The 259,774-nt window shown below is 45.8% G+C and overlaps 2 protein-coding genes across 3 annotated transcripts; one reads left to right on the top strand and one right to left on the bottom strand.

Annotated features, from left to right (window-relative positions):
* Positions 1–33,168: 33,168 nt before the first annotated feature.
* Positions 33,169–63,298, top strand: NSG1 (neuronal vesicle trafficking associated 1). The gene is made up of 5 exons (XM_079706732.1): positions 33,169–33,208; positions 33,602–33,756; positions 37,466–37,582; positions 56,216–56,326; positions 62,778–63,298. Exons 2-5 carry the CDS (start codon positions 33,628–33,630, stop codon positions 62,976–62,978), a joined length of 558 nt encoding a protein of 185 aa, XP_079562858.1. The 5' UTR covers positions 33,169–33,208; positions 33,602–33,627; the 3' UTR covers positions 62,979–63,298.
* A 261-nt stretch (positions 63,299–63,559) lies between these two features.
* STX18 (syntaxin 18) lies at positions 63,560–185,303 on the bottom strand (the record flags this gene model as incomplete). 2 transcript variants are annotated; one of them, XM_079698411.1, is made up of 11 exons in its annotated part: positions 63,560–65,554; positions 66,250–66,330; positions 68,744–68,813; positions 70,290–70,348; positions 79,098–79,186; positions 88,572–88,687; positions 101,809–101,875; positions 102,035–102,112; positions 103,855–103,970; positions 117,063–117,130; positions 185,136–185,303. In XM_079698411.1, 11 exons carry the CDS (start codon positions 185,301–185,303, stop codon positions 65,459–65,461), a joined length of 1,008 nt encoding a protein of 335 aa, XP_079554537.1. In that variant the 3' UTR covers positions 63,560–65,458. The 2 variants fall into 2 exon arrangements, with proteins under 2 accessions (XP_079554537.1, XP_079554538.1); XM_079698412.1 differs by lacking the exon at positions 102,035–102,112.
* Positions 185,304–259,774: the final 74,471 nt, after the last annotated feature.

Below are 259,774 nucleotides of genomic sequence, written 5' to 3'. Positions count from 1 at the left end.
GCAATAAACCTTCCCCATCCCTACCCAGCGGACAGTTGCCAATGAGACTGCTCAGTACAGCAGTTATGGGTGTGACCACTCGTCCACTCAAGTCCATATCCCAGTCACCCCCATCCTCGCTGGGTGGTCAGAGGCAAGTTCCTCCCGGCTTCAGTTTCCTCGTTCGTACCCTGGGTACGTGATACACCTACCTCATGGGGCTGGTACAAAGCGGGTGTGGGATGGTCATTCACAAGCTCACCTGATCCAGGTATGCAGTTGTGCTGTTATCACTCCTGGCGCCCTTCCCTGCATCAGGGGCTGTGCTCCCTGGGTTTCGTGCCTGTCTCACCCACTAGAGCAGGGGCTGAAACCGTCCACTGTTACGGCTGCCCTTGGCTCCGTGTCTGGCACCTGTTCATTCCTGTTCACGGTGATGGATATGAATGTGCCAGGACACGTGGGCTCCAGAATGTGGCCGGCAGAGGAAATTAGTCTCTGATTCCCTGACATCTTGCACACAGGCAGTGTGAAAAGGGTGGTTGGGGTCTAGAAAGACCTCCAGCAGAGGCCCAAGCTTCTAGGTCAAAATACCAAGAGCCTTCTAGAAACGGACACATTCGCCCAAGGTCCAGCTGTCTGAGCAGCGCTTTCATTGCCGGTGGTGCAAGTAGACCCTCCTGTGTGTAAGACTCATTGTGATAAACGCTGTGAGGATCAGTCCCCTTGCTGCTGTCGTGCATTAGAGCAGATTTTCAAAGCACAGCTTGCTTGTAGTGGAAGCCCAGGCTGGAAAGGAAGATTCCTCAGGATTTCTCACTCCTGTATGGGGCTTGGTTTTCTTAAAGCGAGGCCACCTGAGCCCTCCCAGGAGGGAGGATGACAGCGAAACTAGTTTATTGAACAAGAGGCTCCACGAAGGGCAATGGAAGCGGAAGAGTGTTTGCTTTCTCGTGTCTGCCCCTTTCAGCCTGGTCCCCAGAAGAGATCCTGGCAGATCCCGCAGTTTCCCCAGTCACTCTTGGAGGATGCGCCATGTGCCATTATCCAGCTGTTAAAGCGCCAGTCCCGTCGGCTCTCAAGGCTTCAATCTGACATCTAATTTACAGATTCTCTGCCCAGGTTCTCGGGTGCGGAGCCGTGCCCAACCCCGGCTCTCCCACCGTTCCTCTCCCCGCTTGCAGGCTTCTGCGTCCTGGGAGCTGTGTCCGGCTCCCCCAGCACGTGTGTTGGGGCTGCTGCAGAGAAGGCAGGACAGTCTCCTGTAGCTGGTGGAACTGGAGCTCACTCTCAGCTGTGAAATGACCTTGGCCATGGCAGACACAGGCCTGCAGTCATTCTGGGCCCACTTGTGTGGCTTCTTTGGAGCCTGCCCGAGTCACTGGAGCCGATAGCTGCTGACAACACCCTGTCGGGCCCTGGCTTCCAGAAGGCCCCCCTGCACAGATGCCTTCTGCGAGGCCCTGGGGTCGGCTCAGCCATGCCCCCAAGATGTCCAGGTCCTCACCCCCAGAACCTGTAAATGCCACGTTATACAGCAGAAGGGACTTGGCAGGTGTGATTAAAGTCATGGATCTTGAGATGGGGAGGTTATCCTGTATTATCTGGCTGGGTCCTAAGCATCATCACAAGGGTCTTTATAAGAAGGAGGCTGGGCTTCCCTGGTGGCGAAGTGGTTGAGAATCTGCCTGCTAATGCAGAGGACACGGATTCGAGTCCTGGTCTGGGAGGATCCCATATGCCGCGGAGCAACTAGGCCCGTGAGCCACAGCTACTGAGCCTGCGCGTCTGGAGCCTGTGCTCTGCAACAAGAGAGGCCGTGATAGTGAGAGGCCTGAGCACCACGATGAAGAGTGGCCCCCGCTTGCCACAACTAGAGAAAGCCCTCGCACAGAAACGAAGACCCAACACAGCAAAAATAAATAAATTAGTTAATAAACTCCTAAAAAAAAAAAAAAAGAGGGAGGCAGAGGGAGATTTGACACAAAAGAAGGAGGCGACGTGACGGCAGAACCAAAGAGAGATTTGAAGTGGCCAGACACTGCAGACCCAGCCTGGTGACCAGGACGTGGACCTCCTGGAGGTTACGTTGTAGTGGAAGGAGGCAAGTAGGCAAACAGCTAGCAAGGTGCTTGCAGAGAACGGTAAATGCTACGAAGGTCATACAACGGGCTGGCCCGTTACCCACCCTGGAGAGGGCCGTGTGGGGAGGAAGGTGCTTGAATGAGATGCGAGGTTTCCCCGCTACTGAGTCCGTGTGTGTGCTGGGTCCTCAAGTACATGTGAACTAAAATTCAGGTGTGAAATGCAGGCAGGAGGACAAAGTGCAGCCTTGCCCAGGGACCCTGGAACACTCTTGCAAAACTCCTCAGTGGTTTCCTTTCTTTTCCAGTGTGTTGGTGCTACCCGTTCATTCATTCATTCATTCATTCATTCACCTAACAGTTATCTTTTGAACACTCCTTGCTCCAATTGTGTGCTACGCATTTTGCCACCTGTCCCCTCATTCGAGCTTCATAGGCCTCACCCCAGGCCACTGGGCTCAGCAACCCCAGGACGAGTGGGCGCAGCAAATGCCTGCCTCCCCTTCCCGAGTCAGGCTGTCCAGCTCCCCCTGCAGGAGACCCCCACCTGCTCAGGTGGGGCCCACCCCATCGCCAGGAAAGGTTAGTTGCAAGGTGTTTCCCAGGTCCGCCCCCGCAAGAGTCGGAATCCCCTGGTCCAGGATGAGGGTCTGGGAACGTGCAGTCACAGCCCATTTCTGGGGTGCAAGTTTGGGAAACACTGCGTTTCAGTCAAGCTTCTCAAACTTTGCTGTGCAGGCAGCTCCCTGGGGCTGGAGAGAGGGGCTGGTTAAATGAAATTCTGGTTCAGCAGCAGCTTGGGGAGGGCCAGAGTCTGCCTTTCTAACCAGCTCCCCGATGGTGCCCATACCGCTGGATCTTGGACCAGCATTGAGGAGAGAGGAGTTACCGGACTATAGTGCTTCACCATATAGCCCTTCTGATGCATGAATGACAGCTGCTTCCTGCGGAGCCCTTCCTGGGAGCCCGGGAACATGCTAAGGGCTTTGCATGCAACCCCTCGTTTGATCTAGTAATAGCCCCCTTTTACAGATGAGGAAACTGAGGCGTAGGAAGTTAGGGACTTGCCAAGTCATGGAGCTGAGGATGTGGAGAGCTGGAGTCTGAACCCAGGTGGTCTGATGCCAAGACCAAGGCTTAAAGCAGCAAAGGAGGAAAAGGGATAACATTTTCTGGGGAACTGCGTGTGTCAGGCCAGTGTTGTTTAGTTCATCATCGCATCTAATCCTTACAATAGTCCTGCGGTGGACTTGTGAGTATCCTCAATTTACAGAAGAGGAAACTGAGCAGCAGAGTGGCTCCGTAAGCAGCCCAGAGTTAGTCAACGCCGAGTGGCAGGGCTGGCACTGAGCCCAGCTCCCTGACGTCCACGCTGGGACCTCTCCGGCCATCCATGTGGGCGCAGCCTCGGAGCAGAGCACAGAGCTGGCTGGCCCACGGCCCTCCTGTCACCCTGCCAGCTGTCCCTGTCCCGCCATAAGCCCTGTGTTACTTTCCTGCAGCTGCTGGAACAAAATTACCACCACTGGCTGTCTTGAAACAACAGAGCTGTATTCTCTTACAGTCCTGGATGTCAGAAGTCTGAGGTCAAGGTGTTGCAGGGTCTCTTCCAGCTTCCGGTGGCTCCTTGGCTGTGGCTGTGTCACTCTAATCCCACCTCCATCATCACATGGCTTCTCCTCTGTGTCTGAGTCTATGTCTCTTCTCCTTTTATAAGGTAAGGGATTAGGGCCCATCCTACTCAGCATCATCTCATCCTAACTAATGACATCGCAAAGACCCTATTTCCAAATAAGGTCACATTCTGAGGATCCAGGTAGATGGGAATTTGGGGGGATGCTACTCAATCCAGTACAAGCCCACCATCTGTTCTTGACCCCAGGCTGTAGCACAGGACAAGAAGACAGGAGAGGCTGGGGGAGCCACGGGCAGTCCCCACAGTGCCCAGAGCTCTGTCACATATGGGGCCAGCTGTGCAATTCCATCCTAACAAAACAGGGACTTTTGCTCTGGTTTGGTTCATTGTCCTTTCTAGAATTTCCCCTCCAGGCCTTTTGCCCCTGCCTGTGGTTGGGAGCTGCCAGGCTGCTGCTGTGCTTATAAGAGGTCAGAAGCAAAGAGTATGAACAGGCAACGGCGGGGGAAATGTCACCCAGAGGAGGACAAGCCTGGAAATGTGTTCATCCCTCCGGTGGTCAAACAAATACAAACAGACACAGGATACCGTTTCTTGTCCTTGAAATTAGTGAAAGATTTTTGGTTTTGTTTTTTAATGGTAATCGTCAAGGCTGGCAATGATTTTGAAACAGTCACTTTCATACAATGCTTATGGCCCCTTTTGGAAAGTAATGTGATACTATTTCCCAAGAGCTGCCAAAAGACGCATGCCTTCCATTCAGTGATTCAACTTCTAAACATCCCTCCTAAGGAAATAATCAGAGAAGTGGTCAAATTTTTTGTTCAAAGATGTTATTACAGCATTTTAAAAAATCATGGTAAAAAATAAATTGGAGATAGCTTAAATGTCTAACCATAGGGGATTGATTGAGTAAACAATGGCATATCAGCTTGATAGAAAAATGTTTACAGAGTTTGTACTAACTTGGAAGAATGTGATGCTAAGTGAAAGAGGATACAGAATTGTATATCCAGCAGGACCGCAAATGTGTACAAAATTGTGCAGAAAGAAAGGATTTGATGTGCTTGTGATAATGAACCTCTTCAGGGAGACTGCATATCCCTGGAAGAGAAAAAAAATCCAAGTTGGCAAGGGGACTGTCTCTGGGACAGAGGTGGGACCTGGGGTAGGGAGTGGGAGGTCACAGCCTAAAAATTATCCCCCAAGACAAGGAGCGCATGGATGGATGTGAGGTTTTGAAGCGTTTCGGGCAGGTACCGTGGCCACACTGGCCCCCACCTCCCTTCCCCACTGGTCTCCTGGTCTGCCCCATCACTTCCCTCTATCCTCCACCCCGCAGGCAGAGTGATTTTCCAAAACACAAAGCCAGTCATCTCACTCCCATGCCACAAACCCTTCAATAGCTCCCCACTGACGACAGGATAAATCCAGGCCCAAGTTGGAAGACCAGGTGCTTCCCAGTCAGCTCACCTGTCTCCCCAGCCTCACCCTTTTTGCCTCCAACCATAAGCCATGCTCTTCCATTCCTCTGTGCCTTTGCTCATGCTCTTCCTTCTACCCCAAATCCACTTCTTTTTCATTTCCTCCTACTAAACTCCTACACATCCTCCAAAACCCAAATCAGTTACCACCTCCTCTCTGATCTTTTCTCTGACTGTCTGCAAGTGAGGTGGAGTTTCCCTCCTCTGCCCCCACAATCTCTTATGCCCCCCATCCCCATCCCAGCTCTCACCTGCTCTTACACTGTAATGATTTATTTGGCATCTTGCCTCCTTCTCCAGGCTGTGAATTCCTGAAGGGCAAGGTCACTTCTTCACCTAGAATCTTCAGAGCCCAGTATTGGAGCCAGCCCACAATAAAAACCCATTGAACGGGCTTCCCTGGTGGTGTAGTGGTTAAGAATCCACCTGCCAATGCAGGGGACACGGGTTCAAGCCCTGGTCCGGGAAGATCCCACATGCCGTGGGGCAACTAATCCTGTGCACCACAATTAGTGAGCCTGCATTCTAGAACCCGCGAGCCACAACTACTGAAGCCCACAGGCTTAGAGCCCGGGCTCCGCAACAGGAGAAGCCACCGCAATGAGAAGCCCGCGTACCACAATGAAGACCCAACTCAGCCAAAAATAAGTAAATTAAAAAAACAAAAACAAAAACAAAAACCCATTGAACGTTTGTTGAATAGTGATTACATGTCATGGCTGACCAAGAAGTTCCATGAATTTACTCATTGAAATGACTGTCAGAAATAGGAATTAGGATCCTGATTTAATACACAGGGAAACTAAGACTTACAGTGCTTAAGGAATCTGGCCAAGACAGCAAGAGTCAGAGCAGGTGTTGTCTGAATCCAAATATCTCGTGTTCTTTCTACCACACCTGTATTAGTTTTCCTGGGGCTGCCATAACAAAGTACCACAAACCGGGTGGCTTAAAACAACCAAAATTTGTTCTCTCACAGTTTCAGAGACCAGGAGTCCAAAGTCAAGGTGTCAGCAGGGCCAAGCTCCCTCCAAAGGCTCAGGTGCTTCTTGGCTTGTGGCTGCATCACTCCAGTCTCTGCCACCATCCGCATGGCTTCGCCTTTGTCTCTGCTCTGAGTGTCTCTTATAAGGACACTGTCATTGGATTTAGGACCCACCCAGATAATTCCATCTGCAAAGACCCTTTTCCCAGATAAAGTCACGTTCCCAAGTTCTGGGGGTTAGTTGGGACGTGGAAATTTGGGGAAGGGGAGTCAACTTTCACTAATTACATACAACCTATGAGTGTATTTATGACCTGTTTTAATTAGTTTCATTTCTATTCAGTGGGTTTCATTTCAATCCAGTCGATGTTGGTTGTACAGCTGCCACGGACCAGGCCTGACAAATTCCAGAGATGAAGGATGTGGGCCCCTCCTCATAAAGGGTCCCCACTCCAATGAAGGGGTGAATAGTTGGGGTGTAACTCTTCCCGTGTAGGCCTGGGGTGGGGTTGCCAGAAAAGGAAACACTTGAGCCCACTTGGGTGGTTATTCAGGAACAGCCAAGGGACCAGCCTGTCAAAAGCACAGCATCATGAGGGACCTGGGACGGTCAGCCCTGGAGTGGGTGGGGGTCAAAGGGGGCTTTTCCAGCCAGCCTGCAGTAGAGGATGCTGGGAGCAATGCCAGGCAACAGGCTGGAGACGTGGGCCAGCCCTGGTCATGGAGGGGCCCCAGGGCTGGGGGAGCTGGACTCTGTGAACTGGATGTATCCTCCCCAGGGCCTCAGAGGTCCTGGCCAACCCCTCCCATCCTCACCCTCTAAGCGCTCCCTGGGCCCCAGTGCTCTGCGGGGCTCGGCTTTCCTTTCTCTTGACCTAACAGATGCCCTTGGCTCTGGCTGTTTGGTGACATCCTTGGGGCCTCCCCAGGAATATGATGCCGGGTGCCCCTGGGCTCCTTCTTTACAATAAAGAAAACTGGCCACCCAGCCCCTACCATCTTATTAAAGGACGGGAGGTGGGGCGGGAGGGATGAAATGGGGGGGCGATAAACGCCTGCCCCCAATGGCCTTCGTTAATACTTGAGCTATTGTGAAGGTCTCCTCCATTCTTCCCCCACCAGCCCTCCCTCCCCGAGCTTTGTGAATCAGAAAAGACAATCCGCTGACATGAAGGGCAAACACATAAATATCCCTCCCTGCCTTTGGGCGAATCCTAAACACGTTCCCTGCGTGTACGTTGGGTCCTTTCCACAAGAGCCAAGTTCCTTCGGCCCCTCCCTCCCACACATTCCGATCTACCCTGAGCTCCCTGGGTCTCAGTTGGCGAGACTGCACTGTGCGTTGCTGGGAAGCAGGACCTCTGTCTCCCGCTCTCTGTGCCTTTTGACTCTGACCCTCCCCCCACTCCCCCTCCTTCCCCAGGCTCCTCCTCCTCCTCAGACCTGCAGGGGTCTTTCTAACCAGGATGGGTGTGCTCTGCAGGGCGCTGTGCTCTGACTCTGCCCCTTCCCTTCTGGGCCTCCGCTTGCTCATCTGTAAAATGGGGAGAGTAGTTACTTTTACTCCACTGGTTTTTAAAATTGAGATAAAATGTATACAACGTCGAATTTGCCATTTTAAGTGGCGTGAAGTACATTCACATTGTTGTACAATCATCACTGCCATCCATCTCCAGCATTTTTTCATCTTCCGAAACTGAAACTCAGTCCCCATTAAACACTCACTCTCCACGCCCCCTCCCCCAGCCCCTGGGACCACCATTCTGCTTTTCTGTCTCTGTGAACTTGTCTCCTCCAGGGACCTCATATAAGTGGAATCATACAGGATTTGTCCTTTGTAACTGGCTTCTTTTATTTCACAAAACATCTTTAAGGTTCATCAATGTTGTAGCTTGTGTCCGATTTTCCTTCTTTTTTTTAAAAAAAATAAATCTATTTATTTATTTTTGGCTGTGTTGGGTCTTTGCTGCCGGGTGCAGGCTTTCTCTAGTGGCGTTGAACAGGGGCTACTCTTTGTTGCGGTGCGCGGGCTTCTCATTGCAGTGGCTTCTCTTGTTGCGGAGCACAGGCTCTAGGCGCGCAAGCTTCAGTAGTTGTGGCTTGTGGGCTTCAGTAGTGGCTCGCGGGCTCTAGAGCGCAGACTCAGTAGCTGTGGCGCACGGGCTTAGTTGCTCCGTGGCATGTGGGATCTTCCTGGACCAGGGCTCGAACCCATGTCCCCTGCACTGGCAGGCAGATTCTTAGCCACTGCGCCACCAGGGAAGTCCTGATTTTCCTTCTTTTTTAAGGCCAAACACTATTCCATTGCACAGATAGACCATTTTGTAATGCCACCTTTCTCTGCCTCCGGGAAAAAAAGTCACAAAATGAGGAGGCAGTTTAGCAAAAGTTTAGAGCAGGGACCCTGAGGCCAGGCTGCCTGGGTCCCTGTGTGGCCACTTATAATCTTAGGCAAATAGCTTCTGTTTGCCTACCTCAGTTTCTTCTCAGTAAAATGGGTTGATAATGGTCCCTCCTCACAGGATCAAATGAGCTAAGTTTTGTAAAGCACACAGGACAGCGCCTTGCTGAAGGAAGAGCCATCAGAGCGGTGTCAAATAAACTAGCAGGAGACCACCCTCTGTGCTGCCTGCTGTACCTACCTCACCCACACCCTTCCTTCCTGGTCCTTTCTTGTCCAGGGTTTGGAATTGTCTACCCGGCTCTGCCTTTCCGTCTGCGAGGGGGGAAAGACCTCGGTTACCCATAACAGAGGACCTTTGTTTTGCAGCTGGAGTCCAGATGCCGATTTTACGGCTAAGGCATCCTTTACTGTCCGCAGGGCCTTAACACCGTGGGTGCCACACAGGGTGGAGGATGGGGACCGCAGGAGTTGAAGCTGATGAGAGACCCCAGCCTCAGCCAGGCCAGCCCACCGTGCAGAATTCACAGGATCCTCCTCCCAGAGTGTGGATGTTGAGCCGGTTCGAGGTAAACTCCTAATACGGGCTGCACCCCAGCCCACATGCCCCAAGCAGTCTGAATCTTCTAGCTCTGTACAGTTGTCACCTTCTCCATGCCAGTTTTTCCAGACCTCTGTCCACTCCTCTTGCGTTCCCCCCAACATAGAGAAAAGAGTCAAAGAGATATGGGTTCAGAAACCACTTTCACTGCTTGCTGCTGTGTGACCTTGACCAAGTTGCTTACCTTCTCTGGACAACTTCCTTCTTCCTTAAAGTGGAGATAATACATAATACTTTCTGCAGAGGAGCACCGAGGGAATTCAGTGAGGTCAGGAAGGAAACAGCGCTGGTCCTTTCTCTGGTTTGCCGCCTCGAACCTCTGTCTCTCTCGCTGAGCTGGCCACGTCTGCCTCAGATCGAGGCTGATTTCGTGGGAGCCGTGCACCCTGACTCACAAGGGAGGTCCCCACGTCAGGATTCAGTGGCCTCCCCTTCGTATCCCACTCACCCATCTGTGCCCGGGAGCTGCTTGCCTCAAGTATGTGCCGCCAAGAGACTCACACACCTGTCAACGTGTATCCTCCCACACCTGGTGTTTAGAATTCTTCGACAAGAAGCAGTGAATGTTTTTATCTTTTGGTTTGTTTTTGAAAAACGACAGGAGTAAGAAAAACCTCCGAAGTGCCTGGGGCCCCATGGAGGGAGCCGGAGGAGAGACACTCAGCAGAGTGGCGGGTGGCGGTCAGATGGTGCGGGTCTGTGTCTAGGACCACAGCCAAGCCACACAGAGGGGCTTGGCGGGGTGGGGGGTGTTCCGTGGGCACAGCTGGAGCCGGTGGGAACTGGTGCCAGAGCGGGTTCTAATCCAGCACCAGTGTCATGGCTGGGAGCGCAGGTACAGGCATCCCGAGCCCGATGACACCACTTGTGAGCACGTCGTGGGCTGAATGGTGGCCCCAAAAACATGTCTTAATCCCTGGAACCTCTGAATGCTACCTTATTTGGCCAAAGGGCCTTGTAGGTGTGATTAAGTTAAGGCTCTCCAGGTAAGAGAGTCCCAGATTACCAGGTGGAGCCTAAATCCCACAAGTGTCCTTATAGGAGGGAGATTTGAGACAGAAGTAAAAGCCATGTGAGGATGAAGCAGAGATTGGAGTGATGAAGCCACAAGCCGAGGAAGCCGAGGGCTGCTGACACCCCACAAGCTGGAAGAGGCAGGAAGAGCTCTCTCCTAAGGCCTTCGGAGGGAGCTCAGCCTGCCAACACCCCGATTTTGGACTTCTGGCCTCCAGAAGTTATTCTCCAGAGAGAATAAATTCTGCTGTTTGAAACTACCCAGTTTGCTGTATATGTTCCGGCAGCCTTAGGAAACGAATACGTGAGCTTCGTGACTTTGCAGGAATTCATCTTCTAAGTTCAGCTTCCTCACTTGCAAATAGCACCTAATTTATACAGTTTGTAAAGGATTACCCAAAGCATTTAGGTTGAATCGTGTTAAATTGACGTTTTTGCAAGTCAGAAATAATTGGATATTGGCAGTTTCATTTGAGTCAACCCAGTGATCTATGCAAAGCACTTAGAATAGTATCTGGCCCACAGTAAGTGTGCAGCAAATATGGAGACACAGTCCTAGGGCCAGGAGAGATGACTCCTCAAATGGGACTGATAGCTTGGGGTGGAGTGGCATTCATACTGGGCTCTGAGGGGTGCGTAGGAGATTGTGTGGCAGAAAATGGGGATGCTGGGGGCTGGGGGAACACCTCAAGGAATGGGTCAGGGCCGGAAAAGTTGACTTTGGTAGGTGATGGTAGGGGACTGGGAGAGCTTACCTGGGGAGGGGGTGCAGGGTTGATGTAAGCACCTACTGAATACAGAACCCTCCATGCCTACCCAGCCACCAAAGGGGAATCTCCTCCATCCTGTAATGGCATGATTTTCCCAAGACACTTGAATGTGTCACTCTTCACTGGCGTATGCGACCCTAGGGAAGAAAGCTAAAATCTCTTTAGCCCGTGTAGGAGATTCCTGTGGCTGCTGAAACAAAATACCCAAAACTGCGTGGCTTAAAATAACAGAAATTATTTTTCTTACAATTCTGGAGGTCAGAAGTCCAAAATCAGTCTCACTGGGCCAAAATCAAGGTGTCAGCAGGGCCACATCCCATCTAGAGGTTTCCTTGCCTTTTCCAGCTTCCAGAGCTGGTATTCCTTGCATTTTTTTGGCTGGTGGCCCCTTCCCCCATCTTCAAAGCCAGCAACGTAGCATCTTACTTCCTTGTTACATGGCCTTCCTATGTGTCAAATCTCCCTCAGCCTCCCTCTTCAAAGGACACCTGTGATTGCATTTAGGGTCCGCCTGTATAATTGAGGATAATCTCCCCATCTCAAGATCGTCAATGTAATCAAATTTGCAAAGTCCCTTTGCCATATAAAGCGACATGCAGAGGTTCCAGGGATTCGGACCCGGATGCCCCTGGGGGCCGTTGTTCAGCTGGCCCAGCTGGCATTAAAGGCCCCTTCGGTTTGGCCTCTGCTCACCTCCCTCAGCAGCATCAACTCCTCACCTCAACTTCTCACCTGCTCCGCCAATCCCTGCTCAGACATGCCAAGGACCTGTTTCTTCTGGAATGCTCTCTCTGCCCCTGCACCGGGTTCCTCTGTCTGGAGACCTCAGAGTGACACCCCGGGGCACTTCCTTAGCTGCCCTCTCCCGGTGCCCCCAGAGTAGCGCATCTGTACCCCTTTTCTTGCAGCATTGGAATCCCAGGCCAGTTCTGGCCTCACCATGGGAGGGTCACATCACAAACAAGCATGTGTCCAGGTGGGACCTGCATTCAACCTTGCAGAAAGGGACAGGTCAGGTGAGAGCAGTCGGGGATGCTGAGAATGCCCGGAACAGAGACACGTCAGGGGCAGAGGAAGTGCACCTTCTCATGGGTCAGTACAATGAACACTTAGAGCTGACATCGACTGGGCTCTTACTACATCCCTGCCATGCAACGATTCTAACTTAACCCTCGAAACATCTCCACAAGGGAGAAACTCTCATCAGGTCCATTTTGTAGATGAGGAAGCTGGGGCACAGCGAGTTTCAGTAACTTCCACAAAGTCACACAGCTGGAAACTTGATCTTGAACTCTAGCTTCCAGAACTGTGAGAAAATACAATTTTGTTGTTTAATCCTCTCAGTCTATGGTATTCTTGCTATGGCAGCCCAAGCTGATGAAGACACTCTATGATTCCATTTATACGACCTTCTGGAAAAAGCAAAGCTGTGGGGATGGAGACCAGAGAGTAGTCGCCAAGGGGTTAGAGATGGGAGGATTTCACTACAAAGGGACAAATAGAGGGAATTTGGGGGGATGATGGAACTATTCTCTGTGCTCTGAGAGTGATGGTGATTACACAGCTCATAGAACTGTACCCCGTTAAAAAGCAAAGTTTTCGGGCTTCCCTGGTGGTGCAGTGGTGGAGAGTCCGCCTGCCGATGCAGGGGACACGGGTTCGTGCCCCAGTCCGGGAGGATCCCACATGCCGCGGAGCAGCTCGGCCCGTGAGCCATGGCCGCTGAGCCTGCGCGTCCAGAGCCTGTGCTCCGCAACGGGAGAGGCCACAACAGTGAGAGGCCCGCGTACCGCAAAAAAAAAAAAAAAAAAAAAAAAAAAAAAGCAAAGTTTTCTCTGTACAAATTTTAATTTTTTTTTTTTTTATGGCATGTGGAATCTTAGTTCCCTGACCAGGGATTGAACCGATGCCCCCTGCAGTGGAAGCACAGAGTCTTAACCACTGGACCGCCAGAGAAGTCCCTGTGTATAAATTTTAAAAGAAATAAAAAGTGTGCTTTATATCACAAAAAAGAAGAAGAACCCTCTGGCTACTGTTTGGAGAATGGACTACAGGGTCTAAGAGTTGGAGCAGGTTGGTCACCAGGCAGAGGCGGTGATGGTGAGGCTCGGGGGTAGCCAGGGAGGCGGGGAGATGCGGTCAGACTAGGGCTGTGTTTGGAGGTAGGAGTGACAAGATTTGCTGATGGACTGGACGGGGACTGGTGAGGAAAGGAGCGGAATCGGTGATGATTCCTAGGTATCGCTGTGCATCTGCCTTGGTGGAGAAGATTGGGGGAGGAGCCGTGTATCAGTCAGTACTCAGGTGAGGGACAAAAATCCTCCTGCTGCTTTAGGCAGAGAGCGATTTCATCAGGGAATCAGACTCATACACAGTTGGTGGAACAGCTGAAGGAGAAGGAGTGACTTCCAGGGCAATCACACTGAACTGGGTCATCAAGAAAACTGCTGTGAGCCACGGTCAGGAAGATGGTGGTGGAAGAGCCTTGTCCTGCTCTTAGCTCCAGGCACACACTGCCTTGCAGAATGAAGGCTTTTGTGCTGCCACCTCCCTCTCCACCTAATTCCATTCCAAGCCCAAGACTCATGCAAGTGCACCTAACTGATTGTATTAGTCTCCTAGGGCCACCATAACAAAGTGCCACAGACCGGGTGGCTTCCACAACAGACATTTATTTTCTCACAGCTCTGGAGGTTGGAAGTCCAAGGTCAACGTGTCAGCAGGCTAGGTTTCTTCTGAGGCTTCTCCCCTTGGCTTGTAGATGACCATCTTCTCCCTGTGCCCTCACATGGTTGTCCTTCTGCGTGTGTCTGTGTTTGAATCTCTTTTATAAGGACACCAGTCATACTGAATTAGGGCCCACTCCGGTGACCTCATTTAACCCTAATTACTTCTTTCAATTTAAATGACCTCTATTTCCAAATGCAATCACAATCTGTGATATAATAGGAGGTAAGGAGGGATTCTCCCCTAGAACCTTTTTAGGGAGCTGCCACCTTGCTTCCAGACTTCCAGCCTCCAGAGCTGTGAGAGAATAAATTTCTGTTGTTTTAAGCCACACTGTCTGAGGTAATTTGTTACAGCAGCTACAGAACACTAATACACAAGGCTTCTGAAATTCTCGCAAAATGTACCTTTGCCTCATTGGCCCAATTGTTCAGTAGAATGTTAGAGCCACAAGGCCCCTCCAAGATCTTCTATAGCATCCAGGGCAGGGCTGGGGAAAAGAACACCTCAGCTCAGATCCCAGCTTTACCTCTTGTTGACAGCATGACCTTCGGCAAGTCACCTAAGCTCTCTGAACCAAAATTTTCTTTGGTATAAAATGAGGATAGGGGCTTCCCTGGTGGCGCAGTGGTTGAGAGTCTGCCTGCCGATGCAGGGGACGCAGGTTCGTGCCCCGGTCCGGGAGGATCCCACATGCTGTGGAGCGGCTGGGCCCGTGAGCCATGGCCACTGAGCCTGCGCGTCTGGAGCCTGTGCTCCACAATGGGAGAGGCCACAACAGCGAGAGGCCTACGTACCGCAAAAAAAAAAAAATAATAAAATAAATAAATAAATAAAATGAGGATAATGACATCTCTTTCATGATGTCATCATGAGATAATAATGTACATTGAACAGCTCAACACAGCAATTGGCATAAGTTGCCCAGTAGATTCTGTGTTGTATTTCCTCTGGCCCATTCATCGGCCTTGCACCACCGTGGTACTTGTTAGTCGATTGGACCATGGCTTTTCATCTTTGTGAGTAGAAGTCAATTTGGTGGTGTTTGCTGCTGATGCAGGAGTCCCAGAGAGCTTAGTGGGATTCTCCAGGTCACTAGGGCCACCCTGGGAAGCAGCCAGGCTCCAGTGGCAGCCCCGGTGTCATTAGGTTAGGTTGGTTCTGGTAGATGCTGTTTTATTAGCGAACACTGGATCCCAGCTAGAAGCTATGGCCTATGCTCAGAGTCAGCCATGAGCATTGAAACGATGCTTCATGAGCAATAAATATCTCTGGGCTTGTTAAGCACTTCCAAGAGATTGGCAGGTGTCTTCCTCCGAATTGATCTGGAGAAGCCACATGGCATCCCTCGCTTTCCCTAACCTCCTGATGAATTACTGTAAATGTCTGTCTTCTTGACAGTTTGGGAACTCATAGATTGGTCATCCATGCTTGCTCACTGGCTTAGAGTGCATCTGGGGGAGTCCTCTTTTTTTTAATCTTTTTTTTTTTTTTTTTTTTTTTAGTTTCTGCTTTATAACAAAGTGAATCAGTCATACATATACATCTGTTCCCACATCCCTTCCCTCCTGCGTCTCCCTCCCTCCCACCCTCCCCATCCCACCCCTCAAGGCGGTCACAAAGCACCGAGCTGATCTCCCTGTGCTCTGCGGCTGCTTCCCACTATCTATCTACCTTACGTTTGGTACTGTATATATGTCCATGCCTCTCTCTCGCTTTGTCACAGCTTACCCTTCCCCCTCCCCATATCCTCAAGTCCATTCTCAAGTAGGTCTGTGTCTTTATTCCTGCTTTACCCCTAGGTTCTTCATGATATATATTTTTTTATTCCATATATATGTGTTAGCATACGGTATTTGTCTTTCTCTTTCTGACTTACTTCACTCTGTATGACAGACTCTAGGTCTATCCACCTCATTACAAATAGCTCAGTTTCATTTCTTTTTATGGCTGAGTAATATTCCATTGTATATATGTGTCACATCTTCTTTATCCATTCATCCGATGATGGACACTTAGGTTGTTTCCATCTCCGGGCTATTGTGAATAGAGCTGCAATGAACATTTTGGTACATGTCTCTTTTTGAATTATGGTTTTCTCAGGGTATATGCCTAGTAGTGGGATTGCTGGGTCATATGGTAGTTCTATTTTTAGTTTTTTAAGGAACCTCCATACTGTTCTCCATAGTGGCTGTACCTGGAGAAATCAGTCTCCCTGACTTCAGACTATACTACAAAGCTACAGTAATCAAGACAGTGTGGTACTGGCACAAAAACAGAAAGATAGATCAATGGAACAGGATACAAAGCCCAGAGAGAAACCCACGCACATATGGTCAACTTACCTTTGATAAAGGAGGCAGGAATGTACAGTGGAGAAAGGACAGCCTCTTCAATAAGTGGTGCTGGGAAAACTGGACAGGGACATGTAAAAGTATGAGATTAGATCATTCCCTAACACCATACACAAAAATAAGCTCAAAATGGATCAAAGAGCTAAATGTCAGAAACTATCAAACTCTTAGAGGAAAACATAGGCAGAACACTCTATGACATAAATCACAGCAAGATCCTTTTGAACCCACCTCCTAGAGAAATGGAAATAAAAACAAAGATAAACAAATGGGACCTAATGAAACTTCAAAGCTTTTGCACAGCAAAGGAAACCATAAACAAGACCGAAAGACAATCCTCAGAATGGGAGAAAATATTTGCAAATGAAGCAACTGACAAAGGATTAACCTCCCAAATTTATAAACAGCTCATGCAGCTCAATAGCAAAAAAACAAACAACCCAATCCAAAAATGGGCAGAAGACTTAAATAGACATTTCTCCAAAGAAGATATACAGATTGCCAACAAACACATGAAAGAATGCTCAACATCATTAATCATTTTTTAATCTTATAGCCTGAAAAACTGCTTCCTTAGTGTAGAATCCAAACCCTCCTTCCCGCCCCCAAGGTTGTGGCTGTAGTTCAGGGTGTGTCCCCTCTCTGACCCTGTCATTCCCCCTGACACTGGATTGAGCCATTATCAACCATTAACCCCTTGACTTGAAAAACCTGTTCCTTGAAGTCATTGAGGGCTGGCACGGGACTGCAGGGAACCTCTGTGGACCTCAGTATCCTCATCTGTAAATTAGAGACACTCATAGTCATCGCCTCATAAGATGTGGTAAAAATCAGGAGAATCCAAGTGAAGCGCCAAGGACAGGACCTGACCCACGATCAGTGCTCAATAAAGGCTAAGACATACGATTAATGTCCAGAAAAAAATAATGCTCCCTCCAGCGGACACGGTGCTTTCGAGTTTGCAAAGTGCTGAGTTAGATATCATTTCATTCCCGCTGAGCAGCAAGCCCGTGAAGGCAGATCAAACAACAGTGAGGCCTCTGATTCGTGGGTGAGGGAGCAGAGCTCTCAGCCCCACGGTCGGGCGGGAGGCAGCTGAGCAGGGCTCCAGCTTGGAAGCCTGAGATCTTTCCACATTTCTCCGTGGGAAAGACTAGCCAGCCCCTGGAGAGGGAAGCTGGATTTCTGTGACAGCACTTGGGGAGCAAAGGCTGCATCTACTCATCTCTGTGCTCCTGACACCACATGTATGACTGGCTCGTAGCAGGACACACTCAGTTAGGTTTTGGTTGTTGTCGAAGTTTTGTTTGTTTTTAATTTTTATTGAAATATACATAGATATATACATACTCTTTTTCAGATTCTTTTCCATTAAAGGTTATTACACAATATTGACTATAGTTCCCTGTGCTATACAGTAGTAGGTCCTTGTTGTTTTTCTCTTTCATATATAGTAGTGTGTATCTGCTAATCCCAAACTCCTAATTTATTCTTCTCCACCCCTTTCCCCTTTGGTAACCATAAGTTTGTTCTTTATGTCTGTGAATCTATTTCTGTTTTGTAAATAAGTTCATTTGTATCATTTTTTTAGCTTCCACATATAAGTGGTATCATATGATATTTGTCTTTCTCTCTCAGACTTATTTCACTTAGTATGATAATCTCTAGGTCCATCCATGTTGCTGCAAATGGCATTATTTCATTCTTTTTTATGGCTGAGTAATATTCCATTGTCTGCGTGTGTGTGTGTGTGTGTGTGTGTGTGTGTGTGTGTGTGCATTCCACATCTTTATCCATTCATCTGTCAGTGGACATTTAGGTTACTTCCTTATGTTGGCTATTGTGAATAGTGCTACCATGAACATTGGGGTGCATTATCTTTTCAAATTAGAGTTTTCTCTGGATATATGCCCAGGCATGAGATTGCTGGATCATATGGTAGATTTGTTAAATGAATGAACAAATAAATGAGGGCTATGTACAGTGATTGGGTTAGAGGTGTGGATCATGAATACTGAGAGGTCTGATTAACAACACTTTCTCTAAGCCTGCTGAATGCTGAGCCAGCCTTCACAACAATCCATCACTGGGAACATTAGTCCCATTTTACAGATGGAAAAACTAACACTCAGAGAGGTTAAGCAACCTGTTTCCCATCAGAAGGCAAGTGAGTGGTCCAGCTGGAATTGAGTTCAGGCCTGACTGATCCCCATTACACTTCCCAAATACCCCCCAGGGTATGTGATGGGAGATCATAGACTTTCAAATCAAAATCCTATTTTCTGTATAACTGCAGTTATCCAACTCTTAGAAACATAAAAGCTTACATTATTTCTACCAAGTTATAACTACCAATACTCTTTCAAAGCCTAGGATATTGGTTTCCCAATATTGGCTGCCCTAACAAAGTACCACAGAGTCGGGGCCTTAAACCATAGAAGTGTATTTTCTCACAGCTCTGGAGGGGACTCCACTTCCCCATCATAGGATTTGCTTTGCCGATGAAATGTGACTACAGTGACATGTGCCCCTCCTGAGGAGGAACTTTAAGGCCCATCACGTGGTCTGGGCAGCTCTCTTTTCTCTCTGCTCTTAGATCAGCAGGTCCCTGAGCGGGGTTGCTGCTGCTTTCGTGCTCTGGAATAAGGAGGCTGCACGGCAGGACCACAGAGACCTACAGTGGACCTGAATAGGAGCATCCCTGCTGATGCTGCTGGAATCTTAGGGTTGCTTGTTACTGCAGCGTGGCTTGACCTCCGCTGACTTGATACACAGTGGGCATCACTTTATGGATTTTAAGGTGTTCAGTGTAGTTCTTCATAATGATGGAGGGAAACTCTCATTCCTCAGACTCCCTGTTATTAAATTCTACCCGCTGCAGGGTTCATCTACCTGTCTTTGACAATACAACATTGCAACTGAATCTCTGAAACAACAGAGCAGAGCCCAGGCCTCAGCATTTATCAGGATGCTACCTGCTCCACAGCCTGACTGCAGTCAGAGGCTGGCCACTGGGGGCATGGGCTTTGGAATGAGAACCAGGCTGGAATCTCACCTTTGTCCTTCCTACCAACCTCGTGACCACCAGCCAGTTACCGAATGGATTAGTTGGTTAGAGTATTAGTCTGCTTGGGCTGCCATAATAAAATACTATAAACTGGGTGGCTTTGCAGCAGGAGGTAGATGGGCCGCAGGCCGAGCAGCTGGAGTCTGTCCTCTGTGGACAGATACTCCAGAGCCCTGCCCAGATAAGAGATAAAAGACCCCGTATTCTTCATTCTTGAAGTCAAGGAGACCTTCCTGACTACACATGCGCAGAAAGGCTCCTTGAAGGTCAAAAAGGGAGGAGGTGACACCACATAGTAGGTGATGTCAACCTACCCATAGGCCTTTTCACTAGAATCCATCTTGGCTAAGAGGTGCGGACGCACACATGGGAGGACCCATTTGGCAGGGTAGGGGTGGCACCAGTTTTGAGTCAAGCTGTACTTGGTTGGAATCTGTGTTAGCTGACCAGGCTCTACCGTCCTGCGGGGGTGACCTTCAGCCCCTCGTCTGTATCATGGGGAATAGCGCTGACCTCCCAGGCTGTTGTGAGGTTTCACAAGAAAAGTGCCCCAGGTACAGTGTCTGAAATCTAGTAAACCCCAAACCAGTGCCGGTCCCCTGCTCCTGGCATCAGATGTTGGAGGAAGCACGCTGTTCCCAGGCCCCGGGGCATCCTGACAGTAGCAGTGAGAACACTGTAACATGTTAAGGGGTTCCGTTCCAGTGGAAGTCTCCCTGGCCTGGCCATCCAGGGCTCCTGGCTAAAAGGTGACCTAATTATTAATGAAAGCTCCAGTGTTGAAAGCTAAGACATAATCCACCCCTGAATGGATTCAGAAGGAGCAGATAATGGGACAATAAAATTAATCTTGTAGAAAAACACAATTAGCTGTATCATTTATAAATATCATCTCCGTCCTCACAGGGTGAAGCGGGGAGCAGCATAGCCTGAGCTGTTCACAGCCTAGCCTCCCCTTTCACATGGATGGATGCATCTTCTTCTGGGAAAAATGTTTTCATTTCAAATTCCAGGGGCCTTCTTAGAGGTTTCAAAGCAATCTTCAGAAGCCAAGAGGACCCAGAGAACAAAATCAACGTCATGGCCCTCCATCTCCCACACCCTGTCTCTTGCCTGTTTCAAGTCACTTCGATGTGATCGAAACTCCATTTATGGAGAATGTATTCCGCAAGGGGCCCATGCCAGGCATGGGGGTGCCGAACGGATGAGCCCCCGATTCTGCCCTCTCAGGGCTCACAGGAGACGCAAACCCACCCCGAGCTCCCTGCCCCAGCCATGCGACCCTGAGTGGGTACTTCAGCTCGACGAGCCTCGGTTTCCTTACAGGTGCCTCCCTCCTCTCATGGCCCTGGGAGGATCAGATGGACATCTGCAGAGCCCCCACCCAGGCCTGGCCCACAGCAGCCTCAGTGACCAGAAGCTGGGGTGGCTGCCATGGTAGGGAGTGTTATTTATTGAGTGCACGCTATGTGCCAGGCACTGTTATCTGCAGAAACCTGAGGGCATCGTATTAGACTCTCATGATGCCCCTCATGGTTCAGGGGAGGGAACTGGGGCTCCGAGGGGGGAAATGACTTACAGCTGGAAAGTGACCAAATCTAGGTTTCAGCCCCAGCCCATCTGGCTTTGAAGCCCAAGCTATTTTCTGAAACATTACTCTATGATGAGTAATGAAGTTGAGCTTCACTGTGAGCTGAAGTCTGTCCCCCGCATTTCGTATGTTGGAGTCCTAACCCCCAGCACCTCAGAATTGCCTGCATTGGAGAAAAAGCCTTTAAGGAGGTGATTAAGGTAAAACGGGTAACTAGGGCGGGCCCTGATCCAATCTGACTGGGGTCCTTATAAGAAGAGGAGATTAGGACACAGACACACAGAGGGACGACCCTGAGAAGACATAGGGAGAAGGTGGGCATCCACAAGCCAAGGAGAGAGGCCTCAGGAGAAATCATCTGCACCCACAACTTGATCCCAGACTTCAGCTTCCAGGATGAGAACATAGTATCTGTTGTTTAAGCCCCCAGGCCGTGGTGCTTTGTTTTTTTGTTTTTTTTTTAACATCTTTATTGGAGTATAATTGCTTTACAGTGGTATGCTTTATAACAAAGTGAATCAGCTATACATATACATATGCCCCATATCTGTGGTGCTTTGTTGGGTTCAGGGGAACTGAGGAAGTGAGTTTCAACCTAGGGAGGGGGTGAGGTCTGAGAGGATCTGCATGTCGGGCGGGCAGGTCTTGAAGTTGGTTAGGAGGGACCTGCAAAGGCAGGGCTGCTTCTGGTCCCAAATCCCAATGTCTTTCTCAGTCCATCTTGCCCTTAGGCACAGCCTGACCTCCTCGGGAGCTTTTCTTCTCTCAACCCAGCTCTCCATCCCACCCTTGGGAATGACCCAACCAGGAGACAGAGAGGCTCCCTAACAGACCCTCAGTCTCTTCTCATGGGTGTGCAAGACACACACAAAAAACACACATGCACACACACAAACACACGCACATGCACACATGAACACCCATGCACGCACACATGTGCAATTCACACACAGATGCGCACACACACATATATACACAGATGGGCTTCTGCACGCACAATACCCACGCACACACAGCCGAAGTGTCACGAGCCAGCTGACACAGTGGTAGAGTGGGTGACGCCTTGGGTTTGAGTCTCAGCCCTGCCACGCCTTGAACAGGTCTCGGTTCCCCATCTGCAAAAGGGCTCTAACCACAGTACCTACACATACGTTCACTGCAAGTATGGTATTTATTTATTTTTTTATTTTTTGCTGTACGCGGGCCTCTCACTGTTGAGGCCTCTCCCGTTGAGGAGCACAGGCTCCGGACACGCAGGCCCAGTGGCCATGGCTCATGGGCCCAGCTGCTCCGCGGCATGTGGGATCCTCCCGGACCAGGGCACGAACCCGTGTCCTCTGCATCGGCAGGCGGACTCTCAACCACTGCTCCACCAGGGAAGCCTGCAAGTATGGTATTTAAATAAGTCGATGTATGTAAAGTCTTGATACAGTGCCTGTCGTGTAAATGCTATAACAGAGTTAGCAATTAAGATCGTTATGCCTCAGAATCATTCTGTCCCCACCCGAACTGCCGATGCACCAACCATTTTGTGACCCGATCATCACCACCCCCTTTTTTTGTGATGTAGTTCACGTACCATAAAGTTCACCATTTTAAAGCATACAATTCACTGGTTTTCAGAATATCCACAGAGTGGTGCAACTATTAGCACTATCTAATTCTAGAATATTCTTATCATGGCAAAAAAGAAACCCTATTCTGTTAGCAGTCACCTTCCGTTTCCTCTCCCACACTCCCCCATCCCCCAGCAACCACTAATCTACTTTCTATCTGTGTGAATTTGCCTATTCTGGACATTCCATACCAATGGGGTCATACAATATGCAGTCTTTTGTGACCGATTTCTTTCACTCCGCATAATGTACTCAAGGTTCATCCATGCTGTAGCACACATCAGTATGTCATTCCTTTTTCTTTTTTTTTTTTTTTGGCCATGCCACCCGGCTTGTGGGATCTTGGTTCCCTGACCAGGGATTGAACCCCGGCCCTCAGCAGTGAAAGCTTGAAGTCCTAAACACTGGACCGCCAAGGAATTCCCAGTGCATCATTCCTTTTAATGAGTAATAGTCCATTGTATGGAGAGACCTCATTTTGTTTATCCTTTCATCAGTTGAGCCCACTTTTCGGCTTTTATGATTCATGTCGGAATGAACATTTGTGTACTCATTTTTGTGTGAACATGTGTTGGGTACATTCCTAGGAGTGGAATTGCTGGACCCTACGTTCATTCTACGTTTGACTTTTGGAGGAACCGCCATGCTGTTTTCCACGGTAGCTGCATCCTTTTACATTCCCATCAACAGTGTAGGAGGGTTCCAATTTCTTCACATCCTTGTAGACACTAATTATTGTCTCTTGTTGTTGTTATATCCATCCCCCAACCATCTCTGTGTCTCTCCCTCCTCTCCTTCTCCATGACCTCGTGCCCATTCCTCCTTCACCTTCTGCGTGGTCCATGGTACCACTGAGGGTTTCTAATTTCAGGGCTGACTGCCTCAGGATCGCAGTTTTCCCAGGTGCCCCATGATGAACCTCTGTGTTTGCCCAAGTACCTGCAAAGGCTTCTGAGCTGCCCGTCACCCGGCAAACATGTTGGAAAGTGCTCATTCCCTTATCTGTCCCTCAGTTTCCCCAACTGTAAAATGAGGTATTGGATTAGATTAGCGTCTCAAACTCAAGTGCCTACAGGGGCCAAGCAGGCAAGGTAGCACAGGTGTAAGGCGGATGGGGGGGGTGGGCAGCCATTATCCCTATGCAGCTGATTTTTGCCACACAGGAATACCTCTATTCTTAGATCCCCCAATTTTTCAAAAGAAGGCAGGAAATCTGGATGTTTTATGCAGTCTCCTGGTTTTTCAATATTTCCAATGCAAGCAATTTATTTTAAAGTGCAAACAAGCAAAACATATCTGTGTATCTATCCTAGCCCAGCCTACAGAATTCCAGTTTGCAAACCTGGAAGCAATGATTCTGAAACCTGTGTGTGCATGGGAGTCACCTGTAAGGCTTGTTAAACCAGTCTTTGATCCAGCAGGTCCGGGGTGGAGCCTGAGAATGTGCACGTCTAACCAGTTCCCAGACAAGACTGCTGCCGCTGGTCTGGGAGCCCCACCTTGAGAATCACAGCCATGGACTAACACCAAGTTCCATCCCAGCTCTGAAATGCAGGTTTGTGATTCTAGACCCCAGAGTGCAGGCTCTCCTCTCGAGGGGAGGAAGCACCACGTCGTGAATAGGGCTCTGGACAGGAGTTAGCAAGCTCCTGTGATGACCACCCAGCTAAGATGGCAGCACGGAGCAGGTACCCTCCACTCTACCAAGCTTTAATCGTGGAAATTCATGCTTGTGAAATGCTCTGAAAACTCTAAAGGGGTATTTAAAGAAACGCGTATGATGTTAAAATACGCACTGGTTTAAGATTTAAAAAATGTAAAAACATTAAGGAAGTTGTTTGGGCTGAAGAGTTTCTGTGTTAGTTTCCCAGGGCTGTTGTAACAAATGACCAAAAACTGGGGGGGGGGGGGGGGGGGCGGTGCTTAAAACAATAGAAATGTACTCTCTCCCAGTTCTGGAGGCAGGAAGTTCAAAATCAAGGTGTCAGCAGGGCGTGCTCCCTCTGAAGGCGCCAGGGGAGGATCTGCTGCATGCCTCTCTCCTAATTTCCAGGGGCTAGTGGCAATCCTCAGCGTTGTAGCTTGTAGCTACATCTCTCTGCGCTGTGGCCTCTGTCATTATCTGGCCTTTTCTTCTGTATGTCTCTCTGTGTCCCCTCCTCTTCTTATAAGGACACAGGTCATTGGATTTAGGGCCCATCCTATATCCAGGGTGATTTCATCCCAAGCCTCAACCAATTATATCTGCAAAGAAGACCCCATTTCCAAGAAAGGTCACATTCTGAGGTTCCAGGTGGACATGACTTTTTAGGGAACACCGTTCAACCCACTGCAGCCCCCTTTCTCCTTTTTTTGATTTAGTCTAATAAATCTGGCAATTTGGATATTTTGCTCACAGCAAGTTGGAAGGAGGTAATGGGGTGACTGGTGAGGATGGTTACCGGCAGCCCCCTGAGGGGATGGAGGCCACAGAGATGTCAATAAATAGGCACTAACCAAGCCCCGGGAGCCTGGGGACACTCAGTGTGGGAGGGCTCCCGGCCCTGTGCTCCCTGTCCAGCTCGTGCAGAAAGCTGACCCCATTCTTCAAGAAAGGGTAAGATTCTTTTCAACATCCTTTGTTTTGGAAGACAGGGCAACATACCTTACACGTTAGAATAACTGTGGTCCAAAATGAGGAAAATTTCAATCTTTGGGTAAACCCACCCCCATTCCCCTGCTGGACCAGAGACACAGGGGAGCCTGCCCGACAGAGAAAAGGTTATAAGTTATGGATGTAAGAAAAAAAATCATGCCATGGCCAGGAGTCCTAGCTCAGCTCAGAGCCTGTGGATCAGCCATGTGCTAATTTCGCTGGGCTTCAACTAACCAAATCCCAGCCCCAGCCTCAGGAAAGGATACATTCCGGATAGAACAGCCCCATTAGGTCATAGCTGAGCTGCCTGCAATGCAGTTGAGCCTTGTGCTGTGTAGTCTCCAGCACACTCCTGAGATGCTGTGAATTTTAGACACTCTCCCAGGGACCCTGGCTCCACAGAGCGTGGAATGTATTGCACTCATCCATCTGTGGGCTTTTAAAAAATTCAATAATTAATTCCACCATACGATGCTATTACTGTTATTAGGATTTGGCCTTTCTCTGGTTCTTTACTTTGGCAAAAGGCTTTTATAATCATTTACCAGCTAAATAATTTAACACGAGTTATTGTTACAGGCTGGAAACCTGGTTCTTAGCTGGTGCTGGGTGATGTGAAAATGCTTCTGAACTGAGCAGGGTAAAAGCTGGATGGAATTAGATGGCCCTGGTACTTTATTCCCCAGGTCGTGTGCAGTACCTTGCTAGACCTCAACATGTTCTCCGTAACTTGGGTTCTGATTCATCCTGGGCCATTCTTTTTTTTTGGCTGCGTTGGGTCTTCGTTGCTGCGCGCGGGCTTTCTCTGGTTGCAGCCAGCAGGGGTCGTTGCGGTGTGCGGTGGCTTCTCTTGCTGCGGAGCACGGCCTCTAGGCTCGTGGGCTTCAGTAGTTGTGGCACACAGGCTCAATAGTTGTGGCTCGTGGGCTCCAGAGCACAGGCTCAGTAGTTGTGGCGCACGGGCTTAGTTGCTCCGCGGCAGGTGAGATCTTCCTGGACCAGGGTTTGAACCGGTGTCCCGTGCATTGGCAGGCGGATTCTTAATCACTGCGCCACCAGGGAAGCCCCATCCCGGGCCATTCTTGTCATGGGAGAGTGAACCAAATGGGGGTGGGTGTGGCTTTGAAGCTGGAGGGGAATTAAGTTATGGTTCTAGCCCAACCCCCTCATTTTATGTAAAGGGAAACTGAGGCCCAGGTGGGTTGGTGCTTTGCCTAAGGCCATGTTGCTAGTATGACTCCAATGGGTGGCATAAACTCAGGACCAGAGTTTATGGTATTCAGATTTAGGGTATTCCCCCTCCCCCGTTTCTTGTCCTAAGTGGAACTTGGAAGGAAGGGAGGGAGGGGAAAGCAGAGGCAGCCGGGTTCTCCCATCAGAGGGCAAGAGCATCTGGCCAGGGCTTGGAGCAGAGGGAGGGAGGGAGCTGCAGTTTTGATCGGGAATCTACACTTTGACTAGGTTCTTGATATGTCCTGATGTTCTTCTACCAACATACCTTCTGAGCATTGTCTTAAGGGGCATATCTCATCTCAGCCTCAGTGGTGTCCTCTGAGAGATGGAATAATAGGACTTCACACAGTGGTTAGAGGGGATTGATAGTCAGTGCCTAGAGAGCACTTATCAGCATTCACTGCCCATTAGGTGTTGTTGGTACAGTCTTTCTACCTATTATTATGGTTCCTTTATCTGTAAAATGGGTATAACGATGCCTGCCCCCTACCACTTCGGAATTTTTGTGAAGCTAAAAAGAGAAAGAAAAAAGATAATGGCAGAGAAAGTATTTCATCCTCCTCCTCATCTAGTTCTTCACCCAGGAGGAGGGGCGGGGCAGGGGGTAGGGGTCTTCCTGGAGGCTCCAGAGAGGGTCCAGGCAGGAGCAAAAAATGTTCTCCCTCGGCATTTGTATCGGTCAAGATGCCAAGAGGTAGCAGGTGGCCCGCTAAAATGGGATCGTTTGAGGAGGGATGTGACCAGGGGCCCAGAAGATGTGGTTCTGTAGCCGGACTGAGCACTGGGGGAGCTGTGACTATTCCTGGGTCAGCGGGGAGGCAGGCAGAGGGCCCTGGGCTCCTCCTGAGTGACCTTCTTCAAGGGACACTTCAGGGACGTGGCCCACCTTCTTCAGGGCCAGCCTGAGGTGGCTGGGACGCAGGACCCTATTGGCCAGAGGGCACTGACGTAAGCCATGGTCTCTGCAGGCCCAGACAGAGAGTGGGGTGGCGGGAGCGGGTCTGCAGGGGGCCCAGCACGGCACCGTTGGTGCCCCCAGCACAGACGGGGTGCCTGGGAGGCGAAGTGCGAGGGGTGGGAGCTCACCTGGTCTGTGAGTTCACCGCCATGGGTCCCTTGGGAGCTGACCCAAAAGCCGAAAGCCGCAGGGACAGGTTCTACACCCTACTCTGGGCTGGCCTCATCTTCCCTGGATGTAAAATGAAAAACGAGGTTGTGGAACTAGAGGATTATTCAACCTCTGGAAAACCCTTGATCCCAAGATGCGTGGTCATTTGATCTGCATTTCCTCCCCAGGCAGGACCATGGAGATGTATCTTCTGAACTTGAAACCCACCCCCGACCTGCCCAATAAAGGGAAACTATTGGATGTTCTCCTTGGAACCGCACGTGCTGCTCCCCTGCCCTCAGCCTCTTCTGTCGGGGTTGAGGGAGGTGGTGTCACTCCTCCCTCCCCCTCCCTCTCTGCTGACATGGAAAACCTTGGGGTCAAGAAATAATCTTTTAGGTTCCTTCGCCGGACAGTGACGTTCCTTGTCCTGAATATTTTTCTACTCTACCGTCCTTGATTTTAGGGTTGGACAGGTTTGAACGTTTGAAAGCAGCCTGCGTTGTGCAAACCATAGGAATTCGGAGCTACCAGCATCTTGGAGACGATTACCCAACCAAAAAATTCAACTTCTGCTGACTTTACGTGCATCGATCGCCCAGAATGGCAATGCTCTGACTGCAAATCCAAAAATGGGACTCCAATGGGAAGGATTTTAAAAATCATCTTTTCTGGGCTTCCCTGGTGGTGCAGTGGTTGGGAGTCTGCCTGCCGATGCAGGGGACACGGGTTCGTGCCCTGGTCCGGGAGGATCCCACGTACCGAGGAGCGGCTGGGCCCGTGAGCCATGGCTGCTGAGCATGCGCGTCCGGAGCCTGTGCTCCGCAATGGGAGAGGCCACAACAGTGAGAGGCCCGCGTACCGCAAAAAAAAAAAATAAATAAAATCATCTTTTCTTATATCCCAAATCTTGGAACTGAGAAAAGGAAACCTTTGTGATCACTCCCGTCATTTTGTAGACTAGAAAACGGAGGTCCCGAGAGAGCCACTCTCCAGAGCCCCGTGTCTTTCTTGCTCACAACCCCTGACCCCCACAACCCCGCCAAGGTCAAGGGCCTCACAGCCAAAGCGAGGTTGATCTTAGAAACATTTGGGGAAAATTAGGAACCGCTGAGTGGTTCATTAAGACTCTACAGGCAGCAACAAACAACCCACCCCCCAACTGCCCCCCCAAGACTCCTAAAACCCCCGATACACATACAGTTCTGTTTAAAAATGTTAAGAGCTCACCAAATGACTTGGAGCCCCATAATCCTGTTTATTTAGTTTCTACAAGTACAAAGAAAGGAATAAAAATATCGCTCATTCATTTCTTAACCATTTACTGAGTCCCTAATGTGTGCAGAGGGTTAGGGACTACAAAGGTAAATGAAACAGTAAAATCATAAAAATCACTGTATTTATGATTTTGTCTACACATCATACATTTTAAAATAAGGTTTGGCATTTTCCAGAAATGAGCATTTGCAGCAGGGTTAAACCTAGGAAGGAGAATGTCTTGGTGATGCTATGGGCCACCTTGCCTTCAGCTTGAATTAGACCGTGAATTTTCTCACTACACACTTGAACTTGGCTTTACAAACCTGACATTTCAATGTCTGAATCTACTGTGAATGTAAGATGAGTGGATGCCTACTCCATTTAACATACGGTTCCTGTGTACTCGCTGTGCACCAGGCCCTGTTCTAGGCACGGGGGATGGAGAAATGAAAAATATTTCTTTTGCCAGAATTTGCTCCTGTGCTGGGGATCAGGCTGGTTATGGGGAAGCCTGCCGGGTGAGCCCAGAGCCTGGCCCGCCTCTGCCCGGCACTGTGTGGCCTGGGACTAGGAATTTACTTCCTTGAGCTACAAAGAAGCTCCTCAGGACCTGGGGAGGATCTCCTTAGTCACTCTGAGCACTAACCCCACACTCGTGACATGCCTCTACCACCTCCTCCTGGCCTCAGCATCACTACCAAGAAGACACTGCAGGGTACCTAATTAGAGGTCAAAGCCATCATAAGAGCCAAAGCAGGCACTGTGTTGTTTTGTTTTTAATATCATAATAGCTCATTTGAGTCTCGCAACACTGTGATGGAGGTATTATTATTATTCTTTCCATTTTATAGATGGGGAAACTGAGGCACAGAGAAGATAAGCAACTTGTCCAAAGTCACACAGCTAGAAGCGGGAGAGAGGATTGGAAATCAGACTGTCACACTGCCTCCTGCCGTGGCAGCCTGGGCTCCGAACAGTGGGACAAAGAAGGTCGCCGAGAGGCTAGGAAGTGGAAATGACAGGGTCTTGAGTGCTGGGGAGCAGCAGTTGGCTGCCCTGCCCGGTGGAAGGTGGATGGGGCGGCGGTTATACTGTACTCATCTGCACAGTGATGGCTCTGTCCCTAGAAAGGGATCATAACCCTAGAAATGTCCCTAAAAGAGTCATCTAGAAAAACCAAATCCATGTCAAAAATCCTGTGAATCACTAGGAGTCACAGATTGCTGGTGCTAGGATGAAACTGGGGTCTGAGGGAAGAGCATAGTGTATTTCACACAGATTTCACTCTGTGGACACTGTGAAAACACCTTAAATCAGTTTGTCCCACAACACAGCTTCACTGGTCCCCAGTTCTGTGACTGGCCTCTTCAACCTCATCTCTAGCCAAGACCCTACCCTGCCTCTCCCAGAACCATCTACAACCCTGAGTTCCCCAAATCACTGCACCCTTGCAGGTTTGACACTTGTGGTGAGCTCAGTGGTGGCCCCCCCAAAGACGTCCAAATCTAACCCTCGGAATCTGTGAATATTGCCTTATAGGGCAAATGATGTGATTACAGATTTTTTTCTTAAACATTTTTTATTTCTTTAATGTATCTATTTATTTATTTATTTTTGGCTGTTGTTGGGTCTTCGTTGCTGCACACAGGCTTTCTCTAGTTGCGGTGAGCTAGGGGCTACTCTTCGTTGCGGTGCGCGGGCTTCTCGTTGCGGTGGCTTCTCTTGTTGCAGAGCACGGGCTTTACGCACGCGGGCTTCAGTAGTTGTGGCACAGGGGCTCAGTAGTTGTGGCTCGTGGGCTCTAGAGCGTAGGCTCAGTAGTTGTGGTGCACGGGCTTAGTTGCTCCGCGGCATGGGGGATCTTACCAGACCAGGGCTCGAACCCGTGTCCCCTGCATTGGCAAGTGGATTCTTAACCACTGCGCCACCAGGGAAGCCCCGTGATCACAGATTTTGAGAGAACATTACCTTGGATCATCCCAGTGGTCCCAAAATCCAATGACAAGTGCCCTTATAGGAGACACAGAGGAGAGGAGAGGGCAGGGCGATCATGGAGGCAGAGACTGGAGGGATGTGGCCACAAGCCTAGCAATGCCGGGCGCCACCGGAAGCTGGTAGAGGCAGGAACAGGTTCTCCCCTGCAGTCTCTGTAGGGAGTGTGGCCTGGCTGACCCCTTGATCTCGGACTCTGGCCTCCAGAGCTGTGAGATGATACATTTGTGGTTTTAAGCCTTCCAGTTTGGGGTAATTTGTTACAGCAGGCCTGGGAAACTGACATCTGCCTACACATGCATCCCCGCCTGGGAGACCTTCCGCCCACGCTGGTCTCCCTCGGGCCCCCCTGGAGGATCTCATCCTTTGCCCACAGCCTCCTGCCTTCCCCCCCCCCCCCCCCGCAGTGGACGAGGTCGCTCCCACTGGCGGGCTCTCTGCTCCTTTGGAAGCGGTGCCATTTCATTTCCCCTGTCCATCAGCTGCTGATGGGGGGCGCTGCGTGTCTTGTGAATTGCATCGTGCACGTGTGTGCCCTTCACAGGGTCTGGTGCGGCCTGGGCACCCACAAAAATCCCGCACAGAACGAAGCTGCAGAGTCCCAGTGACCGGCACCAGTCAAAACCCAGGACAGCATGGAAAAGCAACTGGCGACTGTCCCCTGCTGTCTCTGGGACAAACATGGGCCATCCTTGTCTCTGTCCTCCTCAGCTGACAGAGCCTTTGAGGGGGAGAGGGGTCCACACAGGGCCCAGGAGGCCCACCCTGCAGCTCCCTGTGTGGGATTCTGACTGCAGTGTTTGTGTGTGTGCGTGTTGGGGCCTAAGATGGGGACAAAGCTATTCCCTCGGTGAATGAAGCCCACAAGGTTTCTTGTGATCTGTAAGCTTAGTCTGGCCAGGGACGCACCTAAACCAGCACCTGAGCAGATTCTAGCTGCTCTTCTTCAACTGCTGCAGGAAGTAACGAAGCGTCAGGGAGGAGGCCCCCCCTGGTCCCCTGTAAGAACCTGGACCACACACAGATACCTTATCACTGTACCAGTCTTGCGTTCAAAGGGCCTTTGCCAGAAGGATGCTGATGCCAGGCCCCAAGGTGCCTGCGTCTGGGACACCAGCCCTTCCTGGGCTGGCCAGGGGTAGTGCCAAGAGCCTGGGTCCTGCCAGGCTGCCCTGCGGTCAAAGGCTCACATGGACCCTGCTGAGGACTTGGGCCCAGTTAAGAGAAATCCAGGCGCCTCATCTGCTTGTGCCCTCTCGGGGATTTTGAAATCAAGGTGCCCATGGCCAGGTTCCTAGACTGACCTGGTGGCTCAAGGCTCAGCAGGCAGTGAGAGAATAGTGTTCCTGTTCTCTAGCTACATGGAGAGGAGGTTCTGCCGGGGTGCTTCTCTCATGGTTCTCAGGCGGCAGATGGAGAACGCTGGGTCTCAGGCCATCAGCCACGCAAAACAGAATCAGGCAAAGGGTGTCAAAGTAAGACTTTGGGGGACACCTACTCTGTGTCCCAGCAGGACAGAGGGGCCTGGGAGGTGCCCTTTTTCCAGCAGCAGCCTTCCTCCCGCACCTGGTCTTGTTCCCCGAAACCCCGCAGTTTCTCATCCGGGGAGTCCTAGGCTAGGGCTGGTTGGAAGTCTATAAAATGGGGCCCTAATCTGGGCAGCTGCGACAGTGGCCCCGATGGGGGGAGAGAGGGCCGAAGGATCGGGTTAGAAACCCCCTTCTTCGTTCCAGGACGCCCCTTCTCTGCGCCCTGGATGATCGAGGCTGCGGCTGCCGGGAGCGGACCCCAGCTTTACCTTCCGACCAGACCAGAGAAACGCTCCAATGCGTCACGCGAAGCGCTCTCTTTGCCCTGGATTCCTTCCCTCCCGCTACCCTGGGCGTCCCCCCACGTCCGGACACCGTCCCCAGCTCTGGAGAGCGCTCCCTCCACATCCTGTACCACCGAAAAACTCCCCCCTCCATTCCCATCCGAGCCTCCTTTCACCAGGGACACGCCCTCTTTTTGTCGCCCTCTCCCCAAGCCAGCCACGCACTAACCAGACCACGCTCTGGTCTCTGCCACCGCCCACCGCCTCCTGGAACCCTCCCCCGCAGGACCCTTCCCTATCCTTCAGGACTCCCAGGTCGGCTCGGCTGCAAGGGGGGCACCATTTCCCCCAGTTTGGGGGATCGCTCTATCCCTAGGATCCCCCCGCCCCTCTCTCGCTTCGAATGGCCTCGCGCCCCGGCCGCCGCCCCGGGGTTGCGCAGCCCGCACCTCTCTTTCCCTCTATCCCCGGCCTCCAGCCCTGTGGCGCCCTCCGAGCCTCCCATCCGGGGCGCGATCCCATCCTCCTTATCTGCCCCCCCACCCCCGCCGAGGTCCCGGGGACCGCGGGGTCCACGGGGAGCGCCCCCCTGCGCCCGCCCCGCGCTTCTTTGTGCGGCCGGCGCGCGCGCGCTGCGTCAAGGCTGCCGCCGCCGCCACACGCACGCACTCACCGCGCGCAGTTAACCCCCGGGAGCGGCAGGAAGGGAGGTGGCGAGCGGTGGGAGGGAGCCCAATCGCTTGGCGCCCCCGCCCCGGCCCCGCGCGGCGCCGCCTCTGCCATTGCTGTGAGCGGGAGCGGGCGACGCAGAGGCTCGGAGTGCGGTCGGAGTACAGACCTGCCGGAGCCGGGCGTGGGGTGAGTGCTGGCCGGCAGGCGGGGCCGCGGGGCGCCCGGGTTGGACCCTTCCGCCGGGGAGCCGGGTACAGGGCCGCGCATCTCCCCAGGTGGGAGGGACAGGGGTCCCTGGGCAAGTCACCGGCGAGGCGTCGCCAGGACCGGGGACGCGTCTAGACCCGCGGGCAGGGGCGGCGCCCCCTCCCTGGCTGCTAGGCGTCCCTGAGCTCGGCGCTTTTGCCCAGCGGGTGAGTCCATAAATATACAGCACCCACCCCCCAGCCCTCGGGCCGCGACCTCTGCGTCCTCACGACCCCTCCTCGGAGACGAGGCGGGGGCCGGAGAGCTCGCCGACGCCCGGGACAGCGGGTGGGTCCTGCTCGCGGTGACCCCCGCCTGGCCCTCGCTCCGCAGGCGGCAGCCTCGGGTCTCCCGGAACCATGGTGAAGTTGGGGAACAATTTCGCGGAGAAGGGCACCAAGCAGCCGCTGCTGGAGGATGGCTTCGACACCATCCCCCTGATGACGCCCCTTGATGTCAATCAACTGCAGTTCCCGCCCCCGGATAAGGTGAGAGGCCCCCGGTACCCAGGACCGCCGGGTGCGCACCCCCAAATCTCGGGTGGCGGCCGCAACAAAAGAAACGCGCCGCGTGCGCTGGGGACGCGAACTGGGGGCGGGCTCGGGCGGGGTGGAGGACGCCCCTCGGAGGACCACGTACCCGCGCGGGATTCTGGATCGGGTGATCTGGCCCCCCCCACCCCCGCCCCGCCTTAGATGACAGCTTCTTCCTGACAATGGAACGCGGTCGGGGTAGGGTCCCTTCTTGATTTTCGTGGGACTCTTGTCCGAGAGAGGCCCCTGGCCCCTCCACCTACAACCCAGCCCCGCTCGTCCCTGCCCCGGGGTACCAGGAGCTCTGGTTCTGGGGTGAGCCCAGGAGTGGTGCGGCTGCCCCTCGTGCCTTCCCGGATGATGCAGTTTCAGCCCGATTTGCCCCTTTGGGGTGGAGAGGCCCCTCTCCTTGGCCAGATGGGCCCTCCCTAGGGGCTGAATCCCCCTCCTTACCCTGTGCGCCCACCCCTCCCACATCGGCGGTAGATGCGGCAGGGTGCGCGCTCCTACACCGCCTCCTTCCTCTCTTTGTTCCTTTTGTGAAATCTCCAAATAAGCACTCGTGCTCCTCAGTATTAAAGTAACTGGGGACAGCCATTCATCATCCTCTCCTTAAAGTGGGATTTTTTTTCTTTTTTCTTTTTGTTGAATTTAAGGAATCCCCTCTTTCTTGAATACCGCCTGCAATCAAGTAGTTTCTGTGTCCATTAAGAGCAATATTTTCAAGAGTTAACATTAAAAACGCTTAAAAGTCTAGACAATTATATTGTAAAACTCAAACCTAAAATTATCCACACACATGCATTCTGACCACCTTGCAGCTTTTCAAAATCATCCCAGCCACGAGGAAGCTCACTCTGTTCCCCCAAGTGTGCTGGCATCATTAATTGTTTCATTTAATGCCTGGCAGGGAGGTTCTGACTCAGGGCTTGTTGTTTATTTGGGGCATGTTGGTGATTACTGGCCGTGGGGCAGGGGTGGGGATGAGAGACTATCCCTGCCATGGGTCCTTCCTTTCTGCAGGATTCCACTATTCCCATGGTGGGCCTTTTGATAGCCGTGCTCAGCTCCCCAGAGTGGTTTTGATTCCCCCAACTCTGTTGTCTGTGTTTGGGTAGGAGAGCAGGGAGCAGGGGCCAGAGCGATGCTGGAACAGGTGTTTTACTTCGAGAAAAGAGGATCAGCTGGTCACACCTGTGCACCTGGGTCACGTGGGGCCACTCTGGGGCGTCGATGGTCCAAAAGAAGCTTTGTGGGAGGGGCAGGGCTGCCTGAGGACTCGGCTTTCGCCTCCCCCTTCCCTGTCTAGGTGTCAGACTTGCCCAGTTAGCCCAGCCTGGCGCCACCATGCCCACCTTCCCCTCCTGCCTCAGCCTGTGCCAGGGACACCGCATCCCCAGGAAGCACCTCTGTCAGGTGATTGCCTCCACTCAACCTCCTCTTTCATCCTCAGTCTGTTCCATTCCAGAACCGTCTGGCACATAGTTGGCTTATAACGGGGAGGAGGTTTCAGGCAGGTATGAAATTTTGGCCAACCAATCAGGCCATCCAGGATAACCTAAGCAGCTCTGAAGGTGATGAGTCTCCCATCCCTGAGATGCTCCAGAGATGGGCATTCTAGCAGGGAGTGATGGTTGGGCCAGATTTCTGAGGTCACAGATGAGGAAACCGAGTCTCCAGGAGTTTATAGGACGTGCGCAAGGTCACTCGGCTGAAGGCTACCATCCTCCAGAATGCGGAAGCTCTGGTGGGACCCCTTGCTCTGCCCTGCTTGGAGCCAGACCGCACTCTCACGAGACATCTCTTAACCCAAACAGCGGCAACGTGTTGCTCCCAGCTAGGGTTCAGGGAGGTGATGTCACCTGTCCCAGGGGACACGTGTCCGAGGGCAGATAACACAGTTAAGGTTGTAAATAGAATGTGTGCTGAGCGCCGAGGTTCTGAGGTGCAACAGTGCCAGTAGTCACAGAGCACATAGCAGCGTCAGGGCCAGTCTCAGCTGAAGTGTTTGAATGCTTATTACTCACCGGGCACTTGTTTGCATGCTTTATGGCTTTCAATTACTTTAACACGCTGATGTTAGGAGGTAACTACCGCTGTTACCCCATTTTACAGATGTGGAAATGGAGACACAGAGAGTTTAAGGAACTTGCCCGTAGTCACCTAGCTTGTTAGTGGCAGAGGCAGATGGAATCCGGGCTGATGGGATCCTGACCGGGTCCCCACTGGGCTCAGGGTCCCATGGATTCCCTCCTCCTCACAGTAGCCCTACCAGATAGCCTTGCACCCATATCACAGGCCGGGAAACTGAGGTTCCAAGTAGCCAAGGGTGTGCTCAGGGTCCCACAGCTACTCAGGTACAGTTGGGGTTCGAGGATGGCAGGGTGAGGCCCAGGTGCTGCCCCAGAGATGGGTGCCCCCAGGATGGGCACGCAGGCTGTCGCACTGAGCACAGTGAGAGCTGCATGTAACAGAAGGGAGGAGGGAGGAGGGAGGCAAGAGTGTGCTTTAAAGGGGTGTGGCCCTTGGATCACTTTTCAGTGTCGCATGGCGTGGGCCACTTTCTTCCTGAGGCTGGCTCTGGTGTCACGGCTCAGTCTGGGAGCGCCCACAGTGTCCTGAGTGCTTGTTCTGCCCTGGGTCCCACCATCACGGAGGGCAGTGTGTCCCCACGCTGTGGTTCACCCAGCGAAGGGCATTGTCACTTGGGTGGGGAAGAGGGTGGGGGGCTGTCTCTCTCCAGTCCAACTTCCTGGCTTCTGCTCTGGGGGGTGGGCATTTGGGGACTAGACACACATGGCCCCTGGACACTGCTCCCGGACACCTCGCCTCCCCGTCCAGTGGGGACAGAGAAGGAAACAGCCCTGGCAACGGGGTGTAATGGGGGCAGTGATGGTGCGGAGAGGCTGTGAGCATCCGAGGGTGGAGGCTCGAGGGGTGGGTGAGGGCGCAGCTGAAGCTGGGTCGGGGGGATGTAGGGAAAGGGTTTGCCCGGGGCAGAGGCAGAGCAGATTTCGTGGTTGGAAAAACATCTCCCGCTTCACAATGGAGAGTGGAGGGGGCACAGAGCAGGGAGACCCTTTGAGGGCCGTTGCCAAGACAAGGGAGAGAGGAGGATGGTGGGGTAGCGACAGACTCCCCAAGGTCGATTTGCTTGAAGGCTGGCTGCCTGCTCCTTCCTAGTGCTGGAGGGAAATAGTGCCCTTGACTCTTCTTGTTTTACCCGTGGCGGCATATGAAGACCAGTGAAAAAATCAACGCATCCTTCCCACCACCTGGGCCAATGAAGCTCTGGGCAGTGAAGGGAGCCCCAAATGAGGAGTCGGGAGCCCCAAATGAGGAGTCAGGAGCCCTGCTGACTACTCTTAGCCCTGCCGCCTACTAGCTACGTGGCCTTGACCGATGTACTTAACTTCTCTGCCCCTCCGTTATCATTTTTCCCTCCTGGGGCTGCTATCAGGATTATTAATGGGTAATTTCTCTGAAAGTCTCGGCACAGAGGAGTTTTTCTAATAAGTGGTGGCTGTTCTCATTCTTTCTGTGAAATACTTCCTGGTGAAATAGTGACTTTGAACGAGGGTTTCCCCACCTGTCCTCTTTGGACAGGTGTGTCTGAATGTATCTGGCTGTACTACTGACTGTTTGCTTCTGTTTCCTGGACAAGGTGGTCGTGAAAACTAAGACTGAATATGAACCTGACCACAAGAAAGGCAAAGCACGTCCTCCCAAGATAGCTGAGTTCACCGTCAGCATCACCGAGGGTGTTACCGAGAGGTTCAAGGTGAGTGGCCCTGGAAGCGGATGAGATGCTGCTTTTGCCCCCAGGAGGGGTCCACTGAGCTGCAGAGATGACCTGTGGAGTGATGGGAACAGGACGAGACACCGATATGGGCTGACCCCAGATGTGCAAAATTGACCTTGTGGTTTTTAAAATTTCTTGTTTCTTTCCTTTATCTTCCAAAATGATCAATATTACTTAGTTTTAATAACGGGGAAGACCCATCCCTAAACTTTCTTTTAGGCAAAGGTTATAAACATACGACAGATCACTTACCAAACATTAAAATCCCTTCAGTTCCGGGAGGAGGGCAGACAGTAACAAAAGGGCAACCCTTCGCACTTACTTAGTGCCAAGACCCAGTCTGAGCCTTGGCATATGCAGGCTCAGCTAAGCATCCCTCCCCAGGAGGTCAGTACTATCTGTGTAACCTATTTTGCAGATGGGGAAGTTGAGGCACAGGGTGGTCACAGCTGTGCGTGACAGGACCAGGAGTCAGAGGTGGTCCACTGCAGAGCCCTTGTGTTCACACACACTCCATCTGACAGGATGTGGCTGGCCCTGTACATGGGTTGCTGGAAGTGCTCACTTTGGGGAGGGAAACCTTGCTCTGGACTGTTCTTCAGGGAAGAACAGCTGCTGAAAGGGGCGGGATTGCAGCCAGGCCTGGGGACAGAGCCTTCTCCCCTGAGTCTGGGTGGCCTTTGAGGATGGAAGCAGCTGTGTTGGTTGAGGAACAAGTTAGGATATTGATCTTCTGGAAACTTGTTCTTTGGGAAACATGAGAGATGGTAAAATGGAGGCCCTCACCTAGATTCAGAAGGGTGATGTGGGAGACATAAGTGGGTCACCCGGGCCTTGAAGGGTGGCCTTGGCTGGCTCCCTGGTTGCCACCCGCGTGGATGTGTGAGCCGCGTCTTTATGTTGGGTGCATGGGCACCTGCCCACCTCCATGCCCTGCAGTTTCCAAAGCCCCTTTGCGTACTGCATCCTGTTTGATCTCCATGACAAACCTGTGAACTGGTTAAGAGATGAAAGTGAAGCCCAAGGAGTGAGGTGGCCTTGCGGGGTGATTGGGGATGCGAGGGCCTAATGTGACTTTAAATCCTTCCCATCACTCCATGCTGCCTCCCCGGCCTGGAGGAAAACCATACAGGGGCCGGCCAAGCCAGCGGGTACCATCAGAGTTGTCGTCTTATGTGTCTGTGGGGTGTTTACTTGTGTTAGCTCATCTAATCCTCCCAGCAACCCTCCCCAAGAAGCAGGTACTATTAGTATAACCCATTCTATAGATGGGGAAGTTGAGGCACAGAGAGAGAGGCCTGCATCTGTGGTTTCTGTTGGTGGCCTAAGGAGGGTGTATAGGTTGAGATGCTCTTCTGGCGGCTCCTGGCTTGGTAATTCATCCGTGTTGTGAGGTTCATGGGGGCCAGGTTGGACTGACCTAAGGTCAGTATCTCTCTCCCGCTCTGGCCAGCTGCTTGGCATGTGCCTCATCTGCTGCCACTTGCATGACCTGCCCTGTCCACACCCGGGGGTCGACCGCTGGCTGAGGCAGAGGTGACCTCAGTTTTCAGGTCGTGATGGCCATCATCCCGATGGCAGACACCATCTGGATATCTGAGCGTGTCTGGGTTTGTCATCCCTGACTTGAACTCTGCCTCTCCTGGCCCCGGCATTTTGTGTGTCCACAGAGCAGGGTGCAGTGTGGCACTTGAACAGCTATCCCTTCGTCTGTTGGTTGCATGCCAGGCTCTGTCCCCACCTCTGGGGTCCTTTGTTGGTGCTTTTCATGAACGCTCACCTGATGCAGGTCCCCAGGTCCCTTGTTCAAGGCATGGGTGACGCACATGGGCCATCAGGGCTCTCAGCAGCCACAGCTGGGCCTTTGTGTGGTTCCCTGGCTCCGGTCGCCCGGAACCTGAGGACCTAGAAGATCCGTGCCTGCCCCAGTGGAGCGGGCTGTGGTGGCAGAAAACCTGCCTTCTCTGCTCCCACGTCCTGGGATGTCTAAGAATGTCTAAGAAGGTGGTATATGCAGTTGGTGTTCAGTGGATTATTGCAGTTCAGCGGCCATTTCCCCAGTTCTATACATAAACCCGGCACGTCTGTACACTTAGATCTGCGGCCTCCCTGTGATTCACAGCCACCCTGAAGGGGACGTCATTGCCTCTTTTGCAGATGAGGCTGTTGAGTCCCAGGTGGTTACCGGGGGCTGCTGGGGTACTCCCCATGACTCTACCTCTGAGGCCAGCACCCTTCCTCACATCTCCTGACATACACACCTCCCTATGGGCTCCAACTTCCAAATCCCAGACCGCGTTCCCCTTCCATCACCTTCCAGTGCCAGCTCAGATATCACCTCTGCCATGAAGCCTCCTGGGATTGACCTCATTCTCCTGGTGTTTCCACCGCCCTTTGTAACGAGGCAATAACAGCATCTAACAGGAGTGGAGTGCTCCCATGAGCCAGACTCTGGGTCAAGCTCGTTATGCTTATGGCCTCATTTTATACTCAGAAACCTCATGAGGCAGGCACCATTATTATCTCCATTTTACAACTGAGGGAAGACCGAGGCAGAGATCTTGAACCCAAGCAGCCTGCTCTTGGCTGCAACACCTGAGGTCCACGTGGCTTCTGGAGGACACATTTGCATGGGATGCTTTCAGCCCCAGGCAACCCGTTGCGCTTCTTGATTGTTCTGCTTCTAAGAAGCCTTTTCCTTCGTTGATTCAGAACACTCCCCAGTGACTGCTGTCTTGTGGCCTCGATCCGAACACAAGTCGCCCTCCTTCCCAGCAGCCTTCGGATATGGGGGGGCCCACGTACCCCGAGTCCTCCCCTGTGGAAGCATCATTTTTCTGCCTTCCTTTCCTTTTATGTCACAGTGACCAGACCCCTTTCCCGGGCTCATGCTTCTCTCTGGGTGTGAGGCCTGTGAGCTGGTGTCCCTGTGAGTGGGATGAGTGTCCAGTGGAGTGGCCCTGGTAAGCAAAGGCCCCCTGACCTGAGTTGGTGACCTGGGGAGAGCCAGAGCATAGCGCCCGGGCCACCATCAGGCAGAGTGCAGGTGCGGGGCTCTGGGTGCAGACAGAACTTTCCAGGCCCTCTGTGTCGGGCAAGAGAGGAAGGAGCTCCCTGATGCCTCCCCTCTGGTGCTGGACACATGTGCAGTGACAACTCCATAAGTCAGGGGATGACTGACTGGGCTGTTGGCCCCCAGTGATGGGGACTTGGTGGGATTTCCAGGGACCCTCGCTTGTTGGGTAAGTTTGATGGCAGCTCCTGAGGGAGCCCTCTCTGGGCCATGAGTGGGTGTGAGCCCTTTACAGGTGATCACACATTCAGCAGGTGACGTGCCCAGGGTCCCACAGTCAGTGCGAGGGGACCTGGCCAGCTTGACCCGGATGCCTGTGGGCCTGAGTTGCTCAGGTGAATGACCCGCATCCTGCACACCTCCTGCCTTTGCTCCAGGGCCCTGCTGAACAGGAAGCTGGTTTACCGGGCTGCCAGCGTGCGGGCCGTGGGGTCTGTGCGCGGGAGGTGGCCTCCAGGTGTGGTCTGGGGCCACCTGTGTTGGAATCACCTGAGGTTCGATTTTAACAGAGAGACCCTGGCCCCTGGGGACGTGCATTGTAACAAGCTCTCCAGATGATCCTGCTGAATTCGTGACCCTTTATGGGTGGGCTGCGTTCCAGCACCAGGACGGGGCAGGCTCAGGAGGGCTGGTGCCTTTTGGAAATGCTAAGGGTGCTGGCGTTTCTGGAATGTTCTCTCGGCCTTTTACTGCCCAGTTGTGTTTCTGTCATCCCTGAATGCACGCACACAGTGAGGCATGCTTCCCTGGTGGGAGACGTCAGCTGGCTGAGGGCTGGGGGCTGTCTTCTGGAAAACTGGGATGCGTGTGGGCAACGGAGAGGAGGACCTACACCCCTGCCCCCCATCCCACTTGAGGGTCAGTCACAGCTGTGGCTGGAACAGAACATCTTCCTCATCCTTCTGGTGATAGGGCAGCTTCCATGTGGCTCCCCAGCCCACCTGTCTCCTCGTTCTTTTCGGCTCCGTGTGTGAATCGCAGAAATGAAATCGTGCCTTTCAGCTGTTGAAGCAACAAGTAAATAACGTGTCCCCCTTTTGTCTGCGATTTGTGTAGTTCAGGAGCGAGGTGCCGCTGCTCTTCTTCTCATCTTCATATACCTTCGGAGGGCATCCTCGAGATGAGATGTCTTTTTGGATGTTGCTTTATGATTATCACCCGGGGATTAATCTCTTGGCTACGTGGTTGCTAGGCTGGTTGCTAGGTAACTGCTGGCTGGGGAGAGGGTTTTCTGAGGCTCTGCCACACAGGGATTGCTGGATGAGTCACCCAGAGGTGGCCCGAAGTCTCGGCTTCCGAAGAGGTTAGTGTCAACGAGGAAAGCAGTTGTTGAACTAACTGGAGGTGTATCTATGCCGAGAATAAACACGGGCCTGAGATGTTTCTCAAATTAACTAAAACCTAAACAGTGTTTTAATTGCAGAGTCCCCCTCACCCGTGCACACCGGCGTGTCGCAGTGCTGCTGGGGCTGCTGCTTAACGCTCCGAGGATGGAGGGGCCATACTTAGGCAGATTAAAGGAAGGTTTATGCTTGTGACTGCCATGATGGAGGGCTGCTGACGCCTCCGTCATCTACACACCGTCTCCTTGTGAGTTCAGGGTTCGGGCGAACAAGCCGCGCCCCCTCCCCTGGTGCCATGTTGCCTTCGGGGCTTTCAGAGATTACAAGGTCGGCATTACACAGTTGGTGCAGGGCTGGGAGAATGTCCTGGAAGGGGAGACCGGCTTTGTTTGAATAGTGTCCATGTGCTGCATTGGGGGTCCCTTTGCCTTCGGTCAACAAATGAATCTGTGGGTGGTTTGTATCTTTGCTCACATCCTTAATGACCTTGAGCTTCCTAGGTGTCCATCTGTTTTCCACCCTCTGCAATAATCCCCTGGTGTGTTTCAAGATGCATTTGTTAAATATTTATGAACGGCGGCACCGTTGCCTTGGCACTCAGCAGTGGGCGTGGTCTTTGCAAGGTGGCACTGGGGATCCTAGAAATGCATCTCAACACTCTGTCACCTTCAGCAGAGCGTCATGCAGGGTTCAGCTGCCCCATTTTGCGGTTTCCTGGCCCAGCTAGAGAGTGGGAGCTTCATCTAGAATGGAATAATTAAGTGGGTTGAGTCATCTGGGGGGTGTGTCTGTATGTTCATTTTGTGGGGGTTACCGAAAATACTTAGTGCTGTAAATGCTTGGAGACGTCAGGATTCATCTTATTTTTCCAAGATTTTTTTTTTTTTAACTGCATTACTCAGCAGAAAAGCACATTTTTCCCCCCTCCCTCCTGAGGGTGGGAGGGCAGAGAGAGCAGGGTAAGGATGACCCAGCCGCCATCGACCCAGTGCTGCCTGCCTGGGCTCTTCGTAACAGTCTTGAAGGTTGATCTTACTGTCCTAATTTTGGAGGTGGGGAATTAAGGTCAGAGAGGAACCGGCCCAAGGTCAGCCAGCTAACTGGGGATAGCCGTAGGATTCGGCCCCACATCCATCTGACACCGAGCCCGCCAAGCTCTGCTTTCCATACCCACAGCTGCATGGGGCCTGCGGGGTGACTCTCCCCTGCTGCAGATGCCCTAGTTCCCATCCCAGCTGGGCAGTGACCCCCGGGAGGCCCCCCACCCCCGGCAGGAGAGGAGACGCCAGGCCAGAAAGAGCAGATGGGAACACAGCAAATTCAAGTGCCCATCGAGCTCCTCGTCTATGAGACGGGGTGACTGCTAATTCCCAACTCATGGTGAATATTTGGAGAACAGGTATAAGGGCCAGGGCCTTGTAAGTCGAGTGGCTGTGTAATTTATGGCCCAGACCAGGACACTTTGGAGAGTGATGGTGGACCCTGTGCATTTGGGATGCCGGGGCAGTAACTGTCAGCCAGGACTGTCCTAAGCATCTTGGGCACATGGTCCCCTCCTTATAAAGTTCACCCCGAGGTCCATATCCTACTTGCTGTCCATTCCTGGCTCTTCTTTCCAGAAAACACCCCTTGGACCCCTCTTGCCTCTGGGGCAGGGCTGCTCTGGCTTGGGCTCATCATCTCTTCCAGACCCCGGCGCCGGCCTCCTGCCTCTGGCCCTTTTTTTTTTGGTAGTAAAATATACATAATATAAAATTTACCATTTTAAAGTGTTCAGTGCCATTTACTACATTCGCGGTGTTGCCCAACCATCACCATTATCTATTTTCAGAACATTTTCAATCACCCCCAGAGGAGACCCCATACCCATTGGCAGTCACTCCCCATTTCCCCCTGCCCTTAGCCCTAAGCAACCACTAATCTCTTTTCTGTCTCTATGGATTTCCCTATTCTGGACACTGCATATAAGTGGAATCATACAATATATGGTCCTGTATGACTGCTTCTTTCACTTAGGATAATGTTTTCATGGTTCATCCATGTTACAGCATGTATCAGTACATTATTCCTGTTTATGGCTGAGTAATGTTCCATTGAATGGGTAAGACTACATTTTGTTTATCCAGTCATCCATTGATGGACATTTGCATTGTTTCTACCTTTTGGTTAAGTGTGAATAGTGCTAGAGTGAACATTCATGTACAAGTTTCTCTGTGACCACCTGTTTTGAGTTCTCTTGAGTATGTAACCAGGAATGGAATTGCTGGTTCGTGTGGTGATTTTATGTTTAACATACTAAGGAACTGCTGTTTTCCACAGCAGCTGCACCATTTTATATTCCCACCAGCAAAGGTTTTCACTTTTTCCATATCCTCACCAACACTTGTTACTTGTTTATTTTTTTATTATAGCCATTCTAGTGGGGGTGAAGTGGTATCTCATTGCAGCTTTAATTTGCATTTCTTAATGGCTAATGATGTTGAGCGTCTTTTCCTGTGTTGGCCATTTGTTTATCTTCTTTGGAGCGATGTCTATTCAAGTCCTTTCACATTCTTAATTGGGTTGTTTGTCTTCCTGTTGTTGAGTTGTAGGAGTTCCTTATATGCTCTGGATACTAGATCCTTATCAGATGTATTATTTGCAGATATTTTCTACCATTTTGTGGGTTGTCTTTTCACTTTCTTGCTAGTGTTCATTAATGCACAAAATTTTAAAATTTTGGTGAAGTACAGTTTATTTTTGTTGCTTGTGCTTTTGGTGTCACATCTAAGACACCGTTGCCAAATCCAAGGTCATGAAGATTTACATCTCTATGTTTTCTTCTAAGAGTTTTATGGCTGTAGCTTTTATATTTAGGTCTTTATTCCATTTTGAGTTAATTTTTGTATATGGTGTGAGGTCAGGGTCCAACCTGATTCTTTTCTAGTTGTTCCAACACCATTTATTGAAGAGACCGTTCTTGCCCCATTGAATGGTCTTGGCACACTTAGCGAAAAAATCAGTCGACCATGAACACATGGTTTTATTTCTGAACTCTCCCTTCTATTTCATTGATTTATATGGCTGTTCTTATGCCAGTCCCACACTGTTTTGATTACTGTAGCCGTAAGTTTTTTTTTGTTTTTGTTTTTATTTTTGCGGTACACGGGCCTCTCACTGCTGTGGCCTCTCCCACTGCGGAGCATAGGCTCCGGACGCGCAGGCTGGCTAACAGGCCCAGCCGCTCTGCAGCATGTGGGACCCTCCCGGACCGGGACACGAACCCGTGTCCCCTGGATCGGCAGGCGGACTCCCAACCACTGCGCCACCTGGGAAGCCCTGTAGCTGTAAGTTTTGAAACTGTAAGCTTTGAAATTGGGAAGCGTGAGTCCTCTAGCTTATTCTTCATTTTCAAGATTGCTTTGGCTATTCACTATACCTTGCAATTTCCATTTCTACAGAAAAGGCTGTTGGGATTTTGATAGGGATTGCATTGAATCTGTAGATCAGTGTGGGAAGTATTCCCATCTTAACATTAGTAAGTCTTCCATTCCATGGTGTTTTTCATTTATTTGGGTCTTCTTTACTTTCTTTCAGCAACGTGTTATAGTCTGCAGTGTACACATTCTTTCACTTTTTACTGTAGGCGATCAACTACAGTAGTATAAGTAAATCCTGTGACTGTCACCAATGCAAATCACAAGTGTTCTTTGTATCACACTGCAGGTGTTGCCAAGATTTTGGGGAAAGTGTTTAGTCTCATCATTCCTTTGAAATCACAGTATTATAAGATCTTGTTTTTTTGGTGTGTTAATAAGGAAGCACATGCATAATATATCACAAATGTACATTTTTGCAATATTTTGATAATAGTATTTCAATATAATTGGGTTTTTTTCCCTGTGTGTTGTGTCTTATGCATTTTAAGCATGATTCTGAGAAGGATTTATAGGCTTCACGTGGCTGCCAGAGGTCAGTGGCACAAACATGGTGGAAACCCTGCACCAGGCTCTCCCCCGACCCCCCACTGCTCCCACACACTGTTCCTTAAAGCCCACTGCCCACAGCAGTGGGGGGAGGGTCACCATGGGGCACCCACCAGAGGACATGGGGTGATGAGTACAAATCCCTGTACAGTAGCTGTAATTTCACCCCACTGTGTCCTGCTTTAGAGCTTTTATTGACAGCTGCGCAAAAGTGATGTCAATTTAGGGACCATGTAGTATCTGCTCTAACACACACACGTAAATTAGTGGCAAACATCTGTCCTTCAGACAGCTGGCGACACCTCCCAGCGCTGTGAGAAATGCTAATTTGGGACATAATAGAGGGGCAGCCACCTTCCGGAATCCAGCAGCGCCCAGGAACTGTCTGGGCTCCCACCTCTTGGTGTGGCACATGGGGTCCTTTGTCACCTGCCCATGCCGCTCTCCTGCAGGACGTGTGATGCTCCAGCTGCCCTGGCTGAACACGCTGTGTCCTGGATGCCTGGGGCTTTGGTACAACCTCTCTCTCCCTCTGACTACAACACACTTTCCCGAGCTTCCGTGGAGCACTCCCCATCCTTCAAGACCAGACACCCCCTCCTGGACCGCTTCCCCGCATGAGGGGGGTCGGCCTCTGCTCCCACCTTCCCCTCCCGGTTCTCACTCTGTGCTGTGATGAGTTAACACCACTCAGCAGAGACCAGGGCTGACCCTGCCAGCCAAGGTCACTCCATGGTGGCCGGGAACATCCACCAGCCACTGGGGATTCCGTCGATGGAGGAAGGCAGGGCCTTGGGGCCCAAGGCGCTTTTGCCTTTGTGGGCCCTTTCCTCCTTAAAAGAAAAAAAAGAACGTCTTATGACTGTCTTGGACTAAAGATGAATATAATCCAGGCTGGATTCATTATTATTTTTTTTCTGGTTTTGAAGCAAAAGTTAAAACCATTTCCTGGGGTCACTAAAAGCATCGCAGGCCCCAGCACTGGGTTTTGTGTGCCTGATAGAGCTGTCGGCCCTGAAACAAAGGCCCTGCCTCTAAGGAAACACCCTTCCGCCAACCAAGGGCCTCCATGGTCTTCATCCCTGGCCCACAGGCCCACAGCCCCACCTGGAGAGGACAGCGGCAGGTTTGGGTACTGCCCGTTCACCCGGGTCCCGGCCTCCAGGGGCCCCTGGAGGGCAGAGCTGCCCGGGGTCCTGCCCCCTTCCTGTGCATGATCATTTCCTTAATAAAACCCAGCAAACTGAATTTATGTTCCACTTGATGTGTAGATGCTCCGGGTTGGCTCCTGGCACCCAAGGGCTGCCCTGTAAGTCCTCACTGGGGGATGGGCTCCCTGCCAGCTGCATCCACCCACGGACTCATTCACTCCTCTCCCTCTGCCTGTTGTGCGGTTTCAGCCCTGCCCGCAGGGGCTCGGTCTGTGGGGAGATGGGCTTGCAAGGAGGTGAATTAGTTTCCTGGGGCAGCTGAGTGGCTCAAAACCACACGCATTCATTCTCTGACAGTCCTGGAGGCCAGAGGTCCTAAATCAGTCTCACTGGCTGTGCTTCCTCTTGCAGCCTCTGGAGGTGTGCTGCTCGCATTCCTTGGCTTGCAGCTCCTCCCTCCATCTGCAAAGCCTGCAGCACAGCATCTCCAGTCTCTCTCTGCTCGTCTCCTCTGTGGCAAATTTGCCCTCTGCCTCCCTCTTATAAGGATAATCCAGGATAATCTTCCATCTCAAGATCCTTGACTTGATCATACCTGCCGAGTCCCTTTTATTGTATAAAGTGGCATATGCAGGTTCCAGGGATTAGGACCTGGATACCTGTAGGGTATCAGCCGGCTTCCCTTGGCCTAGTCGTTTACACGTCTGAGCCTCCGTTGCCCCGTTGGTAAGATGCAGTCAGTAACGTGGCCTTGCAGGTGCTGTCGTAGGAGTGTACAAGCTTTATTTAAACCGCCTACCGTACGTAGTGCAGAGGCGATGAAGTTTCTGGAGCTGCCATCAATATGGTGTTTTGGTGCAACAGGGCAAAGCTTGGGTGGGAGCTCAGGAGCCCCCTGGCTACAGGAGTTCGACACAGAAGTGGGATCCTCTGTTCACTCCCACGGTTCTCAGCAAGGCTGAGAACACAGGAGGTGTTCGGGGGTGGGGGGTGGGCTCACATACTGATGCCTGGGTGTTGCTCCCGGTCTGGGGTCCGGGTATGGGGATCTCCCGGTCTGGGGTCCGGGTATGGGGATCTCCCGGTCTGGGGTCCGGGTATCGGGGTCTCCCGGTCTGGGGTCCGGGTATGGGGATCTCCTGGTCTAGGGTTTCCCGGTCTGGGGTCCGGGTATCAGGGTCTCCCAGTCTGGGGTCCGGGTATGGGGATCTCCCGGTCTGGGGTCCGGGTATTGGGGTCTCCCGGTCTGGGGTCCAGGTATCGGGGTCTCCCGGTCTGGGGTCCGGGTATCGGGGTCTCCCGGTCTGGGGTCTGGGTATGGGGATCTCCCGGTCTAGGGTTTCCCGGTCTGGGGTCCGGGTATCAGGGTCTCCCGGTCTGGGGTCCGGGTATTGGGATCCTTGGAGGCTCCTGTGATTCTAGTACACAGCGCTGTTGGGGCCTTTTCTGTGCTCAGGTCGGGTCACTGAGGTGATGGCTGCCGTTCCTCTTGTGTGCGCCCCGGGCTCTTCGGCCACCTGGGTGTCCCGTTGTTCCCGTTGAAGGTGCTGCCTTTTCAGTGGCTGGGCCTCTGTCACATGTACAGGAAGGTGCTGGATTTGATGGTCTCCAGGCATCTTCCTTGCTCTGAGGCCGCAGCCCTGGGGGAGTGGGGCTTATGTTGTTCAGTGAGGGGCTGCTCTGCCCGGGTCTCCTGGACTCCCCACTGTAAATGTGGGGGCTCCCCCTTCACGGCTGAGAGGGGACCGAGGGTCAGGGGACAGATGCCCTTTCCAGAGTCACTGCGTATGTTGGTCGAGCAGGCCTAGACCCCAGGGCCCTTGACACGCAATGGGCAGTGGATGGGTGGCTTGTCTCTTGGCCAGAGTATTTCAGAATTGGCTGAAAGACGGAGCTTCGGGTGATCGGGGCTCTCCACGGTGCTTACAGCCATGGCGTGTCCATGTAGAGAAAGCCAGAGGGTACTCCCAGGGCCTGGAGGAAACAGGTTATGTCTGGCTAAGTGATTTCACATTCTGTTCTGGGATATTCTTAGTTGTCTCATGGGGGTGGGAGGTGAGGGAGGTTCATGAAACTCTCCAAACTGGGACAGGGTTTCATGTCACTTGACTCAGGAAATGGTAGATACTGGGTAATGGAGGACACGTGTGCTCTCGGTGTCCAGAGAGGCTGGCATGTTCCAGAGCCCTCCAGGAGGCAGTGGGCCTGGCCAGGGCTTTGGTGAGGAGGAGGGAAGGCCCCCAGCCTGGCCATGCTGGGGAAGGGACAAGGGCGACCTCCAGGGGAGGTGAGCCAGTGCTGACCACTCAGGGCCTAAAACAGCCTTGGTGTTAGGGGCTGTGTTAGTTTGCTAGGGCTGCCGGGACAAAGTACGTCGACTGGGGGACTCCAACAGCAGAGATGTATTGTCTCTGAGTTCTGGAGGCCAGAGGTCCAAGACTGAGGTGCCAGCAGGTGCCCTCTGAAGCCTCCGGGGGAGAACCCTTCCGTGCCTCCTCCTGGCTCCTGGGGCGGGGCAGGGCGTTGCCGGCAGTCCCTGGCTTTCTGTGGCTTGAAGGTGCATCACTCCATCCTCCGTCTTCACGTGGCCATGTGCGTGCACCTCTGTGTCCGGATGTCCCCTTTTCATGACACAGTCATACTGGATTAGGGCTCACCCGAATGACCTCAGTTAATTGAATCACACCTGCAAGGACCCTATTTCTAAATAAGGTCACATTCACAGGGGCCAGGCTTAGGGCTTCCACTTTTTTGGGGGGGTCAGGGCACAATTCAGCCTTGACCGGGGCGCAGCACGTGGGGCTGGCAACATGCTCTCGAGCCCTTGATAGCTTTTCATTCTCTTGATAAACGTGTAAGAGTGTGAGGCCTTGTCCCTTCTTCAGAGACCAGATGCGCAGGCGACCTGCTCGTCACACAGGTGGCGGGTGGCAGAGCCAGGATCCAGTTCGGAGCCAGCTGGGGATCTTCCTGGAAAGGCCTGCGGCTCGCTTCTCAGGCCGTGGTGACTGCAGGGGACACCATGCCATGCCGGGAAATGTGAACCCACATTTCTCTCCCCACTCCTCACAGGGTGCTTTCCAGCTCCGAGCAGACTCTGGGGCCCAGGAGAGGCCCGGGGTTCACCAAGGCGTGGACGGGAGAGTGGGACAGCCCGCCGTTGGGGGCTGGGGTTTGCCATGCCCCGTTCCTCCTGCTGACTCTCCGGGGATCTATTCCTTTGCCTTCTCCCTCGGCTGCTTGGGGGACTGTCGTGTTCTCATTTCTCAGTTCTGTGAGCTCCTTGGCCATCGGGCCCAGGAATCCTGGATGGAAGGCCCAGGCCAGGTTCCAGGAGGACGGCCCCGAGGAGGTGGTTCCCCACGGTCCTGTGGAGAGAAGGGGGGTTCTTTTTATACCTAAACAGATGGGGTGCTGTGAACCAAACCCCACGTGGCTTCTGATTCAAAGGATAGGTTTAAGGATGCACGTCTCTCCAAGACTTGAGATTATACTCTTTTAAATTTTTTTAAATTAAATTAAATTAAAAAAAATATATTTATTTATTTTATTTATTTATTTTTGGCTGCGTTGGGTCTTTGTTGCTGCACGCGGGCTTTCTCTAGTTGCGGTGAGCGGGGGCTACTCTTTGTTGCGGTGCGCGGGCTTCTCATTGCGGTGGCTTCCCTTGTTGCGGAGCACGGGCTCTAAGCGCGTGGGCTTCAGTAGTTGTGGCACGCGGACTCAGTAGTTGTGGCTCGTGGGCTCTAGAGCGCAGGCTCAGTAGTTGTGGCGCACAGGCTTAGTTGCTGTGCGGCATGTGGGATCTTCCTGGACCAGGGCTCAAACCCGTGTCCCCTGCATTGGCAGGCGGATTCTTAACCACTGCGCCACCAGGGAAGTCCCTATACTCTTTTTTAAAAACTTGAAATGTAGTTGACATATAGCAATGTTTTAGTTTCAGCTGTGCAACAGAATGATTCAATATTTGTGTGTATTGAGAAATGATCACACTGTACGTCTAGTTAACATCTGTCACCACACAGTTAGAACATTTTTTCTTGTGATGAGACCTTTTAAGAGCTAGTTTCTTAGCTCCTTTCAGACACACAGCACAGTTTTAGTAACTGTGGTCACCACGCTGTACCCTACATCCCCAGGACTTATTTATCTTTAATTGGAAGCGTGTACCTTTTGACCCCCTTCAGCCATTTCCCCCACCACCCCCCCGCCTCTGGCACCACCAATTTGATCTCTGTATTTATGAGCTCAGTTTTTATTTTTATTTTTTTTAAGATTCCACATATAAGTGAGCTTGAACAGTATTTGTTTTACTTGGTCTGACTTATCTCACTTAGTATAATGCCTTCAGGGTCCACCCATGTTGTTACAAATGGCCAGATTTCCTTCTGTTTATGACTGAATAATAGTCTGTTGAATATATATATACCACATCTTTATCCATTCATCCATTGATGGACACTTAGGTTGCTTCTGTATCTTGGCCATTGTAAATAATGATGCAGTAAACATGGGGGTGCAGACATCTTTTCAAGTTAGTTTTTTCATTTCCTTCAGATAAATACCCAGAAGTGGGATTGTTGGATCACATGGTAGTTCTTTTTTTTTTTTTATTTTATAGATTTATTTATTTATTTATTTTTGGCTGTGTTGGGTCTTCATTGCGGTGCGCGGGCTTCTCATTGTGGTGGCTTCTCTTGTTGCGGAGCACAGGCTCTAGGTGCGTGGGCTTCAGTTGTTGTGGCACATGGGCTCAGTAGTTGTGGCTTGTGGGCTCTAGAGCGCAGGCTCAGTAAGTTGTGGCGCACGGGCTCGGTTGCTTCGTGGCATATGGGATCTTCCTGGACCGGGGCTCGAACCTGTGTCCCCTGCATTGGCAGGCGGATTCTTAACCACGGTGCCACCAGGGAAGTCCTGGTAGTCCTATTTTTAGTTTTTTGAGGAACCTCTGAATTGTTTTCCATAGTGGCTGCACCAATTGACATTCCCACCAATATTGCACGAGAGTTTCCTTTTCTCTGTGTCCTTTCCGACCGTTACTGTTTCTTTTTGAAAATAGCCATTCTGATAGATGTGAGGTGATATCTCATTATGGTTTTGATTTGCAGTTCTCTGATGGTTAGGGATGTTGAGCACCTTTTCCTGTACCTGTTGGCCATCTGTATGTCTTCTCTGGAAAAAAGTGCCTATGCAGTTCCTCTGCCCATTTTTTAGTTGGATTCTTTGGGTTTTGCTCTAGAGTTCTATGAGTTCTTTATATATTTTTATATTAACCCCTTATCAGATATATGATTTACAGATATTCCTTCCCATTCAGTAGGTTGCTTTTTAATTTTGTTGATGATTTCCTTTGCTGTGCAGAAGCTTTTTAGCTTGATGTAGTCCTGCTTGTTTAGTTTTGCTTTTGTTGCTTTTGCTTTTGGGGTCAAATACAAATCATTGCCAAGACCAATGTCAAGGAGCTTATCACCTGTGTTTTCTTCTAGGAGTTTTATGGTTTCAGGTCCTACGTTCAAGTCTTTAATCCGTCTTGGGTTAATATTTGTATATGGTGTTAGTGGTTGAGTTTTAGTCTTTTACATGAGGCTCTCCAGTTTTCCCAGCACCATTTATTGAAGAGACCGTTCTTTCCCCATTTTATATTCTTGACTCCTTTGTTATAAACTAATTGACCATACACATGTGGGTTTATTTATGGGCTCTCTTCTCTGTTCCATAGTCTATGTGTCTGTTTTTATACCACTACCATACTGTTTTGAATACCTTTGTGATATAGTTTGAAATCAAGGAGCATGATGCCTCCAATTTTCTTCTTCTTAAGATTGCTTTGGCTATTTTATGGTTGACACAAATTGGAAGATAGTTTGTTCTATTTCTGTGAAAAATGAATATGTAATTTTGATAGGGATTGCATTGAATCTGTAGATTGCTTTGGGTAGTGGTAGTGTGGACATTTTAACAATATTAATTCTTCCAATGCATGAGCACAGAATATCTTTCCACTTTTTTGTGTCTTCTTCAGTTTTTTTCATCACTGTCTTATAAATAGTTTTCAGTGTACAGGTCTTTTACCTCCTTGGTTAAACTTATTCCTAGATATTTTATTCTTTGGGATGCAGTTGTAAGTGGGATTGTTTTCTTAATTACTCTTCCAATAGTTCACTTATTAGTGTATAGAAATGCAATAGATTTTTGTATGTTGATTTTGTATCCTGCAACTTTGTTGATTAGTTCTAACAGTTATTTGGTGGTCTTTAGGGTTTTCTATAGATACTTTGTCATTTGCAAATTGTAACAGTTTTACTTCTTCCTTTCTAATTTGGATGCCTTTTATTTCTTTTTCTTGCCTAATTGTCCTGGCTAGGATTTGTAGTACTATGTTAATTAAAACTGGCAAGAGTGGCCATCACTTTCTTGTTCCTGATCTTAGAGGAAAAGCTTTCAGCTTTTCACCATTGAGTATGCTGTTAGCTGTGGGCTTGTCATATATGGCCTTTATTATGTACATTCCCTCTATACCCACTTGTTGAGAGTTTTTATCATAAATGCATGTTGAATTTTGTCACATGCTTTTTCTGCATCTGTTGAGATGGTCATATGATTTTTATCCTTCATTTTGTTACTGTGATATGTCACATAGATTTTGTGGCTCTTGGAACCATCCTTGCAACCATGGAATGAATCCTACTTGATCATGGTGCATGTATTTAACGTGTAGTTGAATTCAGTTCGCTAATATTTTATTGAGGAGGACATATTCTAACAGGGCTTCTTAACCTGTTGTGTGCCATGGACCTCTTCTTGGAGTAATGTTTTCAAATGCCCAAAATAGAATATAGAGGGTTACGAAGGAGTTATTTTATTTTATTTTATTTTATTTTATTTTGTGGTACGCGGGCCCCTCACTGCTGTGGCCTCTCCCCTTGCGGAGCACAGGCTCCGGACGCACAGGCTCAGTGGCCATGGCTCACGGGCCCAGCCGCTCCGCGGCATGTGGGATCTTCCCAGACCGGGGCACGAACCTGTGTCCCCTGTATCGGCAGGCGGACTCTCAACCACTGCGCCACCAGGGAAGCCCAGTTCAGTTATTTTAAATACAGCTCTCCCTATGGACAACCTGCTATTCTAGACTGTGGAAAGAGCTGCTGAAGTGGCCCTTGCTGCCCCCAGGGGCCGCCAGTGGGTAGCTGGGTCCAGGTCAGGGCAGATTTGAGTGAGCAGTAGTCAGGTGAATGTGGGGAGGGGCTCAGGTAGGATAGGGTGGCGGGCCTGGGGGAGGCTGTGTGGCCTGGGCTGAGAGTCCAGCTCTGTGTCTGCCAACTGTGTGACCCGAGTGAGCAAGGGAATGGCTGTGGTGACAGTTGCAGCAACAATAGCAAACGCTTCCTTCCAGAGCATCCACTGTGCCTAGGTGCTGTCCTCAGCAGCACAGCATTGAGCCCTCCACCCTCCCACCAGCCCCGGGAGCTGGGGCCTCTCACTGCCATTGGCTGGCAGGAGCCTGGGCCTGGAGGAGTTGGGTGACCTACCCAGAATCTGGCTGCCCCCCCAGGTGCCGGGCACCGGCAGGGTTGCCACCCCTGTCGGAAAGCCCCGCACATGCTCTGCTGCTCTCTCTGCTGCCGCGTGTCCCCAGGGCCACTGCCCCCTCCTTTTCCTCAGATTCAGCCTCCTTTGTCACCCAGCTCCATGCTTAGCCGCCTCTGCGGTCTCCCCGGGCTGCCCACCCGGGCCGGGTGGTCTTGTCCTTGCCCATGTGCTATAGCGGCCACCAGAACCCAGATGGCACCTTCCCTTGGGGTGCTTCGGGCCTTGAGGCAGCCGTGGTGCCACCCTGTGTCCCCTTGTCAGACGCAGGCTCCTCGTGCAGGCGGGTTGTCCAGACAGGCTGGAGTGGCTAGAGAGGGTGACAGCCCTGACAGTCCCGGTGAGGGGTCACGGGAAGAACAGGGGATAGAGGACACAGATGTTGACGGGGACGGACCGCAGAGATGGGCAGGAAGGGCCTCCTGGGGGGTGACACAGAGACTCCTTGCTTGCTTGGGGGTCTGAGGGGCTGTTCCCTGGGTGGGGGCACAGAGGGGACAGGTGTCGCCCAAGCTGCAGTGAGCGTGAGCTGGGTGGTTGGAGGTGGGGACTCGTAGCCCGGGCAGCAGTGGCTGGTGGCCAGGGTGGCCGTGTGGGGAGAAGAGAGGGAGTAGTGGGGCTGGGCTGGGGGCCTGGGTGCTGCTGTTCCTGGTCATACCTCCTGACCTGACCCGCGGGGCCTCTGCACGCCCTTTCAGCCCAGGACACGCTCTCGCCCCTGCCCAGCGGCTCCCAGCAGCCAGGGAGCACCTTCAAGGCCAGATGCAGCATTTCGTCCCCCGTGCCCCAGGCCCTGCAGTGGGGAGGTCTCCCATCGCTGGCCCACTCTGCTCATGGGCTGTCATGCATCGTCTTCCAACATTACTGAGTACGTCCCGTGGTCCAGCCACGGTGCAGCACGCCAAGTCCCCATGCTAATGAGGACCGCCCTCCAGGGTGGGGAGGACAGGCTCTAACTGAACACGCAGGAAACTGTCCAGAGTGGAGATGGTGGGGGCCCGGGGGGGTCTGTCTGTCCTGCTCCGCTGGCCCCAGGTCAAGGGCAGGGCTGGTGTCCAGGGCTCAGGGGTGTCTCTGGAACAGCTGATTAGCCATTGGCTGATGCGTCACTGTGGTGACCCACAGCATCAGAAGGGCAGCCCACACCCACGGCTTGATGGTGTGTCCGATGTCCATGAGGCCTGATCGTTATCTGTACCCCGAGCTCTCTATGCAAGGCCTGGAATACAAGAAATGGCTAATTTAAAATGAAGGTGATGCATGCTTGTGGTGAAAAATGAAAATGGTACAAAAAGTTGTCCAGTGTAAAGTGACTCTGCTGACTGCTCATCACCAGAGGCCTCCCGGTTCTGTGTTCCGTGCCTCCTTCCGGAGACGGTGCCCGTGTACAGTGGCCCGCGGGCCTGTGTGTGTGTGTCTGTGTGTATCTGTGTGTGGGTATGTCTGCGTGGCTGCCCCCTCAGCCGTGCTGATGGCCCCGCCCCCGCCCACAGGTCTCCGTGCTGGTGCTCTTTGCCCTGGCCTTCCTCACCTGTGTCGTCTTCCTGGTCGTCTACAAGGTGTACAAGTATGACCGTGCCTGCCCTGACGGCTTCGTCCTCAAGGTAAGCTCCCCCCATCCCCTGGGCCCCCGATGCCTTTGCGCCTTGTCCCCCCACATGACTCACGACAGGGCTAGAGTGGCAGGGGCGGTGAGGGGGCCTGGCGGGAGCTCCTCATGGGGACCCTGCAGGCAGGGAAGCGGGGTCACGGCGGGGCCTGTGAAAGGGAGGCTCCTGTCTGCAGGCCCAGCACATCCCCTGGGGGGGCAGTGAGTGATGAGGGGACACGCCAGGAAGCAGAGGTCCTGGGAGAGGAAGACCTGCACCACCACTCGGGGGTTTGGGAGCAGGGCCGGGCGACCCCAGCCCCCCTGACCGCAGACCCTGGTCTGCCCGCCATGCCGCTGGGCTCTCCACTGTAGATGCTCGCTTTGCTGATGTGATGATGCCTCCTTCCCCAAAGGCTCCAAGTGGCAGAGAAGCAGACACATGGGGCCGCAGGATTAAGGGGAGAGAAATAAGGGAGGGGGCGGGGTGGAGGAAGCAGGAGTGAAACGCACGGGCCGTGGACTTGCTCCCGTGTCCCATACACTCAGCACCCGGGCCCCCTTTTGGTTCTGAACTTCCCAGAGCCAGTGCGAAGAGGAAAACATGATCAGTCCCAGGATTTGGTGCTGCTGGAATGAAAGCAGAACCCGGTCCTGTGTGCTACTGGGCACGAGAACAAGCCCGGTCGCCCGCTGCCACTGGGCGGCTGCGGTTTGGGTGCTGCTGATGTGAGGGACGCAGGCCCTTGTATGGGTTCCTCCTTCCACAGCTTCAAGGCTTCTGACACTTGAGCCCTTCTGCGCTAGGCGAGTGTGCGTTTTGTGCCCACCACGTAAGAGGCCCGTGGGGGCGCCGTGCAGGGACCTGGGGAAGGGCGTCTGGGCAGGGGGAAGCCCCCGGCCCCTTCCACCAGCCCGTGCACACCCCGGGCTGGGGCTGGAGGAGTCATGATCTGTTGGGAGGCTCAGGAGACACCATGGTTTAAAGGAGGCTGATCCAGAGGGCTGGAACTTCGAGGAAGGCAGCACGTGAGCTGACGCTGGAGGACGGCAGGGCTGAGCCAGCTGGGCGAGGGGAGGAGCAGCGCACAGGTGCCGGCTGGGCCGGTCCGCACGTGGTCCTCGTTGGGGAAGAGCCGGCTGTGGCCAGACTGGAGTGCCGGCCAGAGGCCCCTGGAGGAGACGGAGGTGATGGGATGGCCACTCGGGTGGCTGGGGAGGCTGCCGATCGGAAGGGAGCGACAGGAGGCTGCTGCAGGCGACCGGGGAAGAGATGGGGGTCTAGACCGGTCTGGGTGCTGCGGATGGAGCAGGAGTGACTCTGGGAGGCTGGGGCGGGGCAGGGGGGGAGGACCTGAGGTCAAGGGGGAGGAGCCAAGGTGACGCAGGAGCCACGCCCTGATGGAAGCCGGGTGCACGGAGGACCACTTCCCTGGGGACTGGAGTCCTCGTCCAGGCAGACGGCTCCCATACCTGCGGTGCGGCCACAGCCCCACCAGGAGGATGCAGGGCTTCCTTCCGGGCTCGTTCTCTCTGTGCCTGAGACGGAGGCAGGAGTGGGCCCAAACTGCCTTCCCCGTCCTGCAAGGCCAGGTTCTGCTAGATAACCTGGTCCCGGTGGAGCCAGGGAGATGAGGCCCAGTCCTCGGGCTCACAGCAGCATTGGACAGCAGGTGTGTGTATGTTTAAAAGGCTCTTCAGGTGGTTCCAGTGCACAGCCAGCCTTGGGGATTTAGAGCCCCTGAGAGACTGTTCCGCCTCTGGGGACTTGGCATTTTCCACTGGCATCTAATGGGTGGTGTCCTTTCTGGAGAATGTCACTGGGAGGGCTGGGGAGCTGCTGCCCTGTATCCCACGGCCCTCGGGCTAAGGCTGGAGGAGGGAAGGTGTGAGAGTGTGTGTCCCCTTCCTCCCTCCTTTCTGCGTGTTCATACATGTGCATCACATGCCACCACCCGACAGTTTACAAGGGGCTTTTAACTAAGATCTCTGATGCCCCCAGAAACCCTGTGGGGTAGATGCGGGGATTTAAAAAGGCAGATGTGGGCTGGAGAGGATCCTAGGTTTCTGCTTTTTTTTTTTTTTTTTTTTTTTTTAAAAAACCATGAAGTCACTGGATGAGTGTTACAGGAAGGTCTTAAACATAATGGGAGGAAACTGCCCCAGACCCTACGAGGTGTTTACAGTTGGGTGCTCCTCGTAGACTGGCTGGCTTTCGGGGAGCTTGCACGTGAGGTTTAATAGCTAGGCCTCCTGGACCGAGGGCCAGGGCTGTTGGGACACTTTCCTGGGTTCCCTCACACATCCAGTTATCGTTTCATGTTAGAAGCTCTGTGACCTCCCTGAGCTCACCCACGGCTGACGTGTGTTTCTGCTGGGGTCTCTCCAGCCAGAGGGGGCAGGTCACAGCTTCCCCGGAGCTCCCACCCCATCCTACTCCCGCGTGGCTCCGGGACACCCCTGGAAGCCGTCTTCCCCCAGGGTCTTGCCTGCCGCCAGCACGCCCCCCGCAGTGCCGCCCCAGCACCCCCGTCTTACAGCCTCGCTGCGTGGGTGGCAGCGGGACCGTCTGTCCTGGATGCCTGGAGGGCAGGGCTGCCCCATCCCGTCTGGAGGCCTGCCCTAGCCTGGAGCAGAGTCACTCACTGCCCAGCAGGTGTTGGTGGCCTCAGAATGTCTTGCCAGACCCTTTGCTGGTGGCAAGGACAGAGTGAAGGGGAGGTGGCAGTGCAGGTGGGGGAGGAGGGTGGCCGCTGGCCTGCTGGACAGGGGCCAGTTCACCTGCAGGGCCGGCCCTGGGCTGAACAGACGGTTTGCCCCTGCAGAGTGGCCAGGCTCCCCAGTGCCCAGGCGTGTCAGGACGCCGATGACAGAAGGGCATGCATGACCTCAGCGGTGCCCCTGTGGGCTTTTAATCTTTGCTGTCCACTGTGCTGCGCTGGCTGCAGTCCTCACAGCAGCCCGGGCGGTGACTCATCAGCCCCTTTCTATAGACGAGGGAACTGAGGCTCAGGCAGAACGTGGACTCGGCCTGTAACGCGACCTCCTGCTCCTGCTGGCCTCAGCCCACAGAAACGCTGCATAGCGCAGTGCCGGGCCGTAAACACACTGCGTCCCTTTGTCACTTCTCTCCTGGAAGTAGCTAGCTGGCAGGTGTTTCTAGTCTATATTTCAGGGTCAATGACCTGGTAAGGAGACCAGTTCTCCGTGGGGCAGGGCGGTATCAGGGCTGCGGGGAAAGCATGCGTTTATTATTTTCCCTTCCATCTTCACTAAACCAGCGTCAGTGAGCCATGCATCTCTGAGAGGCCCTGGCTCAGGGAACAGAGGCGGATGGATGGATTTGCTGTCAAATTCAACTTATGTATAAACCTCTTCCAGATCCCAGAGCTGTCTAAACCCCCCTGCCCCCAAACCACATCCTTTCCTTCACCACCTGCCATCCTCCCAGACCCGTGAGTGTCTGTAGCCAGGTGGGCCAGGGCTGGACCAGGCATGACGCCATCACATCCGCCAGTAACCACGCCAGGTAGCGCTGCCCTCCCTCTGCCGAGTGGCCACACCTGCCCCTTCCTAGTGTGAGCAGCAGAGCTGGATCCTGATTGGAGGCCACGGGGTGGGCACGGGGCTGCAGGGCCTGTGGTATCCCCAGGGCCTGGCCCAGAACTGGCGTGAGCGGCTCTGCACCCGATGGGCAGCCCACCTGTGGGAGAGCCTGTTAACCTCAGGCTGACACTCCTTTTCGCAGACACAGGGCTTGGTGACCCCTGCAAGAAGCATCCGGACGGAGAGGGAGCTCGCTCACTTACAGGTGGAACAGGAGGCCCTGGGTCACACTCGGTCAGGCCTCTACATTGGCTCAAATGGGAGCTTTTCTAAGACCGAGACGTGGTCCCTTCTCTCGTCCACAAATCATCTGTTCGGCCCTGAGTGGCTGCTCCCGATACCAGGCAAATGGACCCGCACAGTGGGGAGGCCTCCCGGTCCAGTGGGTGACGTGCCGCCTGGTGCCCGAAGAGGGCCTGACGAAGGCTGTGGCGTTCACTGGGTTCCCCTGGTCCTGGCCTCAGCAGCTCCTCCCGGGCAGCACCTCCCCCTTCCAGCCCAGCCCCCTGAGCCCTGCGGACAGAGCTCCGCCACACCCACCTCTGAGGATGCTGAGAGCCCAGGCGGGACCGGGTGTGCAGGGCTGGGGCCTGACGAACGCTGGCTGAACTTGAAGCTGCCAGGGCGTACAGTCCTGCTCCGGCGCCCTGGGGGGACCTCGCTGCCTTCTCACTGTTCTGCCTTTGGGCTGAGCAGTCACCATCGGCAGCTTTGCGGGTGGCGGGGCGACGTCTGGAGTGCACTGAGCAGAGGCCCAGGTTGGAGCTCGGTTCCCACATTGCCCTGTGGTCCCTTCCCCTCTCTGCATCTCACTTGCTGTGACTGAAATGGGACTAACAGCTCAGAGGGAGACATCGTGCCCGGAAGGCACCTGGCCACCTGTCAGAAGGAACCGGTATGGTGGCAGGGCTGGGATGTGGAGACGGGCCTTGGGTCTGCAGAAAGACCCCAAGGAGCAGCCCCTTAACAGGGAGACAGAACTAACCCGCCTTTAGCTTCTGGAGGCTGAAGAAAGCCGGGTCGGGCAGGGACAGGGCTCCCAGAGGAGGTCCCCCCGTGCATCCCAGGCTGGCGCCCACGTCCACAGGGTAGGAGCCACCACCGGCCATCCTGGTGACCATCAGAGACTCTGTCACGGTCTCCATGCTGGGCTCACGCAGAGAGGCAGAGGAGCGTGTCGAGCAGCGGGGTGTCCTGCTGGGCCCCAGGAGTTGGTAGAATCCTGGCTGCGCTCTTGCCAGCGAGGTAGCCTTGGCTGAGATGCTGCTCGGGGGTGCTAGCCGGACCCTGCGGGCGGTGCTGGGAACTGGGGGGGTTCAAAAGTCTCCCTGGTGACTGTGAAGGTAGCCAAGGCCCAGGACCCTTGTTCCTGCAGTCTCCCTTCACTGTGTGACAGGGAGACCTTGGCGTTCCTGTAATGCTTTGGTTGCTTAGAGACACATGTAACGTGCCTTCCGCCAGATGGAAGGTTTCTCTCTCTCTCTCTCTCATTAAAGCCGCAGCTGGCAGGCAGTGGGGCTCCCTGAGGTCCTCCTGGAGCCCCGATGCTGTTGTGTTGCGCTGCCAGCCCCCAGGGTGTTGTCCCTCTCCAGGCAGGTTAGTCCAGGCGATCAAAGCCGCTGAGAAGGGAGCGGTGGAGGGCAGGCAGCTTCCCTGTGGAGCCCCCCAGAACCTGCTCCTGTCACAGCCCCGCACACCCCGTTGACCAGAAGGTAGCCCCATGGCTTCTACTGGCTGCCGGGAGGGCTGAGAAGCGTGTCGCGAGCTGGGCCCCACGCGCCCGCCTGCCACTGGGAGAAGGGTCAGGGGAGGCAGAGTGCAGCCCGTGACCCCTTCCTCAGGGCCTGGCGAGCAACGTGTGGAGACGGGGTGGGCGGTGGCTTAGCCCGGCTGCTGGATGGACAAGGGAAGGCAGCCTGACTTTTTGGGGGCCCTAGACCCCCGGTGAGCAGACGAGAGCTAGGGACTGACCTCCCCACCCCCGGCCTCCCCAGGGTTCCATGGGCTGTAGGGAAGTGCCTCTCCCTTAGCGGACAGCTGCCCCCCGAGAGCCCCCCACCCTCAAGTGCCCTCATGGGGTCCTCGTGGCTTCCTGGGCTCTCTGGATCTCCAGGTCACACTCATAGCTCCCTACCAGGCCCTTGCAGGTGGTGTGTCCTGACCCCCCAACCCTTGCCTTCTCCCCAGCGTTTGTGCCCTGTGGCTCCGCACCCTCTGCTCCGGCCGCGGGCCTCTCTGCAGCCTGCGTCCCCATCCTCCTGCCCCGAGGACCAGCTCCTTTGGGTCAAGTGCCCCCAACCCCTGCACCCAGGAGCCTTTCTGACTCCCTTCCTTCGCTGTTTGAATATGTTGCTTCTGGTGGACATGTCAAAAGTTCCATTGTTGGGCTCCCCTGGTGGCACAGTGGTTGAGAGTCTGCCTGCCGATGCAGGGGACACGGGTTCGTGCCCCGGTCCAGGAAGATCCCACATGCCGCGGAGCGGCTGGGCCCGTGAGCCATGGCCGCTGAGCCTGTGCGTCCGGAGCCTGTGCTCCACAACGGGAGAGGCCACAGCAGTGAGAGGCCTGCGTACCGCAAAAAAAAAAAAAAGAAAAAAGAAAAAGTTCCATTGTTTTCTAGGAGATTTAAAATAAATGGCAACGAGTGTGAGATCTTTAAAGAAGCAAGAAGGCCTGCTGTGTAAGTCCCGTCACCACGGCCTTGTACAGACGTCCATCCCGTTACCATGCAATCAGTGTCAGGCAGTCAGCTCATCTCTGAGTTTCCTCCAAGCCCAGGGAGGTGCTCAGTGACCACGGGTTGGGTGCTACCTGGAGACTCACGGGCCTCCCTCCTGCATCGGTGCATGCTTGTCTTTCAGAACACCCAGTGCATCCCAGAAGGCTTGGAGAGCTACTATGCGGAGCAAGACTCCAACGCCCGGGAGAAATTTTACACCGTCATCAACCACTACAACCTGGCCAAGCAGAGCATCACCCGCTCGGTCTCGCCGTGGATGTCAGTTCTGTCAGAAGAGAAGCTCTCAGAGCAGGAGACTGAGGCTGCTGAGAAGTCCGCTTAGCGAGATGGGCAGGTTCCTTACAGTGTCACTTGAAGGTAACAAAGGGACTTTGAGGGACATTTCATTAGATATCATTACTGATAATTTAGAGGTTACTCATGTATGGTGCAACTGCTTCTGTTTGCTAATGCTGCTCTGCAAATACAGCTTGCTGCAGACCACCCACGGGCATAAAATCAAGTGCATATCAGCATTGCTAAAAGAGCTCTGACACCACTTTCCATGGTAAAGAATCTTAATTTAGCAACTTTACTGGGATTTATTGGATGCTGTCAAAAAATAAATTTACACTGGATATGCAAGGGGATCGGACTTCAGATAAATGATGCATTTTGTGGGATTGATTTTTTTTTAAACCACCTTGCCGTTTGCAAACCTTACACCATAGCCATATCTAGAGTGATCCCTTGCTTTGCCAAGAGCAAGCTGTACTGCACGTTTCTTCCCACCTCCCCGCCAATGGCAATAGTGCCAGTGGTCAAGATGCACCATAGTGAGCGTCAGAGGGAAGGAAGGAAAGATGCCATCAGGCTGCAGTTGTGCCCTCACCTGCCCCGTGCTCACTCCTGAGTGCGCAGGCACTGCAGCAGGTCGGCTCGGGCAGGGGTCACTGCTGCAGGCAGAACGCTGCCTCTCGGTACAGAGGGTGCCCGCTGGGCAGGGGAGCCGTGTTTCCCTCAGTGCATGTGGACTGGGTCAGAGCATGTGAGGTGGGGACTCTGGGAAGAGGGGACCCTGGGCCACAGGCTGCAGAACCCGTCACCCTGTAGCTAGTCCGTCTGCTCTGTGATGGGCTGAGTAGGAATGAAACCTACAGGCCCTTTTGTTCACATCTATTATGAATAAGTTTGCACCGACAGCCGTATTAGCTACTTAGTTTTAAAACAATTAGCTGGGTGAGAAAAGTGAAAGTGTAATTGCTGGTAAGCCAAGGCTACTTTAATTTTTATTTTGTGGGACAGATGTAACTCCTTTGATGTAAGAAACAGGCAGGAAAGGCTGGGAGGGGGGCTGGCGTCGCACCTTGCAAGTCCAATTATGACATTTTCATTCACCATCTTTGTAAGACAATTACGTTTCAACCTGAATCTTGACATTAAAGTATATGTTTACAAAATTGCCAGTTAGATAAACTAAATGTGTAAGATGATTAAATAGAAAAAAAAGATGTTCATGGACATTTTCTTCCATGTTATTTAAATGTGTTGTTTCTGGTGGACATGTCAAAAGTTTCACTGTTTTTTTAGATCAAAAATAAATGACAAATAGTGCAAGATCTGTTGCGAACAAGCATGGTGGTCATGGCCGACTCCATTACTGTTTCCTGAAATGTGCTTCCAAAACATACAGTGTATTTTATTATCAAGGGTGTTGTTTGGCAACAATGACCATGACCTCGGAGCAGTGGGTGGGCGCAGAGTCATGGATGTTGTGAAGCTGTGCTGACGCCTAAGAGCAATAACTACATGCCAGAACTTCTTCTGTGTAGAGATATCATCTATCAGCAAATTCCAGCCCATGTCAATGCAGTGTCAAGGCAACCCTATTTGTATTTTCTAGGAGACATGTATTTTATTGACTGTAAGCTCATTCACATGTAACTTTTGACATTTTCACTCTGTGCAAATAAAGAACACAGGATCCCTGTGATGCTCCCCGGACTGTCTGTGCAGAGCCCTTGAACCCACACCCTGGGGGCCCAAGCGCACCGGGCGCTTTCTGCACAGATGTGGCTGCAGATGCCTTGTGCCTGAGTACAAGCGGGTGTTCCTGATTCCTGGGGCTCGGCTGGGTGGAGAGGCCCAAGTCCTTCTCTGGACGAAGCTCCGTGGGCCCCAGTGGCCGGAAGTCGGGCCTTCCCCACCCCCTGCCATCTCCATCAGGAGAGTGTTGGGGGCAGCAGTTCTGGGGGGAGCCAGGTCCCGTCCCCACACTTCTTCCCGGACAGGAGGCAGGTGGGCCCGCACTGACTTTCTAACCTTGGACCCACCAACAATACATTAAATGGCTGTAGTTGTATTCACTAGACTCACAGGGCGAAGGTGATATCTTTTCTACCGCACGATGAGTCTGTGTATCAGTTGGCTGAGGCAGACAAGAAGCCACAGGAAACAATCCATCATCTGCTGTGAGGAGCTACTGGCCAGCGCTCTTCCTGCTGCCACCGGGAGGGAAAGGCCGGCGCCTCCTCCAAGCCTGAGACGTCTGTGGAGCAGGAGGCCCGCGTGCCCCGCTCCCCGGGGAGGCCCCGTCAGGTGCAGGAATCATCACCCTCCCGGTTCCTTCCCTCTGGCCGCAGGATTGCGACGCAGACCACTTTTAGTTGTGTTGTTTTCTTTTTCAGCTACTAAATGGGCTTAAAACCACAAGTCGGGTGTCCCTTTTGTGAGTACATATCTCAGTGCCCCCTCCCCACCGATGGCTCCAACGCCAGGGACCACGACAGCGCGCCCAGCGCGCCGTCTCCCGGGTGTGGCCGCCTAGCTGTCGTACCAGTCGAGGAAGAGCAGGGAGAAGGAGCACATCACCAGGAAGAAGAGCACCCACACGCGGAAGCCGGCGTTGTTCTTGATGGCCTGGGGGCGGGGCACGGGGGGTTAGGCTGGAAGGGCTCTCAACTGCCGCGTGTGTCTGCACATGCTCTCCCTGCGGGGCTCTAACTGTGTGGACTGCTCAAGCCTATGCTTACCTTGCACAGATGGCTTAATTATTAAGCAAAACCAAAACGTGGGTTTAAAGTCTGTTAGACAAATGGGCTGCATCTCCCTCTCTGGTTAGCCATCATGTGGAGATCATGCACAATTCTCCCAGGAAAAATGGCTCATGTCCACCCCAGGGTTAAACCCACACAGACAGGATGAGAGCGTGTGTCCACTACCCTGACGTGTGTTTCCTAGTAGTGCGATGGCAGTGGTGGTCTAAGAACGGTCCCACGTCAACCCAAACCTGAAGACTGCACTCAGAAAATAAAGTCCACTCAACAGAGTCTACTGTGGTAGCCCTGTAAACAACGACCAGGGCTCTGGGTCCTTGGAGGGTGTCCCACAAGCCTCTCCTGTGGGGCCCAACCCGGACTCAGGGAGGGACCCCTGTGCCCCAGCTGGCTGCTCTGCAGGGCAGTGAGTGGGGTCCTGGGCTTGGCAGGGTGGAACGGGCCCATCCAGCGCACAGTCCTGAGACCAGCCCTGTGCATGTGGCCCTGACCGGGTGGACACTACGGCCTGGACTCAGCGCCCCTCCAAATCAGACACGGTGCCCCAAGAGTACCCACCTCTCTGATGTCTTCATTGCCCTCCTTGATATTCTCAGTTGCTCCTACTACTAATTGGTGAATATTGTCAATCTCAGCTTCCTGTCGGGGGAGAAGAGCAGATAAATACAACCGCCACCTCCTTCCCCGAGTGTATGTCACGATAGTAACAGTAGCTGACACTTACTAAGTGCTGGGGCTTTACACACCATGAACCCATGGGTCCTCATAGCACCCGACAGGTAGGCAACACTCTCATTTACAAGAGGGAAACTTAAAGCATAGAGAAGCCCAAAGTCACACAGCACCCAAGTTGCAGGACTGGGACTGGACCCGGTGCCTGTGCTCCCTCCACCCTGGCTGGCCACCTTCCTCCACTCACTGGACAGGAAGAGTTCAATCGCAGGGTGGCTACCACATGCCAGGGGCTTCAAAGCACATGTGGCTCTAAAACATACATGCTAGCTTCAAAATGGCACTTTGTATATCACCATTTTCTCTCTCTCTTAAAAAAAAAAAAAAAAAGCTAAAACTTAAAAATCAAAATGGTATGCAGGATGTTTGCAAAAATTTTACTCCAAATACTTGGAAAGCTTAAACATGGGATCCTGGGCTTACACAGGAGTGGCTGGCTCATCACCCACCATTGCACCCCTGCACCGGCTGTGAACCACACTGAGGTCTAAGGAGCAGGCCTATCTCTCCCTCTAGGCGGTGGGGAGGGAATATAGACGAGTGTGGGTTTTAGGGAAACCTGACTGATACAGTACCGCAGAGAGGAAATCGATCTTCAGCCATCCGATTCCCAGCAGTGAATGCCACATAGTCTAAGGACCTGAGGGCCAAGGACTGCTTTGCTCCAAAATCTCGCTTTTTTAGAGAATCTCCAAGTGGGAGCTGGCTGACCACGGCCACTGTTCCCATGAGAGGATGGCTAAGAACCACCTTGCAACATAGATGAGGAAGCCCAGACAGACTCAGCTCTTCTCAGGTCTTAGAAACCCCGAGGGAGCCAGGCAGGGCTCAGCCTGGCTGAGCACCCACTTGTCCTTAGAGGCAAAGGACAAATCCCTGCAAATCCCTCCCAGGTTGAGGCCCAGAGCCCTGGGGGTGACACAGGGTGGGGCCCTGAGTGGCTCTCTGCCACCCCCTGGGGCACATGTCCAGAACCCTGGGACTGCTGCTTCCTAACCGAGAACCAGCCCCCAACTGAGAATCAAATGTGAAGGGCAATCAGTGCTCCTCAGTGGCTGGGCTGAGTGTAGGAGCAGAAGCAATGGTCGTGAAAAGTAAGGGCTTTTAGTGCACTTGGGCCCCAGGACCTCAGAGTACTTTGCTGCACGTAAGCAGCCCTGCTGTAGTGAAGGCCCCTGGCCCGTGGCTCTGGCCGCGCTAGTGAACAGTGCATTACCCAGGTCTGCCACAGCCATGCCCACAAACAACAACGGCTCCTGGGTCCAGGACTGAGAGCCTGAGGGGGCCCGGATCCCATTCGCCACCAGAGAGTGACGCAGGTGACCTTAGCCCCGCTTTGCTGAGGGGGAAAGGGCTCCCATCACATGACGCGTGACGGGAACCGGGTGGGGGCCGTCTGTCTGACTCCATCTGGGCTCTGAGCTCCTCCCGCCACGCCGAGCTGCCTCTAAGGACAAGTGGGTGCTCTGAGCGGGAGACATCTGACTGAGCTGTTTTCTGTGTCCGGAGGCTGAACCATCAGGCCATCAGGCTTCCAAGTGAAGGCTTAGCAGATACATATTAGAATAGTTCCTGCAACATGCTAGTGAAAAAGGCAACTCCTATGAACCACCTTGTGTACCCAATGTGCAATGATTTGACTCTGGCTGTGTGATTTAGGGGGCATTTTGTGAGTGGAGTATCTTAAGCCAAGTAGCCCAGTCTAACACAGTGGAGAAAAATAATTTTGTTTTTCAAACCCTTCCAGTCTGTGGATACTAAAAACAACAGGGAGAATTTATCAGGTGTCTGAAAATTTTGCCAGTTAGTGGCTGCTGGAAGAATTTCAGAACTGTAGGCAGGTAGAAATGACATGACAATCCACGTATGAGGACAATCACATTTCCTGTGAGGACGGGACACCTGAGGTGGCGGGGACCCGGCATTTGACAGGGCCAAGTCTGAGCCTGTAACACCGCCGACTGAAAAGCTACTACTCATGCATTGTGCTGGGTGCTTTCCATGGGTTATCTGGGAGCCTTACGACAACCATGCAAGGGCCACTCTATTTTACAGATGAAAAAACTGTAGTTCAGAGAGGCTCCCCAGCTTCCCAGAGGGCATCCAGAACCAAAATCGAGCTGCCTCCCTCCCCCACGTGCTCCGCTGCACAGGGCTGGGGCGTGTGGAGAGCTGCCCCGGACTGCAGAGGCTGCTCCCGGGGAAGGGGAGGCTCTGGGCACACAGCTGCAGAGGCCCAACAACCTCAGAAGAAATGTCCCGAGTTCTTAGTATATCCCCGTTTTAAGCTAAATCTTAAAACCACCATATTTTTTCTTACTTGTTGTAAAACCTTCTCTGTGAATATCTCTTGGAGTCTGGAAATTTCAACCACTTTCCCTTCGATTTGCCTTCATAAAAAAAATAGATTACACATTACCTATTAGTACTTGGTGATCTTAACAGCAGTGTCACACATGTCTAAAGAAGTCGTCTCTTCTAAGTGAAGGCATGAGAGAGGGAGGGGACGCCGCGTCAGGCTCAGGGAAGGAGAACATGGGCAGAGGCAGATTCACTCTCCTTACTGGTTCCCCTTTAACATCCCTCAGCTTACTGGGGCATACTGGACTCTTTGGAAACCCACTCCGCCCCCCTGCATAAGCTGGCTCTGGGGCCCAGCCTCCTGAGCCGGTGCCTGGGCCACGCAGCTGCGCCCAGTCACACAAAGCAAAGTCTCCTTTAATGCCGAGCCCTGTCCTAGCAACACAGTGACACATGGAGGGGATTCAAAAGAAAACGTCAGAAGGTAACTTTGTTACCTCTCAGTAGGTCAGGGGGAAGAGTGCATTCACCGCTCAACCCAACTCCCTGTTGAAAGGAAACCTGCTTCTGGCTGAAAACATCCCACACCGGGATATCAGCAACTAAGTGTGCGGGCTTCTCCCCGTCTCATGGGCAGCCAGGGTGACCCTGGGGCGGGCCGGGGGGTGTATGTCTAGAGGCTGAGCTGACAGCTGCTTTAGCACAGGCAGCGGCTGAGCTCCCAGCCCAGGAGGAAGCGGAAATGTTCGATGGGGAGATGATCCCTAGCTGTGTCGCTCGGGCCTCGAGTCCCCCTAGACCAGGTGAGGGAAGGAGAGGAGACTTGGGAGAAGAGTAAGGAGGGGTGAGGGCGGGGAGAGCGCCATCTCTGAGGAAGGACTGGGAGACCCGCCTGCGAAGGTAGAGACAGCGGAAGAGCCGGGGGCAGCGGCCAGAGGGAAAAACCTGCACTCAGTCTCCCTCCAGGGCTGCACAAGTGCAACATCAGGATGCATCTTCTTTTGGGAAGTGACCACAGTGCAACAAGAGTTTTGGCACATCCTTTCAGAATGCTCCCGGCATTCCCAGGGCAAGAGGCCTGAGTGCCTTCACCGGAGGGCTGGTAACCGTACCTGTGTGGGCCACAGCCACGGGCCTTCTGCGTGGCTGATCCCTCTGGTGAGGGAGCAGCTGGATCCCAGTGGAGCCACCTGCAGGGCTTCCCTCTGTCAGCCGTCCCTCACGAGGTCTCCCTTTCATTTAGAGTAATTAAGTGTAACTAGCCCCCACGTGGCAGTGGTCATTACGTTTGGTGTCATCTGCCATCATGAGCCGATCCTCTTGGACGGGGCAGCAGCACCTGGGAGCCTCGTAGCAGCCCGTGGGGTTATCTCACAGGCCCACAAGTCGAGGGGAGTCAGTGAATTCAGGCAGTTTCCTTGACCCCCTAAATGGCGGGAGGCGGGCTACATTTGGCCCAAGGGCCACATGTGGATGCCTGGGCACCAGAGTAAATTAATAAAGTTCCTAGTTTTGGGGAAAGTTGTAAACTAGGCCATCGGCTCACAAAGGAACCACACACATACCTCACTTCATCAAACAGGCTGTTCATTTCACCAATCAGGCGCTGATTTTCTTGTTCGAACTGTAAAGGAAACAAACACGTTAAGGATGACCACAAACTGACTAGAGAACACAGCCAAAGGCAAGTGTCAAGCAAGGCGTGTCTGTGCAGAAACCTTTGATCCGCCCTCCAAGAATCACTCCGGAGCCCCTTTCCAGCACGGATCGTGGCGGCATTGCTGGAAGACCCTGAGTGTTCGTGTGAGGATAGCCAGGCCGTAGGAAGAAAATGAAACCCCGTGGTGCAGCGGGGCTGCCTGTGGCTGGACTTTCCATCTCACTCATTTGAACCGCAAGCATGCAAGCCGACTCTGATTGGGAGCGCGGAGGCCTGTGGGTCAGCCCCGTTAGGCTGGCCGCCCTGCTCTCCCTCTGGGCCCTCACGACCTCCTGATATCGTCCTCTTTAAATGGAGCGGTGAGGCTGTGCGGCCGTGCTGAATCAGGGTAGTGGCAGGACCGCACTGGGACTCAGTCTGATTGCAGAGCCTGGCCTTGGTCAGTCGCCACAACAGGGACAGAGGCCCAGGAGCTGGAGAAGCTGCATTCCCGGTGCTTGGGATAGCACCAGGCTTTGGGGCTCAGTCTGGGTAAGGACGCCACCCCAGCACCCGGGGAGTTCATCAGAGCTGAGCTAACTCTGCAGGGTGGACAGCTGCTCTTCCAGCCATCCTGCCAGCTCGATACTGTCAAACGCGAGGACGGCGCGCATCTGAAGCGCCGCCATGGTGTGGGACCAGGAGGAGCTTGTCGTCCACGATGATGACTCAGGCCTCATGCGTCCACTCCTCCATATCTTCCCCGACGGGTCCCACGTGTTCTCAGCTCACGTGCCACCTTCTCCATGATACCGTCCTGGGCCTCGGAGCTCAAGGTTATTTCTCATTTTTCTAACCGTGGCCTGGTATCTTCTCAAAATCCCTTAGAATATTAGCCATTTTCTGCCTTGTACTGAGTTGTGCGTGTCTCAAACTGTCTGCACGACTGTGAGCCGCTCAGGTGGGAACCGTATTGGACCCACACACATTGGAAAAGGCCGCTGTCCACACTCTGGGGCTTGGTCCACCAGGGAGGGGGGCTGTGCTCTCACCTCCGCACCTGCCCGCGCAGCAACCTTGTTACAGCTGCTGGCCCCTCCGCACCCCTTACCTCCGCCTTGCTCACTCCCGCGCCCCGTCACTCAGGGAGGCTTCCTCTAGCGGGGCCTCCTCAACGTCAAGTCCTTTTCCTCTCCCTCCAGCCCCTCCGCGAGGCTCTCCGCTGGCAACCTCCCTTCCTACTCTGCCAGTTTTACTTGGCATACTTGCTGTATTCGTTCCTTCCCTGCTATCTAAGTTCTGCCCTCATCTCTCATAGTCTTCTTCGGTCTGCCCTCCATTCCGTCAGTCACATGCCGGCCCTGCCCCTGCACCCTGCAGATCAGGTCTGACGCCAGGTCCACGAGCCGGCCACCCCCCAGGCCTCTCCCCAGGCCTCTCCGAGGGCATCTCCTGCCATCCCCCGCCTCATCTCTGCACAGGCTAGCTCTCACCCTAAGGTGGATTTATCCTCTGGCTGGGCAACTCCAACTGGTCCTTAGAAACCCAGCATAGGCACCTTAGTCGTCAGACGCAGCAGGTCAGGTTTTATCATGTTCTACCATCCCCCTCTCTTTAAAGCTTCTCTGCTCTCACCTCCATCACTGCACTCCCACCCTTGTTCGGGGTCTGGCTCCCCTCCTGGGCGGGGTGGTCTTTCTCCTCTGGACCCTGAGCCCAGCACAGGGCCCGAAACACAACAGGGCGCGGGTTCCCAGCACCAGCTGCTCATCAAAGCACAGAGGCCTCCACTCCACCCCAGGCCACCTCAGAGGCCGAGGTTGGTGAGGCTCCAGGAGGCCAGGAGCGGTGGGGAGCCTCCTGCAGGGCCGGGGAAACCGGCAGGCTGCCTTGCTGGCCGCTGCCAGGGCACTGCCACGGCCCTTCTAATTATGTGTCAAAAAAGCTATTTAAGGGAATAAAAGCATCACTTTTGAGTCTGAAAGAATCAGCTCTGTTAACTGTCAACAATTACTTAAGAGTCTGATATATATGAAAAAATACAATTACTTCAGCATGTGGGTGCTAATTTGACTAATTCTCTCAGGTACTTTACTCAGGTTTTGGCGGGGGTTGGCAGGGGGCATTTTCTCTGAATTTTTCTAACAATAATATGGCCCTACCCTTTTAAATCTACAGCCCTTTCATGCTTTTAAACTGTTCCTAAACAAAATTAACTAGGGGTTTGAGGTGGTTTATTACTGGAAATGTCCTTGGGAACAAAGCTTTCTGTTTGTTTCCTCCCCAATTTAAGGGCACCTGGCTTTCTTTTAAGCCTCTTGGTAATTGTTACTTCTTTTTTTTTTTTTTTTTTGGTTGGTAATTGCTACTTCTGAAGGGCTCCTGTTAGCAGCGATCAGGAGTGGGATCAGATTCTAGCTCTGATTTCCTTCCAACCCATGGGTTCTTGATGCTACCTGAGAAATTCCCCATTCCTGGAGGAAGTGAGAGAAACAAATGCCTCAAGGGATCAAGCAGTGGTAAGGGCTGAGGAGAGAGGTTTGCGGCACCACATTTATGGAGAGCAGCTTCCATTCAGGGGTTGGGAGTAACAATGAAACTGCATTTAAAAAACCCAACAAAACCTGTTTCCCACAGGGAGCCATTTAACGAGATCTGGCTGCGCTCTGGTAGGTTAGGCAGCGGCCAGGATGCTGACCGCATTCACTCGCACAGGCTGCAGGGAGGTTTCCGAGACTGTCTGGGTCGCAAACCTGTACACCTCACCGCTGAGTAAGGCAGGGAGCCACCAAATGCCAGGCTGCGGGAGGAGGTAGGGGATATGCCAGGGGCTTTGAAGGCCCAGTTCCTGTGGCCTCATGGGAACTTCCTGGGTGACCTGGCCCCAGTCACTGGCCTTCTGTGTGGCCTGTCAGTTTCTCTTTGTGAACAGATGTGGTTGGTTATTCTTATCCTTTCCTGCCTGATCCTGAGGGTGGGGAGGGACAGCTCCTTTATCTTCTAAGCTGTATGCCCTTGGGCAGGTAACTTAACCTCTCTGTGTCTCTGTGTCTCTGCCTTCATCACTAAACTGGGGATAATTGTAGTACTCAATAGAGTTGTTAGGAGGAAGATATGTGCTAATCCATGGAAGCTGCTTACCAACTTCACCTGATAAATGTTAATTACTATTATTCAATCTCTTCAGGAGTCAGATCCTGGATATGCAAAATGAGTCATTAAATGCTTTGATGGCCCCTTTCCCCTCCCTGGTTTCAAATTCTAGAGGGCCACTACTGGTCTCCTACCCTCTCAGGCCTGAGAAGCACAGGCACAGAGCTCCCTGGGGCTCACTGGCAGCCCGCACAGGCAGGGGCTTCACGAGGTGCAGTGCGGAATGCAGCCTCAGCTCCACGATCAGCACCAAGGGCAGGGGGACCTACAGGCCCTGGGACGACACACTTGCCATGTCCTCCATCTCCATGAGTCCCGGAAAAGGGAGATGAGAGGCCTGGATGATGGAGGAGGTGGGCAGGCAGGGCCCGGCAAGCATGACAGCAGCCAGCCTGTCCTTCTGGGCCGTTGCACTCTACACTGTTTAGGTCTCACAGCAAAACACAGTGCTTTCCCTCAGTGCAGACGCCCAACAGCAGTGGTAGGCACCATGGTTAAGAGTCTAGGACTTGGGGGCCCAGCAACAGTCCCTACCACATGGGGCAGCATAAATTAATAAATGCTCAAGCGCTCATACGGTACAGGTCTGAGACGGTGTGTGTGTGTGTGTTACATGCACGTCAGGCAGTATCATTTAACTGCTTTATTCCATTCAGAACTCAATCAGACTTTCAAGTAGGGCCCCCCAAAAGGGTTTATAATCTGGTTTAAAGGATACAGATCCACATTGTGAATACATTGTTACAGAAATCCTTTTTTAATCTAATCCTCTTTACTGTAGTTTTAAAAAGAAAATCATTCCTACCAAGGCCTTTGAGTGTCAGATGAGACCAGGAGAAGGATCTGCATTGCAAAGACCTACGAGCAGTTCACTGAAGCAACACTATGAACCCACAGGGGGCTTGGCCTAGAAGGCAGTCTGCCCCCTTGGCTCAGGAGCCCACCGCCCAGGCCCACTCTGGGCTCTTCTAGTTGTGCTTTATCTGTGCCAAACACCTTCACACTTGTGGCTCTGTGACCCTCACCGTGACCCCCACCTGTGCCCCTGTGAACCTCCCCAGGGTCTGTGCCCCAGCTTTCACCTGTGTGGCGCTCAAGTTCTATCAACAATTCTCCTGTTCTCAATGTGTAAGCCAAGCTTGGCCACAGACCACAAGCCCTGCCAGCCAGCCACCTGGTGCTTCCAAGGGCCCACCTCCGGGGACAGGGGCTAGGGACACTTTTCATGTGATCTGAAGAACAGAAGTCACATTCATGTCTTTAAAAATTATTCCAAGATATATATCACTAAATGCAGTGGTTTCACTGGAGGCAAGTAAAATGAATGTGGGCTTAGAAAGGAGGTATTTTCTCTGGGTAACATCAGAAAACAATTTGGTTCCACTCAGCCTGACCACAAAACATCTGCTTATATTAACTCAAAGGCATTAATATCCCTGCATCATGAGTGATGAATGGAAACGTATTGTGCGAATCATACAATGCTCCGCAGCCATTCTGGAACAAGTAACAACAGCTCCTATGGGTGAAATAATGAATTAAACTGCTATTATAGGGCTTAATTCATTATTTTACCCTGAGGAACAGTGATTATGACTTATGACCACAATTTGCTGTAACACTTTCCAATTTAAAACCAATAGTGTGGCATTTCTTTCTCTTCATTTTCAGGGTTGAGCCTTTTAAATAAGGTTCAGGTCAGTCAGACTGTAAGATATGGTACTTGGCTATGAGCCCCAATTAAGAAAGAAGTGAACTGAACATTAAACAGCTTGTCATAAAAGTACTGAACAGTACAGGCTTCTGCCCCAACCTCTTGCAATTATGCGATAAAAATTAGGGAGGTCCTGCTGGTTCTGATTGCTTAGGTCACTGATATCATGACGCCGAAATAACTAGCATTATTGGGAATGATCCCTGGCATGTTTCTGGACAATGCTTCATTCATTTGGACAATGCCTGGACAAAGCATGGTGCACCAACCATCATTATGGAAAGACGAGCCTTATGATATGAACATGTGTTTCTCATATGCAACAGCTACATACATCACACTCGGAACACGTGCAGGGAACCCAGGACCACACGGGGCCAGCAACGATCTCTCACTGTTTGTGAGGGAACATTCTCTGAGCAGCTGCTATGTGCCCTGCACTTTCCTGGGCACTCATACATACATGACTGTATTCCTGACACTCCTGTCAACTTACCAAGCTGAAGTTCAGTGAGGCTTATTTTCTTGCCCCCAAATTACACAGGCAGTAAGTGACATAAAGAGGGTTAAAAACCAACTCTGTCAAGTCCCAAAGCCCTTGAGTGGGGCCATCTCTCACTGGGGCCAAGCATCAGCTGATCACAGATATCCTTGCTGCCAGCCTTTCACTGGTTCAGCCCCCGTGCATCTTGCAGCTTCTAAGCACGCGTCTGTGCAGGTTAACAAGCTGCTGCTGCTCACCGCTGCCTGTGGGGAAGGCAAGTCCTCTGGCAAACGACTGACTGCCATTCTTCTAGCTACTTCCTTTATGAAGCGGTGCAGTGTATTTTTAAAAAAGCCCTAAATGGAAGCTAAGGTCTGCCTAAATACAAATGTGTTCTTTCTTAATGAAGGGTTAGTACTATACATATTTTCATCTCTAGGGAGAATGTAACATCATTTTCAATAATAAAGTTATTTTGTGTAAACTGAAGAAAAACTATGAGCTTTTAAGAAACTCTGGCCATCATTTGGCTATCAGGGAGCATGACCAAATTGCCCTTTAGCCTGCTGGCTTCTCCGCCTGGGCCTGCCCTCTGGCATTGTGTCCCGGGGTGATGTGCTGTGCCTTTCTCTCCCCTGTATGCACTGTTTCAAACACCAGCCCTCAGGTGTATCCCACAGTCATGTCTCCAGCCCAAGCCCCAAGCCCAGGATCCCAGCGCCCACCAGACACCTCCCACGGACTCACACCTGTCCGTGACCAGGTCATCATTTCCTGACTGCCGGCATCCTGCTTCCTCAGGTCACAAAGCTCCAGGCTCTTTCTCCTGCCTCACTCTCTCACACGCCCTGCTGCCCTCCAGTGGATCACCAGGTCCAGTCCACTTCTCGCAGCAGCTCTCTCATCTCCGCTCTCACTTCCACTCCCCGGCCATCGTCTTCAGTCTCTACTTGACTGGGCAGCCACAGCTGCTGCCTGGAGTCGTGCCGCAGTCTACACTGCGAGGCCTCCGGGTCACCTGCCTGCTGGTCTGGGGGGCACTGAGCACGTACTCCAAGTCAGAGGTGTGGAAGGAAGGCAGGGGCCTGGCAGGCCACTTTAAGGTGTTTGAGTTACTTCCTTAGCTCAGAATTATTTTTATCTATCGAGGGCACAGATAGCTCTGCTTCTTGTTCCAAAGAAAGTCCCACAGCCTCTGAGGGAGCACCCCCATTGCAAGTCCCAGGAAAGTCATGGCTAATGGTGTCATCACTGGAATCAGTGTCATGCTTCTAAGGTGATGATCTTAAAGGGGAAAGTGCTCATCTGGGTGAATGAATGTTTGTGAAACAGTCCTGAGTATAAAATATGTATGAAGACTCCATGGAGCGGCAGCTGCCACCCTGCGTGGCCCTTTGATCCTGCCCTGAGGGCAGCACACACACCACAGCCCTTCCCCACACATGTGAGCACTGCCCGGGCCCCCCCGACCCTGTGCAGGCCAGGGCTGTCCTGCCTCTGTGCACACCTGCCACTCTGAAGGGGAGAGGCCGAGGGAACTCAATTATGAGTGCCTTCTGTATGCCTGGCAACCTCTTGGGTCAGCTCACTCAGTCATTAGCCCACCATGAGGGGCCACCGGTGTTTCAATCCCATAATCAGGCACGGGGAAGAAACAGGAAGCCTCGAGAGCAAGAGGATTCCGAGCCAGCTCTATGCTCTCGGCAGCCAGCGCTCAAGAGAGCAGACCTGGACCCCTTGCTGGGGCTGGTGAGGCCTCTGTCAGGCCGCCCAGGTCAGTCTGCCAGTGCTCCTGTGCAGGCTACACTCACCTAGACCACCAGATCCCAGCGGGCACTCACATGAGCTGTGAGGCAGGAAAAAAGCTCAGGGTTTGGAGCCAGGGCTCGGGGCATGGAGCATGGCTCGGATGCTCGGCTCTGTGACCTTGCATGGGCTTTGGAAGTTTTGTGCCCCATTTTCGTCAACTATACAAGAGAGATAGTTCCTACTTCACTAGACTGTTATGAGATTAAACAAACAAGGCCTGGCGCATAGAAGGTGTTCATAAATATAAATAATAACAATAATAACTTAGAATATTCTAGTAGTTCTTACTGATGATCCTGCTTTACCATTTAAAACAACCTAGAGTTTTTATATTATATTCATCAAAGTCACTCATCCATTCAACAAACAGTTCCCACCCCTGCTCTAGGCTCTGGGAACACAGCAGTGAAAGCAGACAGATTTCCACCCTCGGGACACTTGTATTCTAGTGGAGGGATGAGGGCAGGATGTGGGCACACAGACATAGTGGCTGGGGCCACTTCAGGCCGGGTGGTCGGGGAAGGACTCTCTGAGGACATAACATCTGAGCCTGTAAGACAGGAAGACAAGAGTGAAGAGCTTGGTGACACGAATGCCTCTGTGTGAGGTTGGGAGGAGATGGGTGCCTCTCTCACTCGACAGCCATGGCTCGAAGCTCTACCTCTCATCTCCTTCAGGAGACATCAGGAGACCGCTGACCGCAGATAGGCTCAACCACTTACTAATGAGGGGCCCATGGACAAGAGAGCCGACTGCTTTTTGACAAAGTTACAAGAAGACAGTAATGCCCCAACACCTCTTAGTGTGATTACTGAGAGTATCACGGATAAAACAAGTACTAAAAAGTTCTGTCCACCGTAAACAGCTGCAAATTAAGGTGTCATTTGCCAGGCACAGCCACTGGAGGGGGACTATGTGGGAACCGGCTCCTCAGCTCTTTGGGCAAGGCCAGCATCCCACCAGGGCAGCTCTAGGACACATGTGTTCCCAACCCCAGGTACACGTACTCCATGTGACTCTGTCACACCGATGTCCAGACAGGTGTGCATAGACCCGGCTGTAAACGAACAGGTAGGGGCTCTGGCCAAATCTGTCCCTTTTCTTTTGAAACTCACCCAGAGATAACAAACTACAATTGGCAACTAGGGGACAGGTAAATAAAAGGAGGTGATATTCACAGTTAAGGTGTTACTCTTTTCATTCTTCAGCCATTACTTATGCTTTCTTCACATTACCATGCACCAGTAATTCAGACAATTAAAAAGCACCATAGCAGCGATGATAAAAGACCCCTTTAGAATAGAAGACTATTTTACTGCCACTGAAAAGACATCTAATATTAATAAAATTATTCCAAGGCAATTTCTTCTTTAATGCTACCGCAAATTTAAAACATATGAAAAGCATACTAAGAATTTGGAAATCAAGTGGAAAATTGATCTAAAGTATTTATTTATAATTTTTAAAACTCAGTATAAAAATTAGGGCAAGGGCATTTAGGATGACCTCCTACTCAATGAAATATTCTTACTAAAACTAGTTAAAAGTACATGATTAGGCAGAGAATGCATTACCATTTGTATTTCTTCTGGGGATAATTCATCGTCACCTTTCCCATCTCCCCAGGTTCCCAATTCAGGCTGTGCTTCGGCCGGAATCTTTTCTGTTAAAAAAAAAAAAAATTGAAAGTAGGCAGAAGGCAAAATATTCACTTTAGAATAGGTTGTCTTAGGATGCAGGCATATTTAAAAACATGAGATGGAAGGAAATCATAGAGTTTTGTCCACATTCAGTTATCTGTTGGTTAATATTCAAGCACTGCAGCATGACTCTTTACAATGTAAAGATCTGTGTGTGTGTGTGTGTATGGATAAAGGGGATCCATGCAGAGTTTCAGTATTGCCCTGGTCACAAACCAAATGGACATTCTTCAGGACCAGTTTTCAAGTGGACTTGACTTCAAAACACATACTCGTACGCTTATACCCCTCCCTCTACTTTTTAAAGACTGCAAAATGTATGGGTAATTTCATTAAAAAAAAAAAAAATATATATATATATATATATAATAGAGGAAATGACATACCACGCCAATCCCATTTCCCTCCCAGAAGTAACCACTGTTTGTCAGTGCTTTGATGGAGTCTCGCAGGCTCTATCCAGCACGCTCACACACACACAGGTACACAATTCCCTGCCTCCTCCGCAGCCTAGAGATAATTTATAGTTCTGTGTGTGTGGTAGTGTGCTTTTCACAAAGATATCAGTGGTAACACATTGTTCTAAAACTTGCTTTTAATAACTTAACAATGCATCTGGGTGATTATCCAATGTCACTCCACATAGATCTACCTTGTTCTTTTTTTTTTGCGGTACGCGGGCCTCTCACTGTTGTGGCCTCTCCCGTTGCGGAGCACAGGCTCCGGACACGCAGGCTCAGCGGCCATGGCTCACGGGCCCAGCCGCTCCGCGGCATGTGGGATACTCCCAGACCAGGGCACAAACCCGTGTCCCCTGCATCTGCATCTCAACCACTGCGCCACCAGGGAAGCCCTACCTTGTTCTTTTAATTGCCGCATAACATTCCACCATAAGGAATTTTCTGTGTAACTGTAACTCCACTGATAAACCTTTGGTTACTTTGGGTTTTCTGCTAGTACAATGGTACGTGTGCCAGTCCATGCTTTGGTGCATTTTGACGTACTCCAGACGGGAACCTGGGCATGGACTGCTGACTGGCGGTAATTTTACTTTTAATCTAGAGAACACTTTGACCGGGATCCCATAAACATGGGCCAGATCTCTGACAGAGCAGAACAACAGCACAGCTCCCAGAAGGGGCTGCCCCACCCGGGACCCTGATAGAGAGGCCTATGCAGCTCATCCAGGGGTGGGCTGGGAGCAAGGTGGGGATGGGGAGGGGGGAGGCGGAGCGTCACTCCTGGGCGGAGGCTGTAATGGGGTCTTTTTTTGTATAGGTGACTTTGTGTCGGGTGTCTCAGCAGTGCCTCTGGGCTTGTCAGTGGGTTGCCAAGTACTTAAAGGTAAATACTGCTTCTTTTTCTTTTCTTCCCCAATCTCAGTAAATTTCCCATAGCTGCTCTCAGCCCCATGAGATGGGCAAAAGTCCAGAGTTTTTGTTTTGAGACTGATAAGGGAAAAGAACATAATGATAGCACCAATTTAGAGAAAGAAGATTAGGCAGACCTATGTACAAGGTATGGTTATTATTCTGGATATGTCATCACAAAAAAACTCCATGTCATCTGCGACCTTGTGCAAGTTTTAAAAAATTGGCTGTTTTTGCCAGAACTGTCATCATATTTATAAAAGACACATGTATAACTTAGATATAATATAGGACCTATAAATATAATACATAATTTTTATATAAAAGATATTTATAAAAGGTTGAAAACATCTTTAGAAGCTGAGGAGGTGTTTTTCTGAGACCACATTCTTGGGGTGGAACACCTGTACTTGTCACTCATCCCACCCCCACCCCAGAGCCCTCTATCTCCTACCTGACCTCATTATTGTATCCATCTCAAGCTTTTACCTTTATGTGTTTTAAGGATAAGAACATCAAATTTAGAAACACAGAAACATCATTCACATCAGAACGAAGCATCAGTCAGCTCTGAGCTAGAATGGAAAGTTTGTTAAGAGCCTTTGCAGCCACCTGGAGCCACCCTGACCTGCAGCTGTAAGAATCAGCCTGAAGCACGGCACACCCCACGCGAATGCTCTGCCCAGACCTCCATGCACCCCGATGCCAAGGCACTCAAGTCCAGACTCCTTGGTCCAGTACTTAAGGCCCACTCCTCCTCCCCTTTCTGTGAGTTTTGCTGACCCAGAAGTGGTTTCTTTTTTTTTTTTTTTTTTTTTTGCGGTACGCCAGCCTCTCACTGTTGTGGCCTCTCCCGTTGCGGAGTGCAGGCTCAGCGGCCATGGCTCACGGGCCCAGCCGCTCTGCGGCATGTGGGATCTTCCTGGACCGGGGCATGAACCCGCGTCCCCTGCATCGGCATGCGGACTCTTAACCACTGCACCACCAGGGAAGCCCCAGAAGTGGTTTCTTTACTGACTACATTCCATACCTCTCCCACGCTTTCCGGCCTCTGAGTATTTATTCATGCTGTTTCCTCTGCCTAGAACATTCTAAGCTTCCCCTTTTTCAGGTTCTGACTCATTTCTCCGGACCACCTCCTCCTGAAGTTCCCTGGCCCTCTGAGTGGACTATGTCCTTCCCACCTGTGCCCTCTCTTTTGGCACTACTCACTTTCTCAGGGGCTGTAATCTGAGCTTCCCTGTCAGCTGAGGGCAGGACCCGTGACTGACTGGAGAAGAAGGGCAAGAAGTATTCACAAATAACCGTACCCATCTTAGCGGAAACCAATGTCAGGAAACAAATTATAAATGGGTCCACAAAGATCTCATCCTGGCTGAGTAAGAATATGGAAGGAAAAAAACCTAAACCTCAGATATGCACAGAAGGTCAGCTGTGACCACAGAGGTGCTTTACTGTGCTGCCTAAATCAAAAAGTAACAAGACTAGTGCCTTTTTTAAGAAACAGGAGTATGACCAGCAAGAAACCGCCCTCTGCCTAGAACTGTACTGCCTAGTCCTACACTAAAGTATTTTTTCTAAGTTACATCTCATGTTTCCAAAGCAAAATGAAAAACCTGAAAAGATAAGCAAAAAGACACCACATAGCCCAGATTTTAAAAATCCTTCTGCTAACTGTAGATAACCTTAGCAAAATGTCCACGGACAGGAAGAAGCTGTATTCCAATGGCACAGAGAAAAGGGCAGATATATGACCCCTAAGGGGAACCAGCTGGGTGTGGGGGACGAGATTTACCTGCCAGCATCGAGGTGGGGATGGAGATGAAATGTCAAAGGCCCCGGAAAACCGGCAGCAGCACGGAGGTCTGCGCAGGCTTCTCCGCTCCCCACACATTCCCCTTAGGTGATGCATCCAGGCCCGCGGCTCTGAACTGCTCATGTCTTATGACTCCCAAAGACCTCCAGCCCCGAGTTCTTCCCTGATCTCTAGGCTCACTCCAACAACGGACTCACTATTTCCACCTGAAATCCAGCAGGCATCTCAGACCTCACACGTGTGGCCAGAATATGATTCTGCTCCTTCCCACTCCCCCAGGCCTCACTGTCCAGCCTCATCTTCCTCGCACCTTCCTCATCTTGGTCGGTCCAGCCCAAACCTAGAAGTTGCCCTTGATGGCTCTCTGTCCCTCACCTCTTGCGTCCTACCTACTGGCTAACCTTCAGTTCCCAAGCGTGAGCGGAGTTTGAGTGCTTGTCTCCGCGGCCATCTCCGTCTCCACCACCACGTCCCTCAGGTGACACCTCATCCCGCCGGCGTGTGGCCTCCTGCAATAGATTCCCAACAAGGCCACTTGGCTCCTCTTTTTCTCACTCCACTCCAGCTCCACACGGTAGTCGGGGAGGTTTTAAATGTGACCCAGGCCTTGTCACGCTCAGCTTAACGACCTCCAGGGCTCCTCAGTACACACAGACGCAGAGCCGAACCTTTCCCACGGCCTGTAGGGCCCTGTGTGATCAGGCCTCTGCCTCCGTCTCTCACCCCTTCTTGTACCGTTCTCACTGGTGCCTCCCTCCTGTGAGTGTGAGTGTGTGTGCGTGTACATGTGTGTGCACGCATGTGGAAATATGCCAGCTCATTTCTCCCTCCTTGATCTTTTCACTGGCTGGTCCCTCTGCCTGGAGAACTTTTACCTGCAGGAGGGTTCTGATTTCTCCACATCCTGCAAACGCACTTATCATCTGCCTTTTTCATTCTAGCCATCCTGGCAGGTGTGAAGTGGAATCTCATTGTGCTTTTGATTTGCATTTCCCTGATTACTAATGATGTTGTGCATCTTTTCGTGTGCTTTTTGGCCATTTGTATTTCTTCCTCGGAGAGATTTCTATTCAGACCCTTTGCCCATTTTAAAATTGGGTTATCATTTTCTTATTGACTTGTAAAAGTTCTTTCCATATTCTAGATATAGACCCCTTATCAGATATATGATTTTCAAATATTTTCTCCCATTCTGTGGGCTTTTTTCACTTTTATTTTTTAACCTTTAAAGCACAAAAGCTTTTAATTTTGGTGAAGGCCAGTTTATCTAATTTTTCCTTTTGTTGCTTGTGTTTTGGTGTCATATCCTTGTTAATCTTTTGTCAAACCTGAGGTCAGGAAGATTTAGCCCTATGCTTTCTTATAAGTTTTAGGGTTTTAGCTCTGCGTAGGCCTTTGGTCTATTTGAGTTACTTTTTTATAAATGGTGTGACTTAAGTGTCAAACTTTGTTCTTTTGCATGTGGATATGCAAGTTTCCCAGCACCATTTGTTGAAGAGACCGTTCTTGCCCCCTTGAATGATCTTGGTCCCCTTGTTGGAACTCAGTTGACCAGAGCCACACAGTTTTAATTCTGGATTCTCAATTCTGTCCCATTGATCCATATGTCCATCCTTGTGCCAGTACCACACTGTCTTGATTATTGTTGCTTTGTAGTAAGTTTCGAAATTGGGAAGTGTGAGTCCTCCTACTTTGTTCTTTTCCAAGACTGTTTTGGTTATCCTGAGTTCCCTGCACTTCCTCGTGGATTTTAGAATCAACTTGTCAATTTTCACAAAGAAATCAGCTGGGAGTCTGAAGAGGAATGCATTGAAACTGTAGATCATTTTGGGGTGTACTGCCATCTTAACAACACTAATTCTTCTGATTCATGACCTTGGGATATTTCTCAATTTATTTGGATCATTTTTAATTTCTTTCAACAACGATTTGCAGCCTTCAAAATATGTTTTACATTTTTGTTGAATTTATTCTTTTTGATGCTATCATAAAGGAATTGTTGCTTTTTAAATTCCATTTTTGGATTGTTCATTGAAAGTATACAGAAATGAAATCTCTGTATAATGGCTTTGTATCCTGCAACCTTGCTGAACTCATTTACTACTTTTCTTTTATTGGTGGATTCCTTAAAATTTTCTGTACACAATACCAGGCAGTTTGTAAATAGAAAAAACTTCCTTCCTAATCTAGACTTTCATTTCCTTTGCCTTCTTAATTGCCTTTGCTGTCTTGGCCAGCCTACTAATTGACTTCCAGTACTCATTTGAAAAAGAATCCTGCCCAATCCTTAGTGTCAAGCAATGGATCTCGTCATAGCTGCTCTACGAACTAACGTAAAATGTGCTCTTTGTGGAGCCCTACTGCACATGCCAGACACTGCCTGGCCCTTTACACTAGCTCCTGAAATGCTCACAACAAACCACAGCCACATGATACTATAAGAAAGTTGAGGCTCAGAGTTCAAATAACTTGTCCAAGGTCACGGTGCAGGACAGAGGCCAGACTGTGAAACCAAGGTTCACAACCCTTCCATGACATCACACTGCAACCACTGTGCTTTCCCTTCCCTCACACTCAGAGGAAGGGATGGCCCATCTCCAAGAACAGAAAATAGATAAAGGTGGGGTACAGCAATGGTAATAGCTTTCTTTTGGGAAAAACAAACAAAATGAAGTAGAAAAAGCCCGTTATACATGCAGAAATTTGTACATAAAGTGTGCACATTTTTAACAAGTGCTAGTTAAGATGTTACTACCCTTTGGGACTCCACATAACCAAGGAAGAGATGGCTCAGAAATAAGCATCACCAAATGACCATGGAGGAAAAAGCTGCCTGGTGGAGCTGTGGGGACAGTGAAGTGGAGCCAGGAGTGGCAGCAGGGGCCAGGATGCAGGGGCAAAAGCAAGAGAGGACCAAGATGGGGCGGGAGGAGTCCTGAGACGTATTTACAAAATGGGGGAAATGGTTCTCGGAAGTGCCACTAAATGCTGCAGCTGCGCCCTTGACGGCCTCCAGACACCCTTCACACCATTCTGCTCCTACACGTTGATCAGAAGCTAAACTGGAGGGTTTTCTCAACATTTTGGTGGGCTGGCTTAGTCAGGAGATAACTTCGTGATTAGAAAGCATCCAAATACTGACTTTAAGATAAAAATATAAACCGTGAGGAACAGCATTCTTTCACTGACCATTTGTTTTCTACCACCGAGAGGCATTAAGTCCCTTTTGCTTCAGGAAATATTTCCACAGCAACTAAAAGCAATCAGTGCTCCAAACAGAGTCTTCATTCATTCATTCTTTTCAACAAAGATTTAATGAGCACCTCCTGTGTGCCAGGTATTGTTCTGGGTGCCAGTGTTACAGCACTGAACAAAGCACATACAGAAATTCCTGTCCTCGTGGAACTTATGTTTTAGTAGGGGAGACGGAGCATAAAGGATATAAATGAGTCAAACATATAGAAGGGCAGTGACAAGTGCCGGGGAGAAAGACAAAACAGGGAAGACCAGATCGGGAGGCTTAGTGCGTCATTCTCTTTCTACTGACCCTCATTCCTCAGGGATCCCAGCCCGTCTCATGGGATTGACGTGATCTAAAGACCTGTCCCCTGACCTCTAGACTCATAAGCCCAACTTCCTGCTCGACCTCTGTGCCAGGCATCCCTACGTTAACATGCTCCCCACTGAGCTGACCTGCAGCCCGCAGCCTGCCCCTCCTCAGCCTCCCACATCTCCGTGAAGGGCAGCCACCTTCCTCCCACTGCCACAGCCACCACAGCCTTCCTTGCCCCACATCTCCTCCCCAGTCCCCACAGCCAGGAAGCACACTCTGTGGCTCAACTTTCAAAATAAATCCAGAGTTCTACCCCTTCTCCACGCCCCTGCTACCATGCTTGGTGTGGTGCACCGCCACCTTGTTTCTAGGAGACTTTAGCAGCCTCCTAACTGTCCCTATTTTGCTTCTTGATCCCCTAAACAATCTATTTCAACAGAGCAGCCAGAGGGACCCTGCTCAAGTGTAGTCCTCTGTGTGACAGGCCTCTGTGCAAGCATCCCGGTGGCCTCCCACCTCACTCAGAGTAAACAGCTCTCCCGTGGCCCGGAAGGCCCCATGACCTTGGTGCCCTGGTACTTGCTTGCTTCCTGTCCCTCTGCTCTTCCCTTACTCTGCAGCCTCCCGGCTGCTCATTAGCACACCAGGCACTTCTGCTTCCTTTGCCTGTGACTCTCTTCCCACAAAGAGCCACATGGCTCACTCCTCACTGCCCTTGGGTCTTTACTGAAACCTCAAGGACTCCGACCTCTCCAGTGGGCCATATCTCCATTACCAGGACCCTCTCTCTTATAGCACAGACTGACTGTGTACCCAGTTGTGTAATACTCCATTACCATCTGTTCCCCTCTGGACTGCAAGCACATGTGCCTATTTTCTACTCGCTCCTGTATCCCCAACACCTAGCGCAGTGCCTGGCATAACAATTCTCAGTGTGAGTGAGGGACCCAGCAAGGGCAGACACTCTTCACATGAGATTTACCCTCACCTGGGCCCCAAGACTCTGGACTGGCTTCTCCCCACTCTCAGCAGCCCTGACAATAGTTCCTGAATGAATGAATGGATGGATAGAGGGTCGAGCAGCTGTGTCTGGCAGGAGTAAATTTAGATATGATACCCCTCTGTATTGTTTACGAAAAGCAGGGCCCCATCACTTTGTGACTGATGCTGGGGTTTTCCCTCATTAGGAACAAGTGGAGATGGGGATGGGAGGGTGTGTGCGAGGCCCCTGGCCTATGGCACAAGGCAGCCTCCAGAGAGGATGGGCTCAGGCTCGACAAAGACTGACCCACACCTGGAATCCCAGTGCCGCTCTTATCTTGTTATTTGACTTTTGATAGGTCATATAATTTCTTCAAAGCTCTGTTTCCTCACACATAAAATGATGACAATAACACCTCAAAAGACTCAATGAGACTTGATTTGTTGACACCCCCAGTGGGTGCCCAGCACAATGAAGGGGGGGTCACTGAACGCCAGTCTCCTTGCCCTTCCCACAGAAGCTGTTTTCAACTACAGAAAGGCCTCTGGCATCTTTCAGGCTCACAAAGCCCCAAATGCACTCTGAATTCCCTCACTTGTAATATGTAGGGAATAAATTAGACAGAAGGGCAGCACAGATGCACATGTAAATGCCAGGTCCACCATTTATGAACTTTTAACTTGGACAAGTTTCCCAGCTGCTCAGAGCCTTTAAGAAGGCTCATCCTAAAAAAAAAAAGAAAAAAAAAAGGTCATAAAATCCATCCCAGAGGGCTGCTACAAGGATGGTGGTGATGTCTGTGAAGATTCAGGACAGTGCCTAGTACCTGGGAGGCATGCAGTAAATGACAGCCATTTTGAGAGTACAGAAGAGGAGGCCAGGAAGACTCTCAGGCCTCAGCATCCTGGGATTCACACAAAGCAAAATCTCATGTGCCTCTGAGGTACAGCAAACTAAGCATGCATCCCCTACACAGGGTGGCCACCCTGGCCAGACACTTGGATTGAAGATGTCCCTGACAGCATTATATATATATTCCCCTATGTTTCCAGACTTTATAGAGACACTGTATTTATCCAGCATCCACCATGTGTTAGGAACTGTTCTAAGTTATGGGCCGGCTAGCAAACATGAAGACAGGAAGTGTATAAACCCAGACTTGCATTTTGTCCTATTGGCTCAATTGGCTGACAAAGGCGCCTGACACCACAGGCTCCACCCCAAGGCAGGATGGTCAGGTCCAGGCAAGGTCAGTGCTGACAGTGCCTGGCATGGGTGCAGGGGAGGCAGCGCCCCACCGTTCCTGAGACTGACAGGCAGAGATCCCCATGATTCTTCCAGGTTCTAAGTCTCCAGTCCCCACTCCACTGGTGCGCAGCAACTCAGGCCCTTTCTCTGGACCTTGGCGGCTGCCAGGTGACTGGGGGATCCTCCCACCCCGCCCCTGCGGCGGCATTAAGATCCAACTGTGACCAAAAAAGACTGACACTTCCATGTTTCCTTTGCTTTATGCAAATACTAACACCACAAGATGTCTGGGGCTGCGTTCCTTCTTTTTCTGCTTTGTATCTTGGCCAACGTGTCACAAGGAAGAGGCGCAAGGCAAGATTCTGATTTTAATTCATACCTGGAAATTCTTCAGTGACAGGTCTTTCTTCAGAGTCTTTTGAAGGATTCTGTGAAACTTTCTCAGAAGACATGGATTGTCTTGTCTTTGTATTTGGTTCTGGTTGCAGCTTAGATCTAAAGATAAAAAAAATTAGCAGTCATATCATTTACTTACACAACAGGATTCTGCCTGAAAGCAGAGAGGAGTCACACGTGGCCCTCACGCTTGCTCTGTGCCCTCTGGGGGAGAGCAGAGCCGCTGCCCTGGGCCCAGCGGCAATCCCCACACAGCTCTAGTGGGGCACTTACTACCTGGCAGACCGCACACCCCCAGCCATAGCACGCAGCAGGATGAGTGCCATCAGGACGCGCCAAAGAAAAGGACACCGGAACAGCCCGACCTCCTGAACCCACACTCTACACGTGGGCAGCGAAGGCCGACTGCTCTAAGTTCAACAAACCCAAGAAGCTGGTTGTCTTACACCAATGCAAAAGTGTTGCTGACTACACACATGCATGTGTTATACAACAAATATGATATATAAGTAATATCTGAAAATTACTGAACCATAAAAGCACAAGTCTTTAAATATCCACTGGGGGGCAAGGCCTTGACTCAGGTCCCTAAGCCTCAGCACTTGGCACTGGCCCTGGGCTCCTCCCACCGTGTATTCTCTTCCACCCTCAGGGCCAGGTGCAACCTCATGCGCTCACAGAGGCCTCCTCTGACTCTCCTACCTAAAAACGGCCTCCTCCTGTTACTCTGTGCCCCAGTGCCTGTCTGTCTCCTCCCCAGCAGTCACTGCAGTCTGGAATCATCCTGCTTGTTCATTTCTTTACTGTCTGTCTCACTCCACTGCAGTGCATGCTCTGAGAGCAGGGTACCCGACTTTATAAGTGATGGTTGCTGTGTGGCCCTAGGTTCTAGATGAGTGTGTGCCATTTAGTGTTTAATAAATATAGGTTGAATGAACGGATACTTTATAATTGTCAATAAATGGCTAATACGAGGAAAAACAACCCGGTTATGAAACAACGGGCCTTGTATTGGAATTCATACAGCACTATGAAAATTCTAGGAAGACTGCTAAAAAGATCTAAGATAATTTCCATGTTACTAGGCAGAAGGACTAAAAATAAAAAGAACAATGTAAATGCATATAAGGATGATATAATTAATGCCAACTAACATTTATTGAGGGCTTATCAGGTATTGGGCACTCTTCTAAGCACTGTATATGCATAAATTTATTTAATGTCATACATCTCTATAAAGTAGTTACTAGTATTAATGGCCTTTTTACAGAGGAGGAAACTGAGGTATAGGGAAGTTAGGAAACTTCCCCAGGTCACACAGTTAGTAAATGGCTGGGCTGGGATGTGACCTTAGGGAACCCAAAATACAACAGACTAGTGTTCTAAGAAAGGCTGTTTTGGAAATGCTCCTCTACAACATTAACAATAGAAATTTCAAAAGTAATTATAATATCAATCATGTTAAGTGTTCCAGTTACTACGGCTGAGTAACAGACCACTCTAAAATTTAGTGCCTTGAAACAATATTAATCATTTACCACCTATCGATGTTTCTGGGGTCAGGAATTTGGGAGCAGCTTTGCTGGGTGGTTCTGACTCATGAGGGTACCGTTATAGGGCAGTGGGGCCCCACCATCTGAAGGCTTGACTGGGGCTGGAGGGTTCACTTCCAGGGAAGCTCATTCACACAGCTGTGTGTTGGTGCTGGGAGGAGCCTCATCTCTTCCTCGTGGGGCCATGTCAATGTGTTACCTGGCATGGCAGCTGGCTTCCCCCAAAGAAAGCAGTTTCAGAGACTATGGTAAAAGCTTCAAGGCCTTTTATAACAGCCTCAGCCTCAGTTTATAACAAACTGTCATTTCTGTCATATTCCACTGTCCAGGCAGTTGCAATGGTCCACTCAGGTTCAAGGAGAGAGAATACAGACCTCATATCTCACACTCAATGAAGCAGTAACAAAATCACATTTTAATAAGACCATGTGGCATGGGATATGTTTGGGTGCAGCCATCTTTGAAAAATACATCTGCTATTCTAAGTATCACAGATATGCACAAAGATATAGTTTCAAGGATATTCAGCACTGCTTATAATAACAAAAAATGACTTAGATGTTTATCAAAAAGTACCTGGTTTAGAGTTGGAAGATACAATGAAAGAGAAGACTCCATTTGCAATAGCCAAAACAAAAAAGATTAAAAAACTAACAATAGGGCTTCCCTAGTGGCGCAGTGGTTGGGAGTCCGCCTGCCGATGCAGGGGACACGGGTTCGTGCCCCGGTCCGGGAAGGTCCCACATGCCACGGAGCGGCTAGGCCCGTGAGCCATGGCCGCTGAGCCTGCGCGTCCGGAGCCTGTGCTCCGCAACGGGAGAGGCCACAACAGTGAGAAGCCCACGTACCGCAAAAAAAAAAAAAAAAAAAAAAAAACCTAACAATAACAACAAAAATTGCAGCGTAAACTTAGCAAGAAAAGCCCAAAACTCACAGATGTTCTTGAAAGATAAAAAAAATATACTGTCACAAATGAAAAGATGTATCATGTTCTTGGATTGAAAAAAGAAATATCATAAAGCTGTTAGTTCTCCCTAATTTAAAAATATAATGCGATCCCAATAAAAATATCACCAGGTTCCCCCTGTCGCCATCTTGAAGTCAGACAAGTCAATTATAAAATTCATTTGGAAACATGCAAGAATAGTAAGAAAAACTGTAAATAAATATTGAACTCGAGTTAATGATATACATGCTGAAGTATTTAAGGATAAGTGTACTGATGTTTGCAATTTATTTTGAAATGCATAAAAAAAGCCAAATGGTGTTAACGCCTATGGAGGGAAATTTGGTAATATTTAGCAAAATTATATTTACTTTCTAACCCAGTAATATGACTTCTATGACTCTATCCCAAAGATACAGCAATAATATGAAAAAGTAGGTGCAAGGCTATTCATTGTAGCAATTTTGTAATTCAATTTTAATACAGCAAAATCCTGGAAACTAACCATATGTCCATCAACCTGAAACTGGCTTAATAAACTCTGGAGTACTATGGATCCGTAAGGAATGAAGAATACCTTTATATACTGCTATGGAGCGAATCAAGCAAGGTGAAGAGAAGTGTGTATAGGAGGGAACTTCCTTAATCTGATAAAAGACATCTACAAAAAATCTACAGCTAACATCATACCTTATGGTGAAAGGCTAAATGTTTTTCCCTAAGATGAGAAAGAAGGTAGGGATGTAGTATACCTGGGCAACAAGAGAGGAGAGAGAACAATTACAAATCATTTTATGAGGCCAGCATTACCCTGATATGGAAATCTAACAAAGATATGACAAGAAAGGAAAATTAGACAAATACCTTCATGAACATAAATGCAAACATCCTTAACAAAATATAAGCAAACTGAATTTAACAATGTATAAAAACAGCAATGCATCATGGCCAAGTGGGGTTTATCACAGGAATGCAGAGTTGGTTTAACATCTTAAAATCAATCAGTGTAATACACATTAACAGAAAAGAAGAAAAGCACATGATCATCTCATTAGATGCAGAAAAAGCATTTGAAAAATTCAAGATACCTTCATAATAAAATGTTTCACCGAACTAGTACTAGAGAGTGTGTAGGAAAGGGTTGACGCAGCAGGTTTGGGTGTTCCAACTCTACACATTACAAAGAAACTGGCCCTGGACCAGTTCCTGGGAGATAACCACCAAGCTCTTAGAACATCCTGCCTGATAAAGACTGTTTTTGTACCCCTGGGGCCTTGGACCACACCAGACAGTTTACACTAACAATGTGATTAATGTTGGGGTCTTGGACCAAGCTGTATGAGTTCAACCTCTGGAGGGACTAGAGACTGAATAACTAAAGTCAGAGGCTTGGGTGCTCCATGCATACATGACTGATTTGCAATGAAATCCTGTGGGCTTCCCTGGTTGACAAATACTGTGTACATGTTGTCCCACATCACACATTCTCATTGCTGGGAGAATTAAGCACTGTCTGCACTATTCCATTGGGAGGACAAGAAGCTTGCATCTGGTGGCTCCTGGACTTTGCCTTACGTGCCTTTTTTTTTTTTTTTTTTTTTTGTGGTACGTGGGCCTCTCACTGTTGTGGCCTCTCCCGTTGCGGAGCACAGGCTCCGGACGCGCAGGCTCAGCGGCCATGGCTCACGGGCCCAGCCGCTCCGCGGCATGTGGGATCTTCCCAGACCGGGGCACGAACCCGCGTTCTCTGCATCGGCAGGCGGACTCTCAACCACTGCGCCACCAGGGAAGCCCGCCTTACGTGCCTTTTACCTTTGCTGATCTTAATCTGTTTCTTTTCACTGTAATACTATACCACGAGTATAACAGATTTTCTGGGTTCTGTGAGTCCTTCTAGCAAATCATTAAACCTGAGGGCAGTCTTGGGAACCCCTGACAAAGAAGTGAATTTCCTAACCTGATGAAGAGCTACAGAATACCTATAACTAACATCACACTTAATGTGAAGCAATAAATCCTTGCCCCATAATTAGGAACAAGGCAAGGATTTCCATTCTAACCACTTCTATTCAACATGGTACTGGAGGCCCACATCCTAGGCAGTGCAATAAAGCAAGAAAAAGAAATAAAAGGCATAAAGATTACATTATTTACATATGGCATCATTGTTTATGCAAAAAATTACACAGAATTTACAAAAAAGCTGCTAGAACTAATATGTGAACTAATTAAGTTTGCAGGACAGAAAGTATTTTGCAGATACAAAAATTAATTGTATTTTCTATATACTAGTGATGAGAAATTGAAAAGGAAAATTAATAAAACAATACCACTTACAAGAGCTTCAAAAAACCCAGAAATAAATTTAACAAAAGATGAGTAACACCTCTACTACGCTGAAAATGACAAAATATTGCTGAGAAAAAGAAATTTAAATATAAAGATAGAAATAAATGAAAAGATATACCATGCTTGTGGACAGATATTAAGATATCCATTCTCCCTAAATTTATATATAGGTTCGATATGATCCCTATAAAAATCCCAGCAGGTTTTCTGAAGAAGCTGACAAGCTGATTCTAAACTTTCTATGGAAATATACAAAGGATCTAGAATAGCAAAAATAATATTGAAAAAGCAGAAATTTGGAGGACTAACATCAGCTGACTTCAAGATTTACTACAAAGCCACAGTAATCAAGATAGTGAGGTACAAGAATAAGAAAAATCTGATTAATAACACTGAATAAAGAGTCCAGAAACAGATATATATGTATGGTCAACTGATTTTTGACAAAGGTGCCAGGTCAATTCAATGAGGAAAAGAAAGTTGAAATATTGCTGGAATAAGTGGATATTTATATGGAATAAAATGAACCTCAACCTCATCTGACTATATCAAAAAATTAATCTGAGGGGCTTCCCTGGTGGTGCAGTGGTTGAGAATCCGCCTGCCAATGCAGGACACACGGGTTCAAGCCCTGGTCTGGGAAGATCCCACATGCCAGGGAGCAGCTGGCCCCGTGAGTTACTGAGCCTGTGCATCTGGAGCCTGTGCTCCGCAAAAAGGGAGGCCGCGATAGTGAGAGGCCCGCGCACCGCGATGAGGAGTGGCCCCCACTTGCCACAACTGGAGAAAGCCCTTGCACAGAAACGAAGACCCAACACAGCCATAAATAAATAAATAAAAATAAAAAAAAATAAAACAACTTTATAAAAAAAAAAAAAAAAAATTAATCTGAGATAGATGATGGGCCTAAACATAAAACCTAGAATCACAAAGATCCTAGAAGAAAACATGAAAGAATAGCCTGGTAGACAATATAAAAACAGATAAATTGGACTTCCTCAAAATTAAGAGTTTCTGCTCATCAAAGGACACCTTTAAGAAAATGAATAGACAAGCCACAGGACAGGGAAACATATTTGTAGCACATATCCAGCAAGGAACTTGTATGCAGGCTATACAAAAATAACTCCATTACAAGTCAACAATAAAAAGACAAACAATCCGGTAAAGAAATGGGTTAAAGACTTGAACAGATATCTCAAAGAAGAAAATATACGAATGGTCAATAAGCAGAGGAAAAGGTGCTCTAGACCACAGTCTAGAGCAAGAGCTGAAAAAATTAGCTATTACTACCACTCTTACTACTGCTGCTACTATCACTGGGTAATAAGAAAAGGCAGAGGGGCTGGATAGTCTTGTGAAATCCTAAAGAAATATACATTTTTTATTCTGACAAGATGCAGACCAATGGAGGAACAGAAGAAAACAGCTGACAAAATCCATTAGTAATTCAAAAATTCAGGGACTTCCCTGGTGGTCCGGTGGTTAAGACCCCATGCTTCCACTGCAAGGGGCATGGGTTCGATCCCTGGTTTGGGAACTAAGATCCCACATGCTGTGTGGTGTGGCCAAAGATCTAAAAAAAATAAAAAAATAAAAAAATTCAGAGAAGAGAGACACTGCTGTAATCAGTGCAAGGGACTCAGCAGGGTCTTCCAATTAGGGGCCAACTAGTGCTCATCTTCTGGGTTGGTGCTGTGGAGAGGGAAGGATTTGAGGAGTCTTGGTAGATCAGCAGGGGAGAGGTCTCGGGAGGGGGGGGCAGCCACAAGCTGCTTGAGTGTGCACAGCCTTGTCCTCAGCCATGTTCCTCAGTAGGACTGGCCTGATGTCCTCCTAGACTGTCTTGGCTGACAGGTTACTCCAGTAGTTCCACACATCCATGGTGGTTGGAGACTGGGTCCTTAAACCATTGGCTGATTGACTGCCTGAGAAAGATAAATATGTTTAGAAATATGTTTGGAGACAAAAGTGGGCTTGGATCCTAGTCTGCAGCTTATCTGCAGAGTAGCCTCTAGTCTGCCACTTATCTGCAATGTGACAGGTTTTTTGTTTTGTTTTCTTAAATCCTCTTTGTCTGAGTTTTCTTCATCTGCAAAATGAATTAAATAGCGCTTTTCTAAAAAGGTTCTTGTAAACATTGAATGAGATCACCCGTGACAAGGGCCCTAGCACAGAGGTTGGCGCGTAGTAGGTGCTGCCCTGGCTCACCTTGTAAGCACTGGGCCTCAGTTTCCATATCTGTAGAGCAGCTTCCCGTATCTTCTGTTCCAACCAATAAAACAAGGTTCCTTCTGCCTTTTTCCGTTTCACTTCTTTGATAATGAGAAACCTGGCTTCTGGTATCCTTCCAATATTAACACTCAAAGTCATTGCAAAGACTAAATAACACAGCAGACTAAAAAAAAAGTACTATGGAAAAGGTAAGTACTTTCTTACTGCTACTAATTCAGAGAGCAGAAATAACTGGGGGCTTCTCAGGGGAAGTGTCACTTAGGCAAACTCTTGAAAGAGGAGTAAAGTTTTGCCAGGCACAGAAAAGCAGAAAGGACATTCTAGGCATAAAGAACCTAGGTGTGGAATTGCTGGGTCATTGGGTGGTCATTTAACTTTGGAGAACTATTTGGCTGGTTCTTTTTTGTTTGTTTTTTTTATAAATTGGTTGTTAATACACACTTTTCTTTTTCTTAAATTTCTTTTTATTTATTTGGTTGTGCCGGGTCTTAGTTGCGGTAGGCGGGCTCCTTAGTTGCGGCTCGCCAGTTCCTTAGTTTTGGCATGTGGGATCTAGTTCCCTGACTAGGGATCGAACCCGGGCCCCCTGCATTGGGAGCGTGGAGTCTTACCACTGCACCACCAGGGAAGTCTCTGGATGGTTCTAATAAAGAGTTACTTTATTAGAAGTAAGTAGCCATAAATCAGAGTTCCAATTATTAACCAGCAATAAATGAGAGTTCCAGTTGCTGCATATCCTCCCTAACATTTATCACTTTTATTTTAGCCATTCTAACATGTGTGAAATGGGATCTTGTGGGGTTTTATTTTATTGTGAAATAATCACATGCAGAGAAGTCTGTAGTACGAAGAATGCTTTTTCCTAAACTACTGGAGAGTAAGTTGCCAACCTGATGCCCCTTCACCTCTGAATATTTTAGTATTTCCTAAAAACAAGAGTATTCTTTGATACAGTCAGAATACAACCATCCGTATCAGAAAATTCCCATTGATACATTTCTCCCATCCTCTCCTTAGACCCCATTCTAATTTAACCAGATTTCAATAATATCCTTTATAAGAAAAAAATTCAGTTCAGAGTCACACACTGACTGCATCTAGTTGTCGTTTCTCTTTAGTCTCCTTTGGATTGAACAGATCTTAGCCTTTCGTTGAGTTTCAAATCCTCGATACACAATAATGTGCCAGTTATTCTGTAAGACATCCCTCAATTTGAGTTTGTCTGACCTTTCCTCGTGGTTGGATTCAGGTTATGAATCTCTGGTGTAAAAACAATATGATATGATAGAAGTGATATTCTATTTCCATACTTCTCATTTCATCCTATCAGGCTGTAGGCTGTACATGATTTCACTTTGATCACCTGATTAAGGTAGTGGCTGTAACCATAAAGTTACTCTTTTCCTCTTTGTAATTAATAAGTCCTGGGGGAGGGACTGCTTAGATACTATGCAATTATCAATGTCAAACTTTCAATTTACTCATTTATTTATTCCTCTCTAGATGGGCTCATGATGCCCTACTTTATTCAATGGGTTATAATCTGCTACCATGTATTTTGACGCTCCAATTGTCTCTAATTTGGTCAGCGGAAGCCCCTTCAAACTGGCTTGTGTCCTTTTTGCATGTCCCCATTACTCTCTGAGCCGTTCATTCCTTGCTATCTGGCACAACAAAATGTTCCAGGCTCATTTTATACTTTCCCTGACCCAGCCCCAGAATCAGCCATTTCTCCAAGGAGCGCTGGTTCCTGGAAGCTGAAATTGCTATTAAGAAGCCAAGATCTGAGTGCTAAGTATTCTTATTGCTACTGGGATGTCGGTGCGTCCAGACCCTCTCAGTGGACAGAACCAGAAAATATGTGTATGTGTTTGCAGACCTAGACACGCATACACATTTACAACCATATTTCATTTCCATATCTACCTATGTAAAATGAAAACCATGAGTTCACACCAGTACTTTTCATTCCAATCCAATTTCCCTTTCACTCCCCTGAGAGTGTGAAACCTGGCTCCCATTATCCGTATATACTTATTATTTGATCAGTCCCCCTTGTATATCACCAACTTGCCACCTCCACTGCCACTCCTCCCCCATGTGGACACGCCCCTGTCCTTGCTTGGGCTCTCACTGCCCATGCTGAGCCACCCTTCCTCAGCTTGTTCAGACTCTGACCTACCCTGGGAAATGACAGCTCCCCGAAGCTGCAGACACGCGCCTTACGCTGCCCCACTCCATGGCTGCGGGACTGAATTGTTCAGGAAGGAGAGGGGCTTCACTGACTTTTAAATAAAGGGTTCCATTAATGTCTGTCACCCTTTGTGTCCAGGGTATGCTAATGTGCCAGTTTTTAATTTAAAACGAATAAAAGACTGCAATGCAGCAGACGTAGATGAAGTTGAGTGCTTTTTTTTTTTTTTAAGTGATAAAAACAGATCTAATTATACACAGAATGTCTACTGAGGTCCTCAGGGAAATTACAGATTAACTAGTTGAAGGCAATTTGAAAAAAGCAATTTTTAAAAAGTCATCGGAAAGATCAGTTTATGCTCCATGATTTACTTAAACTGATTTCTCGAACTGAAAGCTGAGCATTTCATAACAGCAATCAAAACAGTTTCCACCTGGCCAACACCTGTTTCCAGGTCCCTTATTTGAAAGACTTTGGGATTTTATTTAAAATTTAAGAACAGGAAGAGATAGGAGAGAGGGAGAGAAACAGATTTTCCAGTTTTAAAACAAGAAAATATGTGGAAGAAGTTCTTTGCAAACCTTAAATAAAGCCCTGTACAAATATTAGAGAAAAATGATTAATATTCCAGAGTCAGACATAGCTCTTATACTTCTTTTATGCCCCCAACAAAGACTCTGGGTAGAAAGGAGATATTTTTGATACCTAATATTATAGCACTCTCATTTCAAAGATGGCTTTCAGTCTAAGGTACCCACGCTGGCACAGGTACCCTGCACTCCCACAGAGCAGGAATATCTCACACTACCTTAAGCCATCTTCACACTTACAGATATTTACTGGGCATCTACTCCATACTGGGTGATTTTCAGGCCAGTGCTACTCAAAGTATGGTCTGCAGACCAGTATGAGACTATGAACTGTTTGTTACTGGTCTGCTATGAATAAGTACAAAAATGAAGAATAAGCATTTAGAAACATTTATAGCAATTTGATACTGCCATTTAATCAGGGGACTCCTGTCTCTGAACAGGGTATAGACCACTTCAGGTGTTATCAAACTACTGTGGTGGCTCACCAGAAGCATAAGCTATGAACTTGACCTGCGCAGTGGAACTTGACACATCAGTCCATGATGGACTGCAAAGAACAAACAACAAAAATGTGTTCCTTCACCTCAGAGACTTTGGTCTAAGCCAGGGGTCAGCATGCTTTTCCTGTAAAGGGCCAGATGAGAAATACTATAGGCTTTGTGAAAGAACATATATGGTCTCTATCCCCATATTATTCTTTTTTTCTTTTGCTTCTTGTTTTACAAACATCTAAAAATATAAAAACCATGTTCACCTTGAGGGCTGTACAAAAACAGGCTAGATTTGGCTTACAGGCCATAGCTATTTCAACTTAAATCTTAACCAAAATATTAGTGCTCTCAGGTGATCAGGAGGATATGAGTGTACATCAAACCCTTTGGGGATGACAAGGTCACCTGTGCCAGTGCTGTGCCCACAACCTTTCCATTTTATAAGCTCTCAATACATAGACCTGAAGATCCTGTAATCAGTGCCTGTGCCCCATTCCTTCCTTCACTCAAGAACCCTTAACTGAGCACCTACATTGTGCTAGGCTCTGATTAAGGCACTGGGACCACAGAGAGAAAAGACACAATGGTCTCTGTCTTCAAAGGACTCTCAGTCTCATAGCAGGAGGAAGAACAGAGGTGAGACCCCAGCAAGAGTTATCACCATCTGCATGCTCAGCTTAAGGCAACTAACAGCAGGTGCAACTGTCAACTCAGGTAGCACAGTGCCTAGGGATGGGTGAAGAGAGCTACATTTGACAATGGTGCATCCTTCTAAGAAATGGAGCAGGCATGGAGGGGAAGCCCCAGAAAGCTCAGCTGAGACTATGTCTGCCTTCATGGGCAAAATATTTTCACCCCGTTTGGAATAAGAGCCCTTTGGTGTGAGAGATTAATGTGATATTACCATTCTATGAAAATAAACACCATCAGAGAATAACTTTTCTCTTATACTGTGAAAGGTTTAAAATACAAAACTATCAGACTGCCCCTTTACTAACAAATACGCTTTTCTTTCACCAGAAAAAATCAAACATGAGAGTAGCAACAATGCCATAAAACATGAGAACTTGGGTTTCTCAAATCTATTTTATAAGAATGATTTTTAACAATAACCATCACCAATGAAAACAAAATAATACAAAAACAAAGAACCCACCAATCCAACTTGACAATGAAAACAACTCTACTTACAGCCAAATTATCTTCAGGAAACTTGCCATTCATTCATTCATTCCACAGTCCTTACTGAGTGGCTTCCCTAGACTGGGACAGGCATCATGCTGCACGCTGGGCTAAGGGGGCGTATTAGCAGCTTTCTAAGAGTGGAAGTGTCATACCTGACCATGACAACGCGCAGGGAACCTACATAGGAAGGAGCCACTACTATGGCCCATGGGAACTGCCAAAGTCCTTAAAGAGCAAGCAACATCTAACTGGGGCTGGAAGTATAAATAGGAATTGGCTTGCCACATGAATATAGGGGATGGGGGCAGAGAATATAAATATATATGTGAAGGGCATTCTGGGCAGAGACATCAGCAAGGATTAAGGCATAAAAATTTCAAAGAACAAGGCCTCTTTAGAACACAAAGCAGTCAGGTAGAGTCAGAGCATAAATCCATGGAGACCAACTAAGGAACAAATCGTTACGGGCCTGGAATGTCATGCTGTGAAGCTTAGCTTTGTAAAGACACTGGAGCAAGGGAGTGATAAAAGTATATGTATGTTTTAGGCGGATGCCTTCTGGGGTAAGGTGAGGAAAGAACTAGAAGGGGGGGCTGGACTACATTGTGAAGGGTCACACAGTTATTTCCCTCAAGGTCCTCTGCTCAAAGTCATTGGCACAGGGCAGCTATCTGACAGGAGACGAGGATGAACTTCACTGCCTAAATGAGAACAATTCCCATCTGATCTTAATTCGTCCAAACCTCTGCTGAGAACCAGGAACTGAGGAGGCAGCTGCAAAAGCCCCTTCTCACTTTACTCAAGGTACCTGTTAAGTCTCAAGTGTCAAGGTCCGCCTGAGACAAGGAAGCAGAATTGGCATCTCTTGCTCTGGTGGATGTGAGACCCAGTGACCACGAATCACACACCATCAAGGCCCTAACTTCTCCTCAAGGACTTGCTTTGGGCAAATACTCTGCCTGCCCTCCTGCCTGAGCCTGGACTGCTTTCTTCCTCTCTAATCCCTTACCCAGATTATTTTCTTTCAGCATCCAACACAAAGCCCATTGTTCGAGAAATCTGCCCTGGTTAACCTGACGTTCAAATCTGAGTTCAGCTATGTGACACTGGGCAAGTAACCCAAATTCCCTGAGCCTCAACTTCCTCTATAATATGGGGTACTAATACTTATTAATAGAGTGGCTGTGAGGACTAAAGGAAATAAACATAGTGCCTGACACATGGTAAGTGCTTAAGAGCAGATAATAGTATAAGTTAACATATATTAACCACTCAACGGCAAGTGTTTTACCTATATCAACTCATTTTGTTCTCACAACAACCCAACAAGGTAGGTATTATAAATCTTTCCATTTTACAAGTGAGGAAACTAAGGCACAGAGAAGTTAAGCAATCTTCCCACAGTCACACAGCAAAGCCAGGATTTAAACACAGGCTGCCTGCCTGCAAGCTGGAGCTCTTAGGTCCTAGGCTTTGCTACTCAATGGTACCAGTCCCCACCCTGAACTTGCTACTGATCTCACTAATTATGACATATCCTGATTACGTTAGCTTATTTTTCACGTTTATATAGCAACCCAGTCTGACTCTAAAGCACAGTGCTCTACAAACTTTATTTGCTATTATTAGCATCCCTATTATTAATTAAAGAACACCAATGGAGACAATACTTACAATCTTTTCTTGTCCACCACTCGCTTAACTCGGATGGCTCTCTGTTCTGAGTAAAGTTTACATACTCCTGTTCAGGGGAAAATAGCAGAGACCACTTAAAACTGCTTGTCAGGCAAAGGTATCATTAAATACAATGAGACAGGACAGTCTTCAGCTAGCAAAGCTAAATGTTGCATCCCATCTATTGTGAAATGCCACATTTGACCTTTAAGATAAAATGAAATACTTTTTAAGTAATCTTCAATGAAATCCAAAACAGCACTCCTATGCTCCTTCACTTGCTGGGAATATATCTCCTTGTGGGCTGTAACAGAAAAGGACAATATTCAGGGCTCTGTATTCAATTATACAGAAGAACAATTCATCAGCTTCCTCACAACAGTTTCTTTATTAGAAGTATTCTTAAAAATACAGCTATAAAACAAGTCTTGTGTCAAGTGACATTGCATTTTTAAAAGAGTAAGATTTATTAGGCTTTGTGAGAGTAAAAGATTCAACCTGCAGAAAAACTAGTCAAATAATTTATGGTTTATTACAGCACATAGGGATGGCATTTGACACAGCCCTCTTCTTGAGTGCTGACCCTGTTCTCATTAACAGCATCCAACGCTCAAGCTGACCTTCAAGTGACATGTTTAAATCAAACTCAGAGCACACACGCCCCTTCTGCCTGCCTGTTTTTCAGCTTGGAATGCTCCGTCCTCTCCCCTCAGCCATTCACATTTCCTTTAGACACCGAGTCAAACCTTCCTTCTCCAGGAAACCTTGATTCTCTGAGCCACAAGGATGCCTTTCTTCTGTGAACCATCACTTCTTCTTAGAGTCTGTGCCAGTTACTTTGCTAGGACAGCTCTGGTTTATGAGAGACTGAGTACCTACCATGTGCAGGCACCCTGTTAGTGCTTTACATAAATCACTGCTAATGATCCAAACAATCCAAAAGGCAACTATAATTATGCCTGTTTTACACATGAAGAAACTAAGGTTCAGAGTCAATAAGGAGGCCAAGGTCACCTAATTCCTCATTTTATTAACGTTCATGTATTTTCTAGGTTATCTCAATGAATGTCTTTAAGGGTAGGGGGGCATGATCTGTTTCTACCATAGGGCTGCGTAATCTGAGATTCACATGAGGAATTTAGCTGATCCATGAAATTATACACAAAATTTTGTGCATATGTGTATTTTTTTCTGGCAGGAATGTCTACAGCTTCCAACAGACTCTCCATGTTGTCCACGGAAGCTTCCCAAACAAAAGTCTGTGTCAAGCACAATAGCATCTGGCCACTTGAACTCTATGCTATGTTAATGTAATCTGTATCTGCCTAAGGAAATTAAAAAAGAATCAAGGAAGCCATCTCAGTCCCTCAGTAAGAATTAAACATCAGTGAAAGTGAGATGATAATAGTAACCCTAATGCTAGCTATTGTTCTAAGGATGCCATGAGAATTCTCATAAAAACCCTAAGAAAAGTACCTAAGAAATATACGCTAAGGAATATCTCCATTTTATAGATGAAGAAACTGAGACCCAGGGCAATTAATTGACTTGCCAAAGGCCATATGGCCAGAACATGGTGGAGCTGGGGTGGGCACATAAGCAGCCAAGGCTCCAGAGCCTTCCTCTTAACCATGAGAGTCTGATACTACAGTTTACTTTAATACTCTGAGTAGAGAGTTTAGAGACCTTGCATCCTTGTCCACATGCCATCAACTGCTTCCCCTCTCAGTGCCACCCAGAACACAGGCACACATGCACACACCTCCACACACGGTTCATCGTCTCTGAACCTGGCCCCTTGGTAAATTTTTGGTTCTGTCTGGAGAGGTCCTTTCTGCCTCCCTCTTCCCATCTTGAATTCATGGCCTGTTCATTATTTTTAACAGCTTAGGTTAAAACACTAATCAGGAAAAAAGAACTTTAAAGTTCTGAAACCTAAATCGAAATAAGAACACAAAAGAGAGCTTCACACGGCTGTGCCATATGCATCGTGTAAGTACTTAATTGAGTCACAGCTGGCTGGCTGCATCTTTTGGGGCACGGCACCTTGTGTTCTCAGTTGCTGGATCGCTTCTGAGCAGGTCCTCATGAATGTCTGAGCATCCTGGTCTATCTGGTCTCGTTCTGTGTCCGTCATTCTCCCATATTCAGACATGACATGGCTAACAAAGAGAGAGAGAAGGACAAAATTAAAGGGCAGCAGCAAATGACCAAACATGGAGTCACGGGGTGTGAAAGGAAGAAGAAAGTTCCCTGTTGCAGTGACATTTAAGCTGAGACTTGAAGGATGAGCAGGAACTGGCCAGGCTGAGAGGTGGGAGAACGCTCTAGACAGTAGAACCAACACTTACGAAGGCCGTCAGGTAGGAAAAGCTTCCTGCAGACCAAAGTGGAGCAGGCCACGCCAGCAAGAGAGTGTGGCGGGCCTGGAGTGGAATCAGGGGCCGGAGCACACAGGCCTTGTTAAGAGTGTGGGCTTTGACTTTGAGAACAGCGGGGCAGCTACTGATGGCTGTCACAAAGCACACTGACAGAGTCGGAGTCCCCCAGAGGAACCCCTGGGGGCTGCATGGAGAGTGCTGCGGGGACACCATTTGTGAAGAGCTGTTTCAGGCTGGCATTTCTCCCGTGTTGACAAGCGGTCTTCAAAACTCACAATGAAAGAGCTTTAGAACCATTTCACATTCCCTGATAATCAGTTAAAACTCTAAAGTTACTGAACAAGTAAGGGTGCCCACTTTCAGTAATGCTGCACCCTGAAGCTGTTGTAGTTATATCTCTGTGCTCATTTCTGTAAGACATGGGTGGGTGCTGCAGCATTATTATGAACAGTGATGAGACACCATGGACACTACAGCTGAAATTCAGAATCACAAAATGTCAAGTTAAAAGGGACCTTAGATAATCACTCCACTTCCACCCACCAGCCGCACTAGCCCCCGTTCCCATCCTCACTGAGAGTAAAATACAAAGTCCTGATATTCCACCAGCTGCACTAGCCCCCGTTCCCATCCTCACTGAGAGTAAAATACAAAGTCCTGATATTCCCAACCTCCACCTGTGACCACATACTTCCCGCCTCTCGCCCCCATTCACTTCGCTCCAGTCACACTGGCCTCCTTGCTATCCCCCAATCAGACACACAACCTTCGGCAGCCTGGGCTCTCTCCCAGCAGACGCCTGCCCTCTCTCTGTCCTCGCATCTCTGCTCACACGGCCTGACCGGAGCCAGCCCCACCGACCACCCCCTGTGCCGCACCCGGCACTCGCCCTCAGTGGTGGTCACTGCCTGTGTTGGTTATTTTTAGTTTTTATTTTTTTTAGTCTCCCTAATTCTTTTGTTTTAAATTGAAGTATAGTTGATTTATAATGTTCTGTTAGTTTGAGGTGTACAGCAAAGTGATTCAGTTATACAGATTCTTCAGTTATACAGATTCTTTTCCATTATTGATTACTGCAAGATGTTGAATATAGCTCCCTGTGTTGTACAGTAGGTACTTGTTGTTTATTTTATTTATTTATTTATTTTTGCGGTACGCGGGTCTCTCACTGCTGTGGCCTCTCCCGTTGCGGAGCACAGGCTCCTGACGTGCAGGCTCAGCGGCCATGGCTCACGGGCCGAGCCGCTCCGTGGCATGTGGGATCTTCCTGGACCGGGGCACGAACCCGTGTCCCCTGCATCGGCAGGCGGACCCTCAACCACTGAGCCACCAGGGAAGCCCTGTTGTTTATTTTATATATAGCAGTATGTATCTGCTAATCTCCAAACTCCTAATTTATCCCTCCCTACCCCTTTCCCCTTTGATAGCCCTTTGTTTTCTAAGTCTGTTTAGTAAATAAGTTTATTTGTATCAATTATTTAGATTCCACATATAAGTGACATCATATGGTATTTGTCTTTCTCTGTCTGACCTACTACACTTAGTATGATAACCTCTAGGTCCATCTATGTGGCTTCAAATGGCATTATTTCATTCTAATTTATGGTTGAGTAACATTCCATTGTGTATATATACATATATATACACACACACCACATCTTCTTTATCCATTCATCTGTTGATGGGCATTTAGGCTGCTTCCATGTCTCAGCTGTTGTAAATAGTCTGTGCTGGTTATTAAGTCACTGTCTCTCAGCTCCAAAGCTGCCCTCCCACACTCTGCTTTGTGATGTGAGGGCTGCGGCTCCCCAAATCACACTACTCCTCTCTGACTATATGTTCCTTACCTGGCTTGTTTTCCTTTACAGCACTCTGAAATAGTAATGTCCATCTCCTCCCAGGAGAATGCAAGCTTCATGAAAGCAGGGACTTTGTCTCGTTTACTTCTGTTTCCCCAATACCTAAAAATGCTATCCCCCACGCAGTAAGTGTGCTAACATTGGCTGAGCACTTAGGATGCGCCAGACACTATTCTCGGTGCCTAACATGTATTTTATTTACTTATTAATCCTTGCAATTCATTCATTCACTCACTTGTATACTAGCCCCCCATATGTCAGGCACTGTGGCGGGGCTGGAGGTTCAAAGTTAATTAAGTAAGGCTCATTTCTGACTCCCACAGAGGGTACCACACCACAGGGGAGACTGGCACAGACACGGGGGGGCACAGGAACTGTGGTGGATGGCACTGGTCTGGAAGTGGACAGTGGGACCCATGCGGGGAGTGGTCAGTTCATGCAGGGGAGGTGCTGGGCACGTGGAGAGGAAGAGTCTCCACACAGGGGACAGCGGGAGAAGACCTGCTCCAAATCCCCAGCCTGTGGGTCATGGTTGGAATGACCACATAACGTATGATCTACAACAGGACACGTCTGAGAATGAAAGGGAAAACAGAAGTATACCAGGTGGTCCCTGTAAACCAAGCATCCCAACTATGGACCTCTGGGACCCCCTAATTTATTTCAAGGGGCAGCACATCACATGCACCCGGTCAGTGTCTCCATGCTGAATGTGTCTAGCATATGTCTACACAATTTTCCAAAGGAATGCAGACGGTATTATGATAAGTCCACATTTATTTAAAGTTACCAAATTTGCATTAGCTGTTTCTTCAGTATCAAGAGGTTCCCCCAAATACAACAATCATACAAAATACAAATATGCCACTATCATCTGGAAAGGAGTCCCTGCGGTACAGAAGGTGGGGACTGCAGGCTAGTGTAGTCATTGGAGGATTTTAAACAGAGGAATCTGTATTTTGCATGGGGTCTTCTGTGGTTGCTGGCCTGGAGGTGGATGAAATCAGACCCCAGTTAAGAGGGCACTGAGCATCCAGGAAGAGACGAACAGAGCCTGGGCAAGGCCATGTCAGTGGGGGAGAGGAAGCATAAGAGATCTGAGAGAGATCTCATAGACTGGGTCTACAAGACTGGGCTGACTGGGTGCGGAGGTAAATAAGGAGACACCTAGGACACAGAGCACAGAAGAAAGCACAGGTGTGGAAGGAAAGATGGTAAAGTGCGGGGCCAAAGACGGCACGGAAAGTTTAGGACGTGACAGATGAGGAGATGGAGCAACTTGAGAAAGGGCTCAAACTCTGATTCTTCTGTGATGTTTTAAGAACAGCACTAGCTATATAATCGGCATTTGAAACACTCATCAAAAGTAACAAACGCTTGCCAGTGACAGAGCCCCAAATTAAGTATCACCATAACAAAATTACTAGTATTTGGAAAAGGTTAACCATCTGGCAAATAATTCCAAAAGATATATTCTCACAGGACATGCACACATAACTTTTTCAAACTTTGATTTTATTTCCTTTATGATGTGCAGAGGAATAATTTTATTACAGACTTCAATTTATCTAAATATTAGATTCAGTTTAAGGAGATTATGTTAGGTATAGGTTTGGATTAGTCAATTTATTTCAGGGAAAAACAAGGAAAAAACCAGAGGAGTAAGTTTATTTGCTGGTTCAAAAATTTAAAGGAATAGGCTTTTAAAAATTATCTGGTTGATTACTACGTTAAGAAAGGGCAAGTTCAAAATTACAAAATACCACTGACATTCTGCCTATTAATTTAATATGCAATTAGATACTTCCTGAAGACAGAGAAGAAGAGAGAATAATGTAAGTTATTTTAGACTCTGTTCCAAAGGTTACTGAAAAGGTTTGGACAAAAGTTAAAGACCACAATCTCATTTTTGCTATAAATATTAAATATGAGCAAGTGCAGTACCTTGCTCATAGTATATGCCCAATATACATTATGAAATGAAACTGTTAATGTCTGGGCTACAGACATGAACAAAATACAGACCCTGCTCTCAATAAACTATATCACAATAGGTAATGTCCACAGGCTTATGTACACAACTATACATCATAAACAAAGGTTAATAGCCATATAACACTCTCCATGCATTAACACTAACACTAATTCACTGTTCTAAGCACTTCACATATATTTACCCACTTAATTATCAAAATTCTATGAGGTGGGTACTATTATAATTCCCATTTTACGCATGAAGCAACTGAGGCACAGAGAGGTTAAGTAACTTGCCAAGGTCACACAGCTAGGAATTAGCAGAGTTGGGATTTGAACCAAGGCATCCTGGCTCCATACTCTTAACCACGGCTCAAGGCACTTCTTGAGTCATTAAAGGTAGAAGAGGGCTTCCCTGGTGGCGCAGTGGTTGAGAGTCTGCCTGCCGATGCAGGGGACACGGGTTTGTGCCCCGGTCTGGGAAGATCCCACATGCCGCGGAGCGGCTGGGCCCATGAGCCATGGCCGCTGAGCCTGCGCGTTCGGAGCTTGTGCTCCGCAGCGGGAGAGGCCCCAACAGTGAGAGGCCCGCGTACCACAAAAAAAAAAAAAAAAAAAAGGTAGAAGAATTCAGAAGAGGGGATGCTTATTCCCTATTAGCTAATCAGAAGGAAGGTGATCTATGAACTAAATCTTGAAAGGCAGGATGTAGCCGTGGGAGACAAGAGCAGACACTCTGAGCAATAGAACGGAATCGGGAGAGAGGGAGCCTGTCTGGAGAACAGTCAGTGGTTCAGTTTGGTTGGAGCACAGGCTAGGTAGAAGCGATGAGTTCCTGGTGGGCCTCTAGTATGACTTGAGGAGTTTTATTCTGTAGCCAGTGGAAAGGCAGAGCTTGATGAAGATAAATGTGGCAATTCCACATTAGCTGGAAGAGAGGGGGAAGATCAGGTGATGGGTTATGGAAATCAGGCAGAGAATCCTGCCTTATTCATCTTTATATCCCTAGAAGAGGTAGGGGCTAGTAAATTTCTGTCGAACTGAAGACAGGAGCAATGGTAGAGCGTGGGTGGCAAGACTGAAAAGAGGTGATGGATCTGAGATGTAAAAATCGTCAGGAATAGAGTAGGTGTTGGAGGCAAAGCATCAGCAGACCCTGAGATCTGGGGCTTGGGTGAGCAAGAGACAGTAGTAGAAACAAAGAGCACAGAAGGAGGAGGAGAAAGAATTGGAAATATGAAAGCAAGAAGCTGCTACTAACACTTGTCCCTATAATTCAACTCAAAAGGACAGAAGTAATGCTCTTGAGACTAGATGCTCCACGATTGATACTTTGTTTTCAAAAGTGAAACCAGGGCAAATGGTCTTCTAAACACTTTGTGATAAAATCTAGACAAAGTAAAGTTCTGAAGTTCTATAATTTATGAAGGAGAAAGGGAAAAGTCACTGTGGCATACAGCACAGTGGCCACAAAGCTGACACAGGGCTGAGGTTACTGACGTTCACCGCGGCCTGATAAAGAGAACGGAACACTGGTGCAGTCCACAAACTAATAACAGACTGCTTTCACATGATGGACACTCAAAAATATATTTGGTTGCCTGGATTTTGTTTAATTGATCTGACTCTTTCCATCCTAAACTTCTGAGGGCTATAGGAAGAGTCTGGCTCCTGGAAGAATGCCAGGAGTGGGAAGCAATGAGAGAAGGGCCATCTGGAGTTAAGAGTCCGGAGACCGGCGTTGTACAGAGAATGGAGAGTTACTAGCTCACCGGCAGCTGAATTTAGGATCAAGTGGGAATCAGACAGAGATCAAAATATTGGCTTTATATGATTACTAACCACACATGGCCCCCTAATGGTGCCTGGCAATTATGCGGTATGTCCTCACTGTGTCTGCTTTCCCACTCTCCCAGGTGCCTGTTTCCTATCTTCTCCTCACAGCTCAAACCTCCAACACCTCCGTCCCCATCTGCAGCATCAGTAGTAACTGTGCTTCCTGGTTTCTGAGAGCTCCTCCAAGCTCTCCCCACCTCGCTTCCCATGGGCCGGCACACTGTGCCTTATCCCCAGCTACTAAGGATGAGGTGTCCATCTCCTAGCTCTGCCCCTCCACCTGGGCACCAGGTTGGCCCCAGTGATTCTCCTTTCTCTCTCGTGCACCATCAACCGTAAAAGAATTACTGCGCAGACACGGTGCTTAGGCAGTGTCTGGCACACAGTGCACACTACATGTGTTAGTTCCTAATAAAATCAATTTTCCCCGTCTACTGGATTTTTCCTAGCCACATACAAACATGCTGTTATTTCTCCCAACTTAAAAAACAAAAGAAAAGGGCTTCCCAGGTGACACAGTGGTTGAGAGTCCGCCTGCCGACGCAGGGGACACAGGTTCGTGCCCCGGTCCAGGAGGATCCCACATGCCGCGGAGCGGCTGGGCCTGTGAGCCATGGCCGCTGGGCCTGCGCGTCCGGAGCCTGTGCTCCGCAGCGGGAGAGGCCACAACGGTGAGAGGCCCGTGAACCGCAAAAAAAAAAAAAAAAATCTCTCAAATCCATGTCTCCTACCAGTTACTGTCCAATTTCCAGGCTTTTTTCAGTAAAACTCCTCTGAGACGCTTACAACCCTGCCCCCATCTTCCTGACTATTCTCTCTCGACCCCATCCAAAGGGCCTTTTGCCCTCATCCCCACACTGTGGTCCTCACTGCCCAAGGTCACCGCTGGGTCATCCCTCCCCTCGGTTACTTTCTACAGATTGGATGGAGCCAATGGGTCCCCTCCCCCTGATTTGCTTTCTCCTCTGTCTTCCCCGGCAATACACTCTCCCGTTTCCCTCCTATCTCCCCTCCTATCTCCCCGGCTGCTCGTTTTCAGGCTTTTTGTTGATACCTTTTACCCTCAGTCCCTCAAGCTCTCCACTGTCTACGTTGCTCCCTTGGTGAGTTCAGCTAGGCTCGTGGCTTTTTTTTGGTCAGCGTATATACCAGCTCTACAATGACAAGTCCAAATTTATGTCTTCAGGTTGAACCTCTCCTTGAACCTGAGACACGTATATCTAACTGCCGGCTCAACATCTCTATTCAGATGTTTAACCTGTGTTGCAGATATACCCCAAACTGAGCTCCTGCCCGCTCTCTTCAAACATGCTCCCCCATCTGGGTTGATGGCAATTCCATTCCTTCTAGTTGCTCAGGCCCCAAACCTGAAGTCACCCTTGCACCTCTTTTTCTCTCCCAGCTCACAGCTAATCCATTAACAAATCTCATTGGCTCTACCTTCAAAATAATTCCAGAATGTGACCTCGTTATCACACCCACTGCTAACCCCTCTGGGCCATGCCATCGGCATCTCTCACCTGGACTAACCGTAGCCTCCCAGCTGGTCTGCTGCTTCTGTCGTGCCCCTCCACAGATTATTCTAACACACTAGCTTTATTGATCCTGTTAGAAAGTTAGGCAGACCCTATCAACCCTCTGTACAGATCTTCTAGTGCTTCCCCCCTAAGAGTAAAAGCCGAGGTCCTCACAAGAGCTACATGAGCCGTAAGACAGCTCACGAGATCTGGCTGCTGCCCCCTCTGAGCTCATCTTCAACCCCACACACTCCTCAGTCCCTCCTGCTCCAGCCACCCTGGCCTCCCTGCTGTTCCTTGAACCCTCCAGACATACTCCTGCATTAGGACCTTACACTTGCTGCCATCTTCTCCTTCTGGAATGTCCTTTCCCTGGATGATAACTATATAAACTGACTACTTACTTCTTTCAGGTGTTTACTCAATGTCCCCCCCATCTTAAAAAGTCCTTCCTTAAGCTACGTTATAAACTTGTACCCTCCCTGACATTTTCTATTTTCCTTTCTCCCCTCCCCCTAAAAGCATTTATCCTGCTCTAACACTTATGTTTTACTCATTTATTTTGTTTCTTGTCTATCTTCCTCTCCAAAATATAAGTTCCATAAAGGCAGGGACATTTGTCTGTCTGTTCATTACTGCATCCCATCATCACGAGCAATACCTAGGATTTAGTAGGCTGATAAATCAATATCGCAAGAGCCAAATACTTTCTGAATGACCTAACTTAATGCATGAGGCCGACCTGAAGAGGCCTGACACACAGCTACACAACTGTGCTCCTTAATAGGTCCCTCCCGGATTTACTTCACTCCCACCCAAGACCTGCAGGCACCCCGCTTCCAGAGCCTTCCCTGGAAAAGTGGAGGCACAGAGGGGCAGGGAATGTGTCCATCCTGATGACAGGACCCCAAGAGAAGAGGGAGGAGTAAGCCTGAGGCTCTTCCCAGGGCCAACCAGGAGGCCAGGCTCCTCTCCTCCCTCAGTGCGGCACCTTCCCACGCCCCAAGCCCAGGGTCCACATTTCGGGGGCGGGGGGTCGTTGGAAGGAGAGAAGGAAGCCCACAGGTTCCTGGGGAATGGAGGGTCCTCCCCTCAGCAGAACCTGAAAAGCAACAGAGACCTATTTCCCTATCCCAACCCTCCCCAATATTTTGTTTTCTTAACTAGTCTGGCTTAACGTGGTAACCCTGACAGAATGTACCCTACCTGAGGCAGAAGACCCAAGAGAGAGGGGAAGGGGCTGGGCAAGCACGCTCCACCCTCCTCCCAACTCCCCAGTCAGGTCAAGGCGGGCGGAGTGAGAGCAGTGAGCAGAGGGGTGGCGAGTCCTGTGCCGCCCCTAATAGAAACCATCTCTCCGGAAACGGAGGCTAACGGGGTCAGGAACAAATAAATAAGACAGGTACCCACTTCCAAGTGGCTATGTACCCTGTGGATGGAGCAGACCTATAAACGACTAATTCCAAGAACATTAGATTAACATCCTCCTACTCTATTTTGACTTAATGGAAACTCAGCTCAGTGAAATTGAAAAGGTCTAAAGGTTAATTTGATAAAACTGATTACTCAATTAAAAGGTGATGTTCCTTTAGGAGACATTATATATTAACCTTTTAAACTGGAAATTGACAGTACAGTTATTCTATTAGTAACAACAACAAAAACCAAGAAAGTTTCACCCCCAGGTGGTATTGTTTTGTTGCCAGGATATTGAGGAAAATGTACATCTACCAGAAGTGGAGGAATTCGTTTTAATTAAAATCATTCAAGAGATCCAGCCAGAGGCTACCTAGGTTGCATGCTGTTCTGCTCTAGTAAAATGTCATTATTTTAAAAAAATTAAATGGGTCAATAAAGTCTGAGCTCTACATTGTGGAAAAGATTACAGCTTCCTAATTATGCCAAGCTAACATAGCCTTATGGGTCTGAAGGTAATATTTCTCTCCATTCCATGGTCACACTTCATCCAAAATCTTCTCAGGAACAAGCCAAGGCCAGCACATTGCACTGGGAGGCAGAGTAGTAAAAAAAGAAAGGCTTTGAACAGCCTACCACCTTTGGGAGGGAGAGCTTGATGGGAGAAGATAAGGATGGCCTTTCTCCATCTGGAGAGAATGTAGGGCATGGAGGGGAATGCTTATTCCCTAGTCCTCATGTTTCTACATGAATCCACTCTTTTAGCGTGACACCTAACCTCAGCCTTCTCCCTCCTGCCCCCCCCCTTGGGGGCAGGGACTTCTCTGATTGGCAGCCTGGCAGAAGGACCTGGGCATGGGCGTGAACACTCATCGAGCCACGGCTCCTCTCTCTCCTCTCCTCTGGGATCTGCCTGCCCTCTCTCTCATATGCTATCAGGGGCCTCTGTGCTCCGGGGCTGTGACCGTTCAGTGGCACAAATGGCTGAGTGCGTCTAATTCAGGAGCCTTCAGCAAGGTCACCCTCCTGCAGACCTAACCTCTGCCGCCACCCTAGGTTTCACTAGTGATCACGCTGAGAACACATCCATCTCTGTCAGGTTGACTTGACTCTGGCATCCTCTCTCTCTCTTTCTCTCCCTCCCTCCCACCTCTGGCAGGAAATTAGAGGTGCTTTCTTTATCAACTGACCACTGCCCCAACCTCATCACAGGTCAAATGGGATTCCAATTCAGGTACCATTCACCAAGGGACTTCCATGTGCCAGGAACTCTCACACATCTCTTTTAATCCTCACAAGAACATTATCCACACTTTATTTAAAAACAAACAAAAAAAGCAAGCACAAAGATATGAAGTGAGCTGTATACACTTACATGATTAATACGTGGCAGAACTGGGACTAGAACCTAGGTGTGATTGACCCTCAAAGTCCCTGATCTTTCAAAGGGACCAAAACAGGGGTAGGAGTGAAACTCAGACTGCACTGGCTGGCTATGAACCGCAACTGGGAAAAGGAATTAAAGACTGAGTTTCTATAACGGGGTAATGACTGGTCAAGACTAAGAAAGCCTCAGGAGCTCTAGTTCTGCTGACGCTGCAGCCACTCAACCAGTAAGTGGCAGGGTGAGATGGGCTCCAGGGACCCTGGTCCTCCGCCCCAGAGTGTGCTGCCATGGTAGCCGGGAAAGGGGGAGGCCGAGGCCAGCAGCCCACTGTCCTGAGCAGGGGCATGAGGACTCGGAGTTAAGTCCACACCTGCTCTGGAGACACTGACACACTGTGTGGAGCTGAGCTGTGCTGTTCGAGGAGAAATGCCTTAATCCCACCATTATAATCAAAAGTTTAAAACTACTGCAAAGTTACAGAATAGCAGCCTTATGATCTTTTTATAAATCCATTGCTTTTTTAAAAATTTATTTATTTTATTTATTTATTTTTGGCTGCGCTGGGTCTTCGTTGCTGTGCACGGGCTTTCTCTGGTTGCGGCGAGTGGGGGCTACTCTTTGTTGCGGTACGTGTGCTGCTCACTGCGGTGGCTTCTCTTGCTGTGGAGCACGGCCTCTAGGCGCGCGGGCTTCAGTAGTTGTGGCGTGCAGGCTCAGTAGTTGTGGCGCACGGGCTTAGTTGCTCTGCGGCATGTGGGATCTTCCCAGACTGGGGCTCGAACCTGTGTCCCCTGCACTGGCAGGCGGATTCTTAACCACTGCGCCACCAGGGAAGTCCCCTCATTGTTTTTTTCTTTTGGCACTGCATTTCAATTGTACTGTCTTGTTTGAATCTCCAAACAAGTGGCAAGTGATCATCACTCTCATTATTTAGAGCAGGGCTCCTTAAACCTTTTCTGAAAAGGGCCACATAGTATACATATTAGACTTTGAGGGCCATATAGCCTGTCACAGCCACTCAGCTCTGTTGTCGTAGTGTAAAAGCTGCCATCGATAACATTCAAATGAATGGGCGTGGCGCTGTTCCAATAAGCTTTATTTATAGACACCGAAAATTTAATTTCATATAATTTTCTTATGTGGTAAAATATTATTATAATAATTATTATTACTTTTAAAAACTGGTTTTATTTCTTATGTATTACAAGTATACTGTTAGGAGGGACAGTGTATTTGATTAACCAGGGAAGAGGAGGTGGGGCACTGGCCCAGCATCTTCCCTTAATTTCATCTTCTTTTTTTGTTTTTAATATTTCTTTCTTTCTTTATTTTGGTCACACCAGGTCTTAGTTGCGGCATGCATGTGGGATCTAGTTCCCTGACCAGGGATCGACCTCGGGCTCCCTGCATTGGGAGGGAGGAGTCTTAACCAGAGCCACCAGGGAAGTCCCTATTGTTATTATTTTCCCTCCAGCCATTTAAAAATATAAGAACTATTATCAGCTCACAGGCTGTACAAAAATAGGCAGCGGACTGGACTTGGCCTACAGGCTGTGGTTTGCTGACCCCTGGTTTAGAGGAAGACACTGCATTTTACAGATTAAGTGACTTTCTCAGGTTTGCACGGTTAATAAGGGGACACGGTGGCCTGAACTAAACCAACCTTTAAAGCATTCACCTGGCTGGATGCCTTTTCAAGGCAAAGGGGAGTTAATAATGGATTTCCATGAGAGATCTCTACAACCACTTATTTAACCTAAATTGTAAAGTACTAAAGAAAGGAGCTGGAACTGATAGGCTTATACCAGTTTTATTAAGCTTTCCAAAATGACTGTCGCTTCCATTTTTATGCACTATAAAATTAGCATCTGATGTACATACACCTTTAGAAATAAAATTTACACTGCCATCTAGTGGTGACCAACTATTTTAACTGAGAACTTTAAGGTTTTCTTGGTACTAAGCATTAGAATAATTTAGTATATTCCAAAATTATGCAAATGAAATACAGTTAAAAGTATAAAGTAGGGAAACTGGTAGAGATTATTTAAAATTCACCTGGGGCATAATTATTTTTCTGTTAAAGAATTTATATGAAACATTTTCATTTTTGCATATATTGACAAAGTTTTTTTAAAAATCAGATTTTTTCTGTATTTTCTAACTGTGATAGAAAGCCTTCTGAAGGGCAAAATCCCTTGTTTTATAATGATGAAATCCTAAAAAGATGCTTCTAATGATGTCACTTCGTATGTCTAATCCAACTTTTCTGTTAATTTAGGTAATACACTTGAAGCTGACTCCTATGGTTAGAAACGCCACACTAAAGCCAGGTTAAAATGTAGGTCAGGGAAGAGCAGGAGGCATGATATCTGCACTGCGGTGTTCCTGTGTCTACTGAGAGCTGGAGTCTATTCCAGAAGCCATTTTGGAAGACTCGATCAAAATGCTTTTTCTTTTTAAAAATCAACCTAACCAAAAGTTTCTTCACTAGAGGCAAGAGCTCTTGTCTTTCCAAATGGCATTTTTACATGACTTGCATTATCTCTTCATGTGCTCAGCAATATGCATTCAGTGAGAAACTGCCCCATTTCTCTCTGCATGTTTCACAACATATATGGCACACACAGAGCTACAGACACATGGGAACATCAGAATAGGGGACATTGCTGTGAGGATATGGTGACTTTGAGGATATGGGGTATGGCTGAGCTTACCTTGGCTGGGGGGAGCCCCTTTGTGCTCTGCAGATATTCTTCCACTGCCAAACTGACCTTCCCCATTACAACCCTAAGTTAGTAAAAAGTGAGGACAAAAAGCTCAAAAGGAATATAGGTATGGAAAAGAACAGTCACTAAAATCATGGTAAAAAATAGACACTTACCTATAAGCATTAATATAATCTTTCCTGTGTTCGAGAAGAAAATCTCTCAGTTTGCCAATGTGTGAAATCTATAATGAAAAGAAAGCAAATAATTTATATGGATAAATATGTTACGCTCATATGCAACAAATATTAAATTAGTAGAGAATGGAATGCAGGTAGTAAAAAGATTTTGAAGCTACTAACTGGATATCTCTGGTTTTAGACTCCTGTATAATCACTGACTCGTTGGGTGGCTTTGGGAAAGTCACCCACATTCCTGGGTCTTGGTCTCTTACCAATGGTTCCTTCTTCCTGTAATTGTTGTGATCTGTGACTAACAAAGAGACGATCTCTAAGGAACTTCAGATTCAATGAGATAGTACATGGCTAGTAACTACACAGCGTGTGCTCAATAAAGGCCAATTCCCTTCCTTATGTGTCTTATATCCAAAATTTTATAGACAAATATTCCTTCTTCCAAGTGTTCTAGGGGATGGATTCTAAGGCTGGAGCCATCAAGTGTATAAATAGGGCCCATGAAGAGCAGCAGAATTAAAGAAAAGATGCAGGAGCAACAATTTATCCCTACACAGCAAGTCTCCATTTCCCCTACTTCCACGGATGAACAAAACAGACACAAAAGTACAGAGGACGGAATTTGTGATGGCTCATTTCTAGTACTAAAGCATGTGTCAGGTAATGTGTGTGGAACGAGGGACTAAGAAACAAATAAAATAAAAAGAGGTAGGAAGAAACCTAGGATCATGGTCAACATGGACAAAAGTGTTTCCAGAAGGAGAGAATGATTAACTAAGTTGGTGGCCTGCTCTAGTTTCCTCCTAATGTCCTTTGTACTTATTCCAAACATACGTAGCCCCAGCCTTGAAGGATGTGCTGAACTTTCATCTTTTTCATGAAAGTTTTTCTGTCAAGGCCAACTCAGGCTAATTTTCGCTTTGCTCTGAACTTAAAAGCACTGCAGCATCCCACCCACTGGGCACTCAGCTACACACAGCCCCGTCCTCTGGCTTCACTTTTGCAGGCACGCCTCTTTCTTGGGGGTTAGGAACCACGTGAGGAGCGGCTGCACAGCTTCCCGCATGGCTCTAAGCACAACGTGAAGCCCAGAAGGTGTCAGTCAGTATTTGTGGGATGAGTAAATGTTTAAATGCAAAAATAGTATTTACCACTAAAGAAACATTCAGCATTTGTCTGGAGACAGGTCAGTAAGGGTTCAGTTAAATTTCTCACAGAGTCTAGACTAAAAGCAAATATGGTTCAGAAAAGCACCCTTAGGCATCTATAAGAGCATGAATCGAAGAAAAACTGAACTATGGCCACAATATTCATTTATTTACCAGATTACAAACAACAACTGAGACAGCCAGAGTCTGTCCAGCAACCCTGGCTCCGTGAGGAACTTCCCCACACATGACCTTGTTCTTTCCCAGCAGCCCATTGTGGGCACTGACGTCACCACGCTCATTAACCAGGTTGGGAAAGTGAATCTTGCAGAAGCTAAGTGACTCGTCCCCAGTCACATGGTTAGTGCCTGGTGGGGCTCAGAGGCAAGCCTGGGACTCTCTGAGTTCAAATCTGGCCCGTCTTCCACTAAGCCACAGCTGCCTTCCTCACACTCTAACTCCTATTTTCCACTCACGCTGCATTTTAAAATCTGACTTTTAAGATTGTTGGGAAAAAAATTTAAGAGATGTGCAAACAAGGTATTTACTGGACCACATACAAGATGTAATCAAGTTAAGTTTAATACATTTCAGTGGTTTCCATTCCCTTCCCCAACCCCTGCCTGCAAGGGGCCAGGTAAGCAGTGTGAGGGAGTAAAGCAAGAGGAATGGAGGGTGCAGTGCATTGGGCAGGGATGAATTCTGGTTTTAAAACACACTGCAGCCAAAGGAAGCATCTCTGCCGGCCGACTTACCAAAGGGCACCTAATTGTCATCTCTGGGCCTAACCAACGGGATTGAGTCCAACCGGCCGACTTGCCAAAGGGCAGCTAATTGTCATCTCTGGGCCTAACCAATGGGATTGAGTCCAAACCCCAAATGCAGCACTCAAGGCCCTTCACAATTCAGCTCCAAAAGTCCTGAGTGGCCTCAGTCCTGCCGCGCTCCCCACAGACCACAAAGACCACAACGACTCGTTACCGACTGGTTTCCCTCCACCAGAGTGCAAGCTCCTAGAGGTTAAAGGGTCCTCTCTCTTTCCCCAGAACCTGTCAGGCACAGTTCCTGGTGCAAAGCAGAGCCTCAGAAACTTTTACTAAATGTTGAATAGATAGTGGGTACTGAATAATCCCCGAAGGATTATACCTACTGTGGTAGACAGGGTAATGCCATTACCTCTGCCCAAAGATGTCCAAGTCCTAACCCCTGGAACCTGTGACTATATTATGTTACATGACAAAGGGGAATTATTGTGACAGATGGAATTACGGTGCTCGTCAGTTGACCTTAAAATAGGGAGAATACCCTGGATTAATACTGGAGTATCCAGGTAGGTAGGCCCCTATGTAATCACAGGGTACTTAAAAGGAGAACAGGGAGGCAGAAGAGAGAGTCAGAGTGATGCAACGGGAGAAAGGCTCAATCCAACATTGCTGGCTTTCAAGATGGAGGAAGGGAGCCAGAGGATGAAGACAACGTCTGGAAGCTTGAAAAGGCAAAGTAATGGATTCTCCCCTAGCATCTCCAGAAAAGAACAGAGCTCTGCCAACACCTTGATTTCAGTCTAGGGGGTCCCATTTTAGACTTCTGACCTACAGAACTAGAAGATAGTAAGTTTTTTGTTGTTTTAAGCCACTAAACTTGTCGTAATTTGTTACAGCAGCAATAAGAAACTAATACACTTTGTCTCAGTTTGGGGTGCTATAACAAAATACCACAGGCTGGGTGACTTTAACAACAAACACTTATTTCTCACAGTTCTGGAGGCTGGAAAGTCCTGGTCAAGGTGCCAGCATATCTGGTGCCTGGTGAGGGCCCTCTTCCTGATTTGTAGAGAGTTGCCTTCTTGCTGAATCCTCACATGGTGGTCTCGTGTCTCTTCCTCTAAGGGTACCGATCCCATTCACGAGGGCTCCACCCTCATGACCTAATTAGGTCCCAAAGGCCTCACCACTAAATACCATCCCATTGGGTATTAGGGTTTCAACATATGAATTCTGGGGTGACACAAATATTCAGTCATAGCGTACCTGTTTAAAGCCTTATCCAAAACAGTTATTTTTTTAAAAAAGGAGTCAAGGTTTTCAATAAAAAGTTTGAACAGGCCCAAAGGAATCTACTATGTAGGCTAGACCCAGCAGCCCTCCCCTTACTGCGGCCCCACCCTCCAGCTTTAGCTAATTCCAGTCCACCAGGGTCGAATGGTGCAAGGGGATAAGTGCCAGGAACAAGAAGGCCCCGCAGGCATCTCAGAAAACATCCTTACAAGAAGTTTCCCTTAAAGTACAACAAATGTGATCCCAATTTCTTATGACATGATACCTGAGATTTGCTTCAAAATAATATGGCGGTGGGGAGGAACACATGGAAGAGGATTAGTCCTGAGCTGACAGCTGAAGATGGGCACATGCGCACAGGCAGGCTCCTTACACTCTCGGTCTACTTTAGTATATACTTGACATTTTTTCTTAACAAAACATTATTTTTTAAAAAATCTCCCATTTTGCACTCTCTTTTAACATGTTTGGTGATTCTGAAGTACAGATTTTCTGCTGCCAAACTAGTAATAGCCCACATTTGAACCAACAACTCAACCCCACCCAAAAATCTCTAGCTATTTTGTTTCTAAGTACTTGTAAGCCTTGCTTAAAGTTCCATTTAAGAGGATGAATGCCATTTAAAAAAAAACCACCACCAACAAAACCTGCATTGAGAGTTTACTATGTGCCAGGCTCTGTTCCAAGATCTCCCCACACATTAGCTCATCAAATTCTCCCAGCTACACGCACAAGATGGGTAACATCATCACACCTATTTTACAGATGAGGAAACTAAGTCAGAGACAGGGTAAGTAATTTGCTCAGGAACACATGGGGTGAAGCCTGAATGGAACCCAGCATTCTAAGTATCAGGCTTGAGTTCTTAATGCCCAAATTTAAGCACAGATTCTTGGCAGATGGCAAGTGCAGTTTCCCAGTATAGTAATCACAAAGAGGGATGACTGGGAACCGAGAAAAGCATCCAGTGAGCAACAGCTAGCTGTTTTTTCTTGTATCTGTATTCAACAGTGCACTACACACCTGATGTTACCCAAGAGTGACACACCAGGCATGTGTGTGCCAGGAAGTGTGTGAATTGCTCACTATGTGCTGTCATCGGCTCCCCTATAACCATCAGATGAGTTAGATGTTACCCCCATTCCCGTTTGATAAACATGGAAACTGAGGCCCACATGAGGTCGGTCACAGGATAATAAGGGGAAGAAGTGGCATGGATCATGGGTCTGTATGACTCAAAGGCTAAGTTATTTATTCTACATTATATGGTCAAAAGACTAAGAAACTATTACTATTTAGCTTATTTAAGTTTGAGGCTTTTCTTCACAGAAATATAAACTGGGTTTCATGTGACAGTATTTGTATATATTGATTTTTAAAATGTTTTCAACTACAGTGGATACAGAAAGATCTGCAAGGAAGGTTTTTTGAATGTTTCCACGTAGAGCGCTCGTTTTACAAGTCACTCAAAGTAGGAACATGCCCATATCCAAAGTGCCTGTTTTTACCACTGAAGTCTCCTCCTCCAAGCTCGGCTGTTATTCCTTGTGTTTGTGACACGGGAGGCTTGGAATTCGCAAGTACCATAGGGATGCTGGGAGGAAGGCCCACAGCTGTGAGCAAGGAACCAGGATGGTCAGAAAGACTGGCGGTGCAATGGTGACCCGTTCACCCTGAGTATCGATCATCAAACTACCTCAAAACACAGTTTAAACAAGTAACGAAGGCAACTTCCAGGACTGGGTCTCTTCCCTGTGTCTGAGTTCCTCTACCTCCACGCCTAGTGTGAGGCGGGGTATAAGCAGAGGAGCAGACTCCAGGCAAAAGACTGTGGGGTTTGGGTGGAGCAGGGCAGACGAGAGAGAAACGGGTACGGAATCCAGGGAGTTGGCTGAGCTTCTCGGTTCTAATCTCTGCTCAATCTCCACCACTTACTCTGAAGGGGACCTTCATTCCTCCCCACCTTCAGGCTTCACGTGGAGGGACCCCAGCTGGACAAACTTCCTCTTCTGTCTCCCAACGCTTCACTCACGCATCTGAGGGAAGAGGACTTACTGGTGTAGGGTTTGGAGACAGCAGTGAGCACACTCGGCACCAGGCAGCAGAGAGGGTCTGTTCTGGCCAGCGCTCCACCCATATTTGGCCACAAATCTAAAGCCAGGTTCTCCGTTTGGCTTTTTCACGTTCTGACTCCTGTATTTCTTTCAGGTAGTTCCAAAATTGTGCTGGGAAAAAAGAGGTGCTTTTAATAAACTTCCTAAACTCTTAACCTTTGCCAACTGAAATTTTGAGCAAGTTGTTTAATCTCCCTGAGCTTCACTACAAAGGGAGGGCAGTAAAAATGATTCTTTAAAAATAGAAATAGCACGAGTTAATAGCTAACTTTTATCGAGCACATGCTGTGTGGCAGGCACCAGTCTAAACACTGTGCATCAATTAGCTCATTTACTTCTCCTAATAACCCTGTGGGATAGGTTCCACTATAATCCCACTTTACAGATAAGAAGACACTGAAGTAACACATTTCATATAAATGGTTCAAAATAAACAGGGGACCGTGACTCCCAAACCAAGTGCCTGTGTGCTTTCAGCCTCTGCAAGTCTGCCCACGAAGACAAACCTACTGTCCCATCCGAGCGCAGTGGGTCTCTGAGGGCTGCTTTCACCACAGTGCAACGTTTTAAGATCAAAAGTACCCAAAGCTGAGATGCCTTGTTCAGGTCAAATGCAATGTCAACAGCTATGGGTCAGCGCAAAGCCAAGAGCCACACTCCAGGGTCAGCCAGGATCTGGCTTCTCCACGAAGGTGATACTCAACTAAACAATTGTTTAAACTCCATTCTAAAATGACAGGCATTCATGTGACTCATCCTTTTCTTTCTCTGAAGATAAATCAAGTTCACTTTTAAGTGACTGTATTTTAATAAGGCTAATTTCAAAAATCATCAAGACACTGGACTTCTCCACAAAACACATCTACAGTATAAGCAGACTGATTATAAAAAACAGTAGCAGTGGTCCCTATATTAGATGCATTTGACAGGGAAAAACAGATTCTCACATTACCTGTTGTTACACATAAAGCTTTTACTAGGAGAGACCAAACAAAAACATCCCAATGTGTGCAGCCATGAGATCTGCTCCCGCAGGTAGATATGCACTGCTGACATGGACTCAGCCCCAGGGACTCAACCCCGTGGATGGTTGCCCACAAGCATGCTGCTGAATGGGGGGAAAACCAAGGTTGCGCACAGCATGTACTTAGGTAAATTATATGAAATACAGACCTGAAGCTGAATCCACAGAGAGAGAGAGGAATCTAAAAGACTGCTCAGCAAAACACTGATGGTTGTCTGGGTGGTTAAGATTTGGAGACTTTGCTTTTTCCTAATACCTTTTCGTACCTTAAAATTTTTCTACACTTCGTATGTGTACTCTTTGCAACGAGACACAACATGTTTTTAAACGAAAAGGTACATCTCGCCTAACTAAGAGTGTATACTGACTCCCCAGGCCCCGCGGGGTCAAATCCAATTCCTTGAGCCTGGGACCCCTAGTGTTCCTGGCCCTGCTGACTTCTCACGGTTCACAGCCCTCCCCCATCTCCCAATCCCAGTCCTCTGACTTACTCCTACTCTGCTCAGGGGATACACCTCCCGGAAGTCTTCTCTGCCATTTCCAGGCCAGGTTAAGGACCCCTCGCAAGCAGCTCTTTTTCGGGGATGTCACCATATTGTTTTGAAATGTTTTCATGTCTGTCGGACATAAGCTGCTCAGGCATATGCCTAGCCCAAAGCGGCTCTCCAAAAATGATTTAATGCTCCGAACTGAACTGATTTTCTATCCGCTTCAAGAATTACTAGCAGGGTAAAATAAACTCCAAACATAGTAAGTCTGCTATATACTTTACATTATCCACTAGATGGCAACACGTGTATTATAGCAGGAGTGGTAACAGGAACTCTCAAAAACATCACAATTTTTTCCCAAGGGCTTTAAAATTTTCTCTGGTTCTGTATTTTTGATCTAGAATCAAAGGATTATTAAAGGTTAATTGTGCTGTGCAGACTGAAGCTGAAATGACATTGTTTTGAAATAGACACGTGCACTTGGACGAGCCCAAGGTTTTAAAACACTGCACTCCTGGCAGGTTCAACACAAAGGCAGCTCCGGAGCATGGCTGCCATCTGCCGTCCCAGGCGGCGGGCCCAGCTTTCTTTATGTGTGTCATCCACAGCACAGACCTGCTAGCTGCTCCTTCGTGGGTGTTTTGTAAATTACTCAAAGCAAGATAAACTGTAAAACAAAAACCCTGCTACAAAACGGAGGGATCCTTCTCAAAGGACGACTGCATTTTCACTGCAGGGGGGTTCAAAGCAGCCACCAGTGTCCTCTGCAGATCACAGCAGTGGCCTGACTTGCAACGTCCCCTACTACTCTCCCCCGCCACAGGAATTCTGTTCTGGCGCTTATAACGCTTCCAACAAAGACCTGATTGATTATGAAATACTAAGTACTGATTTGCATAATTTGCCTCTGCAAGAGACAGCCATTGTTAAAGATTAAAGAGACTCCGGTATGGCCCTCTGGCATATTGTAAAAAGTTCCCTGTAACACAAAATCGTTACTTTTTTCATTCAATCAGTGGACACAGCTTGCTGTCCAGTTTAGTAGGCAGCCAAAGGACAGTCAGAACAACCACTGTTGTATAAATGTTTGCCAACTACTGATAAGCTAAAACGACTTTTCACAAGGATCATGTTCCCAAGTCTAATCTGGAGGCCCGCTAACTAAATTCCAAATCCACCTCCCTTCAGTCATAATTGAAAAATGCATCAATACCAATTATAGCTAAAAGTTCAGAACCGTTACAGCTCTGGAGCGCGACGACTCTGCTGAAGTCACAATGAGGGTTATCTGAGTCCTGTCCCCATCCCCGTGCTAGAGAAGCTCCCAGTGACTAGTCACCCACAAAAGAGCCTGGCATGGCCACAGACATTCCTTCAGTGCTGGGGTCACAGTAGTGAGTGTGTTAAGGGATTACATGTATGAACTGTTCTTTCTCACTTCTTTCCTTTCAGCAATTGTTTAGTAATAAGCAAGGAGTCTGAGCCTCCTCCTATCACTTCCACCCTAATTTCTACTGCAGGAGGCCACCCTTCAGCGCGTACAGGGCCCTGGAGGGGTGGCAGCCACTCTCCCAGTCCTCGCACAAGCCCCTCCTGAAGCACCATACTCCCTCGGCTTCCAGGACCCCACTGTCCCCAGGTTCTCTTCCTAAACCTCTGACAACTTTGCTTCACCTTCTTTCCTTGCCTCTTCCGCCTTTGCACACCTCAGAAACTTAATGAAGCTCAGCACTGACACATTCTTGCTAAACCCGCCCCTTCCATCCATAGCTTAATTTACCATCTACAGAAAATGCCCACCCAGCCCCTGCCTCGCTCCTGTGTTCCAGGAGCGTATTCAACCGTCTACTGTGTGTCCCACTGGTGCCTCAAAAGCTACATGTCCCAAAGCCTTAGTCATCCAACCACTCACGCTTGATCCTCCTGACTTACTCTCAGTCCCTCCCTGTCCCCACAAAGAGAAAGAGCCTCTCTCTCTAGATTCCCCAAGTTAGAAAATCTCAGGACATTTTGACTCTTCCCTCTTTTTCACCCCACAAAGTAAACTGGTCAGCCAGGCCTGTCCACACCACTGGCTGAAAATCTGCCAAAGGAATGGGCACCCACAAACCAGCTTCTCTGCCTGCTTTCCCACACCCACCCCAGAGCCCAGAACCTCAGAGCCCTTCCCTGATCCAGCCTCCTCTTTCCGCCTCTGCCCTTTGGCACTGCTGTTTTGCCTGGAACATCTTATTTCTCATCCACCAAGCACTCAAATGTGCTGGGCCCTAGGAGGTTTTAAAATATGGCATTCCGGGTTCACTTCCCACTTTCTCTGTATGATGCCTTCAGGAGGCATGCTGTAAGTGTCTGTTAGCTGAATGTCATACATGTTAGCTGCATGTATATATGTTATACACATTACATATATACATGCACATATATGTGTACATATATATAACGTAAACGTTAGTTGAATATATAAAGTGCTCTATCCCATCAGTCTGGAAACCTCACTAGAAAAAAAGACACCGACATTCTTGATCTAAGGAAACTTCATCAGTGGTTAAATAACCTGTTCTGGAATTTTGCTGAGAACCAGTGCCAACCTTACTGGTTTGTAGTTTCCAGAATTCAGCGTATGTTTTCTAATAGAGAGAGAGAGAGAGAGAGAGAGAGAGAGAGAGAAAGAAATGTGTACGTGAAAGAGGAGAGAGAGCGATTCTTCTAGTTCCAGCCTTCTACGCCAGCTTCATAGAGCCTGAGGAGCAGACTATAGGGATGGTCACACGGAGGGGACAAGGACAATTAACAGGAGTTGAGATGAATTTAGTGGTCTAATTTCTGATATTAGCAACTAACCTTCAAGCAACCTGAAAGGTATTATTTTCTAATACTAAGCCCCTATCTCCTTTTAAGAAATTAAAAAAGTAAAATCTTAGATTCTTAGTGCTAATGACATAATGAACGAACTCATGACAATTTTCAAAAGCCGAGTAGCACCATAGGGCTTAATGATCCATGAAGCTCAGTGCAATTCCATTTTAAAACAGGTCTAGGACTCTTAACCTCAAAAAAAAGTAAAAGCGTATCGTGTTCTCAACCTTTTCCTCCTCAATCCTTCTGCCCCAGCTTTCTCTTTACATCTCGTTGTCTTCAGGTTCACACTTTAATCTCATTAAACATTTTAATTCCCATTCTACTGGCTCCCCAAACTGCATGGGTTTGGCATTGCTGGCACATACCCTCCACTTCCAAAGCTCGGTCCACTCCTGGCCTATCTGAACCTGCAATTTGCTAGCTGCCACACAGAGTATAACTCCAGGAAGTAACACCCTGCTCTGCTTGCATGCAGGGAGCCCCTGCTTCTTCCGGGCCATCCGCTCCACCACAGCTCACAGTTCTTTCTCACTCTGAATCGAGTTCAGCTATTGTGTGCCCCCCACGCAAGTCTTCTCTCTTCTGTAAGCTAAACGTTCTCAATCCCTTAAGGAATTCTTTACGTGAAATACACTTGTGGCTGCTGGTCTTACTTATTAGTCTCTGAATGCAGGAATTTATTGGCCTCAAAAGTCAAATGTGGTTCCGAGAATGGACTCAATACTCTGTGTCAACAGGAGGTGGAGAGGAGGCAGGACCATTACCTCCCTGTTCCAGCCTCTGTGCTTCTACTAATGCCGCCTAAGAGGATGTTCACTGTCAAGTCAGAGTCAAGCTGACTTAACATCAACTAAAATTATTTTTTCCATCAACTAAAATCACTTTTTCCATGAAGAACTATGTCTTCACTATATCCATATTTTCCCCTGGCTCCTTGTCATTTGCCATTCTGATCATTCTGCCACTAAAGACATCTCTAAGTAAAAATGATCATTTAAAAAACTGGAATGAAAACAGGGCTGAAAAAGAAGCATGGAGTTATAGACCCCTCCCGGTGGACAGCCAGCTCAACGAACCACAGACACCCTTGAAATCCAAATATTCAGTCCACTAAAAAAAAATGTTTCCTCCACAAAAATATCACGGCGAGATCTGCTAACCACACCCTGAAATCAGATCTTCTCCTCACCTACAACCTCATCCAAAAGTGCACAATGAGGCTGGGGGGACAGGGCTCGTGCTTTGCAAATGTATGCTGGTTAATAATCAAAACTTTCTTTTCTGTGTGCAAAAAAAACCCCTTCCTTTTATTTGTTCTCTTGACAAACAGATTAAGACCCAGCATGGGGCAAGCACATTAAGGAGGGAGATAATAAGGCAGAAGAGAGGGAGGAGGGAGGACAGACAGGGAGTTCCAACCCAGGGCTGACATGGCTTCACATCGCTTTTCAGACCCAATCCAAATCCTGTCTGGTCCGGAGGCTGTGTGTAGAGTGTGTGCAGAGTGCGCACGTATCTTGCTCTCTGTCCACTCTGGGTAATGCAAAGCATGAACTCCAGAGTCACACAGACCTGGGTTCATATCCCAGCTCCGCCACTGACTAGTGATAGTGCCTTCTGCAACTTATTGATATTTAACTTTGAGCTTTAACCTCTGACGTATAACCTGGAGACGGTAACTGAAGGTGACTACAAGCTGTCAGTGAAAATGTCGGTACTGTGTCTGGTACAAAGCAGGTGCTCAAGCTTATTAAGGTTCCCTCTGCCGCCTCCTCGTCACTGTCTGGGCCTTACCCATGAGGCCAGGTCTGCCTGGACGGGGGTGGCGGCTGCCCTGGGGCAGCAGATGGAAAGGAAGGTGGAGGGACCCAGGTCATGTGAAAGAGCTGTGACCTAGAAGGTCATTCACAAAGTTGTAGCACTGAGGGGAACAGAGAGCTATGGAGTCAGGGGAAGGAAAGAAACTGGATTTGGCACAAATCCAGCACAAGTGGAGGACAGGTGGTGGTTAACACTAGTAGCTAACATTTATTGACTGCTTACTCCAGGCCAGGCACTATTCTAGGAGCTTTATGTATATTTAACTTATTTAACTCTCATGACAACCCTATGAGATAGGCACTGTTACTACCCCCATGGAAGAGAAGGAAGCTGAAGCCCAGAGAGGTTAACACACTGCCCAAGGCCCCACAGCGAGTCCGCGACTTATCACAGCTTGGCCCCAGAGGGTTTGGCTGCGGAGTCCAACTTTAACTGCCTCAGCGGCAACGAGTGGCCTCCGCGGGTACCAAGGTCAGGCGCAAAGAGCAGAGGTAGGAGGGGCAGAGGCGCCCTGATGCAGGCTCAACGCCGCGGTGGCGGGGCACCTGGAAAAGCCCTTCTTGAAAGCAGCTTGGGAACAACTCACGTGGGCACGACCAGCTCCTGAAAAGAGCTGGCTGGACGAGAGCTCTGCAGCCTGCTGTCCTCGGGCTGCTTCCACAGCGGAGCCGCCCCTCACCGTCAGGCTAACTTCCAGGCACAGGACCCAGCCGGAGCTTACACAGGCTGCTCCGGATTCTGACTTACGCTCCTAGGTAAGTCCAAGACAGCTCACGCTCTCCCAGAGCTGGAACGGTTGCCATTTCTTCAGTTGTGCATCAGAAGGGGTGGCTGGTTTGAGTTTTAAGAGCCACAGTGAGAGCAAAAATGCTTATTCTTAGATGCTAGACTCACAGGCAGTGAGGCAAGGTACTCTTACCGGAAGACGCCTTAGGCAAACAACCGAGGAAGGCACAGCAGCGCCCAAGCTCCATCCCACCCTCACCCGGGCCGCATGTGTGGACTGGACAACAAGGGGCCCTGGCGAAGCACGCGGAGCAGCCGACCCCTGCCGGCTCAGTGTCTGTGAGGTACGTCTCAAGGGTGCGGCTGGCTCCCCCCACCCCGTCCGCCCTCCTTCGTATCTTTCTCGGTTCACAAGGACTTCCTTTCTCTCAGCGCAGGTGCTCTCCTCCCAGGCAGTCTGCGTTTAGCGCCCCCTCTCTGAGGACCACCGCTCACACTGGCACTCCGCCGCTAGCCCGCCGCATCCACCCTGCTCTCACACCGCGCTTCGAGCAGGAGGTATGGTGGGCGGCCAGCTCCAGGCAGGGAGAGGCCCCCCCTGGGCGCACCGGGACCCGAGCCGGCCCTAGGGCCGCAGACTCTCTGCTCTGGGCCCGGACTCCTCACATGCAGGCCGCAGAGGTCCTTTCGACTCAGAAATTCCAAGATAATTTTTGGCGTTCAGTCCATTAGAACGTGCCTTCTGACCAAACCCTACTGGTTTCTTTTCACTCCTTTTATGCTCTCCAAAGTTTCAAGCGCGATTTTAAGGATCCAAGTACTTGGGATCCTCCTTTATTAAGGTTTTTCTGACTTAGGCAACTCAGCTATAGAACCTTGGAAAGTCTGGTCAGAAGAAAGAAATTAGAAATATTTGTAAACGTTCACACAAAATAGACAAAGACCATTTGTAATAGGCAACAAATTTGTACATATTACAAATGTTGGGTAAACAAAAATGTGCAACAAAATGATAACGGCAAACACACAGTACTTACTACACACCAAGAAGAGCCACAAGGGCTTTGTCCAGATGACTCCATTTCACCCTTGGTACAATCCTATGAGGTAGGTACCGTCATTATTCCCCCTTTACAGTGGGAGAGGCTAAATTACTGGCTCAAGGTCTCACTAGCAAGTGACAGAGCTGGATTTGAAACCAGGGGGTCTACTCCAGAGCCTGTATTCCTGACTTTTCCTTGCTCTTCAGAACTCTGACAAGAGGGGTAAGAGGAAAAATGTTCCATTTATATTTGAGTTTCTCAAATTAAATTAACTTCTCAACTCTACCCTTAAAATTATGCCTGTATATCTTACGAAACAAATAGTGTAAAAGTCAAATTTGAGTTTCATTTTCTAGGGGGGGGGGTTATGGTACCTTTAATTTCATGAGTGGCTTTCCAGAAAGAACTGTGAACTTCAAAGGTACAGTTCTTGACCCTTTTAGGGGGCACAGATCCTTTGAGACACTAACCAAAGCTATGTGTCTGATCTATTCCTTTAAGAAAATGAATATTCCCAAAGATACAAAAAACTTCCTGTCCACCATTCTGAGCTTCAGAGGCTCTTGGCTCACTGGAGTTCAGGTTAAGACCCTCTGATCACAAAACACAATTCAACAAGCAAACAAATAGACAAACACAGGAGAGCACAACTTTTTTGTAAACCTCATGTGCCTAAGGAAGCACTTCCAGCTCAGCACCTGGAAGCAGCTGCTGGCCGTCCATCGGCAGAGTCTATCTGCACAGCGGTAACAGTAACCAGGGAGAGGTGGAGGCAGCAGGGGTGCGAGGCCTGCAGGTGTGGGGGAAAGACTGAGCACACTGTCACAACTACTCACACTCCTGCCTTACAGCATGGAGAAAAGGGAAGACGGAAGAGAAGCACTAACCGAGCGTCGTCACCATCATCATCATCGTCAATGTTTAGCGTTGACGATGCCACTGCATAGATGATCTCATTTAATTCTCATAACAAATGAGAAAATGGAAACTGAAGCGCAGAGCTGTTAAGTAACTTGCCCAAGGTCACACAGCTAGCAAGTTGAAAAGCCAAGGTCCATACTCAAAACAGATTCCAGAGCCTGTGCTCTTAAATTCTTCACACTGCATTTCCAAGCTTGGGCTCTTTCAGCATAAAACTCGAGCTGAAGAACCCAACTGAGGAAGAGTTATCATGCAGGCTTCTACAACTTCCCACACACCAAACTCACTTAAAAAAGCCATCAATTTTATTTATCAGTTCCTCCAAAAGTACTTGCTAAATGTCTTCTAAATTCTTCCAGTCGTGGCAGAAAACACCATGCAAATAAACACATTTATACCCCACTGTAGTACATTCCACTTCTCAGGAATATGTTCACTCTTTTTGTGGTAAAGAATTAAAAGACTTAAAAAAAATGGCATGTCCAAAAAAGAGCTATGTCACGTTCACTTCAGCTTCCCAAATCTGGCAAGGTTCCTAACTCAATAAGTGTCTGTTGAGGGCCTCCCTGGTGGCGCAGTGGTTGAGAGTCCGCCTGCCGATGCAGGGGATACGGGTTCGTGCCCCGGTCTGGGAGGATCCCATATGCCGCGGAGCGGCTGGGCCCGTGAGCCATGGCTGCTGAGCCTGCGCGTCCGGAGCCTGTGCTCCGCAACGGGAGAGGCCACAACAGTGAGAGGCCCGCATACCACAAAAAAAAAAAAAAAAAAAAAAAAAAAAAAAAAAAAAAATAAGTGTCTGTTGAAAGAGTGATACATTTTATTAAGAATCTCTCATTCTAAAATAAACATTAAGGAATAGCTATACCTAAAACTGGTGGTTGTGATACATTAAAAGTTTTTTTTAATATGGAATTTTCTCACACTGTTTTTGCAAATTTGTTAGTTTACTCCAAAGGCACACAACTCTCTGTTAACGGGCAGCCAACAATTTATGATCCAGTTGATAAATCAGCAGCAACTTCTCTTCTCATAAAGAGAACAGATTAGCAACAGGGTATAAAGGCTGTGGCAACAAGCAGTTCTATCCAAAGGTACTCTCTTATTACTAAGGTTAAACACATACACTCAAAAACATAAAATCCCCAAAGACTGAATGTTGCCCTGTTGACATTTTAAAAAATGACCTTTTTGGGGGCTTCTCTGGTGGCACAGTGGTTAAGAATCTGCCTGCCAATGCAGGGGACACAGATTTGATCCTTGGTCTGGGAAGATCCCACATGCCGCGGAGCAACTAAGCCCGTGTGCCACAACTACTGAGCCTGCGCTCTAGAGCCCGTGAGCCACAACTACTGAACCCGCACACCCTAGGGCCCGTGTGCCGCAACTACTGAAGCCCACACGCTCTAGGGCTCGTGGTCTGCAACAATAGAAGCCACCGCGATGAGAAGCCTGCACACCACAATGAAGAGTAGCCCCCGCTCGCCGCAACTAGAGAAAGCCTGCACGCAGCAACAAAGACCCAACACAGCCAAAAAAATAAATAAAATTTTAAAAAAGGAGTGTTAAAATTATTTAAAAAACGATCTTTTTGTTTTAATTATAATATCAACTATGAAGAGAATATGTTTGTGAAGATGGCAAGGACCAACACACACACCTACGCAAGTGGGAAAGCCACAAATAAAACTGACATGTCACAAGTTCTCCCAATCTCATTCTCCTGGGATCCTAGCCCTGGGTAGAAATCATGAGCTGGGAACAACGTAAAACCTCACCTATTTGCAAGCCAAGGAAGGGCAAGAGTCACATCAATATAGACTGGCTCTCTAAACCTTGTACCCAAGAGCAGCAAGTGCACGTCCCATCCACTAGGTGCTGCCCTCTACCACATTGTCCCTCCGAGAACAGTACAGTATATCAAAATGACAACAGCCTGGTTTTAAGATGATTTGTCTCTTGAGGATATACATTTGGTTTAAGTTTCCACTGCAAAGTTAAAGTTCTTAAGATAGGTCATGCAGATCAATTGCTCCTGTAATCTGAAACTCAAAAGAGCAAGTAATATCTAAACAAGGGGAAGGGGTGGCCCTGAGCTTATAAGGTTCTCTAAAAGCCAGGAGACAGTCAGCCTGGCTACCTCTAATCTCATCATCAAAACTGTTACCTTGTCCAGTTTCTGCTTCACATCAGCAAAGAGAAGAGCGAAATCAACTGAGGGTGGTACAAAGGGAAAACATACATTCAACTTCCATACTGCTTGATAGATGCCAATAATTTACATTCAACAGAAAACGCTCAGATAACATTCGAACCCCCAAAGTGTAAGTGCTTTGCTCTATTAAAACATATATTTTTTCTTTATCAGTGAAAACAAAAGCAAAGGAACCAATGTGCATTTTATCATGAAGCTCTGAGAAAGAGGGCTTGGTAACAAGATACACAGCCTTGCTTCTGAAGTCATCTTTCAACTGAGTGAGCGGGAATAAAATGCAGAGCATGCCAGCCTCAAACAATAATACAAATGTTCAAATTCCAAGCAAAATCCGGGCCTTGTTTCATCATTCCCTGTCCTCTAAAAAATATAGATTCCTTTCCCTCATTGTGGTCTTCTTTGGAGTAAATAAGGCATAAAACTGAAAGTGAAAATAAGGCAAAAATACTACTTCAAGGAATAAGTTACAAAACATTCTAACAATCTCTTTGCTTGAAAAAAATGAAAATAAAATTTAGTAGTTTCTAGGATTTAAAGAAACTGTAGAAAATTGCTAACTGCTAGTTTTTATAAAATGGGGACTAACCTGATAAAAACTGACTCTTACTTAAGTGTTCAAAATAGCAGAAAATAATCAGTTCCTAATACATTTTTCAATCTGTGTGTAATAATTAGAAAAATAATGGTTAGATCCTGAGCTGTATATATAGATCTTGATTTTGAGAATCAAATTATATCTTTTCAGCCTACTTTTAAGATTTACTGTTTTATACTTAGACACCTAAATATCTTTAAGTCCTATATTTGAATTTTATATTGAGAACTCAGTTGAAAGCTTTAAAATCAAAACCAGTGTATATAATTTAAATTCCTTTTAACAGTTTTTCAGATCATTAGGTAAAGCATCTGAAACATCATGCATATAAAATTTTCCATTCTTATCCTAGCAACAAGTTTCAGTTAAAATCACGTATCAATTTGTAAGCAATAAAACTGTCATCAAAATGTAACACTAACTGCCCCCCCATCCCAAACACATACACTTTTCAGGGACATATACAGTAAGTAGTGTATCAAAGAAAGGAAAGTAAAACTTTATAATGTTCAAGAAAGCCTTCAAAAATTCTGTATCTGATCAAATGTTGGCATGACTACTATTTCAAAAGTACCTAAATGTAATAACTCCTAAAGTAATATCATTTTACACTTATGGTATCATTACAGTAAAAAATGGACAAATTTCCCCAAGAATTTGTATAAACAACTAAAAATAAAATGCCAATTTGCAATTGTGAGGTTGATGTAATGACAACGAGGTTTAAAACAAATTTTAGACTACTAAGGTTTTTAAATTTTATTTTTATTTATACTCTATATTATGATATATTTCAATAATTAAATAAACTAAAATTTTTTTTCTGCCCTGAAAAATTAGGAATCTCCCTATACATTAAAATTTAAGGCTTCTTTCGTAAAAAGTAGTTTAAATTTTCCTGGCAACTAAGTATGTATTTTGTTTTTTAAATGGAAATCCATATGTAGTTTTTGTGCCCATTTGGAGAGGGACATTTTGGGAACTCCCAAACAATCATTAAGGTTCTTTAAAAAAAAAAAAAAAAAAAGCAAAATTTCATTCATGTTGAAGAATTCATATTTAGCCCTTATTTTCAATCACAGCCAAAGTCTTTATTCCAGAGCCACATAAATCACCATTCTTCTCCCTAAAAATGAGTTTTTAGAGAAAACATTATTAAATATTACATCTGACTTTAATAGAGTTTCCCAATTTGCTTTTGCATGTTTATTATCAAACTCTAATCATGACTTTCCCAAACTTATTTATACTTTCACACAAACTTCCAAAGCTTTCCCAACTTAAATAAAAGCCCACAAAAACCGTGGGAAATGTTTCGCTTGAAAGATAAAAGTAAATTGGTCCAAATGTACATTTGCAATAATCAGTGTTTACTTTTGCTGCTCAAACATTCAGCTCACAGCACTTTCAATATCTGCATTCAACTTAATTTTTTTGTCTCTTTAAAAAAAAAGGGAGGGAAAGTAGTTTTCTTTCCCCCCATTTTGCTCTCAAAATATAAACTCATTTAATGCAAAGCATTCCTGAATCAGGCACGTTTTAAAGTAAAAGCATATCTAGTCCCAACAGCATTCATATTACATAAGAAACACCCTTTCTTTCAAAACTATCTAATTTCACTTTTCCTAATAAAATGACATTTTACTATATAAGACCCACTTAAAATTTTAGTAACTGAAAATAGCAAAAGAACTGATACTACAATAGCAAAGTGGGAAAGAAGATAAGTATTAATTCATTTACTTGGAAAGGTGGGGGGGTTTTCTTTAAGCGTCCCTACTATAGATCTTGCACTATATTTATTAAAATATGACAAACCTTTAACCTGGGAACAATTTACCAGTTAACATTATCTACTGAAAAAGGAAGTATACTTTGGATAAGTAAAACACTGCAAACTATTTATACTGCCTTTGTTCAAAGCTGCTTAGAAAACTGGGCTATGTAGGTTTAAAAATAATCATTAAAAAGAGCCTAAAGGGTAACTGCGATACAGTTAATCCACCAGCCAACTGATGCCATTTAATTCTAGAGACAGCAGTTTGTCTCTCAAGGGGGATCTAAGACATTCATAAAGTAATACATGTTAAAGGTAATGAAACTATAAAGAAATATTTCCTAATAGAATGAACATATTTTAAAGTCTGTATGATTGGCAATAGAAAAGATTTTTTTTTTTTACCATTAAAAAAAAGGCTCCAGACAAGAGATTCTGATTTTGAAGTATGTCACACCCCAGTTCCCCAGCCATGAATCCCAGTTCTTTTTTTAAAACGAGGTCTATTTCCTGTAATTTTAGATATTTTAGAGTACAATTATTTTACATTTTTATGATGCCTTTGGGGTATCATTACAAATATTTTTATGTGTTTAAACTTAGGAAAGTAAAATTAAGTAATTGCTTCTCTTAAAGGGAGCTGTCAACTCTCTCCTGAACAAAAATCTCTGTTTTAAAGCAATCTAGAGATTTATACCCCTAGTAACCATAGAAATTAATCTTAAGCTTTAGAAAAAAAATGCATAAAATGCTCTTTAATTAAAATCAGAGCTCTGCTCTTAGAAATAAGGACCCTCTTTTAAAAAAGAAAGAACTTTCCACAGAGTAGAATTGTTTTTACTCAAGGTGGCACTCTTTGTGATAAATTAATCGAACACGTTTAACTGACTCGTGAATTTGTGTGTATAGAAAGCTAAATACTTTGTTGGAAAGAAAAAGATTTGCTCAGGGAGTACACCCACTGAAAACTTTCAGTTAAGAAAAGAAAGTGAAACACACAGGATCCAAACCGTATTTCTAGATTATCTAAGCGTGAGCAGAAAAAGAGAGAGCAAAGAACTTAACAATAACAATTAGGAGAATCACTCAGAGCAGAACTCACTTTGTTTTCATAAGGAAACCGAAAATATCATTTACAGTGCCTTAATATGAAGATCCATCAACATGTCATAACTCAAATTTCATTCTTGTGATCACTATCACTTTCTATTTCACATGTGCTAAAATAAAATAGAGACATGTTCTGAATTCTGCTTATCACCATATGACTAAGAAGTTTCTTTCAGCTTTAGGAACCAGTTGGGGACGCCTCAGGGAGTCGGCAACACTCTTCTGTGCACTTTCTTCCCGAGTGGTCTGAAAGAATGTGTGTATTTGAGGAATGGTAAAGACAAACTCCTCAAACATTTTTAAAACATCAAAGTTTTCAAGGCTTATGAAATTCAGGTTTTGATGAAATCTGTGCACTACCAAATTTGATTAACTTTCATGAGATTTAAATTTTATAGCTTCAGGTTTTTCTCTGCATAATGAATAATTTTAGAAGTTAAGCCACATTCTGTTTCCATTATATTTTTAAAAAACCCACCCATTTAGACTTTTCTGAAAAAGATAAAAACAAAAAAAGGTTAAGAGCTCAGTGTAGAATCAGGAAACAAAGATACCAATGATCATGTCAAAAAATAAATGTTAAATATTTGTAACGTGCTCATACAGTATATTGTAAACCCCAAGTAAAGTCCAAACTACAAATGTTTCTGCTTTTAGACAAATTCCTTGGAGAGGCCTGAAATAGGTATTTCTCCGCATGACTTTAGGCGCTGCTAAGAATGCTAAACATTTATCATCATCTTCTCTAAGCAAACCCACTTTTTGGAAAAGACACAGGCATTTCCTCCCCCCACTGTTCACGGCTAATTTCACAGTCCTACAAAGGAAAACCTTCCCAAGCATTTAAGAGAATCAAGACATCTTAGCATATGTAGTAAGCTGCAAAATGGGACAGAAAATGATGAGGAACTGTAAATGATTTAACACCAGAGCGTGTTCACCTTGGTTGTTCCAAAAACTATCCCACTACGAAAAAAAAAGGGTTTCTGCAGGGGGTGAAGGGGAGATGACAGGAGTCAAGAATTTGGGTTCAGAGATCAGAAAATGACACATCTTCCTATCTTCCTATCTTCACTACTGGCTGCACACTTCCCTAGCAATTAGGCCTCCAAATAAATAATACATATTATGTGTCTATGAATTGTTTTTCACTTTTATTTCAAATTATAATAATCAACATTAATAGAAATCTAAAAAAATCTATTCTAAAGCATCAATAGAAAATGATGTTTATAATGGTTTAAACAATCTCAACGCATGATGCTATTTTGAAGCTTCTACAATATGATGTTTAGTAAAAACAAAATATCAACGTTCTATTAGAAGCAAAGTTGGAATAACTTCATTTCCCGTCTGCTTTTAACCTTATACATGCAAGAACTTATAAAGATAAAAGAGCCCCGTTTTCACAGAAAACACAGGAACTGGAAAGAGCTTCATGGGCTTTCAACCTCATTGTATATTTTTAACTCTTCTCCCTCTTGTGCAAAAAAATCAAGGTAAATATATACTCTTTCCTTGTACCTCCTTAACTCCGTATCCGATGGTGGCTCCTTTAGGACTGTATCCAACAGGCAAAGCTTTACACTGGGGTCAGACACTGGAGGCCTGCAAAGTTGCTTTGAGAGCTCCATAACGCATATAAGAGTACACTGAGGTGACAGTGCAAACGCTATGAAGCAGAAGGTAACAATAATCACAGTAGTAAGAAAGCATTTATTAACCACCTATCTGTACACCAGTACAGAATGAGTAATCCACACAGAGACTGCATCTGGGCTCACAGCGTGCCCTTGGTCAAGTCACTTCTTTATGCTTCAATTTCCTCGCTTGCAAAATGAAGGGACTGCGTTCGCTGATCCTGAAGGTCTATTTGAGCTCCAAAAATTCCGTGACTTCTTGCATTTGACTGAAAGCTGAACAGTGCATTTTCAAGCGATTTTTCACATTCAAAACTGTGCTTACTTTACAAAGAAAGAATTCAGCGTTTATTTTTGATTACCTACACAGGACAGAGCATAGCCCATATTTTCACATATCTCATTTAATCTTCACATTAATCCTCTAATATTATCACCTTTACAATTTTCCAGGTAAGAAAATTGAGGCTCAGATATGCTAGAGTTGGTCAAATTAGATCTGCCCAATTAACTATCCATGCTCTTTCCATACATCATGGGATCTCCCCTGATTCAAAGTGACAACAGTACATTGAAGCCTCCACGGAGGTATTAACAATCAAGTGCTGTGTATGAGTACAATGCTGTGCTGGGCACAGGGAAGGCTACACACAGGGAGGAAGGATGTCCCTGTCCCCAAGGGCCCTGCCTTAGAGAGCCAACCCATAAAGCTGTATGCCATTAATTGCAAAAGGCCATTAAAAACCCTACATATGTCATGAAATCAGGGAAAGAAAAGGGTCTGGTGGACTAGAAAAACAGGGAGACAGTGACCTTGAAAGGGGAGAAGAAGGAAGATTTGATTGGTTTCAAGTAGGACCAGGTAAAACATCTCTCTTTATCCCTTGGCACTCTTGGCAAGCTCTCCAGATGGGTCTAATGGACAAGCAGGCTGAGAACCACTGATAGGGGCAGGGTGGGGGACAGTGAAGCGGACTCTGCACTCAGACTGCCTGGATCCAACACAGGCTCTGATAGTCACTAGCTGTGTGGGTGTGCCTAGATTACTTAACCTATCTTTGCCTCAGTTTCTTCTTTTGTAAAAATGGGTACATACCACACATTTATGAGGGTGAAAGGGGTTATTTTCTGCTCAGAAAAATACCTGGCATACAACAAATACTATGCAAAGACTGGAAGGCCTTGAATGCCCAGTGAAGGAATTTCTATAAGCCAGCAGTGTTAAGTGTTCTTTTACAGACGGTGCTGACAGAAGAAGACGGTTTTCTTTCTTTCTCTCTCTTTTCTTTCATATTAAAATTGTACGTTTAAATACAAAAAATAAATGGTAGCCTTATGTTAGTCCAGGTCCAGGTCCAGCTCCCCAACCCCATGTCTGAATTTTTAAACAGGAAAATAAAAACACATAATAACATTCATTTTCAGGTAAAATAATCTGTTGAGTTAACTGTAACAATATTTTTTTAAAAAGGAGGATCTCACAGTATCCTAGTATAAGGAAATGGAACAAGTTAAAATGGATATGAGTTAAAACAAAATGACATAGTACAGTGGGCCTGTCAACTACACACTATGGGCTCTAAAAACTGTCCACGTCTGAAATATTGGGATGGTAAATGAGAACATCTATGATTATCAGATCATGTGATATTTTTATCCTATAGTTGAATTATATTTCATTAAATAAGTGTACCTTCATCAAGATCTCTTTGTCACATACACTTTCAAAACCAAGATTTCTCTCTTTTTTTTCATTTATTCTTTACATTCCCAAGAGAAAGGTAAAGCAAGTAATATAAGATCTTCAATATCAAGATGAAGAAACCGAGTCAGAGGACTGCCCAACACCACCATTAAGTGACATAAACTCTGATTTCTTTTTAAACATCTAATGATGCGTTTGGGGTTTTTTTTTAATTAATTTATTTATTTATTTTTGGCTGCATTGGGTCTTTGTTGCTGCGTGCAGGCTTTTCTCTAGTTGCAGTGACCGGGGGCTACTTTTCGTTGCGGTGTGCGGGCTTCTCACTGCGGTGGCCTCTCTTGTTGCGGAGCATGGTCTCTAGGTGTGCGGGCTTCAGTAGTTGTGGCGCACGGGCTTAGTTGCTCCACGGCACGTGGGATCTTCCCGGACCAGGGTTTGAACCCGTGTCCCCTGCACTGGCAGGTGGATTCTTAACCAATGCACCACCAGGGAAGTCCCAAACTCTGATTTCTTAAATAGCAACCCCAGTGGTGAGGTAAGGGGGAAAGGAGAGGCCTGGGCAGCAAAATGAAACAGCATCCAAGAGCTGTGAGGCCTCTCACGTCCTGATGACCCCCATCACAGGACCGTGGCCGCAGGCCCTGTGTCAGCTACTATGCTCTAAGTCAGTTATGAGATTACGAGAATGTCAGTGTCCTCTTAGGCAGAGCCCTCACAGCTGATCACTGCCTCCCACTGAACTACTCCGGCCAATCCATCAGCGAGCCCTACAGACTCTATGTCTGAAATGGCTCCTGAATCCACCCCCTTCTGCTCACCCGTCAGCCTTAACCGTGGAGATGCCTCACTGCTGTCCCTACTCTGCAGGCTCTCCGCTCTCTGATCCACCACCCACACTCCCACCCCACCCACCCAGCTGGCCCAAGCCACAGTAATGGGGGGAGGAGCTGAGGCCTGGGTTACCTGTGCTGTTTAAAAGCAGCAGCTTTGGAGTGTCATTAAAAGCCTCACCATACTGAAGCTGCCTACACAACTGTGGGTAGAAAGACTGACATTTAACCTATAACCCTTTCCATGTTAAATAACTATAGTACCACAGGTTTGGAGTTAAAAAAAAGAAAAGGAAAAAAACCTACCACCAGCCACATTAAACCATGGTGTCATGCAGGAGACTCAAATTCTGTTAAGTCTTAGCACTTAGGGTGTGCAAAGAACAGCTGTTTGAAAGAGGTAGATGAAGGGTGTGGGAAGCAGTGACTTACATGCCTTTTGTGGGAGGCAGGGAGAAGATTCCTTCATACTGCCAAGGCAAATTAGCCTGGATCTGAGAAGACTTAATAGCCAGTGGAAGAATTGGCTTCTTAATGTTCTACACAGAAATGAATTCCATAAAAACAGCATTTGAACCAGTGAAGGACTGTATTGGTTTCTGAGGACTGTGGTTGGGTCTGCCATCCCAGATCCAGGACCTAGGTTGGCGATGGGAGCAGATGATCACAGACATGCAAGTGTACCATCACCCAGACACCCCCTCAGGCTCCACAGTGCAAAGGGAGCTGTGAAGACCACAAGACTCCTCCAACCCCCGCCCCCCAGTATCCGTACCAGAAGGCCTGTTTGGTATGGCTTTAGGAGAGCATGACCTCTGATTTAGTTCTCAGGGGCTCAGGCTGAATTCTCAGGATTACTGCACAATATGCCAATAAAGATCACAGACTTCCAATTTCTAAGATGTTTATGATGAACCACGAGTTGCGGAAAAACTGGGAGGTGGCGGCAGGGGGGAACTGAGGAAAACTAGAAAAAGCTATATCATCATTCAACTTGTTCAGCATCAACCCCTGAGCAGGCCCCAGAACTACAAATGGCACCTTATTATTCTGTGATTAATACCAAAAACATCAACAGATACACAAAACATCTATTCACACACTCACTAGCGGCCATATAACACTCTGCACCAGGCACAGTTTTATTCTGTCTTACAAATACTAACTCACTTAATTCTCCTTAATCTATGAGGTGAATAGTACTATTATCCCGATTTAACATATGAGGAAGTTGAGGCACAGAAAGGTTACATACTGTGCCCACTGTCACTCAGCTAATGCAGAGCATAACTAGATTAAAACCCAGTTAATGTGGCTCCAGAATCTCTGCTCTTAACTAATGTCTATACTGCCTATTGTGATAGAATTTATAAGATCTGTAAATTAAAAATGTGTTCACTGGTCCTCAGAATCACCCTGTCATATCTTCCTGAGATACATCTACTAGGCCTAGAACAAAATGTGTATTGCACCTGCTGAGTTAAACGAAGATTAACTTTATCTTCTAAGACACAAGAATATAAGGAGACAATATGCTATGGTCAGAGATAATGTACTCCTGCGTGTTTACATCTGAGGGTATATGGTATGTGTCAAAGAGAGGTATGATTACTAGTTACTGTAAATGAACAGATGTTGTATTTTTCTACTCATTAAAATTAGTCACATAAAACTTTTGTAACAATACTAACTGGGAAAATCAAACTTTTTCACTCTTTTCTATAAAAGGGGAATTCTTGTTCCACAGAAGCTCAATGCATATTGTTTTCACCACATAAATTTACAACTCGTTTAAATATGTCTTCCCTAAATTTGGAAGTTTTATTTTCCTTTTTAGAACAATTTTTCTCTGGAGGGAAACACTCCCGGGGCGGCGGGGACTGGGGTCGGTGGGGGAAGCAAAAAGAAAACAGATTTGAAGTCACTTTTCTACTTCTCTGCAAAATAATACTGGATAATAAACCCATTAACAATAATAAACCCCAAATAACTATAATATTACTGCCAATATATCAGAAAGGTCTCCCTACTAGACTTGCTGTACTTTGAAACACTTAATCTCATCCTTTTTTGTTGTTTTTTTTTTTGGTATCTTCAATCCTCAATACAATGACTGGCACATAGTCCCGGTATCCCATAAACATCTATTGAATTGCTAAATAAACCTAAGTACATGTGTTTGGACTATTTAAATCACTGGCCTAATCCAATATCAAAGACTTCATAATCTTTCTAAGAAACACATTTTTGTGATACCAGTTCACTGGTACATAACACTATTGTTAGGACAAAACAATCAGGTAATATATAAGCAGTCAGAACATTTAGGAAGGATAATAAGAACAATTAGTTTATATCCATAAGGGTATACCTTAGTACTCCAAAATATCAGGCAAATAGCAAAACATCTTAAATTTTAAGAAAAAGATCTAGGTTTCATATCAGATTTTTTTAAAAAAAGAGAAAAAGATGTGGTCAATGAGAAATGCTAAGCACTGGAAAGACTGTGGCCTTCTCTGAAGGCCTTTAAGAATAAGATACTCATCACAGGGCTACAGGTTATTTTTGCAAGAAGGCAGCTCACCTAGGCAGCATCTTCCAGCTCTAGAATCCCTTGGCTATAGCCTATGAGACAAAATGGACAACTAGGCCGAACAGGCAAATGAAGAAAAAAGGTGCCACTTCTTAGCAGGGGGATAACAATTTGAGGCTATCATGAACTTACATATAACAAACATTTAAAAAATGTATCCCAGTGCCTAACAAACTTTCTTCGAAGATCTTTTCTTTTAAACTAAAAACAGTAGCTTTATTAATGCACAACCCATTTCAAATTTGAAACACAACTCTAAGCCATACCTTGTGGACTGGAAAGCCATAATTGTAATGTGGAATGAGAGCAACTGAAATCAATATAAGAAATGTGAAGTAAGTAAATACTTTTTTTTTTCCTAGGGGGTTAGTATAAAACGTATGAAATTACAGTAGTAAGAAGTTATTAATTTTAAATTATAAAGTGGAATTGAGGACTTCAAGATATTCACAGATTTTTCAAAGAATTTTGAAAGCAAAGAAAACCATATCATGCTCTGAAAAGCTTACCTTTTAGAAAAACAGCATTTAATTTGCCCAGCTGCTCGACCATGTTGCACTACAAAGCCACAGCCACATGGATCCCACCAAGCCCTGCACTGATTATAAAGTTGTATTTTCAGGTTCACAGATATTACACTGACTGGCTTGTACACAAACATTCATTATTTAATTGCTAACCCAATTTAATTATTAAACCTGAACCAGGTGAGAACAGGAACTGTGTCGAGCTACCTGTGTACCAGAACACTCTGGCAAGCAGATTTATGAAAATTTCAACAATCACTGGGCAAAGAATCACTAGTAGCAGAATGTTACCTTCAAGTCAGAAGAATTAACTAGTAGGCACTAAAAACGTTTGCTAAATGAAAGAATAAAGGAATGTTCATTCAACAGGGGGAAATGGCTTTTCAAATTTATTTTCTGCCAAATAAAATGACTGCTGATTAATACAGCAGTTACTCGTGTATATCACCCCACTGCCCACAGTCCAGATGGGTCACTACTCCCACCGTTAGGATCCCAGCCATGGGGGTGAAGGTAGGGCAGCTGTGTGATACTTAACAGAGCACAAGCATCAGAGACTGTGTATCAATGAGCCTGTCCTCAGTGGGATTTTAAAGTGGGTTTTCCATCACTTGGTATTAGAAAAAATTTTGCCTCTTCAACTACATTTTAAATTTCTTTTTTAATAACCTTATTATCTGCTAATCATGGAGAATTTGTGAAATAAGCAAAATATAAAGAAAATAAAGTCAACCCATAAGATCACCTAGAAATAAACTCTTTTACCACTTTGATGTATTTTCCATTTTATGTATATATATCCTTTATATAATTGGAATCATATTATATGTACAATTTTATATTCTACTTATTTTAATTGATACCATAATGAGCACCTTCTCACATAATTAAAAAATCTTCTAAAAAACTACTTTGATGGCTATATAACATTTCATTGTTTAAACTTACCATAATTTGACTATTTTCCTACCACTGGATAACTAAGTTGTTTCTTCTGATTTTCCACAGGATACATTATGCTGTAATGAACATCTTTGTGCTAAACCATACCAGAGTATTTTTGTATACTAAACCTTTATCTGATTTTGTAATTCCTTAAGACAAAGTCTTCAAAGAGGAATTACAAGCTAAAAAGTTACAAACATGTTTAAATCTTGACATATATTGCCAAATGGTTTCCCAGACAGGAAAGGAACTATTTGCCTCATACGGCATCCCAGTCCCAGGCACACAGCGGCAGTCCATGAGCAGTACTGCCAAGACTCCCCTCCCTTTATTTGCCTGTTCAGAATGACTGCTTTTTAGAACAGTAAACAACACAATTATCTTAATACCATTAAACCCGATTTCTTCTGCCTCAAGTTAGTGATCATTTTCTATATACAGGGCAAAATAAGGCTTCAGTTTCCTCATCTAGAAAATGAGGAGAGTCAGACTAAATGGTCTGTAAGGCGCTTGTGAGTACTAACATTTTACAGTTCTTATCTGTCCTTGTGCAGACACCATATGTGTAGGTTCACAGGACACTGATAGGAGAATAAAACATAACCTATTCACTTAAAGCTGTTCAGCTGTTATTCAATCTTGTTTCTCTTGGAGCAAATCATGAACAATAACTCTGCAAATTGGAAATACTTAAATACAATTGCCAAACTGTTTTATAAAAAGAAAGATAATATTCACTTCTGGTATTTAAGTACATAACCTAGTTTTTGATTTTCAATTCAGGCTCCATAAAACTAGATGCAACAGCTGGAAATTCTGATTCAGAATTTTGACTTCACAGAAAACCAGATGCTATATTGAAGATAAGGTTTCCTGGAGAAGTGCAGCATTTTAAGAGGCAACAGAAAATCTGTATTAGATTTTCTGCAGAAAAACAGAAAACTCCAGGATATTAAGCATTAAGAATCTGCACATTAACAGAAAGATGAAGCTGCCAATCTGCAGTTCATATTTCTTAGCAGCAATATAACCTATTTATGTGATACACGCACACAGACCTTTATTACCCTATAGGTGTAATATGCCTAAAAGTACCTGCCAGATACCTCAAAACCACTTTCAGGTAAAAAGAAAACAAATGACAACTATTTTTTTAAATCTTTGAAAATTACATTAGGATAAAAAGTACCAAAAAAACATTATTTCAGTGGAGAATTCAAGCAGAACCTTGTTACTTAAAAAACAGTAAAAGTTACCTTAAACACTGTAATTGGGAAAACAAAGAAAAAGTATTTAAGGAAAGTGGCATTATTATAAGCTACTGAGTTAAAAAATTTACTTGTAAAAGAACATTTTATTCTTGAAAATTAAAAATGAACTTCATAGCATACAACACTACTCTGGAATAAAAACATTTTCCCTTTTATATCTTTTCAAAGAAAACTGAAAGGGTTAATAGATTTGAAGTCAAATTTTACATGAAAAATTTTTTTCCTGCATCAGTGAAAAAATATTTATTGAGTTCTTACTAGATGTCCTGAGTTGAGGAAACTGTGGTTGGAAAAAAAAAAAAAAAAATCACAGCTCTTTACCCTCCTGTGTCCTGAAGCAGTAGTCCACACAACGAAGGGATGGGTATCCCTGGAAGCACAGGAGGGACTGCTGTGGCGTATCTGGCACACAGTTTTAAGGAAGTCTATTTCTAGAGCCTCAACATCTATGCATACTCTTTTCTGAAGCAGATCTGCCTGTGAATCTGCTGTGACCCACATCCTGCTGGTTCTACTTTCTCACAAGCCCTTCACAAGCACCCCTCTCTCACTTCTTAAAGAAAGTCAGAACTCCACCATACCTGAATCTTCCTATGGTGCACTGTCCTGGACATAAAAACCTCTAACAAAGGGACAATTATAAATTCTGGGAATGACTCTAATGACTGGACAACAAACCCTTTCACAAGTCTGGTGGGGGGGGGGTGATTCCAATTTTTTCCACTCAACACAATTAATGGAGGATCTGAGTTGTCAGCTGACAGATCACTTTAAAAAGTTTTGATGACAGTTTGGGCACCTAACTCAGAGGAAGTTCAAAGAACAGAGCGGAGCGCCAGCGCTATAACAAAACTCCTTCCACTCTTGTCCGCTTACGTATGCAAACAAGGTTTCCAAGGTTTCTTGGCTCTTACGTCATAAGAAATGAAAATTAAGAACGTAGTTGAGGGCTTCCCTGGTGGTGCAGTGGCTGAGAGTCCGCCTGCCAATGCAGGGGACACGGGTTCATGCCCCGGTCCGGGAAGACCCCACATGCCGCGGAGCGGCTGGGCCCGTGAGCCATGGCCGCTGAGCCTGTGCGTCCGGAGCCCGTGTTCCGCAACGGGAGAGGCCACAACAGTGAGAGGCCCGCGTACCGCAAAAAAAAAAAAAGAATGTAGTTGATATTGAACACTGTCATAATCTAGAAAAAAGTAACACTCATCCACTTGCACACGATCTAGTTAAAAAAATCTGTTGCCTTAAGAGACTTTTCACATCAAATAACATATTTTTTGTTTTAATCCATGTATATTGGTAATAACTGCAAAGGTAACTCAACACAGAATAATTCAACACAATAGTTCAACAGAGAACAATTACAGCCTTTTGGTCATCACTGGAAATACCTTAAAAATTAAATTTTTACTTGCATACCTATTTTTGTTGCAAAGAAGTATAAGAGAATGAGCAATAAAAGATTTTCAACAATAATGAGGGATAGGATAATATGTGGGGGAAGTGAAATGGAGTTTACGGAGAAAAAGAAAGATTGTAAAATTTATGACTATAAAAAATATTTTTTAAAGTTTTTTTTTTTCAACAAATGATGGTATCAAATATAGTATTTAGATTCCATGGGATACATCTAAAAGAATGATCAAAAGTTTAACTTTAAAATGTCAAGTTTTATAGTATGCTGGAAATTATATCCTTTGCAACTATTTAAACTTATAATGAAAAATTATAGATGTCAGCTTGAAATATATGTATGAGGTTACTTAGTTTTTTTCAAAATTCTTTTAAAGGACAAATAAACAAAAATATTTAAAGGTCACTTGTTTATGGGCTGGTAGGGTGAAAAACACTGAACATACATAACTGTAAATAATTAAACAAAGTTCTGTGAAGTAAAAACATAGGGATACTATAAAAGCATAAAATAGAGGCACCCAACCTACTCTGGGGTGAGGGGCAGAGAGGGTTTCTGCCATGAAAGGTAAGCCTCAAGAAGATAAGGATTGTGTCTGTCTTATTCATTCTTATATTTTCAGAGTCTAGAATGAATGAGCGAAGGTGATGCTTGAACTAAGAAATAAATAAATTAGCCTGAAAGAGAGTGGGAGGAAAAGTGTTTCAGACAGAGGGAACAGCATGTATAAAGACTATGAGGCAGAGGAGAACATGATATGTTCAAGGAACCAAGCTGTATTATTCCAGGCTTTACAATCTATATTAGAGATTTTTTTTTCCTAAAGAGGTAACTGGAAGGAAATATTTTAATCAGGGAAGTGACCTACTTAGGTTTACTTTTAATATATTATCTCTCAGAAACAAAAACAAAAACCTGCTGCTAATCAGTAAGAAGAGTGAACTCATTCATCCATCCATCAAATATTAATTGATTATCTGTTTTATGCCAGGTACTATATTAGGCACTGAGGGTACAGGAGTAATCAAACAATGAAACCCTGAGAACTTGTAACCCATCAAGAAGTATTTAAGAGAGTGAAAAGACAAACTAACTGGGAGACTAAGAGAAAATACTTGTAAATCACACATCTGACAAAGAACTTGTATTCAGAACATGTCAAGAGCTCTCAAACTTCACGCTAAGAAAACAAACAACTCAATTTTAAAATGGGCTAAAGACTTGTACAGACTCCTCACTAAAGAAGGCAAACAGACACATGAAAGCTGTTCTACATCATTAGCCATTAGGGAAATACAAATTAATAATGAAATATCACTACACACAAACCCATTAGCTAAAATAGCTAAAATAAAAAATACTGACAATACCAAGTGCTGGTGAGGATGTGGAGCACCTAGACCTCTCACGTATTGCTGGTGAGAATACAAAATGTACAGTCACTGTGAAAAACAAGTTAGCAGTTGTTGCTTTTTTTAAACAGCCTTATTGAGATATAATTCATATAGCATACAATTCACTCATTTAGAGTGTGCTATTCAGTGGTTTCTAGTATATTCACAAGTTGTGCAACCATCACTTCAATCAATTTTAGAATATTTTCATCACCCCAAAGATCCCATATTCATTGGCAGTCACTTCCTGTATCTCCCCAACCCTCCCAGCCCTAGGCAACCAACCTACTTTCTGTCTCTACGGATTTCTCTCTTCCGTACATTTCATACAAATAGAATCATACAATACGTGGCCTTTTGTGACTGACTTCTTTCATTTAGCATGTTCTCAAGGCTTATCCATGTTGTAATAAGTATCAGTACTTCATTACTTTTTATTGCCAAATAATATCCACTGTATAGATATATCATATTTTATTTACCCATTCCTCAAGTTGATGGACGTTTGGATTATTTTCACTTTTTTTTTTTTTTTTTTGCGGTACGCGGGCCTCTCACTGTTGTGGCCTCTCGTGTTGCGGAGCACAGGCTCCGGACGCGCAGGCTCAGTGGCCATGGCTCACGGGCCCAGCCGCTCCACGGCGTGTGGGATCTTCCCGGACCGGGGCACGAACCCGTGTCCCCTGCATCGGCAGGCGGACTCTCAACCACTGCGCCACCAGGGAAGCCATATTTTCACTTTTTGATCATTACGAATAATGCTGCTAAGAACATTTGTGCACAGGCAGTTTTTTTAAATAACATTAAACATATAGTTACCATACGACCTAGCAATCCCACTCCTGGCTATCTGCCCTAGAGAAATGAAACTTTATGCTCACACAAAAACCTGTACACAAATATTTGTAGCAGCTCTTTTCATAATTGTCAAAAACTGGAAATAACCCAAATGTCCTTCAACAAGTGACAGATAACCCTGGTACCTCCATATAATAAACTACTACTCAGCAACAAAGAAGGAAGGAACTATTAATAAACACACATCTTAAATGAATCTCAAGGGCATTATATTCACTAAAAGAAGTCAGTTTCAAAGGGTTACATACTACATGATTCCATTTACATAAAATTCTCAAAAAAACAAAACTATAGCAAGGAAGAACCAGTTGTGTGGGGGGAGCCGGGTGGGGGGTGGCTACAAAAGGATAACATGAGAGAGATTTTGTAGGTGATGTAACTGTTCTGTATCCTGACTGTAAAATGGTTATACTAAAAGAGAATATATATATGTATATATACATATATGTTGGTGTATATATATATATACATATATGTATTACAATTCATAGAACTGTACAGCAGAAAGGTCAATTTTATTGTATGTTATTTTTTAATTAAAATTAAGAAAAAAAAGAAGCCAACTAGAAAGATATACACTGATTCTCCTAGCACCTTATGCTCCAGCCTGGAAAGTAAGCATTCTGTATTTACTGCGTGCTTATCGTCTATCAGCTACTGTGCCAGAGAGCTGACCACAGAACAAATGACTTTGGCCATCCTAACACAGATGAAAATGTCCAAATATAGGGTGTCTTTTAATTTAAATACTAGCTGGCCTCCCACGACTGCTTAGGAGAATTATGAATTATCATCAAATAAATGTATCATGGCTGACACTCCTTCTAGAGCGTAAGATGCATTATAGAAATGCCCAGGTGTAAAACACCTGCTTTTAGGACTTTTAACTTGGGGCTCATATCCCAAACCACTGTTGTTTTGTTTTTGTTTTTTGTGTGCTCATGGTGTCTTAAGAGCCTGTCATTTGGGCCTCTCCATTCCCTGTTGAAGCTGCTCCAGAAGAAAACTGCCTCTTTTGACTGCCCTTTCTCATCTCTCATTTATGCTATGTAGCCTATATTTTACTTATGTCATCCCAAACATAAGCTCTGAATTTGGTGAAAATCCAAGAAGTTTTGGTGTTGCAGTCAGAAACAGAAAGAAACATCACTTTAAATATGTAGGTTATATATATGAAATTTGTTATTTTGAAGCAAAGACTGAGCCCAACACTTCAGGAGACCAGAAGTAGTAGATCCCAAAATACCAGGGCCATTCTGAAGTCAACAAGAAGCTGGTTTGTAACAAAAACTGAATTAAACTTGGGAGTCAAAAGACCCCAATTTGAATGATCCTGGCTCTGCTTACAATCTAGCCAGATTCTAGACAGATAAACAATAAATATATTAAATTTGTTAAAAAACATATAATAATAAACAGTAGTGAGTCTGTTAATAAAGTATATTAGACGGTGATAAATGTTATGGGGGAAAAAAAGAAAAAGTAGAGTAAGGGAAGGGAAATCTAGGTAGAATGTGGGGGAAGAGATGAATTATAATTTTAAATAGAGTGGTCAGGATGGCCTTATTGAGAAGATGACACATAAGGACATGCTTAAAGGAGCGGAGGTAAGATTCATCCAGACAGATATCTGGGGGAAAGCATTACAAGTACAGGGAACAAGTACAAAGGCACTAAGACAGAAGTAGACCTAGCATATGTGATGAAAAGCAAGGACACCAAAGGTCTACTGGACCTCTGAGCACAGATGTCAGGTAGGTAATCCAACGTAGAGTTTGAAAGGGAAGCTGGAGCTAGAAATAAAAATTTAGGAGTTAAAGGAATTCAAATAGAGCTGTACAGTTGGATGAGACAACCATTCATTGTTCTTTGAACAAACACTTAATGAGTGCCTATGTGTCAACTAGGCCAGGGAGAGTGGAAAAGAGAGAGAGAGAGAGAGAGAGAGAGAGAGAGAGACTGACTAAACAGAGGAGTGAGAGAAACTTAGCCTCACAAAATGCTCTGCAGTTCATCTGTAGTTTTAACCAGAGCAATGGGGGAGGCCAGGGGGAAGGAAACTGAGAGAGAATTCCCCGTCACAGTTTTTAAAAAACATTAGTCAAAGAAAGTTACAAAAAAAAAAAAAAAAAAAAAGATTTAGTGAAAAATGTAAGAAACATTAAATCTGATTCTTAATCTAGGAGATTAACTGCAGGCCCGTGCTCAACACCTCAGATTCTTGTTGTTAAGTCATCACTAACATTCTTTTCATCAATTTTTCATTGAGAAATTCATGTATATGAGTCTGAAGATGAATCAGAGGTACCTTGCTTTCTGATAGTTTCAAAGAGGAATTTTGCTTGCCCAGTCCATGTTAACACAGATGCTGGCAGTTCCTTGTGGTAGCCATGCTTGATCAAGGCCATTGTAAGACAGTGTGTTATTCCACATAGTTATTCCTAAAAATGGATATTTCATCCTTATATATGAGCTGAATGTAAATCTCAAAAGAAATCTTAGGGAGGACAGCATAATTTTGATGCAATCCTAGTATCAATTTATGAATAGATTTTGCTTCAAAAGTTTTCAAGTTCAGAATATATGTTGCTTAGGTACCCAAGAAAGGCTCCAAAGGTCCATTTGAACAATGTGTGTAGGTGTGGTAGGTGAATCAATAGTCCCTCTAAACCTGAGTGATGGGATACCTGTTCATTAGGTCAGCTTTGTGCTGAAAAATCTTAAATATGGAACTAAAATGTGTACCAATAACAAAACAACACTCACAATTAGTTCATGTACACCCCTAGATTAGTTAAGGTTCTCTTGAACAGCAACTGCTTCTAGCTAGCATTCAAAAAAAGGGGATACTAAGGTTATCCAACAAGTTTGAAAGAGGGGTTAAAATTCAGGGTTTATCACCCTAAGGCCTATTGAAATTTTGAGCCAGACAACTCTTTGTTGTAGGGGAATTATTCTGGGAACGGGAGCTGTCCTGTACATTGCAGGATGGCTTAGCAGCATCCCTGGCCCCTACCTACTAGATGCCAGAGCAGGCCCCTAGCAGTGACAAGCAAAAAGGTCTCCAGACACTACCAAAATCCCCTGGAGGCAAAATTGCCACCAGTTGAGAGCCATGGGTTTAATGCCAAAACATGGGAAGGGCAAAGATCCAGCTGGACCTCTGAAACAATTGGGAGTGGGTATTTAAAACTCCCCTGTGAGTCTGCCTAAAGGTTTATCAATTTTGTTTATCTTTTCAGAAAACCAGCTCATAGTTTCATCCATCTTTTCTATTGTTTGTTTTTGTCTCTATTTCCTTTACTTCCTCTCTGATCTTTATTATTTCCTTCCTTCTGCTGACTCGGGGCTTATTCTGTTCTTTTTCTAGTTCCTTTAGGTGTAAAGTTAGGTTGTTCATTTGAGATTTTTCTTGTTTCTTTTTCAATTTTATTTATTTATTTATTTATTTATTTATTTATTTATGGCTGTGTTGGGTCTTCGTTTCTGTGTGAGGGCTTTCTCTAGTTGTGGCAAGCGGGGGCCACTCTTCATCGCGGTGCACGGGCCTCTCACTATCGCGGCCTCTCTTGTTGCGGCTCACGGTCCCAGTTGCTCCGCAGCATGTGGGATCTTCCCAGATCAGGGCTCAAACCCGTGTCGCCTGCATTGGCAGGCAGACTCCCAACCACTGAGCCACCAGGGAAGCCCTTTCTTGTTTCTTGAAGTAGGCCTGTATCGCTATAAACTTCCCTCTTAGAACTGCTTTTGCTGCATCCCATAGATTTTGGAAAGCTGTGTTTCTATTTTCATGTGTCTCAAGCTCTTCTTTGATTTCCTCTTTGATTTCTTCATTGCCTCATTGGTTTTTTAGTAGCATGTTGTTTAGTCTCCATGTATTTGTGTTTATTCCAATTTTCTTCCTGTAATTGATTTCTAGTTTTATATCGTTGTGGTCAGAAACATGCTTGATATGATTTCATTCTTCTTAAATTTGTTAAGACTTGTTTTTTGTGGCCTAACATGTGATCTATCCTGGGGAGTGTTTCACATGCACTTGAAAAGAATGGGTAGTCTTCTGTTTGGGGATGGAATGATGCTCGCCATCAGGGAAATGCAAATCAAAACCCCAATCAGATGTCACCTCATACCTGTCAGAATGACTATCATCAAAAAGATAGGAAATAACAAGTATCTGTAAGGATGTGGAGAAAAGGGAGCCCTCATGCACTACTGGTAGGGATGTAAACTGGTGCAGCCACCATGGAAAACAGTATGGTGGTTCCTCGAAAAATTAAAAATAGAACTACCATATGATCCAGCAATTTCACTTCTGGGTATTTATCCAAAAAACCAAAAACACTAAATCAAAAAGATATATGCAAAAACAAAAGATACATGCACCCCAATGTTCACTGCAGCATTATTTATAATAGCTAAGACATGGAAACAACCTAAGTGCCCATCGACAGATGAATGGATAAAGATGTGATTCACACACACACACGCTCACACACACAACGGAATGTTACTCAGTTGTAAAAGAGAAAGAAATCTTGCCATCTGCGACAACACAGATGGACCTAAAGGGTATCTCATGCTAAGTGAAATAAGTCAAACAGAGAAAAACAAATACTGTATGTTTTCACTTACATGTGGAATCTAAAAAACAAATGAACAAATATAACAAAACAGAAACAAACTGACAGATACAGAGAACAAACTAGTGGTTGCCAGAGGGCAGGAAGGTGGCGGGAGGGCTGAAATAGGTGAAGGGAATTAAGAGGTACAAACTACTGGTTATAAAATAAAGAAGTCACGGGGATATAATGTACAACACAGGGAATACAGTCAATAATATTATAATAACTTTGTATTGTGTAAAATCTCTAACGATATCAAATCACTGTGCTGTATACCTGAAACTAATATTATAAGTAAACTATACTTGAATTTAAAATAAATTAATTAATTTTTAAATTATAGAGCTCCCTTGATTTCGAATCCCTTTTCTTCTCCGATGTTCAGCTTTAATTCTCTCACTGCAGCTCAGCAATGGGAACATGGCCACCAATAGTTCCTTTTATTTGTTAAAATCCAGGCCTCTGGACAAAGAATGACTCTTTTCTCAAATTGCAATTTTTAAGAAATCTTAGGGAAGGATTCTTATTGTCCTGATTTGAGTCTGATACCTACCCTTTGTGTGTGACCTGGAGGATGTTACATGGAAACACAGCAGCTTCTGCTGAAAATACCAGTTTGAAGTCAGAGACGGTATCAGTTCCCAAAAGGAGGAAGGTGCTTATTGTTGATAGAAGGGTGGTTTGGGACAAAAAATATAATAGGCATCCACCACAACCATTTAATACGGAATAATAAGCATAACACAGAGCAAATAGTCAGGAAAATAATATTTCTTCATAATATTGAACTTGCTTTTCTACATTTGAAGCACGTCTGTGAGTTAGGTATTCTGGGCAGCATCTGAGTCCACTGAGAGACCATTATAATTTTTAGGTAAGTGGGCAGGCAGAGTACATAACATCTATGCTTGGCTGTTTTGTCACTGATGTATTTTAAAGTGAATTTCTGGATGATACATTTAAGTAATCCACAGATGAAATTTTGGAATATTACTATTACTGTAATATTACTGTCCACAGGCAGACATGACAAAGGACTGACAGTTGGTATGCTTTGTGGGCTACTAGCAAAATATACTTTTAACATGTGACTCTGCCTAAGTCAGCGGAAGACCATAATTGAACAACCATTGCCCAATTTGTGGGCTAACAGAAAACCAAATGTTTGCCTTGAAACTTTCCAACTGGGTTCAAGAATAAAATCCAGGAATATGATAATATACACATCAAATGGGCATGAATGCATTCAATTCAAAATTTAAGGAAGGAAGCAGTCTAAGTTTTAAATTTTTAAAAATTTTCCCAAAGACTAAGAGGAGACAGGAGACAGGAAATCTTTCCCCGGTTCTCCCATTAGTAAATCCCAGAAATTATATTCCATGTTAATTTAGAAGCACCTGCACCTTGAGAGTAAGATCAGAAAGAGCCTAGCTCCCAAATCTCAGCTTTAGGCACACCAGAGCTCTCAGGATTTCCATGCATCTGTTATCTCACACAAGTAGGCTCAAACACCTGACTGCAACTTATCCCAGAAGAAGCACCCCTTTACAGAGCCAGGAGCCAGTCATAATCAAGGGAAGGACAGAGAAAAAGGCTTGAAGCAGTAGAGGAAAGTGTAGGGGGTTTCAACCTGCAGAGTCATCTCCGTCAGCGTCACGGGAGTTGGGGCCTCTCCCCTCTGTTCTTGAATCTTACCGTGTTAGAGTCAGTTTTAGGGGCTACATTCACCAGCAACACACAGGAATACTAATATTTTCAAAGTTCATCAGTAGATTACTTAAATATGACACCTTGGAAATCTCTAAAATTCCAAGCTTAATAAAAATCACATTTCTACATTTTAAACAGACACCCAACAAAAAGGAATAACCAATGAGATTCTTAATCCTCTGATGAGGAAAAAGTACCCCAGCACTCACATCCTCACTGCAAAGCCAGAGGTCTGTGGTGTCTCTGTGCTAATGCAGTAATAACGTGCTAGCTGGCTGCGATTAGACAAGCAAAAACTTCTATCTTTTCTTATAAAAGACTGATGTTCAATCATTGCTTTTATAAATGCCATAATTTCTTTTCATTTCAACCTGAGGGCAGGGCTGTGATAAAGACATTGAGGATCTGGGAGAAACCCATGCATGAGTCACTACTGGAGGAAGAACTGTACGATTCCAGCTTCCACTGAGGGAGAGAATCCAGCCTAAAGGAGACATGATGATCAACCCTCACCCTTCAAAACCCACGAGGCCAGGACTTGTACATTATGATGTCTCTGCATCAAGCAGCACCTTGAAAGTGCTCAAAAACTGTTTACTGAGTGGTCATTGCTGCAAGGCTTCTCTATAAATCAGGAAGACTTGTAGATATACAAATCAAAGAAATGTTTCTCAATCTTTTCGCTGCAGATGGGGAAAACAGTTGCATAAATATTATCATAAGTAAAGCAATCAATTTGTCAAGCACAGCGACAGACAGTGCAGCGTGAATGGAAAACAGAGATCTCATGAATGAAATTCATTCTATCAGTGTTCTCATTTTAAAAAATTTAGAGTGAGAAATAAAGTTCTTTCAGCTATTTGGTTATGGCAAAAGATAGAGCTTCAATGTTATTTAGATGTGATTTCTACTCCCTTTTAAAGATCTTTCACTCCTGTCTTTCAATACTAAGAACCCTGAATGGATGGTCCACTTTGTCCCGATTTTTCAAGACATTCATATATTTAATCTTAAGCCCTTCCAACCTGGCTTCTCTTAACTAACTCTTCAATGAAATTATTCTCTACATGATAACCAATTAACGTGGTCAAACCTCCTGGTTTTCCTCTGTTGCATGATACTTAACCAATTATTTATTGAATCAAAATTCTCTCTTCCTTGGGATCCAGGCTATTCCGATCTGTATCCTCTACTCTCTGAGGGCACATCTCAGGAATTATCCTTAGCTCCCGACTAAAGGAGCACCTCGTAGCACCTTTCTCCTCTGAACTTGACCTGTGGAATATACACGCATCATATACGGCAGAGTATGCAGGAAATGTTGCATGTGTTTTGCAGAGTGAACGTTCTTCTCCCACACTCAATGCTCAGTGTTCCCTCCTCCGCTTGGTGTTCTCATGCTGCCCTCACACAGCGTGAGCCACGCAAATTACTCCAGCAACTCCTTAATACTTTCCATTATTTTTACTGATAACACACAATCAAGTATATTTATATTTGTTTACGAATGCCTATCTTTATGGCCCAGTGGCCCTATGTGGTCTATTTAATAAAAGCTAATATTTACTGAGCATTATGAGCCAGACGCTATTCTAAGTTTTTACACACACACACACACACACACACACACACACAGACAACCCTATGAGACAGGTACGATTATAATCCCCATTTCACAGATGAGAAAACTGATTCACACAGAGGTAAAGTAACTTGCTTGGTCGCACAGCTAGAAAGTGCCACAGCTGGGGCTTAAAACCTGGGCAGACTGGATTCCAGCCTCTCTGGTCTTAACCACCACACCGCACTGCCTTTATATCAGCCCAATGTTTTAGATATTATCTATGTCAGTTAAGGATTTATCTTTGATTGCATTTCTTTTATATCTTTCATTTGATTCACTATATTCATTCAACAAATGTTTTTTGCATTTCTACTATGACCACACACTGTGGACTGAAAATCAAACAGGATGTGGCCAGTGCCTTTAAGAAGCAAAAATGGGGAAGACAAACAGCCAACAGCTGCAGTGAGTCCAATAAGTGATATAACAAAACTATGGGCTGCATCGTTTTAATCAATGAACAAACCAATAGTTTTCTATGTGTCCAGAATGTCTGTAAAGATAAAACTTATATTTTCAAACAATTTTGATGTGCCAGAAAGAACATAAGAGTTTAGAGTGACAAAACCCTGATCTGAATTCTTGTCCTGCTGCTTTGGGGTTCATGACTCAGTCAAGTCAACTTGGGTTCTCTGAAGCTCACTGTCTCTTATCTCTAAAACAGGGAGGCCTTCCTAAAAGGATTGTGAGAATTGAGCGAAAACGACTGGCAGACTGGAACGCTTTAAAGAAATACTAGCTATCATTCACACACTTAGACGTCATGTGAGCCCTATAACAACACAGCCTAAAAGACTAACTGCTCTATATCAACAGATCATAAAGCAATGTCCTCAACCATAAAAACAACTTTTCCAAGGTTATGTTCAATTAAGTGCAAATATCGGGTAAGTACAAGTATACAAGAGGAGATGTAGCTTAGAGCAACAGTGTTTCTGAGGAGTGTCTCACTTTGTAAAGAGAAGAGTAATTGGCTGGCTAAAAGGAAAATGGTGGGGGGTATTCAGGGCAGGGTACCAGCATGGCCAGAGTCATTTGGTGAGAGAAATAAGATCTATATGAGGAAATGGCACAAAAAGAAAAGGAGAGAAAGACTAGCATTGGGTTAAGAGGGGCTTGGATGATCTGAGAAAGAATATGGATATGGTGACTAACCCAGGGAGAATGGGATGAAAGTAAGGCAGACAGTGCATTCATCCATCATTCAGCCAACAAGGAGCGAATGCCTGCCACAAGCAACATTGTGTTTGATGGTGGAATACAACAGAACATAGCACACATCCAGCCTTTGATCTGAAAGAGCTTACAGTCCAGTGGGAGTGGCATTAAACAGGTTAATAAACAAATATAAAAATCCAAACCAGGCTAAGTGCCATGAAGGAAGTAGCTTCAGTGGCCCAAACATCACATAATGAAGTGGGAACTAGGGGGGAGTGCTGGTCTAGGAAAAACTGGGTGGAGATAGAAACAAGAACATTTTAAATGGATTAGATAAGGGAGGGAATGAGACAGGATCCAAAAGGTCTCTCAAGTTCCTACTTAGAAAGACTAATCTTTCACCTTCTCTGTGAAGATCCTAAGAAGCATGGGGACAGGAAAGAGGTAAAGATATCATACTATTCTAGTCTAACTGAGCACATGTCTCATGGAAATATTAAGCATAAGGTATTTGTAACTCTCTTTAGGTTTCATTTTCCCCATATAACTCTCAGAAAGTTCATTCATGCAACCAAATACAACAACTTCCCTCCCCTATGACAGAAACTTTAAAACTTCCCTAGAATGGTGAGACCTAAATGAACTTAAAATAAAACAAACAAACAAACAAACAACAAAAAAAAAACCCAAAACACCATTCTGGGTATGGTCATAAAGTTTCTAGAAAAATTCATGGTCCAATATGCAATGATGACATCCAATAAATACCTCAAAACATTGGTTTCCAATGCTAATTAGAAATGTGAATGACATGAATACTAAATAATGGGGAAAAAAGAGCTTTGACTATTGCATAAGCATTCTAAAAACTGTAGTTATCGGGGTTTCCCTGGTGGTGCAGTGGTTGAGAGTCCGCCTGCCCATGCAGGGGACACGGGTTCGTGCCCGGAACGGGATGGAGCCTGTGCTCCGCAACGGGAGAGGCCACAACAGTGAGAGGCCCGTGTACCGCAAAAAAAAAAAAAAAAAAAAAACTGTAGTCATCTTTTGTTTGTCTTGTGTTTTAAGAAAAACTTGAAGTTCCAAGATTCCTGGATAAAATTTAAATATTTTGAACCGCTAGAGCGGTGGTTAATTCTCACACAAAGATTCATCAAATCATAAACTGACTTGAAGAGAAATGGTTTGAAGTGGATTTTGAACACTATACACTGTATCTTATAATGGATACCAGCCTGATGAGCAAATGCAATAAAAAATGTGTAAAGAGCAAAACAACTGTAAAATATATTTGATAAAAGAGACAGATTTGTTTTAGCAGTTTACATGTATTTTTAAAAACATCTTATTAAGTGTACAAAGCAACTGAAAATTACCTTAACTATAGTTTTCTAAGTTTAAGGGCAAATAAATTATTTTTTCCTAGCACATAAAAAAGAGTTATAGTCAGCAGCAACATTTTAAAGGCTACTTTAAAAAAATACTACTCACAGGTATAATCCCCTCCCCCACCCCATGCAGTCTTTTCTCCAGTGCAAATTATTGATTTGCAGACAAAAGTATTCAGAAAACACACATCTGATTATAACATAAGCTATCAATGACACAAAAGCTTTTGTGACGAGAAAAGGCAATATCTCAAATCTAAGAAGGGAAAACACCAAGTAGCAAAAATGAATCCTTTAAGAACTATCAAACCAAACAAAAAATAAAATTAGATATAAATTCAAGTTTTAGACTGTGGTCAATTGAGGTCTAGACAAAACCCTATGTTTGTTCACTGCCTAGTCTCCAGTCTGCTCCAAGTTTGAAAAGGTAATTGAACACAGTCTATAATTACTGGATTAGACACAGATGGGCTCTGTACATTTCAGGGGGAAAAAAGCACTGTTTTGATTCATTTTATGATTGCCTGTAAGGTCAGACTTTTCAAAATGTACTTTCATCTGTTAAATGGTTTCTCAAATTCCCTGGGGTAGATCTTCAATAACTGTGATGTTTTAAGCAATTTGGGTCTATCAGATCCTGTCTTTGAATGTAACTAGCTGCCTATTTTCTAGTATTATAAATGTGCATGTAGGTTAATTGCTACATCTCTTACATATTTTCTGAAGTTGCAGTTTTGGGGGGAAAAATTGAAAAATTGTGCCCCTTCTCCGACAGGAATTGGTCATATTGATGAGGATTTTCACATAAGAGAAAAAATATAGCTATTTAATAACAAATGACTTACTGTCATCTAAAGTCCATGAAAAATATTTTCTGACTCAAGTGAAAAACAGAAACAAGGAAACATCAACATTTGGGACAAAAGCTGTAAGCAAAGTAAGTTTAGATTCCTTCCAACTGAGTAATTTATAAAACAAGATAACACACACTTGACTCACCTTATGCATTTTTATTTAATAACTGTAAATGACTAGGAAGTACGTTACCTGTGTAAACACAAAAAATGAAAAATTATTTCCTAATCTAAAAAAAGAAAACCCCTAAACATAGCATTCTATATCACTTACAATAATAATGATGTCATTATATAGCAGCGTATTATAAATTCATGGTGGAAAATAATACCTAACTTGGAGAATTTGGTATTTGGTCCCTTCAGTGTCCTGCCTATCTTATTTCCAAACATCTCATGTTAAAACAATTTAGTCAATAGAGCTAGACACAAAATTTTTAATTATAGAATTTGTGGCATAACCAATAGCTTCAGTTAAAATACCACAAAAAGTCTTCTCTGCTTAGTACACTTAACCACAGAAAGTAGATTCTCAGGCTAAAGACTTGGTCAAAGGGGCTCCCAACTCCACCAAACGAGCCCCGAGAAGAGCTGGTTCAGGCCAAGGGCGGTTCTGTACCAGCGGCACAGAGGCTCCAGGCCCAGCAGGACAGCCTTCACCTCGTTCCCACCTTTCACAATGTCACATTAGACTCGCCTGTTTCTTTTTAAAATCTCCTTCATTTTCTATTCCCCAAGTTCACTTCAGTTGGCTACTCTGTGATCCTGATAGTATAGAAACACCTCAACAGGAGAAAAAAAAAAAGAGTGTAGAGTAAGAAATAACTCGAAAAAGTTTTGATATGTTTTAGGAAGTTGGTTTTGTGTGCGTTTTAACACACATGGAAAAGGAGAATTTACAGTCACCTAATAAAACCTAAGTTGATATTCTTCATGAAATTACACATGTAAATAGGAAGTATTTATAGACAAAGATTTACAGCCATGTTCAAGAAAATTTAGCAATTTTACTGACACTCTCTTCAAGATGGATAAATATAATCTACTTATAACCTCCTCTTGTCACAAAACCAAGGAGTTTCTAAACCACACAGATAATCTTGGGTTTTTTAAAACACACTAATTTGAATAGAAGAGAAAATTTTGCAGAGACAAAATGTTTATATCACTATTTACATGCACAGAGCTATCATCATTTCATTTGTAAGTGTTCCCATAAATGTTGTTCCAACTATAATAGCCTCACATGTACTAAGGAAGTGGTTTTTTAAATTAAATCTATTATGTATTTGTTATATCTTTATGCAAAACGAACAGGGGCCTCTATTTTATATTTTGCATATGTATGGATTTTCTTATTAAAATTTCCTAAACATAAGATATATCTGTACTAAGTGACTAGAAGCTTAGAGTACCACGTAAATGCTGTAGAAAATTATTAACAATTTCCGTCCTTGCTCTCCATCGAGCTCATGCACAAAACCAAGATAATATCGGAATAAAGCATTTGTACAGAAAACCATGACAGAACTTTGGCCTTGTTACTGTGCTATTCTATGCTTTCTTCGTAAGGGTGTGTATAAACTGAGTGCCACAAGCCAACCGAAATGGTAAAACGGCCAAAGAGGGAAGTTTCCCTAGGTAAATCTGTTTGTGAAATTAAATATGCATTTCACAAGACTGCTTACCAAAAACTGTGCCTTAATGTCGACTACAGACACACAACAACTACTTAAGAGAACACAAGGGTTTTCTTAAAAAGATATACATGCTATGAATTAATTCCATCCTTCCTTCCCTCCTTCCGTCCTTCCTTCCTCCCTCTCTCTCTTCCTTTCTTCCTTAATTTCATTTCCAAAGTCACAGGAAACACATTTTAAAATATTATAATGAATTTGATACATATTATTCTGCATCAATACCCGGTTTTAGCCCAGCTCTGGCTCACAACAATCTTTACTCACATACATGTGCACTTTATTTCTTTAACATTAATACTTTAAATAGAGCTTAAAATCATGAAACTATAAGAAACAAAAGAAAGCCTGGAAAGATTTCTTCTTAGCCTTTCTCAAAGAAGGCCTTTCCCTTTTTAAACAATTTACACGATGTTTTATGGTCCTTTTAGAAGAGAATTATGGTAAATGGCACTCCAAGTGGGTTGTGTGAACCCACAAACCACTCCTCATAAAAACTGCTATAATTTTCCAGGACAGGGACAATAAAATATCATACACAAGCCAAAGCTAAATCACGGTGTGACCACAGTAACAAACACATTATTTTCATGAAAATTAAGCATGATAAAGCTAACAAAGAAATGACAAAGAGAAAACTTCTGACAGATTTTTCTCAGTCTACTTAGCACTTACACAAGCATTTACAGAATTTTCCTCCATTTCCTAAGTGGCTTGAAATACAGGTGCTAATCTAGTTCCCAAGTTTTTATATGTAGTTCATCTACTTTCAATAAGAGATTAAGAAAATAAGTAACTACAACTGTAGCTCAAAGAACACAATAAATAAGCCAATCAACCTACCTAAAATTATTAACATTTTTGTTTCTAATCAAATGTTAAACTTTATGGAAAGTTCAAATGAAATTTTCCGGAGATGCATTTTCCATTTCAGACCACTAGGGACCAACGAGTGTCTTCCATTCCCAAATCAGTAACTTCGCGGTTAAGAGAATGAACGTTGCAAACACAAGCAATGTACTCCCTTCTCCCGAACAGAACCAAATTCATTATCTGTGAAACAGCTGAGAAGATCCAAACACTGTACAGAGAAAAAAGGATGATCAAATGAAATTTTTAAAAGATGAAAGTAATTCAAATGGTATACTCTTTAATCATCATCTACTTTGAAAAACTTCCCACTTTCCCTTTCCCCAAGACAGAGTTATTAAACATTAAAACTGAAAAACAATACTAAGACCATGGTTTTCTACCTCAGGGGTGGGAGAAACTACAATACCACACTGCCACAGAAAATAAAGCCTGCCTAATACAATTTACTGTTGCTGATCACAGCAGCTTATTGCTAAGTCAGGCATAATACTGAAATTAGGATCAGTGAGCCAGGCCAAAATATCTATACAAGAATATCATTTACAGAGAGTTAGCTTATGATGCAGTAAGAATGGTAAAATGAAACAGCATTTTCTGCTTATATCTGGTATTATTAATTCTGGTCAGAGAGAACTATTCAAAATATTTACAACACTCCTTCACAGCAAAATATTGGAAGAGAATTGGAATGAAATAATACAAAGCTCTGAAACAAGCTAACTGATAGAAACCTTAACAGACATGTTCTACTGCTCTTCAGAATCTTACGCTAAAATGGATGGCTCTTTCTAGAGTAACAAATTATGCTAAACTTATATAGTATTTTTGCACGTAGCTCAGAGTTCCCAACTCCTTCCGAAAGAGTACTGTTAATTAGCATTGCAAACTTCTAGGAGAATATGGCAATGATTCAATTAAATCTGCTAAGACATCGAACACAGAAATTTGCTCTCCTTCTTCCCACACACAAAATGTAATACAATAATTCTAAAACAGCGAGCTGGAGAACAAAAGTTGAACACCTGAAATGCATACTTGTCAAATTCTTTCATATAAAAGCACTTTTTTATAAGAAGAAAATTTTTGGCTTCTAAATCAAACTTTAAGAAAGAGGACATTTAGGGCTTCCCTGGTGGCGCAGTGGTTGAGGGTCCGCCTGCCGATGCAGGGGACACGTGTTCGTGCCCCGGTCCGGGAGGATCCCACATGCCGCGGAGCAGCTGGGCCCGTGAGCCATGGCCGCTGGGCCTGTGCATCCGGAGCCTGTGCTCCGCAACGGGAGAGGCCACAGCAGTGAGAGGCCCACGTACCGCAAAAAAAAAAAAAAAAAAAAAAAGAGGACATTTAAAAACGATTTACAATATTAGATATAAAGAACAAATAGTAATGTTTAAATAGTTTGCTATTAAAACTAAATTCATTACTCTTGAGGTTAAATAAAGCTTTGTATGCTAAAGTATGTCATTGTATTTGTTCAGACAGTCTAGCGGGTCTTTGTTTGTGTTTATTGGAAATGCCTTCCAAATACTAGGCCCCAAATCAGAGCTTCCCAAATGGAATCTGCAGAGAAAAAACACTGATTCCAAAAAGAAGACTGTGCAAACAATACACACTTCCAAGATAAATAAATCTACCCAAACCAACTAAACTGTTCTTCCAGGTTAATCAGAGACTCCTCCCTCATAAAATATATCTCTCAGAAAACTTAAGATGTCCACATGTCAGACTTACAGTTAAAATGATCTTCAGAACTAAAAAATTTCATCAGCCCAAACGCAATGAACAATTTATCTAGTCTTGCGAATAGATACGAAGAATCTTTGAAGATGCAAAATATCTTCACCTCATCCTACAAAATCTGACCTGACTCCTCCTCCATTTATCAAAGGCTACCCACCCACCCGATTCACCCCTTCCACTGCCCTTACTGGACTCTATGTTATTTGCCTAATATGGCAAACCCTGTAAGCAAAAAGAAGTGTTTACTGAATCTCTTTCCTTGAGGTCCCTCACTGACGTTTCTCTGGGCCCACAGCACGGGGGTATGGGCCGATCTGCATGGCTGGCTCTACACACGTATCATGAAGCTTTTACAATTGACCACACAAACACAATACCACAATGTAGGTCAACTTGTGCACTGAGATGCCAACGTGAAACTTATATAGAAGTAAACTACAGACATAAATCTAAAAGGGTAGAATTCCACTCAGTGATCCTAAAATTATTTCAAGGAATCAATCTCCAAGAATGCATCATGAAATCAGAAGAGCCCAGTTAAGCTTTAAGACCGGGGGGGTGGGGAAAGATGAAGAAAGAAAGAAAATGAAAGACTTTAGAAGAGGCAGCAAAGGTTTCACCAATCATTATATCATTGAGAGGGCTCAAACTACAGATGAAGTTAGAATACAGAAGATTGTAGAAAGGGCATTTAAAATTATTAACTGATCAAAAATTTGTAGTTGTCATTTAAAAAAATACAACTTAGCAATTCAGTTCAGAAAGAAGAATATCCCCAGAAACATACACATCTGTTTAATATTACAAGCCAACTGTCAACATCCTAAGTGAAGTTTTAATTTAATATTTTTTCTTTCTTGATGTTTTACCTTTAATCAATGCCTCATGAGAGTATCAGCTTTCTATAAGAAACTGTTAAATATAAAGAAATGTTATTGTAGCATGTTTATAAAATCATAGTTCGAGAACTTTTTATTTTTCCAAAGCCTGACCACAACTTAATTATCTGCAGGACATTCCAGGCTCACAATTGCAAGCTCCAGTTCCCAAGCAATTTTAAACAATATCTACTGTACAGGACAGAGGGTACACAACAGACCGCAACATGGTTATATTTCCAAAAGTCAGCATTAGGCCCTTTAGACATGGTTTTTATTTTCATTAAACAATATTTGTTTCCTCACTAATCATTAAATGGTTTTCATCACTATTCCCTGTTTTCCTTTCACATGTCAGTTGTTAGCATCAGTGTTTGTGTTCATAATAAATAAAAAAGTGACCCACCCAGTTATTTAAAAACGAACACACACGATGTCTGATTCAACGAGTGTTAGAGATTCCATGACAAACTCACACCCTGAATACTGTTCTATTTTAATCTAGACTTTAATGGAGGAACAAACTGTACAATACTCCTTTAAATCAGATTTAAGCTTTGTGCCTGCTTATGTTATTGTGGGCATGTAGATCTAATCAGTGGTTCAAGACACATACTTGGGAAAATGCAAAAGGAAGAAGAAAAGACAGCAAGTTCATATTCCTGACCATAATGGAGAGGAATTGAAAATATTGCCAATTCCTACAGATGGATGAAAAAAGTAGCCTGATTAAAAGTAACATGCCAGAAACTGACCAAAATGCGGGGGAGCAACTGACAGAGCATTCCAGAACTTTAAGAATGATTCTGGGGAAGAAAATCTTAAAAAAAAAAAAAAAAAGAGAGAGAGAGAAGAGAAAGCTGTATGCTGTGAGGTTATTAAGAACAATTTTAAAATATATGAAGTATGGAAGAAACAAAGAAAAGTACATCAAAGTCAGAGGTAAAATTAATAGCCAGTAGAAAAAATAATCCAATAAATAGTCCAGAAAATCTTCAGGAAGTCAGACATTTAAACTGTTACACTGGAATCACCAGAGTTTTCAGAAGAATAAATTATTTAAGTCCAAACAAACTAATTTTGGATTTCAGATTAACTGGCCAGTGGATATGTAAGCTCAGAGAGACAGACAGACACACAAATGCAGGGCACATGCATTTATTGGTTTCCATGTTTATTTATCGAACACTTTATAACATTTCCTATGTGCCAAGCACTTTCAAAGCGCTTTGCTCATTTAATCCTCCAAACTTAGGTACTACTTAATTCCCATCCTATAGATCAGGAAATGAAGTTAAGTAATTTGCCCACAAGTCACACACCAGTAGGTAGTAAAGCCCAGAGTCCATGCTCTTAATTAACCACCATGCCACCAACCTCCCAGGTGACACTGCCTTTATCAAGATGAGAAGAGGTCTATTATCTGGAGGGACCCAGATGCCTAACTCCTCCACAGCCTCCTTCTCCTTCTCCTCTACCAGCCTCTCAAATGTTGCCATTCCCCATTCCCAGGCCCTCTTTTCTTCTCATTTGAAATTCCCCTTGGGTAACCTCACTCCTTCCTCAAGGCTTCAACCTCCACCTATACTCTGATGTCTCTCTATCTATGTCTCTGGCTCAGAAACCTTTCCTGAGGTCTACTTCTGTATCTACCACGGCCTGATAAACATGAATCCCTTGGGTGGGTGTTCAACAGGCACCTCAAATAACCACAAAGATGAACTCATCTTGAACTGAACCAGACTCATCTAGTCGCCCACAACTGAAACCTTGAATTCATCTAGAACAATTGATTTTCATCTCCTACATCTAACAAGTCCCAAATCCTGTCAATATATCTTAAATCTGTCCTCTGTCCCTATGGTCCCTGGCTCAGTTCACTGGGTCTTCACTCAGACTTCATTACTGCAACAGTCAATGGATCCTCCTCCTCACTGCCAGTCCTTCTCACCTCCATTGAGTTTACCAATGGCCAGCAGAATGATCTTTCTAAAATCCATACCTGATCCTGCCAGTCCCCTGCTGAAAACGTTTTATGGCTTTGAGGATAATGACCTTCCTTCCCCAATCTAGGGAAATCCCTTCTACTCTTCAAGGCTTAGCTCTCCTGTGAAGCCCTCCCTGCTTCAAGCCCCTCCCACTGAGTTCTTCACTTCTACCTCTGTGTCCATATATACTTTGATAACAGCACTTATTACAACATGCTTTAACTATCTGCCTATTAGTCTGTCTTTTCACTAGACTATGAGTTTCTCCTAGTCAGGGATATTGCCTCACTCATGTTTGTACACCCAATACCTAGTTGCATGCCTGGCATACTCTATCCAGAGTCTTCCATGAAGAATGAGTGAGTGAGTGACTGAGTGAGTGACTGAGTGAAGAATTCATTTGCAGAGATACCCTCAGTCCAAAGCAATATCAATAATCTAAGGCAGAATGAAGAAGCACAATTTTGAGTGTAACGTACATCTATTGTTGGCCACCCACATCCATTGCCCTCCTCCTGGGAATAGCTCCCCAAATTTCCTTTGGAAATCATTCCCTATTCTCAGCCATGTGTGACACTGCTCTGTTTGCAGAGCTGGGTCCCAAGCAGACCTCTGGAGACGGGTTTAAGGAGAGGCATCTGCCTCAGTTCCAAGATGCCGGTGGGTACTCCGAGGAAAGCACCTCTCTCTTCCTCTGGATGGGGTAGTATGGAAAGTAAGGTCTGCACGTACTGCAGCTCTACAGCTACCACGAAGCAGAGCTTGGAGGTACCTTAAGGGAGATGCTAATACCACGAAGGTAGATCATAGGGAGTGAGAAAAAAGGCTTTTGGTGACACTGTTTTGTCCCCTGGGTCCAGCCGTGCTGGAGGTTAAAGTCCTATTACTAGACTTTTCAGTGACATAGATCAATAAATTCCCTTAATCATTTAAGCTAATTTACATTGGGTCTCTGTAACTTGTAATTGTAAGACTCCTGATACAGCAAGTTAGTGTTCTGTGGGAAGAAAATCAAGCTACTCATTTGAAGAAATGCACAGAAAAAGGAAACAAAACAAGGAGAGGGTGAGAGTAGACCACAAGTTAAATCCGACAGGCAACAGGTAAAAAAGGTTAACAGGATACTCCAAAACACAGATGAGAAGGAGATTCAAGATGCCTTCCTTTCCAGACAGCATTAATCAGGCCTTTATAGGGTATTCTATGGTACATTTATGAAAAGAATAAAGTTTTATAAAGAGCTAGAAAAAGAAATTAAAAAAATAACTAACACTTCTTTCTGAAAAGGCCTTTATGAGAAAAAGAAAGGGCTTTGGGATAATTTAATCTGGAGAAAGCAAGTCCTAGACGCAATTTAACTTGTTGAAGGGTTATTTATAAGGAGGTGACTAAACAGCTGTTCTCCAATTTCACAGGGAAAAGAATAAGAGGAAATTGATTTATATTTCAGTATGAAGCTGAAGGCAGGCAAAAGGAAGAAGTGCTCGAGGGAGAACTGTTAATGGTGAAAAAAAGCTAAATGAGAAACTAGATTTTTATGGCTTTTAGAAGTTGGAAAATCACCCATGTTGATTCTTTTAGCTTTGGGTCAAACTAGTAAACAAATATTTGAGAATGCCTTCTATTTATTTAGTCACATACCATGTACTGAATCACCACTATGGACCAGGCGCGGGGCTGGGCACTGGGAAGGGAAACATGAGTAAGATGTGGTGACTGTCCTGTCTAACGGCTGCAGCACTAGCTACCAAAGCCAGTGAGGGAAATATTTAAAAAACATCAAATCACTCTCACCCTTTCCTTTTCCATCTCCCATGCTCAAAGATAAATAATATAGTTTGGAAAACAACAGCACTTGGAAAGCTAAGCAACAATGCAATCATTAAATAACAACCTGTGAGTGCCTATCGCTTTGCTAGATGGGATACTGCTTGATTCATAAATCACTGAATAAAGCCAATCAGATCTTCAAAAAGTAATAATAATAACACCACCAAACAATAATGCAAAGGCTGTCATAAGCCACACACAGTTGCTGGCTTAATGAGTAATACAGACAGCAAATGCTTTGAATTCAGAAGAGATTAAACTTCCACCCTTTAAGGATGGGTAGAATTTGAGTAAGTGAAGGGGAGCAAGCTGTCCAGGCAAGAGAAATAGCAAGAGCCAAACAAGGAGACAAGAAAGCAGAGGAGGTTTGTGAAAAGAGCAGCTTGGTTAAAGCTGGTAGGATGATCCAGGGAAGTGTGGGATGTAACACTGGAAAAGTGGGTAGGGCTAGCTTTATAAAGACCATTGAAGACCAGCCAAATAACAGAATTCACTGTGTGAGGAATGGGCAGTGCTGAATATTTCTGAGCAAAGGAACATAAGGAAAGCAGCATTTTTGGCACAGTGGCTTGGCTCTGAGCAGGGGGTGGGGGCGGGGAGTGCTCAGTGCTGTTTCATCAACTCAGACTCAAGATGGTGAGGGATGAGCCCACATGGTAGCAGTGGGCCGGATGAGAAAGAGGGGAGCACAAGGCACAGATTAATTTCACAAATACGTGCTGAACTCTGTACTTCGCCTGTGCTGTGATGGGGAGTGGGACACAGTCCCTGTTCTCTTGGGCCTGAGAACTCACTGGACAGGGGAGGCCAGCAAAAGGGAAACTGAGACAAGTGCAGAAATGGTGGTCAGCGTGGCTGAGTGGCCGGTAGGCTCTGATTCCCAGAATTGTATTTACATGAGCTGAACAAAATCAAATAGTCAAAATATAAACAGAAAAACCAATCCTCCCAAAGTATCACCTGATGTGTATCATGGGAGATGCTGATTTTTACTGCCAGTTGAGTCATGGAAAAGTATAGAAGCAAATATGCCTGTACTGACTGAATTGTACCAAGCAATGAATACAAAAAAGACTTTATAAAAGAGAGAAGGTCTTTTTCGGGACTGAAATGTTTCCAGATTTCATCCTTTGACATAACTGAGATATATTCACAGATTTCTCACTTACCTACAGATAAGTATTTAGACGCCTTCAGAAAATTCATCACCTTTCCTTGATATCTCTCTTTTTTTCTTCCTTCCCTTAATTTAATTTTGATTTAACTTCCTCTTGTCACTGCTTGCTTGCAAATCACGGTCTCTATGTCTGGAGTCAATTAGGGCTATAAAGTACCTCACCACGCCTTCATCTGGGGACCCATTTATATATATTTTCTTATTTCAAGAGGTAGAGCTAAAAGCCCATAACTCCAAAAGTTTCCAATCAACCATCACATTCTATTCTTTGGAAAAGTATGCTTCTCTCCGCAGTTACGAAGACAACATCAAACTATATTTTGCAAGAATATTTCCTCTCCACCTGTAAAAAGATGAATTGTGCTTTGGGAATTCATTTGCAAAAAATGGCTTGAGTGTGTGTAATACATGCTTAATAGCAATAACATTAAAAAAATCTTTCTACCATTTAAAATTAAATGTAATTTCCTTATTACTTTAATGGAATCCTTTGGAGTTGAAGTATTTAACTAGTCCCTTTCACATCAAGTATTCATTATATAATTCCCTTTTAATATTAGGTATATTAGGTATGTAAACCATCCACTGACAGAATAAAAACACACATTTTCACTGAAACAAAAACAGGAGAAAGACAAGGCAGCCTGATTCAGAATCTGATAATGGGTTACAGATTCCATTCCAGTTCAGATTTATAGTCAAAATGCCACAAGACCATTTACCACCTCTAACCCTTCAGGTCATATTTGGAAGAAAAGTATGAACTGCCACATCACTAACAGAAAATCTGTTTGAGCCTAAAATTCTTGACATTTACCTATTGTAAAGTTGAGGGAGAGACAGAGAGAAACATATCACCTTTAAAAGCCACCTTAAATAAAAAGGCAAAGATGAATTGTCCAAAGTGCTATCCACGGGGAGGAATTCCCTTTGTCACTATCTTTCAGGGTCACCCCTGAGTGGGGCTACAGTACAATCCTGTCTATTGATGGCTGGTACCAGCCTATTGGCTAAAGCCATCCTAACCCATGGGATGCCTGACATACACAGGTAAAAACTTCTAGGGCTGGTGGGAAGACATGTAATCTAAGTAATAGATTGTGGATGCAAAGCCTTTACCCAGTTCCCAAACCAACTCCTGCCTCTTCCAGCCCTCCAGTCTCCTGCTGGAGCCTCAAACTGGCTGCACCCAATCAGAAGCCAGAGAACAAGGACACCCAGTCATGCACTCCATAAAGATCGGCCTCCTGACACAGGAGCAGAGTGGAAAGGATAGAGAGTAGATCTGCAGGGGCCAAGGGGTCATACCTGGCACACCCCATTACCTACTTTTCACACTCCTTCCAGTTAAACTGAGCTTTCCTCAGATTTTACCATCCTGTGCTTTCCCACTCCTAGAGCCTCTGTCATGTGTTCAGTCCTGCATCTCCTCTCTCCATTCCACATGTGGAAAATCTGGGAGGCCCACCTAAATGTCACCTCTTCCATGAAGCCTCCCCTCAACCTTACCCCGAAGTAATCTCTCTGCTATCTAAATTATCAAAGTTCCTCTTGTGAAAACTTCTATAATTATGAGTATGTCTTATGAGTTTACTTATCACTACCTGACACAAGTATTTTTGAATCTGTTTACTTGTTTACTATAAGTTTCCCATTAGAATATACTCTCCATGAAAGCAGAGATTTTGGTCTGTCTTACCTTTGCTCTATCCCCAGGGTCAAAAACAGTACATAGCATATAGCAGATGCTCAATAAATATTTGTTGAATGAATGAATGCCTTCTTCTAGATTGTTAGCATATTAATGACCAAAATGAAAGTCTCATTCATCTTTCCAGCCCAAAGAGCAATCTAAGTGCCTTCCTTATACTTATGGGCAGATACTCAAAAAATATAAGCTGATAATAAAGTAGTTGCCATTTAATGAGTATCTCTAATGTACCAGATACGATGCTGGCAGCTTTACATGAAATATCTCATTCAGTCCTCACAACAACCCTAAAGGGTAGTATGGCAGAGCTGTGCCTTCAGGATGAAGGCCCTCATTCCCCCAACATCCAGAAGAATTGCCTGCTGATGGCTCACAGCTGAGTCTCTCTCAGGCACTGTCCTCAGCAGAAGGAAGCTATGTCACCCAACTCGAAGGCCTTTCCCTGGTGAAGCCCTCTTCTGATGACTGACCAATGTTTTTAAAGGCCTGGCCTCTTGCCTCACCTGAGCAATTCTGAAAAATCATCTCAGCTCGAGTTCTCCATGGGACTGAACTGTTGAATGAACAAATAAATAACAAACTAGTGTCCCAATGACAGAAAAGGGAATTATACTTTTTCAGATGGATATAATGTATAAATTGGGTCTCCTTCCTTCTCAATGATTTTACTAAAACTACAACCCTTGTTCCATTTTCCCAAAAACATACCTCAACACTACCTCTAAAAAATACACAGTTACTAGTAATTGTTGACTAAAAAAAGAGTTTGATTTGGAGGCAGCTGTATTTCCTCAAAAGCTAGTCAGGCATTTTCAAATACCTGTGATTTATGTAGCAAAATATGCTCCTAAAGACAGTAGATAATATGACAACATGCCAAGGAGAAAATCACCAGAGATCTGACCTGTGCCATACAAAGTGAAGTCCAGCTCCAAAGTCCCAGGACAGCACTCAGCATGCACATACCCCTGCATCCACAGAACCTGGAGAGGTGGCAGGTGATCCCAGGAATACGGCACAAGCTCATCAATGTTACATCATCTTGGGCAGGGCACCTTGGTTTCTTCATGAGTAAAGGAACCTAACTTGCAAGGATAGTCAACCAAATTACAAAGCTTTTAGCAGAGTGCCAGGTAGAGTAGGTGCTCTACGAGTGGTAGCTATTATTATCGTTTATTATTTTTTAGAATGACAACCAGAAAGCTAAGACATCAATGAAACATTTGTGGATGATTTTCTTGTACAGGTTAAGAAAGTCTGAATTGAAAATCCAGCTGAGTTACAGGAAAATTACTCCCTTTACAAAAGATTTACCACAGACTTCCTTTAAAGAGGGGCCCCCTCCGTTGTACATTTAATATATAATTAGATACTGCTTATTCATGACATTTTTCCAATCAAAAGATATTAATTCTTTTCCATTCCTCCCACAGCAAATAAAAACTCATCTGCCTAGAGTTTTACTTATTCTGTTTTGCTTCTCATTTCAAGAGTAATATGTGTTCATTAGAGAAATTCAGGAAGATAGAAGCAGAAAAATAAATCACCCATAGTCTCATCAGCCAGAAATAGCCATTGTTAGCATTTTACATACACTAAAATGTAGACCAGAACCCACTGGCCTAGTCAGCCAGTTTCCTTCTAATCATTATGTCCATGCCTAGAGTTTTTTGATTTTGTATATACAGTTTTAACTGTATCTGGTTTTGGTAGTATTTTTATTTATTTATTTATTTATTTATTTATTTACTGATTGATTGATTGATTGATTGGATTGTGGTACGCGGGCCTCTCACCGCTTTGGCCTCTCCCGCTGCAGAGCACGGGCTCCGGATGCGCAGGCCCAGTGGCCATGGCCCACGGGCCCAGCCGCATGTGGGATCCTCCCGGACTGGGGCACGAAGCCGCATCCCCTGCATCGGCAGGCGGACTCCCAACCACTGCGCCACCAGGGAAGCCCGGTAGTATTTTTTAATGTAAGCAATTCTTCTCATGTCATGACAAACTCTTCAGTATGCCATATTTACCTAATAATTTCTTGTACTTGGGAATAATGCTATAGTGTCTCTATGTAAAGTACTTGTGATAGCTGCTATCATCAAAATCAACACCATTAAGATTACTGCTGCTAATTTTTAAACTCAGAAAGACCTCCCACTTCCAGAAGATAGGTCAATATTTCACATACATTTTCATTTTCTTCAGTTTTGCTTTTACAGTTAAATCTTTAGTCCATGTAAAAATTTACTTTAATGTGTGTACAGTAAAAGACAAGGACCTAAAAAAAAAAAAAAGCCTTTTTTCCCAAAGTGCTAACCAATTATCCCCAAATCACTGAATAAACCTTCTTTTTCTTACTGATTTACAATACCTCCCTAAACAAGAGTTACACACACATACACACCTGGCCTAACCGGCTTCACTGATTGATCCATATATGCATATATTATTTTTTGGCTTTAAAATGTTTTAATATTTGGTAAGGCTAGTACACCCACCCCAACACACACACCCTTCCACTTTTCTTCAAAAATTAATTAGCTATTTTCACTCATCTTCTTTTCTAGATAAATTTCAGAACTACTTTCTGCCGGAATTTGGATTAAAGCTGCACTAAATCTACAAATTAATTTAGGAATAACTGATGTCTTTCTAACACTTCTTCCCTTCCACATACACAATATGTATTTCTATTTATTCAAGTTTTCTATATCTCTCTACAAAACTGGGAAGTCTTCTTCAAATGAGGCATTTACATTTCTTATTAAGGTTATTTCTAGAAATGCTTTTTGTTACTACTGTAATGATTTCATTAGATTTTAAGTGGTCATTAATTAGATTTGGATGGCCACTGATTTTTGTACACTTATTTTGCACAAAAGCTCAGAAGGCCTTCTATAATCTGCAGACCATAAAGTACCTCCCAAGTTTGTTTCACGCCACTGACAAAGAAGAACCCACTGGCCTAGTCAGCCAGTTTCCTTACTGTCACTGAAATACATCCTGCTCAGGCTCGCCACCCACCCAATTTTACTTCCTCTTCAAGGCTCTGCTCCCACGTAAAAGTTTTCCTGACTAGCCTGCTCCCAATTATCACCTACCCCTTTCTATTCTCCTGCAGCACCGAAATAAGTTCTCGTACATTTAACACTTTCCCCAAAGTTAGGAATAATTTTCTTTTTATCAAATTAGGGCATCCAATTTTTTATATTTGTGAAAAGATTCAACAGAAAGCAAGTAAAGTGAATTTATATACATTTTGCCTTTTATCTTAAGAGATTATAAATCTGAAACAAATTTGGTAAAAAATGTACTGTTTGTTTAAAATAGTGATAAACTGAAAGCAGCCTAAATATCTTTCAACAGAGGTTCAGGTGAATAAGTTATGTAATATCTATATATATTCTTAGGTAAGAGATTTTTATTCTGTAATATTATTTGTAATGGTTATGCAGCCAAATAAATTGATGACAAGAATACGTATTGATATAGAAAAATGTTCACAATATGTTATTAAGTGAAAAAGCCAAGACAAGACAAAAAAAAAAGAGGGGATAGAAAACATCATTGTAGAAAAATTGTTTTTAATAGGAAAAATGTCTGAAAAAATATATACAAAAATTAAAACAGTGGCTATTTCTGGCCAGTAGTACTATATGTGAACTTCACTTACTTTTTTATTCTGTTTAATGAGCACTTACTGTTTTTATAATCAGATTTTAAAATTAGTCAACTTCAAAAACATGCCCCACTGATAACAGCCTATTATAAGAGTACATAATCACTATTAAATCAAATATACTTGTGGAAACATACCGAACAACAACTTTGAAAAACAAAATCATTGTTTTTTATCTAGGTGAAAAACTCTGAGTACATAGGAACTCGGGGGAAGTATCATAAGGCGCTGGGGCAGTTACTACTGCAAAAAGCATTTTAAAATATATTCTGAGACTTTCAGAAAAAAGAGTACTGAATCAAGGAACCACCCTGTTGAAAAGGTCCTTAACGATTATCTAGTCAAAGCTCCTCATTAAACAAGAAAAATGAAAAAAAAAAAAAGCAAACGAAAAACAAAAACAGAGGTTAGGTGAGTTCTCCAAGATCATACAGTTTATTATTGGCATAGTCCAAAGGTATTTATAATTCAAAACTTATGCTTTTTAATTCCTTTCTCAATTTCTCCCAGTCAAGATATGCTGCAGTCTGTCATTTCTACTTAGACTATAAAAGACAAATGTTGATTTTACTACGGTTTTCTTATCATCTGTCCAAAAAGTGAACAGGAATGTATACGATATTGTAAAATGAAAAGACTCACTTCTCTTGATTAAATATAGCTTCTGAGCTCCATAAGAAATTTTGACAAATAGGCATTATGTTAGACTCTAACAAGTAGGAGAAGGCAAATTCTAGTATTTACAGACTTTGAGAACCTGAAAGTCAGGAAGAAAAAAGTACTACCGAGTTTAAAATTACAACTGTGCTGCAAACTTTTCATATGTGAGTTATATCATATATGAGTTCGTTCAACACATCATACTTTTCACTTCTCTGGTTTATTCACTTTCTCTTAGAGGGTTAGGAAGGGGCCTCTTTTTAAGTCAATTTTAAACTTAATATGTTTTAAGTACAACAAGTTTTTCATAACACAAGCCATAATTAACCATTGTAAACGTCACTGATACTTTGCCCACCAGAGGGAGCCCATATAGATTTTCACATAACAAGAAACCTCAAACATCAAGTTTGTATGAATTCTAGAATCATATTATTCATAATATAATCAATATTGTAAAATCACTTGATAATATTATATTTCTATCCCCCCAAATAGAGAAAAATTAATTGAGATCAGGTATGTAAAGCCCTCAACAGAGTTCCTGACCTATAGCAGAAGCTCAAAAATAACTGACTTTCCAAAATTTAGATCCTCCTGAGTATTAGTTATGGCACTGAAAGAAAATAATCTGGTATTCTAACTTGTACACGAGTTGGTGTGAGCTCAGTTGATATCGCCCTGATAGATGGTTCTATTCTTGGTATGTTGACAAACCTGGTTCTCAAGCCTGCAAGATAGTATCAGACGATGGACAGGAAGAGTTCATTAAAAATGTCATCCTGAGAGGACCTGTTTCGGCAGCCCTATCCTTAGTAGGTGATACACTGAACTATTGGCTACCTGCCAACTAGAAACTGAGAAAAGAGGGAACTCTTTGACCCATTCCAGATTTTTCTTGGAATGAAGGAGAAAGTCAATTGACTATCCCTGAGAACCATGCTTCTACAGTATGTGATACAATCATTACCACCAAGATGACTTTCTTTCAAGAATAAAGAATGCACAATTGAGAATAAAAGTCTGTATAAGAACCTGGTGTCTAAATGGCCCTACTGAGTATCCCCATCTGCAGTCTGGTGTGGATGACTTGCCTTGTAGCTCTCATCATAATAAGGCCCAGCCCAGTGTTCGCTGGATTTGTGAGGTGGTTGGCTGGGTATATGAACTACGTGTCTATTTTAAAGACTCAATCATCTCCAAGATCTAAATATGACAAACCTAGAGGGCCCCACTGGGTTCCAGCTATGCTCTCCAATCCAGATTTACCAAGAAGCACTGCCATTGGGGAGTTACCCACCACTTGCTGTCTTAATAAAACTCTAATGTCTGTTGGGCCCCATGAATCTATTCTCCACTGTTTAGAACTGAGAAAGGGAAGGCATGATTAATTGGCATCCTACTCAAACTTTGAAGAAAATGTTATTGTGATATCTATCACCATGAAACTTGCCAACTAGAAAGCTGGGAATTATTCTACCTCTCCCTCTTTCTAACCCCACCAATGGCTACATTTTTTAAAAATCCACCTCCTAAATATCTACTTCATCCATCCACTCCTCTGTCACTAGCTCATCAGCTCTCACCTGGATTACTGCAATAGCCTCCCAATTAGCTCCTCTATGTCAGTCGTGTTACACTCCAAACCCATCTGCAATATTGATTATTTTAAAAGACAAATATGAACTTTTCAGGCCTCTGCTCACATAGCTTAGAGCATAAAGTCCAAACTCCTCAGCACTGCTGACAATGCTCTCACCCAAGGTCTGGTCAGCTTCTCCTCTAAAGAGCCAAACAGGAAATACTTCAGACTTTGCCAGCCTTTGCCAGTTACAACTCTACCACTATAGCACAAAAGCATCCATAGCCTACATGGAAACAAATGACCGTGGTCGCATTCCACTGAAACCTCATTTACAAAAATTGGCAGCGGCTGGATTTGGCCTATGGGCCAAAGTTGGCTGACCCCTGCTCTAACCTAATCCAGCACAGCCTCATCTCCCGCCCCAGGCCTCCTCCAGAAAAGGGCTCCAATCACTCCAGCCTTGCCTCTGCTCCCCACAGTCAACCTGCTGTTGTACACCGGTGTCTTTGCTAATTCTTCTCCCTCTGCCAGGAATGCGATTTAACTCCCTTCCTTTGTCTGGTTCTCATCCTTCAAGGTCCAGTTTGATTTTCTACTGATTCTCCCTCATGGAGCTTTAGTTATCCTTTATTTCTATTTTCAAAGAGCCGGGACATATGTCTCATAGTTTTTTGTGTCCTCACAATGACTGACACCTATCAAGAGTCCAATGCTTACAGGACGTGGAATAAATCAATTAGTATTGAATAAATATAATTTCAAAAGCTACAGTCTTCATAAATCTGGAAAATTTCAGGAGTGCAGTCTATACAAAGGGCTCACTATTTATATCATGGAAAGTCACTAGCACTGAGTTCTGCTTACAGTACACACTCGGTTATTATGATCCATAAAAATACAGCAGCATGAAGTTAAAAGAAGACTTGGAGAACATTAACGGCCTGAGAAACCGTGTCTCTCTGAGCCCTATGGCTGGTTCCAAAGGGGCTTCTCAAGGAGAAGGGGGAATGGCGGTAGAGGGGCAAGCTGGCTAATGAAACTCTCTCTTCCCAGCCCCCTCATCCCAGCCTTAGCAAAAGCTGCTCCTTATTTCATTTGCATAAAGAACTCTCCATTAAATTTTTTTAAAATCTATATGATTCAACAGACCCACGCTCTGTTTGAATCCTACATCCTAAACCTACACTGTTTCCTGATCTATTCCTGTCTGTGTGGGCCTGTCTCCAGCTTCTCACTGACCCTTGGCCCCTGTTGCCTGATACTGCTTCTTTGAACCACGCTCCCTCAACTGAAACCCAGTTTAAGTAGAATTATACTCAATCCTTGGATAAAGTCTATTTCCAGCTACTATGGATAATAATCCAGGTGGTCCCAGCTTAACCTTTGGCTCCAAACATTGGCACACAAGTTCAACACTACGACTCAGAAGAAAATCGAGGAGGACCTGGGGAGTCAATGCTGAGCATTACGGTTGTCACTTCTACCTGAGTTGTTGTATTATTTATGGGTCTGCTTCTCCACTTGACTATAAACTCCTAAATCTTACTAATAAAATAAAAGCTACTATTTATTCAAGGTTTATTCCAGATACTGGATTAAGTGTACATATATACTGTGTAATATTAAGGAATCATGTTAGGATCACACATTTCTAGAATTGGAAGGAGGCTTGGACAGAGATCAACCAGCTCCAAAATTAGAAGCAAAGTGACACAGTAGATAACACTCATTCTTTAATTAAAGAAACATTTACTGAGAACCTATCCTGCATTCTAGAACCTAAAGAGTCTTTGTTTTCATGAAGTATATAGTCTAGTGGATAAACAACAAGTCAATGGATACATGATATGTTAGATAATGACAGGAATAAAGCGGAGTAAAGAACAGAAAAAGGATGCTACTTTATACAGGGCAGTGGAGGAAGGGCTCACTGAAACAACGAATGAGCAGAGGCCTAAAGATCAAACCACATGGAATCTGGGAGAAAAGTGTTCCAGGTCGAGGTAACAACAAGCGCAAAGGTCCTGAGGTAGGAATGTGCCTGGTGCATGTGAGGAAAGCAAGGAGGCTAGGGCAGCTGGAGTAGAGTAAGAGGAAGGTGAGAGGAGGGGAGCTCAAGGAAGGTAGCAGGGACCAGACCATCTGGCTTTGGGTTGCTGTAAGAAGTCTGAATTTAAGCCAGGAACTAAAGATAATTAACTCATTAAAAAAAAAAGTAAATGACACTTGGCTTTCATAAAAGCAATGTATAATAAACAAAGAAAAATTCATCTGCATGCCTAATCTGAAAATAGAATTCCCAACAACACAGAGTCGCTGTTCATCTTATAAACGAGACATCTTTGTTTTACAAGAAATCGCTACAGTTATAGTCTAAGCTGTCAGTTTTACCAATGTGGACACTGAGGTGCAGAAAGATTAGGTGGTCTGTCCACTTCATGGCTGAACTTGGTCTAGAACACAGGTTCCCTGATGTTCTGTTCACTGGCTCCTGTTGCCCCTGCATACTCAGTTTGGCTACTTAGAGGGGTCTTGGTTTACTGTGTATTGCTTCTCCTGGACTCTGTAACCTTTATTAATTAGTAAGAAAATGAAAGAGCTGCCCCTATGAGGCACCTCCAGACACATTCCCACACCAAAGCCTGTCATACAAACTCCCACAATTCTAGTTTTTTATTCCTCACAGAGTTGAAGACCACCAGGCAGGTAAAGTGAAGACAAGTCAGGCACTGTGCTAGGGAATAGAAGGAACATTTTTGTCGGTTTTGCCTGCCCAGCATCCCTTACTCCCTAGTGTCAGACACAGCACTCCCTTTTCCAAGGTTCTGGTGGGGCAGCAATCACAGCACCCAACCCACCTATTGGAGTGGACATCTGACCTGGCCATGTGAAGAACCTTATCCCTCTGAGGCCATAACGAGGGCTCAGGACCCAAGCAGAACCAACTAGAGTCCTTTCCTGGGGTTTTATGGATAAGACCTAGAGAAAGAAGCTCCTTCCTGTTTCCCAGTTATACAAGCCAACACATTCCTATTTTGCTCAGGTTAGTTTAAATTAGGTTACCCTTACTAGCAATCAAAAGAATTCACACTCATGCAAGCACTTGCACACCTTTTCTCATTTCATCTGCATAACCACCTTATAAGGTTGCTATTATTCACTCTATTTTAGGAGTGAGGAAACTGAGGTTAAGTAACTTGCCCAAGTTCATGCAGTAAGTAAAAGGCATTCAAATTCAGGTCTTTATGCTCCAAATCTTATTCAGTATGCAATTATGAATTCAGTATTAACTCAGGAAGAAGAAACTCAGCTGAAGAATTTTTGGTTTAAAATTATAGTGGAAATGTATGTATGGGGCAGGGTGGGAAATAAGCAACGTTAAACTGGAGTCAAAGGACCTGGCTTCTTCCTCTGGCTCTGTCCTTTGACCTCATCTATTATGACTCTGGGCAAGACATTTCACTTACCTGAGTGTTAGTTTTCCCACCTATAAAATGAAAAGACTGAACAACATGAACTTAAGATCCTTTTAAGTACTAAAAGAAAAAAGTCCATGGTTCTGCTTCAGGCATACAGACTCTATTTTTACTGTATGTTATGTAGGAAATCAGCAAATTTCAACTTGAATGTCAGGTCCAACAATAGGTAATGGTTGCCTGGGGCACAAAGTTGCAAAGGATTCTGAGCAACACAGATGTACTGGGAAATTAACAATGGCTTCCATGGTCCCAGGGAGGGAGAAAGAGGAATAGCTGCATGCTTGCCACACATATGCCATCGCTGATAGGTTCACCTTGACAGAGGAGTGTCGCTGCCTCCACTACCGATGCTATTAGTACCTACACTGGATTTTCAGATCGCCTCATGAACTTACTTGGCTCCCCTTTGCAAGGAAAGAATGAAAGTACAAGAAAGCAAAGTGGTGTAGGGAATAAAGTTTTGTGCCACTGATGAAAATACATCTAAATGGCCTACACAGGGTTAGGGTAGGAGGGTGAAGGGGAACAATAATAATCATTATGGCTGTTTACGATATATACAAAGTCTCATAAGATCCTAATAATCAGCTTACCAGTCAAGTAGGGTATTATCATGCCCATTTTATAGAAAAGGGAAATGAGACTCGGGTAACAGGACTTACCCAAGTCACCCACATCTAAGAAGCAGAACCCAGATTGAAATCTAAGTCTTCTAAATCCAAGACCCAGTTTCTACTCCCAAGGTCCCCATTAATCCCACAGCCCAAATGAGTTAACTAATCAAGCTCCCATTGCAAACTGGCATAGTTATCACTGTTAGGAGTTGTTCAGCTATGAAAAGTTCCTCCCCCCCCGCCCCAAATCTGAAATGCCATTACTAATTTGTTTGTAATTTAACGGGTAGACACGCATTGAGTATAAATAAACTGAGCATAAAGTTACCCATCTCCACACCTTTGTGCATACTCTTCTCTTAGCCCGAGATGCCCTTCTCCACCCTATCTGCACTGGAACCAACTACTCTTCTTTCAAGATTTGTTTCAGGCATCATCGCCTCTGTAAAGCCTTTCTTGGCCCTGACGCATAATTGAACACCCTCTCCTTTGTGTCCTACACAACATTTTCAAGGCGTTGTGGCACTTCTTTTGGTAATATGTCTGTCTCCCCCACCATTCCTTTTAAATCGCGTTATTCTAACACAATGCCGGTCAGAAGGTAGGCGCTTAATGTATGCTTATTGATGGACTGAATATATTCATCTGGACCAATTTCCCTTCCGAGGCTTGAATATCCTCTGCAAACTGCCACTCACTAATTCATGCATACCTATATTAAAAAATAACTGAGTGTCTACAAAGTACCAGGCACTGCACTGTGTATCAAACAGAAGTGGATTTACCATGAAGTTTGAGCATCAGGGCCCCTCCCTTGCACCCCTCCAAAGCTCTGAACCTTTTTTTGTGTGACTTTGTATTTTTATTTCTTAAAGAGGACAGACAGAACTGTATAAGCTTCAAGCTCCACAAAAACTAGATCCACCCTGGTGCCAAGGATCCAAAAGTGAACCTGGCAAACTTTATCTCTCCCCTTATAGAGTTTCCTGTGTAGTGGGGAAGGAGACAACCATTTGTTCATTCATTGATCCAACAAACATTTACTAAGCAATGCTATGAGTCAGGCTTCGGGGATTCTGAAGTGAAGCCAACACTGTTACTGCCTTGAAGGAGTAGGTCCCTGCTCTCCCGAACGAAAGCCTGCTGTGTTCAAGGGCAGAAAGTAGTTTAGATGGCTGTAACAGAGAGTGGTTGTGAAAGATTATCCTAAACCAGTCTCAAGACAGACCGGTCCCTGGCATGAACCCTGACCTAATTCAGGAGGCAAGGAGAAGGGACAGGTCGGCCGAATGCGATCTTGGATCTCAGTGCGGGGCGGGGGAGGGGAGGGAGCTGAAACAAGTAAACAGAAGAGATAAATACACTGTGACTGTAGTCAGTGCTGCGACAGGATAGCAAAGGACGGTGGGGGAAGCTTCGTCTGCGTTCAGGTCTGCAGTGACGGCAAGCTCATTACCTCACAAAGCAGCCCATGTACTTTGCAGACATAGTTCCGAGCTCCCCAACATGCGTCCCCATTCCTCGACCTAAGGCTGTTCCTTTCCAAAGACAGCCGTCGGCTCTCTGGGACCAACTCTCCTGCCCCCCTTGACACCACCTTCTCCAGGCGCTTCCCTCACCCACTGCTTACGGGACAGAGTCCGGTTTGGGGTCTGGGGTCCCTGCCGCGGGTCCGCCCCCCTCACCAGCCCGCCGTTTCCATAGCAACCAGCTCACCACTTCGCGCGCCCGGCTGGAGAAGTCGCCCTTAGGCCGGGGGCTCCGGCGGAACAGCTCGTCGCGGCTGCCCTCGACCCCGCCGCCCACCGCCACTCCCAGGGCTTTGTTGCGCGTCTTCACGGTCTTGACGCTGGCCCGGAACAGCAGTGTGATGTCCACCGCCATGGCGACCCACACCCACGGCCCCCACCAGGCCCGCCCACGTCAGCAGCCGGCGACCGCGGCGCGAGCTGGGCAGCTGGAGGACCGTTCCGTTTCCGCACGCCTCCGCCCACCAACGGCGACACGAGAAGAAAGGTTCCGGCCCGCCCGGGGCTACCGCGGCGAGAGGAGAAAGGTTCCGGCCTCTGCCGGCGCGCGTGCCCATCCCCTCGGCGACCCGGACCCAGCGACGCTCACACCCGCGCCCGTTTCTCCTCCCGGCAAACTTTGGCGGGCTTGGCCGCGCGGGGAGGTCCCGGAGTCCCGAGCCCTCGCGAGCTCGCTTAGGGCGTGTAGGCCCCGGGACCGAGGGGATCGGGAAGCCGGAAGGCTGGCTCCATTCTCTTGGCTCCCTGTTGCGCGGGTTGCGAGGGGACAGGAAGCGACCCAGCCTGACCCAGACCTCATGAACCCACCTTGTGCGGGACCGAAGCACGTGGGCGGTGACCACCTGGGTGCAGTAAGTGCTAGGGCAGAGCAGGTGTGCACGGCACAGAGCTAGAGGCCAGAGGCCTTTCTTTTCCAACCGTCACCCACCTGATCTGTAGAATGAGGCCAGCACCTTCCTCAGTGTTACTGTGATAGTTAAGCGAGATAACACGTGCGAAGTGTTTTGGCGTTGCTTGGCTCCTAGAGACCAATGAAAGTTAGTTACCTTTGTTAATAATAACATTCTTGTTAACATTCTTGTTATTAATTATGGTGGGGAAAGCTCTTATAGAGAAGGCATCACACTGTAGAGAAGGCAGATTTGAAGAAACACTAGGAATTTATCAGATCGAGACAAGGACGGAAGAGTTTCACTGGTTTCTGTTCTTCCTCGTGTATGGTTTTTAAATATACCATCTTAAGTCATAGTTATTTAAGTCGACTGAAAGTTAGCCAGTGAATTCTTTCTACATTTTGGTTCGAGGTTCAGATCTAATTCAAGATCTCTTTGATTTCATCATTTGTTTTCTTTTTTTCTAAAGAGGATGCACAACTAGAATATGTATTAAAATGTGGTTGTCAAAGAGTGGTAGGCAAAATAAAAAATTATTTTCATATCAAGATGTTACTTATCTTTTCACTCTTATTCTCTCATAAGTTGTGCACAATTGGGTTTTCCAGAGGCTGGGTGACTTGTGATATTGCAAAACACTGAATGCAAAACAGCTGTCTTCTATTAGGTCAAACTTTAAAAAGATTTGCAAAAATGTAAAACAGTGCCATTCTCACTAAGTTGTTTTGGAAATGCTTTTTTTCACAAAAATATACCACTTATGTTAATATGTAATGGGTTTATCTTTACTTTTAACTGAATGAATATTTTAAATTTTAAAAAAATTTTTAATTTTTTAATACAGTAAATATCCATAGCTAAAACCCATATAAACGAAAGCTGTTTTAGGGCCCTCAATAATTTTTAAGAGTGTAAGGGAGTTATGAGACCAAAAATTTGACGCCCGCTGTATTAAATATGTTTATCAGAAATAGATGTTAAGAAAGTACATAGGTACCTGGAAGGAAGAAGGAAAATGGTATTTTAAAGTGGCCACACTGTAGCCACTTCAGCCTTCCCTTATGAGGAAAGTAAATTTTCATAAGCTTTCTTCCATCAACAGAGTAAGGGAGAGAGAATGAGACAGAAATTACTAAATCTCTGCCAATGATTCTGCCTTGCATAAGTGGCCCTTTGTCTTATCAAGACATTAATGAGTCTTTAGCTTATGCGAAGGTAAGTCTGGGGCAGAGTAGAAGGAGAGTTAAATCACCCTGCATAATAAAATGAACGGGACTGAATTAAGGGTAAGAGGGAGGAACCAGAACCCAGGGAAGGGGCCAGGAAAGGAGATAGTAGCTCACTGGGTAGGGTTTTTGAGTGGGAGGGGGCTGAGTTACACCAAAGCTTCAGTGAGTAGCGTGTTTGGTGCGGTTGGGTTTTTTGGGTAAAAAGTTTGGGAGAAAGGTCTAAATTTTCTGTCTGCTTCTGCAAAGAACAAAGAAGATTATGGAGATGAGACCCATGTGAGCTAAAAACATCAGGCTCTAAAACGACAAGTGACCACAAGCACCTAAAACTCCTAGAAAAGCTACAAAGATCTTGAGGAGGCCCTTGGATGTCCCACAGACCATGGGATATGAGCTGTTGCATTTTTATTATTTTATTTTACTCTTCTAACCTCAAAGAGCAAGGTCACTTCAGTTGACCATGGACTAACAGGAAACCCCAGAAAGCTGAGAGGGGATGTGGATAAAAAGGAAGAATAGAAGCATGGTGGGACTGTATTACAAACTTCCAAGTTTGAAGTGGTACATAAACTACATTTCATTAGTAACAATGTTTCATTCATTAGGCTAGGCTCTCTACTCTTGAAAAACAGTAGGGCATATTGGAATTACCAAATAGAGATCCCTATAACAGCACCCTCCTTACAATCAGGATAGATGTAGGCAGCTTAGAATCATTTGGGGAGTCTCATGGAAGTCATTTAATGCAGCCTCCGCCAAATAGAGGGTATATTGCCCAACCAGGTGCCCAAGCCATGACAGAACTGTGCTGTCAGTTAGAAATAGACATGTAGTTGTCAGCCACCGAGGTTTTGTCATCGTTGCATCCTTTAGAGACGTTGGCTTTCTAGCCCGACTACCTGGGGAAAGTTGGTGTAAGCTGGCATTTGCTCTATGGAGGAGGGTACCCAATGCCTGGAAGTGTGAATTCCTGCAGGGAAGCATGGGGAGACCAGTTTTCTCGGTTCATGAAATCATGGACTTGCCACAATAATACAGTAACTGGAGACCCTCCTTGGTGGTCTGTTTCATTGTTCACTCATATTCATGGCTTCTCCTAGGGGAGGATTATAGTTCCTTGACCTATTGACAGCTACTTGACCAGGTGATTCCTTTTAGCCGTGAAAAGTGACGTGTTGGTTCTGGGCAGCAAATTTAAGGGCTAACATGTGGTTTACTGTGCTCTCTTCTCCCTCTGCCATGGCAACCTGTAATGTTCCATTGGGTCATCAACCTGGGAACCTGAGTAAAGATGACACGGAGCACAGCCAACTAAGGACGTGTGCTGACAGTGAGAAGTAAACCTTCGCTCTACTTGTCCATGGAGATTTGGAGTTGTTTGTTACTGCAGCATAATTATCCTATCCTGACTGATACACCACATATCCAGAAATCTGCCAAAACAGACTATTGGGTACATTCATCAATTACCAACATTACAGTGTTATCTCTCAGTAGGTAAAGGACAGAGAGGAAGGAACTACTAGATTATACCTAGATCTAACCAATAGAAAAGACCTGGTTAGGAGTGTTAGAGTGACAGAAACCCTGGAAGGCTGGCCATGCCATGGTAGAATTCACAATGCAAGAGGAGAGGACTTGGAGAACATGTGTTTTCACTTTAGAAAGTGGACCTAAAGAAATTCATCAAAATTTTTTTTTTTCTCAGGGGTTCTAAAAAGGACCACGACTCTAGGGATGGGAAACTCAAAGAATAAACTTGTTCCTAAGGAGGAACCTAGCTAAAGAAATTAGGGTGATGGAGAAATTGAAACCCTTGTACACTGTTGGGTGACATGCAGAATGGCGCAGTCACTATGGAAAACACTATGGAGTTTCCTCACAAAATTAGAGATAGAACTACCACATAATCCAACAATTCTGCTTCTGGGTATTTATCCAAAAGAATCAAAATTGGGATCTCAAAGAGATAGTTAAACTTCCATGTTCATAATAGCAGTATTCACAAGAGTGCAGACATAGAAACATCCTAAATGTCCATTGATGGATGAACAGATCAAAAAAAAAAGTAGCGCATACATAGAGTGGAATATTATTCAGCCTTCTTTTTTTTTTTTGAACGAAATCCTGCAATATACAACAACACAGATTAAACATGAGGACATTATGCTAAGTGAAAGAGGCCATTCACAGAAGGATAAATACTGCATGATTCCACTTATATGAAATATCTAAAATAGTCAAACTCATAGAAGGAGAGAAAAGAATAGTGGTTGCCAGGGGCTGGGGGAGGGGGAAGTGGGGAGTTCCTAATTAAAAGGTATATAATTTCAGTTACACAAGATAAATAGGTTTTTGAGACCAGCTGTACAACATTCTGCCTACAAATAACAATCTTCTTACAACCTATCACTCTGACATCAACTCTGCTCCTCCCTCTTCCACATTTAAGGACCCTTGTGATTATACTGGGCTCACCCGGGTAGTCTGGGATAATCCCTGGAGGACAGCTTTAATTTCATCTGCAACCTCAGTTCCCCCTTGCCAAGTAACATATTCACACTTTCCAGGGATTAAGGCTTGGACATCTTTGGGGGGCTATTATTCTGCCTACCCGAGCAGGGTAGCTCCAACAGAAAGGAGGACTGATCATGAGCTGGGCAGACACCTCTTGCCTTGTCTTCCTGGGTGAACAGAGAGATCCACCTATTCTTTTTCCATTTCTCAAACAATGTTTCCAGCCCTGCTCCCTGAAACATTCCAAAGGTCTAGAGAAATACGGAAAACAGAATCTCTGCCCTTAAAAGATTTAATCTAGCAGGAGGCTTTCAGATATCCAAAGTACCAAGATTTCCTCTGAAATCTTCTAGCTGCTTCCACCTCTCTCGAAGAAAGTATCCTACTTTGTTGAACCCATTTCAGAGGACTCAACTTGCAACAATGTAATCAACAGTTACCAAAGTTCAAGTCCTCTCTCTCCCCTCACCCCACAGCTTTGCAAGGTTGGTGCCACTTCCTCCCAGCACTCACTCCATCCACCCCAGGCGTTTGGTAAATCACTTCATAAAAATTCATTTACTGGTTTCCCCAATGTAATGGTAGAAATAAACTGCTCGGTACACACTTGGAAGCTTCCTCCAGAAAACTCGTGCTTCATTTTGTTGGCATGGCATCTTGGTTTCCAACCTGAATTTCCACCACCTTTGCTTTTCTGACAGTATCTTCTGTAATGAACGTGGCTGAATCCTCCACTTTTTATTGAGTTGGACAGCAAATCATAGAATAACTACTTTCCCTTGCACTTTAAAAGGATTTAATAGGAAAATATTTTCTTACATCCTGTTTCAAGGGGAAAGTGTGATTTTAGGGGACATTTTATAGTTCACAACAGGATATTGAATGGTATTTGGTTTTGCTTAGTTTCTTATGACTGTGTTTCTCCAGCATGAAGTGGTGTTTTTGTGATTATTTAGATAAGTCTGATTAAGGTAGGTAGATAGTCATAGAATTATGGAAATTTAGGACGGGAAAGATTCTCAAATATCATCCAGGACATTCCCCTCATATTTCAGGTGAGAAAACAAGTGACTTGTCCAAGATCACACACTGAGTTAGTGGGAAAAAATGAGATTTTATTCTTTATCCCTAAACTGTTCAGTGCCCCCCCCAGACCAGCTTTTTGGTGGGAGTGGAGGTGGAGGCGGGAGTGGGGGAGAGGCATTTATACAACGGGACCCATGTGTTTCTATATTTATATGTATCATATAAGAACTTTTGATTAGAAAATTGGGCTGACTAGTAAGTGTGGATTCGTGTGTGTTATATCCATCCATCCATCCATCCGTCCAGGCAGGTAGATTCCAAACACATTTTCAGTGTCTACTCAATAAGTGGCACTGTGCTAGGTGCTGAGAAGATAAAAACAAAGGTGAAATCCCCACCTTGGAAAAGGTCAAAAACTAATGGGGCAGATACGTGTATATATAGACAGTTAAGCACAATAACAGAGTTTGTTTGTTTTTTTTAATGACATCTCTGAAGAGTGAAATTTTTAAAAAGCTTTATGTATCACTAGCCCACTCTCCAGGGATAGGAAAAGATCAGCATGAATGAGAAAGGGGACACAACTACAGGAATAGAACTGTAGAGAGTATGTTCTGGTGGTCCTTTCTGGCCATTTCAGTCATCCCAGTCTTGATGGGACTGTACAAAGCTGGAATGAGGTCTTAGCCTGTTATTGTGGCAACAGCCTGGGCTCTGAGTCTGACAGTCTTACGTTCAAATCCCAGTGTGAATTAAACATAAAAAATATCTATCCAACAGGGCTTTGGAAGTGTGAGATGAGCTGATCTATATAAAGTGTGTAAGGCAACATCTGGCACAGAGCTAATAATGAAAGTACAGCCATTGTGGCAATAGGTCATTGAGGATTAAACTTCATGGCTGGTGGTGTCGGGGCAAATGGAGGTCGTGGAGAGTCTTCTACAAGTATCGGAAGGAGACTTGGTTCACTTTCTGGTCTCTGCATCACCCAACTAATGTGTGTTGCGCAAGGGTGAGTAAAGGCTGAGACGGTACCTTGGATCAGTGGAGGGGTTAAAGGAAATACTTAGAAAGTAATTGGACACGGTGGTTTGGGTCAGTCTCAGAGAATGTTACTGAGAGTTGGAGTATTTATTCTGGAAAAGAGAAGACTTAAGGGATGGATGAAATAAAGGTCCTCGAGTATATGAACCAGTGGATGTAGACCAGCTGTTCCCTATTTCTGTTTTGGACAGAATGAGAGGAAATGAGCTTACAGTGAAGCAGGAGGGATTGAGGCTAAATATCAAGAAGTATTTCCTGGATGTGGGTGTCATTGGACTTGGGAATGATTTACCAAAAGGAGTTTAATATCAGGACAATGTCTCTTTGGGCCACTGACCTTTATGTGTGGGAGCATTGGCTACACATAGGGATGGCTACACTCTCAAGCTCTTTCCAAACTGAGGAGCCCATGTCACTCACAGAATCCTTTAACAGGAGAACACGAGTCTCAGCCAACCCCAAACCACTGTCCTAGACCTTGGCCTGTTGTAAGAAACAATTGTGCTACTAACCTCCAGCAATCTGCCGTTTGACATTCCACAAATACCACGATTGCTTATGTAGGCTACTCCAGTGGCCAAACACCTTCCCTCTCTGAAATTTATTAAGAAATTCTCTGTAGGGCTTCTTTCAACAAAAGTACGTTTAATAAAGCTTGGAATTTCCTCACAACACATTTACTCCTGTTGATGTATTTTTAGGTCTCCATTATCACTTGTCTTCACCTTTCTTTGCCTTGCTTGTAGGCATAAGGCAGGCCAGCCCAGCAGGATTCCAAAAGTTATCAATAACCAGGAATTGACCACACTGCTGGAGTTCTCCCCAACCCTCCCATGAAAGCCAAGTTTCTCACTATTAATTTAGGAAGACTTTAAGCCAGCCACCGGTTTTAATAATAGTTCATCAAAAAGGCAGGCAAGGGGGCTTCCCTGGTGGCGTAGTGGTTGAGAGTCTGCCTGCTGATGCAGGGGACACGGGTTCGTGCCCCGGTCCGGGAGGATCCCACATGCCGCGGAGCGGCTGAGCCCGTGAGCCATGGCCGCTGAGCCTGCGCGTCCGGAGCCTGTGCTCCGCAACGGGAGAGGCCACAACAGTGAAAGGCCCGCATACCGAAAAAAAAAAAAAAAAAAAAAAAAAAAAAGACAGGCAAATTACAGCTCTAAGTTAAAATTTGAACATAAAAGTCTCACTGTGAGCTTCAGTGTTGGAATAGTTTTGAGTTATTTCCCCCCAAAAGTAGGTCTTGATGGGTTAGGTTTGTGTTTTAAGTGATTTAAAGTTGAGTGGCTATAATCTGGAAGAGGTTTTTAAGAAACAACCTGTATCATTCAATCATCCAGTAGTTAACACCCCCCCAAAGTGTTTTGTTGGAAATGTCGAATTCATTATAATAATTCACTAATTTAATTTACAAAGTCCCTAATTGTAACCAAAGGACTTTCACGTATTGGATGCCTTCTGTCAGACCCACAGGACTCTGTTGGTTACGAAGGAGCCCAGGCTGGCCCTCCATCCTCTGTTGTCAAAGGAGGAGTCATGGTTTCCATAACTGAACAGACTAGAAAAATATTCTCATCATCCTCTACTTCAGGTGCTTACCCACACATGGCCGACAAAGGGAGGAAAGGCAGAGGCAGCTGCTTTACCCATGGTCGGCCCAGCCCCCGTAGCCAGCCCGACCTTAGCTCTCGTTTCTATGGCAGCCCGATGGCCACCCTCCTGGGTCTGCAGAGAGACCTCCTCCCCTCAGGAGGTCTTTCTGTCCTTCCCTCCCTGACTCCTTGGTCTATTGAAGCCCTGGAGGTCCCCTTGGCTCCTCCCTTTTCTTGGGCTGTCATTCATCTTTGCTAGTGGGGCTCATGCAAGGACTTAAGGGAGGTCTCCTCTGCCCCACTGGGGGGATGGTGTAAACAGTGGTCAGATGTTTCATTCGTGCTTCCGGTGTGAGCTTTGCCACCTCTTTCTCTACGTCATGTCTTCCTCCTCCTCCACCTTGAGTTGTAGTCCCTTCATTTGTCTTAGCCTTGGAGAGTGTAGGTTCCAGGAAATGCAGGATGGGCATGAAGATGGACATCCATTCCCCAGAAGTAGATGAATGGAAATTTCTGGCTTGGGTGACTCATTGCCATTAATAGAGATAGAGGAGGAGGAGGATGGCGGGGATGATAGTAAATCCTTACGTACCACTTACTAGCTTACTTACTTACAAGCACTATTTTAAGTGTTTTATGGGCAATAAGTCACACAATCCTATGAGGGAGGTCATCTTATCATTTCCATTTTATAGATATGAAAAACCAAGGTACAGAATGGTTAAGACACTTGCCTAAAGTCACACAGCTAGTAAGTAAAGAGCAGAAGTGGAACCCAAGCAGCCCAGCTCCAAAGTCTGAAATGCCTCCCATGGACAGATCAGTCATGCCAGAAGTGCCTGTGGTCCAGACAGGTGGAAGTACAGAGTAGCTGCAGGAACTCTGGCTTTGAGACCAGAGGTGGACTCAAACAGATTTAGGGGCCATCTCTACCCCTGGGCTCCTGGCCTGGCTAGCTCTCCCCACTGGGCTGCCCCTCCAGCTCTGCCTTGCTGGCTGGACCAACATCCTCTCTTTTCTCCATTTCACTGACTCTCGCCCATGCATCCTTCTTATTAAGCCACCCAATCCCACCCCAGGCATCTCCAGGCTTAGTGTATATTTCCTGCCCTTGGAGTTACTACGGATGCCAAGCGTTCTGCTGCACCGTTACTCTGTTGCCTGCACATCAAACTTCTGGCTCCCTTTCACATCGGCATCCCCAAAGTTCACATTTACATACAGCATCCCTAAGAGGAATTTGATTTAGAGTTAAAAAGCAGATGTAGTGACAATAGCCATCTCCTTGGGAAGGAGCGTTTTCACCAGGCGGTTGTTTTCCTCTATCTTGCTCTGCTCCATCTCTGCTCCAGCTCATGGAGCTGGAAAGCATGAGGGCCCCATTCAAAGAATATAATTTACATGAAATAGTTTCCAAATTTATTAAGGGAGCAGACAGCAAAAGGAAACCCACAATTAAGAAGTTTTTGCACGCATTCAAAGTGTTTCCACTGACTGAAGTATCGTCTTCCTGAATTAATGAGGTCTGGCAAAAACTGTAGTGCAGAAGTGTGCTCCACTTTCAAGACTTCGGGGTTTACCATCCCGGGTGGGGCAGGCAGCTGATATGGAACTGGCAGGCAAGAGTTATAGAGACCAATTTGTTTTGTTAGGATGTGTTGCCAGACTGAAATTGCCGGGCTGATACCGTAGGTACAGACAGAGAAGGAGCCTATGTGTGCAGCTAACTATCGACCCATCAATTTCACTCACTATTCATCATTTAGCTCACTCTCTAACCATCCACCCACTTAATACTTATATCCTACCTTGTTTTCAAAAGCATTTGAAAAAGGTAGCCAGAGATCTGGACCCAAGAACAACTAGGGGAAGAAGGGGTTCGGCAGGTAGCAGGTAAAGCCCAAGATGAGCTTCGCTCGGACCAAAGGCCACTGTCCCCTGAGTAGCTTGTGACACAAGAGATCGGTGGCTTTGGAGTCAGGCACGGCTGGTTTTGAATCCTAACTCATTCAGTTACCACCACTGACTAGTTCCTTCATCTTATTTCTTTGTTTTTGAACATCAGAATCATACTTAACCATTGGGATGTTGGTAGATTAACTAGTACTGTTAATAATGTGCTCCTTATGTGATACCTGTCATTGAGGCAGCAACTATTTTACTCATTCTCTGAGTATTTACTGAGCACCTACTATGGGTCAGGCACTGCTTTAGCTGCAGGAACTATGATAGGGGATGGATAGCCCCGCTCTCATTGAAATTTCTTCAAGTACTTTTTTGCCTTTTGCTCATTAAAAACCCTTACACAAGGCATAAGATCAATACATAATTTTTCTAAACCTTGGAGAACAAATCAAGTAAAAGAAAGAGTACCAAGACCCAGAATCTGAGAGACACATGCTCACGTGATTTCTTTACAAAAAAGTAACACGAGGTTTTGCTATTTGTTGTTTGTTTTTTAGGAAACTTACAGCTGTTTATAGAACAGCAAAAGTAAACACAACCTGATGTTTCAGCTTCAGGCATAATATCCCAGACATTTCTGAAACCCACAGAGGGTCGTTTTTACTTCTCCAGAATGTCTCCCTACCCCCTACCCCCGTCTGCCTTCCTTTTTCCTCCAGTGGAATAATATACACAAACTTTACTTAAGAATATTGTATGAAAGAAAGGCCAGCGTAGAAAACACGTTCCTAACAAAGTCTAAAGAGTGCAGGATTCATTCACTCATTCCTTAGACAAATGTTTATTAACAGGTACTGTTCAACCAATACTGTGTGAGTGTTCGGGGCAAAATGGCACGAAACAAATGAAGCCAGGCTTCAGGGAAGAGAGGTTGTTACACATGCACCAGGCAGAGACAGGAAAAACACAGCACAATGAATGCTCTTAATGAAGTGGTGCACGGGGAGTGGGGCCAGGGGGGTGGCATGGTGTTTCTTCTTGGGCGTCAGGGAAGGGGAGTACAACTTCCTGGGGCGAACAGCCCTTACACTGGCCACTCTTCCTTTCTCTTGGGGAATCACTGATGAAAGAGAAATTAAGTCTGAGAGGTGGAGATGGTGAGGGCTTTATTACCTAGACTTAGAGAATAAGATTCTCAGGACATCGATGTTAGCATCTATTCCCAAGCCTTCATTGGATGCTTGGATCTCTCCCGGAAAACCCCAGCAAGGGGCCATCTATTTTGCATTAAAATACTCTCATGGATGGGGAACTCTATGGGAAAGCTCTTTCTGTTTTGCTCCAATTTGTTCATTCGGCAAATATTTACGGAGCCGCAAACGTATTTGCCTGGCTCGGCACAGGCACTGGGAACATCAAAGTGAATCAGACACAATCCCTGCTCTCCAGCGCCCCCATCCTTCCTGCTTTTTTTTAAATTTAATTTTTATTTTTGGCTGTGTTGGGTCTTCGTTGCTGTGTGCGGGTTTTTCTCTAGTTGCTGCGGTGCGCAGGCTTCTCATTGCGGTGGCTTTTCTTGTTGCAGAGCACGGGCTCTAGGCCGGCGGGCTTCAGTAGTTGTGGCACGTGGGCTCAGTAGTTGTGGCTTGCGGGCTCTAGAGGGCAGGCTCAGTAGCTCAGTAGCTGTGGCGCACGGGCTTAGTTGCTCCGCGACATGTGGGATCTTCCCAGACTAGGGTTCGAACCCGTGTCCCCTGCATTGGCAGGCGGATTCTTAACCACTGCGCCACCAGGGAAGCCCCCTTCCTGCTTTTTTGAGGCCACTTCTTCTGCCCTGCTTTCCCCATTCCCTCTCCTGTCATGTGGCTTTTCCTTCGGTCACCATTTCTTCCCAGAATTGAGCCCTAGACTTCAGGTGTGGTCTGACTCTCATGCCTCTGTTGTCTCCCGTTCTGAAAACTGTGCTTGTATTAGAGTGGCTCAGAAGCTCATTAATGTTTTGGCAGCCACCTCCTACAGCTGATTCACAGGAGCTGCTGGCTACCAGCCCTCCCCACTCACTCTCCCTCCCCCCTCCCCCATCCCCCATCCCCACCCTCATGTTTGTCCTCTAGGCTATTAAGCCTTGCCTTCCCCATCTCCCCCCTGTGTGGGGCAATTCTGGACACCTGCCCTTGTTAAACTTAGTCTTATTACATTAGTACCCTTGTTGTAGCTTCTTGAACTTTCGAATCTTGTTCCTGTTACCCAAGAAGACCTCAAAAGCTCTGCATCTCCTGTTAGAGTGTGTGTGTATGTGTGCATATACACACTAGGGTTCAGCTCTGAGGAAACCACCTGTGAGTTTCTGAACACTCCTTTATGAATGCAGCTCATTCATACACAAATTTTTCATTCTGCCACATTTATTCAACATCCCCTAGTGAAACTTCTGTTCTTTGAGAACTTTTTTGCCTAGGTATTACCGAGAAAATGTAAGCAAAGTAATCCATACTAAGGAGTAAATGGTTGATAGTTTACCCTCTTCTTCACCACCCAGGGTGTTTGCTTGTTAACCCAAATGCAAACCTTACTGGTGAAAAAGCAGTCGGTAATATCAGGAGCAAGTGGAGGTTTGTTTTAAATTGTATCATTCGGCTAACTGTGATGGGGAACTTTCCGTGTACCACTCAACCCTCTCCTCTGTTGCAGCTTCTAGAAAAGGAGGCTGGCTACCCCCAGGATCCAGAAATGTTCAGAGAATCCTCAGCGTGCATTCTGTTCATCCCCATTGTCCACCAGTAAACTGCATTGAGTTCAGAAACGCTGTGGTGATCCCAGAACCCTAAGATTCTCATATCTTTTTCCAGCCTCAACTCACAAATGTCTCTGTTGTTATTGGATGGGGGTGGCAGACTTTGCCTCAAATCTCTGTTTCTCAAAGCAATTTCTTGCCAAGACCACACCTGGGTAAGTAAAACTCCAACTTACTGTGTTGGGGTAAGTGCAGATTGACTGGGGTTTGCTTCTCAGGAGTCTGGGTAGAATTGGAGAAGCAGAGCCTTAGCAGATCCAGCTTTGGAAAAAATTTTTATGTGGTAATAGTACCACTTTCTCATAGGATTAGTACAAAGATTAAATGGCATAATGGTTATAAAAGGCTTAGCACAGTGCCAGGCTTGTAGTAAGTGTTTGTAGGTATTGTATTACTTTGGAAAGCTAATACAGAACACAATACCCAAAATCCTCCTAATAGCAGTTTAAATAGGAAGGGGAGTTATTTTCCTCAAATAGTAATCAATTATAAAAAATGTACCACACTAATGCAAAATGTACTAATAGGGGAAAATCAGTGCGGGCAGGGAAAAATTATTGTGATAGTATAGAGAAAGCAGTAATTAACTTTCCCAGGGCACACTGAGAAACCTTTCCAGAGGAGGTGGATTTGGTTTGAACAGAATCTTGAAGGGTAAGTAGAAATTCACCAGGTAAAGTGAGAAAAAATGTGTGTATCAGGTATATCACACTTGTACAAAGGTGTCTTTGTCAGGATCATTGTCTGATGTGTCCACTGATGTATGTCCCAAGTATCTAGAGTTCTGCCTGCCATAGAGGAAGAGCTCAATGAATATTTGTTGCATGAATGAGTGGTAACTTGGCAGGACCTGGCAAAATAGAATTCTATTTCCTAGCAAGACGCAAAGATTATCAAAAGTGTCATAGGTACTTATTTTATAAACTTCCCATCCTATCCATCCTTAATGGTTAAAGGGTATCCAGTGTTTCCAGTTGCTCTGGGGCTGGGGAAAGGGCATCCTCTCGATGTTGATGTTGGTGCTCTGAAGGTAATTCAGTGCCAAAGGGGGGATTGGATCGACAGGGACAGAAACTTGCTTACAGTATACATTTATAAACGAGCAAAAGCAAATCTGGAAATGTCGCATTTCAAGACTGTTTCTCAGCCTTGAGCAAACGGCCTGTGGACCGGATCATACTCAAGTGGAACTGGCCGCCTTGGCCAAATGAGAAACCTATCTCCAGGAAGGCATTTGAAGCAAAGGCTGAGCCCAAGCGGGAGAGAGAAGTCCCACCCCTGTGGGCGTGGCCCGGTCCCCAGAGGCGGACAGAAATCCCAGATACAAAGCACTAAAGCGACCTGTACCCAGAGCAAAGAGGAAACGATTTGGAATCCAGCCTCTGTCCTCAGGGGCTTACCTCTCCAGGCTTCAGGCAGAGCCTGTGTTCTTTCTTCCTGATCTTTCACCTCTTGAAATCTCCAGTTCCAAGACTTGAGCGAACAACTTCATAACTTGGTCAGTGTTGTATTTTTTGTTTATCTTCCCGGGTACTAACTGAGTACTAACTGTGGCCACACACCGTGCTAGGGATTTACAGAGCGCTCCACACTGACCAACCACATTGTGCCAGGACTTTTCTAGGCCTTGGGGGTAGAAGGAAAAACAAAAGAGTCCCCGCCCACAGGGAGCTTATGTGTTAGTGAGGAAATGAGCCATAGACAGGGAAACCGATGTTAAAATGTCAAGTAGTGAAAAGTACTGTGAAAAAAGATAACCAGGTAAAGGGATACAGGTGACTGACCCGAATGAGGAGCTATTTTCTTAGGTCTCTCGGATGGGGCACCTGTGAGCAGAGACCTTGGATACGGTGAGGAGAGGGCTGTGTGGAAATCTGGAGAGCCACACTCCAAGCAAAGGGAACAGCTAGTGCAAAGGCCCAGAGGCAGGAGAGTCCTTGGCACACTGTAGAAACATCCAGGAAGCTAGTGTGGCTGAAACACAGTGAGGCGTGAGGACATGGGTAAAGGCTGTGTAGGACTCACAGACCAGGGTCAGGACTTTGTTTTTTCCAAAGGAGATATGGAAGCAATAAATGGTCTGAGCAGTGAAGTGATACGACCTGATATATTACACACACACATGCTCACACACACACATACACATGTATATATACATGCACACAAAAGAATTCTCAAGTTTACAGAAAAATTGAAAGTATAGTACAAAGAATTTTTTTTCCTCAACCATCTGAAAGTTGCCAGTATGATCCCTGGTCACCCCTGAATACTTCAGTGTGTATTTCCAGAGACCAACCACCAGATTCATGAAGTTCATATCATGCATTTCTGCATCTAGTCCTCAGACCACACTCAAGTTTCACCCTTTGTCCCAAAAATGTCCTTTATGGCAAAAGGATCCCATTTAGGGCTTCCCTGGTGGCGCAGTGGTTCAGAGTCCGCCTGCCGGTGCAGGGGACATGGGTTCGTGCGCCGGTCCGGGAAGATCCCACATGCCGCGGAGCGGCTAGGCCCGTGAGCCATGGCCACTGGGCCTGTGCGTCCGGAGCCTGTGCTCCGCAACGGGAGAGGCCACAACAGTGAGAGGCCCGCGTACTGCAAAAAAAAAAAAAAAAAAAAAAGGATCCCATTTAGAGTCACGCCTTACCTTTAGATGTCCAGCCCCTTTTCGTCTCTTTCAGTCTGGATTGTTCTTCAGTCTTCCCTTGATCTTCATGACCTTTACTGTTTTGAAGATTACAGGCCAGACATTTTATAGAACATACCTCATCTGGGTTTGTTGTTGCCCTAAGGAGCTGGTTGTTTACTGGGTGGGGCAGACACATAAGTGAGAAGAACAATAGAGTGTCTTCTGGGCCAGGACGTGGCACCCCACTGTGAGCCACTGTAGCCAATGCTGTCAGCGCTTTTCCCAGAGACCCCCTATACCTTGAGCCCCCAGACAACACAGATGCCCTTTACTGGCTCTGCCTGCCCATCCCCCAAGCTTCTGTGTGCTCTGCTCTTAAAGACTGACACCTGCAGCCTTCTTCAAGGAACCACCCTGGGATGCTAGAAGTGTCTTCTGCACTGGCAGCGATGGCCAACAAACAGTTCCCGTAAGTGTGTCTCTCCGAGCCCTGCCTCCCCCCAGTCCCCAGTAGCCAAAGACTGACAGGTAGGAGAGTCCATGTTCCTTGCTTTGCAGGCAGAATAAATTGGGAAGTGTAATTTGTTTATTTATTTAACTAATTTTTTACGAGCTTTGTTTATTTACTTATTTTAGATTTCACATATAAGTGAGACCATAGAGTATTTGTCTGTCTCTGTCTGACTTATTTCACTTAGCATAATGCTCTGGAGGTCCATCCATGTTGTCATAAATGTCATATTTCATTCTTTTTATGGCTGAATAATGTTCCATTGTTATGTATGTACTATATCTTCTTTATCCATGCATTCATTAATGGGCATTTAGGTTGTCTTGGCTATTGTGATTGTGCTGCAATGAACATGGGAGTGCATATATCTTTTCGAATTAGTGTTTTCATTTTCTTCAGATAAATACCCAGGAATGGAATTGCTGGATTGTATAATAATCCTATTTTTAATATTTTGAGAAATCTCCCAACTGTTTTCCACAGTGGCTGCCCCAATCTACATCTCCACGAATAATGCATGAGTGCTCCCTTTTCTCGCATCCTCACCAACACTTGTTACTGCTTGTCTTTTTGATAATAACCATTCTGACAGGTGTGAGGTGACATCTTATTGTGGTTTTGATTTGCATGTCCCTAATGATTAGTGATGTGGAACATCTTTTCATGTACCCATTGGCCATTTGTCTGTCTTCTTTGGAAGAGTGTCTATTCAGAACATCTACCCATTTTTTAATTGGATTGTTTGATTTTTTGCTATTGACTTGTATGAGTTCTTTGTATATTTTGGATATTAATCCATTATCAGATACGATTTGCAAACATTTCTCCCATTCAGCTTTTTGTTGTGCAAATGCTTTTTAGTTTGATGTAGTCCCAATTGTTTACTCTTGCTTTTGTTGCTTTTGGTGTCAGATTCAAAAAATCATCACCAAAACCGATGTCAAGGAGTTTATGGAGGTGGAATTAATCCTCAGGAGCTCCCTGCAAGATTAAGTAAGACTGGGACTTTGCCTAACCTGGCATCCTTGCTTGCCCTCTCCCTGCCCTGTTCTGCTTCCCCCAATCCCCTACTGCTTTTTCCTAGGAGCACTTCCTTAATAAATCCCTTGACCACTAATTCTCACCTCAAGGTCAGCATCTGGGAAACCTGGTCCAGGATTCACCTACCCAATACTTATCCTCCCTCCTGCCTCTCTCACAAGGGGAGATATGTGGTCCAGTCAGGATTCCAAGCAGCCACCCTCTTGTTCCAGAACTCCTGCGCTAAACCAAGAAAACTCTGAAGGCAAGGGAAAAGACTTCTCATGAGGGTGAGTTGAGCAGGGCCTCGGGGTGGGGGGTGGGGGGTGGGGTGGGAGTTCATTAAGTAGAAAATGGAGAAAGGAGCCTTCCAAGGACAAGGAACAGCACGTGGGTTGATGGAAAAGACCAAGGAGCCGGGAGAAGGTCAGTGGGTGGGAAAAGACTGAAGTAGGTGAAGTGTGTGAGTGCTGGCTTGGTCTCCCCGTCCCCACCACGTCTCCATTTGAGAGTGACCACCTCCCCAGGCCCCCAACACACACAAACACACACACACACCAGTTGTCCTGAAACTGTGCGCATTCCTGCCCATCCAGCGAGGCCCAGTGCGCTAATTTACTCCCAGCGTGTAATTCTTCTGGGCAGCCTCAAGGATTTCTGGGCAGCCCCAAGGATTCCTTTGGTCTCAGAAATGGCCAAAGGGTGTGTGTGTGTTGGGGGGTGGTGGTGGCTGTTTTATGTACAAAAAGAAAATCTTGAAGATAATTACGCACTCTACTTGACTCTGAAATGGACAAAAAGCGTGTCATTATTGGCCCCCTTGGGGTAAGGCGTCCTCCCACCTCCCACCGAAGGAGCTGATGTTCACTGCGAGCCCCGACACCCGCGCCCCCTCGGTGTCCCGGGCGCGGCGGGGCAGGGATGGCCACCGCGCCCTGTCGGACAGTCTGGCCCTGTAGCTCGACGGGCGCGGCCCCGCGGGGATCGCCTTCGGAGCTGGACGGTTGCGCACACTTTGAAGTGCGGCCGGGCCTAATGAAGGGCTTGCTGGGCCGCGGGATCAAGTGTCAGCGCCGCCGCGAGACGCAGCTGGGCGGACAAAGGGCGCTCGGCTGCCTCGCGGCGCGGAGCGGAACAAAGGTGGAGACGAGCACGCGGCAGGGGCCAGCGGGTGGCCGCGCCTGCCCCGCGCGCCCCCGCCCGGCTCCCCGGCGCCCGTTCGTCGTCCCCGAGTTCCCCCAAGCGCCTCCCGGGGGCGGGAGCTGCAGCGCCGGCCGCTCCAACCGCAGCCAGGACTCGTCTCTACCCAGACCTGGCTCGAACCAAATTTTGGTGACGGTGTGACCTTCGGTTTCTCTTACGGCGTGTGAAATTCCCACTGAGTGCAGTGCTTTCTTTGCACCGTAATAGTAAAGACTTAAAGCGCCTACCTGCCAGGCACTCTTCTAAATCCTTTAGCGTTTATTAACCCATTTCCTCCTCCTCCAAACTCCTCGAGTTGGGAGGATGTTTAGCTCCGTTCTACAGGTAAAGGAAACGAGGCACGAAGGAACTGCGCCACCGGTCTGCAGAGCTGTGGTGCCGCCAGACTGGTTGGCCTCAGAGTCCCCGACAGATCGTATTTTCATATTTGGTATTTTGCTCATCTGCCTTTTTTGGTGTGTGCATTAATTTTGCTTTTAAAAAATATATTGCATTAAAATGTTATCTTGGATACCCAGTTTTTTTGGCGCCCATTAAATTTTGCCTTGCAGACAAGTGAGGGAAGTACTACCCGGGTGGTATCCACTCCCCTCTACTGCCTGGCATGGATTCTCACAGCAAGCTCCCGCAGTTGGGGTTACTGACTCCCCTGGATATTTCAGAAGGGGAAAAACCTAAGCTCAGAGTTGGTAAGTGGCTTGCCCAAGGATTTCTGGCAGGCTAGTCAGCCACCAGCCCTGAGCTAGTTAGCATACCAAGTTATGGTAACTTGCAGGCCCTTAGGTACCTCTGTTTTGGAGGTCCCACCTCTCATCATAGCAAACTCTTAAAAAGAGCAACATCCCACACATTACATAGAACTTTATGATAAAATTTTTGAAAGGATTTTTTAATGATTTTAATTTTGCTTTACTTGGTTACAAGGCCCTAATTTATAATGGCTGCAATTTCTTAGAATTGACTGGGCGAACTGGGAAGTTCTTGCAAAGTGAGAAAATCTAAATCGTTTTCACATGTAATGAAACTTTTAGGAATAATTAATTTAGCAACTTAACGATGTTGACACGGTGCTACCTTCTGTAGACCTTTAATTAAACATTTATTAGTTTTGACTTTGCAGCTTGCTTTTATCCTGGTGGAGCCAAAAATTACTTACCCAGGTCTCCAACATTTCTGTTGGAAAGCCCTCCTCATAGCTTGTGAGTTTCAGGCTCTTCCCTAGGGTACCCACCCCCTAGAATGGTCCCGCCCACGCCAGTCCCCTCCCGGCACTCTGGGGGACGCTTCCCATCCTTCCAGTGTTGCAACTTCTAAGTAGGCAGGGTCTCCTTTGGCTAACCAACTGCTAAGCAATGAGTTTACCCAGGGCAGGAACTAACTGTAACCAAGTGTCAACGACCCTCCTACTGCCGATAGAGGGAGGACGCTTGTCAATATTGATTGAATTGTGACTTTATCATGGAAGTGGGGGGCAGGATGTGAGATAGAAAGTGTTCCAGAAAAGGGGCGGAGAGTCCTGGTGCTGCCACTAATGCTCGGTGTCCCCAGGGATGCCTCTCCCCCTCGCTGGGTCTCAGTTTCCCCTTCTGGGACATGAAGATGGACCAGATTTCTAATATGATGCTTCTTTCAGTGCTACCATTCTTCAACCGATATAGTTCATGGAGGAGACAGTTTGGTTTCACCCAAATGAGCATTATGGGAAGGGAAGACGCCAAGGTTGCCTTTGGCAAGTGGGGTCAAATAAATGTTTCCAACAGTGGTGGCTTGTGATTCTCTGCATTTTTTCTGGGTGCAGTCTCCCCGCTGCCTCCCACTTTTCTTTGTATCCTTAGCAGATACCGAATGACCTTCCTGTGTCTGTGACCACCAGGCTGTAAGCACGCATGCATCTTTACCGAGGGCCCGGCACCAGGCCTGATGCATTCAGGTGCTTAATCATGCTTGTCAGGGAAGAGCACCTTTTCCAGATGAGGAAACCAAGGTACAAAGAGAGGAAGTGGTCTGCCTCGAAAACAATCCAGCTCCTGTGATGTTTCTGCACAACCTTCCCTGGAAGAGGAGAATTTTATATGTTTGCAAACTGGTGGACTTTGTTACCTGTACCCAAAGCACAAGCTGAGTGAGCTCACCGAGGGGCATTGTTTTCCTACCAGGACAGCTTTCAGGAGAGAAGACAGAGAACTTTCCTCACTTAGGAAGCTCAGCCCCATTCCTCCTCTAACCATCTTTTTTTTTTATTAATTAATTTATGTATCATTCACTTTGGGTTGCATTGGGTCTTCGTTGCTGTGCGCGGGCCTTCTCTAGTTGCGGCAAGCAGGGGCTACTCTTCGCTGCGGTGCATGGGCTTCTCACTGCAGTGGCCTCTCCCGTTGTGGAGCATTGGCTCTAGGTGTGTGGGCCTCAGTAGCTGTGGCACGCGGGCCCAGCAGCCGTGGCTCGCAGACCGTAGAGCGCAGGCTCAGCAGCTGTGGTGCACAGGCTTAGTTGCTCCGTGGCATGTGGGATCTTCCCTGACCAGGGCTCGAACCCTTGTCCCCTGCACTGGCAGGCGGGTTCCCAACCACTGCACCACCAGGGAAGCCCTCCTCTAACCATCTTAACCAGAGGCTTCTGGCTAAAGGCAGCTGTCTGGGAGCCTCGGAGCCCGGGTTCTGGTGCTGACTCTGGCTCTGGTGCAAAAATGCTTTGAGATTCAGAGCAGTCCCTCACCCTCTCTACACCTTTGTTTCCTTGGCAATAAACCAATAGGCTGGACTAGAGCCGTGCTGCTCAAGCACATCATCTGAGGATGTTGTTAAAATGCAGTCTGATTCCGGTGGTCTGGGGTGGGGCTTTTCTAACAAACTCCCTGGTGATGATGCCACTTCTGGCTCTGACTTTGAGCCTTGGCATCAGGCACATGGAGACTGACGAACAGTTGCCCGGATTTGGGCCAGCGAGGGCAGTAAAAAATGTGAAATGATGCCAAGGGTCCTTTCAACCAACAGTTACAAAAATCATCATTGTCATTATCATCATCATCATCATCAACAACAACAAACATTTGTGTAGCGCATTTCGCTGTCCAGAGCAGCTGTCACATCCTTGAACCCAGCTGACCTCTGCATGCACCCTGGTGGGAGAGGAGGACATGGCTGGAGACTCTATTCAGACCTAGCCAGAGGATCTGGGCAAGAGCACAATAGCCCCCTAAACTATTGTTTCCCCTCGGCCCTTTGATTTTCTTAGCATTTTTTTGGTGTCTGCTCTCTGACCCCTTCTTCCTTTGTCTCCTAATGCACCTCTTCCCGGTTCCTAATTCTCCCCTCCCCCAACATACTCATACACAATGTCAGGGGGAGAAAATCAGTGCATCCACCCCCAGATTTCCCACTTTTGATCCTCTCTCCCCTCTGAGCAAGTAGAACCCAGCCTCAGTGATTGGAATCTTGGCTCATTTCCGAGCAACCTGGGGCAAATCCCTTCACCTCCTTGATGTCCCTCTTCTTATTTGTAACAATGGTAATTTTCCTTAAAGTGGCATTTGTTGACACTATGCTCAGTGACTCCATCCTTACCATAACCCTGGGGAGTAGGAACTATGACTGTCTCCACTTACTGGGTGGGGAAACTGAGGATTTAGGGAGTTTACCGGCCCAAAGTCACCAGCTGGTCAGTGATGGAGTCAGGACATCAAACCATCAAACCATTTCTGTCTATTGATCTTTGATTGACATCAAAGATCACTGTAGATTCACATTCAGTTGTAAGAAATCATACTGAGAGAGCTAGTGCAACCTCTGTGCAGTCTTCCCTAGTGAAAACATCTTGCAAAGCTATCCTATGATATCAATCAAGATATTGATATTGATGGAATCCACCAAACTTAGATTTCCTCAGTTTTACATGTACTTATGTGTGTGTGTCTATATACACACACATATATATTTAGTTCTGTGCAATTTTAGCGTAGTTGTAGGTCCATGCATTTACCACTACAGTCAAGACACAGAACAACCCCATCACCACAAGGACCCTTCGTGGTGCCGATATATAACCATACCTACTTCTCTTCCCTAACCCTGAATCCCTAACCCTGCAACCACTAAATCTGTCCTCTGATCTATAATTTTGTGATTTCAAGAATGTTTTATAAATGGAAGCATACATTTATATGATTTTAGGGTTGACTTTTTTCACCCAGCATCATTCCCTTGAGACCCACCCAAGTTGTTTCATGGACTAATGGTTCATTCATCCTCCCTGCTGAGTGGTGTTCCATGGTATGGAACCATTCACCTGCTGAAGGACGTTTGAGTTTCCAGTTCCTGTCTATTGTGAATAAAGCTGCAATGAACGTTTGTGTACAGATGTTGGTGTGAACACAAGTTTTCATTTTTCTCGGACGATTGCCTGAGAGTGTAAGGTCTTTGCTTTTTACCCCAACTTTTGTGGCCCTCCAGGTTGAATGCAAAGATAATAAAACCAACCAAAAAAAAAAAAAAAGAAACAATTAGTGGGATTTTACTACATATTTGGCACTACTGTAAAAAGTTTGCATGAATCAACTTATGAGTCCTCAAAACAACCTTAGACTTAGGTACTAGTATGATCCCTATTTTACAGATAAGGAAACTGAGGTGCAGAGAGGCTAAATAGTCTAAGGACACACAGGTTGTAAGTGGACATTCAGGTTGCTTCCCTGTCCTGGCTATTGTAAATAGTGCTGCAGTGAACACTGGGGTGCATGTATCTTTTCAAATTATGGTTTTCTCCATATATATGCCCAGGAGTGGGATTGCTGGATCATATGGTAGCTCTATTTGTAGTTTTTAAAGGAAGCTCCATACTGTTCTCCATAGTGGTTGTACCAATTTACATTCCCACCAACAGCGCAGGAGGGCTCCTTTTTCTCCTCACCCTCTGCAGCATTTATATACTGGCCATTTGGATGACTTCTTAAATGCCTATTCAAGTCTTTTCCCAATTTAAAAGAAATGGAGCTATCTGTCTTTTCCTAAATGATTTATAAGAGTTCTTTATATATTTTGAAGATGAATATTTTGTGGGTATATGTAAAAAATATGTTTTACCATTCTGTGGTTAGCCTTGTACTCTTATAATGGTGTCTTTTGATTAATAGAAGTTTTTGATGAAGTTTAATTTATCAGTCTCTTCCTGTATGGTTAGTGTTTTCTGTGTACTATTGATAAATTATTACCTATCCCAAGTTCATAAAAATCCTTTTCTTTCTATGTTCTAAAAGCTTTATTGTTTTGGTTTTCCTGTTTTGGTCTATGATCCATCTGGAGTGAAATTTTGCATATGATGTGAGGTAGGGGTCAAAGTTCATTTTTTTTTCCTATGGCTTTTCAGTTCATCCATACCATTATTGAAAGACTTTTTTATTTTTGCCAGCAGCATTATATTGGCCCCGATATATGTGGGTCGATTTCTGGACTCTGTTCTGTTTATTTCTTTATCGTCACATAATTACCAAAATGTTTTAATTACAGTAACAAAAAGATTTGCTATCTGGTAGTGTAAATCACCCAATTTTGTACTTACTTTTCAAGATTATCTTCACTGTTATCAGTTGATTGCAGTTCCATATGAGTTTTAGAATTTGTCAGTTTCCACACAATCCTGTCAGAAGTTTATCAGTATTATTATTATTATTTTTTAAATTAATTTATTTATTTTTGGCCGTGTTGGGGCTTTGCTGCTGCCTGCAGACTTTCTCTAGTGGGTCGAACAGGGGCTACTCTTCGTTGCGGTGCGCGGGCTTCTCATTGAGGTGGCTTCTCTTGTTGCGGAGCACAGGCTCTAGGCACACGGGCTTCAGTAGTTGTGGCTCGCGGGCTGTAGAGTGCAGGCTCAGTAGTTGTGGTGCACGGGCTTAGTTGCTCCACGGCATGTGCGATCTTTCCGGACCAGGGATCGAACCCGTGTCCCCTGCATTGGCAGGTGGATTCTTAACCACTGTGCCACCAGGGAAGTCCCTATCAGTATTAATAATCTTAAAAAAATTGCCTTTGGACTTTGTTGATTTCTTCTGCAAGTTTATTTTTTATTTCACTGGTTTCTACTCCTATCTTTATTGTTTTCTATCTTTTACTTTCTTTGGGTTTACTTTTCTGTTCCTTCTCCAGGTTTTGAGACTGAAAACTTAGATCAGAGGTCAATGAAATATTTACCAGATAGTAAGTCTTTTAGGCTTTACAGGCTCTACAATCTCTGTTACAATTATTCAATTCTTGTGTTATAGTAAAAAGCAGCCATGGTTAATATAGTATCAAATTGCAGTGGCTCTGTGCCAATAAAACTTTATAAAACCAGATGGTGGGTTAGATTTGGCTGATGGACTGTAGTTTGCTAACTCCTGCTTTACATAAGTGATTTTTTTTTCTTTTTAATATTTATATTTAAGTTTATATTTTCCTATAAACTCTGTGTTCATTGCAGCTCATTGCATCCTACAAGTTTTTAATGTGTCATTTTTAATTATCATTCAGCTAAAAATATTTTTAAATTTCCTTTTTTGTCCCATGAATTATTTAGAAAGCTATATCTTTTTTTTTTTTAATTAGGTCCTATCTTACACAACTCACAAAAATTAACTCGAAGTGGATTAAAGACTTAAACATAACACCTGATACCAGGAGCACTCCTAAACACTCCTGGTTTGGTGCTACCTGATTCAAATCGATTTCTGCTCAAATAACCTCTTAAAATGTTTAATATGTCTCAGTTTATCTATTAACATTTCTGGTATCACAAGAGGGAACCAAAGGAGGCCCCACATGATCTTCCAGGAGCACTGATTAGTAACCAAGCATAGTTTTAGAAAGCTATATCTTGATTTCTAAACATTTAGCTGATTTCTTAGTTATGTTGTTATCGATTTCTAGCTTATTTCATCATGGTCATAGAATATATCTGTACAATGATAGTCCTTTCAAATTTGTTGAGACTTGCATTATTGCACAGCACATGGTTTATTTCTGTAATCATTCCTTGTGCTCTTGAAAAGAATATGTACCCGGAAGTTGTTGGTTACAGTGCTCTATATATTTTTGTTGGCTCAAGTTCATTAATTATGTTGTTCAGGTCTTTTATATCTACTGAATTTTTGCCTGTTTTTTCTTTCAGTAACTGAAAGAGGTATGTTATATTTTCCACTATGAGTATGGATTTGATTATTTCTCTTTTTTTTCTCAGTTTATGTTTTATTATCTTGAGGCTATGTTATTAGCTGTGTACAGATAGAAAAATTTTATATTGTTTTGCTAAATTGGCTCTTTAATATTATGAAATATCTCTAGTAATAAATCTTGCTTTAAAGAATATTATCTTTTTAACTATATGTTGTTAAAGACATGTAGCTATCTCTATGTCTATATGTTACTATGGTTAATAGCAATAACTATACTGTTAACATAATCAGCTTTTCCTATCCTTCTAATTTTAACTTTTCAGACTCCTTATATTTAAGGTACCTTTTTCTTATAGTCACAATACAATTGAGTTGTGCTTTTGTAGCTATCTGACAATTTTTGCATTAATATAAAAATTTTTAAATTTATCCGTTTTCTCTGCTCTGCTAACTTGTTAGTTATAAATTCTGTTATTATTCCTGTACTGGTTACCTCAGAATAAAACACCCACCCTTGACCTATTGCATCTACTTTTGGATGTTACCATTTCCTAGATAATACTTTTGTATTTGTATTTCCTACATAAGGCAAGGGCCTGACAATACTTTCAGATTATTTATCCTTTCTGCCTTTTGTGCCATACTGTCATGTATTTAGTTCTACATATATATTAATTCCCCAAATACATTGTTATTTTTGTTTTAAGTAGTCAGTATTTACTTATATTTACCAATATATTTACCATTTCCATTGCTTCTCATTTCTTTCTACCTTATTTGTGCTTCTATTTCAGATTATTTTCCTTTAACATATTCTTTTAGTGCTGCTTTTCTGACAGTGAACTTTCTAAGTTTTTATTTGTCTAAAATATCTTTATTCTACCTCCATTTACAAAGTGATATTTTCACTGGGTATGGAATTCTACTTGGCTGCTCAAAAGATGCCATTCCATTGGCTGTCTTCCATCATTTCTGTTGAGAAGTCTATTGTCAGTCTTATTGTTGCTCTTTTTAAGATAAAGTATCTTTTAAAGATTATTCTCTTTGCTGTTAGTTTTCAGTAGTTTGACTATAATTTGCTGTCAGAAAGCCTGACTCTTTCATTTGATGTTTGACAGTGACAGCCTTCAAGCCCACCTCTCCCTCTTCCCCCTTTGTCCCACATCTGGGCAAGCTCAGAAAGCCTGGGTGCATCTTCCCTTTGTGCCAGTGGGAAATTTGAACCACACAAGTCTGAACCTTGCATGGGAAGCCAAATCCCAGCTCTGTCCTCTAATCACCATAAAAACTGAAGCCAGTCTTTTTTTCTGGGCTCTCTTAATCTCTTTTCTTTGTGTTTATCCTGCTTGGCATTTGTAAAGTTTCTTGAATCTGTGGGTTGATATCTCTAATAAAACTTGGAAAAATGCTGAGCCATTTTCTCTTCAATGATTGACCTTGCCTGCACTAGGGTTCTACAGAGAAACAGAACCAATAAGATATGTACACTATATATATACATTCTCTATATATAGATATATATTTGGATATCTATAGATACAGATTTATTTAGAGGGATGTTTTAAAGGAATTAACTCATGTGATTGTGAGGGTTGGCAAGTCCAAAATTTGTAGGGCAAACTAGCAGACTTTGATTCTTTTTTAATAGATGCCAGTTTCTGGTGATTTTCTCCATCATTTCTTCTATTTTCTTAGGCATATTAACCATACTTATTTTAAAGTTTATATCTGAAAACTCCAATATCTGGTTCCTCTGTAACCTGTTTTCACTCTGTTTTTCTCTTTACTGTTGGTATTCAACCCTGTTTCTATCCCACCTGCATGCTGGAAATTGTGTATGAAAAATTGTAGAGCTTTTGGATGATAGCATATTCTTTTTTTTTTTTTTTTTTTATTAGTTTCTGCTTTATAACAAAGTGAATCAGTCATACATATACATCTGTTCCCACATCCCCTCCCTCATGCATCTCCCTCCCTCCCACCCTCCCCATCCCACCCCTCCAGGCGGTCACAAAGCACCGAGCTGATCTCCCTGTGCTCTGCGGCTGCTTCCCACTATCTATCTACCTTACGTTTGGTAGTGTATATATGTCCAGGATGAGAGCATATTCTTTCAGAAAAGGTTTAATTTTCTTCTTATTGATGCATAAAGTATGGCTATGTCATCCTCATCCAGTCACGTCTGGCCTATGTCCCATTTATCATATTCTTAGAGTGTAGCCCTTTAGGGTTTCAAATGAAAGCCTGAGGTGTTTATTAGGAACGCTTACTCTTGATTTACCCTGAACTCCAAATTTTGTTTCCCCAAGCCCATGAGACTGCCAAATTCTGTGCTTAGCCTCCTAGCAGATACTTTCTAGTTGGGTTCTCTGTGTCTCTCTTCCTGTGACTGCATAGTTTAGGATTTGGTACATTTCTTGCAGAGAAATGGAGTGCAGATTACAGCACTCACTTCTTCGTGGCTCTCCATCCTCTGGTATCTTGTCCCCTTCACCAGGTGCTTGTTACCCCTGGTATCTAATTTTTTCTTTATCCTTCTAATCTCAGTAAGATGCTGCCTTATGTTCTGGATCACTGCTTTTGATTCAGCCTCTATGACCCACATTGTGAAAAATACCCCAAGAGCTAACCAGCAGAGGATGTAACACTTATTTCAGTGTGTTTTTGTGGGGTCTTGATCCCTCTAGTCTGACCTGACTGGGATATTTTTGGATGACTTCAAACAACTCTTTCTTTAAAAAAAATTCAGCCTTTATAGTTGTTCTCAGTGAGAAGTTTACTCCGAATACTTTTGTGTAGCTACTTGTGTATAGCCAGAAGCAGAGGAAGTTTGGATTAAGTTTTGTGTAGGATTTGCATAAAGAAAGTTGCTAACTCAGTGTGGGTTCTCTTCCCTAATGAAAAAAAGGTTAGTGGTTTGTCTGGACAGTGAGGGAGAAACCCCAGTGTTCTTTGCTTATTCAGGACATGCGGTTGTTCTAATTGCACTGAAAGGAGGTCCACATTTGAGAGTGAAGAAGGGACAGTCTCTCTGTCCTGTATCAGTGCATAAGACCAGGTGGGGAAGCTTGAGACTGGCAGGAACTACAGAGACCAGCTGGGGTTCAAGGCCCTCTCGTGGATGTTCTTTAGTGGGCAGGAGAGACCTCTGAAATGGTGTTTTCCAGCATTTGTGCTTTCATCAGGTTCCTAAAGGGTCCCGGGGATAAAAAAGGCAAAGATCCAGTAACCTAATTGGAGGACCGAGGCAGCCTGAGGAGAGGTGTATTAGTCCGCTCCGGCTACCATAACAAAATATTATGGACTGGGTGGCTTACGGGACAGAAATATATTTTCTCAAAGTTCTGGAAGCTGGAAATCCAAGATCGAAGTGCGATTAAGGTTGATTTCTGGCGAGGCCTCTCTTCCCAGCTTGCAGATGGCTGCCTTCTCACTGTGTCCTCATGTGGCCTTCCCTCTAAGGGCTTGGAGAGAGAGAGCAAACTCTTTGGTATCTCTTCTTCTTCTTCTAAGGACATGATTTCTATCAGATTAGGGCCTCACCCTTAGAACCTCATTTAACTTTAATTATCTCCTTAAAGACCCTATCTCCACATACAGTCACGTTCTGAGGTTCTGGGTATTAGGACTTCAACATGTGAATTTGCGGGGGACGGATACTTCAGTCTGTAAGATCAGGGCTATCCAAATTATGGTTAGTGGTAGAACTGAGGCTGAAGATCGGACATCCCCTGGTACCTCCCTGATCCCCAGCGATGAGCTTCTTCTCATCAGAAGGATGTGTCTTCTCATATTTATGGCTTCTGTGCCTCACATAATAGCTGCTCAGTGAGTATTTTATGGAACTGAGTGAACCTAGGGGTTCTAAGTGGGAACTCTTCTTGGTACAAGATATCATTTTTCCCTTTCCTAATGTAAAAACTAGCCCAGAGAGAGTAGATGGTTGACCCACAACCACACAGTGAGTTAGTAGCAGAGGATGGGCTAGCGCCCAGGTGTCCTGCCTCCAACTCAGTGCCTACCCGGGGTAGGCCTCTTCCACTCCTGCAGTCCTTGCTAAAATCAGAGAAAAGGGAGCAGATCTGTGAGTCAGGGAGTTGGCACCGACTCTTTCCTCTCACAGGATATTTGTGTTTAAATCTCTATGCCAGGCCAAGGAAGAGAAATCTAAGCCATGTGTGTGCGCGGGCTCTGAAAGGGCTGGGTACGTAGTGGGCTGAGGCCTCGAGACAGGTCACACGGGGGAGGCCTGGTTTGCTTGGCTTCCTGATTTTCCTACCTCCAACCCTGACTTCATTTTGTGATACTGGTGTGTGCATCTGTGTGTGTGTCTGTGTGTGTGCAGAAATCTTGAAAGAGTTGGACTGGGTCCGTATATCTAACACTAAAGTGTTCCAGCTCCAAATCCCAATTGAAACGCAGGCCAAACTAGGCCATGTCTTCATTCCAAGTTATAATTTAAAATAGTAAATGAAAGTGAAATGTTCCTTAAAATGTTAAGAAAAAACGATTTCAGTTTCCAGGGTAGAGTTTAAAACAATACTGCCACGGAGCTAAGAACTTTCCGTGGAAAGGAGCAGATTTCTTACTGCTGGTGAAAGTTGCTGAGAAAGCTTCCGGAACCTTCCGGGGCTGGCTAAGAATGCCTTTTCTGATCTTGCTACCCACTGACTGGCTGGCATTTGGCATGTCACTTGTCCTGTCTGGGCTGTGGTTTTCTCATCTGCACTGGTTTGTTCATGTGGAAAGATTACCATTTGTTGGGAAGCCCCTCTTCTCATTCCAGCACATCATCTCTGTGCCCACCTGTCATGTGAGTATCGTGACCCCCATTTAATAGGAAAGGAAGCAGATACAGAAAGGCACTCAGCTGTGAGTGACAAAGCTGGAAAACAATACCAGCGCTTTAGACTGCATGGTGCTCTTTGCATTCTTTGAGTAAGCAGGGCTGTGTGACCTTGGGCAAGTCAGCCAACCTCTCTGTACCTGTTTCCTCTCTGTAAAGGGAACCATAATAGTGTCCACTCTAAGGGTTGCCACGAGGAGTGAGTAAATGAAGCTCTGACGGTGCTTGGTGTGTTCTCAGCCCGACCCAGAAGTCTCAGGAAACTTGCTCAGCAACTTGAACCACCATTTAGAGATCTGCTCCCTTCCACGGAAAGTTGTTAGCTTTGTGGCAGTGTTGTTTTAAACTCTATCCTAGAAACAGAAATAGATTTTTCTTAACATTCTAAGCACTGAATTCAGTGTAAGCTATGGGCACTACTTCTACTGTCGTTCAAATCTGCGCTTTGGAGACAAGCCCTATGGTTATAAGCAACGAGCACCAACTCTGGTTCACTTAAGCAGAAAGGCCGCCTCTGGAATGATCGATCATCATAGCTCTTGGAATCCACAAAAAGGCCAAGGCAGGCTCTGGAAGGACAGGAATCAGGGCACCTGTGAGGGTGCAGGGCATGTGAGCAACAGAAGGTGAGGCCAAGCCAACTGGGCTTGGCAACTGGCCCCAGAGGCTGGGCAACTGGCCCCAGCCCTCTTCCGAGTTACCTCACTCTGTTCCAGACCAAAGTCCAGGGGAGGGAGAAAGTAGCTGCTGTAACAAATTATCACAAACAAGTGGCTTAAATCAGAGCACATGGAGGGATGAATAGGTGGAGCACAGAGGATTTTAGGGCAGAGAAACTCTTCTGTAAGAGACTGTAATGGTGGATAAGTGTCATCATACACTTGTCAAAAGCCATAGAATGTGCAACACGGAGAGGGACCCTAATGTAAACTATGGACTTATGGCCAACAGAGTAATTTGGCTCACGTGCCTACCTCTGGCAACGGCATACGATGGAGCCACTGCCGGGGCTTACAGCTTGCTGGGCCCCAGTCCCAGACTTTCTGACTCAGCAGGTTTGGGGAAGGCCCTGAGAATGTGCATGTGTTACAAATTCCCAGGTGATGCTGATGCTGCTCATCCCAGAATCACGCTTCAAGCTGAGAGGAGGCAGAACTCCTTGAAAGACGTTCTCACCCAGCCTATATATGGTGGGAAGAGAAACTTCCTGAAAGATCATTAGGATGCAGAAGCTGGGAGCAATGGCCGCCAGGTGGCAGGGACACGAATGTCCAGGTTGTTAGGGGCTCCTGCTTTGGAGAGAGTATGTGATGCAGTCATGAGGAAGGCGTGCTCAGAAATGATGGAGGAGGATAAAGAGAGGCTGGCAGAGATCATGCTGGCCACTGAGACCCACGGGGTGCTGGGTCCTAAGTCCTGGCTGAGTGTTCAGTTGCTTGGTCACAAATGGTCCCATGGGAGAATGAAGGCTCAGTGGACCCCTGTTACATATGTCCCAGGATGCCCTTGTAGGGACAATTTTACCTGGATCTTGGAGCCAGAGAACAAGCTGGAGGGAGAATCTGCTTTTAATTCTTAGAAACAAGGAGCCTGGATCAAATGACCTGTGGGACCAGCTGACTGGCCCCGTCTGCCATTCTCTGTGCTCGCATCCCAAAGCTAATGATGTCATAGCCCTGGGCTGCGACCGATCTGTGTAGTTAGGTTGATGGGATTAATCAGCTCATGTTAACATGCTGATGATCATGAAATAAAGACGACCATTTCAATAGGATACTCGGGGCTGGGAGACTAAAGTGAAATCATTTGGACTTTTACAGAGGTCACGGTTGAATTATCACAAAACTTCCTTTACTCAAAGCAGATGCTTATTAAGATTAATTTAGTGTGAAAAGTGAACCAGACTGAGTCTAAAAGACATTGTCTCCTCAATTATGTAACAGGACACCTCCTTATTGTCCTCCGCTCACTGAAGATGATTGTGTATTCCTCCAGGGACAGATCAGCACGTCGAGTGCAATCCCTCTTTTGGGGATGCTCAGTGAGATCTCAGTGTTCACACAGAGACAGGGTGCACAGAAACAAAAGAGAACAGCAACTGGGAAAATAGGGGCTGAAGACAGAGCCCATCTTTCTGCTAAAACTGTGCATTCAGCAATTTCTAGAATTGTGCCTTGTCTGAAGACGAGAAACAGACGTGGGGAAATGACGTCACCTTCTTGAAAGGTAGTAGATGCTTGTGTGATGATGGGTCGTGGTGACTGTCCGGGTCATTTGGGTCCAGAGGAGGAACTCTGAGAAGCATGACTGGCAAGGATCACATTTATTGGATCCTTGAAGCCTCTAACCTTCCTTCCCGACGACTGCAGAGCTGTCATCATCTCAAGCCTTTTTCCTTTCTTTTTTAAGCAAATAAGATCCATTCCTCTTGTTTGTCTGTTTGTTACAGAAATGTCCCTTTTTAAAGATCCTTTCCCTTTGCTTCCAAGACCCTCTAGCTCTGATCCTACCTTTCATCCTCTCCTATTCCCTTCCCTGCCTCCTCTTCCAAAGGTAATTCCTTGAATGTTGCTTTTCCCCAGGGCTCAGGTCTCTGCTTCTACTCACTGGAAACATTCCCTTCCCAGAGTTAGTTCATCCAGACCCGTGTTTTAAATGGTTACTTTAAGCCTAGAGTTACCAGAAAGGCAATGTTACCTGCCTTAATAAAGTAAAACCCAGAATCTCCCAAATTAGCCCTGAGAGGAGAATTCTCTCTCTTTTTTTTTTTTAACGTCTTTATTGGAGTATAATTGCTTTACAATGTTGTGTTAGTTTCTGCTGTATAACAAAGTGAATCAGCTATACGTATACATATATCCCCATATCTCCTTCCTCTTGCGTCTCCCTCCCACCCTCCCTATCCCACCCGCTAGGTGGTCACAAAGCACAGAGCTGATCTTCCTGTGCTATGCAGCTGCTTCCCACTAGCTATCTATTTTACATTTGGTAGTGTATATATGTCAATGCCACTCTCTCGCTTCATCCCAGCTTCTCCTTCCCCCTCCCCATGTCCTCAAGTCCATTCTCTACATCTGCATCTTTATTCCTGTCCTGCCCCTAGGTTCTTCAGAATCATTTTTTTTTTTTTTTTAGATTCCATATATATGTGTTAGCCTATGGTATTTGTTTTTTTTTCTGACTTATTTCACTCTGTATTACAGACTCTAGGTCCATCCACCTCATTACAAGTAACTCAATTTTGTTTCTTTTTATGGCTGAGTAATATTGCATTGTATCTATGTGCCACATCTTCTTTATCCATTCATCTGTCGATGTACACTTAGGTTGCTTCCATGTTGTGGCTATTGTAAAGAGTGCTGCAGTGAACATTGTGGTACCTGACTCTTTTTGAATGATGGTTTTCTCAGACTATATGCCCAGTAGTGGGATTGCTGGGTCATATGGTAGTTCTATTTTCAGTTTTTTAAGGGAACTTCCATTCTCTTCTCCATAGTGGCTGTATTAATTTACATTCCCACCAACAGTGCAAGAGGGTTCCCTTTTCTCCACACCCTCTCCAGCATTTACTGTTTGTAGATTTTTTGATGATGGCCATTGTGACTGGTTGAGGTGATACTTCATTGTAGTTTTGATTTGCATTTCTCTGATGATTAGTGATGTTGAGCATCCTTTCATGTGTTTGTTGGCAATCTGTATATCTCTTTGGAGAAATGTCTATTTAGGTCTTCTGCCCATTTTGGGATTGGGTTGTTTGTTTTTTGATATTGAGCTTCATGAGCTGTTTGTATATTTTGGAGATTAATCCTTTGTCATTTGCTTTCTTTGAAAATATTTTCTCCCATTCTGAGAGTTGTCTTTTCATCTTGTTTATGGTTTCTTTTGCTGTGCAAAAGCTTTTAAGTTTCATTAGGTCCCATTTGTTTATTTTTGTTTTTATTTCCATTTCTCTAGGAGATGGGTCAAAAAGGATCTTGCTGTGATTTATGTCACATAGAATGTTGTGCCTATGTTTTCCTCTAAGAGTTTTATAGTGTGTGGCCTTACATTTAGGTCTTTAATCCATTTTGAGTTTATTTTTGTGTATGGTGTTAGGGTGTGTTCTAATTTCATTCTTTTACATGTAGCTGTCCAGTTTTCCCAGCACCACTTATTGAAGAGGCTGTCTTTTCTCTATTGTATATTCTTGCCTCCTTTATCAAAGATAAGGTGACCATACGTGCGTGGGTTTATCTCTGGGCTTTCTATCCTGTTCTATTGATATATATTTCTGTTTTTGTGTCAGTACCATACTATCTTGATTACTGTAGCTTTGTAGTATACTCTGAAGTCAGGGAGCCTGATTCCTCCAGGTCCGTTTTTCTTTCTCAAGATTGCTTTGGCTATTGGGGGTCTTTTGTGTTTCCATACAAATTGTGGAATTTTTTGTTCTAGTTCTATGAAAAATGCCATTGGTAGTTTGATAGGGATTGCACTGAATCTGTAGATTGCTTCGGGTAGTATAGTCATTTTCACAATGTTGATTCTTCCAGTACAAGAACATGGTATATCTCTCCATCTGTTTGTATCATCTTTAATTTCTTTCATCAGTGTCTTATAGTTTTCTGCATACAAGTCTTTTGTTGAGAGGAAAATTTTCTGATGGAAAGGGGTATCTAGCCACCTGGTCCCTGTCTGAGTTTTCTTTTCTTTGGAATTCTTGCTCACCCCTCCTCTGGGGCATGTCAGGAAGGGCCTGCTTTCCTGCAAATCTCTGACCTAAGAGTGAACAATCCCTTCCCCTTGGCTTTCCTAAAGCACAGTTGACAAGAGAAGCTTTCGTAATATGTGGCTACATACAAAGGAAAAACTCAAGGGGAATAAGCAGAGCAAGACCAAAGAAGTTAAACAGCTTGGCTTACAAGATCTGAACCAACAGAGCTGTGTGAGTTATCTAATGCTAGGTAACAAATCAACTCAAGATGTAGTGACGTGACACCATCATTTATTATATTCCTGGTTTCCGTTGGGTGGGAATAGAGAAAGACATCTCATGGACAGTCTCACTTGAGAGCTCTCCTGTGGTTGCACTCACATATCAGCTGGAGCTGCATCATCTGAAGGCTTGGCTGGGGCTGGAGGATCCACTTCCAAAGTGGATCACTCACATGGCTGGCAAGCTTTTTCTGATTATTGTTTGGGGGACCTCTTGCTTCTCTGCTGGTGAGCGTCTCCATAGGGCTGCCTGAGTGTCCTCATGGCATGGTTGCTGGCTTTCCCTAGAGCAAGTGGTCATTGCAGGAACTTTAATGCCTCTTATCTAACCTCAGAAGTCACACACGTCCAATTCCTTAATATTCTATTGGTCACAAAGGGCCAGCCCTGATTCAGTATGGGGGATGAGTACACAGGGACATGAATGCCAGGAGGCATGGATCACTGGGGACCATCTTGGAAGCTGGCTACCACAAGAACCAACTTGTTCTCCAGGATCTGTGGGACCGTCCCATGCCATGAGGATCCCTATGAAGAGAGGGTTTTAGGTGCCTTCACTTTTTGGCTTCACCCATTTTCACAGATCAAGCACCAATTGGGCAAGAACATGCAGGGCCACCCCTCTTCCAGTTTTATCTTTAGACATCAAAAGTGGAGAATTTGGGCTTCCCTGGTGGCGCAGTGGTTGAGGGTCCGCCTGCCGGTGCAGGGGACACGGGTTCGTGCCCCGGTCTGGGAGGATCCCACATGCCGCGGAGCGGCTGGGCCCGTGGGCCATGGCCGCTGGGCCTGCGCGTCCGGAGCCTGTGCTCCGCAACGGGAGAGGCCGCAGCGGTGAGAGGCCCGCGTACCGCAAAAAAAAAAAAAAAAAAAAAAAAAGTTAAACAAAAGTGGAGAATTTAATTAATCCTACTCCACAATTCATGGTATACTTTCATCATTGTTCTACGGGAGGCTGCTTTTTTGCTTTATTTATTTATTCTCTTTTTATCTCCATTTCACACTTGCACTCTCTCCTCTATGCCCCTTCCTCATGGCCACCACAGGCAATCACTTTAAAATGTTTGATGAATGTCTTAGTCTGGTTGGGCTGCTATCACAAAATGCCATGGACTAGTGGCTTAAACAGTTCTGGAGGTTGAGAAGTCCAAGACCAAGTTTTAGACCTTGGTGAGGCCCTTCTTCCTGGCTTAAAAATGGCTACCTTTTCACTGTGTCCGTACATGGTGGAGAGTGAGAGAGGCTGGTTTCTCTTCTTCATCTTGTAAGGATGCTAATCCCATCATGGGACCTCACCCTCAGGACCTCATCTAAACCTAGTTACTTCCCAAAGGACCCACCTCCAAATACCATCACATTGGTAGTTAGGATTTCAACATATGAATTTGGGGAGCACATAAATATTTAGTCTATAACAATGGGTATCCTTGTATTTTTATGCATACTTGGAAAATAGGTAGTGTTTTGTCTGGTCATGGATTTTTAATCTCCATGGATGTTATTAGATTGAAGAATTTGCTCTGTAAGTCATTTGGTTCACTTAGAACCTATGTCCTCAGAGGTGGGTTTCTGCTACATTTCATTTATCCATCCTGCTGGTGACGGATGGACACCCAGATCACCTCCAACCCCTCCACCACAAAAGATGCTTCAAAGAAACCCTTTTCCCTTCAGTCCTGAGTGAGAATTTCCCTGGGGTCTCTACCCAGGTGAAGGTCCCTGGTTTATATATATATATATATATGTGTATGTATATATATATATATATTTAATGTGACTACATGTGAGCAGGTAGCTCTCCAGGGCACCCTTTACTCTCCCAGACTCTAGACCAGAGAGAAAGGATGTCTTCTTATCTCCCTTCTTCAGGCATTCCTGCCTAGGTCCAAGGTTTTGATTGAGAAATGTATTGCTTCTCCAGGAAACCAGATGAGTTGTGGCCCACACAAGGGTAAGAGTACACCGTTACAGGTCCATCTGCAGAACATAGCCTAATGTGGCATCCCAACATCCTAAAAAAAAAAAGGGCTATCATTGCATGGTCTGAAAGGTCTTGTCCTCACACGCCAAGTTCATATCTCTATCCCTCAACTCTTGCTGAGCATCAGACCTGCCTATCCTGTTACCTGCAACACATCACCCCTTGGCTATTCCAAAGGCCGCTCCAACTCTGCTTGTCCATATGCCATATTCTTTATCTTCGTGACCACTGCCCCCTTCCTGGAATGGTATCACCAGCTCCTCCTCAGTCACCCGGTCACCATCATTGTCATCACTGCCCCTTGGTGAGGTTCTGCTGGGGTCGTCTCCTAGACATTTCTGGGGTCTGTTGTTTCTTTTCCATCCAGACCCCATTACTCTTGCTCAGATTATTTCACCAGTCTCCTGACCCCCACTTTTCCAGGTACAAAGCCAGGTTGCTCACGTACAGAAGGCTCTGAGAGGAGGAGCCATGCATGACCTAGTCTCCAGCGCAGGTTCCCGACTCTGACACACAGCTGGATCCCTGCACCAGGAGAGGAAGCTTGGATCAGCTGAATCAGAATCTGAGAGCGGAGTGTGAGGGGAAGAGAGACTGGCATTTCTAGTTTTAAAAGTTGCACAAACTTATGGTTACCAAAGGGGAAAGGTCGGGGAGGGATAAATTAGGAGGTTGGGATTAACATATACACACTACTTTCAATATATTTAAAATAGATAATCAACAAGGACCTACTGTATAGCACATGGAACTCTACTCAATATTCTATAATAACTTATATGGGAAAAGAATCTGAAAAATAATGGATATATGTATATGTATAACTGAATCTCCTTGCTGTACACCTGAGACTAACACAACATTGTAAATCTACTATACTCCAATATAAAATAAAAATTAAATTAAATAAAAAATAAAAATTGTACAAGTGATTTGGATGGGCAGCAGCCTGGGTTGAGACCCACTGTTGTCATGAAGTGCTTTTCAAACTTAAGTGAACAGACGAATTACCTTGAGACCTTGGCAAAATGCAGGCTCTGATTCAGGAGGGAGGATGCTGTGTTTCTAACAAGTGTCCTGATGCTGCTGATACTGCTGGTTTGCAGACCACACTTTGAGGAATACATTTCTAGTTTACACAGTGCCCAATACACCACCTGCCTCATAGCAGATGTTCAAGAAATGCTTGTTGGATGCATAATGCATGAGTGAGTGAGGGAACACCAGGCACTTACGCATATTATTTTATCCCATTTTCACATCACACTGAGTGGCTATTGTTCTTTATTACACCCATTTTACAGCTGGTAACTGGGAGGCAGACAGCTGTAGCAATTGACCTGTGTGCTTAAGATGAGTGATCATGGACACACCTGTTCACTCTCTCAGTCTTAGTATTTGTTGTAAAAGAGGGAGAATAAAAGTAATTGCTTCATAGAACTGTTGAAAGGGACAAATGACATGGTGCATGGAAAATTCCTGGCAGAGTCGCTGGTGTTTTCTAAGTGTTCAGTAAAGGGTATTGTAAAAAATGGTGCAATTTCCCATCCACTAGGATGAGTAGAGTCAAAAAGACAGATAGGGCTTCTCTGGTGGCGCAGTGGTTGAGAGTCTGCCTGCCGATGCAGGGGACGCGGGTTCGTGCCCCGGTCCGGGAAGATCCCACATGCCGCAGAGCGGCAAGGCCCGTGAGCTATGGCCGCTGGGCCTGTGCGTCAGGAGCCTGTGCTCTGCAACGGGAGAGGCCCCAACAGTGAGAGGCCCGCGTACCGCAAAAAAAAAAAAAAAAAAGAAAAAGACAGATAATGACAAGGGTTGGTGAGGATGTAGAGAAGTTGGGACCCTCCTACACGGCTGCTGGCAATGCAAAATGGTGTGGCCACTTTGGAAAACAGTCCAAAAGCTCCTCAGAAAGTGAAACATAGAATTATCACAGGACCCAACAATTCCACTCCTATCTACCCAAAAGGGTGGAAAAAAGATGTTTACACAAAAACTTACACACAAATGCTCATAGCAGCATTTTTCATAATAGCAAAAAGTGGAAACAACCCAAACATCCATGGCTGATGAAAGGATAAACAAAATGTGGTCCATCCATACAATGGAATATTATTCAGCTATAAAAAGAGTGAAGCACTGATTTATTCTACAACATGGATGAACCATGAAAACATGCTGAGTGAAAGAAGCCAATCACAAAGGGCCACCTATTGTATGATTCTATCTATGGGAAATCTATAGATACAAAAAGTAGATTAGTGGTTGCCTTGGGTTGGGAAAGGTGGGGAATCAGGGGTAATAGGCAAAAGGTACTGGGTTTCTTTGCAGGGAGGATAGGAATGTTCTAAAATGGATTATGGTGAAAATACTAAAAACCATTGGATTGTACACTTTATTTTTTTTAATTTTACTGAAGTATAGTTGATTTACAATGTTGTGTTAATTTCTACAACAGAGTGATTCAGTTATACATATATATACACACTCTTTTTCATTATGGTTTATCACAGGATATTTAATATATTTCCCTGTGCTATACAGTGGGACATTGTTATCTATTCTATATATAATAGTTTACATCTGCTAATCCCAAACTTCCAATCCATCCCTCTGCCACCTGCCCCCTTGGCAACTATAAATCTGTTCTCTATGTCTGTGAGTCTGTTTTTGTTTTGTAGGTAAGTTAATTTGTGTCATATTTTAGATTCCACATATAAGTGATATCATATGATATTTGTCTTTCTCTGTCTGACTTGCTTCACTTAGATGATAATCTGTAGGTCCATCCATGTTGCTACAAATGACATTATTTCATTCTTTTTTATGGCTGAGTCATATTCCATTGTATATGCGTACCACATCTTCTTTTTTTTTTTTTTTTTTTTTTTTTTGCGGTATGCGGGCCTCTCACTGTTGTGGCCTCTCCCGTTGCGGAGCACAGGCTCCGGACGCGCAGGCTCAGAGGTCATGGCTCACAGGCCTAGCCGCTCCGCGGCATGTGGGATCTTCCTGGACCGGGGCACGAACCCGTGTCCCCTGCATTAGCAGGCAGACTCTCAACCACTGCGCCACCAGGGAAGCTCGTACCGCATCTTCTTTATCTGTTCCTCTGTCGATGGACATTTAGGTTGTTTCCATGTCTTGGCTATTCTGAATAGTGGTGCTATGAACATAGGGGTGCATGTATCTTTTAGAATTATAGTTTTGGCTGGGTATATGCCCAGGAGTGGGATTGCTGGATCATATGGCAACTCTATTTTTAGTTTTTTGTGGAACCTCCATACTGTTTTCCATAGTGGCTGCACCAATTTACATTCCCACCAACTCTCACTGTGGTTTTGATTTGCATTTCCCTGATGACATATTTTCATGTGCTTCTTGGCCATTTCTATATCTTCTTTAGAGAAATATCTACTCAAGTCATTTGCTTATTTTTAAATTGGGTTGTGTGTCTTTTTGTTATTGAGTTGTAAGAATTCTTTATATATCCTGGATGCTGCCTAACTTTTATTCTTCTAAGTCAAATGTGCTTTAGCCTAAGTTCTGTCACTTGAAAGAAAAAGGAATACTCAACGTAAATATTATCCCGTTCCCTCTTACTCTTGCAAACGTCAACGACTTACTGAGTGCCTCTGAGCCTCAGTTTCCTTATCTATGAAATGGGGATAATAATAGTACCTGCTTCCCAGGGTCGTTTTGAAGATCAAATGAGCTCATATATGCAAAGTGCTTAGAAAAATACCAAGCATGCAAGGTAAGGGCCCCATAAAGACTGGCTATTGCTATTATTATCATTACTATGATAAACTAGTACAACTGTGTTCATTATCACCTTCATTTCAGGTCCTAAAGCCAGGTGGAAGTGAGGGAAACAACCCCATTGGCGAGGTCCTATTATGTTCTAGTCACTTTCCTTATATTTTTTAGATTGCTCCTCCCCACACCCTTTTCAGGTAGGAAAAACTATGTTGTTTGAGGAGACTGGGCTCAGAGTGGTGCGGTAACCTGCCCGAGATCCACAGCTCTTAAAGCAGGATGGAATGTGCCACCCAGACCCTCCTCCAACTCAGCAGAGGCCTGGGGCCCCAGCTGCTGTCAGCCCTCTGTCAGCCCCTCCAGAGAAGGGGGCCACCTTGTCTACAGTGACAGCCCTTCTGAGGGCAGCCTGCCTCTGACTGATCAGGGTGTCCGTGCTGAAGGGCCAGCCCAGCTCCAGAAGCAGCCCTTGGGGGTCGGGGTTGTATTGCCTTTAACTTCTCACTCCCCTCCCCCCGCAATCTGATCCTGACTCCCTCCCTTCCCTCTGTCATAAGCCTGGACTGACAGCTTTCCTGGGGACACAGGACCTTCAGTGTTGAAACCGAGGATGTCTAGCTGGGATGAGCTGGTGACCTTTGTGTGCTAGATCCCACCTGAGGCTGCATCTAGGGAACCCTCCTAAGACTGGGGTTCAAAGCCAGCTCAGGCTGGTGCGGGGGCCCAGGCTGTTTTGCATCAAAGAAAGTGTGGAAGGAGAATGTCAGGGATGAGGGCTGAGTCTCCTTCACTCCTTATTGCTAACTTGGGACAAGACTCAATTCTTTAAGTGGTAAAGGTGAGAGTCATTACGACATGAGAAAATTAAAGCACACTGAGGCCGGGGCTGTGCTGTGTTGCTTGTCCCGGTATCTGAGCTCATGGCCTGTCGTGGAGTGAGGCTGGGACACATGCATAAGGTGACTCCGCCCATGGGAAGTGGAAGGAAGGAGCAGGAAGCCTCACACAGGACAGTCTGTCTCCTGTGCTTCACAGCCCAGTTGCCAGGGTTTTCTGGAGGATCCACAAAACAGCTGAACTGGTTTTCTGTGTACCCCTAGTCTGTCTGCTTAGGCCCAGGTTGCCAGGACTGACTTCTTGGTTAGGAACCAGCCTATTAGTTTATGCTAAAAGTGTATAAACAAGACTGCCCATTCTCAGAGTTTCATAGTTTTTTTTTTTTCCCCTTCTCTTCTATTTTAAATCCTCCTTACACTGTTGTTCCTTGATGATGGTCTGTGGCTATCTGCCTCATGTTGGAGTGTATTAGCCTGGGTTCTCCAGAGGAATAAAACCAATATGGTTGATTGGTTATAAGGAATTGGCTCATATGATTATGGAGGCTAAGTCCAGACCCAAAAGAGCCGATGGTGTCATTCCAGTCCAAGTCTGAATGTCTGAGAGGCAGGAGAGCCATTGGTTCCAGTTCAAGTCTGAAGGCAAGAGAAAACTGATGTCCCACGCTGAAGACAGAGAGAGAGAAAGAATTTTTTGTTACTCAGCTTTTTAGTTGGTTAGGCCTTCAACTGATCGGACGAGGCCCACCCACATTGGGGAGGGAATGTGCTTTACTCGGTCTACATTTGAGTTTAAGCTCATCCAGAAACACCACCCCCCTGACCCGATACACCCAGAAATAACGTTTAACTGGGCACCTGTGACCCAGTCAAGTTGACACGAAAAATCAACCATCACAATGAGCAAATGTGCATGCAAATGTCTAACCCTAATGTGTCTGGGTCCTTCTTCTGTTGCTGAGTAAATAGCTGTTGACTGTTGGGTGGATGACCAGTTGCTCCAAGGGGCAGTTGTGTCAGTCACCAGATACTGTTAGGATGTGGGATTTGGGACAGATAACCTCGGGGTAGGCTGGGGGTAGACCTGGTCCCAGGAGCTGGTCTGTCTCTGTACTGATTTGAATAGTGTGCCCTAAAAATTCATGTCCTCCCAGACCTAAGGATGTGGCCTTATTTGGAAATAAGATCTTGGCAGAGTTAATTAAATTAAGATCATACTGGGTTAGGGTCGGTCTAAATCCAACAACAATCCTTGTAATAAGAAGATGCACAGATATGCAGAAAGAAGAAGGCCATGTGAATCCGGAGACAGAGGCTAGAGCGATGCAGCCACTGGAATGCCAGGAGCCACCAGAAGTTGGAAGAGGCAGGGAAGGATTCTCCCTTTGAGCCTTTGAAGGGAGCATGGCTCTGAGACACTTTGATTTTGTATTTCTGGCCATCTGAACTGTGAGATAATAAATGTCTGTTGTTTTAATCCACCTGGTTTATGGTAATTTGTCTTGGCAGCCACAGGAAACTAACACAGTCTGTCTTGAATAAGCAGCCACTGGGTCTTTCTGCCTCTCAAGGCTGATTGCCTGGCACTGCTCCTCTTTCTGGAACACTCGAATCCCCTCTGATGGACCTGTCCCCTTAACTGTAAATGCTCAGGCCCCGCTGGGCTTTGGTAGGCCCTCTTATTTTTTCATTTCCCTGTTGCTTACTGGGCCAGGAGGTTCAGATTAACTCTGAGGAATTCATTTGCATTTTAGATAAGAAAGGCCGGCTTACGTGGGATGGCTGCAGGGGGAGCTGACAGGGGGAGCTGAAATCCAATCCTTCTGGGCTGCTGACTCAACGAAGCCTTTCTTCCACTGGGGCACTGCTGGGTGAGACCCTGTGACCTGGGGGGTTTCTGGTGCCCGTCCTGCAGGAGAGGTCGCACACAATTCACCGCAGTTTGCAGGCTTCCTGGCCCTCTCTGAGTGTAAAGAGTTTTGTTATCTTTTTCTAATTATAAAATAAATGCATATTCATTGAAAACAATTCAGACAATAAGTAAAAGTATAACGCGGCAAAAATGACCCTTAATATCTTCCTACTGAACCATTATTAACATTGTGTCAACTCTTCTCCATTCTTACTTATGTGTTTATGGACAGATACGCACACACCCTTTTTCTTTGTTTATATGTTTGATTTACATTTTATTTTATTTATTTATTTGTTTGGCTGCGCCACTCGCCACTCGGCTTGAGGGATCTCAGTTCTCTGACCAGGAATTGAACACAGGTCATGGCAGTGAAAGCCCGGAATCCTAACCACTAGGCCACCAGGGAGCTCCCTGCATTTACATTTTTTAAGAATGATGTGCACTGTACATATCATTTTATAAGCTGCTTCTTCACTTCATAACACTGTGTACAACTTTCCACACCTATCATTATGAGCTGATATGGACATTTTATTATTTTTTTTCATTGAAGTATAGTTGATTTATAATGTTGTGTTCGTTTCTGGTGTACAGCAAAGTGACTCAGTTATGCTATGGACATTTTAAATGGCTGCATTGTTGCTGGCACCCCCTCCCCTGGACGTACCCCTGCTGTGGTCATGCAGGTTAGAGTGGGCAGGTGGGAAGGACAGAGGCTTACCTGGCTGAGGATGAGGGTGGGGTTCCTGCCCCGGCCCAGACACTATTAAATTGCTTTTCCTTGTGACTTTGTTTTTCTAGACATTGAATGTGTGTAAAGATCTATGTTGTTGCCCTAATCAGATCTCACCATGGTGTAGAAATCAATGAGAGGTAGCTTTTAGGCTGTTAGGTAGAGCTCTGAATTGTGAATTAAAATCCTGAAATGAAAACAAGATTTTCGGGGTGCCTGTTCCTTTTCTCCTGTGGGACCCTGGGGAAGGATTAAGAGTTGCAGTCATCTACAGGTGTGTTGTTTACTGTTGAGCTGGCTCAAAGGTTTGTTTATGTATCTGCTGATGAGCAGGTACGAGTGGGCACATCTCTGGACCCTGGAACCTACCGCCTGTGTTTCCAACCTCAGCTCTGCCTACTCACTGAGTAAACAGGTAAACAGGTAAGTTACCTGGCCTTGCTTTGCTTTAGTTTCCTGGGGCTGCTGTGACACATGACCACATGGGTGGCTTAAAACAACAGAAATGTATTCTCATAGTTCTGGAGGCCAGAAGTCCAAATCAAGGTGTCAGCAGGATGTGCTCCCTCTGAAGTCTCCAAGGCAGAATCCTTTCCTGCTTTCTCCAGCTTCCGGTGGCAATAAGCAGTCCCTGCCTTTCCTTGGCGGTCTCTGTGTCACTCTAATTTCTGCCTCTGTAATCACAGGGCCTTCTCACCTCTGTGTGTCTGCGTCCAGATCTCCTTCCTTTTTCTCTTATCAGCCACCAGGCATTGGATTGAGGGCCCACCCTTATCTAGTAAGCCTTATCTTACCTTGATTACATCTACCAAGACTCTATTTCCAACTAAGCTCACATTCTGAGGTTCCAGGTGGACATAAATTTTGGGGGGACATGATTCAACCCACTATACCCATCCTTTAGGAGGACATGTAATTTGTAATTTGAGGAATTTGTTAATACATGTATATCACTTAGAACAGCAGCTGGCCTGATGAAGCCCTCACAGTGGCGGTCATTATGATGCAAGAGACCTTTGAAAAGGCTCCGAGGAAAGATTATGTATAAATGCCCAGTGAAGCCCACTTCCCAGCTAAGCAAGCCTCCTCCCCTTGCCTCCGCCCCTCTTTTTGAGTCTTTTTGTCTCCTATGCCAAAATATCAAGTTTTCTGCTTGCAATCCTTCCATTCAAGAATGGTTTATCTAGCCATTTGTTTATGTGTGGAAAATGCATAAAAATTTATAAAATAAACCCATTTACTTCCAGACGAAACTCAGCGTTTTTGCCCGGAGTGAATTTTTGTGGCCGAGTTACAGAATTCCGAAAATAAGGGTTTCTAATGAAACGGCGCTACCCTTTAATGAATCTCACTGCCCTCACTGTAATAAAGAATGTACAATGTTTGGCATGATGTACCCTGGAAAAATCGCCTGATGTGTAATATGAGTGATCGCCCTCTTTGTGAGCCAAGCTCTGTTTCCATTTTGTCGGGTAATTCAGCTCAACAAATATTTATGGAGCAACTACTGAGTCTCCGGCGCTGGGCTGGGCGGTGGGGATGTACAGACAGCATTAGTGAGGGGTACGGTTGTGTAAGTAGCAATGGCCTCTTGACCGGGTACATGTTGAACACCGTTCTAAAGGCCTTATGTACCCTTATATCCTAACAGGGCCCCATGAGGGAGGCACATGTCTGTAACCCCATTGACAAAGGGCACACTAGGGGTACAGGGAGGCCCAAGTGATCTGCCCATCATCATGCAGACGGCAGGTGCAAAGTCAGGGTTCACATCCAGGCAGTTGGGGTCCAGAGTTCATGCTCTTAACCACTGTCCTGGGCAACCTCCACCAACAGGTTCCATTCAGTGGGGTAAGTTCAGTGCCCAGGGGTTATGGAAGCCCATAGGAGGGAGGGCACAGTCTGGGAGGGCCAGAGAATGCTTCTTGGAGGGGCGTCCTTGCAGAGACTTGTAGCTAGGGCTGACAAAGGAGAGAGGGGACGAGCAGGCACAGTCCCTGAGCTTGGAAACAGCCTGGTGTGTACACACGTGTGTCAGGTGTTGCTGGAGCCGCATCACAGGAGACAGAGCATCAAGCGATGAATCCAGAGATGTGGAGCAGGGATCAGCTTGAGGAATAGCATGGACACTGCCCTGAGGAACATGGAGGTTCTCCTGCATGTGGAGGAAGAAAGGCCTGGACCAGGGTTTTAGGGAGAATGGCACACAAATCTGCCTATTATGTTTCTTTGTTATAACTGGAGTGTTTCAGGACATGTCACCTGGCTGTTCATTTCAGAATTGGGAAGAAAAAAGGAATATGGGGGGGGGGGGGAATACAGGCTACCATCTCAAAATTCCATCTAACCTGTTATCCTTCTGTCTCAGATATATTTGTATACATTTCATCTTTCAGCCCCAAGGGTCTGAATCTTACCAGTTTTTTGCTGAGAACAAGATATTCCTGGTGACACAGTAATATCACCGAACACTTCTGAATGCTTCTTATGCACCAAGCACAGTTGCAAATGTTTTACATGTTTCAGTTCATTTAAGCCTTACCAGGAGTCTAGGAGGTAGGTCCTATTGGTATTCTCATTCTTAGATGAGGAAATCTGAAGCACAGGGAGTTTCCTCAGTATCATGAGCTTGTAAGGGGTTGAGCCAGGATTTGAATCCAGCAAATGGCTCCAGCTCCATCATTCTGACATGAATGGGATTTCCCCTTAGCATAGCATAGCCCACACCATCAGTGGGCTTCAAGTGTGCTATGGATGAATTGTGCCTCCCCAAATTCAAGTGTTAAGCCCTAATCCCCCAATGTGATGGGGCCTTTGGAAGGTGCTTGGGGTTAATGAGGTCATGAGGGTGGGGCCCCATGATGGGGTAAATGCCCTCCTAAGTAGAACACGAGAGAGCTTGTTTCTTTTCTCTCTGTGCCATGTGGGGACACAAAGAGTAGGAAGCCATCTACAAGCCAGGAAGAAGACCCTCACCAAGAACCTGATCACCTTGGCATCCTGATCAGGTTTCCAGCCTCCAGAACTGGGAGAAGTAAAGGTCTGTTGTTTAAGCCCCCAAATCTCTGGTATCTGTTATGGCAGCCTGAGCTGACTGCGACCAAGTGTGCCAAGATATTGAATTTAATTGTCCTCAGAGGGGGTGGAAACGTACACCTGCTGTGTTGCTTCTGGGTCCATGGCGGACCCCAACAAGTCAGCCGATATGCTCTGTGTGTGTGAGCCATGGCAAGATAATGGCAGTGCTATATTGAGTCCTGCTTTGTCATGAAGAGTGCTCTTAAAAGCCCATGAAAACTGTTACCCTTGGAAGTGTTCATTTTGGGACAGACACTCAGAGACTGGGATCCAGATCTGCCACTCACAGGCTCTGCAAAACCCCAGGCATATTTGATGTCTCTGGACCTCGATCCTCTCACCTGTAAAATGGGGGTAATAATACTTACCTCTCAACATTGATATGACATTTACGTTACCTCTCAGCATTGATATGACATTTATGTGAGATACCGTGGTAAAGTGCCCGGCACCTGCTGAGTGGTTAGTAACGGTGGGTGGAACATTAATATAGAATTGGCTCTTCAGTACCTAGCTCAGGCATCCCCTCATCTTGAAAGCTCTCCCCTCTCGGTCCCCTCTGTGCCTCACACGTGCAGATGGTGGCTCCTTATGTTACATTCGTGTTACTCACTGACTTTGTCCACCTGCCTCTCGGATACACAGAAGATCCTTTTGGTACAAACTGCTTAGGGTAGCAGCAGAGGGATGGGAGAAGGGCTGTGGATGAGTGTCAGGCGACAGAAGGAAGGTCCTGTCAGAATGAGGCAGAAGGTCACACAAGGGCACCTCAGGTGTCTGGGAGAAGAGGAGAAGAATGGGCAGGGTTGCTGGTTGTGTAGGAGGAAGGTTCAGGCAGGTGGTTTTGGGGTGTAGAGAGCTGGGACACAAGTGCACCCCTGCAGGCTTTTAAGCAGGGAGTGGCTTGTTCAGATTTGCTAAAGTCTAGATGGGACCCCTGACTGCAGCGTGGAGATGCCCCAGCATGAGTGAGCCTGCAGAGAAATGGGGAGCCTGGCAGGGCAGGGGTTGGCCGTGACCTTTGGGCCTCGGGGTCTGAGCCGAACCATCTGGCTGGCTCAGAAGTTTCAGCTAGAGGATCAGGGTTGTTTAAGCTCACAGGCAGACAACGTGGTCCCTAGACCCTCTCCCCTGTCCCCAAGGGTGCGATGCGGAAGCTGGTGCTGGAGTTGGGAGGCTTTCTTCCATTTTTTGTCCCATGATCATTAGGTCTGCTGATAAGCGAGGATTATTAATTAAAAGGATAAAGTGTGTGCTTCCAAGGGTGATTACCCTTACTGTAAATCAGACTTAATGGTGGCAGAAATTCATTAGGGATTCATTTCCTAATGATAACGAATTGGTTCGAGCAGATGTCAGACGCAGCCGTGACTGTAATTCTAATTCCGGGCTCTGGGAATGGAAAGTGTCCAGGACCAAGGAATCTGGGCACCCTTCTCAGAACTTTGGGCATTAGCAGTGCATCCAGTGCTGGGTGGCCACTTGGAAGTGGCCTTCTCCTGATGACCTCCGAGACCTTGCTCTTTCTGTGCCTTCTTCCAGGAATGGTGGTCCTGATACCTCTTCGCTGGAACTTTACTTCCCTTAGAAGTCTTCCCTGACTGCTTCCGGGCAGGGTGGGGGTCCCTCTGGGCTCATGAAACTCTCACCACATTGTGGTCCTCTTGGGGGCAGGCACTGGCTTAAATCCATCTCTGCTTCCCCAGCGCCTGGCACATAGTCGATGCTCCAGGTGAGGGCGGAATTAATGAGTGAGCATGGCGGGGGTGGGTTGATGAAGGCATCTGATGTGGCTGAACCTGCTGCAGACGTTTTACTTGGAACTTGGGTGCCAGAGAGGAACCCCTTGGGACAGACACGGTAGGGCCCTTGGTTGCCTGGAATATTGGGCCTCCCCATGAGGACCAAGGTGAGTCCAGGTTCCTCCCCAAGGCACACGGATGCCTGGACTAGGTGGGTCCTGGTCCTGTGGAATTCACAGAAGATTACAAGGCAGCAGGAAGTCAAGGTCCCATGTGCCTGCTGCTAAGCCTGTATTTCCTCACCTCTAAGACGGGATAACAGTGGTTGCTGTGAAGAGTAAATGAACTAATACGCCTCAAGTTCAAGTGCTTAGTGCCAAGCATTCAGCAAATGTTAACCATTATTATTATTATTTTGCTGAGCTGATGGGGTTGAATCGCCAAACTTGTGACCAGGAGGAGAGCAATTGTTATTTGTCAATGAAGACCCACGCCCAGCATGGCAGACCAGGCCTCAGAAGGATGCGGTGAGGTGTGGATGGGAAGGAAAAGGAGGAAGAAAGAACAAGTGGGGGTCTAGAAAGGCCTGTCCTGGGGAAGGGCAGTATATACCGAGTGAGCAGGGAGGAAGGACACAAGGGGGTTGGGCCGCACTGCCCTCCAGGGTAGTGTGGTCGGGAAGTCAGCTCAGGGGATGGGAGAATCGTCCCCAATGTACCACGTGGCCCTCTGTGTCTGCTATCTCCAGCCAAGTGCTTGCAAGGTGAGTTGGGCCAGGTTTGGGTCCTCTTCTGGTCCAAGGTTGAGCCACCTCCCTCTGGACTTTCAGCCAAGACCCAGGCCCAGCTGTCAGCTTGCTTCCCTGCCACATGGAAACGTGGCCAGCTGACCTCTAAGGAGGCAGACTCTGCAGACAGGGGGCTGAATTCCCAGGGGAAAGAGAATCTTTTCTCATACCGTATTTTGTTGGCGGGAACAGGAGTTGCTGTTTGGGTCCTTGGGAACTGGCAAGGCCTCTTAGGACTGTCATCTGTAAGAATCTATTAACGTTTAGAAACACACGTTTCCTTTGGTCCTGCCATCCCACACTGGGAATCACCCCTGCAGAAACGAGAGCCCTAGAATGTAAGGCCATAGGATCAGGATGTTTATTGTCGCTTGTTTGTGGTGGCAAAAGCCTGGAAGCAATTGGAAAGTCCATCGGGACTAGAAAGGTTGAAGAAGTTAATGATATACATCTTTTTGGAATATCAACCTTTTAAAAATTCGATTTCTGTGTAGTGATCTGGGGTGCCGTCCTTGATATATTGTTAAGTAAAAACCAAACAAAAGCTCCAATTTGACCAGTAATGTGACTTGGGCAATGGCATAAAAAGTTAATTTAAAAGTCCTATGTGTGTATCTGTATGAGTCTGCCTGAGTTTGCTTAACAAAGCACCATGGACTGGGGGCTTAAACAAGAGACATTTATTTTCTCATAGTTCTGGAGGCTGGATGTCCAAGATCAAGGTGTTGGCAAGATTGGAGGCTGGGAGTGGCTTGGTGTCTCTAGATTCTGGGTGAGTACCTGGCAGGAAAATACTAGGGAATGAGACTGTTAGGGGATTGGGGCCAAGTAGCATAGATCCTTTCATAAAAAAATAAGACTCGGAGAGAGGATATGCAGATAACCCTTCCAACAGCCTTCCCCATTTTACCTCAATGAGCTCTTACAATTGAGTGAACTGGTACTATTGCCATTGTGCAGATGAGGAAACTGAGGTATGCAAAGGTTAAGTGACTTCCCAAAAGTGGCTCAGCTAGTTAGCTGTAGAATGAGAATTCCAAGCCAGGCACCTGTGTTCCAGAGGCTCTTTACCTGACTGCCTCTGTACCGAGGAGTCTGCTATTCTCAGGGATGACCTTGACCAGCGTTTTTAAGCCCCACAGCGGTAGAGGCTACATCTGCTGTGTTTTGGTGGCACTCCTAGTATGCAGTCTGAGCCTGATACCTGGCAGAGACTGGTTCCATTCTTCAGACTTGGGAGAACAAAGGAACTTTGGGAGACAGGCAGGGGGTGCTATGCCCACGTAACAGATGAGGAAACTGAGGTTTGGGCTGATTATCCCCCAGGGTCATCCAGGTGACTCCACACCCGGGATTTCTCCCCTCCACCTATGCATGCTTCCTCATAGGCCTCACAGCTACCCTGTAACAGCAGGGGTATTTATTCCCCTTCGAGGTGGGGAAACTGAGGGCCTGAGAAGTGAGGAGCCTGCCTGACCTGTCACAGTAAACAGAAGCAGAGAGTACTCTAGTTCAGGATGCTGGTCTCACCTAATCCCTCAGAGGCACGTGGTTCTCACGACACATCTGGATGTGGTTGGCAAAGGCCCCTCGTGCGGAGGGTTTCCTTTCCGAGTGCCTCTTTATAGACTTGTAATGAAATTCTCTTGTGCTTTGTGGGTCCCGGCTTGCCGCTGTAAAGATAATTCCTTCTCCAAGTGGAAGACAGAGGCTTTTTGTTTGCTTTCCTAACAGCAGTAGAGACAGGTGTACCTCTCTTAGACATCTTCATCGCTGTTTGAAAACGAATCCTTCCATAGTGGGGTTGGGGTAAGGATAGCAGTTGTAGCGGGAGAAACACTGTGCTGTGTGTTTTTGCTGCGATCTCGTTGAGCACTCCTGACATCTCTGCTGGATCAGTATTATTATCTCCTTTTAATGGAAGAAAAGACTGAGGTTCAGAGAGGAGGTCGTTCCTGCCCAAGGGCAGGTGCTAAACGAGTGACAGCGGCAAGACTTGCTGTTTGAATATATCTTGACTCTTGCCCTCCTTAGCTGTTTTCTCTGTGGCCCCTGCCTGAGTCCAGGATCCTTGCCATCTTTCTTCTGGACCAGTTCACATCCGAGGCTCTGGGCCTCGAATCTTGCCCCTTCTCCTCACTGCCTCCAACTTTTCCTAAGCCACTAACTTCTTCAGCTGTTTCCCTGCTTAAAACACCACCGAGTCCCGACTGGCCTCGGGAGAAAATTCAATGCATCAGCTCCACTTGAAACACTTTTTTAAATGAGTTTTCATAGGAGTCGTCCTTTGCGAGAGAGGACTTATGACAGGACAGAGACAGTATGGTGGACCAATAACAATAACAGGTAGAGTGGAATCGCAGATTTATACACCACCCCTCACATAGGTAAAAGGAAAGCAGCTTCTGTATTTTCTAGAAATGACCTAACCTGTGCTGTTGGGTAGCAGCAGAAAGGGGAGAGGGACCCACAATTTGATAGTCCTGGGATCTCAGTCTCTTCCACAGTTACAAGTTCCCTTAGTAAAAGATCTCTTTCAGGTACACGCTCAGACTTTCCGTGTCTCCTCCTTTCTTGGCATCTGCAAGGGTTGAGGGTGAAGCTTCCATGACCCTATGGAGGCAGGTTGGTTGGGGTGTCCCTGGGTCTTCTTGGCTCTGTGGTGGCATATCCAGTTTGGGCTGATCTGGTCCTTGGGCCCCTGTGTGGGATCTAATGAGGGTCAACTGGGCCCAGCTGGCCTCTGGGGCAGCCTCTGAGCACTCATTGCTGACGGTCTTGGCTATGTACTTATTTCTGCTCTCAAAATCTCTGCATTCTGTGGCTCCTTCCTTCCGACTTGAGCCTCTCCTGGTCCCCTCATTCTTTCCGCCTCTTGCCAAGGCATTTGGGAACCTCTGGGTGCTCTGTTGATCATGGAGAATGAGCAGTGCCTCTTTAGGGTCATGTATCCAGACATGTCCTCTGTCGATGCTTCCCTATTGCCCTGGACCGCCATTTTGGTTGTTGGACCACATGCAATGTGCAGCTTCTCCTAGAGCCTTCCAGCCTCCTCTGGCTCTGCCTGGGCGAGCAGGTCGTGAAGCTGAGGCTCTCTGGTTCCTCCAAATTATGTGGACATTTCTACCTCAAGGTCATGGGCATATCTCTTCTCTGTCCCACCTCCTTCTCTCTCCTCTTCGAGAGCCAGATGGATTTATTTCACTCTCCTTCCTGTCTGGTAGGGACTTCCCTTTGTCCATCCCTCTTCATTCCAAGGTGGCATTCTTGTTCTCCTATTTCCTGGGACCCTAAAGTAGAATGGCTAACAGAAAATGAGATTTATAGTAAGGTAGAAGAGATGAAAATATATATTTGTATAATATATCCAAATATTATTCATGTCACAGTAAATGAAATGAACACTTGGGCTTCTCAGTAGCCCTGTAAGGCTTTTATTTGGGGGGTGGGGGCGGTGCCGTGCCATGCAGCTTGGGGGATCTTAGTTCCCCTACCAGGGATGGAACCCGGGCCCTCAGCAGTAAAATTGCAGAGTCCTAACCACTGAACCACCAGAGAATTCCCCCCGTAAGGCTTAAGGATAAGGGAACGGGCTCTTAGAGGTGAGGTGATTTCTCAAAGCCATACGGAGAATTAGTGAAGAGTCTGAAATCGACCCGGGGACCCTGACTCCCGGGTCAATGCTTGTTCCACTAGACAGTGACAAAGAGTTACAGGGTGTCATGGAGGGCACAGACTTTGGGGTCAGACAGACCTAGGTGTGAATTCTGGTCCCCCAATTCTGGTAAATGACCTTGGGGAAGCTACTTAACTTCACTAAGTCTGTTTCTTCAACCCCAAATTGATGGTATTAATACTTAACTTTCAGTTTTGTTGTCACAAATAAATAGAATGATGTAAAGGATAGGCTACATGTTGAGTTAGGATGCATTTGGCTACAAGTAAAAGAACACCCCTCCTCAACTGGCTTAATCAATAATTAACTTATTATCTCACATAAAAGGGAGTCTGAGGATAGGGTTGTTCCAGGGTTGGCTAAACAATGTCAACAAAGACTGGGTTCTCTCCATCTTGCCTCTTCACTTTCCATCCTCAGCGTTTTCACTAGGTCCCCTCATAGTTGCAAGATAGCTGCTACAGCTCCAGACATCAGATTCTCACATACCCATGTCCAGAGGCAGAAGTAGGACATTTTTTCTTCCCTTGTGCATGTCTTCTGAAGGGTAAAGAAATCTTTCCCAGATGACCCCCATCAGTCTTCCACTTACATTTTATTTGTCAGAACGGATCGCATATTATTCTTGGTACCTACAGCTGCATAAGAAATCATACCAAAATTTAGTGACATAACTATGACGATCATTTATTTGGCTTACAAATCTGCATTTTGGGAAGGGCAACTTGACTTTGCTCCGTGCCTAAGCTAGGGTGGCTCCACTGGAAGCTAGAGAATCCAGTTTCAAGATGGCTCCTTCACACAGCTGGCAAGTTGATGCTGGCTCTTGGCTGGGAGCTCAGCTGGGGCTGTGGGCCTGGGACCTTGATTCCTCTCCATTGTGGACCTCTCCATGGGCTGCTTGGGTGTTCTCACAGTATGGTAGCTGTGTTCCAAGAACGAGCCTCCCAAGAGAACCGGGTGGAAACTATATTACCTACGACTTAGCCTTAGACGTCACATAGCATTTTTCTGCCGCAGACGCAATCCCACCCAAATTCAGAGGGAGGGTATGTAGACCCCTGCCTGTCAACGGAAGGAGTGTCAAAGTCATATATTCAGAAGAGCACATGGGATGGATTATATATGGGTGCAGCCATTTTCGGAAAGTACAATTTGCCGAAATACACATGCTTACTTATTAACTAATCAATAACAAGGAGGATGAGACCGCCATGTTTGGCTCAGACCTATCTGGATTTGTGAGAGTGGTGATGGGGCAGGGCATTGGCCAATATGGAAAAAACAGGAAACTGCAGTTAGCTAGGCAACTTAAAGTATTGCATTGGCGGCAGCTCAACAAATGATAAATGTTCCTATCATCGGTCATCTAGTTCTAAGACTAGGTGGATATATATTGAGAATCCTCTGTGCAGCTAGTCAGAGCAGAAATGTCCTCCAGAAAGAGTTTCTTGAGGGCAGCTGTACAAGCTGAGCTGACTTTCCTCCCTAAGCTCCCTGCCCCATTATGAGCTACCTTCATGGCTTGACTTTCCCTCATGCTGGAAAGGCTAACATTTTATTGGTATGGAACATTCCAGCAGGGCTAGTTAGTGGTGAGTTGAGCCTTTTCTGAGGCCATTGTTCCTTCATGCCTGTCTATTTCCTTGTAGCTGTTTTTGGGTGTTAGAAAATTGGATTAAGCTTCAATCGCATTTTCCCCTAAACACAAAAGTCCAAAATTAGTAGCACATTTCTAACAGACCTCACTTCAAGCCACATCAAATTAACTAGAGTCGTTTTAAAATGGTCCTGTATATATTGTGCAGCGTGGATTGGAAAGGTTTATGAAGTGAGGTTTGTTTGTAAATATTGGAAAGCTCAAAATTGTTTTGACCTTGTGATATTTGACCCATTTTCTTGTAAATTGTATTCAACTTGGAATTGACATCCTGTGGATTTATAGCCCTTTTCCCCTCTACATATTGCTTTGGAATTTTATTACAAGCTCGTTTGATGATACTTTGTTTTTATAAACCTTGATGTTATCCAAAGTTGCATAAGATCAAAGGATATTGAAGATAGAAACCTCCTATGAGAGCTCCTATTCAGCCCTCAGAACTCGCTCATTTTAGGGTTGAGGAAATTGAAGCTCAAGGAGGTGAAATAAGTTATTTAAGCCACATAGAATGTGGGAGTCTGGGCTAAAAGTTGAATCCAAGACTCCTGGATACAGATCGGGTGCATTCTGAAATAGAATGAACACATACATTGAAGAGACATAGGCAGCCTGAACTCTGCACTGAGCTACCTCTCTTAGTAGCTGTGTGACCTTGGTTATGTCACTAACCTCTCTGAGCCTCGGTTCCCTCTGCCCCTGTGAAGTGGGGATATGTGTCCTTATCAGGGTGGTTGCAAGAATTAAACAAGATGATAACAAGCATGAAACAGAGCCCAAGACCTGGTTCACAGAAGGTGCCTGGTTCCCTGTTCTTTCCCTTTTCTAAATGGCTCCTTGTCTAGTGCTTTATCCTGCTGAAACGGTCTTGGGGGTGAGGAGATTCAGGGGGCGTGGGCCTGGTGGCAGTTGGGGAGAAGGAGGTCTCAGGGGGCCTAGAAGAAGTGAGGGATCCTAGGAGATGGTGTTTGTCATCCAGGGGCTGCAACTCAGGTGGAGGATCCGTGGCTGGAGAGTAGATGGTACCCCTCTGCACCTTTGCTACAGGAGAGTTTTTGCCGTCTACTCAGCCCTCAAGCCTTGACTCCAACATCACTTCCCTATGAAGTCTTCTCATCCTTCTCTCCTCTGTGCTCCTCCAGCTCTGAGCTCTGGCTTAGGAATGGTGTTTGTCCACCTGTCACTAGAGGGGCTGAACCAGGGAGCATTTCGTGTCCTCTCATTTCACAAGGAGTCTCGATATGGGCCGTCCTGGCGGGGGTAGCAGCTCAATGATGTTCCCAGGGACCCCGGCTCCTCCCCCCACACCATCTCCAGTGTGTGGCAACCATTAATGTGGTTACTTCCTGGTTACAGGATGGGCATTCCACCCCAAGTCTCCCACTGGAGTTCCAGGAAAAGGAAGAAAGAAGCAACAGTAGAGAAGGATGTACAAGCTCTCCTAGGAATCCTTAGCAAGCTCTGCTTACATGTACTGGTAGATTAAAGATATCCATGAATTCTTTGCTACTCCCCTCGGTGAGGGATTGGGTCTCTGTGTTCTCGCCTTGAATATGAGCAGGCTCAGGGGCTGCTTGAGCAAGAGTACAGCAGAAGTGGTGTTGAGCTAGTTTCCAGGTCGAGGCTTTAAGGAAGTGGCAGCTTCTGTTCCCTAGCTCTTGGAATCCTCTCTCGGTACCAGGCCACCATGCTGTGAGGAAGCCCAAGTCACCCCATGGGGAAGGCCATGTGAAGAGGAACTGAAGCCCCCAGCCCACAACCAGCACCAACTTGCCAGCCATGTGAGTGAACCATCTTGGAAATGGATCCTCCAGCCCCAGCTGAGCTGCCCCTGCTGATACCACTGGAGCAAAGATGAGCCCTGCCCACATTCAGATCATAAAGGAAATAGATAACGGTTGCTGTGTTAAGTCACCAGGTTTGGGGTTGGTTTTTCTGCACTGCAATCGATAATCAGAACATGTGCCATTGGCCAGAAGGCTGTCACGTGGGGACCTCTAACTGCAAAAGAGTCTGGGAAATGTGCAGGCACGTTGACACCTAGAGAGAAAAATCAGGGTTCTCTTAGTAAAGAAGAGAACAGACAGAGAGTAGGCAGTTGGCGTTGCTAAACTGGCATCTGTAATGTTTTATCAACTTCATGGTTGACATGTCTGTCATCTCTATCACTCTTGTCTCCACTTAAAAAATTTGTTTACCCCATAAATCATGCACTCCACATGCAAAGAGCAGGCACTCCATATATATTTCTAAATTATATATGTATAATAACTGTAAATGTATAATGAATGCTATAAATCTTACAGTAAAATTTCACAATGGATTTTTAAAAAATACTAAACAAGATTTCTTAAAAGTATATTTTTATTCTCTTCATTCCCAGTGCTAAAACAAAAATTATTAATAATGTTTTGGATGCTTTTTAAAAAACATCCCTTACTCTGTGAAATCTGTAGTTAATGTCTCCAGGCACAATATATAATCATTCGGAGAAGTTTGTTGCTAATGATAGCAGTTGTAGATCCATATTTAGCTTGTTTTCCTGATGAATTTCTCTCAATCTCTCTCTCTCCCATTTCCTTTGCCTCTGATGAGATGTCAGGGTTTCTACCTAAGGGATGACAGAGAGCTCGTACTTGGAAGAGGAGCAGTGTCAGATCTGCTGTTTTCTGGCCCACTCAGGCTTACCTGTTGAGTGTTGTCTGCAATCTGTGGATTCTCTGCAGGAATTTTGTTCAGCTATGTGTGCTTTTTAAATTTCATGTAATTAGCAAGATAATATGAAGTTGCAAACCTACTTTACCTGGTGCAGGTAATTACACTGTACTGGACAGGCCAGTGGAAGATCTGGGATCACCACAAATCCTGCCCATCCGCACCCTCCACTCCCGGCATATTCCACCATGTGATGACTAGTTCTCCCTCTTTCTGCGGGATGCTCACATAGAGCCACCAGACACAGGTGGGCTCCTGGGCACCAGCATCAATCCACATATTAAACGCAGCAGAGCTTAATCTCCTAAGTCCTGCTAACTATTAGATAAGAAGAAATAGAAGTAACAATTCTTACCCATTTTCTTACATCCCAGTGCCATTGTGCACAGCCCCAGGTGTGCATTTTCCCCACTTTGGAGAACATCAGCCGCTTAGGATGTGAGCTTCTTGTGGGCAAAACTTATGTCTTGCACATCACTGAATCCCCAGTGTCTGGGGCTGTTCTGGCACCAAGAAGTTGCTAGCTCAGTGTTTACTGAATGAATGAATGAACAGGATCGGTCTATGAGTAGCAGGGCTCTGAGTTCTAGGACAGGACTCAGGGGTGAAATTCTGGAGCCCGGGCAGGCTGTCAGATTCAGGGACGTACTACTCCGAAACCTGCTTCATTAGTTCCTGCCTAGTCTTTCCATCTGTAAACAGAGAATTGGAATAAAAACACATTCATACCCATTGTCCACAGGAGTTCACGAGATGATGCATGAAAGAATGAGTGAGACTCTTCCAGGGCCTGACACCATAGTTGTTCACCCAGGGTATGTTCCTTTTCCTGGAAAAAGAAAGTAAGACAGAGTGGCAAGGCCATTGCCTGGAGGCAGCTGGAGTGTCTGTGTTGGTTTCCCATTGCTGCTATACCAACATAAATTTATTGTTTTACAGTTCTGGAAGTCAGAAGTCCCATGTGGGTCTCACTGGGCTAAAGTCAAGATTTGGGCAGGGCTGGTTCCTTCCGGAGGCTCCAGGGGAGAATCAGTCCCTTGCTTTTTCCAGCTTCTAGACGTCACCTGACTTCCTTGCCTCGTAGCCCCATCCTTGCCTTCAAAGCAAGCAATTGCATCACTCCAACCTCTGCTTCTGTTGTTACATCGCCTTTTTAAAAAAATTCATGCTCTTGCCTCCCACTTATAAGGACTCTTGTGATGACACTAGACCCACCCTGGTAATCCAGGATAATTCCCCATCTCAAGATCCTCAATTTAATCACACCTGCAAAGTCCTCTTTGCCATTCATAGTTTCCGGGGCTTAGAATGAGAACATCTTTGGCTGGGAGATGCTGTGATTCAGCCTATCAAAGTAAACTACCATCCCAGTTTGCCTGGGGCAATCAGTTTTAGCCCTGAAAGTCTGGTGCTCTGGAAATTTCCTTAGTCACATGCAAACTGGGACTGCAGGTTTACTGACAGGCAGCATGATATTAATGGTTAATACGTGCACTATAGAATTAGACAGACCTGGATTAGAATCTCCTTTCAGCCACTTACTAGGTGTAGTACATTGTGCAAGTTGCCTCAGTTTCTTCATCTGAAAAGTGGGAATAATGACAGCTAACTTTGGGCTTCCCTGGTGGCGCAGTGGTTGAGAATCTGCCTGCTAATGCAGGGGACACGGGTTCGAGCCCTGCTCTGGGAGGATCCCACATGCCGCGGAGCAACTAGGCCCGTGAGCCACAACTACTGAGCCTGCGCGTCTGGAGCCTGTGCTCCGCAACAAGAGAGGCCGTGATAGTGAGAGGCCCGTGCACCGCGATGAAGAGTGGCCCCCGCTTGCTGCAACTAGAGAAAGCCCTCGCACAGAAACGAAGACCCAACACAGCAAAAATAAATTAATTAATCAACTCCTACCCCCAATATCTTCTTAAAAAAAAAATAATAACAGCTAACTTTGAGGGTTGATGTGAGGATTGAATAAAAAAATGTGTGTAATGGTGACACATACAAAACTGGTAGCTGTCACTGTTATTGGTATTCTATGGAGAGGTCTGCATGGAGTGCAATGGGGCCGGAGGAGCTGTCCCCACTCCCTAACTCATCAGTCCTGAGCCTGCCGCACCCAAGCCCAGCGTGATCCTGGCTCCTCCACGGGCACTTTCCCAAAGATACCTGTGCAGGAGGAGAAGGGCTGGAGCAGGTCAACATGCTCTGATCTGCTGAGCTAAGCCCAGCTCCCGGGGGCTTCCTGAGTTGGGAGCCCACCAGACCCCTCAGTCAGAAGTTCAGGGGGTGGACAGCGACCTTGGCAAGGCATAGGCAAGGCGGGATCTTCCTGGGCTTCTCTCCTCCTCCCTCCAGAACAGCGTGGGGAGAGCCCCCCATCCACACGTCCAAACTCAACAGCTTATTTAAGTTTATCGAGAGGTCCGTGTATTTTTTATTTATTTTTTTTTTTTTTTTTTTTTTTTTTTTTTTTTTTTGCGGTACGCGGGCCTCTCACTGCTGTGGCCTCTCCCGTTGCGGAGCACAGGCTCCGGACGCGCAGGCTCAGAGGCCATGGCTCACGGGCCCAGCCGCTCTGCGGCATGTGGGATCCTCGCGGACCGGGGCACGAACCCGTGTCCCCTGCATCGGCAGACGGACTCTCAACCACTGCGCCACCAGGGAAGCCCCGAGGTCAGTGTATTTAACTCTGGGCTGTTTTGCTGATTGGTATTTGTTTAGGAGACAAATTTGTTCTGCATGAACAAGTCGGGGGTATTTCGTTCCCTGACTGGCTCAATAGGAGATGGCTGCAGAGTCTGGGTACAGTGGGATTTTGACCTTGGAGGAGCGGTTGGCCTGAATTAGAGAATTCTGCATCTGCCTTGTGATTGCATCTCAGTTGAATTTTACTTCCTGCCTCGACTTTTGGAAGCACTGGGCATCTGAGGCTGGGTTCCTGCATTAGAGTCCCCATGCCGGCAGGCCTTAGGAATGAGAGTCTGCCTTGATGGAGCCAATGGCTTCAGAGATGCACAGTCTGACGTATCTGGACCTGTGGAGCAGGGTGCCAAGGGAGGCAGAGCAGCTAGCAGAGCCCAAAGATGGCTAGCTAGGTGGACAATGAGAATAAATTCCAGAAGTTTCCTCTCAGTATGCACTGGGCTGGCCGCTGGGCCAGTGGTTGAGAACAAGACATACACATAGGCTGTCCTCCTGGAGCCAACAGTCAAGCAGGGAGACCCCTGCTTGCAGTTACACAAAGAATTCAATAGAAATATTGCCCCGGGGCCCTCTCCAGCCTCGCTCCTGGCTCTCCCAATGCCCCTCCGCACTCCGGCCATGCTGAGCAGCTGGCCATGTCTTTGCTTGGGCTGTTCCTACTGTGTGATAAACTCCTACTCATCTTTCAAAATTCACCCCAGGCAGCCCCGATCAGGAAGTGTTCCCTGCCTTCTTGATGCTCTTATACTTTATTGTCCCTTCCTCTGTGTGACCTGCCATGCTCTTATCACACTCTATTGTATTTCATGTGTTTACCCAATGTCTCTCATATTAGTTTAGAGTAAGTTTCATTGTGATATAATTCACATAACATAAACTTCACTATTTGAAAGTGTACCATCAGTAGTTTTTAGTAGAGTCACCCTGTTGTATAACCATCACCACTGTCTAATTCAGAACATTTCCATCACCCACCAAAGATCTTCCATACCTATTAGTAGACCCTCCCAAAGTTGCCCCTCCCTTAACCTCTAGCAACCACTAACCTGCTTTCTATCTCTATAGTTTTGCTTATTCTGGACATTTCATATAAATGGAGTCATACAATATGTCACCTCTTGTGACTGGTTTCTTTCACTCAGCATATGTTTTCAAGGTTCATCCAGGCTGTAGAATCAGAATTGAGTCCCTTTTTTGGCTGAAAAATATTCCATTGTATGGATATATCACATTTTGTTTATTCATTTATCCATTGATGCACATTTGGGTTGTTTCCACTTGTTGGCTACTATGAGTAATGGTACAATGAACATTCACGTACAAGTTTTTGTGTGGACGTATGTTTTCAGTTCCCTTGGGTATGGGCCTAGGAGTGGAATTGCTGGGTCACATGGTTACTTTTTGAAGGAGTGCCGAATTGTTTGCCAAAGCGGCACTGTTGACATTCCCAGCAGCTGTGTACAGGGTTCTGATTTCTCCACATCCTCACCAACATTTGTTATTATCTGTCTTTTTGGTTAGTTATACCCATTCTAGTGGGTATAAGGTGGTATCTCATTGTGGTTTTGATTTGCATTTCCCTAGTGATTAGTGATATTGAGCACCTTTTCTTGTGCTTATTGGCCATTTGTATATTGGCCATTCTCTGTTGAAGAACTGTTTATTCAGATCCTTGGCCCATTTTTAAACTGAAGCTTTTTGTTGTTGTTAAGTTGTAAGAGTTCTTTATGTATTCCGGACACTAGACCCTTACCAGATATATGATTTGCAAATATTTTCCCATTTGCTCTTTTTGCTTTCTTGTCAGTGTCCTTTGATGCACAAAAGTTTTTAAGTATGGTGAAGTCAGTTTATCTACTTCTTTTCTTTGGCTTTTTGTGCTTTGGGTGTCATATTAGGAAACCATTGCCTAATCCAAGGTCATGATGATTTACACCTATGTTACCTTCTAAGAGTTTTATCTTTAGCTCTTACATTTAGGTCCTTGATTTGATTTACTTTGAGTTAGTTTTCGTATCTGGTATGAGGTAGGGATCCAACTTTATTTATTTGCCTGTGGATATCCAGTTATTCCAGTGTCATTTGTTTAAAAGACTCTTTTCTTTCCCTCACTGAATGGTTTTGACACCTTTGTTGAAAAGTAAATTGATCATAAGTGTGACAGTTTATTTCTGGACTCTCAATTCTATTCCTTTGATCTATATGTCTATCCTTATGCCAGTACAATAGTGTTTTGATTATTCTAGTTTTATAGTCATTTTAAAAATTAAGAAGTGTGAATCCTCCAACTTCGTGCTTTTAAAGTTTGTTCTGGCTCTTCTGGGTCCCTTGCATTTCCATATGAATTTTTGTAATAGCTTGTCTTTTCTGCAAAAATGGCTGTTGGGCTATTGATAGCGATGGCATTGAATCTGTAGATTAATTTTGGGAGTATTACCATTTTAAACAATATAAGTTCTTCTAATCCACCAATACAGGACCTCTTTTTATTTATTTAGGTTTTCTTTCATTTCTTTCAACTATGTTTTGTAGTTTCAGCATACAAGTGTTATACTTCTTTGCTTAAATTTGTTCCTAAGTATTCTATTCTTTTTGGTGGTATTGAAAATGGAATTGTTTCCTTAATTGAATTTTCAGGTAATATTATGAGCCACTGGAGGGCAGAGTCAGTTGGCATAGACAGCCAGCTGTGCACCAAACCTGGTCTCTTTTTCCCCAGGCACTGGGGTGGGGCCCTGCGCCTGCATCACTGGAATGTGAATGGGACTGATGTGGCCACCTCCACACCTGGCCTGCAAACCTCCTGGCATGGTCCTCACACCATCTTTTCCCATCTCTCGGCCAGAAGTCAAAGCCCAGGATGACTATGGTAGCCACTGTGGGAGATGGCAGTTTCCCCCTGAATAATCCTGCAGAAAAGAATGGATCCTGCCCCCAGCAGACAGGTACCTCTGCGTGGGACTCCTATGGGAGTGAGAAACATTTCATGAAGTCACTGCAATCGGGGAGTATGTTTGTTACAGGAGCTAATATTATGCCCACCTATATGGTCGCTGTTATTTCTGAAAATGTATCATAGATAATAGCTGCTCCATAAATTTTTTAGAATGAGTCAATTTTAAGCCTCCCTAGCTTGACACTTCCAAGGTGTCTTTTTTTTTTTTTTTTTTTTTCCGGCTGTGCCACACTGCATGCAGGATCTTTGTTCCTGACCAGGGATCAAACCCATGCCCCCTGCAGTGGAAGCTTGGAGTCTTAACCACTGGACTGCCAGGGAAGTCCCCTTCCAAGATGTCTTGGATTTTCATCTTTTCCCTTTGCTCCTAGCAAGTATCTGTTGAGTGAATGAATTCATTCCAACTTTGCCTGGAGTACAACAAAATAATATTTGGGGAAAGCATCAAAAAGTAGAAAATTGGAGATAATAACAAGAGCCCTTTCATTTGTAAAAACGTTTTTGGTGGGACTTCCCTGGTGGCGTAGTGGTTAAGAATCCTCCTGCTCAGTGCAGGGGACATGGGTTCAAGCCCTGGTCTGGGAAGATCCCACATGCCGCGGAGCAACTAAGCCCGTGCGCCACAACTACTGAAGCCCGCGTGCCTAGAGCCTGTGCTCCGCAACAAGAGAAGCCACCGCAATGAGAAGCCCGTGCGCAGCAACGAAGACCCAACGCAGCCAAAATAAATAAATTAATTAATTAAAAAAAAAAAACCCTTTTTGGTGGAGTTTAAAAATTGCTTTTACCCATGTTTTATCACTTGATCCCCATCATATCCCTGTGAGATAGGTACACCAGCTACCTCATTTGACTAATGAGGAAACTGAGGTCCAGGAATACAAAGTAATGAACCCAAAGTTCTGTCACTAGGAGAGCTGAGACAGGACTCGAATGGACAGACACAGGCCCTACTCTCATCCTACCAGCTCTCTCTGCCTCTGAGCATCAGGGGTTGCACCAGAAGGGGTGACGACTTGAGGGGGCACCCAGATGCCCAGATTAAACGTTGTTTCCGGCTGTGTCTGTGAGGCTGTTTCCAGGTGAGATTAACGTTCGAATGGGTGGATTCAGTAAAGCAGACCCCACCCACCCACCGCCAGCCACCCCACAGGAGGCAGGGGCATCATCCAATCCACTGAGGGCCTGAACAGAACAAAAGGTGGAGGAAGGAGGAATTTGCCCCTTTATTCGGTCTCACTGAGCTGGGACGTCTCAGGTCATCTTCCGTCCTTGAGCTGGGATTTACATCATGGTGTCCCTTGTTCTCAAGCCTTCAGACTCGGACTTCATGAATTACACCACTGGCTTTCCTGGGGCGCCAGCTTGTAGATGGGAAACAGTGGGACTTCTCGGCCTCCGAAGCCAATTTCTCATTCCCTCTCTCTCTCTCCCCCGCCCCCACGATAAATAAATAAATAGGAAAATTCATATTTGTTCTATTTCTCTGGAGAACCCTAATACAGATGCCTTCCTCTCTGTTATAGTATAGGCTGTTCCCTCAGCCCAGAATATCTTCTTACCCTTAGCTAACTCCTACTCTGTCCACACCATTCTGCACAGCCCTCCCACTTCCAGTTAGCCTTTCTGGATGCCTCCTCCCCACCTGGGATGGGGTAGCTGCTTTCTCAGAGACCATATCACCCAAGCTTCCAGCGTCAGAGATGTGGCTACAGTCTATAAGAGTGTGGGCTCCTGCTCTGACCTCCAGAATTTGAATAGTGACTCCAAGTGACTTCATTGTGTCTTGTTTTCAGCTGCCAAATGGGGATGGTCCTGGCAGGATCCAGCTTGCGAATCTGTCCTGAGGGCTAAATGAGATGACACGTGTACAGAATTGGAGAAGTGCCTACTCGAGCAAGAACTGAGCTACTGGCTCTTCTCTATGGCACTATGTTGCCAACACTGTCCATGCATCTCCTCCGGACTAGACCCTGGGTGAACTCCTTGAGCGACCTGACATACAGTAGGTGCCCAGTAAGTATGAGTGGAATTGAATTAATTGCAAAATGGGCAGAGCTCCCTCCTACCTGGTTTACCTCTCAGCATGTTTAGATTAATTGCAGCTCCGCAGCAGGGAACTCTGTGCCATTGGTCAAGTCCCTCAAAAATGGAGGTGATTTTACAATTAGATCATTAGAGAGTGTTTATATCAATACACCATTGCTAACAGAACCTTTATTTAAAGGCTTATTGAGCTTATTTAAGCACCAACTTTTTTGTACTGTCTAACACTCATGAAAATGATCTTCCCAAAGGCAGAAATAGAAATTAAGAACCAACATTTTGATTCAGCTTTGGTTAAAATGAAAAAAACAAAAACAAACAAACAAAAAAATGATGTCACAATTTAATTGGACAAACCTGGGACGGAAGAATTTGATTTTAAAAAAAAATTTTATTGGAGTACAGTTGATTTACGATGTTGTGTTAGTTTCAGGTGTAAAATAAAGAATCAGTTATACATATATATATATATATATCTACTCTTTTTAAGATTCTTTTCCCATATAGGTCATTATAGAGTATTGAGTAGAGTTCCCTGTGGTATACAGTAGGTCCTTACTAATTATCTATTTTATGTACAGTAGTGTGTACATATCAATCCCAATCTCCCAATTTATCCCTCCCTTCCCTTTCCTCCCTGGTAACCATAAATTTGTTTTCTACATCTGTGACTCTATTTCTGTTTTATAAATAAGTTCACTTGTACCATTTATTTCAGATTCCACATATAAGCGATATCATATATTTGTTTTTCTCTGTCTGACTTACTTCACTCAGTATGACAATTTCTAGGTCTGTCTATGTTGCTGAAAAGAAGAATTTGATTTTGATGAGCACTTTGTAATTTCAGAATGTCTTGCTGGTAAGGTGAGGCTGTTTACATTCCATGACCAAGGGAACCCTAAAAATAAAGGAAGTTTCACCAGACAGGAAGGGAAAAGTCAGTTTAAATTTAATTTTATAGAAGTCCTTTTGTCCATGTTTTTTGAGATGAAGCAAAAACTTCTTGGAAAAACAATAACTACAACTCCACTCTGGATTTTCATCACCGTTAAATACAGAATTCCTGCTAAACATCTTCAGAATATGTCACCCATCCATCTTGAAGCATGTGCATCATTGCACATTGTTATTAAATATTTTATTTGCACATTAAATACTACTTTATGGTAGGATATAGAACTTGTTCACTTACATTGTAAGTAGACTCACCAACCTCCAATCACTTGCTACATCTATGGTATAAGCTCTCTGAAAATATGGGATCCCTGCATCTAGTTTTTCTCCTTCTGTGCTGCAGATAACATAACATAATGCCCTTAGCATATTCAAAAGTCCAAACACAATGGCCACCAAGGTCCTTGGACATGGGATTTCAGGACACTTTGGAGGAGTTATTTTCCTGCTGTAAGAGATGTGAATTAAGCAGCTCAGTTGGACATGAGCCATCAGATGAACCTAGGACCAAGCTCACCAGCCAGAGGTAGTCAGGAGGTCCAACACACTTGCAACACAGAGAGGAGGACTTTCCGGTTTTCTTTCAGACACAGGCTAGTTTTAATTCTGTCTCATTACTCACCCGGGAAGGCAACTCAGAACCTGCCAGGTGACAAGTGTTTTTCTCCAGTGGCCCATTCATTCTTTATTTTATTCATTTATTCATCCAAAAAATATTTACTGCATGTCTACCACACATGTCAGGCATTATGATGGAAATAGCAGGGAATATAACAGACCAAAAATCTCTATTCCGAAGGCGCTTGTATCAAAATGGAGGAAAAGGAAACAGACAGTAAACCCAAACCAACATATAATGTACAAGGTGGTGATAAGTGCTACAGAGATAAATAAAGCAGGTGAGGGGTAGACAGCCCCCTTCTCCACATGAGGACCAGGGAGAGGACGGCCGTCTATGAGCCAGGAAGCAGGCCTCACCAGACACTGAATCTACCAACGCCTTGATCTTGGACTTCCCAGCCTCCGGAACAATGAGAAATAAATATTTGTTGTTTATAAGCCACCAGTCTATGGTATTCTGTTATATCAACCCAAACAGACTAAGATGATTATCTACAGAACTTGAAAATTTACAAAGCTTTTTTTATAATAGTGATCATAATAGTAGCAGTTTGCTCTGTGCCCACTGTGTGGGAGATTTGTGTTCATTCAATTCTTCCAGCAAATAATCTGTTTGTTTATTCATCCATCCATCCATTCATTCATTCGTTCATTTTGTATTGGTAATTATTGTTCTACAAATGAGGAAGCTGAGGCCCAGTGAGTTGAAATGATTTCTCAGGTAGCCAAAGGAAGAACTGAACCCAGATTTGTCAGACTCCAGAACCCAAGATTTTTCGCGATTTTTTCTCTCTCATGGTTTGTCACTTGTAACTTACTTTTCCTGTAGAGACAGTGGGTCCCGCTAATCCCCTGGCCTTGTAACACATGTAGCTGTGACTCTGACTTCTGGATCCCCGGTGTCCCCTGCCTGAACCTTGGCTTTGCTTGTCAGCCTCCCCCGTTGGACTAGGATGTGCTTGGGGACCAGGGGAGACGTCACTGGTCTCTGAGTCCCATCAAATCAATGAGATAAAACTGAGAGAGGTCACTTGTCACAAGGGCACTAGGCTGGGAGAACCCCACCAGCACATGAGGCACCTTCGTAATCAGTATTCGTGGGTTTACTCATCTGCAGAGCAGACACGTTAGTTGGGAGAGGGTGGGCAGTGCCAGGTGCCAAGGTAACCAGGAATCTCAGGGACCTGACACAGTGAAGGTATATTGTAGTTGGGTCACACTCCAGTGCTCTCCTGCAAGTGGTGATTGGGGGATCCAGGCTTCTTCCATCTCAGCACATCATTATCTTAAACACGTGGCTGCCAAGGCCACCTTGGAAGGAGAAGGGAAAGGGTGCATTTAGGATCAGAGCTGAGAGTGGCTTCCATCCTCCCTGCCCATATTCCACTGGGCATAACTCAGTCCTATGGTCTTTAGCTGAACTGCAGGGAAGGCTGGGAAATGTAGACCAGGATGTGTCTGGGAAAAAGAAGTGAGGTGGTGGACCCACAGCCTTGTTTATGCCACAGCCACCAGATTTTCCCAAATCCTATATCTGGACAAGAGTCCAACAAACGTAGGCATCTTTTGGCAAGAAGAGGGCAGGATTTTGCAGTTGGTATTTTAGGACAAATCACTGCTGGAAGCACTGGGGCAATTCTCTTTCACCTTTTGAGACTTAATTTTCCCATCAATAAAATAGATGGTTGTTCCCAATCTGTGGACTGTGGATCCTAGGAAGGGGAGACTGAGTAGTTACTCTGAGTCTTGGAATCTTCAAGCAAACCTAGCATGGTGGCAGACGGAATGACTTTTGATGCTACTGGAACTAAGAAGAAACATTTATTTGAAAACCTCACTGTTTCTGTCACGGATATTCTCAATTAACATAAACATGGAAATATAATTTCTATCAGGGGAGGATTTATGAAATACTTTCTTATGTAAGAGGTTTTATAATGAAAAATATCTGGAGCCACAGAATAGCTTATTTCTGTCAACGAATTTGATTGAGAATCTTCCCTATGCCAAGCACTGCACTTGGTTACTGAACTAGAAAATAGAACCCCGTCCTGAAGGAACTCAAAGTTCAGGGGCATGTGTGTATATTGGTGGGAAGGCCAATTATAAAATAATAGGATAAGTATTCTGATTGAAGGAAGCCCCTCATCCCTGGGAACACAAGAGGAAGGGCACCTATTCCATGCTGGGGCTATCAGAGAAGACTTCCTGGAGGAGGTGGCATTTCAATTGAGACTTGACAGTTACTAGGAGTTAGCCCAGCTAAGACATGAAGGAAGTGCATTCCAGGTGGAGAGAACTGGTAAAGAATTAGAGGCAAGAATGATTAAGGAAAACAGGCAACCAAGGAAAAAATAGATACATTGAACTACATCAAAATGAAAACCTTTTGTGTGTCAAAGGACATTATCACCAGAGTGAAAAGGCAACCTATGAATACAAGAAAGTATTTGCAAGTCATATATCTGGTAATGGGTTAATATCCAGAATATATAAAAAACTATGACTCAACAACAAAAAAACCCAAACAACCCAATAAAAAATGGGCAAAGGACGTGAGTAGACGTTTCTCCAGAAAAGATACAAATTGTCAATAAGCACAGGAAAAGATGTTCAATATCACTACTCATCAGAAGAATGCAAATCAAAACCAAAATGAGATACCGCTTCACATCCATTATCAAACAAACTGGAAATAACAAGTGATGGGGAGGATGTGGAGGAATTGGAACCCTTGTGCGCTTTTGGTGGGGTTGTAAAATGGTTCAGCTGCTATGGAAAACAGTCTGGCAGTTCCTCAAAAAACTAAAAACAGAATTACTATATGATCCAGCAATTCTACTTCTGGGTATATACCCCCCAAGAATTGAAAGCAGGGACTCGAACAGATATTTGCACACCCAGCTCACAGCAGCATTGTTCACAATTAGCAAAAGGTGGAAGCAGCACACATATCCAATGACAGACGAACAGATAAACAAAATGTGGTCTATGCACACAATGGAATATGATTCAGGCTTTAAAAGGAGCGAAACTCTGATACAGGCTACAATACGGCTGGACCTTGAGGACATTATGCAGAGTGAAATAAACCAGTCCAAAAAAAGACAAATAGTGTCTGATTCCACTGTGATACGAGGTGCCTAGAGTAGTCAAATTCATAGAGACAGAAAGTAGAATGGTGGGTGCCAGGGACTGGGGAGGGGAGAATGGGGTGTTAAGTGTTTAAGGGGGCTATCAGAGAAGACTTCCTGGAGGAGGTGGCATTTCAATTGAGACTTGACAGTTACTAGGAGTTAACCCAGTTATGAGGTGAAAGAAGAGCATTCCAGGTGGAGGGAACAGGTAAAGACTTAATCCTGGAGATGGATGTTGGTGACAGCTGTACAACAATGTGAATGTACTTAACGCCACTTAATTATGTTAAAATGATAAATTTTATGTAATGTATATTTTACCACAATAAAAAACAGTAGTGGGGGAGGAATGATTAAGGGCCTTCTGGGTGGTGTCTGAGGAGCTTTGGGACTCCATCTCCCATTTTGCCGCTGCTGAGAACTCACCAAGGCCTTGCTGGCCTGGCCTGCTGTCTCAAAGGCATTTCTGAAATACCTGACTGGGGGGCACCATTCCTGCCCAGTTATTGGGGAGGGGGAGGGAGAGGGATGGGAGGATTGGGGGGGGATCCTCCCGGGAAGCTGGCCCAGAGCGTTGACCTCTCTGGCTGGTTTCCTTCTGTCCGGTGCCAGGAGTCATCTGGAATCTCTAAAAAGTTCATTTAGCACAAAGGCAGAGGCTGTGGCATTCAGGGTCTGCCCCTTATTGGGAGACCAAACTGCCCTTTAAAAGAGAAATTAATTCAAAATAAGTCCTTAGGATCACAAATCATTAACAGACATGTTCCAAAAATGTCCAAATAATTGCAACTTCAGGGGGTTCTGAAACCCTCTGCATCGTAAATGGGAGAATTGTTCAGGATGAAAGGAGGGGAAAAGCTCCGACAAAGATTCCAACTTCAAATGTGAACTGGCTCTTTTTTCTTTTCTTTTCTTTTTTCAGCTAGAAGAGGTGTCTATTGAAGGAATTAATTTTTGTTTCATTTTTCTTTTTGGATCTTCTGGCTTCAGAGGTGCTGGCAAGAAGTTAAAACCGAATGGGAGCTGCTGCCCTTGTGATGTTTCAGCTGTTGCAGACAGAAGGGTACCAGGAATCTATGGAGGTGGAGGTAGCAGGTCTCGATTGGAATTCAAATTCGGATCAGAGAATCATGTCAGGCGTGTCAGGACGCCATGGTCCGCACTTGACAGCTTAGGATAGTGGCGATTTTCCTCCAAATAAACTGTCTTTAATGTCCTCATTTCCTGGCAAGAAAGAAGGGTGGCGACTGAAGGTACATGGGGTCCCCCTTGAGCTAGAATGGCCTGGATTGCAATCCTGGAGGCCCCCCAGGAGGAGGAGCTCATTTGATTCCCAATGAGCTATTGGGAGCTATTCCTCCCCACCCCCACCAAGCCCTTCCTCTTCAGAGCTTCCATCCACCTTTAGCCAGTTTCTTTAAGAGGCACAGATGAGGTTTCAACTTCAGAAGGGGTGGCAGAGCGGGGGGGCCTTTATGAAACTGTGACCCCTCGGGGCTGCGCGAACCAGCACCCCTCCCTGTCCTGCCCTGCTCCACCCCCTCCTGAGGACCGCTGGGTGCCACGCAGCAATTTCCGCCCCTGATCTGACAGTGACAGTTCGCGGGCCTTTCCCCCTCTCTGTTCCCCTTGGTGCCGGGCCTTCTCAACTTTAAGGCCGATAGGGTCTTGTCATAAAGTCTGGCTGGAATAGGCTGAAGGGAGACAGAAACTGATAAACTTCCTTTTGATCTCTGATCTGCAAAGCCACTCCGAAAAAATAAATCACAACCGTGTGCCCACTGGGGTGGGTCAGAGCCGGTGGAAGCCAAGAAATATTCCCTCTGGAGCTCAGGGTCTGTTGATCCGCCCCTCCACCCCCCCACCCCCACCCCGCACGTTACATTTCAGAAGGAGGGGGGCAGCCGGGAGGGATACCCCACACTCAGAACAAGGCAGGGAACCTAATTAGGTGAAAATCATTTAAATGGTTTTCAAGGCATCGCTTGATTTAAAGCATTTATCACCACCTAACGCATAATTAACAGCAGGACAAACGATTGAACAAAAGCTCTCTTCTATTCAGAGGGATTATGTTAATTTTCATTAATCTTATATATTACCATCTCCCTCTAAATGAATGTTATCTTAAAGGCCCAAATGCCTCCTTTGATCTTGGGGAAAAGAAGAGAGAGAGAGAGGAGATTGTAACCTGTGTTTTTTGGAAATGACATTTTAACAGCAGGCTCCAAGTACAGTATCAGAAGTTTTCTGTATTCAAGAGTTAATCCGCTCACAGAAAAGAAGGAAATTCTGTTGGGAGGAATGAGAAACTGTGCTTTCCCTGTAAACTGGAGAGGATCTGCTGGCTCAGTTATTTAAGGTTCTAAGAGAACACACTTGGATTCTGTGATAACGTTCCATGATTCCCTTATTCGACCTTCCCTCGGTATCCATCGGGGAGTGGTTCCAGAACCCCCTCAGATATCAAAATCCGCGGATGTTCAAGGCCCTTGAATAAAATGGTGTAGTACAGTAGGCCCTTGGTATCCATGGGTTCCGAATCCACAGGTACGGAGGACCGCCTGTGCAATTTTGTGATTTGACATGTTTGCTCACCTTACCTTTCCAAGCCCACAGGGTTCCTCATGATAATTTTAGTCTAAAGAAATCAGTTAAGACTATGCCACTAACTAGTAAGAGCAACTGGCTTAACATTAATAATAACTACACACATACTGCTCTTAGTTTGTTAATTGCTTTACAATGGACATCATCAAATCTTTACTGCAGCCCAACTGCCATTCCCATTTTGCAGATGCGGCAGTTGAGGCATGGGGAAATTTAGGCCACTTGTTTCAGTCAGATGCCAGTAGTGGGGATACTTGCCCAGGCTGGCAGCCTCCAGAGCCTGTGTGGTCAACCACGGAAAGAGGTCTGGTTTATCAATGGCCAATGCATGCTGGCCTGTCAAGTAGAATATTACTGCAGTCCATCTGCTTGAGCTCCCACCTCAGCTGTGCCTCCAGCTTGCTGTGTGATTTTGATCAAGTATCTTTTCTTCTGGGGCCTCAGTTTCTTCATCACTAACTTCTGGAAGCTGTACTAACAGCTTGCATTTATGGGATTCTTTATGGAGTGCTGGGAGCTGTTATTTTCTCATTTTACAGATGAGGAAACAAGAGACTAAAGAGGCACTGCCCAGGGTCACACAGCTGTAATTGCAGAGCAGGGATCTGAACCCAGGTGGGCAGGTCACTGAGCCCCTCTTAATCTATATGCTATGTTGATGCGTAAAATCAAACTAGGGTGCCTTTCTAGTTTTAAAATGATAGCATCCCGACACAAAGGGCTTTCGTGGTGTTATTTTGACTGTGGTGGATACGCAAATCTGCACAGGTGATAAAATTGTTCACAACTTCACACACACACACAAATGAGAACAAATAAAACTGGAAAATCTGCATAAGCTTGGTGGATTGTATCAGTCAGTATCCTGGTCGTGAATATAAAAAACATTTTGTAAAATGTTAAACACTATTGTTTTGTAAAATGTTAACATGGGGAAGTGTACAAGGGGTCTCTCTGTGTAATTTCTTACAACTGCACATGAATCAGGAAATCCCTGGTGGTCCAGTGGTTAAGACTCTGTGCTTTCATTGCCAAGGGCCCAGGTTCAATCCCTGGTTGGGGAACTAAGATCCTACAAGCTGCGCGGCGCGACGAAAAAGAAAAAAAGAAAAAAAAAAAAACTGCACATGAATCTACAGTGATCTTAATAAAAAATTGTATTAAAAAATAGAAATGAACTAAAATTGTAAGATTCTACCAACAATCACGTTGAGGAGCTCCTTTTTGTGTATGCAAAGTGTTGGGATTAAATAAATTATAAGTTCTTGCCTAAAGGAATGTAATGAATTAATAATAATGATAATAATAATAAACTACCATTAATGAACTGCCTATGAATTAGGTGCAATGCTCAAGCACTGTATTAACTTTTGTAGCAGTTACTATCCCAAGATTATTTACAAGCTGAACCTGAGAAGGTTAATGAATTTGCCCAAAGTCACCCAGCGCATAAACAGCATGTTTTGAGCCAAGCTGGACCCTGGATCCCACTCGGCCATATTCTCTTCAGACCAAACTAGGGCTCCCTGAACACCTACTATGCCAGTGCTTCCTGTTAAAATAATCTGGCACAGTCTGGTGAGGCAACATCATCCCACT

Source organism: Hyperoodon ampullatus (assembly GCF_949752795.1).
Source record: "Hyperoodon ampullatus genome assembly, chromosome: 1".
Taxonomy (NCBI): Eukaryota; Metazoa; Chordata; class Mammalia; order Artiodactyla; family Ziphiidae; genus Hyperoodon; species Hyperoodon ampullatus.
This window is presented reverse-complemented; position numbering and strand designations above follow the sequence as displayed.

Coding starts and splice junctions, on each gene's coding strand:
- NSG1 (XM_079706732.1), top strand. CDS start 33,628: ATGGTGAAGTTGGGGAACAATTTCGCGGAGAAGGGCACCAAGCAGCCG. Junction 37,583..56,215: donor GTGTTACCGAGAGGTTCAAG/GTGAGTGGCCCT, acceptor CCCCGCCCACAG/GTCTCCGTGCTGGTGCTCTT. Junction 56,327..62,777: donor CTGACGGCTTCGTCCTCAAG/GTAAGCTCCCCC, acceptor CTTGTCTTTCAG/AACACCCAGTGCATCCCAGA.